At 42.2% G+C, this 288,358-nt stretch overlaps 3 protein-coding genes across 5 annotated transcripts; 1 reads left to right on the top strand and 2 right to left on the bottom strand.

Moving 5' to 3' along the window:
• Nucleotides 1–99,001: 99,001 nt before the first annotated feature.
• On the bottom strand, nucleotides 99,002–154,407 carry shcbp1 (SHC SH2-domain binding protein 1). 2 transcript variants are annotated; one of them, XM_078544356.1, is made up of 14 exons: nucleotides 154,293–154,407; nucleotides 153,571–153,615; nucleotides 153,137–153,292; nucleotides 149,275–149,390; nucleotides 144,823–145,031; nucleotides 141,374–141,466; nucleotides 138,617–138,856; nucleotides 135,809–135,983; nucleotides 134,739–134,859; nucleotides 132,059–132,190; nucleotides 113,296–113,414; nucleotides 108,842–108,928; nucleotides 103,551–103,701; nucleotides 99,002–101,200 (listed from the first exon to the last, which is right to left on the bottom strand). In XM_078544356.1, exons 1-14 carry the CDS (start codon nucleotides 154,405–154,407, stop codon nucleotides 100,845–100,847), a joined length of 2,115 nt encoding a protein of 704 aa, XP_078400482.1. In that variant the 3' UTR covers nucleotides 99,002–100,844. The 2 variants fall into 2 exon arrangements, with proteins under 2 accessions (XP_078400482.1, XP_078400481.1); XM_078544355.1 differs by lacking the exon at nucleotides 154,293–154,407 and having other exon boundaries at nucleotides 153,436–153,611.
• A 20,509-nt stretch (nucleotides 154,408–174,916) lies between these two features.
• Nucleotides 174,917–246,734, bottom strand: vps35 (VPS35 retromer complex component). The gene is made up of 17 exons (XM_078544354.1): nucleotides 246,604–246,734; nucleotides 238,754–238,852; nucleotides 231,595–231,691; nucleotides 227,789–227,912; nucleotides 226,944–227,126; nucleotides 223,055–223,268; nucleotides 221,531–221,614; nucleotides 206,088–206,197; nucleotides 205,871–205,967; nucleotides 202,706–202,854; nucleotides 202,322–202,529; nucleotides 192,032–192,187; nucleotides 187,804–187,926; nucleotides 178,364–178,543; nucleotides 177,801–178,040; nucleotides 176,867–177,010; nucleotides 174,917–175,229 (listed from the first exon to the last, which is right to left on the bottom strand). The coding sequence occupies exons 1-17, from the start codon at nucleotides 246,604–246,606 to the stop codon at nucleotides 175,050–175,052; spliced, it is 2,391 nt and encodes a 796-aa protein (XP_078400480.1). The 5' UTR covers nucleotides 246,607–246,734; the 3' UTR covers nucleotides 174,917–175,049.
• Nucleotides 246,735–246,950: 216 nt separating this feature from the next.
• On the top strand, nucleotides 246,951–279,902 carry orc6 (origin recognition complex, subunit 6). 2 transcript variants are annotated; one of them, XM_078542971.1, is made up of 8 exons: nucleotides 246,951–247,023; nucleotides 247,340–247,461; nucleotides 254,715–254,844; nucleotides 256,711–256,874; nucleotides 275,431–275,520; nucleotides 278,549–278,661; nucleotides 278,768–278,839; nucleotides 279,427–279,902. In XM_078542971.1, the coding sequence occupies exons 2-8, from the start codon at nucleotides 247,397–247,399 to the stop codon at nucleotides 279,552–279,554; spliced, it is 762 nt and encodes a 253-aa protein (XP_078399097.1). In that variant the 5' UTR covers nucleotides 246,951–247,023; nucleotides 247,340–247,396; the 3' UTR covers nucleotides 279,555–279,902. The 2 variants fall into 2 exon arrangements, with proteins under 2 accessions (XP_078399097.1, XP_078399096.1); XM_078542970.1 differs by having other exon boundaries at nucleotides 279,424–279,902.
• Nucleotides 279,903–288,358: the final 8,456 nt, after the last annotated feature.

Raw genomic sequence — 288,358 nt, 5'->3', positions numbered from 1 at the left:
TGCCTCCTCTCCACCTGTAAGTTGTGAAATCTGTGGAAGGCCACCCCTGGGTTCTTCTCTGTCTCTGGTGTTCTGTGTTTTCTTTCCCTGCAAGGAAGGAAAGAGTGGACCTAGGAATGAGTGTAATGTCATGTGCTCATCCAATGAATGGAATGCATTTGGCAGAGGTGACGGTGAGGGAGAAGAATGAGGTAATGTGCATATCAGCATATGGGTGAATGTGCAACTGTTAAACTGTTTAGATTTGGTTAGAGGGACTTGTCCCTTCCCTGTCCCTGTAACCTCCTCCAGATCTACAATTCTCTGAGACATCTGCCCTTCCATTTTCTCCTTTTTCCATTTTTTCTCCAGAACTCCAAACTCCTCCATCCTACATTACCTCTATATCCCTTAGTTCCATTAGCACTCAAAAGTCTATCGACCTCTGCCTGGAATTATCTGCAACTATAACCCACAGCCTTCTGTGGAAGAAAATTTACAACCCTTTCAATGAAGAAATTTCTCCTCATCACAGTCCTAAATGGCTGACCCCTTATCCTGAGACCATGACCTCTTGTTCTACATTGCCCAGCCAGGAGAAACATTTTCTCAGCATCTAACCTGTCAAGCCACTTATGAATTTTAGCTTTTAATTAGACTACCTCTCATTCTTCTAAATTTAGCAATTTCTTCAAAGAATACAAGTCCCCTTGCAATGTCTGACAAATTATTCCCAAATCACGCAGACTATAAATGGCCACAATGTAATGATTGTAAGTTAAACGATTTCTTACTGTTATGGGGATCATGTGACTATATAGACCAATCAGCCCTAAGAGCAGGGAATCTTAGGAGCAGAGCTTTTTTAGCCTTGGTCTTGGGACAAGCATGTAACCTCCTCTGAAGTCTGTTAATAAAGTTCACTGTTTCTTACAAGAAACCCGTGCTGCACCCTCCAACTTTATTACAACTGGCGACGAGGATAAAAAGTGCTGATGCAGCACCTCGTCTCACAACTTTGAGTATTCCAATATTTTAAGGGAAGAAAAGAAGTATACTCACCAGCAATGCCTCTCTTTGGCAGAATTGATCCCTATGATTCATCCATCGAGGACTGGAGTCAATACATTGAGCGATTAGGTTTCTACTTCGTAGCCAACAAAATAACAGCAGAGGAAAAACAGAAGGCAATTCTCCTAAGTATCTACAGGAGCAAAGCCTATAACCTAATCCATAGCTTGATGGCTCTGACTGCGCCAAATTCCATATCCTTCACCAAGCTAGTCGACCTCATGAAAGGACATTTTCAGCCTAAATCCCCTGTGATCCTGCAGAGATTTAAGTTTAACTCTCAAGTAAGGGCCCCTGGTCAGTCGATTGCAATGTACATCGCAAAGTTAAAATAATGGAGCACTGTGACTTCGGTGTTACTTTAAACGACATGTTGCAAGATCGTTTAGTTTACGGCATAAACGACGACACCATTCAACGCTGGTTGCTTGCAGAAGTTGAGATAGACCTGATGCGCACCATGGAGATAGCGCTAGCAATGGAGAGTGCTGAGAGGGATTCACAGGCTCTGCAGAGTGTGCAACATGGTGTCGCTTTGCAGCTAGAGTGGGAACCTGCCACCTGGCATGGTGCAAAGATTAGGGAGGCTGCCGCAAAGCGGGACATGGTCCCTACCGCTAGAAAAGTAAAAAGAAATGCTTGAGGCAGCTTGCCAGTAACCCAGAAGTTATAGTGTTACCGTTGTGGGGGAAATCATGCACACGAAGTCTGGAGATTTTAAGAGGCAGAATGCCACTGCTGCCACAAAAAGGGGCATGTTGTTAAACAATGCTGAACTAGATCAAGGCAGCCATACAGACAGCAGGTCAAGTTAAATGAAGTGCACAATATAGATGAGCCTGAAGTTACTGAGACTGACGTTTGTTCCCTACACAAACTGAAGGCCAGGAAAACCGATCACTTTTACACTCCAAGTAAATGGAAAGCCTCTGCTTATGGAGCTGGACACTGGAGCATAGACCACAGTAGTGGGAGAACACATCTTTAAATACCTCAGACAGGGTACCCAGCCATTGAGTTTGGGGAAAACTGCTGCTCAGTTAAAAACATATACAGGAGAAGCAATACAGGTGAAAGGCACCACCTCTGCACCTGTATCATACAGGGAACACACAGCTCAGCTGCCATTAATTGTTGGAACTGGAGAAGGACCTTCACAGGAAGCAGGGACTCCCTCAGGTCAGAGTTGGTTCCCCAGGAAAATCATGAAAAGAGGATAAATGAATGTAGTGCCACTCTGAACCAACTGAATAAACAGTTGGAAGAGAAAAACCAACAGTGTTCAATGTTCTATGAGGAAGCCAAAAGATACAAAAGAGAGACAGAAGAACTGAAGAATCAGTTGATTGAGGCAAAAGAGGCATTAGAAGAAGCCATGGGCGTTTCCAAGATGCAAATGGGTAACTCAACCCCCGAACCAAACCAAGTTAAGATTTCACCAGAGAGAAATTTGGTCAAATGTGAAATCAAAATGTCAGATGAGACAAAACGCTCTGGCAAACACAAGAAGAGAAAACAGAAGTCAAATGTGAAAGACCGATAGGATATGTATCCAGAACCCTTTCTGTAGCCGAGAAAGGATACTTGCAAATTGGAAAAGAGGGTTTATCTATCACATTCGGAGTGAAGAAGTTCCACCAATATTTACACCAGTCTACGCGAGACAGAAAAAGAATTGAACGAATTGGGATCCAATTTTAGCAAGGGTCCAGGAACAAGTATTACAAGGATGGTCAAATACACAAGTTCCTGAAGAATTGAGACCATTCTTTGTATGTAGATCCAAATTGAGTTGTCAAGATGATATCGTGTTATGGGGAGCAAGAGTCATTATCCCTGTGCAAGGGAGAGAACCATTATTAGAAGAACCTCATAGTGCGCATTCTGGTATTTCAAAAATGAAGATGCTCGCACCAAGTTATATCTGGTGGCCAGGTGATATAAGTGATATAATAAAAATGGTGAAACACTGTCTACAGTGCCAGCAACAGCAGAAGTTGCCCGTTTCAGCCCCACTGCATCCATGGTAGTGGCCTGGTCGACTCTGGGTTAGATTACACATAGACTATGTAGGTCCATTTCTAGGTAGCATGTTTCATGTGATTATCCACGCACATTCAAAGTGGATGAACGTGTTTGAAGTGAGATCACCTACTTCATCTGCAACCATTGAAAAACAGTGCCAGAGTTTCAGTATTCATGATTTACCTGAAGTTATTGTGTCAGACAATGATACAATCACTGAATTCCAAAGATTTATGAACCTAAATGGGAGTAAACACGTCAGAACAGCACGTGACATCCCCCTTCAAATGGCTTGGCAGAAAGAGCGGTACAACCCTTTAAATCAAGGATGAAGAAACTATTAGAGGGAACATTAGAAACACGAATTTCAAGGTTCATGTTCAGCTATCACTCAACTCCTCATGTGACCACTGGTTTAACAGCTTCAGAATTGTTAGTGAAACGCTGACTTCATAAGAGATTGAGTCTAGTATTCCCTAATTTAGAGGGAAAGTTGGAGAAAAACCAGGGGAGTCAGAAAGTAAATCATGGACATTCACAGTAAAGGTCAAGAGTTTACTGTTGGAGAGAGAGTTTTGGTATGAAATTTTGCAACTGGACCAAGATGGGTCCCTGGTACAATCATCTCTGAAACAGGATCTTTATCTTATCAGGTAGAAGTGGAAAACAGGATTGTTAGGAAACACGTGGATCATCTCAGAAGTCACGAGAAACCTCCCCAACAACCAGTTAATCCACCTGAAATCAAAGTCGAAACTTTGACACCTGAGGTGCCAGATTGACGAAGAATAGATATACTTAATGTCTCTGCTGAAGTAAATAATTCCGAACTGCCATTGACTAGGGATGTCCCTGAAGCTGCAGTTCCTGTGCAAGTCGATCCAATAGAAGAACCTCCAGTTGTAGAGTTGCGGCGCTCTACATGAATCCGAAAATCTCCTCAAAGACTGAATTTATAATGGAATGAACTGTACATAATTCTATATAATATGGGTTAAGATGTTTTGTAAATAAGAGGATAAAACGAAAGTAAAGGGGGAGGAATGTAATGATTGTAAGTTAAACCATTTCTTACTGTTATGGGGATCATGTGACTGTATAGACCAATCAGCCCTAAGTGCAGGGAATCTTAGGGGTGGAGTTTTTTAACCTTGGTCTTGGAACAAGCATGTAGCCTCCTCTGAAGACTGTTAATAAAGTTCACTGTTTCTTGCAAGAAACCCACCCTGCACTCTCCAAGTTTATAGCACACAAATACAAGCTCTTTGTGGAAAGTGGACTGTTTTTGTAACTGCTGATAGTGCCACATTGAAAAATAATCTGCCAAGTGTGCGCACGTGCAACTATGACATGCGATATATTTATAATCCACATGTCGGTGCACAACCTGCTAAAAATTGTTTTTATTTTGAGTGCAAATATTGTCTCTCCCTCTTCACCATCACACCACTGCCACCACCTCCCCTCCCCCCACCCACCATAATGCAGCAACAGATCAGATAAGATAGGCAAACGCTGCAGTAAGGAGGCCTGCTCTTTATGACATGGAGTAGTAGCTGATCATGAAATTTTTGAAATTGCAGAGTAGTTGCAGAATTAGTAGAATTGATACATTTAGTCCATAAACCTCCAAATTAAACTCTATTTCAGATTGAGCAATGAGGCAAGCTCCAGACACTATGCAGTTTGGAAGCTTACCAGTGAGTATATCAGATTTAGAAAAATTTACATACACATTAACATCATTTTTGTATATTAATGACGTATTACTGATTTATAATTTATATTTCACTTTTTTGAAAATTAGACTGATGTGAACCAGTCTCCTATCTCAGTAGCCTATTTATTCAGCTCTGCAAAGCATTAGCACATGTTTTAGCTATTTACTCAATTCCAAGTGATCCCATCTTACAAATTCTCCCAGACATTTAATGTTTTGTGTTTCTTGCCATATCTGCTGACCCCTGTACTTGTTAAGTTTTTGAACCAGTTTGCTTTTTCGTTCAATTTTTTCCAGTTTCTGTTATGAATCTTGTTATACGTAATTAATTAATCAATTTCTTGAAAACCTTGAAAGTTCTACCTCAATTATATCTCAAATTTGTCTTCAACTATCCACTGAGTATGTAACTGCAAACTATCTTTTGAATTCTGATTGCCATCCATAGTTTTCTTCCGTGTTCTAATGTTTGTTTTAATTATTCTTAACTGAATGCTATTTGATTCCTTCGGTCATTTAAATCATTTAATTTAATCTTTGTTCTTTTGAATATTTTATTCAGCCACCAAATAAAGACATTTTAAGGAAAACATTGGTCTCCGTTAGTACCATACGACCATCTTATCCCCAATTATCAACGAATAGACTTCAATGGAAAATTGGGAGCTGCATAAAACAGGTTATGATTCGCTATAACCTCATTTCATATTGCTGTTGTAGACCATTTTCACCCCCTAGGTCTTGTCATATTGACCATTTTGAAGGGATAGGTGTCTGTGTTATTATCTTTCTGCTCTACTGAAAAATGCCATTTTTTAACCATTTCTCGTGCAGTATACAAAGGAATTCTAGTAATTTTGTGGCAGATCTGTTTACTCCATAACTCATGCTGACTGCTCCTTATAGGCATGTGTACAGTTTAGATGGCTATGAAAAATGCTATGTGGAAGAAAAGACTTGCATGTGTCATATATGCATGTTCTTAAGTACGCATTGTGCTTTCACATAAAGGGGTTTTCTCCTTCCATTTAATTTAAGTGAAATTCATCTTGCCTCCCCCACATAGAAGACCATGAACTTTTCCCCTTTCTTTCTATCTTTCTTTCAGCCATGTGCTTTACCTTGCTTGAGAGAGCAGGCACACCGTCTATTCACAAGGACTATTCCGAGATAGATAGGTTCTTGATTGGTAAGGAGATCAAAGGTTACGGGGAGAAGGCGGGAGAATGGGGTTGAGAAACTTATCAGCCATGATTGAATGGCGGAGCAGACTCGATGGGCCGAATGGCCTAATTTCTGCTCCTATGTCTTATGGTCTTATGGTCTTATGGACTCAGCCAACATTGCTCTGTAATCAAAAGTTATGAGATTTGCGATATAGCTATTCTTCCAATTTTCCTCCTTTCCCTGTGGAAGAGAACGTGCTCTCCATTCCCCTGCTAATCATTAGGGAAATTTAAAATACAGTCCAGTATCCTCCTGCTCCAAACAAATTGTTCTGCACTACGGTGTGAGATTCTGTCATTGAGGCCTGAAAAGAACTGGTTTGTGAGAGTGAATTTTATTCTTTGTTAGTCTGGCTGTCGCCGAGTGTTTTTGTGGGCAAATGACTGCTAAGATGAAAGTGAAGTACAAATAAAGTGAGATTGTTATTTGTGGAGAACAGAGAAAAACAACCCTCATTATTTGTCTCCCTTTTGAATATGCTATAGAATGCATTAATTTCTTTCAAGACATAGTGAATCAAATTGTGGTAAAAAAATGGAATTCGCTAGTTTCAAATTTTCCATTCTAGACTTTTTTTTGTCAAAAATGCTTTAGACACCTGTTAAGAATTAACCTCATTGCTGTATATGCCTAACACTACTTAACTCTACAGAACTGCTTGTATATCTGAAACAGAAACAGAAAATGCTGGAAAAACTCAGCAGGTCTGACAGGGTCTGTGGAGAGAGAAAAAGAGTTGACTTTTTGAATCCGTATGACTCTTCATTTTCTGTTTTCGTTTCAGATTTCCAGCATTCGCAGTATTTTGCTTTTATCTTTATACCTGACCTTCTGTACTTGCAAAAGCCTTATATCCCTTTTATTGTTACAAATAAAATATATGTTATATTTTTATATATATAATGCATATGCTGCATAACCTGATATATTAACTCATCCGGATATGTGAAACAGCTCTGTTACTGGGTGCCCCCATCAACAAATGCTACACACTTGTCCAATAAAGGGGAGAAGGTAAAAACTGGCAATTGCAGTCAATCAGTTTAACATTGCTGAAGGAGAAGCTTTTAGAAACAATAGTAAATTAACAGCCAGTGGAATAAGCATGGACGAATAAAGGAGAACCAGCACAAATTTATTTAGGGCAAATTGTACTGACTAACTTTATTGAGTTTTTTTATGAGGGCCATGCAGATGATGTTGTGCATATGGACTTTCAAAAGGCCTATTAAATTTGTTAGTAAAATAAAAGCCCATGGGATAAAAGGGGGAAGTAGCAGCATGGGTATAAAAATTGGCTAAGGAATAGAAAACAGAGAGTTGTGATAAATGGTTGCTTTTGGACTGGAGGAAGATATACAGTTGAGTTCCCCAAGGTCAGGTTACTAGGACCACTTCTGGTCTGGATATACATTAACAACCTGGACTTGGGCATAAGGATGGAATGTTGAAATTTGCAGATGGCATGAAGTAAGCAGCAAACAGTGAGGAAGATAGTAATAGAATTCAAAAACACAGACTGGCAGGTCCACGACAGATGGAATTCAACACAGATAAGTGTGAACTGATACATTTTGGTCGGAAAAATGAGAAGAGACAGCACACATGCTAAATGACATAATTTTAATGGGAGTGCAAGAATTGAGAAACCAAGGGGTGTTTGTGCACAAATCTTTAAAGGTGGCAAGACAGGTTAACAAAGCAGTTAACACAGTATAAGGGATCCTGGTCTTTAGAGAGGCATAGGGCAGAATCTTCTGCCTGCCACCGTCCGCCACTGTGGTGGGTTTGGTGGTGGCGGGAGCATTTGATCAGGCAAAAGGGAGGTGAGTGGGGACCCCGCCACTTTCCTGCCTCTACCCCAATTAAGTCCGGGGTGAGAAGGCCCATGGACAGCCTTCCGACTCCACCACCAATTGAGGTCCTTAAGTGGGCAATTAATGCACACTTACGGGCCTCATTCTGATTCTGCTGGTACTAATCCAGTGGCCATGGGGGCGGGGGAGTGGGGTGGTGCTTGCCATGCTGGGAGCACAACCAGCAAACCGTAGCATGTTTGCTTACACTCAGTGCTTAATCCAAGTGACCTGGCACCAGATAGGGAGAAGCCCGCTGAGAGCCACCCCCCTGTCCTTGCTGCCAACCCCCCTCATTCCTCCTCCTTCCTCCCCAGCAACCCCTGCCCATGACCCTTCTCCTGCCATCAATAACCTGTGCCTGGGTCCCTTTTCAAGCCAAGACCCCAGGTTGGTGTAGTACCAGCAGCAGCCACTGCCTCCCCAGTAGCACTGCTGAGTACAAAAGAACTGCGGCCTCTGATTGGCCGGCAACTCCCAGTAGGTGGGGCTTCTTCCCCAGGGTCCTTGATCTCATGGGAAGGCCCACTACTGGCTTGTTAAGTGGTACAAGATGCAGCAGGCCTTCCAGAAGGAGCTGACGTGGGGTTCTCACCAGCTCTCCAGCCAGCGGCTAATACACCTGTCGCCTCCACAAGGTTCCGCCAAAGAGTACAAAAATCAGGAAGTGGTGCATTAGTTCGGCCCCAGCTGGAATATTGTGTCCAATTCTGGGCACCACACTTTATGAAAGATGTGAAAACTTTGGAGAGGGTACGGAAGAGATTTACTAGAATGGTTGAGGATTGATGAGTTAAAGTTAAGTGGATAAACTGGAGAAGCTGGAGTTGCTGCTCTTAGAGCAGAGAAGGCTTGATAGAGTTGTTTAAAAATCATTAAGGCATTAGTTAGAGTAAATAAAGAAAAACCAATTCCAATGCTGACGCACAGATTTAAAATGATTGACAAAATAGCCAGAGGTGACTTAAGGAAAATCCTTCGTACACAGTAAGTGGTTAGGATTTGGAGAGAACTGCCTGAAGGGTTGATGAATACAGGTTTAATAGTAATCTTCAAAAGAGAATTGGTGAAATAGTTGAATGAGAAAAAAAATCAGGGATATGGGGAAAGAACAGGGGAATAGGACTAACTGGATTACTCTTCGAAAGAGCAAGAGCAGACTAGATAAGATGAAGGGCCTCCTCCTGTGCTGCACTATTCCATGATTCTATGATTTAATGGCTATTTCATGTAAGTTGCCCTTTGATAGAAAGTTCTACATCTTCTGTAATTTAAATGTATGTTTCAGGTGAGCAATTAGGATGGATGATCTTTAAAAAAAAGCCTCCTGCTGTATTATTAGTTTTGAATGGTAGCTTAGCGGACGAAAGGTGTGTTGGTGAGATTAGTATTCTGACAAGAAAAATGATGACCTTAGCAAAAAAGGGAAAGGATGTAAGAGGCAGATTGATGGCCATCCTGGTAAATGTTTCAAGGTGATGTTGGAGAGATTTGTGAAGTAGTAGAGGAAAGAGATGCCTTGGAGAGTGATGTGATTGTCAATAGTGAGAGTGTTGGCAAGATATGAAAAAACAATATTTGAGAAGTTAGCTTTCTCTTATTCAGCTGATTTAAAAAAAAATTACAATTTGCAATCGCTACAGTCACCCTTGTTCTTGTACAGGGTCACAATATCCTGGGGCACTTCTCCCTCCCTCCTGCAGGGACAAAGAAGTTTGTGCAGAAGTGTCGTTTCCCGTGCTTGATGAATTCAGGCAATATTTTATCAGGAGTTTTGCCCATGGCAACAAGTCAATAGCTTTGCTGAGCTCCTCCGCTGTGGGGTCGACATCCAGCCCTGCCATGACAGGCAGGCCCTCTATGGTGTCTCAAGCTTCCTCAGTGAGTGTTCTCCCTAAGAGTACAACTCAAGGTCATGCTCCACCCATCTCCCCAACTGTCCTCTCTGCTCTAGGGACAGCAACTCCAGACAGTGATGACCTCCCCGGCCTTAGTTTTCAATGGAACCATTTTCTTTGCTGATGGACCTGTCACCTTTTTGTTCCCTTCATACAAATCCCTAGCATTCCCTGCGTTGAAGGACACCTGGATATTCTGGCAGAATAGTAACCAGTATGTTGAGAGTGCGATATTGTAGATGGTGTCCCGAAGTACATTCCATTTTGCTTCACCAGAATGCAGGAGAGTGCCTGTGCAGTTGAGTTGCAGAACTGTGACTTTGATACGGGCGGCATTTCTGCATGAAAATGCTTCAAGAGTTGCATCTTAACCCTAGTGCGCACCAGGGAGTGATGTGTATCACAATCAGTGCTGCAGTAGCTGTTGAGAATGTTGTCACATCTGGTATGATCATATCCAGCTGGTGCCAGTACCCTTTTATTTATTGTGGACATCACTGGCAAGGTCAGCATTTGATGCCCCCATCCCTAATTATCCTTGAACCAAATGTCATGCTAGGCCATTACAGAGAGAAGTTAAGAGTCAATCACCTTACTGTGGATCTGGAGTCCCAGGTAGGCCAGACCAGGTAATGATGACAGATTTCCTTCCCTAAAGGACATTAGTCCTTTACAACTTTGATTTATTAATTAATTCCATCAGCTGCCATGTTAGGATTTGAACCCATGTCCCCGGAGCATTAGTCTGGGACACTAGATTACTAGTCCAATGGCATTACCATTACACTACTGCCTTCCCCTGATCTTAGGTGTCTCCAGGGCATGTGACATGGTTTGTTCTGAAAGAAGATGTCAGTTGCACAAAGCTCAGGGTAGCAGCAAAGCTCAAGTAGTCTCTGTACATTTTCATCTTTCCCAGGCCATGATGTCTGAGGTAGGAGGGCCATGCCTCATGGTCTGTGGCCACTCTTGCATTGAAATCCTCCGGTAGGTAAAGATTTTCTGGCTTATGGATTCTGCTGATGGCAGTGTCAAGCTCCTCACTGAACTGGTCTTTCACCTCTGTCGTGGAGCAGTGTTGGAGCATAGATGGTCAAGAGGTTAACTGGCCCTGCTTGAGTTGAGAAGCAGATAGGGAGAACATGTTCTGAACAATTTGTTCTATGACTGCGTAGCGAGTTCCTTGTAGAGAAACCTACACCTTCCTCGTGCATTTCCTGTAAATAGTAATGGCAGAATCACTACAGCAGTTGCCATCTGAAAAAAATGGAAGCAATGGTTATGAACTGAAATTGTTGAACTCTGTTGAGTCCAGAAGGCTGTCACGTGCCTAATTGAAAGCTCAACAAAGGCTTGAGAAACAGCACCTCATCTTTTGATTAGGCGCTTTACAACCTTCCACCCTATGAATTGTTCTTTAGCACTGCATTCAATGATTTAAGTTTCATACAGCATTGTATACCTCAGATAGCACACCATTTTCAACCACATTCTAGTAGAGTAATATCATTGTTCTTGACTAAAAGGTGGAGAAGAATTGTATCCTCACATTCTCTCCAGTGTTACCAAATTTAGTTCAACATAATAGATGGTGGAGGAAAGGGGAGGATGGCAGTGATGCCTATGGACAATATTTAATTGGGAGACTTTTATTTCATAAAGAGATCAAGCAGTTCAAACAAATCTGCACTCCAGATCTATAAACAAAAAACAAAAAACATGTTCTTTGTTATACAATCTAACTGACTTCCAGGAGAAATGTATTCCACTCCCTTCCAGCTTCCTCCCAACTTTCCTCATCTAAATCCACCATCGTGACCATTTATTCTGGTCTCCATCAAATGCGTCTAGCTTCCCCTTGAATGGATCTACACTATTTGCTTCAACCACTTCCTGTGATAGTGAGTTCCATATTCTCTTTGGAAAAGAAGTTTCTTCTGAATTCCCTATAGGATTTCTTGATGACTATCTTACATTGATGATCTCTAGTTATGCTCTTCCCCACACAGGGAAACATTCTCTATGCATTCACTCTTTCAAAACATTTCATAATTTTAAAGACTTTTATCAGGTCACCCCTCAGCCATTTTTACAAGAGATAAGAGACCCAGCCTGTTAATCTTTTCCTGATATGTATACCCACACATTTCAGGCATCATCCTTGTAAATCTTCGCTGCACCCACTCCAGTGCCTCTTTATTTTTTATAAGATGGTGACCAGAACTGCATACAGTACTCCAAGTACAGTCTAACCAAGGTTCGATGCAGGTTTAACATAACCTCCCTACTTTTCAATTCTGTCCCCCGAGAAATAAAGCCTAGTGCTTGTTTTTTTTTCTTATGGCTTTGCTAAATTGTGGCACAACTTTTAGTGATTGATGTATTTGTTCCCCAAGATCCCTTTGTTCCTCCACCCCACCTAGACTTGCACCTCCTAAATAACAAGTGACCTCCCTATTCTTCCTACCAAAATGTACATCGCATTTATCTAACTTGAATTTCATTTGCCAATTTTTTTCCCATTCTACAGGTTTATTAATATCCTCCTGTAATTTGTTGGATTCTGTCAAGTCCAAAGACAATGGTGCTTCTTAGTGTCTTTCTTAGTGTGAGGTCTTTATTGAACTGATGTAGAATGGCCTAAAGAGAGATTCCCTTATGGCAGAGGTCACATGACTACAGCAAGCTAGATAGGACATGTAGTACTGTTGTATTTCAAAACCCAAATATCCCTCTTTTCACAACAAACAAAAGATTCAAACATCGCCCTCTCCTAATCAACGGAAGACACACCTGCATGCATAATCGTGTATAACTGTGAGTTACCCAAGCTACCCACCATACACCCACTGTTCTCTTGCAATAACAACTATTTGTTCTACAAGTCAGTGTCTGCACCTGCATTGCATACATAGACTTTAAATTATGCAAGTCTCTTAATGGTACGCATGCGCATTGTCATTGACTGTTTGTCTGGGTGATATTCCTTGTCCAGAGAGTGTCATTCCCATGGCACTTGTTGCCATGGTAACAGTTGTTGTTCCATTTCCATTGTTGGGGACACTTGGACCTCTGGGATTGATGGTAGTTCTTTACTCAGTACAGCTGGTGAGATCCCATCTTCCTGATCAGCCACCTGGAGTGAAGGAACAACTTTTCTAGTTGTTCGTACATGCCTGCAGTTGTGCCAGAATACGTGATCGCTCACTTCCACCTCATACGGTCAAGGTGACAAATTCTCTATGCATGTCCCACATTGCCAAGTGGGCTGGCTCCAGTTGAGAGCATTGAAGGTTTGCACCCTGACGGGCTCTCCAATGCTCAGCCAGTCTTGTCAAAATGAAGTTTGGATTTCTGCCATTTCACCTTGATTTTTTCACCCACGCCTGTTACTGCTTCTGGTTTCAGTAGTTTATTTGCTATTGGAAGAGTAGTTTATGTGCAGTGTGACATTAGTATTTGGACTGGACTACTTTCCATGCATTCAGTCAGTGTGTTTCTCCACTCAAGGATTGCCTTGTGCTAGATTTGCTTGATTTTGCCAATTTTCACTGCCGCCTTAGTCTTTCCATTCAGCTGGCAATAGCGCAGAGATAATATGTATGGTTGAATTTCCCAATCCTTTGTGTACCAGCTGAATTCTTCACTTGTGAACTGAAGGCCATTGTCACTCATCACAATGTCTGGAATGCCATAATGACTGAAGTGTGCTTTCAGGCATTCTACTGTTTCTCCTGTCATTGTTGAAGTCAGCTGGTCTAACTCCAGAATAGCAGTCTACAGTGACAAGATAATCAGTTCCTGCTATAGTGAAGAGGTCTACTCTCAGATTCATCCACGCTCTGTCTGGGATGTCAGGCATCATTAACAGCTCTCTTGGTTGTTTAGCTTGATACTCGTTACAAGCACTGCACTGGCTGATATGGTCTTTAATTTATTGCTCATGTTTGGCCAGTAGAGCACTTTTCTTGCCTTTCTTAGACTTGATTCAATTCTTTGGTGGTTTGCATGGATGCACTTCAACATCTCTCCTCTCATCTCCTTAGAGATAATGACTATTTCCTTTGTGCAAAATGCCATATTGGCCTGTCAATTCATCTCAGAATGCCCAATATGCTCTTGTGACCACAGGTGTGTCCTTGATGCTCTTAGACCATCCTTTCATCACTACTTCTTGTAGCTTTTGGAAAGTTGCATCATGTTGGGTAGTTTGCTTGATTTGAGCAAGGCGCTGCCTTGTGTCTGTCAGATGTCTGTCAGAGTCAATGTTTCTGCTGGATTTATGACTTCACATTGAATCTGGAAGATTTCACATTCTGTTGTAGCATCCTCAACTTTCTTCATGGGGAGTGCTGCTCTTGACACCATGCCTGCAATGTACATCTGTGTCCCTTGCTTGTATGTCACATCCAGATGATATCTCTGTAACTGAAGTAATATTCTTTGTAGACTCTTTGGAGCAGATAGTAGCAGTTTGAGAAAAATGCTTTGAAGGGCTGGGTGGTCAGACTCCACTATTGCCTTGTCTCTCCCAAGGAGGTACTGATGAAAATGCTCACAGGCAAAAACAATAGCCAGGCACCCTTTCTCAATCTGAGTGTAGCATCATTCTATTTGCATTAGTACGTTGGATGCAAATGCATAAGGTTGTCCTTATTGCATTAGGGTTGCTTCAAGACCTGTCTCACCAGCATCACAGTGCAAGATGACTTTCTCATTGACATCTTAGTACAACAGCACTGGGGTTCTCATCACTAGTTGTTTGATTTTAGTGAGCGCAGTTTCTTGTTCTGTGCCCCGATACCACTGCGCCTTCTTGGCCATGAGCTTGAATAATGGTTCACACTCTGATGACAAATTGGGCAAAAATTTTGCTGAATAGTTCACAAATCCAGCAAATCATTGCACTGTTTTCATATCTGTTGGGCACTGCATCGCTGCTACAGCTCTCACCTTGTCAGGATCTGGGCAAAGACATTTTGCTGTTAGTACATGACCTATGTATTTGACTTCAGGCATCTTCAATTGCAATTTTTTCTTATTCAGCTTAAGATTCATCTGGTGAGCTCCCTCTATCAATCATATTAAATTCTGATTATGGTCAGCTATGGCTTCTTCCATTGTGTCTCCATATCCATACACGAACAGATTATCCACAATGGCTTCCACTCCAAGAGATCACTGACTATCTCACGCTGTCCGCATTGATACTCTTCTGAAGCCATAGAAATCCCAAACAGCATGTGCAACCATCTGTATCTACTGAACAGCATCCAGAATATAGTTAGAAAACTGTCCATCTGACATTTGTTCACTTGATGCTCTCCTTCATTGTAACAACCACAAACCAATTCTCACCTCCAGGCTTGACGGAGCCACCTGTTGTATCATGCATAGTGCTTCAAAGAGACTCTTCGACTGATATCTCTCCAGTGGCCATCTGTATAGGCTTATTTTGCTTCTTTCTAGCCAAACACTTGTGTGCAAAATGGTTTGGCTTCTTGTAGTTAAAACACTGTTTTCCCTAAGTTGGGCAATCCTTCTTTTCCTTTGTATGATTCCTTCAGCAGTATTTGAATCCTGCCCTTTGTCCATGATTGTGCTGATCTTTCGGCCTGGAATGTCTCTCAGAAAAATGTATCTACTGGTCTGTTCTGCCATACATATGCTCTAGCTGATATCTTACAAGCTCCGCATTTCTACACATCTATCACTTTCCTGAGTGTAAGTTTCTCCTCTTTCAGTAGACTCGGTCTCACAGAGGGGTCTTGTAGGCTTAAGACTATTTGATCTTTAATCAGATCATATTTTAGCTGCCTGAGTCATACCTAGCACAAAGGAAGATCGTTGTAATTGTTGGAGGTCAGTCATCTCAGCTCCAAGACATCACTGCAGGAGTTCCTTGGGGTAGTGTTCTAAGCCCAACCATCTTCAGCTGCTTCATCAATGACTTTCCTTTCATCATAAGGTTAGAGGTGGGGATGTTCGCTGATGATTGCACAATGTTCAGCACCATTCGCAACTCCTCAGATACTGAAGCAGTCCATGTCCAAATGCAGCATGACCTGGACAATATTGAGGCTTGGGCTGACAAGTGGCAAGTAACATTTGCACCACACAAGTGTCAGGCAATGACCGTCTCCAACAAGAGAGAATCCAACCATCGCCCCTTGATGTTCAATGGCATTACCATCACTGAATCCCCCACTATCAATATCCTGGGGGTTAGCATTGACCAGAAGCTGAACAGGACTATCCATATAAATACTGTGGCTACAAGAGCAGGTCAGAGGCTGGGAATTGTGCAATGAGTAACTCACCTCCTGACTCCCCAAAGCCTATCCACCATCTACAAGGCACAAGTCAGGAGTGTAATGGAATACTCCCCACCTGCCTGGATGAGTGCAGCTCCCACAACACTCAAGAAGCTTGACACCATCCAGGACAAAGCAGCCTGCACCACATCTACAAACATTCACTCCCTCCACCACTGACACACAGCAGCAGCAGTGTGTACCATCTACAAGATGCACTGCAGCACTCATCAAAGCTCCTTCGATAGCACCTTCCAAATCCACGACCACTGCCACCTAGAAGGACAAGGGCAGCAGATAGATGGGAACACCACCACCTGGACATTCCCCTCCAAGTAACCCACCATCCTGACTTGGAAATATATCGCCATTCCTTCACTGTCGCTGGGTCAAAATACTGGAACTCCTTCCCTAACAGCACTGTGGGTGTACCTACACCACATGGACTGCAGCGGTTCAAGAAGGCAGCTCACCACCACCTTCTCAAGGGCAACTAGGGATGGGCAATCAATGCTGGCCCAGCCAGCAAAGCCCACATCCCATGAATGAATAAAGAAAAAAAATACCATTTCCCCCCCTTCTGCCACTCTTTACTTTCTATCTTGAAGTCAGCTCGCAATCTATTCTGGAACTTGTCCCCTGACTCCATATTATCTGACCTTATTCATTAGTGTATTATGGGGCACCTTACCGAAGGACTTCTGAAAATCCAGATAAATTATATCTACTTACTATTGTCTGCTCTCTCTGTTACGTCTTCAAAGAATTATGTTGTGAATCTACTTGTTACCTTGTTGGCTGATACAAATAGTTTTGTTCCAGGAATTGCCTGAGCTTTTGCACTGAAGGTGTTTCTAATGCTTATATAGAGGCAGCTGCAGCAAGGGACTCCTGGAAACGTAAGCCATTTGCCTGTTCCTGGGCTTCGAGGCACATGCCCCTGCTAAAAGCCCAATCCTTAGATCAGCCGCTACACTGTACAGGGTGCTGCGCTACCAATAGGTCCAGGAGGTTTCTGGGATATGTCTTCAAGCACATAGAAGTGGCTATTATCATGGTTTGACTCGATGGTTTGACTCATGAGTGTTCAGCAAAAAAACATGGTTTACAGTCTAGTTTGATACCGTCTCATGTGTGACGTTAGACCACGTCTCGATTTGCATAACCAATTGCAAATACTGCATATGAAGTCAGTATTGGAGGGGCAGAAGGAGACATTGGCCTTGCATCATGCGCGTTTGTTCTGAAGGCACTTGACTCTGTTCTCTTCAAATGTCGAAATCGTTTGATGACAGAGACTTCTCTATTTCGCTCTGTTCAAGGTTGTTTTTTTTTTAAATGTATTGGGATCCAGCTTGTAAGCTCTGAGGCTGGTTTTCAGGTTGTCTTTATATCTAAGATTGGGATGTCCTGTGGTGCAGGTCCCATACTCAGCTGACTGTAGAGTACTACCTTTGGTAATTGGGAATCCTCTACGCGAACCACGTGACTGACTCAGAGAGACTGAGCTCTGGTGAGCATGCTCTCAATGCCAAGTTTTCAGCACTTTGCAAGAAACTCAGTGTTGGGGATTTTGTCCTGCCACCTGACGTTGCAAATAGATCTCAGACAGCGAAGGTGGAATGCTTCTAGTTGCATTATGTGATGCCAGTAGGTTCTTCAATTCTTGCACCCATAAAGAAGTGATGTGAGAACCACTGCCTGGTAGACTTTGATCTTTGTTCAGAGACAAACTTCATGTCTTTCCAGAATCTGTGAGTGAGCCTGACAAACACTGAGCTTTCTTTTTGCAAGTGATGGTTGATTTTGTCATCCTGCATAGTGTTATTGGAGAGGATACTCCCAAATAGCAAAACTTCTGTACTGATCAGGTGGGTGTGTTGTTGATAGCGACTGTGGGGTCTTGGAGTACGTGCCGAGGGTTTGACACAAAATCACACTAGCTGAGAGCATTAAGGAGAGGAGGGTATTGCAACTGTGTTTGTCACCATTGTGTCTGAAGTTGCAATGTCACTGGTACACAACACCACACTGCAGAGCAGGGAATGTTTGCAGGCAATCATGTACAAACTGTTTGCATCTACATCCACAGTGACTGTTACATCTACTTGTGCTCCTGAAATGTCATCAGTTTCATGAGTGATATCAAAATCCCAAAGCAAATCAGTAAAGCCCACTCCATGCTATGCCTCAGTAGCCCCCAATCCTTCAAGTCTCAACACTTCGACCTTTCCTCTTCTGAATCAATAAAACATTCTGGAGTGTATACATCTGAGCTGGAGTGTGCTTCAAGTTGCAATGGCACAAAGCACTTTGATGAAATCTGTTGCCAAAATTCCTGTTCTGGGGCTTAAGGTGCAAGGAGAAAAATCTATGATAATGAATGTGCTAAGTTAGGCATTTATTGTGCAGACAGTACATGGCACATTTCATTTTGGAGAACAGTCACTGTCTTACACAGGCAGAAGCTCACTTTCACCAAGTATTCCATTATAATTATGTAATCCTAGAGTGTGTCCCTCTCCTACTGCTAGCTCATTACTCATACTATGTACAGTTTCTGAGGCAATCACCTCTATGGCAACGTCTTCAGAGCAGATGAGAGGTTTTGTCCACCCAACCTCTCCACCTATTTATATTCTGTGCCTCCTGGTGAAGCTGGTGTTCTTCTGGGAAAGAAGATGAATTGAATGATTGAACATTTAATGCAGCTTATTTAAGTCAAGAGTTCAATTTTATATATAGCTTATCTGAATGTAAAGTATCAATTTTCCTTTGTCTTGCAAACAGGAAACACATATATTCCCAGGTCTCCATCATCTTTATGTTACATGCACTTACATAGATTCCTTATGGAGTTTTGAACCCTAACACCTGAATCATGCAGCAGCATTGTAAATCTGTCTGAAGTGAGATTTCACTATGTTTCTGTCCAGTAGAGACTTAAACTATTCCCATAGTTACTGAACCTCACTATTTCCACCCATCCCTCTCAAGTTAGCCCTAAAATTAAGTTCATTTTTTTAAAGGCCACCTGATTTTAAGATTTTGCACCCTTGGTTCTTGTTGTGTATTGCACTAAGATGAACATGCAGAACTATTGAAAGCAGCTATTAGTGAACTAATTTAATTTACACCTCCTGGTCAAGGAGAGCGGCAGAGAGGGCAATATAACAAAATGCTCAGATCTTGCAATATGCTACACTCCCTCCCCACTAAAAAAATACAACTTATACATTAAAATGTAAAATGGTACATGTACATAATGAATACAACATGACTAAACTAACATCAACAATACATGAAAATTTAACAGGTTGGGTAGCATACTTGTTTTTACTGTGATCATAACCATCACATATATGACCGATACCAGCAGAGTAAATTGCATGTAAAAATGTTTTTCCACAACACCAGTATGTGTTTGACAAAAATATCATCATTTGGCAAAAAATAATGTCCTACATACATTCAATTAACCTATCTGGCTTTTTTTCTTCCTACCTGGGTATCTCCTTCTATTTCCATTAGTTTGACTCTGCTATCTCAACATTTCTGACTGTGCCAAATCTAAGCTTTGACTACCAACTCCAGTTAATGGTTGGGACTGTGACATTGATTGATTTGTCTTAATCAAAGACCCTGACTCAGTTTGCTCTACCGGTGAATTCTGTAATGCCAGCAAACTTTTAGTTTCTTTTTGACATTCACTTTCTTTCTGATTTTCACTTTGGGCTGTAGGAGGAATTTGGATTATAGGAGGTTTCTCATGCTGTCCCTTTGTCAGATTTCCTCTTTCAAGCAAATGATCTACATGACACTGATAGAGTCTCTCTCCAGTCTTCACTAGATATGTGAATGCATCTAGTCTCTTTACAACAACTCCAATCATATACCTCTTCTTATCACCTTGGTGCTTTTTCACCATGACCTTCTGACCAGCGCTGAACTCTTAAGTTTCATGCGCCATATATCATGAGTCATCTTCACTTTGTCTTTCTCTTCTTTTACTTAACTATTGGCATCAGGTTTAAGCAAAATAAACCTTGTCCTAGGAATGTGTTTAAACACTAACACATAATGTGAGCAACTTGGTGTAGACTGTGTGGTTATTCTGAGAGAGAACAGGAAATTGTCTAGACTGTGTTGAAGAGAAACATGGAAATTACTACCTAGCTTGATACCTAGCAATTACTTCTGCAAAGGCCTTCTTACAATTTGGATACTTCTTTCTGCAGCACCAATCGATGCTGAGTGATATGGTGATATTAGAGTCTGTTTGAATCCATTCTTATTCAGAAATATCTCAAATCCTTGTGAAGTAAATTGTGGAATATTATCTGACACCAGCACCTCAGGCAACCCATAAATTACAAACCATCTTCTCAAAACCTCAATAGTTTTGGCACTTGTGGTATTGGGCATAGACTCAACATTTATCCACTTGCTGGGGCTATCAACCAAAACAGGGTACTCTTTCCCGTCCACTTCAAAGAAGTTGACATGCACTCATTCCCATGGTTTCCTTGTGTTTGACCCTGGAATGAATGGAACATTGGTTAGATCATTTCTCATACTGAGACACACCACAACTTTTCGCCAACTCTTCAATATCTCTAACTTTAGATACCAAAAGTAGCTTCTTGCTACGGCTTTCATACGGACTATGCTGTTGATGAAGTTCTTCTAACAATCTTCCTCTAAATCTTGGCAGAATAATGACTCTTAAATCCTATAGGAGACAGCCTTGATTTACATTCAGTTCATTTCTATGTGTGAAATACGACTTCAATTTCTCATGATCAGGCTCTTTGGGCCAGCCATTCATCTCATAATTGAGCACTTTACTGAGCAACACATCCTTGTGAGTTTCTTCACTAATTTCTCTGCCATATACTGGCATGTCATTTATGTATATAAAATAATTCACAGGTAATGCAGTGGCTAGAAATGAATCAGTCTTCATGGGAAATCTCAAAAGGACATCTAAATTTGCACAATCTGCTCACTTACGATATTTAATATCATATTGCTGGCTAACTTTATCATCTGATCCTCTTCGCTCAAAGACCACTTTGTATTCTCTTAGGACTTCCTCAGTGACAGACATACTCTTATAGATCTCTACTGTAAATAACTCAGCCCAGTTTAACTGTATTTTCTTAAGCCAATTCCTTCCCATCAGTGATACTTTGTTCCTGCTACTAATATCAATGGCAAGCAATAGAATATGTAAGGACCCTCTCTGGTCTAAAGGCTCTTGTCTTTATTCTTGATATCAATAGCACGCAACTTAGATACTGTTTCACTAAATGTGATACACCTTTATTAAATCACTAAGAAATAGTACATACTCACAATGACACTGGTTGCTCAGGAATCCCATGAGCTAGGGTCCACCACAGATGGTCAGTTCTTCGGCAGATCTCCCGGCGTGACTTTGGAATGGCTCTAGGCCGTTCTATCGACTACAGTAACAATGGGAAGAATTTTAGGCAGGTGGAGCTGTAAAATGCAGCGAGCCGCACAAAAATCCATTGACTTCAGTGGGACAAGAAAATCCTATCAGCAGGAGGGTCCATAAAATTCCGCCAAGTGTCCTTGAGGGCTATGGGCAGAATTTTGCCCTTGATGGGCGGGCGGACCCGACCGGCTCGGTGGCGGGCAGACAGCCGATCGCCACCGTCGAAACGGGCCCTGCCACCATTTTAAGTGGGCAGGCCAATTAAGGACCGCCCAGCGTGTCGCCTGACGGGAAGCGCTATGCGCTTCCTGTGTGGGCGGGGGGTGGATTCCCCAACTGCCAGAGTGCGCTCTTTCACGCATACGCACAAAAGAGCGCACATCTCCCTGAGGCAAAGTGCTGCCTCAGGGAGATCGCTGAAAGGCTGTGAAACTCTAATAATAGAAAAATTAAAAAATCATTAACATGTCCCCTTCATGTGAAAATGTCACATGAGATGGGACATGTTAGTGAAGAACACAAACACTTTATTAAAAGTTTTTAAACCCGATATCAAACCTCATCCCGCCACGGGATGAGGTTTGTAAAAAAATTACTTACCCACCTGCCCGTTGGGCCCGTTTGCTGACCCGAAGTTCGCATGGGCCCCTCAAAATCTTGGTCGATTGGAGAGTTAATGGCCTTAACAAGGCCTTTAATTAATGGCGGGTGTGCATCCCGCTGCACAGCGCTCACCGACCGAAATATCGTGATGCTGCGCGCTGAGGTCGGGACACTCGTGCGATGTCAGCGCACAACATTTTAAGCGCTGGCATGCGGACTCTGCCACCCATGCGCCAGCCAGTAGATTCTGCCCTATGTCTTTATACACTTTCCTGACGCTGGCCCTTGGCATAAAAGGCAGCACCTTAAATCGGATCTTCCTATTGGGCTATTAATCCCACCCTAGCCATCCAGGACCACCCCCACACAGTTATATCCTGCCCTCAGCAGGATGGGGGGGTGTCTCCAGGTGCATGCCAACAATGGGTGTGATTACTGTATCTTGAGGCAAGAAGAAGGCTGCTCGCACATTCCCGAGTGGCCATTGTCTAGCTCAGTTTCTGTAGGCAAATTGTCCGCTGCAAACTCCCAGCTCAGCAACATGCCCTGACATGTCTATGTGTGTCTGTATGTCTGTTTTAGTTAAAACTGTCCCAGCAATAATGTCTTTGGTCAAAATCCTTCCTTCGTAGCTCCATCTCCTTACTGCCATGAGACAAACTCTGTCCACAGGACTCCAACACATCCAGCTTACACTCATTAATATGAAAGAAATAAAAGCACGGTTACATGATTAAAAGTGACTAATATCGTACAAAGGGAAATAATGCATTGGCTTACAGATGTATCATCATATTCCACCCTAACACTAACTTGACCCAACACTAGAATACTGTACAAAAACAGAATTACCTGGAAAAACTCAGCAGGTCTGGCAGCATCGGTGGAGAAGAAATCAGTCAATGTTTCGAGTCTTCATGACCCTTCGGCAGAACTGAGTATAGTTAGGAGAAAGGTGAAATATAAGCTGGTCTAAGATTGGGGGGGCGGGGGGAGAGAGAAGTTGAGGGTGTGGTGATTGTGGAGATAAGCAAGCAGTGATAGGAGCAGATAATCAAAAGATGTCACAGACAAAAGGATCAAAGAGGTGTTGAAGGTGGTGATATTGTCTAAGAAAAGTGCTAATTAAGAATGGAAGACAGGTACAGCTCTAGTGGGGGTGGGGTGGAAAGACTAACAAAGTTTTAGTTTTAGATTTTAAAATAATGGAAATAGGTGGGAAAAGAAGAATCTATATAAATTATTGAAAAAAAAAGGGGAGAGGGGGGAGAAAAGGGGTGGGGATGGGGGGAGGGGGAGTTTAAGATCTAAAGTTGTTGAATTCAATATTCAGCCCGGAAGGCTGTAAAGTGCCTAGTCGGAAGATGAGGTGCTGTTCCTCCAGTTTGCGTTGGGCACCCTGGTCCACTCCTCCATCACCCCCTACTCCTCAACCCCCACCTATGGCACCTCCCCATGCCCACGCAGAAGATGCAACACCTGCCCCTTCACTTCCTCTCTCCTCACCGTCCAAGGGCCCAAACACTCCTTTCAAGTGAAGCAGCATTTCACTTGCATTTCCCCTAACTTAGTCTACTGCATTCGTTGCTCCCAATGCGGTCTCCTCTACATTCGAGAGACCAAACGCAAACTGGGCGACCGCTTTGCAGAACACCTGCGGTCTGTCCGCAAGAAAGACCCAAACCTCCCTGTCGCTTGCCATTTTAACACTCCACCCTGTTCTCTTGCCCACATGTCTGTCCTTGACTTGCTGCATTGTTCCAGTGAAGCCCAACGCAAACTGGAGGAACAGCACCTCATCTTCCGACTAGGCACTTTACAGCCTTCCGGGCTGAATATTGAATTCAACAACTTTAGATCTTAAACTCCCCCTCCCCACATCCCCACCCCGTTTCTCCCCCCTCCCTTTTTTTTTCAATAATTTATATAGATTCTTCTTTTCCCACCTATTTCCATTATTTTAAAATCTAAAACTAAAACTTTGTTAGTCTTTCCACCCCACCCCCACTAGAGCTGTACCTTGAGTATCCTGTCTTCCATTCTTAATTAGCACTTTTCTTAGACAATATCACCACCTTCAACACCTCTTTGATCCTTTTGTCTGTGACATCTTTTGATTATCTGCTCCTATCACTGCTTGCTTATCTCCACAATCACCACACCCTCAACTTCTCTCTCCCCCCGCCCCCCCACCTTAGACCAGCTTATAGTTCACCTTTCTCCTAACTATACTCAGTTCTGCCGAAGGGTCATGAAGACTCGAAATGTTGACTGATTTCTTCTCCACCGATGCTGCCAGACCTGCTGAGTTTTTCCAGGTAATTCTGTTTTTGTTTTGACTAGAATACTGTTATTGGAAAAACTAGGCAGTTTCACACCAGTTTTGTGTAAGGGAATGTGACTTAGGGACTTATTGCATTGTCCTTCCAAGATAACAGACACAGCTGTAGCTGTATCAATGATGAAAATAAGTTATGAATCTCTGGCTTTCATTTCTACTGTGGGCATTGAAATTATATCTTCAGCCCTTTTATTCTCAACTTCCACATGCTGCTTTTCTTGCTCTCTGACTGAGTGCAACTCTTGATCTTCATGTTCAATAGTATCAACTTCTATTTCCACATTTATCATGTGAGCTTTCGAGGATTTCCGGACTCCTGAACTAGCTTCACTAGGTCATCCACCACAACCTTGACCTGGTGTATGGCTGTGACCTGGAGCGTTACCATGACCTGCAGCATTAATATTTTCTCTATTGCTGCATACCATCTGGATATGCCCAACTTTCTCAAAGGGATAGGACTTTGACTGGAAAAGAGGACATAAATGGTTGGTGGCTACCTTGGCAAGGGTAACATCTAAATTTCTGACTCAGACTGTGAACTTGGCTGCCATGGCCTGGATCTGGACCTGAAATCTGTTGCCACACACACCACCAACGCCGGCTCAAGAAAATAGCTCCCTTGTAATTTGCAACTATCTCTTTCTGTCATTTCCAAGGATGTGGCCTCTCCAAAGGCCTCCTTCCACATCAGCCTATTGCCTTTGCTCAAAAGCTTGGCCTGGATTTTATTGTTCTTTAGGCCTCCTACAAACAGGTCTTTAAGGTTGATTTCTAAGCTTGCACCATACCTACAGTGACAAAAGGTTTCTTTAATTTGAGAATGTATTCTACAACAGTCTCACTTGGCAACTGCTTCCTTTCATAGAATGCAACTCTTGGTGCAACCTCATTCTTGGTCATACCATGAGTTCAGAATCTCATTAATTTCTGAATAGTCCACAGCACTGGGGTCCCATGGGCAGCATTGATTAGATACATCAAAAGCATCTGGCCCATCGTGATGAGGAAAACATTTACTTTATCCTCATCTCCTATTTTATTCCCCTTCAACCAAATGTGTAATCTTCCTTTTTCATTATACAATTTGAATTCCCCTTTTGTCCCCCAATAGTCCTTCGGTGCCAGTTTTTTCAATTACATACTGTGCTGACTCACCTGAATACAGTGTGCACAAGGAGAAATCATTCAGATTTCTCAAACCTCCTCAAAGTCAACTTCAGGAGTTCCAAAAATGTGTCACAAATTCTTCAGTACTTAATGTATCAGGTGAGATGTAAAAAATAATTCTATCCTGTCCTCGTCACCATCTTCCTGTTGTATATTGCACTAAGGTTAACACATGTGAACCCACAGCAGGTAATCTTGAACTAACTTTAATTACAACTCCCTAATAGAGAGGGCAGCAGAGAGAGCAAACAAAGTGCTCAAATCTTGCAATATGCTACAATTCTGAATTACCCCACTAGAGGCAATAACTCATCTATATCTATTTTATTGAAACCTTTTACAATTTTAAACACCTCAATTAGTTCACCCAGCAATGTTCTAATCTTAAGGAAATACACGTTTATACAACCAGTCCTCATATTACAACCCTTTAAGCCCCTGGGGGGGAAGTTGGGATTGGGGAGTTCAGGGTGTGTTTTTTTTTACAGAAGCTGAACAGGATGGCATCAGGCTTGTAAATAATAAGTTTGAAAAAATTGTATCTCTTCCATGACGAAATTATACAAGTAGTAAGCAAACACTGCATTGGTGGCTGGTGTGCCAGAAACGATTGTAAGAGGTAGAATAGAATCAGCATGCATATTGAAGTTTCCCTCATGCCCACATATAACATTGCCAAGAGAATAGGAAGCAGGCTAAGAATAAAAAAGAGTCAAAAATGGAGGCAGCTGTGTAGAATCAAGTAGAGAAAGAGATTAAGCTATGTTGCAACTAGCAGGAAGAGTATCTGTTGGTGGCACAAAGGTAAATCACAGAGCAGAGATGATGGAGGAAGGCAGGGTAGTTGACAGTCAAATACTGCAAGAGGCAATTAGAGACAGAAGGCTGTTAATTACGGTTAGTTTTATTTTAATCTTCTTTACTTTGGATATAATTTGACATTTTGTGCCTCACAATAGTTTTGTAAGCAAGACTCACTTCTTTCACCTTTGAGAGTGATATCTTTTCTAAGTTTGACAAAATGTCCAGCATAATAAGTTACAAACTCTTCTTTAAATTTGCAGTAGTTTGTGATTCTAATTGTGCTTTGACTGCTTTCTCTCCATGTCTTTAAGGAACATCAGAATCACACAAGGTTGTTATTTTAGGCTTTAATTGCCAACCAAATTTATGGAACAATAACTGAACAAGTAAATAAATAACAGTAAATTCTCAAATAAGAAAACAAATAAAAGATCTACAAGCTCTATAATGATTTGTACTTTACAATATATAGCAGATCTTTTATATTCTCCCAAAAGTATCTGGTTAACAGGTTCTCAGGGCACTCCTCAGAGCTCCTTTCACAGAATTCAGATCAAACTCAAAGACTGCTGAGTGGATTTGAACGTTTTGCTGTGTTAAGTTAAGAATTTTTTCATAGAAATTGGCTACATAAAGCAGTATCACTGGTGGCAATGCAGTTTGAGTCCTACTGTTATCATTGAGTGAAAATGCTGCTATCGATAAATTTACTGAAAAGGTTGTCATGACTGCAGAGCAACAAATCCCATTTTATACTCACACTGACATCTTTTTGTTGAAATGATTTACAGGTGGAAATTTGTTAGTGCCCCTATCATTTTGAAACAAGGTCTATTCATTTTTCATGTTAGAATTGAGTTAGTGGTAGAAGAAAGGTGCTCAGGGGACTCATAACCTCACATCCATCAAAAAATTCTCGAGAGATTATGTACTTTTACTGCCAAACAGCAAATAAAGTGGTGCACCCAAAAACAGAGATAATTCTGATGTTTTTTGCAAATTGCTTAGAACTTGAATAAGTGGCAATGTATAAAGCAAAGTAGAAATTTATTTCATCCATTTTCTGTACAATATAATGGTACAACGTTAGTTATAAAAGAAGGGCATCCTAAAATCCTGGAACACAAGCCAGGCTTCCCATTAGGGTTTTGTTAAGTTCAGAGTTGTTTTTGTGTTTCAGAGTCATTTGAATTGCAATTCTCAGTGCTTGGGAGCTACATGCATGCATTGGCTTTATGGATGTAATTCTATAAATCACTGCACAGTACCAATAAGGACACTTATGAAAGCATTGTGCTTTAATACTCTTTCACCGATAGATGCTCCAATTAACATCCTGGTTGCATTGTTCACATCGTAGTCATACATTTCGCTAGAAATGGCAAAAATTACTAAAATGGTTAGAGTTAAAAATTAAAATAAAGAGTACATATTTTTGCTTTTTCTGCGGTGATACGAGGATCTCCTTTCTCATTTGCAAAATTTTTGTTCAATGTAGGAAATTGCACTTGGAATAGTCAAATTTGCATGAAGTTTACCACTTCAACCACTAAGGTGTTCTCTAGACCCATAAAAATCTGCACCTAAAGATATGCTAAGGAACAAACCTTGGAAAATTCAGCACAAGTAGCAGACATTAGTGCAATTGGTAACCCGCTCAATACTTGAGGTTGAAGTTGTGCTTGTGTTCCAAAGTGAAGCTATGGTTCAAGTTTCGGCTCAAAGTCATTTGTAACCATGGGATGAATTTTCCCCCCGTCGGGGGGGGAAGTGCAGGAGCGGGCACGTGCAGATGCGCCTCCAATCAGTGCCCCCAATTGGGGGCACACTGCCATTTTACTTGAACGGGCCAATTAAGGCCCGCCCAACGTGACAACCGCTGGGCAGCACTATGCGCTCCCTGTGCGGGAAGGGGGGGATTCCCTCAGCCGAGAGTGCACTCTTTCGTGCATGCACGCGCAAGAGCGCACTCATCTCCCTGAGACTAAGTGCTGCCTCAGGGAGATCGGCGCCAAATTTAAAAATAGTATATGTACAAAAACAATATTTCCCTGATGTGTACCCTCATGTGACAGTATCACATGAGTTGGGACATGTCCATCACTTTAAATCAAACATTTATTAAATTTTTAGAAACCCTCATGAAACCTCATCCCGCCCGTGGATGGGGTTTCATGCTTTTTCTGAAGCCCGCCAGGGCTCCCGGCCTGCCCACCAACCTTAAGGTTGGACGGGCAGGTCCATTAATGATTTTAATGAATTTGTCAATGGCTTCAATCGGCCGTTGACAGGTCGGCGGGTGCACGGCTGATTCAGCTGCGCCCCCGCTGACCTGAAAATTGAAATGAGGTGGGCTGACATCGGGAGTTCCGCCTGATCTCATCCTGCATCATTTTACACCCCGCCCCCGCTCGCCGACCTAAAGATCCTGGCCTATATTGCCGTTCCTTTACTGTCGCTGGGTCAAAAATCTGGAACTCCCTCCCTAACAGTACTGTGGGCAGACTGACACCACATGGGCTGCAACAGTTCAAGAAGGCAGCTTAGCTCCACCTTCTCAGTGGCAATTAGGGATGGGCAACAAATGCTGGACTTGCCAATGACGCCCACATTGCATGAAAGAATAAAACGGAAGCATCACAAATGTAAAGTCTTCCACAAGCCCATGAAATCATGCCAAGCAATATAGCATAATTGTTTATTTTGTTGTCCTTGCATTAAAAAATATTAATTGACATATTTAAAAGTGGCAACTTGTTGCAGCTTTATTAAAACAGCTGAAATGGGTTTACCTTTTAAAATGTGCCTAGTAGTACCTTTGTGCCTAAGGACACAAACACCTCAATTTGAAGAGCCTCTCAAACAGTTGCAAATGGACACAATCAGCGGAAGTTCACCATGCTTGTTACTTTGGTCTGGGGGTGTGACCAATTTTGTGGGCAGGGTCAGCTTCCAATGAGCTGTTTCTTAAACCAGAGTTAAAGATCGTAGAAACTTGAGTTACACTTGACAAAACACAGGCTTGCAATTCCTCGATTTTACACGGTGGTTTGGCCAATTTCAGGTGAATTGCACTGATAAAGCTCATCCAAAGCAGCAGAAAATCTAACTTACAGCTGAAACTGGCTAAAACCTGCCAATTGCATTTAAACTACTTGGTCCAACTATTGGAAAGCCTGGGCTTAAGCTTTTAGGACCTGGTAAATCTGAGTATCTTGTAAGGTTCATTTTTCCATGTTTTTGCTGCTACAGAAAATTACATGAACTTCTATAAACTTTAGTCTTCCTCTCTCAAAGGGAAAACATTTCTCAGATAATATTTCATACTAAATGTTGGCTTTTTTTTTAAGAAAGTAATTTAAATGCTAATTGTAATGCATCTTGGCCTTAATTATTGATTTATGTTCATTAACAATTCATGAAAAGAACAGTTTTAAATCAAAGAATGTCTAGCATTTCAAGTAAACTCTTTTAAGATTAAAGCACCTCACTATACAGTGATAATAGATTATTGACCAGAATCGAGATCCAGCTGTGAGCAATGAGCTAGTGTCCAGTAAAATTCTCTGTAGTAAGCATGAGTCACTAAGAGAGTGTGAAATCAATTAGTCAGGAGATGTATGTATTAAATGGTTTCCAGATCAATCCCTTTTTTTTGATTTCCGTCACCTTCCGACTCTCTGTTTCCATGGCTTACAGTAGTCAAGGCTAGATTTGTACTATTACGCCGCGCATATAAAAACTTTAGTCCACAGTTTTAAAGAACAGCAATTTTTTCATTTGTTGCATTGAAAATATCAGGGCCTGAGTTTTTCAGTCAGCGGGTGGGCTCCGCACTGCCATTTAACGCAGGCGGGCCAATTAAGGCCCCCCCCAGCGTAAGGCACGAACCATAGTGCTCAGCGCTACCTGTGCAGGTGGGGGTAGAAGGTAGAGTCAGGGCCAGGGCTCTTTCGCACATGCACGCAAAAGAGCGCTTCAATCTCCCTTGTGCCTCAGCGAGATTGAATTGCTATTGAAATAATTAAATAAATGGAAAAAATATTTAATTAAACATGTCCCCTCTCATGTGACTGTGTTGCATGAGATGGGACATGTTTTTATATTTCACAAAGCTTTCTTATTTGATTCATAAAAGCTTTAGGAAACCTCATCCCGCTCGTGGATGAGACTTCCTAAAAAACGTAAAGGCCTTTTCGCCTGCCCGCCAACCTTAAGGTTGGATGGGCAGTGTTAACAAGGACAGTAATTAATTTGTTAATGGACTTAATAGGCCTATCAGTTTTCGGCAGGCGCGCAGCCGACTCCAGCGTGCACCCGCCGAACGAAACAGCGCGATGATGTTGGGACGCACACCCAACATCATCACATGTCATTTTATGCGCTGGTGTGTCAGGCCCGCCCCCAAACGCCGACTGAAAATTTCAGGCCAAGGATTTAGAAATCATGGCCAGAATTCTTCCCGCGTCGGGCGGGCTCAATGGGAGCAGGCAGGAGCGGTCACAGTGCCAACCGCCGCCCGTGATCGGCTCCGTGCCCCCATTTTATGCGACATTCTCTGGGTCAATGCCTTGACCAATCAGAGTCAACCTGTCCAGTTTGAATTTAAACAAAGATTGGCAGTTAACTGTCATTCATCAGTTAACTGGTGCATTCTCCATGGCAATGTCCCTACCAATCAGAGTCCACTTGCCAACCAATCAGCACTCTCCTTTCATGAAGTATAAATTGTTAATAAAAATGGAAAATGAGCTCTGAAGAAGAGTTATACAGACTCGAAATGTTAACCCTGTTTCTCTCTCCACAGATGCTGCCAGACCTGCTGAGTTTTCCAGTGTTTACTGTTTTTGTTTCAGATTTCCAGCGTCTGCAGTATTTTGCTTTAATTTTAAGTATAAATTGTTGTTCCCTTTACATTTGTATTCTTGCGAATGTCCTGATGAGTGCAAAATGAAAAGCTTTGACCTGTCTTTTTTAAGTGACTAATAATGTATCATTAAAGTAAAACTGAAGTAACAGGAGACTAAGGAATTTGACATATTTTCTGAGATAATTTAAAAATGTTAACAATCAGAGTATGTGTCACAGACTTTAAGGGGAGAATTTTCTCCCTGTCGAGGGAATTGGGCAAGAGCGGGCGCGTGTGCCGCCATTTTATGTGGGCGGGCCAATTAAGGCCCGCCCAGCGCGACGCGCACCCAGAAGCGCTAAGCACTCCCTGTGCGGGCAGGGGGAGTAGGTTGAGTCGGGGCCTGCTCTCTTGCGCGCACGCGCACGAAAGAACACGGAGATCTCCCTGAGGCACAGAGCTGCCACAGGGAGATTAGGTTGAGTTTCAAAAATTTTAATAATCAGAAAAAAAAATTCAGGACATGTCCCATCATGTGAATGAGTGACATGAGCTATGAATTTTGATGAAAATCTTTATTTCACTTATAAATCATTCATGAAACCTCACCCTGCCCGTGGGTGAGGTTTCATGAAAAATACGAAGGCCGCCTGGGTTCTTCGCCTGCCCGCCAACCTTAAGGTTGGACAGGCAGCTATGTTAAGTGGTTTAATACGTTTTTAAATGGCCTTGGTAGGCCTTTGACAGTTCGGCGGGCACGCAGCCGACTCTGGTATGCACCCGCCGAACTGAAAATCGGAATAAAACACTGTGACGTCGGGACGCACGCCCGACGTCACAGCGCATCATTTTATGCGTGGGTAAATGGGCCCCGCCCCCGCTTGCCAGGCTGAAGATTCTGGCCTAAGGATAGAGGCAAAGCTGCTACAGGACATTACTGATACACCCTGGACCACAATTAAAAACAGGGCATTGCCTTGAGAGCAGTAATTGAGATTTTTTATTTGTTCATGTGATGTGGACATCACTGGGTAGGCCAGCACTTATTGCCCATCCCTAATTGCCCTTGAGAAGGTGGTGGTGAGCCACCTTCTTGTACTGCTACAGTCCATACGGTGTAGGTACACCCACAGTGCTGTTAGGAAGGGAGTTTCGGAATTTTGACCCAGTGACTGTGGGCGGAATTTTCCATCTCCATTGGCGTTGGACGTCATGGCAGGGGTGAGGGAACAATATGGCAGGAAGAGCAAAAATGGTTTCACGATGTAGTGAAAGCAGTTTGCGATCATACGCTTTGCCCATCAGTGGCGGGCTGTCTTTCCCGCTGCTGCACGTCAGGAATGTAATTTTAATACATCAATATCTAATTATAAGCCCTGCTCGCCACAATCACCCCCCCACATTGGATCATCTGGGCACGCTGACGTGTTTCACAACTGTACATAAGTGAAGCTGCACTTCACTCGGGACTTTGAGGTTTGTTTGCCTACCTTGTTTCGGGCAGCACTCGTGGTCATCAGCGCCAGGCTTCGCAGGCTGCACAACACCACTTTCAGGGAGCTCACAAGCATGTCTCTATCTACCAGACCAGCCATAAGGCAGAGATATCTTTTCAATGGCTGCAGGGCTAGGTCTTGCTTGGGCAAGCGGGAGAAGTGGCCTCAGGCAAGGGAAGAGGCTGCAGGGTGAGGGCTGTACTGGGGAAGGGGGGGTATCCCAGGGTGTGTGGAGGCACATGTTGATTTGTGCAAGTGGCCTCAAGATGGCGAGGGCTGAGGAGGCAGTCTCCAGAGGAGATGAGGCCAGATGGAGATATGAGGGTGCGTGTGAGAGAGTAAGTGGTGATGTCCCTTGAGCTGGCAGTGAGTGAGATGCCAGTGAATGTGAGTGTTAGAGTTTAGAGTGATAAGATGGTTGCCTTACCCTGGCAGCACAGATGAGATCATTCATCTGTTTTCTGTCCTGGATGGCCAACCTCTTGTGTGCAGCATTGGCACTGACCACCTCTGCCACCACCCCTCAATCCAGAGTGGTGAGACTGATCGGCCTCCTGCGGCCAGAGCAGGAGTAGAGGACCTTAGGGTGGACCTCCACAACGTCCAGAAGATGTCCTAGGGATGTGTCACTGAATCGGGGGGCTGCACTCTTCTTGGCTTTTGGGGCCAAGTCTTCACCAGTGCCTTCCTGGTCTACAAGCATTGAGAAGTGTGCACACGGCTACAGTTTAAATATGGTGCAATGCATGAGGAAGCAGTGAGGTAACGGCGTGGTGTGCAAATCGGAGGCTGCCCACCAGCAAGACACCATGTTTCCTCTGGCTACATAATTAATGAGGCGGGAATGAGGCACTGTGGTGCGAAAACCCTCCATGGTAGCTGGCGTAAAATGACATTTTTCCCACCCACTACCACATTTTATGCAAATCTGGGGCATTTCTGCCCAGTGAAAGAATTGCGGTATAGTTCCACATCAGGATGGTGTGTGACTTGGAGGGAAACTTGCAGGTGATAGTGTCCCCATGCGTCTGCTGCCCTTGCCCTTCTAGATGGTACAGGTTGTGGGTTTGGAAGATGCTGTCTAAAGAGTCATGGTGAATTGCTGCAGTGAATCTTGTAGATGGTACACACTGCCGCCACTGTGCATTGATGGTGGATGTTTATTGTGTTGGATGGGGTGCCAATCAACTTTGTCCTGGATAGTGTAGAGGTTCTTGAGTGTTGGAGCTGCACTCATCCAGACAAGTGGAGCCTTGTGCCTTGTAGATGGTGGACAGGCTTTTGGGAGTCAGGAGGTGAGTTAGTCTCCACAGAATTCCCAACCTCTAACCTGCTTTTGTAGGCACAGTATTTATAAGGCTGGTCCAGATCATTTTCTGGTCAATGGTAACCCTCAGGATGTTGATAGTTAATTTTCAGCCTCCCTCCCTATCACAATGGAGTTGAGGCTGTGATCTTATTAAATGGTGGAACAGGGCCAAGGGGCCAGATGGTCCACTCCTGCTCTTATTTCCTATGTTCTTACATAAAATCAACTTTGTACCACTTTCGTGACTGGGCTGACTTGTTGACTGCAAAGACAATTACTGAATATAATTTAAATATACCATTCTCTTTCATCAGTGTTCATCAGTTAAATTTTACAATTGTATAACATTCAATGATGCTGCATCAAATGTTGAATAATACATCAATTTCTTATTAACAAAGTAGTAGCATGCCTAAGTGGCTCTGACCAGAAGGCTGTGGGTTCAAACACGTCGCTATGCCTTGAGTGCGTAATTTGAACTGGTATCACAGTGCAACACTGGTAGAATTGTCTGACAGACTTTCAGATGAGACCAAAATTCATTGCTTCATCTACTTGTTACAATGGTTCAGATGTAAGTTGAGGATCCTCTTTCACTAAATGAAAAAGAGTAAGCAGTTCTCCTGATGTCTGGCAATGGTGTTCTTTGGTGTCTAAAAATAGTTCAATCTTCGTGTATAATCGGATTGTGCTGACATCCATTAAAATAGAAAATAACACCAAAGGATGATGCTTCTTTAAGAAACATGGTCCTTTGCTCTGTCATTTTGGTCAGGTGATTTTTTTCATCCTTTCTATTATTTGTCAGAACCCATTATGAATTAAGTATGATTCAGAGTAGGCAGCTGATTCCTTGATTGACAAGGTGAGTAATATAATGCGTTTGACCTAATAGCATCAGATTAGAAACAGAATGAAACAGTGGATTGGGGACTTGGAAAAAACAGATTGAACTTTTAGCAGGTAATTTGGCATTCTTTCTGATTCCATCAAACTCCATATACATTTAGGATTCTAGCGGTGCAAGAACAAAACATTTAAACTCATTTGGAACAAAACAATGCAAAGTATTTGGCGAAAGCATGTATTTAGTGTTAAGATCACTCCTAATGAGTGATTAGACCAAGAAAACAATGAGGTATCCTGCCAATGAAGAGAGCGGTGTGACACATGGACAAGGCCTTGGTTCTGACTTTAAAGGGAGGATTTTCCCCTCATCGGGTGGGCGAGCCCGGGAGCAGCCGCACAACAGTCCCGTCCACAACTGGACCCCAACTGTGATTTCACGCTGGCTGGCCAGTTAACAGCTAGCCAGCGTGAATCGCACGCTGAAACCCTCAGTGCTGTTTTTGGGGGAGGGTGGTGATGAGTGCGGAGGTCAGCGCATGTGCACAGGTACACTCAGAGAAAGCTCCCTGAAGGCACAGAGCTGCCTCAGGGAACTGAAGACTTTTCACACGAAAAATAAAGCTTTTTAAAAAAAGAAAAACATGTCCCCTGATCTGACTCTGACACATGAGCGGAGACATGTTGAAAATGAGTTCGAAAAATTTTTATTTTATTGTTAATTAACATAGGAAACCTCACCCCGTCCATGGGTGATGTGACCTCAAAAACCCAAAGGCTGATTGGCCTATTCGCCCACCTCCAACGGCTGGCAGGGAAAAATTCTATTTAAGTACTTGATTAATGGCCTTAACAGCCCTCTTAAATGTGGGCGGGCGCACTGCCGACTCCTGCGCATGCCCGCCAGCCGAAATCGCACGCAAGTGTGCGATGACGTCAGGACGCTTGCCTGATATCATCATACGCTATTTCACACTCATGCATGTTGGGCACGCGCCTGAACGCCAAGCTGAAAATCCAGCCCTAAGAGTTTTGCTCAGACCACCTGCTACCAGCCGTGGGTGCAATGGTTTCTATCCAACTTGGTCTGCATCATGTCAGGGAAAATGCACAGGTGTTGTGAAAATCTGCATTGAGGTTGACTCTTAACTGCCTTCTGACATGACCTAGCAAACCATTCAGTTGTCAAGAATACAGCTCACCACACCTTCTCGAGGGCAATTAGGAATGGGATAGAAATGCTGTCCTTGCCAGCAACATTCACATCTCATGAATGATTAAAAAACACAATTCTTTTCCATATTCTTTCGTGGGACATGAACATCGCTAGCAAGGCCAGCCATTTCTTGCTTATCTCTGACTGCGTTTGGGAGCAGAAGTAGGCCCTCGAGTCTGCTCAGTATTCAAAAAGATCATGCCCGATCTTTGACTTCAACTCAATTTTCCCGCCATATCTCCAGAGCCCTTGATTGCAACAGTGTCCAAAAATCTATCGATCTCAGTCTTGAATATATTCAACAACTGAGCATCCACAGCTCCCTCTCGGGTAGAGAATTCCAAAAATATGGAGAACAGGATTAAGGTCCTAAGCTTGTGTTGAGGGTTCGATCCTCATTACAAGCAGCTCTTACTAATCTAAACACCACAAGATGTTTCTCACAGGTTTCCTGTTCACAGAAGAGATTGAAATGTACTTCAATTTTAGACACTGATTAAGGATGTCAGATAAATCAAGGTTGTCAGGAAATCACAGATTAGGGAGTTCATGTATTATCTTAAAACCATAAAATTAATCTCTCCCAATTCTTTATTATTTTCCTTTATAGTGAAATATGTGACTAAATCTTTTACATGCCAAACATTCCGAATAGTCTATTTCACTGAGGAAATAAGTGCCAGGAGGCTTGCGGTGGGCATTGTACTAATAGAATATAACGGAGGGCTAATATGGTCTGTTGTTTTTGTTATTTCAAGTTCAGAGTAATAACTGTGCTATATATGCAATACTTAGGGATTTGCCAAAAGCCAAAATCAAATTTCTATTGTAAACAGAATTAAAGAAGCTCACTGGGAGTGACTATCCATATAAAGATATTGCAAGTCTGAACATTTTTTCCAAATGCTATTCTTTTCAAGCGCTCTGTGTTGCTTCTGGACTTTGAGCACAAAACTTGAAGACAGCACAAAAAGGTAAAACTGTGAAATTGAGCTGTAAAAGCTCAAGTTTTGAGATATTGATTTATACTGCGTAAGCTGGTGATTTCTCTGTCCAAGTGTAAGGGTTGCTGCCATTAAATCTAGAAATTTCACTAGACTATAAATGAGTGATGTGCAATGATTGTAGATGCCAATGGTACAATAAAATCCTATTTGCTTTGAGAGTCAATTTTCTATGATGTGAAGAAAAGAGCTTTGTGCTAATGAAAATTAAAAACATTTTGCTGAAAAAAGGAACATCCCAAAACTTATATCCAATGATAGTTCTTAACACTTCAAGGTCACGCATGACAGCAGTGCTGAAGCCCCCTTACATAAAATGAACATTGCACCTCAGCCCTAGAGAAACTATGCCCCTCCCAGCAGGCTGAAGGACTAGATGCCAACTCAAGGCTGTTTTAATGTGAACTTGTACCTCACTAGGGATTATACTGCTGCAGCCTGAGGGGTAGCTTGTTCTGGCTACACTTGTAACAAACTAGAGTCACCATGCCCTTTAACAACACCTAAAGTAACCCATGACTTTCCAAAGTACTCGCAACACTGCAGCTTCACTTTTTTATCAGTACACCTTTGTTCTGATTATTATGCAGGGGTAATTATAGAACTATCAAAAAATAAGATTTGTATCAGCCATTTGTCAATTCCTAATAACAATGTTTGCCATATTTTGCAGAGATACATTCCAATGTGCATCTGCCAGCTCCCAGCCCTTCCTGATGCATCACAGCAATACACAGCTTTTAATGGTGATATTGCATGCTCTAATTTGTGATGCAAAAGCATCTTGCTCTACTTAATTATTTTTCATGTACTATAACATGAAAAATAAGTTTTAAAAATATTAGCTGCTATAGAAGTCCCTATCTTGTGAATTCTCTCAGAAGTTTACATTGTCAGAGGCTCATGGGGTAAATAAAATCAAGGTTAAACTGTGTGTATTTGAATGTCTCTCAAAGGCCTAGAAACACTTTGTAGGTATCATTCAACAACAGAGGTTCCTTGGGCTAGGCAGACAAATATCACATCCTAGATTCTCCAGCCCTGTAAGCAGCACTTCTGATTGGGAGTCGAGATCTGTAAGTCAACTGTTTAGATCAGGTTTTAATTTATGGATAAATCTAGAATTTTTTTCAAATAACCCATGAGGTATTTTTATAATGAATAAATACTTGACAATAGGGGTATGACTTTATCTGGAAATATTTCTTTAGTTTAAAAATATTTTCAGCTTAGACCACATATCAAAGAAGTTAATGAACAACATCACCGACAAGACTGCACAGTTTGCCAAAGCCCAAAATGGCACACCAGGATCCCAATGTGTGATTAACCAGCACCTACTTGCTTACGAGGTCAGAAGCATGCAACCTTATTGCCTGCTCATTTATATGATTGCAGCTTGCAGCCAGAGCTAAGTGCCTGGATGCCTGAGCAGGGGGCCCAAAATTGTGGGAGATTAGTACCAATTAAAAACTAGCCTACACTTAAGCCTGAAGAGGAGGTACATTTTGACTGCCACAGATGCTAGAAGTGGGTAGGGAAGAATGCCTCACCTACAAGACGATTGACTGTGCGCAGCAGGGAAGACAGCAGGCTCCAAGTGTCACCAACACAGCACAGTGTAGGAGACGGACAAAAGGAGAGAGGTATCACTGGAAATCAGGAGGCCTTCCAAATGGACACTGCGAGGGCCTGGATACGGTGCTGCAAGAAGTTCAATGACCTCACATGAGTGGTCAAGGTCAATGAAAGCATCTCCAAAATGCAATCTTCCACCAACAGCACCACTAGCCTCATACTCCCATTACTCATCTACCAACTATTTCCATCAATCACAAATCATACCTCACAGTCATAGTTTCACCTCACCCTCACACACTTAGCACTACTGCAAGCCTTACACCCTCATCTCACAACTTGCACACACTGCCAACTATTTAATTATGACACCACATTGCCCAAACACATTGCACATTCACTGACTCATTTGACCTCTCTTGCCGAACATGGTGGTGTATAACTCCAGGGAATAAGACCTTAACAGTGGGAGTCGGGCATGGCCACATGTCCTAACCCCAATGGAAGAGACAGTGTTTGCCATCATTAGTGTGGCCACCATTGTGGCCAATGGCAAGGTTGAATCAAATATGATGGTATGCACATACCTTATCCTCCTTCTCACATCCCACTACCCCTTCATTCTACAATCTCTGATATACAATCAGTAGATAGTCTAAGAATGCACCTCTTGGTTTCCCCTCTCTCCTCAACAAAACCCTACCCTTGTACCTTCCTCCTTTCAGATACCCAAGAACTGGAACCTGATCAGGCAAGAGTGGAAAATAAAGAAATGGAAGGGAGTGATGAAGATGTAATCCATCACTCACTCTCACAGCCACAAGCTAAGGTACTGACACTGTGCATACTTTAGAGGGTAGCATAAAGGTGGGATCTACAGGTGGTGAGGCACACATTGGGAGAGTGTAAGTAGCACAATGGGGCACAAACCTGCTGTCCTCTGTCAAGATGACAGCATTCATGCTCCCGCCACTGCCAATCTGTCTGTGCCCCTGCTGTTGCCTATCAGCCAGCCAGCCCAGACTGTGCTGCCCATGCCAAGGTGATGCAGCTGAAAGCCAGACCTTCTAGGAGCAGAGCTGAGCAAGAACGTCCTGCAAGGCTACCTGCAGTTCTCTCCACTGCAAATCAATAGCCTGTACTAGCTATACTGCAGCCACTGGGGTAACAGTTTGTATGAACACTAGGCGAGGCAAAAGCGCATAGGAGACAGGCACCAAGGGAATGCACCAGGGTGATCAGTTGATTTTTGTACAGAATATTGGATGATTTGATTTATAAAGTTGTTTTGAAATATTTGTTTTGTGGTAGCTTCTACTTCAGCATTTTGGTCAGGAGGACGATTGAGTGGAAGTATCAGAGGGAAGGTCAGGTGAGGGACTGCTGGTGTGTAGGAAATTGAGGTTGTTTTCACAGGTACCACAGCCGGATAAGCCAATCATGGACAGCCCTGTGTAAGTTGCCTCCTCCCTTCATCCTCCTCCTTTCCTCTTCCTTCTCTCTTTCTCCTCCTTTGGTCCTTTCCCCAGTCCTCCAGCTCCTTCTCTTGCTTGTCCTCCTATTTCTCCTCTTCCAACTCCTCAGCTGCTTATCATTTCCCTGCTGACAGGGGCTGCGTTCTCACAATGACAAGATTGTGCAGGTTGCAGCAAACCATGAAAAATGGTGACATGAACAGTGGAGAGCACTGCAGGATTCCTCCAGAGTAGTCCAATGTAAGTGCCCCAATAGCCTCCTCGATGAGATTTCTTGTGGCAGCATGGCTCTCATTGTATGCATGCTGCCCACATGTGCATTAGTTGTGCACAAGAGTCTTGAGCCAGGTGGTCAGCTGATAGCTTTTGTTATCCAATAACTACACATTGGTTTCAAATGCTTACTGGTGCAGCAGGTTGGTGCTGAATTAAAGCACCTTGAAAACTGCCAGGATACCATTAGGCATTCACCTACATGATCTGCTGAAATGAACCCCTACCAGCTGGATCTTGAGGGACAGGAACCCTTTGAGGTTCGGATACATCACTGAATTTACATACAGTGTTTGCAAAGTGGCATGCATGCAGTGAATGGCATCCAGTACCTGCTTTCTTGATGAAACCATGGGCTCACTCTGCCTTCTTCTCTGTGGAAAGAGAGATTGAAATCTATTCCCCTCTTTTAGAATACAGTCTCAGTCACTTCCCTCTATAACAATGGATGGCAAATTGTGACATATCGGAAATATTGACTGCAGCAGTCTGAAAGGAGCCCAATAAAAGAAGTTCAAGGTCACAGTCACTAATATATCAAATGGCAATGTTGTCCCCTCCCTACTCTAAGGCTGCAGATCTGCCTGTAACAGGTTACAAATTTCAGTAAGCACCATCTTACTGAAATCAAGATGTCGCACACACTGTCACTGAGGATGAAATAGGAAAACTGCTCCTTGAAGACCGGGGTAGATACGACCTCCTTCTGAGAGCCCTTATCCCCACCTCCTCCTCCTTAGAGCAGTTTGTCCTCCTCTATGTTCCTGCTGCTCATTCACTCTGCCATGCTGCAGGCCAAGGGGCATATAGAAAGTACAACACTCATGGGGGAGGCGATGAAGTAGTGATATTGTTGCTGGACTAGTAATCGACAGACCCAAGGTAATGCTCTAAGGACCGGGGTTCGAATCCCGCCACACCAGATGGTGGAATTTGAATTCAATATAAATCTGGAATTAAAAGTCTGACGATGACCATGGAATGATTGTTGTAAAAACCCATCTGGCTCACTGCCGCTTTTACCTACATGTGACTCCAACCCTCAGTTGTGACAAACCACTACAAAACCATGAAAAAGGATGGACCACCTGACCACTGGAAATGACAACGGCATTGTCAGCACTGCAACTTCCTCCTTACTAACATCTGGGGATCAGTGCCAAAATTGGGAGAGCTGTCTCACAGACTAGTCAAGCAACAGCTTGACATAGTCATCCTCACAGAATCACACCATACAGATAATGTCCCAGACACCACCACCACCATCACCATCCCTGGGTATGTCCTGTCCCACCAGCAGGACAGGCCCAGTAGAGGTGGTGACACAGTGGTATAGAGTCAGGAGGGAGTTGCCCTGGGAGTCCTCAACATCAACTCCGGACCCCATGAAGTCTCATGGCATCAGGTCACACATGGGCAAGAAAACTTTCTGCTGATTACCATGTACTGCCGATGAATCAGTACTTCTCCATGTTGAACACCTCTTGGAGGAAGCACTGAGGGTGGCAAATGCACAGAATGTACTCTGGGTGGGGAACTTCAATGCTTTATTGAAGCACCACTACTGACCGAACTGGCCGAGTCCTAAATGACTAGCTGCTAGACTGGGTCTGCGGCAGGTGGTGAGGGAACCAACAAGAGGGAAAAACATACTTGACCTCATCCTCACCAGCCTGCCTTCCACAGAATCGTCTGTCCATGACAGTATCAGTAGGAGTGACCACTGCGCAGTCATTGTGGAGACAAAGTCCAGCCTTCACATTGAGCATACCTTCTATTGTGTTGTGTCGCACTACCACCATGCTAAATGGGATAGATTTCGAATAGATCCATGAGGCACTGTGGGCCATCAGCAGCAGCAGAATTGTACTTAAACGCAATCTGTAACCTCACGGTCCAGCATATCTCGCACTCTACCATTACCAGGGATCAACCCTGGTTCAATGAAGAGTGCAGGAGAGCATGCCAGGAGCAGTACCAGACATACCTAAAAAAAAGTGAGGTGTCAACCTGGTGAAGCTATAATTTGTGTGCCAAACAGCATAAGCAGCAAGTGATAGACAGATCTAAGCGATCCCACAACCAACAGGTCAGATATAAGCTCTGCAGTCCTGCCACATCTAGTCATGAATAGTGATGAACAATTAAACAACTCGCTGGAGGAGGAGGCTCCACAAATATCCCCATCATCAATGATGAACGAGCCCAGCACATCAGTGCAAAAGATAAGGCTGAAGCGTTTGCTACAATCTTCAGCTAGAAGTGCCAATTGGATGATCCATCTTGACCTCCTCTGGAGGTCCCCAGCATCACAGATGCCAGTCTTCAGCCACTTCGATTTGCTCCACATGATATCAAGAAACAGCTGAAGGTATTGGATACTGCAAAGGCTATGGGCCCTGGCAATATTCCGGCAATATTACTGAAGATTTGTGCTCCAGAACTTGCCACACCCCTAGCCAAGCTGTTCCAGTACAGCTACAATACTGGCATCTACCAGGCAATGTGGAAAATTGACCAGGTATGTCCTGCACACAAAACAGGACAAATCCAACCAGGCCAATTATCACCCTACTCTCCATCATCAGTAAAGTGATGGAAGGGGTCATTAACAGTGCTATCAAACGACACTTGTTTAGCAATAACCTGCTCACTGATGCCCAGTTTGGGTTCCGCCAGGACCACTCAGTCCCTGACCTCATTAGAGCTTTGGTTAAAACATGGACAAAAGACCTGAACTCCCAAGGTGAGGTGAGAGTGACTGCCCTTAACATCAAGCTAGCATTTGGCAGAGCATGGCATCAAGGAGCCCTAGCAAAACTGGAATCAATGGAAATCAGGAGGAAAACTTTCCATTGTTTGGAGTCATACCTAGCATAAAGGAAGATTGTTGTGGTTGTTGAAGGTCAGTCATCTCAGCTCCAGGACATCACAGCAGGAGTTCCTCAGGGTAGTGTCCAACCACCTTCAGCTTCTTTATCAATGACCTTCCTTCTATCATAAGGTCAGAAGTTGGGATGTTCGCTGACGATTGCACAATGTCCAGCACTATTCGTGACTCCTCAGATGTTGAAGCAGTCCATGTCCAAATGCAGCAAGAACTGCTGACAAGAGGCAAGTAACATTCGCGCCACACAAGTGTCAGGCAATGACCATGTCCAAGAAGAGAGAATCCAACCATTGCCCCTTGATGTTCAATGGCATTACCATCACTGAATCCCTCACTATCAACATCTTGGGGGTTACCATTGACCATAAACTGAATTGGACTAGCCATATAAATACTGTGGCTACAAGAGCAGGTTAGAGGCTAGAAATCGTGCGGCAAGTAACCCACCTCCTGACTCCCCAAAGCCTGTCTGCCATCTACAAGGCACAAGCCAGGAGTGTGATGGAATGCTCCCCACTTGCCTGGATGAGTGCAGCTCCCACAATACTCAAGAAGCTTGACACTGTCCAGGACAAAGCAGCCTGCTTGATTGGCACCGCAACCACAAATATTCACTCCCTTCACCACCGATGCACAGTGGCAGCAGTGTGTACCATCTACAAGATACACTGCAGGGATTCACCCAGATTCCTTTGAAAGCACCTTCCACACCCACAGCCACTACCATCTAGAAGGACAAAGGCAGCAGATGGATGGGAACACCACCACCTGGAAGTCCCCCTCCAAGTCACTCACCATTCTGACTTGGAAATATTTCGCCGTTGCTGGGTCAAAATCCTGGAACTCCCTTCCTAACAGCACTGTGGGTGTACCTACACCATATGGACTGCAGCGATTCAAGAAGGCAGCTCACTACCACATTATCGAGGGCAATTAGGAATGGGCAATAAATGCTGGACCAGCCAGCGAAGCCCACATCCCATGAATGAATTTAAAAAATGACTGGGAGCAAGTGGTATGATCAGGGTCCTTGAGGTCTGAACCAAGGCCGTCACCATGTGTCTCATCACTCCCTTCGCCAACTTTAAGTAGCAGTAGTACAACTGAAGTCTCCCATCCCTGGTATCTTTTTCGTCCTTTGAACCGTTTCCAAGGCCTTGCCATTCTTTCAGAAATGTCGTGCCCATATTTTTCCATGATACTCCAGCTGAGGCACCATCATTGACAAATTTAGCAGAATTCCTTCCCTTTTTACTCTATGTCTCTATTTATAAGGCTATTAAATGTATTGGCTTTTTAAAGTTTTATCAGCTTGGCCTGCTACTTTCAAAAATTTGTGCATGTGAACCCTTGGCTCTCGTAATTCTTGCACTCCCTTTAAGAATGTACCAGTAGTTTATATTGCCTCTCGTCATTTTCTCTCACCTGTTAATAGATGGAAATACTATGCAGGAGTCTCTAAACCACTGATCAGGTCACAAGGTAAAAAATAGACCAAGTGAGGGAGTTCTGACCAGGAATGCTCTCAGCCATTCTTTAAATTCCAGTATTTAAAATCCAGTATGTATCTAAAAAGAAATGAGTAAATATATGTCACATAGCAAGAGATGTGACCACCCAAATCCAGATCGGTGAGTCAGTGGGTAACTTCTGGAGTGACTGGATGTCTTTTTAAGATATAAGGGGTTGAAGAGGTTATTGTTCAAATGTCTAACCTCAGAAGACTCGGGCAGAAGATTCGATTGAATGGGAGTTCGTAAATCACCAGAAACAGGAGGCTAGATTTCACATGCCCCCGATGGGCATTTTTTCAGCGAGGTATTCGGGGGGTGGGGGAGCACATAAAATAGGTCGGGTGCTGAGCCCACCACCTTCCACCCACCCCCAAGCTGACCCTCATAACACGGTAGGTGGGCAAGCTTCATGCTTAAAGAAATAATTAAGGGTCAATTGATCTTGTTAACAAGCGAATTGACCCTGATAATATGCTGCCCATGCCATAATACAGTTGGCATGGACAGTCGGGCAGAAGTAGTCAAGCTGCTTTTGTAAATACGTTTTTAAAAAGGCAGGAAGGAAGGGGGGTACTAACTTCAGGGGTCCCCATTGCACATCAGGGGGACAGCACCCCCCCATGACTGTCCCCCCCCCCTTTCTTCCTACCCGACTGCTCTCCAAAACCCACCACCCACCCCTTTCCCACCCCGCGACCCATCTCCCTAAGCTGGCCAAACCCTCCCAGCCCAGTACCCCGGACTTACCTCACTCCAGGATCCATTGGGCTTTTTGTTGTGACTGATTGAAGTCCCAGCAGTGCCCACTAATGAGCTCTTGGCTCTTTCGGGACGCCTGGAGCTGCCAGCCAATCCAATTGGCTGGAAACTCCTCAGGGCAGGACTTCATCCCCAGTGAGGGACGGAAATCCCACTCTCCACCAATTTAGTCTACCTGCAGCACATTACAAGGGCGCGGTGACTGACATAGAAGCATTGAAAATAGGAGCAGGAGTAGGCCATTCGGCCCTTTGAGCCTGCTGCACCATCCATTATGACCATGGCTGATCATCCAACTCAATAGTCTGCTCCTGCTTTCTCCCCACATCCTTTGATCCCTTTCACCCCAAGAGCCATATCTAACTCATTCTTGAAAACATACAATGTTTCGGCCTCAACAAATTTCTGTGGTAGCGAATTCCACAGGCTTACCATTCTCTGGGTGAAGAAATTTCTCCTCATCTCAGTCCTAAATGGTCCACCCCATATCCTCAGACTGTGACCCCTGGTTCTGGACTCTCCCACCATCGGGAACATCCTTCCTGCATCCACCTTGTCTAATCCTGTTAGAATTTTATAGGTTTCTATGCAACCCCCCCCTCATTCTTCTGAACTCCAGCAAATATAATCCTAATCGACTCAATCTCTCCTCATGTCAGTCCTGCCATCCCAGGAATCAGTCTGGTAAACCTTTGCTGCACTCCCTCTATAGCAAGAACATCCTTCCTCAGATAAGGAGACCAAAACTGCACACAATATTCCAGATGTGGTCTCACCAAGGTCCTGTATAATTGCAGCAAGACATCCCTGCTCCTGAACTCGAATCCTCTCGCTATGAAGGCCAACATACCATATGCCTTCTTCACCACCTGCTGCCCCTGCATGCTTACCTTCAGCGACTAGTGTACGAGGACACCCAGGTCTCTTTGCACATTCTTCTCTCTCAATTTATAGCCATTTAGATAATAATCTGCCTTCCTGTTTTTGCTACTAAAGTGGATAACCTCACTATACTACATCTGCCATGCATTTGCCCACTCACTCAGCTTGACCAAATCACACTGAAGCATCTCTGCATCCTCCTCACAGCTCACCCTCTCACCCAGCTCTGTGTCATCTGCAAATTTGGGGATATTACATTTGGTTCCCTCATCTAAATCATTAATGTATATTGTGAATAGCTGGGGTCCCAGCACCAATCCCTGCGGTACCCCAATAGTCACTGCCTGCCATTCAGAAAAAGACCCGTTTATTTCTACTCTTTGTTTCGTGTCTGCCAACCAGTTTTCTATCCATCTCAATACACTACCCCCAATCCCATGCGCTTTAATTTTACACGCCAATCTCTTATGCGGGACTTTGTCGAAAGCCTTCCAAAAGTCCAAATAAACCACATCCGTTGGCTCCCCTTCGTCAACTCTACTAGTTACATCCTCAAAAAATTCCAGTAGATTTGCTTCCACCGACTTTCCTTCTGGGGGTGGGGGGTGGGGTGGGGGTGGGGGGTGGGGGGTTTCTGGTGAGCTGTCCACCCACCCCACAAAATGCAGCTCTGGCTTCCAGTATTAGGAATCTTTTTGCTCCTTTTGTGCCTGTATGTTTTCCTTCCCTGCACCCACTGAGGGCTGAAGAGGGAGCAAATCAAGGTCTTCCACCTTTTTTGTCCAAGCTGAGAGACCCATTTCCTTTGACCAGTGCTATTCTTTTGATTAAGACTTTTGTCTGGATCTGGGACTCCAGCTCACCCTGAAACACCAACATGTTTGGAGGAACATTTGCCTTGGAGTGGCTTCTGGGGATACCTGGCTTAAATTTATCTTTTAAAAAAAGCAAGCTTTTGGACCCTTTGGGCTCAAAAGACAAATATGGCAATATTCTAGGAGATCCATCTTACTTTACTCCCACACCCACCCTCAAAGTAACCAATAGGTGTGTAATCGTAGTCTGTAGCCCTCAAGGAGGGAAACTGAGGCTATTGCAGTTCTATTTGGAAAGGGCTCCTCAGCTGGGACAGAGTACATTCATAATACACTTTATTCATCTACACATTGGTAGACTTCTATTTAATATCCAAGACCCTGTTATCTCTTTTTGTTGCACTGGGACTTGATTTGATTAATGCTTCAAACTCTGCTGTTGAATGGCTAAATTTTTCTCTGGTGTTTTCACTAGAGGATGCAAAAGAAAACTAGGAAGTTTAACAAGTTACCACTAAAAATTCCACATATGTTTAAAAATTTAAAGTGCAACTTCACTCATCAATTTGAAATTCACAAAATCACAATAAGTTGAAGTGATTCACTTTAGTAGGAAGAACATGGAGTGACAATACAAAATAAAAGTCATTGAAGGTGGCAGGACAGGTTGAGAGAGCAGTTAATAAAGCGTACAGTATCCTCGGCTTTATTAATAAGGGCATTGAGTACAAGAGCAAGGAGATTATGTTGAACTTGTATAAGACACTAGTTCAGCCTCAGCTGGAGTATTGCATCCAGTTCTGGGTGTTGCACCTTAGGAAAAATGTGAAGACATTGGAGAGAGTGCAGAAAAGATTCACAAGAATGATTCCAGGGATGAGTAACTTCAGTTATGTAGATAGATTGGAGAAGTTGGGACTGTTTTCTTTGGAGAAGAGAAATCTGAAAGGAAATTTGATTAAGGTGTTCAAAATCATGAGGGTAGATAGGGAAAAACTGCCCCCACTCGTGAAAGGATTGGGAATGAGAGGGCATGGATTTGAAATAATTGGTATAAGAAGCAAAAGCGACATGAACTTCTTCATGCAGTGACTGGTTAAGGTCTGGAATGCACTGCCTGAGATGTGGTGGAGGCAGGTTCAACCGAGGCCTTCAAAAGGAATTAGACTGTTATAGGAAAAGGGGGAATGTGCAGGGTTATGGGGAGAAGACAGGGGTATGGCAGTAGGTTAATTGCTCATTCAGCAAACTGGTGCAGACATGATGGGCTGAATGGCCATCTGCTGTGCTGTAAAAATTCTGTGATTCTGTGAAGTGAACAACATAATAAGTTGTTAAACAGCACATTATTCAAATCATAAAGATGAAATTCTAAGGATGGAATCATAGTTATGAATTTGGTTCTTGTGTTCAGCAGTGTCAGTTCTTCCTGTGTATGGGCTAATTGTCCTACTTTTATGGGAGTTGACTCATGCTGACTTGATTCTACTTGTATTATGGTGAGACCCAGAATGTAACACAAAATTCCCTTTGACCTCAACTGGTAAAATTTATGTACAAGTAATGAACATTCAATACAGGTTACCTTTAGTCAGCCATCTTCCTGAATTTAAAGAAAATAACCTCTCCATATCCAGTTTGTGTGTTTGTAATCTTCACCTGAACTCACATTGCCCATTTTCTTTTGAATTCAGCACTCTCCTGCCCTCACTGAATCTCTACCTCCATGTCAACTCTCCCACCAAATTCATTGTCATCCTCTTGACCTTGCCATCCTATGTGGTTTCTCCCTACATCCATGCTCTTGATAACTGACCACTGTCTCACCACATCCCTGTATCCCTCACCACTCAAACCACCTACTTCCTTGCAACTCCCTCCCTATCTCCTCCAACCCCACAATCTCCCTCAGAACTCTTTCTCAGCTGTCTCTGACCTCTTCCATATACCCTCATTACCCGCACCATTGGTGGCCATGTGACATTCCCTACCTAAACCTCTCCACTGTTCCTCCTTTAATACCTTCCTTAAAACCTATCACTTTGAAGAAATCTTGGGTCACCATCCTAATGGGTGGGATTTTTCAGCCCCGCCCACTGCCAAAAGTCTGGGCTGCTGAATCCCCTGCGGCGGGTCCCACTCACGACGGGTCTGGGAAATCCTGGCTTATGTCTCCTTTTTTGGCTCAATATCCATTTATTTTTCCTTATGCCTTTGTTGAATGCCTTGGGAGGTTTTTCTGAACTTTATAATTGCAAGTTATTGCTTTACTTCCTCAAGATTTTGTGACAAATGATCAACAAATACTCAGATGTGACACGAATGTAAAGAAAGAAATAAAAACATGCAAAATAGCTTTGTGAGTTGCAATGAGTAAAAACAAAGAGATTTAAATTGCCTCATTACCAGTAACAGAAAATATGGAAAAGCTGAAGTGTCTATTATGATTGTGATGATAAGAGACTAATTAGCAGTAAGCTTAAGGAATGCAACTAGGCAGATAGCTACAGCCCCGGAAAACCTAATATGCAGTTCAAGGTGCTCTACAAATTCATGTGTCAATTAGTTAGGTCAACAAAAATGAACCTGAAAACTTTTCCAAGGACAATAAACTGCAGAAAGTCTTGACTGAATACAAACAGTTAATAACAAAAATCTACTCATAGGAAAAAGATCTTAACAGTCATCCAAATTCTGCATACCAAAATCACCAATGCACCCACCAATCCCACCAACAACCTCACCAATTCCAACTTAGGTCACCTGATTTGGTGGAAATTCTTAGATGACCTACTCAGAAAAGGCAAATGCAAGGTAGGAAAAATGAAAAAAAGTCACTTAAACCTTATAAAATAGGAAACTGAATGAGACAGAAGAGCAAAAAAATCTAATAATCCAGTCATACAGGTGAACATATCATTAAAATCAGCATAACCGGTCGGCAAAACTATTAAATGAAATAACAAAGCATTGGAACTTATTTCTAGAGGTATAGAATTCAAAAGCACTGAAGTTACGTTAAACTTATGTAGGACCCTGTTCACCATTCTGGTGGATGTGGAGAGGACTTTTCCGTTTCTGATAGAACCCAAGATAAGGAACCATAAATACAAGAGTTACAATAAATCCAACAGGGAAATAAGGAGAAATTTCACTACTCAGAGAGTAGTTATAATGTGGAGCTCTCAACAGAAAATTGCTTGGATCAAGGAAACTAGATGAATACATAAGAGAAAAGAGAATAGAAATATAATCTGAAAGGCTGAGATGAGATGAGGCAGATGAAATGGAAGGAAACTCGTGTGCAGTTTAAACACCAATACAGATGAGTTGGACTGAATGGCCTGTTTCTGTGTTGTATATTTTATTTCATTCTATGTAACAACAAAGTACAATCACATTGACTGAGGTAGTCATATATCTAAAGACATGATAACTCATGCTGGCCCCAATTCTATCTCTCTCGCTTCTTATTATTTACAAGGTTTTAGCCAAAATTATTGCTTCATATAAACGTAGTTCCACCTGCCTGATCCATCCTAAATCAGGTGGGTTACACCAGGGAGAGGCAATGTATGCAGGTTTCTAAGTCCATATAGAAATAATATTCCAATAACTCTGGCATTATTAAACCAATTCTCTATCTAGTGTTCCTGGTAGAAAGCTCTGGCTGGTAAAAGTAGGGAAAATCCCAAGATATTCTATAAGTATATCAATGGGAAGAGGATAACCAGGGAAAGAGTAGGGCCCATGAGGGACCAAGGGGGAAACCTATGGATGGAGCCAGAGGACATCGCTAGAAGGTTGAATGAATACTTCACATCCATCTTCGCCCAAGAGAATGAGGATGAAGGTATCGAACTCGGGGAGAGAGACTGCGAGGTTCTTAAGCAAATTGATATAGGGAATGACAAGGTATTGGAGGTTTTGGCAGGCTTAAAAGTGGACAAATCTCCAGGTCCGGATGATTTGTGTCCCAGACTGCTGAAGGAGGCAAGGGAGGAGATCACAAGGGCTCTGACCCAAATTTTTAACTCCTCTCTGGCCACAGAGGAGGTGTCAGAGGACTGGAGAACAGCTAATGTGGTTCCGCTATTTAAGAAGGGTTGTAGAGATAAGCCAGGGAACTACAGGCCAGTGAGTCTCACGTCAGTGGTAGGGAAACTATTGGAGAAAATTCTGAAGGAGAGAATCTATCTCCATTTGGAGAGGCAAGGTTTGATCAGGGATAGTCAGCATGGCTTTGTCAGAGGGAGGTCAAGCCTAACAAATTTGATTGAATTTTTTGAGGAGGTGACCAGGTGTGTAGATGAGGGTAGTGCAGTTGATGTAGTTTATATGGATTTCAGCAAAGCCTTTGACAAGATCCCACATGGGAGACTTATAAAGAAGGCAAATGCACATGGGATATAGGGTAATTTGATAAGGTGGATTCAAAATTGGCTTAGTTGTAGGAGACAGAGGGTGATGACAGAAGGATGTTTTAGTGACTGGAAGCCAGTGTCCAGTGGCATACCACAGTGATCTGTGCTGGTCCCCTATTATTTGTCATTTATATAAACAACATAGATAACTATGTGGGGGGTAGGATTAGTAAATTTACGGATGACACAAAGATTGGCTGGGTGGTTAACAATGAGATTGAGTGTCTTGGGCTACAGGAAGATATAGACGGGATGGTCAAATGGGCAGATAAGTGGCAGATGGAATTTAACCCTGAAAAGTGGCAGGTAATACACTTTGGAAGGAGTAATTTGACAAGGAAGTATTCAATGAACAGCATGACACTAGGAAGTTCTGAGGAGCAAAGGGACCTTGGCGTGTGTGTCCATAGATCTCTGAAGGCGGAGGGGTGTGTTAGTGGGGTAGTGAAAAAGGCAAATGGGACACTTGCCTTTATCAATCGAGGCATAGATTACAAAAGTAGGGAGGTCATGTTGGAGTTGTATAGAACCTTGGTGATGCCACAGCTGGAGGACTGTGTGCAGTTCTGGTCACCACATTATAGGAAGGATGTGATTGCACTGGAGGGGGTGCAGAGGAGATTCACCAGGATGTTGCCTGGGATCAAACATTTAAGTTATGAAGAGAGGTTGGATAGACTTGGGTTATTTTCGTTGGAGCAGAGAAGACTGAGGGGCGACCTGATTGAGGTGTACAAGATTATGAGGACATGGACAGGGTGGATAGGGAGCAGCTGCTCCCCTTAGTTGAAGGGTCAGTCACAAGGGTACACAAGTTCAAGGTGAAGAGCAGGAGGTTTAGGGGGGATGTGAGGGAAAACTTTTTTACCCAGAGGGTGGTGACGGTCTGGAATGCGCTGCCTGGGAGGGTGGTGGAGGCGGGTTGCCTCACATCCTTTAAAAAGTACCGGGATGAGCACTTGGCACGTCATAACATGCAAGGCTATGGGCCAAGTGCTGGTAAACTGGATTAGGTAGGTAGGTCAGGTGTCACGTGTCGGTGCAGACTCGATGGGCCGAAGGGCCTCTTCTGCACTGTGATTCTGTGATTCTGGTAAGGAGCAGTGCTTGATGGGTTGGAGATAGGGCTCAAACAATATACAGTCAATGAAGATTCTGAACCAGGTTTGCACTTACAACAAGCTCTCTGATGGTTTAGGCATATAAGTTATTTGCTTAATTGGATTGTTACATTATAAAATGTCAATCCCTAAGGAAGCAATTAAAAATAGCACCAAAACATATAAATATTGCCAAGAAGACCTAGAATTTGATAAAGCAAAATATGTCATAAAAATAGAAATTAACAATTTAGCCTATGCTGAAAAGAGAAGGAATATAGCAAAAGAGAAACTTAAATGAAAATGTAATTCTTCCTCATCACCACCTTCTGAAGCAATGCCTCCGAACATCTGCTCAGCATCTACCCTGTGAAGCCTCCTCCAAATCCCAAATGTTTCAAGAAGACTACCTTGAATTCTTCTAATGAGGGTTAGGGATTGCTCACTTCTGAGTCTAATAGATACAGGTGGAAGCTGGTGGGTAGAGAGGGCAGATTACACATTAATATATTGTTTTAGTGATTTCTAGAAGAATTGCCAGGAAATATCTGTGCTCTAGGAAGGCAGAAAGGAAGATTTCCCTCTGGAGCAGGGAAATCAGGCATCTGGTGTGAAACCACTTCCACTGGGATTCCACCCAGTTTACAGCAGCCCTTTAAACTCTGCTGGGGGCACTGTCGGCAGATCACTCATTCCTCCAGCCCCTAACAAAATCCAATACATCAAGCCCCAGAATATTGCTGCAGGAGTTCCTCGGGGTTGTCTCCTAGGCCCAGCCACCTTCAGCTGCTTCATCAATGACCTTCACTCCATCATAAGGTCAGCAGTGGATGTCCGTTGATGATTGCACAATGGTCAGTACCATTCACGACTTCTCAGGTAATAAAGTCGGTCATGCCTGCATGCAACAAGACCTGGATAACGTTCAGTATCATTAGTGCCACATAAGTACCATGCAATGACCATTTTAAACAGTAGAAAATCTAAACATCTTCCGTTGTCATTCAATAACATTATCATCACTGAATTCCCCTATCATCAACACCCTGATGGTTACCATTGAACAGAAACTTAACTGTATCAACAGATAAGAGTAGGTCAGTGGCTGGGAATTCTGCAGTGAATACAAGCATATATATTCATACAAGCCACAAGTCAGGACCCCATGAAGTCTCATGACATCAGGTCAAACACAGGCAAGGAAACATCTTGCTGATTACCACATACTACCCTTCCTCAGCTGATGAATCAGTGCTGATCCATGTTGAACACTACTTGAAGGAAACACTGAGGGTGGCAAAGGGCACAGAAGATATTCTGGGTGGGGGACTTCAATGTTCATACCAAGAGTGTTTCAGTAGCACCACTACTGACCGAGCTGGCCAAGTCCTAAAGGACATAGCTGCTAGACTGTGTCTGCGGCAGGTGGTGAGGGAACCAACAAGAGGGAAAAACATACTTGACCTCACCCTCATCAACCTGCCTGCCGCAGATGCATCTGTCCATGACAGTATCTTTAGGAGTGACCACCGCACAGTCATTGTGGAGATAAAGTCCCGCCTTCACATTGAGGATACCCTTCATTGTGTTGTGTCGCACTACCACCGTGCTAAATGGGATAGATTTCAAACTGATCTAGAAACTCAAGACTGGGCACCCATGAGGCGCTGTTGGTCACCAGCAGCAGCAGAACTGTACTCAACCACAATCTGTAACCTCATGGCCCGGCATATCCCCCACTCTACCATAACCATCAAGCCAGGCGATCGATCCTGGTTCAAAGAACAATGCAGGACGGCATGCCAGGAGCAGCATCAGGCATACCTAAAACTGAGTTGTCAACCTGGTGAAGTTATAACACATGACTACTTGCATGCCAAACAGCATAAGCAGCAAGTGATAGGCAGAGCTAAGCAATCCCACAACGAACGGATCAAATCTAAGCTCTGCAGTCCTGCCACATCCAGTCGTAAATGGTGGTGGACAATTGAACAACTCACTGGAGGAGGAGGCTCCACAAATATCCCCATCCTCAATGATGGAGAAGCCCAGCACATCAGCTGAAGCATTTGCTACAATCTTCAGCCAAAAGTGCCAAGTGGATGATCCACCTTGGCCTCCTCCGGAGGTCCCCAGCATCACAGTTGCCAGTCTTCAACTAATTTGATTCATTCCACGCAATATTGAAAAACGGCTAAAGGCACTGGATACTGAAAAGGCTATGAGCCCTGACAATATTCCGACAATAGTGCTGAAGACTTTTGCTCCAGAACTTGCTGTGCCCCTAGCCAAGCTGTTCCAGCACAACTACGACACTGTCATCAACCCAGCAATGTGGAAAATTGCTCAGGTATGTCCTGTACACAAAAAGCAGGACAAATCCAACCCGGCCAATTACTGCCCCATCAGCCTACTCTCGATCATCAGTAAAGAAACGGAAGGGGTCATCAACAGGACAAAGGGCACGACATTCATCACCTTCAACATTCACTCCCTCCAACACCGATGAACAGTGGCAGCAGTCAGTTCCTTCAACAGGATGCACTGCAGCAACTTGTCAAGGCTCCTTCAACAGCACCTTCCAAACCTGCAATCTCTATCAGCTAGAAGAAAAATGCAACAAGTGCGTGGGCACACCACCACCTGCAAGTTCTCTTCCAAGCCACACAGCATAAATACATAAATAAATATATCATCATTTCTTCTCTGTTGCTAGGTCAGAATCCTGGAACATTGTCTCTAAGAATACGGGTGGTGTACCTATACTACATGGATTGCAGCAGCTCAGAAGGTGGCTTAATATCACCTTTGCAAGGACACTAATGGATCTCACCATACCCACCCATATATCCCATGAACAAATTAGAAAAAAGTAAATGCATTGGGGGAAGTTCAATTGCTTCCCAGGAAATTTGTCTTGTATTTTTATTCTCTACTTGCTCCCACCCTGACCTTTCTGTCCTTGGCCTGTTATAGTGTTCCAACAAAGCTCAACGCAAGGTTGAAGAACAGCACCACATATTTTAACTGGGCACTTTACAGCTTTCTGGACTCAACATTAAGTTCAACATTTATAGATCATAACCTCTGCCTGCATTTTGTTTCATGCATTTTTTTTGTTGGTTCAGTATTTCTCTTGCTTCTTTCTTAATTCCTATACTTTGCATTTGAACATCTGCCATCCTGCCACTCACACCTCATGTAGAAAGATCATTTGTTTCTTTTCTTATCCTATTACCATTCCTTTTGGCCCTGCACCTTGAAACTGTTTGTTGTTTAATCCCTCCTGCCCTCCACCCTATCACAGGCCTTCCCTTTTGTTCTTCTTTTCACCCTCTCCCCTTTCACTTGCTCAAAATCTAAATTTTCCCAGTTCTGATGCAAGATCACAGACCTAAATCATTAACTCTATTTCTCATTCCAGAGGTGCTGCTTCACCTGCTGAGTATTTCCAACATTTTCAGTTTTTATTTCAGATTTTCTGCATCTGCAGTATTTTGTTTTCACATGCAGATGATAACTGGTTTGAGTCCTGTTGACATCTCCAAGCCTTTAGTAAGGAACTAGAGACCCATTTGTTCCAATGAAAGAAAAAAATTTATAAACATTTTTACCTGCTGAGTCTTTGCCATCCTGCACTCCATGATCAGAGTGTGACATAGCATTGCTGAGGCATTCCTACTGACAGCTCAGGGAAGACATCACTGAATACCTGTTATAGATTCATTGTGTGCATCCCAGCCATAGAAATAACTTTGCCCATTGGGCAATTTGGAATGGGATTTGGATCTTCAGGCACGGTTAGACAGGATACCCACTCCACTGCATTTGTGTCAGCAGAGCAGACCCTTGGGAATTTTAGAGCCAAATTATTTACACAGAGGATGGGTAGAAAGTAGAAAGCTCTTCCACAAATTGTTGCTGAATCAGAGACCATAAATTATGAAATGTAATTATCTGAAAATGTTAAATTAAGTTGCAAAGTAAAGCGGTATTGTTTGTAATAGCAGTTTTGATCTATTCACTAAAAATTGAACTACCCTCATCTGCTCGCAAACTACTAATATTTTACTCAAAGCAATTTAATAATTTGGCAGCTAACTAGCAAAAAATGTACAGTAACAAATACAGAAAAGTGTCCGTGTTTACTAAATTTTTTGGAACATTTGTCAATATGATTTAAGTACAGCTGTCTTGGTGGAATACCAAATGATATTCTATTACTTTAGAATATTCCAAAAATAGTGTAATTTTAAAATATCTTTGGATTTTCAAGTTGGATGCACAATGGGAATTTTTTTACAGACGGCAATAAAATAATAGCTTCTAAAACAACAAGTCATGGTTATATTTTAAGAATATTCAATATATTCAGTGAATTGTCTGTGTTGTGATATCATGACATGTACCTTTAAGGTAGAGAAATAAGTTATCAAGATGAGGTAGAGGGTTTGCAAAGTGATGTGGACAGGTTAAATGAGTGCGCAAAAAATTGCCAGATGGAGTGTATAATGGGAGAATGTGAACTTGCCCACTTTGGTAGGAAGAATAGAAAAGTAGTATACTATTTAAATGGAGGGACATTGCAGGAATCAATGGTACAGAGGGGTCTGGGTGTCCTGGTACGTGAATCACATAAAGTTACTATGCAGGTACAGCAAGTGATTAGGAAGGCAAATGGTTGGTGTTTATTACAAGGGGAATGGAATATAAAAGTAGGGAAGTTTCACTGCAGCTGTACAGGGCACTGGTGAAACCATATCTGGAGTACTGTGTATAGTTTTGGTCTCCTTATTTGAAATAAAGATATAATTGCATTAGAAGCATTTCAGAGAAGGTTCACTCGACTCATTCCTGGGATGAAGTGCTTACCCTATGAAGAAACTTTGAACAGGTGAGGTCTACACCCATTGGAGTATAGAATAATGAGAGGTGATCTTATTGAAACATATAAGATCCTGAGAAGACTTGATAGGGTGGATACAGGGAGGGTGTTTCCACTTGTGGGGGAGATTAGAACTAGCGGAGACAGTTTAAGAATATGAGATCTCCCTTTGAGACAGAGATAAGGAGAATTTTTTTCTCAGAGAATCATTAATCAGTGGAATTCTTTTCCCGAGAAAGCACTGGAGGCTGGGTCATTGAATTTATTCAAGGTCAAGTTAGACAGATTTTTGAGAGGCAAGGAAGTCAAGGGTTATGGGGGGCAGACAGGCAAGTGGAATTGAGACCACCACCAGATCAGCCATGATCTTATTGAATGGCAGAGCAAACCTGAAGTGCCAAAAGGCTAACTCTTGCTCCTAAGTCCTATCTTCCAATACAGCAAATCTTAAATGACTGTCAATCATTACACACCTTGACAGAATGTGATGTATTAGCCCCATGACTCATAGTTAATCTGCAAGCAGCAGTAGCAGAGATTAGATGTACGATACTTAGGGCAGAATTGCCTCAGATTTGCACACTGTGTGGTAGCAGCGGGGAAAAAAAGTCATTTTACCTGCCAGCCGCAATGACAGGTTCTTGCACCTTATCGTCCGATTCCTGACACACTCCGTTTCATTAATAATGCATTCACGGGAAACACTCTGGATTGCTGGTGGGCAGCCTCAGATTTGCCTGCCCCCCCCCAACCATGACCCTCAGTGCTTCCTCATTCTGGGCACCATATTTAAAGTGCACCAGGGCGCAGTCTACTTCATGTCTACAGACCAGGACTGTGCCAGGTGACAGATGGCCCTGAAAGCAAAGGCAAAAAAAAGCAAAGCCCCCAAATTTAGTGACGCCTCCCTGGGGCACCTGCTGGACACAGTGTAAGGCCACAATGACCTCTACCCACGCCCCCCCCACCTCCCCCTGCTCTGGCTTCAGGAGGCCCACCAAAGACACCAATCTGGCCTATGAAGCAGTGGCAGCAGCGGTCAGCACCACCGGAGCACAGAGCAGGCCAGCCATCCAGCACAGGAAGAGGATGAATGTTCTCATCCATTCCACCAGGGTAATTCAACCACCTCATCACTCTCAAGTCAAACACTCAGAAATCCATCACATATCCACAGGGATCTCACACCTCAAGGGACAACACCACTAACTCTCACACACACCCTCACATCTCCATCAGGCTCATATCCTCTGAAGCTCGCATCGTCATCCTATCCATGGTTCCGCTCACCACACAAACATTCCATGCAATTCCATGCGTCCTTCTCACACTCTCTCCATCTGTTTTCATGCAGGAAAAGCTGGCTCACAACAGCAGGGAGAGGTCCCAGACTGGGGGTGGCATGGCCCACATTAGGCCCGGGCACTTGTCAGCCTGCAGCCTGCAGCTCCAACAATTTACTCAGTACCTCTTCTCTGGTGATTCTAATTTTCCGGAGTTCCTCCCTCTCGTCCATTTCCTGATTTAGAGTGGCTTCTGGGATGTTACTTGCATCCTCTATAGTGAAGACTGATGCAAAATACCTGTTCAATTCATCTGCTATTTCCTTGGGCAGAATTTTGCTGTCAGTGTGCAGGGGTGGGCCCGACATGCCCACGCGTAAAATGAATCGCGATGTTGTCAGGCATGTGTCCCAATGTCAATGTGCGCCATCTCAATATTTCAGACGGCAGGTGCACTATGACTTCTGAGACACGCCTGCCATTAATTAATGGGCCACTTAAGGCCCTTGAGGCAGTAATACACAGCGATTTTTCTCAGCCCGTGCAATTTTCAGTGTGTCGCACGGACGCAACGGGCAGGCGGGTAGGCCACATTTTTAAAAACCTCATCCACAGGTGGGATAAGAGGGGTTAGTGTGCTCACAAATGCAAGTTGTTAGTAATTTACTTTATAAACTTACTGCTACTTGCTTGTGTGAACAAGAAAACTTCAAATCTCTCTCAGAGCTGCTTTGACAGGAATAACAGGCTTCAGGTCAGGACTCTGGAGGAAACATAATTCTTGGAGCCTTGCAGGTGTCAGGCAGCCTGCCCTTACCCTGGGAATGGGGATTGTGCTCTCCACTGGAGGCACCTCCTCAGAGGAGGAAGAGAGGGCCAGAAGGGGGAGGAGGCCAGGAGTCCATATTCAGCCTCCAGGGGAGCCACCTTTGAGAGGACAGGTGCAGGCACAAGGGGTGCAGGGCCAACAGGAAGAGCAAGGCGGAAGGGGCTGCAGAAGACGCCACTATCCTGCTGCCAGGGTTTACAGGTGGCGAAGCAGATACCTCAATATGTTTGAGGTTCAATGCCAAAGGAGGCTCTGTCTCTCAAGGGAGACAATGTCCTCCATCTGTCAGATGATAGGCCCTGAGATCAGCGCCAACTGTGCAGGTGGACATCCCATGCCAGTGGCATTGAAGGTCACGGCTGCCCTCAACTTCTATGCCTCTGGCTCTTTCCAGGGTTCAGTGGGTGATCTTTGTGGAGTCTCCCAATCAGCTGTCCACAATTGTGTCAAGCTAATGACAGACACTCTGTTCAGGCGTGCATTGACTTTCATTCACTACACTCAGACGAGGCCAACCAGGCAGAGTGAGCCAAATGCTTTGCAGCAATTGCTGTGTTCCCCCGCCTCGAGGGAGCAATCGACTGCACACATGTGGCCATCAAGGTGCCGGCGGGTGAGCCGGGGGCCTTCATCAACAGGAAGAGATTCCACTCCTTGAGCGTGCAGATAGTGTGTGCCCATAGGATCTAGATTCTGCAAGTCTGCAAGGTACCCAGGTAGCTCCCATGACGCCTACATCCTCAGACACTCCCAGGTACCAAGGCTCTACAGTGCTCCAGCCCAGCTGGATGGATGGCTGCTGGGTGACAAGGGCTATCCCCTCAGAAGGTGGCTCACGACACCTCTCCACCATCCAAGGACAGAGGCCTATCAGCGGTACAATAGGGGCCATGCCTCCACAAGGGCTGTGGTAGAGAGAACCATCGGTCTTCTCAAGATGCACTTCCGATTCCTGGACCGTTCAGGGGCACACTCCAATGCCCCCCAGATCGTGTGTCACTGATAGTGACTGCATGCTGCACTTTCCAAAATCTGGCACTGGAAAGGGGGACGCAGTGGAGGAAAAAGATGTAGAGGCAGATGTTCTGGCTTCAGATGATGAGTCCAGTAGTGAATCCGAAGATGAGCACGCTCAGGAGAATGCTGAGGGGATAGACACTGACCTGGGCAACCTCCAGGGAGGCAGGGACACCCGGGAGGCTTTAATCCAATGAACCTTCAGCTAGCACACCACAGATGGACCTTCAACACACGCCAGGTCTGCAGGCCATACTCGATACCTGACAGCAACATCTGCCTGGTTAGGAACATTAACTATGTGCTTTGTCAATAAAGCTCAATGACAAACAAGTCACTCATAACATCATGGGTTCCCCTACACCTGCAGAACTAATGAAGCACCCAGAGGCTTCTTGAGAATGAAAACATTTAATGATTACCAACTTGCATACAGAAATGAAAGTGCATTAAAAGATGTTGAGCAGCACGCCAAATGAAAAACAACTGAAACAGGGGTCAAAAGAAAACCACCAGTGATAAGCCCGTGGTGTGCCTAAGGTGATTTATGTTTACATTTGCAGGTGTTACTTCTAGGTGCTACCCCCTCATTGGCACTGGCATTGGAGACAGCCTGCTCACTCCGCTGTCCTGTTGGCCTCGGTGACCTCAGCGGACGTCCTCTGGCCCGTGGAGCCTGTGCTGGCCCCGACTGGGAGGGAGCGGCCAGTGGTACAGCTGGCATCTCCCCAGTTGCCACAGCCTCATCAGATGCTACGGTCACTGGCAGAGGACCGGAGGAGCTGCTGCCCTTATCCGGAGCGCCCTGAGAGGAGCCCGCAGAGGCGACAGGCCGCTCATGTGCCAACATGAGGTCGCTTCGGACCTCCCTGCTCACCATTGATGGATGGGCACCTAGCTGGGATACTGGGTGGCCAATTCATCTCCCACACTGACACTGACCACCTGAGGTCAATGCCGCTGAGAGGGTTTGCAGTCTGAGAGCATCCCCAGGAAGCCCTGATTGTTCTCCTGGAAAAACCTCTCCATGAGAGTAACCACTCTCTCCGTGGAGGAGGCATTGCGCTCGGCCATGAGGATCATTGCATTGCTTGTGCTCTGCATGGTCTCCTCCATCATGGAGACGATGGCATGCATTCCCTCATGTATCTCCGCCAGACCCTCCCGCGCACCCTGCTGCACTTCCAGCATCTGCTGCCTCAGGGACTACTCCAGAGGCAGATCATCAGCCACCGACTGAGCATGTTCCTGGTTCCCAGCAGCCCTCTGACTGCCGGTGCCCTGGGCACTCTCTGCCTCTGCCTGCACCTCAAGCGAGTGTGAAGTGCCCTCATCGCCGTGCACCGAGACACGAGCCGATGATCTTATCCCCACTGAGGTGCTGGTATCTGCATTGGTGCCTACCTGGCTGAGAGGGTGTGACGCTGGTGAGTTTATATCTTCTCGGCCCTCTGGGGTCAGCGGCAGTCCCTCTGACTCCTAAGTGTGGGCGTGCTCTGGAGAGGCTGAAAGGAAGAACAAGGACATTTCATTAGTTGAGGTCGTTACACTGTTAGTGTGCATGCCTGGCACCCGGATCAGGATGCACTCCTCCTTCCATTATGAATGGGCAACCCATGTTGGAGGCTGAAATCAACATACAGTCAACAGTGGAATGTTTGCACTGACAGACATTGTGACCTCAGTACACGGCACTCTTACCTCCCAGTGGCACCCCAATCTCACTGCGGCCGCTTGACCTGGGCGCATGGCGCCTCTCCAGCTCGAGAGCCTCCTGCTCCTATCTGGTCAGTATGAGTAAATGGGCCTTCCCTCCGCCAGTCCACATCCATTCTGCATTATTGTGTGTGGTCTTCGCCTGAAAAGGAGAGAGGAGCATCGATTAGTCCACCCTGTACCTGCATTGCCATTGCATCCCTGCCACTCCGACCTGCGTGAAACAATGCAGGGCTCATCCGATTCATGACACTGGAGCTGCTATACACTCACTCCAAGCAGCCAGGACTGACCCCCTTGCCCAGATGCTGCCTCTATCACATTTGCCACTCACACTCTAAGACCTTCCAAACCCACGAGCACTACCACCTAGAAGGACAAGGGCAGCAGATGGATGGCTACCCCACCACCTGGAAGTTCCCCTCCAAGTCACTCAGCATCCTGACTTTGAAACCTTTCGGTGCTCCACCACCGCGCCTAGGTCCAGATCCTGGAGCTCGCCCCCACAACAGCAATGCGGATGTACCTGCACCACATGCAGCGGATACAAAAGGCAGCTCACCACCACCCTCTCAGGGGCAATTAGGCATGGGCAATAAATGCTGGCCCACCCAGCGGAGACCTCATGCCATGAATGAATGAATGCAAAAACAAAATTCCAAGTTGGGTGGGAGGGCCAGGGGGGGGCCAACCTAACTGCTGTGCTAAGTGACCCATGCCAACACGGTACTCACCCTTCCCAATCACAGGAGGTCATTGAACCACTTGTTGCACTGCACCCAGTTGCGTCTCATCACACCGTGGTTGGGGGGGCCTCCTCCTCCCGTCCCTTGGCACGATGATGTCACGCCGTGCTGCCACCTCCTCGAGGAGGGCAGCAAGGCACTCATCCGAAAATCTCGGGGCACACTGCCCCGCCAACCTGCCCTCCTGCCTGGCCTGCTCTCCGAGAGCGCTGTCAGACACCCTCCTGTGTGACATCGGTGGCAGCCTTTGAAAGGCTGCCTACGCCATTTTTAAATAGGCTGCCAGGTCACCATTGGACCCAGCGGTCATTGGACCTCCACCACTGCCTGCTCCTTCCTGCTTTTCTCGCGAGCCGCAATTCACACAGGGCGGGCCTTAATTGGCAGCGTGGAGCCAATCACAAGCGGCAATCGGCTCTGCGCCCGCCCACGCCCGCTCCCGAACAGCTGGCCTGCCATAGGAAAAATTCACCCCCTTGTTTTCCATTATCAATTCTCCAGACTCACTTTCTATAGGACCAACACTCAATTTGTTAAATCGTTTCTTTTTTAAATATTTATAGAAACTCTTACTTTATGTTTTTATATTTCTGGCTAGCTTTCTCTCATACTCTAATTTTTCCCTCCTTATTAATCTTTTAGTCATACTTTGCTGTTCCTTGTATTCTGTCTAATCTTCTGGCCTTCCACCTATCTTTGCACAATTAAATGCTATTTTTTAAAGTTTGATACTATCTTTAACTTTTCTACTTAACCACAGACATTGTGTCCATCCTTTGGAATTTTTCTTACACCTTAGAATGTATCTATTTTGTGTATTCTGAAATATCCCCTTAAATGTTTGCCACTGCATCTCCATTGACCTATCCCTTAATTTAATTTGCCAATTCACTTTAGCCAACTCTGCTTTCATGCCCTCATAATTGCCCTTATTTAAGTTTAAAAACATAGTCTTGGATCCACTCCTCTCTCCCTCAAACTGAATGTAAAATTCAATTATAGTATGGTCGCTGCTGCTTAGAGGCTTCATTATGAGATCATTAATTACTCCCATCTCATTGCACAATACCAGATCTCATATCGCCTGCCCTCTGGTTGGCTCCAGAATGTTTTGTTCTAAGAAATTGTCCCGGAAATGTCCTATGAACTCCTCAACTAGGCTACCTTTGCCCATCTGATTTTTCCAGCCTATATGTGGATTAAAATCTCCCATGATTTTCACCAAGCCTTTCTGACAAGCTCCCATTATTTCTTCCTTTATGCTCCATCCTACCATGTGGTTACTGTACACGACTCTCACAAGTGACTTCTTGCCTTTACCATGTCTCAGCTCTACCCATCCTGGTTTCCTGAACTTAGGTCATCCCTCTCTGTTGTGCTAATACCATCATTAACTAACAGAATCACCCCAGCAGGATTGGTGTTCCGCCATGGCGGACACCACCAGATGATCCCACTGTGCTTTCACGCTGGTGTGAAATAGATTTTTGGCTTTCTCGCCATATTGGCCCCCCTCACCTATCATGACGTCCGACACCAACAGAGCTGGAAAATTCTGCCTTATTTTCCCAGTTAACTTTATCTGTATATAGTCTTCTCTTCAAATAAAGAGCCTACATTATTGTTTCACCAATACTTGTGTATGATTGGTCTGTTTATGTCGAAAAGAAGAAGAATGTAATAGTCTTGTATCTGTGACAATTGACCCAAGTTTTGCTATATTCATTTCTGTGTAAAACAAAATTAGCACAAGGTTACCTTAGTACTGACCACATTATATTCTGAAAATGCCTGGATTCAGCAACTGTGGTTTTGAAGTATGTTTCATGTCAGGTAGTGATAAAATGGTTACTGTCAAAAATATGAAGATGGAAAATAAAGATGGGCAACCAAATGGAATTAAACTTTTTCTACCATATCAACCTAATATTAACTTTTTGAATGCAGCGAATATTCCACAAAGAAATGAGCAGGCTGCCATCCAATTTTTTTAATACTTTCATGAGATTGGAACATCACTGGCAAGGCCATTATTTGTTGCTCATCCCTAATTGCCATTGAGATAAATGAACTGGGAGAGATATGGTTGCGTTAAGACAGCTGTATCCGACCAAGGCCCGAGGTCTTCAACAGCCCCTTAACCCCAATAATTAGGTCCTTGAAGCCCAGGCGAATCAGTCCTATTTTATATTTCTTATTTTGTGGACCTGAAGGGCTGGAAAATACTATGGCTGGAATTTTCCGCTCCAGTTGGTGGCGGGTCTTTTTGGTGGCATGAGCGGACAATATGGCAAGAAGGCCAAAAATCAGTTTTAAGCCGTTGTGAAACCATTTTGCTCTCGCCCGCTCTGCATGTCAATGGCAGGCTGTGGTTCCCACCGTCCAGCGACAGGAACTTAATATCAAAGCATTTGCATCTCATCATCGTGCCTGCACACCTGAATCATCACCCTCCCCACCCTGTCAAATTTAGCTCCCACGTTGGAGTGATTTTGGAATGGCGTGAGTTACGACTGCATTTAAAAGGCATGCACCTGGCAAACTGAATTGCAAGAGGAGCTCAGAGGTGAGTGCACACAAACTTGTGCAGCGCTCGTGAGTATCGCCTGTAGAACATCAAGGAAGAGGCGCCACGCACCCAGGAGGGGACACAGGTAAGTCATTTTTCCCTGGCTGGCTTTCAGTGCAGTGTGTAGTGCAGTGCAGTTCAGTCTCCAGTGTGGGTGAGGCCAGGGTAGGGAGGCCAAGGCAGTACAGACTGATGGAAGTAGACAAGCACATCCTGCGTAGGGGGGAGGAGGGTGGTGAGAGGAGGGTTGTTGGGGGGGCGAGGGAAGCAGCCACAGACTTGCAAAAGCTTGTCAAAAATGAGCATTCTTCCATATCTGAGACTGTTCAGCAGCAGCTCCATTGACATGCTTGGAGTCGGGCCTCTGAAGCATTTCTGCCCATTTAAGCAACGCAAAAGCACGAAAGTGCTACCAAATGCTCCAGAACTTTTCACCCCTCAGGCGTAGACTGTAAATTAATGTGAGTTTTAGGGGGCTGTAGAACAATTGGATGCCTGGGCAAGTTGTAGAATCCCCTTGCGAAAGGTGGCCATGGTGCAGTCATGGGTGGAGGAGCCCCTGGCAATGTCTTTCTTAGGGTTTGGACCAGTATCCCTCATGGTTCAAGCAGCCTTGCAGCACGGGTTAGGAGTTCCTGCAGCTGAGCTGAGAGCACACCATGCAGTACAGTGGCTGAAGCTGTCACCTATTGGTCAAGTGGAGTGGGGCGGAGGTGGGTGGAGTTTCAGACAGCCATGAAGCACACTACGCACTAGACATCCAAGTGGTGGCCAGCACTTTCTGCATGCATGAAGGGGCCTTGAGACTCAGCCGGAGCCAGAAACTTAACCAAGAGAGGTCCTTAGGACAAATATACTAATCCATGTGTCTTTCTCTCTTTGATTCATTCATTTGAGGAGAACATCAGGATCATAGAACCCTGTGATCGAGAGGTATGCCTCATGGCTTATAGAAAGCAGAGAAGAAGGAGATGAGTGCAACAGAGGCACCTGGCTTGCCAATAGGAGGAGCACCACCTTCAAGATGAAGGTGCAGGAGGGCCTCTTGCGCACACAGCTGAAGATTCACAGCAAGCCATTGCTCGTAGGTGCCTAGCTAGACCCAGTGTCTGTAGACAGCACCTGTCATACCTGCAGATGACTGAGGACCAATGTTACCGAAGGCTGTGCATGTCTAGGGAACTGGTCGGTCACATATGCCACCTTCTGCGGGAACTGGCGCCACGGGACATGGAGGGCATCCAGTGCTGGTGGCCATACAAGTGACCGCGGCACTCAGTTTTAACACCAGTGGCTCCTTCCAGGGGCGGAATCATCCTAGATTTGCACTGTGTAGTAGCGGCCGGGTAAAACAATGTTTTACCCTCAGGCCACAATGGGGGTTCTCACCCAGTTTTGTCCCAAACCCACCACATTATTTATGCACTTCTGGGAAACATGCCGTTTCCATGGCGAGTGGGCTGTCATTCACCCACCCGCCATCACCCCCCCGCTGCATCACACCGGGCGCCATATTGAAAGTCCAGCCGCAAACACACATCTCAGGGCTTCCAGACCGCCACTGCTGCACGGAAGACATGGCCCTGAAACTGAAGAAGACTGCAGCCCTCAGCTTCAGCGACGTGTCCCTTGAATGCCTTTTGGATGCCATGGAGGCCCGCTGGGATGTCCTCTACCCCCATTCTGGCCGCAGGATGGGCAGCGACAGCACTAACCCAGGTTGGGAGGCGGTGGCAGTGGTGGTCAGTGCCAACGCCCTTCAAAAGAGGACAGCCACCCAGAGCAGCAAGGGGATGAATGATCTCCTCCATTCTGCTAGGGTAAGTCTCTTCACTCTCAACTCTCACACTCACAAACCCATCACACATCCACAGGGCCCTCACTCACTGCCAGTGCAAGGGACATCACCATTCACTCTTTCACACACACCTTCATTATCCTCATCCCATCCATGGGACCACTCACCACTAACACAGGCCAGGCATACTTATCATCTGGCCTGGCAGCCATCCTGCTTACACTCCCTCCATCTCTATTCATGCAGGACAAGCTGGCACACAAGAGCAGTGGCGAATAACCGAAATCAAGGTCCTCATGGACTTTGAAAACAGAGTCATCCAGTTGGCCGGCGAAGATATGAACCGGTCCTGTGCTAACAGCGAGGTCGACAGTGCCCAACCAAGTGAGGATCTAGCAGTGCAACATCCAACAGACAACAATGCTGTGAGTGATGTATCCTGTTTCACAGGCCACTGCCATGCACTAATTATCTCCCCTTGTTTTCGCAGGCATATCTGCCAAACAGCCGATGGAGTCTACAACCTAGGGCCTCCAAACAAGCACCAAAGAATCCTCTGAAGAGGAATCTGGAGGCACCCTCCCTGAAGATCCATCACAGCGCTCACCCACACCCTCCACCAGCGCAGAGACACACACCTCAGTGGGACCTAGCGTTAGAATAACCACGGGGATCTCAATCTGGTGAGCACATCGCAACGTCCGATCCGCAGCAGGCAGCGGCAGGGGCTTCCCAGGTGTCCGGCATTCGGCGGACTGCTGAAGGCCAGAACGTTGCTGGGTCCGAGTCAGATGATGAGCCTCTGGACTCAGTCATGTCACAGTTGCTGGAGCTGCAATGACAAGCTAGGGAACAACAGGAAGGGATGTCCGCTGCACTCCTCAGCTTGCAAGGCACGATGGAGGTGTCCATCTGCCTTCACTCTAAGGTGATAGACACAGCATGCCAACACACCGAGGTCAACACTGGTAGGATGGTGGCCGCCATGGAGGCCTTGGTCCAGGACTTCGCTCCTGCAATGCTACATGGGCTCAACTCCATCGCTAATGCCATAGTTGGCCTCCAACAGTGTGTACGCAAGAGAAGTGCTGGGTAGCTGGATCTCATTCCAGCTACCCCTGCTCCTCAAGGAGTCAGCCTGGGGCCCCTGGCACCCATCAGGAGGAGGATCAGCAGAAGCACTTGCCGGGCCCATCCATCCAGGTGATTCCAAGAGTGTCCAACCCATCTGACTCCCCTCTTCCTGTGACCTCAGCAGCTCCAGCTCCACAGGCAGAGGAGGATGCCACTGCCACACAGCAGGACCCTGAAAGTAGGCCAGGCCCTCCAAGCCTTGACCCTCCAGAGGATGTCCACCAAGCTCATCACAGACAGGGCAATTCAGTCAGCAGGCTGTCTCCACCTCTACTGTGGATGTCCGAAGAGCAACAAGATGTAGCGTCAGGGTTAGAAAAGTTAAGGAGAATTAGCTGCACAGCCTGGGCACTGGTGTTAATCACTTGTACACAGTGTTCACTACTGTCAATAAACTCCCAGGAATGTCTCTCTGCCTATGGCTCCTAGTTCTGATGAGCAGTGTTCATATCCATCAGTTGTGAAACCTTTCTGCACAACATAAAGGCAGCTGTCTCAGTCCAGGGCCTCTTCCCTGTGCTCTGTGCAACCTTCAGAACAAAGTGATGGTCCAGCCTCACTCCCTGGAAATGTTACTGATGCCTGCACCTCAATGGTGCTTGTCATTGCTGCCAGAATGTAGTGTGTAGGTGTCTCAGATTTCCGTCATTCTCTCTGTGTGCCTCTCAGCACCTTTAAGAATGGGCTGGCCCCCATTTCACCAGCATCTGTGGCCACTGATGCTGTGCTCCTGAAGGGCTTAGGTGCTGAAACCAGACAAAGGATCAGATGCTTTTAAAGTTTCATGGCTGCATCCCTATGATATGACCCTGATCACAGAACACAAGCGATCTGCCCTCTGCCAGACAGGAGTCAGACATTCTCAGACTATGTGAAGATCTATGCAGTGTCCTCACTGTATGTCGACATCATTCCCCTGCTAACGAGCGACTATTAGGGCCTCCACTGCATCTCCATGGCAGGAACATTCACCCTGCCATAAGCCAGACTGGAGTCAAACGTTCACGGAAGAGATGTGAAGATCTATGGTGTCTCCTCACTGCATGTTGTCATCATCCTCCACAAATCTAGCAGCTATGCGGGCTGCCCAAGCACTCCTGCCTCATCTAGCCAGTACGAGGGCCTCATCCACATCATTGTTACCTCTGAGGACCTCGTCACCCTCATCCCCATAGGTGTCCTCCTCATTGGAGGAGACGTGCAGCTCCTCCATCTCCTCCTTAGCCAGCACGTCTCCCCATTGGAGCACCAGGTTGTAAAGGACGCAGCAGATGACCACGATGTAAGACATCCTCTGCGGACTGGATTGCAGGGCTCCACCAGACCGGTCCAGGCACTGGAACCTCATCTTCAGCATCCCAGTGGTCTGCTCCACCAAGTTGCGAGTTGCAACATGAACCTCATTATACCTTCGCTCTGCTGCAGTCTGAGGCCACTGCACAGATGTCATCAGCCACGGCCTTTGCAGGTAGCCCTTGTCCCCAAGGAGCCATCCTGCAGTTTTTGTGGACCCTCGAAGACCCCAGGGTTCTGTGACCGACTGAGGATTTAGGCATCGTGCGAACTCCCTGGGAACCCTGCACCTGTGGGAAACTTGAGTTCTGGACGAATCCAATCACTCCTGCATCCAGGCTCTCCTGGACCCGGGCAAAATATGCAAAATTGTGTGCCCTCGCAAAGGTGGCATCCCATGACCTCATGGATGCATTTGTGAGTGGAGGCTTGTGAGATCCCACAGAGATCATCTGTGGAACCCTGGCATAGAAATTGAGTGCCCCGGTCACTTTCATGGCCACTGGCAGTGGATGCCCCCCATGTCCCCTCAGCGCCAAATCCTACAGTAACTGGCAGATGTGACCGACCAGTTCCCTCGACATGCGCAGTCTTCGGCGACACTGGTTCTCAGTCATCTGCAAGAGTGACAGGCGGTGTCTATAGACCCTGGGTGTCTCTTGGGATCGGCCTGCAACAGTTCTCTGTGGCTCTTGGGCAGCGTGTGCAGGAGCCTCAGCCGCCCCTTCTGCCTATGGTTGCTTCTCCTGCTTCTGCACAGCCAGGAGCCTCAGTTGCCTTTCCTCCATCATCTTCGCTCTCTGTAGACCATCAGCTAGTTCACCAGGCTCCATGATCCTGATGTACTCCTCCTGCAGGATGAAAGAGAGAGACACGTGGTTAGCATGGGTGCACTAAGAACCTGTCCTGAATAAGTGTGACGGCCCCTTAATGCTTCCTGGAGAGTGCTGGCCATCACTTGGATGGCCAGAAATTAGTGCACTGAATGGCTGCCCTGTTAGCTTGAACCATGGGGGAGACTGGTCCAAGCTGAGATTGCAAGGGACTGTGAGCACCTCCAGCAGTGACTGCTCCATGGCCAGCTTTAGCGAGGATATTGTACAACGAGTGCAGTCATCCAACTGTTCTGTCATCCACTAAAATGCTCATGAATTTACAGTCTGTTTCGGGGCTGGAGGGGAGGGGGATGGGGCAGGGCGGGGGAAAGCTCTGGCGCACTTGGTGGCACTTCGATGCCTCTGCATTGCTTGAATGGGCAGGTAATCTAGGAGCCCGACCCCATAACAATGTGGCTGTGTCTGAACTGTCTCAGCTACAGAGAAATGGTTACTTTATATAAGTTTCCCTAATGGGTGGCCACTTCTCTCGCCTACCCTACCCCCCACCCCAAATGCTTGTGCGCTATATTCAATGGCAGGGCTGCCCTTGCCACCGCCCCCACCCCCCCCCCCCACCCCCCCCCCCACCCCCCCCCCCCCGCCCCCCCTCCCACACACAATCGCCTCAATGGCAGGGCTGCCCTGAACCCCAACCACCCAACACCCCTGAAGCTTGAAGTCCAACAGGCGACCCTGGTGAGTGCTGCACAACGTTCCTGTGCATTCACCTCCAAGATCCCCTCAAAGTGCAGGCCACCAAGTGCACACCTTTTATGTGTTATTGTGAAATATGTCGGCGTGCATTCCCGCCGACGTGGACGGACAATCCAGTGCGGGGAACGATTCCGGCGGGCTGGCCTGATAATGATACGCTGATGTATTACAATGAGGTTCCTGATGTCCAATGGCGGGAAACACGGCCCGCCATCAGTGGGCTGACAAAACGATTGCAAACTGGTTTCCCGCCGTCATAAAGCCGATGGCGCCATATTGTCCACTCAAGCCACCGAATACGCCGGACGCCTGTGGGCATGGAAAATTCCGCCCCAAGGCTCCACAGGTGACCTATGCTGGAGCTCACAAGCCTCCACCCACAAGTGCATTCAGGAGGTCATGGACGCCATCTTCGCGAAGGCAGAGAACTTTGTGCATTTTGACTGGGATCAAGCAAGCCAAGAAGCAAGTGCGCTGGGATTTGTGGAGGTCTCTAGTTTTTCAGAGGTGCAGGGTACCATCGACTACACTCAAATGGTACTTAGATCTCCGTGGCAACAGTCAAGTACGTCGACCACAAGGGCTTCCACTCGCTGAATATTCAGCTGGTCTGAAACCACCACAAATGCATTCTACAGGTTTGCGCACAATGCCAGGGAGTGTCCATGGTTCCCATATCCTCAGCAGATCTCAGATCCCTGACATCTCCCAGGGTCCACAGAGGCTACAGGGTTTGCTCCTCAGGTACAAGGGCTACCCTTGAGGATGTGGCAAAGGAAGACCTGGCTGAGGAGATGATGGAAGAGCTGCACCTCTCTGCCGATGAGGAGGACATCGAAGGGGATGAAGGCGATGAGGTCCTCAAAAGTGAGGATGGTGGCGATGAAGCCATTGCACTGGCCAGATGAGGCAGGCGTACTCATGAGGCCCTAATAGCTGCAAGATTCATGCAGGATGTTGACAAGCTGCAGTGAGGACAGTCCTGACATCCTCACCTTGCATCTGTGAGCGTTTGACTCCTGTGTGGCCAATGGCAGTGACATACTATCAGTGCTCATGCTCATTTCATGGAGACACAGTGGAGGCCCTAATAGTCGCAAGATTCCAGGAGGTGACCATTGCAGCCAGCGAGTAAAACAACTTTTTTCCGGCCCACTACCACACTTTGTGCAAATCTGGCACAATTCTGCCCTATGGGTTGAAATTTCGTTTTGGGGGCTGGAAACAGAAGCCGGATTGTTTCTGGGTCCTGAACTTGACCCTGGGGGGAGAAACAGTCAATGACCTAAAGCACCCCTTAATTGACATGGAGACAGATTCCCTGTCCAATTAAGGGTGCCAGGCAGACTCTCAAAGCTGGAGGATAAATCAGAGGCCTTACAGCCTGAGAGGAACAACAGGCTGCAGTACAGGGTAAGTCACTGAGAGGGTGCTTCAAAATGAAAATGTCCTTTCAGCAACTTTTCTTCAAAAATTAAATCAAAGGCAGAAAAAGCAGCCAGGTCCACCACTGTGGGTGGGAGTGGGGGAGGGAGCAGGATTCCATTTGGCTGCACATTCACCTAGGTAAGCAAGGAAGGTCTACAGGCCTGACTGGAACACAGGCACCCCAGGCTGTCTCTGGATTCCCGTTTCCAGGCAGTTGAACTACACCTGTCATGTCAGGAAACTGCAGGTTGACTGAAAAATCCAAGTTGGCCTCCTGTCCTTAAAAAGGCCCTTAATGAGCCTATTTGGTTGCCTGCCTCATTGGGCTCCGTTCACCTCTGCTCCTGACTTCAGCATGGTCTGAAAATCTTCTGCTAAGTGGCAGGCATAGCAGCTAACATTAATCTTTCATTGACAGTTAAATTCATGACCATTTCTTCCAAAAGAATCCATCATTCATTAGTTAATTAAACTACTAAAACATCACTTTACAAGCTGAGAAATATATGCAACAAACTTGCATCAGCAACCCTTAAATGAACAATTAATTTTTATTCTTTTGCAGAGTATAAAATCAATCTATTTTTCATCACAATTTTTTCTTAGTTACTATAACTTTTAATGTTCAAAATACATTTTTTTTAAATTGAATTTTAGAAAAATACATATTTCAATATAACATGATTAGTTTTATCCATGAATTGTCCTTTAAAGCCTTTTTTATAGTTTCTACTTGAAAGCAGCAGTCTCTTTCCAAAATCTGGGTGTGGGCTTGAATTTTTGCCCAGAAGCTGTGGCATTGTGAACTGAAATTGGATTCTGCATGTGTAGGTTATAATTTCCCAGTCACCTGTACTAATAAAATATTTTTTCTTTGGGTGCTAATAGTTCCTGCTCAGTTTGCTTTTCAGGATATCTGACCGAAAGCAAAATGAAAACAAATTTCAAAAGCTTTATTCAAGGAAGTTTATTTTGCTTTTTTATTAATTGTACATTTATGCTTGGAGTATGAGACAAGATAACAGCGTACAGATTACATGCCTGTTGTAGTTTTTATTTTGTCTGATAAACATCAGAAATTGCACCTTTTTGCATGCTAATATTGATTCAATTTTCAAAAGAAGACCTTTCTCTGATGACGTTCCGGGGCCCAAGTCCTTCCGATCGAGGCTTAAAAAATAATACATTATTCAAGAAGGGAGGAAGGGATAAATCAGGGAACTACAGGCCAGTCAGTCTAACCTTAGTGGTGGGGAAACTATTGGAAGCAATTCTGAGGGACAGAATTAATCTACATTTGGAGAGGCAGGGATTAGTCAAGGACAGTCAGCATGGTTTTGTTAAGGGGAAGTCATGTCTGACCAATTTGAATTTTTCAAAGAGTTGACCAGGTGTGTAGATGAGGGCAATGCATTTGACGTAGTCTACTTGGACTTCAGCAAGGCTTTTGATAAGGTCCCACATGGGAGACTGATAACGAAGGTAAGAGCCCATGGGATCCAAGGCAATTTGACAAATTGGATCCAGAATTGGCTGAGTGGCAGGAAGCAGAGGGTGATGGTCGAGGGGTGTTTTTGTGACTGGATGCCTGTGCCCAGTGGGGTTCCACAGGGATCGGTGTTGGGTCCCTTTCTGTTTGTGGTATATATAAATGATTTAGGCTCGAATGTAGAAGGGTTGATCAGTAAGTTCGTGGATGATACGAGAATTGGTGGGGTGGTAAATAGTGAGGAGGATAGCCTTAGATTACAGGAGGATACAGACAGGCTAGTCAGATGGGCTGATCAGTGGCAAATGGAATTTAATCTGGATAAGTGTGAGGTGATGCACTTGGGCAGGACAAACAAGGCACGGGAATACATGATGAATGGTAGGACCCTGGGAAGTACTGAGGATCAGAGGGACCTTGGTGTGCATGTCCACCGGTCCCTTAAGGTAGCGGGACAGATAGATAAGATGGTTAAGAAGGCAAATGGGATACTTGCCTTTATTAGCGGAGGCATAGAATATAAGAGCAGGGAGGTTATGCTGGAACTGTATAAAATGCTGGTTAGGCCACAGCTAGAGTATTGCATGCAGTTCTGGAATCTGCATTATAGGAAGGATGTGATTGCTCTAGAGAGAGTGCAGAGGAGACTTACCAGGGTGTTGCCTGGGCTGGAGAGTTTTATTTATGAGGAGAGATTGGATAGGCTGGGGTTATTTTCTCTGGAGCAGAGGAGACTGAGGGGGGACTTGATTGAGGTGATTAAAATTATGAGGGGCATAGATAGGGTAGAGAGGAATGAACTTTTCCCCTTGGTGGAGGGATCAATAACTAGGGGTATAGATTTAAGGTAAGGGGCAGGAGGTTTAGAGGGGATGTGAGGAAGAATTATTTCACCCAGAGGGTGGTGGGAATCTGGAACTCACTGCCTGAAAGGTTGGTAGAGGCAGAAACCCTCATAACATTTAAGAAGTATTTGTATGTGCCCTTGCGATGCCATGACACACAAGGCTATGGGCCTAGTGCTGGAAAATGAGATTAGAATAGTTAGGTACTTGTTTGACCGGCGCAGACTCGATGGGCCAAAGGGCCTTTTTCTGTGCTGTAGACCTCTATGACTCTATGACTATGACTCCAAAACACCACTTGAATTTTGAAGCAAAGTTTTTATCTCAACTATGTTTTATTAAATTAGGAACGATAAGTGTCCTAACGGTTTACATCTGTAAGGTAGGGGTTTCAATTTGCAACACATGCGTGTGACAGAATGAGACAAATGGGCAGAGTATCTTTCCTTATGATTGAATTTTGAAATCAAACAGCCTCTTTGAGGGAAAGGGATAGGAAAAGAGGATTTGGAAGGACAAATGTGGAGAAGGGAAATGAGTTGAGAGTGAGGGAGCTTCTGGCTTCTCACCATCTTACTCTTGGTGGAAACAAGTGGGAATGGGGAAGCCATGGATGGAGGGTTAAGAATAAGGTGTGTCATGTCAGAACGAGAGGGAAGGGTTTTACCCTTCCAGTGCAAATACGTTATCACAGCTGTAATTTTATGAGGAGCCGGTTTCCTTCTCTCTTGATCCCCTCCCCAACTGAGTGCAATATTATTAAATAAGATGATAGGTTTGTAATATATTCCATTATCACTTCAATAGCTGGAACTCATGTTGGGATGTCTGATATTACAACTCTTTCTGCTTGCAATATCAAACTTGTTGGGTTGGTGGCACAGAAACACAAAAAAATGATATAAAATAGCATGAGAATACCCACTGCAGAAACTTGTTCCACAAATAGGACAAAGCCACCATGAGGTTCGACTGGAAATTCTGCAGCTAGTGGGCTTAGAGAATTTGAAGAGCAATGACAATTGCACAAATAATTTATTAGCAGCTACATGAATTAGTTTGAACAAATTATTCGTGAAAATTGGAAAATAATTAATTGTAGCTATGAATTAGAATCATAGAATTGTATACAATGGTCAGAGCACAGAAAGAGGCCATTAGACCTATTGTGTTCATGCCAGCTCTCTGCAAGAGAAAGATAGCTAGTCCTACTTCCCTGGCTTTTTCCTGTGGCCCTGGAAATATTTTCCCTTCAGTAAATTATCCAATTTCTTTTTGAAAGCCACAGCTGAATCTACGTCCACCACACTCACGGACTGTGTATTCTAGATCCTAGCCATAGGCTGCATAAAAATGTTTTTCCTCATATCTTCTTTTGTACTTTTGCCATTCACCTTAAATTGATCTACCTTGGGTTCTTGACCCTTCTGCCATTGGGAACGGTTTTTCCATTTCTACTTTTGTTGAGATCAATGAAAGCAGTGGTCCTAATACCGATCCCTAGTGAACCCTTTCCAGCCAATTGGATATATACCTTCCTCCAGTCCAATAAACAACTGTTCAGCACTACTCTCTGTTTCCTGTCTAGTGGCCATCTTAAGTTCCATGCTGCCGCTATCCTTTTTATTTCATGGCATTCAACTTTGCTGACAAGTTGATAAATGTAACTTTTTTTTAATGAGAAGGATGTACTTTCATAATATCAAAAATGGTGACATTGCTTAATTAAAGCATAGCTTTAAAATGCTATGTAAACATGAGTCCTGGCCGTTTATAGAACCCTGACGTTTTTCAAATACCAAAGGGTGGAGTGCGCACTGGACATAGATTGGCTTAATTCACATTACTCAAAGAAGGCAACAAAACAGCAGTGCCACCACTTTTTGTGGGAGCAAGAGGAGTAAGAATGCTTTCCACTCACTGCCAGCTGCTCAATGATCTTATAACACCTCACCCCGCCCCTTAGAGGAATACTCTTGGAGCCATGAAAGAGCCATCAGAGTTCCCTCCCCCAACCCACTAGCATCCACCCCTAATGCAGATGTCTTGCTGAACTTATGCAGATGAGTCCCAAACTTGGGGCAGAAATTTGCGCTGAGCGGGTGGGCATGCGCCCGACCTACTCAAGCATAAAATGATGCGTGATAACGTCTTGCGAGGGTCCCAGTATCATCATGCGCTCTCGCCGACAATTAAGAGGCCCATTGAAGGCCTTAAGTAATTAATTAAGTAGCACTTTTTGCTGCGCGCTCAACCATTTGGTTGGGAGGCCGCGAATAGGCCAGGCGGCCTTCGCATTTTTAACGAAACCTCATGCATGGGCAGGATGTGGTTCCCAATGGTTACTAAAAAAATGAATTAAAAATTTTTAACATCCTTTTTTACATGTCCCTCTTCATGTGACTGAGTCACGTGTGGGGACATGTTTATGTAGTATGTAAACTGTTTATTTTTCATTTTACAATCCTTCAGATCCCTTCAGGGATCTGTCAGTACGTGCTCCCCCACGCATGTGCCGACTTCAGTGCTCGCACTCCTTCTGCCCCCACCCCAGCAGCGCTGAGGCTCTTAGCGCACCTTTCACGCTGGTTGGCTGTTAATTGGCCAGCCAGCGTGAAATCGCGGTTGGCCCAATGGCGGGCAGAGGTCGGTCTCATGGCCATTCCCGGGCCCGCCCACCACGCCCGCCCAACGAGGGGAAAATCCTGCCCCTGGAAATGATTCGGGCACCCTGCTCATGTCAGTGGTGGGTGGCACAACCTCTGGGCTGGTGTGCATCCAACCCAATAATCAGCCTCATGGACATTTAGAAATTGCACAGTGTGGCACCAAGACAGAAGATTATGTAAATCTCTTTGGACAAATATTTCAAAATTGCTAAGAAACAGGTTTATTTCTCTGGTTTGGTGCAATATGTGGATTTACATGGCTTGTTTTTGATTTTAGCATCTAGCTCTTTCATTCAAATTTTCTTTCAACAAAGGCGCTGATAATATCAGAAAATGAAACACACAGACAGGAATTTGCAACTTATATTAGTGTCTGTCAGTATCTGTCATAAAATAAGAGACTCTGACACTATTCAGTTTTAAGTATGGTGAATTGTATACATGTAGTAAGAAAGTAAAAGCACGTTTTGACTTTCGGTGAATCCATATGAGCCAAACATTTTTTTTTGTTTGAGAATATTCTACAATTGTATTATCAGAAACTTATTTTCCCCACCTGAAATAACTTCTGATTGACACTAAATGAGTTTGGTGTGGTGTTTTTTTAATGTGTATATTATATACCCATGTGTTTGAACATGTTTAGTCTTCCATTCGCACTCGTACTTTTTTGCAATAATTTGGAACTACTTGAAATCTATTACAAATGTTAGCTTTTTTGGGGAAAAAGGCTTTTTATGATACCTTATGTGAATTAGTAAACAGGAATCAGTTCAGCTTGCTTGCTGCACAATGCAATTTTCAACAAACACACTGAAATAAAAGTCATCTTTTCATCCTTATGAAGAATTTTCTAAACATCAGGTGGTTGGAAAAGATTTCTGTAAGTATAAACTGTACCAATGACTAAACTAAATTTGTTATAGCAAAAAAAAAATGGCAGCTGCCATTCACCCTCATCTCAAACCCTCTTGCTTCAACTCCGACTATGAACAGTGCAGCTTTTGGATTATCTCCCAGTTCTATGGCTCTTAAGAACATAAGAACATAAGAACTAGGAGCAGGAGTAGGCAATTCAGCCCCTCGAGCCTGCCCCGCCATTCATTACAATCATGGCTGATCTCATTTCGGCCTCAACTCCAATTTCCCACCCTTTCCCCATAACCTTTCAACCCATTACTAATTTAAAATCTGCCTATCTCCTCCTTAAATTTATTCAGCGTCCCGGCATCCACTGCACTCTGTGGTAGTGAATTCCACAGATTCACGACTCTTTGAGAAAAGTAATTCCTCCTCATCTCTGATTTAAATCTGTCACCCCTTAGCCTTAAACTATGGCCTCTCGTTCTAGAATGTCCCACAAGGGGAAACATCCGCTCCACGTCTACTTTGTCTATCCCCTTTAGCATCTTATATACCTCAATTAGATCTCCTCTCATCCTTCTAAACTCTAGCAAGTATAGGCCTAAACTGCTCAATTTCTCCTCATAAGATAAGCCCCGCATCTCCGGAATCAACCTAGTGAACCTCCTCTGAACCGCCTCCAGTGCAACTACATCCTTCCTCAAGTAAGGTGACCAAAACTGTGCACAGTACTCCAGGTACCTCTTCTATATTTCTGTGTAAAACTGGCTATGTTTTAGCCAGCAGGCACTGTGCTAGGGCAACATTTGGCATGTTTATAGTCTTCTAAAAACTTTAACAATGCATATTTTGCTTGGCCAGCTTTTATCATATAAGAAAGTCAACTGGAAATCTGCAGGAAAATCTAATCAGTATTTTAAATCAGATAGATTGTGCAAAAATAAAAGCAGAAAATCCTAGAAACACTCAGCAAGTCTGGCAGCATATGTAGGGAGGGAAACAGAGTTAATTAATGTTTCAGTTCAATGACCTTTCTTCAGAACTCATTGACTAGGAACTAACTCTGGGCTGAATTTTATGACCGAGGCTGAAGAGCCAATGGGGCTGAAAGCTGAAGCGAGCCCGCTTTGGCCACTGGTGAGTCTTGGACTATATTTTACTGGTCACTAGATGGACTCCCCACAGTGCAGCGGCACCCTGCTGCTGGCAAAATGCCCGCAGAGGCAGGAAGAGGTCTTTATATGAACATTTAAATGACTCAATTGGGCTCCGTGTGGACAGCACATCTGCCAGCTTTTCCACCGCTGCACCATTTTGCCAGCCATCCTATCTCCCAGACCGTCGCCAAGGGGCTGGTAAAATTCAGGCCTCTGTTACTCTCACCACAAATGCTAGTGCCTGACTTCTTGAGTATATCCAGCATTTTCTGCTTTTATTCCAGATCTCCAGCATCATCAGTATTTTGATTTTGTGTCTGTAGCGTAATTTACACAGCCGTGCAATTAAGAAGCATGAATTATCAATTTTTTAAAAACGCAAGTGTCTCATAGCAAATGGTGACTAGTCCAACAACTGCCGGAGAATACAAATGATTTTATAGACAGCTCTTTGGAATGGAAAATAAGAAAGACATCTTCAAACTAGTTTCCGAAGCATTCTTTTTTAAGTTTGAATGACTTTGGAAAACAAACGTATTCAGTTGGAACACGTCCTGACATTTCAAAAAAAATTGCATGTCAATGTTCCAGGGTTTCCTATCACAAAAGGTCATTTATATTAGTTGGCTGAGTTCTGATTGTTCACAACTGGATGCTAATATTGTGTTATGAGGAGGGCAAGGGAGGAAAAGGCAATCTAGGGGGAAAACTGACTGACCTTATTAAGTACATTTATTTTATGCAGAACCGCTGAAAAGAGGAATAAGGAAGTCAACAGCATAGCAAATTCTGCCTTCTTGCCAAAAGTGTCCCAAAAAGTGCCAATACCATCAAAAACCGAAATAACCAACAGAAATCAGGTGGGAGTTAGTGGGAAACTGGTAATGATGGCAATTTGACCATAGAACTGGGAGTGGAGAAAAGATAAAGAAAGAACAGGAAAACTGACAGAAAGCAAACAGCAGAAGAAGAAAAAATAACAGCAGAGTGAAAAACAACTATTAATAGCATCTACACACATCTCTTTGTAAATCTGGTAGACTATTTTTGCAATAGCATTTTTGGGTGCTTTTACTTTTGTATCAACTTGGTCTCTTTCGCTGTATCAAAGAATCCCAAATGAGGTGCAATCTGCAGCCCAATTAGGGGAGGTCACATGGTGCACTTTGGCTGCAATGAAGATGAAGGCTTCTTAAAGTGGAGGTGCTCAAACTTTAGCCTACGTGGGTCACGTGGTGCATAGAGCTTCAAGGCCACATATGGTTTGAATTCATGTTCCCATTAATTTGCATATATCTTGGCAGAGGCAGTGGCATAGTGGTATTGTCACTGGACGAAGTGACAATACCAGCATGCCACTGCTTCCCCATTAAGTTTGATGTCAGTCTTCTTGAGTGTTGTTGGAGCTGCACTCATCCAGGCAAGTAGAGAGTATTCCATCACACCCCTAACTTCTGCCTTGTAGATGGTGGACAGGCTTTGGGGAGTCAAGAGGTGAGTTACTTGCCACAGGATTCCTAGCCTCTGGCCTGCACAGTACTTTATGGCTAGTCCAGTTCAGTTTCTCGTCAATGGTGACCCCCAGGATGTTGATAGCGGGGGATTCAGCGATGGTAGTGCCATGAAATGTGAAAGGGTGATGGATAGATTTGCTCTTGTTGGAGATAGTCATTCTCTGGAACTTTTGGCACCAATGTTGCTTGCCACAGTCAGCCCAAGTCTGGATATTGTCCAAGTTTTGCTACATTTGGACATAGACTACTTCAGTATCTGTGGAGTTGTGAATAGTGCTGAACATCAGAATCAGAATGAACATTCCTACCTCTGACCTTATGATGGAGAGAAGGTCATTGATGAAGCAGTTGAAGATGGTTGAGCCTAGGGCTACCCTGAGGAACTCCTGCAGTGATGGCCTGGAACTGAGATGATTGACCTCTAACAATAGACACACAGTAGCAGCAGTGTGTATCATCTACAAGATGCACTGCAGGAGCTCACAAAGGGTCCTAAGACAGGACATTCCAAACCTGCAACCTCTACCATTGAGAAAGACAAGGGCAGCAGGTAGATGGGAAAACCACCACCTAGACGTTCCCCTCCAAGCCACTCGCCATCCTGACTTGGAAATATATCGCTGTTCCTTCACTGTTGCTGGGTCAAAATCCTGGAACTCCCTAACGGCACTGTGGGTGTACCTACACCACATGGACTGCAGTGGTTCAAGAAGGCAGCTCACCACCACCATTTCAAGGGTAATTAGGAATGGGCAATAAATACTGGCCTAGCCAGCGATGCCCACATCCCATGAAGGAATAAAAAACCAAATTACCACCACCCAGTCCCCTGGCTCCATCCAGCCCTTGGGCCATTTTCCCAGAGGTGTGATGGTGGGGGCTGCAGCTGACCCTTGGAAGGAGCCAGAGGCGAAGACATTCAAGGCCACAGGGACTTTGGCAGTTACTGGCAGGGCATGGTGAGCAGTTACCCTCTCCGGCAACACTAGTTCTCAGTTATTTCAAGGTAGTTTCATCTTCAGCGGCAGATCATATATTCTGAGGGTATGATCTCAGATTGCCTTCCTGCTCTTCATCCATCTCTACTGCCCTCCTGATGAGGCACAGCCATTTTTGCTTGTCTCCACTGGACTCAAAATCTGAGAGTTGGTATCCGATTGCCAGCTGCAGCCTTCCTTGTGTTCAGGTGGCCTCCCAATTGTGTTTGGAAGCTTTGCCCGTTCCACTAATATTACAGGAGGGTGACAGTCCCTGCACTGCCCAAATGCTTACTGACCACTCTCCCCGTAATCTCTGCTGATCCTAATACCTGTGTGCCAATGGCTCAGTCCCCTGTACGTATTCTTCCTTTCATGGGCCCTAACTTGTCCATGACTGGCTTCCCATTGTGCGTCCACCTCCATACACCTAGTCTGCCCTAGACAATGGGTACAGCACATGCGCTGGCACCCAAATCTGATCATGACCCTCAATGAGCTGTCAATGAGCTCTTTAACTAGCTTAAATACCATTATTGCTGGATGGGGCACATTCTTGGGTTATTCTGGCCCCTACCCCAGTGAAAGTTTCCAGCACCAGGAATGGTGATGGGAAAGTGGCATGCCAGCCAGCACTGGCATTTTCATCTCCAGCCCATCTGCGTTCCCACCTGCAACAGGGTCTCCAGAGTCTGCCCATTGTCTGTTTGCTGCTTCTCTTCCAGAGCAATTAAAAGTAATCCCAATGCTACAGTCCATCCCTATAATTATTTATCTTCCTCTTCTATGTTAAAGGTGCTATATAAATGCAAGTAGCTGTTGTCAATGCTCAAAATACTTTTCCAATTTTCCCTTAAAAGATGCAGTGGTCTCAGCATCCACTCTGGTGAAGCATTGACCTCTGGGTACACCACCTTGTCTTTTTCCCCAACATTTAATTCCTGTACTGTTTCATTTCCTGTCTGCCAACCAGCTCTGTATTGAAGCTGTTACATTTCATACATTGCATGCAATATGCCTGATTTTTTCTAATGAGACTTTTTTTAAAAATTTGTTCTTGGGATGTGGGCAACAGTGGAAAAGGCAGCATTAATTTCCCACCCTTAATTGTCCTGAGAAGGTAGTGATGAGCACCTCCTTGAAATGGCGTAGTCCATGTAGTGTAGGTACACTCACAATGCCGTTAGGGAGGGTGTTCCAGGATTTTGACCCAGCGACAGTAAAAGAATGACAATATATTTCCAAGTCAGGATGGTGCATGACTTGAAGGGCAAATTGCAGGTAGTGGTGTTCCCATGTATCTGCTGCCATTATCCTTCTAGGTAGTGGAGGTTTCGGGTTTGGAAGGTGCTGTTGAAGGAGTCTTGGTGAATTGCTGCCATGCATCTGATAGATAATACACACTGCTGCCACTGTGTGCCAGTAATAGAGGAAGTGAATGTTTACGCTGGCGTATGGGGTATCAATTAATCGGGCTGCCTTGTCCTGGATGGTGTTGAGTTTCTTGAGTTGTTGGAGGTGCACTTGTCTAGGCAAGTGGAAAGTATTCCATCACACACCTGGCTTACACATTGTAGATGGTGCACAGGTTTTGGGGAATCAGGAGGTGAATTACTCTTTGCAGGATTCCCAGTCTCTGATCTGCTTTTGTAACCACAATACTTATATATCTTTTTATCCATTCACGGGACGTGGACATCGCTGTCTAGGTCAGCATTTTTATTGCTCATCCCTAATTGCCCCTGAGAAGAAGGTGGTGAGCTGCCATCTTGAAGTGCTGCAGTCCATGTGGTGTAGGTCCACCATTTATATGGCTAGTCCAGTTAAGTTTCTGATCAATGGTAACCCCTAAAATTTTTATGGTGGGGGGTGTAGCAGTGGTAATATTGTTGAATGTCAAGGGGAGATGGTTAGATTCTCTCTTGCTGGAGGTGGCCATTGCCTGGCACTTGTGTGGCGCAAATATTACTTGCCACTTATCGGTGGATGTCCGAATGTTTTCCAGGTCTTGTTGCATGCCAGCTTGAACTTCTTCATTATCTGAGGAGTTATGATTGGAACTGAACATTGTGTAATCATCAGCAAACATCCCCACTTCTAACCTTACAATGGAGAGACTTAAAATTAACAATCAATTGCCGTTTGTGGAAGAGAGTTCTGAAGTTTTATTACTCTGTATGTAGAAGAGTTTCTAAACTTCACTTTTGAAAGATCTGGCTTCAACTTTTAGACTCAACCAGCAGAAATAGGATAAAGAGAGAAAAAGTATCTATTCACCTTAATATCTTGAAAATTTTGATCAAATCTTCTCTCAACCTTCTAAATTCAAGAGAATACTATCATAATTTGCAAAATTTCTCCTTGTAAATTAACACAAAGTCAAACATATCTTTCTACATTGCGATCTAATCCAAGGCCAATGTATCCTTTCTAGGAAGTGGTGACTAGAACGCCTCACAGTCCTGCAGGCGTGGTGTAACAAGGGTTATGTACAGTTGTAGCATGACTTCTATTTCCTTGTCTTCTACTTCCCTAGATATAAAGGCCAGCATTCTTTCAGCCTTTTTGATTATTTTCTATACCTGTCCATGATCTTTGTACCTGGACCTCCAAGTCTCTTTGGACCTGTTTCTAGCTGTTTATCATTTGGTAAATACTCTGCTCTATCCTTTCTAGGTCCAAAGTTGATGACCTCACATTGCCTACATTGAAATCCATGTACCACAGTTTAATTACTCTTTATTTTCTGTCTTCCCCCTTTTATCTTTTGGTGATACAGGTCCACCTAAGTCCCCTTACTGATTCATCAACCAGCAGGAACAATATTTAATGTTTCATAACCAAATCTCTATCGGTTCCCCTGCTCATAGAATCATTGAATGGTTACAGCACAGAAGGAGGCCATTTGGCCTGCGTGTCCTTGCTGGCTTCTGGCAGAGCAACTCATCTATCCCACTCCCCCAACTTTTCCCCAGAGCCCTGCTAATTTTTTCTTTTCAGAAACTTATACAATTCTCTTTTGAGGGCTTCTTTTCAATCCGCCTTAACTACACTCTCAGGCAGTGCATTCCAGATCCTAACCATTTTTGCTCTGTAAAAAAAAGTTTTCCCTCATGTCTCCTCTGGTTCTTGATCCTTCAACAATGAGAACAGCTTGTCCCTCTCTAATTTGTCCAGACTACTCATGACTTTGAACACCTCTATCAAACCTCCTCTTAATATTCTTTTCAAGGAAAAAAAACCCAGTTTCTCCAATCTATCTATGTAACCAAGATTTCTCATCCCTGCAACCATTCTTACATACCTTTTCTGCATCCACTAGTGCCTTCACATCCTTCCTAAAGTTCCAATGAAAGAAGTGCCTATTTTCCAATCTTTTTATAACCTTCCAATCTCATTTATTACTCCAGTGAACTTTCTCTGTACCCTTTCCTTGGCTTTAATATCCTTTCTAGAATGAGGTGTTAGAAACTGCACAAAACGTGTGGAATTTAATTGCCTCCTCCCCCCAGGAGGGGACAGGGAGGTGGCTGAGGGCGACTGTGGGAAGGCACAGGCAGAGAGTCTGTCAACTTCCCAACTAACCCGATTAAGTCAGGTTCACTGAAGGAGCAATTTGCCATTCCAGGTGCCACTCCCTGACCTTCTCCCTGTAGCTCTGCACATTCTTCCTTTTTGGACATTAATCCAATTCTCTCTTAAATGCCTCAATTGAAACTGCATCCACCACAATCTCAGGCAGTGCATTCCAGATCCCAACTATTCACTGTGTGAAAAAGTTCTTCCTCATATCTCCATTGCTTCTTTTGCCAATTATCTTAAATCTGTACCCTCTGGTTCTCGATCCTTCCCCTAATGGGAACAGGCTTTCCTTATCTACTCTGTCCAGACCTCTCATGATTTTGTATACCTCGATCAAATCTCAACAACATCCCAGCTGTAGTGCTTATGATTTGTGTTCCAGAACTAGCCAGGTCCATAGCCAAGCTGTTCCAATGGTATCTACTCAACAATGTGCAACATTGCCCAGGTATGCCCTGTCTACAAAAAGCAGGACAAATCCAATCAGGCCAATTACTGCCCCACCAGTCTACTCTTGATCATCAGCATAGTGATGGACAATGTTGTTGACAGTGCTATCAAATAGCACTTACTCACCAATAAGCTACTCACTGATGTTCAGCTTGGGTTCCACCAACACAACTCAGCTCCAAACCTCATTACAATCTTGGTCCAAACGTGGACAAAGAGCTGAATTCAAGTGGTGAAGTGAAAGTTTGACATCAAGACAGTATTTGCCTGAGTATGGCATCATGGAGTCCTAGCAAAATTGAAGTCAGTGGGAATCAGGTGGAAAACTCTCCACTGGCTGGAGTCATACTGAGCAAGAAGGAAAATCTTTGTGGTTATTTGAGGCCAATCATTTTAGCCCCAGGACACCCCTGCAAAAGTTCCTCAGGGTAATGCCCTAGGCCCAACCATCCTCAACTGCTTTGTCAATACTTTCTCTCTCTTTATGCTATTTCTACTGGTTGAATCTAAAAGTTGAAGCCAGATCTTTCAGAAATGAAGTTTAGAAGCTCTTCTACACACTGAGTAATAAAACTTCAGGACTTTCTTCCACAAACAGCAATTGATTGTTAATTTTAAGTCTCAGATTGACAGCTTTTTGTTAATCAAAGATATCAAGAATTAAGAAACAAAGGTGAGCATATGGAGTTAGGTTGCAGATCAGACACACTGTCATTGAATGGCAGAACAGTGTTAAATGGCTGAAAGGCCAAGATCTGTTCCTATGGTCCTAATATTAGCTTTTGAGTCAGACACCATAATTTAATTTAAAATGGAATTAGGTAAGTATTTAGAAAAAGATAAATATAAAAGAATAAAAGAAAACAGCAGGGATGGGTAATTAGGTTAGGTAGCAGCAACTGAACAACTAATACTAGTAATAGGCATGAAATGGGAATGCCAGCCTTCACTGTTGTAATTTCTACAATTATATAAGGTGGCCTTTCTATGAAAATAAAACAATTATTCTAACTGTTCTATTTGTCATACCTAGGTTATACACTTCCATCTCAAATGGCAATCATAGGGACAGAAATTTTAAATTTGAGTTGTACGCAACATTTTAAGTTCTTACATGATAATTCAAATGTTTTTATCTACCTCAACTGGAAGCAATTGTATGCTAATTTATTCAAATTCTGGGATGTATATTCGGGGTCCTGATGCTAATAAAACATTCTTTATATAATTTGCATACAGAAAACAATAGAATTTGAGACCAGAGTTTTTAGTTTCAAGCTCTTGGATTTTTCTTGAATACAGCAAAAAAACCAGCAAACATGCAAAATGGAAACTTCTTCAAACCTCAACTACAAAAATGTTTAAGATGCTATAGCAGCAGTGGCCAAACTTACTGAGCCAAACAGCCGCATAGGATAATCTTCAGATATTCGAAAGCTGCAAGATGCGAACAAACTTTACACAGGTTAATTACTGCTAGTAGAGGTTTTGTGGATCTCCATCCTAACCGTAAGTCTTTGAAAATCCGACTGATATGTTGTCAAGGCTGTACGAAGGAGCTCCATCAGGTCTTTATATAGATTTTTCTTTTCCCACCTATTTCCATTATTTTTAAATTTATACCTTTTATGCCCTGTTAGTCTTATTTCACCCCACCCCCACTAGAGCTGTACCTTGTGTGTCCTGCCATCCATTCTTAATTAGCACATTCTCTTAGATAATATCACCACCTTCAACACCTCTTTATTCTTTTGTCTGTGACATCTTTTGATTATCTGCTCCTATCACTGCTTGCTTGTCCCTACAACCACCGCCCCCCCCCCACCCCCCCTTCTCTCCCCCCCACCCCCCCACTTTAAACCAGCTTATATACCAGCTAATTTTACTCAGTTCTGTTGAAGGGTCATGAGGACTCGAAACGTCAACTTTATTCTTCTCCGCCGATGCTGCCAGACCTGCTGAGTTTTTCTAGGTAATTCTGTTTTTGTTTTGATTTGTAAGGACTGCTCATGTTTTGACTTTACAAACTTCATTACGGAATACAGTGATTCACAGCAGTATGTTGTGTCGAATATTGAAATGAGTCACACACTAGTTTTCTTGAGTTAAGGATATTTTGTTTCTTGCTTCTAGAACTTGATTATGGATTGCAATTTATGCTTTATCTTTAGACACTGGTCCTCTTGGAAGTCCAATAGTTCCATTTCTAAAGCAGATGTTTCCTTAAGCATTGTTGACCACATCAACCATGAATGGGTTTACGAGAAAGGCAAAGCAGGATTTCAACTTCTGCAAATCATCAAGCCTGGCTCGAAAATTATCAAGCAGTCCTTGTAATTTATCTCAATTTCCTTTGCGTTTATGATTTTTTATTTCAATATCAGGGAATGTGTTTACTGGCCTTTTGAGGTGGGAAAAGTGGTTAAGTTTCTTGACAATATGTCTCTTTGCAAAAGCCTTACTTTATTCTGAAAGTTGAAAGCTGTTTAAGGTCAGAAATAATCTTATCCTTCCCCTGGAGTGCCAAATTGAGAGTCTGTAGATGTTTTATAATATCAGTAAGAAACATCAGATCTTGCATCCATTCTCATCTGCCAGCTGTTGATAGGATCTTTTCTTTTGTTCAAGAAAAGCAATGAAAGGCTCCGACAGTCCGACAGACCTATTCAAGTCATTGCTGGCTGACAACCACCTCACAATGCAGTGGAAAGAGACGTCGTCAAACTTGTCTTCAAGATCCAGTTCTTCAATAACATTTTTGAACTGTCGGTGAGCCTTCCCATTTGATCAGATGAAATTGACAATTTCAAGGACCGTTTTCATAAAATTTTCATTCTTGAAGTATCTGGCTACTAGATGTTCACAATGAATGATGCAAAGAATAGGGAGAAACTTCGGAAATTTGGGCTCACTTTTCAAGATTGCAATTATGCCTACATTTTCCCCCATCATCGCAGGTGCTCCATCAGTTACAACACTGATAAGTTTATCCAGTGGCACATGAGCATTTGTCCATGCTCCATCAAGGCATTTTTTATGTCAAGACCACAAGTTGTTTCTTTTAGCGCCACTAAGTCCAATTCTTCTTTCACAATTACATACATCCGAGGAAACATAACAAACAAATATCTCCAATTATGGATTGTCTTGTATGTTTGTGACTTCATCAAGAGCTAAGCTGAATGCTGGAGAATTCTTCCAATTGTTCATCTTACTTTCAATCTCAGCACTGATCTGGGAGATACATCTCTCCATAATGTGGTGTGAAATTGGAATTTGTGTTATTAGTTGCTGCAGTTTTGTGTTATTTGGATCTAAAATTGCAACAACTTCAGCAATGTTCTTCTTAACAAATTCTCCATCACAGTATGGATGTTTAACATGAGCAATATTCCATGACATAACAAAACTAGCTTTGGTCGTTGTGTCAGCTTCCTTACTGAACATTGAAAGTAGCATCTGCTGGCTACTTAGGGATGAATTTAACAGTGAACTTGTTTTCCCATAATTCTGATTTAGGAGGATACTTAGATAAAAAGTTATTGCGATTTGTTTCGTAGTGGCATTTCAAGTTACTGGCTTTGTAGTGAGTGAGTAATGCATTGCAGATAAGGCACATAGGTTTCCCACATTTAATGGCGAATGCAAAATCTTCTTCCCATTCTGGCTTAAAGTTTCTGATTTTGTTTTCATACTTTTGCTTCTTACAATTTGACGGTGTCATTTTCATTCACGAAGTTTACACAGGATTAAGACTTAAAATCTTCAATTTTCTCCTCTCTAACCTTCCAGGCTTCCTTGGCACAGCTTTTTCCTCTCTAATCTTCCAGGTTTCCATCACACACTATGCAGATTGTGGCAAAAATAAATCTGCTTCACTGACACACATCAGAGTTAGCACATGCTCACTGCTTAACTGACTTTGGCAGCCTCGCTCTTCCAATGTGGAAAATCAGTCAAGAGGTTAAAAAAAGGATTGATTTTACTTGAAAAAAAGCTGTAACCAAAACAATAAATTTGAATCAAAGTACCTGTATCCCAATAGAGTAGATTCTTATAATCCTGTTCTGTATTAAACTGTTTTCTCCCTTTCCAACAGAAGCGACAAGTTGGAGGGTCAGCAGCAAGAGAGGGGGGTTAAGGAGCCAGAGAAAATGGCACTAAGGGTCCTGCTGCCCTACATAGGACAAGTAGGAAACTATAAAAGAAATCTCGCGACAGTGCTGGAACAAATTGTTCGTCTTAACATTCTTCCCTCTTTTATGTCTTGGGTAAATGAGTTCATTGGCCAACCAAACTCTAACTGCACGTCTTCCTATGTTCTCATCAATTACTGCTTGCAATCAATAATGGGGAGAGACTGATGTAAGAATAAACAGTGATGGTTTATTGAGAAATAGGGCAGTGCACCAGATCATACGTGTTCACTCAGAAACCTCCAAAACTAGAGTTACAGTTCCCAGTTGCCCACGCTGTACAGTGATTAGTCAGTGCTGGCACATGATCAGTACACTTGCATTCTCTTAAAGGGACAGGGTACCTCACTTTACCACACCCTCCCTCCTTCCAGTGAAGCTGCTTGCTTGCCAGTTCTCTCCTTTGTGAACCTGAGGCTGCATCTGGCAATTTACTTCCCTCTAATGCACGATTTAACCAGTTTCACAGCACAAGGAATGAGCCTCACTCTGTGTGTCAGAGAGCTGCATGCCGCTCGCAAGTTATGGTTTTGCCAACCCTGTGCTATAGCCACAACCAACTGCCATTTGGGGTTATTAAAATGAGCTTCTTGCGTGGATCCCGGTGCCAATCCATTATGAAAAGAAAAGTCAGCCTGCAGAATAAAAAGTTTGTAAAGCATGAATGTTCTTGCATTGGTAATCAAAGCTGAAAAAATACATTTTTTTTAAATGACTGCAAATTGGAATTTTGTTTTATAAGAAAACACTGATTTATTTCGACAGCAAATTATTGCCCAAATGGCATCTGCTGCTAGTTAAATTTTCATGTTCATAGTTTGTAAATTCTTTCTGTGGCAAGTTGCTGAAAAGCTGATAACATTGCAGCAAGGCAAACTGGGCATCTGCGACCTGATTGAAAATGGCAAGCAACTATGGGAAAAATTTTCCCCCCATTGGGGGGGAAGTGCGGGAGCGGGCATGGGCAGGCGTGCCTCCGATTGGCGCCCGATTGGGGACACATCGCCAGTTTACTTGGGCGGGCCAATTAAGGCCTGCCCAGTGTGACGTCCCCCAGTGCTAAAGAGTGCACTGATCTTCCTGAGGCTAAGTGCTACCTGAAGGAGATCGGCTCCAAATTAAAAATTGTTAAACAAATGATAGAAAGATTTCCCTGACATGTCCCCTCATGTGACACTGTCTGTAACTTTTGTTGAAACGTTTATTAGATATTTAAATACCTTCATGAAACCTCATCCCACCCGTGGATGAGGTTTCATGCTTTTTCTGAAGCCCGCCAGGGCTCCCGGCCTGCCCGCCAACCCTAAGGTTGGACGGGCAGATCCATTAATAATGTTAATTACTTTTTCAATGTCCTCAATAGGCTGTTGACAGGTCGGCAGGCGCACAGCTGATTCGGCTGCACCCCCACCGACCTGAAAATGGAAATAAGACGGGGTGGCATCGGGAGTTCCACCCGGTGTCATCCCGCGTCGGCGAGAGGGCCCCGCCCCATTCCCTGACTTGAAGATCCCGTGTATCTTCCAGTCCAATCATATTGGGCAGTTTGGTAATGCTGTGCATAGGAATCTCACTGAGCTGTCCACAAAGAGCTGGGACAGAAGTTCATGCCTGCAATTTTTCACATATTATTGATTTCAATTGTTTTGTCAAAAGGAAAGACAGAGAGGAGGTGAGGTGAAAATGAAATTGATGAACCAGTGTAATTGTTGAGAGATGGTGGAAAGAATATCCCTGATTTGAGCTTCCTTGTCTCATAGTGAATATAGGCTGTATTCTGAAGAATCTGAAGATTCCCATATGTCCACAAAATAAAACTAGGCCTGCAATTTGGATTAAGATATTAGAATAACCGAGCCTTTTGTTTCTCAAATAACATTGTATATTGTTCTTTTTGTGATGGTGCATATGAGGTTAAAAGCCAGGTTTACAAACAGGAAAAGGACTAGCTTGTTCTTGATACACAAATCTGCAAACCAAATATTTGACTCATCAGGGAAAGGCTAGACCATTCAATTCAAAGAAAATTATAAGAATTATTTTGTGATTACAATGTTGTCCATTATGTGGGGTTTCTTTTTTTGATTGACAGCCATTTTCAATTTAAGACACTCCTGTTTAAATTTGTCTTGTCCTGGATTATCATTATGGAAAATATTGGGATAATTTTAACCTAAAAAAGAGGTGGGCTTGGGTTCCCATGGTGGGGGGTGGGGTGAGGGTGTTGGTTGTTGGCTGTTAAAGATTTAAAATTCAGATTCCTGATTCAAACTTACCTCTAATCACTCACATCTGGCTTTAACGGAGGTCATAATGTAAGTGGATAGACCATCAAGTCTGTGTCATAGTTTTTCTCCTTATGGCCTAATCCCACCTTCTTGCTCACATTATCAGAGCCTTTAATATTGCCCTTTTTCAAGCAATGATTGAGTTCAATTTTATAAGAATTTCTGAACTATGATGGATGTATCCAGAACAAGGGGGATAATTTTAAAAGTAGAGCAAAGCCAGGTAGGAGTGAATTGAGAGAACATTCTTTCACACTTTCAGTTGTACAAATATGGAACTCTTTTTCCTATTAAAGGCTGTGGATTTTGGGTCAACTGGAATTTTCGTAACTGAAATTGATAGATTTTTGTTAGAGAAAGCAGGTCCTTCTGCTCCTGCACCCCCTTTAGGATTATATCCTTTAATTTATATTGCATTTCCTCATTCTTCCCACCAAAATGTATCACTTCACAATTCTATGCATTAGTGTTCATCTGCTACCTGTCCACCAATTCCACCAAGCTATGTCCTTTTAAATCTATCAGTATCCTTCTCACAAGTTCACAGTACTTCCATGTTTTGTGTCATCTGTAAATTTTGAAATTGTTCCCTCAGATTCACACACTAATCAAGAAAAGCAGTAGTCCTAATATCAACCTCTGGGAAACCCACTTTTTTTTTTTATTCATTCATGGGATGTGGGTGTCGCTTGCTAGGCCAGCATTTATTGCCCATCCCCAATTGCCCTTGCGAAGGTGTTGGTGAGCTGCCTTATTGAACAGCTGCAGTCCATATGGTGTAGGTACATCCACAGTGCTATGAGAGAGTAGAGTTCCATGATTTTGACCTGGCGACAGTGAGGGAACGGCAATATGTTTCCAAGTCAGGATGGTGAGTGGCTTGGAGGGGAAATTCCAGGTGGTGGTGGTTTCCCATGTCTCTGCTGCCCTTGTCCTTCTGGATGGTAGCGGTCATGGGTTTGGAAGGTGCTGTCTTAGGAGATTTGGTGAGTTCCTGCAGTGCATCTTATAAATGGCACAGACTACTGCCACTGTGCGTTGGTGGTGGAGGGAGTGAATGTTTGTGGATATGGTGCCAATCAAACGGGCTGCTTTGTCCTGGGTGGTGTCGAGCTGTTGATTGTTACTGGAGCTGCAATCATCATACTATGCATCATGTAGTATGTTTAACTTGTGTAAATCAATAAATGTCTCTTGTAGTTTGATATAAAAACCTCTCGAGAACTGGTGGTCTTATTTCTCAATTTAGAGCTGCAACTCAAAACATACCACTTGAAAATATAGGCTATGACAGTTGTTTAAATTTTCCCTCTGGGATTTTTTAAATAACTCTGCTTTATCAACTGCATCAGTGCAATTCTCCACTGCAAGTGGAGAGTATTCCATCACACTCCTGACTTGTGCCTTGTAGATGGTGGACAGGCTTTGGGGAGTCAGGAGGGGAGTTACTTGCTGCACGATTCCTAGCCTCTGACCTGCTCTTATGGCCACAGTATTTATATGGCTAGTCCAATTCAGTTTCTGGTCAATGGTAACCCCCCCAGGATATTGACAGTGGGGGATTCAGTGATAGTAATGTCATTGAATGCCAAGGGATGATGGTTAGATTCTCTCTATATCTTCGTCCATTCTGAGAAACAGCCATTCACCACTCATCTGTTTCTTATCAGTCAGCCAACCAACTTCACAGCTATGCTGCTACTATCATTTTGATTCCATGGACTTCAACTTTGCTGACCAGCCTATTACATGGCACTTTATCAACATCTTTTGGAAGTCTCTGCACACCACATTAACCGCATTACCATCACAACCCTCTGAGTTTTTTGATACACTAACAAAATCAGATCAGTTAAACACATTTTGCCCCGAACAAATGCGTGCAGGCTTTCCTTAATCAATCCACATTTGTTCAAATGGCTGTTAACTTTGCCCTGGATTATTGTTTCTAAAAGCTTCCCACCACTGAGGTTAAACTGATTGACTTTTAGTTGTTTTGTTTATCTTTACTCTTCTTTTTTGAACAAGGGTGTAACATTGCAATTCTCCAGTATTATGGCACCTGTTGCTAAGGAGGATTGGAAGATTATGGCCAGTGCCTCTGCAATTCCCACCATTACTTCCCTCAGTATCCTTTGTTATGACCAAGTGAGCAGGGGTCAAATGGCTCCTCTCTTTGCCCTCTCTTGTCTGATCTGAAAAGGATATACTTGCCAATTCAGTGAATACATAGCTGTTTACGTGCTGTGGTCATAAAAGAACCAATAGGACAGCTTTTCTTAAGTTTATCAAAGAAAGAGGTTAACTTAATCATACTTAAACCAATCTAAGTAAAACAATAAAATACGCACTGACTTTCACACACACACTTGAAGTCCATGCACACACAAATACACATTAAGAGTCAGGTTGTCCAAATCAGAGTCCATATAAAAAGTAAAAGTGTATACAGTCTGCAATCTAGTGACTCGACTAGCTTCAGACTGAATTTGGTGGTCTTGATGCTTCTGATTTAAAGATATAGATGACTGAGTTGATTGCTCTTCAGGAGACGGTAGTACTAGGTTGGATTTGTTTAAGAAGTCTCTGTCTGCAGCAAGGCTTCCCTGGATGATCACAGTCAGCAAACAGGACTTGAAGTTTACAAGGGGTGTTGGAGAAAGAAAGGGGACAGGAGGGACCCCACTTATCCTCAGTTCTGTTGAGAAAACATGCTTAAAACATACAAAGGGCTGGCTTGTCACATGACTTTCCTTCTCCAGCTGCCAGGGGAATTCAAATTGTCTGTGTATTCCAAAGGTGACTTGGTTAGCTCATGACTGGAAGTTAAGTTAGCCAGGGAGGGTCCCATTGTCCAAACAATTAGTCTTAATGGCTCATCTCCAACAACTGAATACCTCAGATGATTGCCACAGATGCCTTGCTAATGAGACAGGAATGTGAGTCCTTCACACTCCCCTGAAGCATTGCCTTTGATGGGTTTTGCAGACAGACTGACTCCACTCTATTGAATTGAAACGTGGAACATATAGTAATGCAAAATGGCTTTAACCATCTTTGACTGAGAGTTCAAATCACTTTCATGTGTTTTTCAAAAGTCTGTTTTTAAAAGTTCAATTCAGATTTCCAGCCGGTGGATTAAAAATCATTATTTGGCATAAAGCAACTCTTCATGACATCTTGGTAGATTTTGACCAAGTCTTGGTGGCGTATAAAATTTTAACTTTAGATCGCCAATCTAATATCTCTTTCTTTATCACTTTTTAGCCATCCAGTGTCTCAACTACCTCCTTTCATTACTTTGGCAGCATTTTGTTCCTTGGTAAAGACTGATGTCAAGTGGTCATTTAGTATCTCAATCATGTTAATTGTATCAATTGAGGTTAAGTATATACAGGTGAAGGACATTGATTGGGTGATTACTTGAGCACACATAAAGAGACACTTAACATTGAAGGTTCCTTGAAATGCTAAGTTATCCATGGATCACCATCTATAATTATTTGTCTACATTCTCAGATAAGTTCCATATAAAAAAAGTAAAGAGACACTTACTGACACGAGTTGAGGGGATATATACCTGTAATGTTCCACTGTGAATAAACTTATTCCAAGTAAAGACTGGCTTTGGTTTTTCCTTCACCAAATCGCTTTAAGGTATATAACAAGCTATGCTCTGTTTCTCCAAACACAAATCACCTTTTTGGTCCTTAATCAACACTACTTTTCCTTTTACTATTTATATGGCTAAAGGAGACTTTTGGATTCCCTTTATGCTGACAGTCTCTTCACTGCTCTAATGCACTTTTTCACTTCTCTGAACTTTTTATATTCAGCCTGGTTCTCATTTGAATTATCAACTGACCTCGGTCATACATACCTTTTCTGCTTCAGTTTACCGTCTATCTCTTTCGTTATCCAGTGAGCTCTGACTCTGTCCTGCCTTTGCTCCTCTTGGAAATGTACCTCAGCTGTACCCATGCTATCTCCTCTTTAAAAGTAGCCCACTATTCAATTACAATTTTGCCTGCCAATATTTGAACCCAATTTACATGGGCCAGGTCTGTTCTCACCCCGTTGATATCAGCCCTCCCCAATTATTTTACTCTGGATTTCTCTTTTCAATATCTGACCTAAACATTATGATACAACGATCACTGTCCCCTAAACACTCCCCTACTGATTTTTAATCCACTTGTCCGAGCTCATTGCCTAGAACCAGGATATTGGTCCCAACTCTATTTAGGTGTGACCCATCTAGCCTGTAATGGTCCTATCTGCTCTAGAACTAGTCCCAATGTCCCAGGAGTCTAATGCCTTCCCTCATGCACCATCTCTCCAGTTACACATTCACCTGTTCTGTCTTCCTATTTCTATACTCACTAGTGGATGGCACCAGGAGCAATTTGGTGGCTACTACCTCTGGGATCCTGCTTGCTAGTTTTTTTTCCTAGCTCCCTAAAATCTGCCTGCAGGACTGTAGACCTGTCTCTGCATATGTCATTGGTATTGAAATGGACCACAGCCGCTGGTGGTGAGGGGTGGGGTGGAGGGAGGGTGAATGGCAGATTGCTCCACAGCCACTCAGTGACATGTTTGACCCTGGCACCATGGAGGGAAGATACTATCCTGGATTCATGTCTGTGATCACAGAAACACCTGTCTGTTCACCTAACTATAAAATCCCCCATCACTATTGCTTTCCCAATCTTCCTCTTGCCCCCACTGTACAGGTGGTCAGCTGTGGTGCCGTGAACCATGACTTTCACTAGTATTCAAAACTAAATACTGGATGGGAGTAAGATGTACTCCAGGACTCCTGCACTACATGCCTGGTCTGCCTTGATTGCTGGCAGTCATCCATTCTTCTCTGCCTCCACACCCTTAAACTGTGGGGCAAGCACACCCAGAAACATGCTATCTTCGAAACTCTGTCATGCAGATATGCCACAGCGATGGTAGCTGCCACTCAAGCTCCAAATCCCAGAGTCGAACCTGATCCAGCTGATGACACTTCCTGGACATGTGGTTATCCAGGTTACAAGAAGCATCTGGAAACTTCCAAATTGTAACTCAGTATTTATCATCATGTAATGTAAATTGTTCTGTTCCCAAGAACAATTCACTACACATCGTTTACATGGAAACACTGTGGGAAAAATTTATTTCTTCCATAGCTCTCAACTCCTTACATGCCACAGGTTTTGTAACATGTAGTTTCCTGGTGTTACACTTATTCAACACAATACACTGGGAATCTTTAACATTTCTAATCACACTTCGTATTTGTATTAAATAGTAACTGGTCACCCACCCTGAAATTAGAGCCTAAAGTATCAATGATCTCTGTTCAACTCACATTCAATGGAAAAGCAACATTTATCACAAAATGATAAAAATCACTGCTTGTAATCTAAAAGGAAGCCATTTAGATATTTAATTAAAAATGTTTGCAGTGTAATTAGATGTTGTTTAGAATAAGAGCTTCAGTAATGAAATCAATAAACATTAGACATTAGTTACAACTCGCAGTGGCCAAGAACTGAAGAAAGCAAAAATGTGGGGGTAAATAAAGTTAAAGTTCTTTGACAATTTTTACAGGCAGGAGGGGGTTTAATGTAAAGCAGGCCTGATTTCTCCTCTCACCACCTATCCATAAACAGAAAGGTGTTCTTGATTTTTGATTTCTCCCTTTATAAGTGGTGGCGTAGTTTCCCCAACCCTTCAGTTTTTGGTGTGATCCAATCCTCTAATAATAACCCTATAGCAAACTCGAGATAGGGTAAAATCAGAGGGTTAGTTTATTTTACATACACACAAAAATGTGGGAAGGGGGTTTGCAACATAGCACCCAGTACATTCACACAATAAAAGGATAAGGGAAAGAAAAAGAGTACAGGGCAAAGACCACAGACAATATAATCATTGTTTCACTGAGTCCAGAATCAAAAGTCCAATGGTGTATTCCTTCAAGGAGGTTAGCTGGCAGAAACTGATGTGGGATGATCCACTTTTCCACTAGCACTGACTTCCATGATGGGAGAAGCACATAGAGATGAATCAGGCAGTGGTACTGAAGTTCAGATGTTCTAGCAGAAAACAGTGTGGATGAAGGACAGGCAATTTAACCTGGACAGACCTCTGTTTCTGCTGCTGCTTTGTTGATGGAAGATGGCAGACTGCCTGGATTCAGCTCCAGAAGGCAATAGGACAGGTTCTTGCAGCTTGGATGGGGAGGGTGGTCATGTGACATAACTCCCACTTCTTCCCTTGGCTTGGACAAAGGATGTACATTCCTGGTCTGAATTCTTGCAATGGTTAATGTTACATCCATTTATAAGCTTCAGTGGTTTCAGGGCCCCTTTGCCTTGCAGGTGTACCGTCGCCGTTGGCCAAAGCTCTGCCTTAGAAGTGTAAAGGTCTTTGTGCATTGCCCTGGAATTTGATTTCTGCAGTCACAAGGGGCATTAGCAGCTCTTTATGATAACAAGACCCTTACTGTTTTCTGAAGGCTAGAAATTCCTTTTTTATGAGCCATAGTTAGTCAGGCTTCAGCATAAAGCCTTTGTCCATGACACAATGCAAATTAAAAAGTCCCATTTGCAAATATAGCATAAATATGTTCTCATGTTTATTCCTAAAATACACTTTAAACAATAGTAAAATAGGTAATAATTCAATATTATTAATACAAAGTTACATGATTTCACCTGGTGAAATTATCAGGCATCTTTCTTTATTCAATAAACAAATAGTGAAGTTCACAAGTTGGTGTAAAGCAAGGATATTAAAGAGGAAAATATTCAAAGTGGACACCCTTTGTGCCTGTGAGTAAACTCACAGGAAAAGACAACCAGCAAATAGTGAGTTGTATTGGTGAGATGGTGAACTACTCATTTTCTACAGAAAATAGCTGTCCTGAACTAGAATGAAATCAGAGGTGAGGAAATAATCTAGGTAGATGAACATAATGGTGAAAATAAATGGACAGAAATTAATGAAAATGCAGAAAGAGATTGTGTCTATGAAATATATCATTAAGCACTGGTTTGAATATGTCAGGGCATTTGGGCTGTGGTGGGAAGAGGGGGTTAAAGGGGGAAGAAGGGGGTCAGAGGGGAAAGAGGGCTACTAAGGGACTTTTGAGAGTTGCACAATACCTACACATTTGGGAATCAATTGTTCCAGTAATGGCATGTGAAAAACTATGAACACCAAGCACAACCCAATACTGCAAACTTTACATTAAGAGGTTATATTTTATAAGTTAATTGAAGGACAAAGCAAATCTCTTATGGAAATGTATTCATAAATCACATTCAGCACTACGCAATTAATTGTCAATAGATCAGCTAAAATTTCATGGTATTTGAACAAATAGGTTCTGAGCTAGAATGATGACAAGCTTGATTAAACACACTTACTACTGAGAGCACCTTTAGAATGTGGGATTATCAAAAAAGAATTCTACCAATTCTCCAATCATATGCTGGGCGTTGTGATTTTGCTATTTTACATATACAACTTAACTTTAAGCTGATGAAAAATATGTTATGCAGCTGCTTCATAAATTATGTACAAATATATTTCATACTTCAGGATTTATGTACCTGACTTGGAGTTAAGAGTACACAATTCCAAAGCTTCCTTTTCCATTCTTCTTAAAATGATTACTCACAATGGATAGAAACATTTCTTGTGACATTATGTCATCAGTCACAACAGTGTCTACTGTCTCATTTATTCTACTTCTGGACTGTTCCCTTTTTGTTGCAGAAGTAGAAATTAGTTCATTTGTTACAGCTTCGTCACATTCAGCAGCATTCAAAGGATCCAATACTACAGCTTGTTCACATTTGTTAGAACTACACTCAGTTAATAAACGTGGTATAGTTGGTGTTTCACAATAGCCAGGATTTATCTCCAAATTGTTTTCATTGAAATCGCTCTGTGGATTCTGATTTTGGTCTGCACCACCTAAAGGATAGAAAGCCAGGAAGATAAATTATTCAGATCTTCGTTTATTGTACAATTTCCTGATTCCAGATAAAGAGTGCCAAAGTATGTTATCAGTTTAATCTTTTTTTGTGTTGCCTTTCATAATAGTCAGTAGGGGTGCCTGTCTAGTACTTCAACTTGTTTTTCAAGATAACACAACAGGCATTTTCCAGAAATATTTAATTTCTGCAAAATTCAGCTTCATATTGGGAAAAGTGGGAAAAAAAGCTCACTAAATCACAACCAAAGCAAGTTTGGAACTCAAATATTTTGCAAATATTGTAGTATTGTAGGGGAATAATTTGTGATTGGACAGTAATTCGGTAAACCCTGTATTTAGACAGATTAGTTAAAAAAAAATATATATATATATTTGTTTTTAGCTGGGCAACAATGGCAAGGCGATCCATAGTTGCCTTGAAAAGGTAACGGAGTGTCAACTTGAACTTTTGCAGTTGTTGTGGTGTTACCAGAATATTGTTAGGTATGCCCCCTTTTCTGAAATTGCATATGACAAATGTCACCTTGATAATACAAGGGAGAATCAGATTGAATACATAAAGTAGAGAGGTGAAAAAAGTAAGTGGGGACAGAGACAACACAAGAATGGATTGGCTGCCAACACAAAAGGGAATCCAAAGGTCTTCTAGGCATATTAACAGTAAAATAGAATGAGTAGGGATCAAAATGGAGATCTATTGGTGGAGGTAGAAGCCACTAAATGAGTTCTTTGTATCAGTGTTCACCAAGGAGCATGGTTTTACCAAAGCTATGGTACACAGAACAATGGTTGAGATCAAAATTGACAAAGAGAATGTCCTAGAAAGGCTGACAGTATTTAAGGTGGATAAATCACCCAGTCTGGATGCATCCTAGATTACTGAGGGAAGGAAGTGTAGTATTAGGGTTTGTAAGGGTTAGTGTGTGGGACTGTGTAAATAGCACCTCCCTTAATAATAGAGAACACATGACTAGGAGAGGAGGGGGGGAATGTTCATGGCTTCAGTAGTGTGACGCATAGTCTTGGACAACTGTACATAGTTCAGTTATATAAAATAAACCAGTTGTTGCTTGAACATACCAACATCTCAGTAATAATTCCAAAGTTAGACTAACCAACATACAATATTAAGGCAGCAGTGGTGGATCCCAAAATGCTGAAAATCCAAATTTAAAGATGATTAAATGTCAGTGTGCTAAAAATTACTTTGACAACCAATTTAAGATTGTCAGTCAGGCTCACAGTGTGGTGCACTTGCATGTACTGGAAGACAGTATCAGGTAAGTGAAATAGGCGGACACATGATAGATGAAATTCAATGCAGAAAAGTTATATATTTTGGTAAGAGACTTACTACATTCTAATGCTACCATTTTAAAGGGTGTGCAAAGAGACATCTGAGGGTGTTAGTGCACTACTTAAGGTTGCAGGATAGGTTAACAAAGTAGATGGGATGTGGTCTGTATAAACAGAGGCACACAGTGCAAAAGCCAGGATGTTATTTTTTTTATTCACTCAAGGGATGTGGGCTTTGCTGGCTAGGCCAGCATTTATTGCCCATCCCTAATTGTCCTTAAGGTAGTGGTGGTGAGCTGCCATATTAAACCGCTGCAGTCCATGTGAAGTAGGTACACCCTCATAACCTATATAAAAACATAAGTTTGGCCCCAGCTGGAGTAATATGCTTGGACACTGGAACTAACAGCCCCTTCTCTAACATTCACACATTTCCTGTTTTAATAAATGAATTTAACAAATATACTATATATAAACATTGCACTGAGGCAGGTGCGGGATCTCGGCAATGGTGGTACCATTGAAAGTGATGTGGAGATGGCTGAGCTTGCTCATTCAAGCTTGTCACTACCTGGAATTTATGTGGCATGGATGTTACCTAACCTTTATCTGCCCTGGTCTGGACATTATCCTAGTACTGCTGCATGAAGCATAAGTTTGTTTCATAATCAGAATGTGAATGAAATTAAACAGTGGAACCAATAGCCCCTTTCCTGACCATATGTTGGAGGAAGTTCTCTAACATTTCCACATTTCCTGCTTTTTGAAAAGCATTTCACAAAACTATATGTAAGTATTGCACTGCTAGCCTATTCAAAATATTCAAAGATAATTCATTGTAAATTTTTGATTTAATATTACTTAGCATTAAAAGTTCAGAAACAGGTCATTTGGCCAGAGGTCTAGGTCAGTGATTGTTAGCCTCCACCCAACATTTAACTCCATCAGCATGCACATCATTCTATTCCATTCTTCCTGATTCAGATTACATAAGTAACAAAGTTAATCAATTTACAAGAATTCTTCACTTACTTGTGGGTTGTGTTACATTTGCAAAAGAAGTTTTCTTTTTCGGAAAGGGTATTGAAAACTTGGCCATTGTGATACCATAGTCTTCGTGGTTATGAATCAGATTGTTCATCATTGTTATTTTTGGCACATCATACAGTTCCTCCATGAAATTCTGCAACAAATGTCAAGTACAAATGACATGGTATTCCTGTCATTTATGGCACATTTACAGGCTACAACTGGTTGAAGGAAACTTTCGTACACATCCTAAAATACCATTATCAAGCACAGTATGGATAAGTAGGCATCTCTCCCTCCTCCACCAGATTGGGGATGAGGAATTCTATAAGGCCCACCCAGCAGGCACTGGGATTGCAACGTGATTGCCCCACACCACAATGAAAGTAATGCCGACAACATGCAAGCCTTCACACTGCATGCCTGTTCATCTCCAGGATTGTGGCATCTACCCAGCACTAAACATGTTGAGTGGCTGCATGCTCAGCAGGAATGCCTACTTCATACGAGGCTTGTCCCAATTAAAGCTAGGCTACACTTCTTAAAGCCAACCTCCACCTCGTGCTGAGAAAGATACCCTGACCAGGAAGAAACATAGCAACAGGACAGAGTGGGCTCTCAAGAACTCAGCCACATAACTGGAGGCCTTAATGCCAATGGTGGAAAGGAGATGGTCATCTTTCCAGAGGGGATCAGGAGACCCTCCAGGCATACACTGCGAAGGCAGTGGGACCAGAGAGCTACAGAGATCAATACCAAAGGTCTGGTCAGTGCTAGATAAAAGTTCAATGACCTCACACAGCAGTCGAGGTCAATGAATGCATCTTGAAATGGCATCTCTTACCAACCTCTCCCACTCCTCAATGTGCCAATCTCCATCACTCCCCCATCAGCAACCTTGAACAATCAGGAGTCATGCCTAACAGTCACATACTCCACCTTACCCTTACACACTTACCACTGCTGCAAGCCTCATACCCACATCTCTCAGCTATTCAGCTATAACAGGCATATCACACAAATACATTACAACATATTAATACACTTCCTCTTCTCATGCAAGAAGTGGTGACACATAACAGGAGGCAACAGCAACAAACCAATAGTGCGAAATGCATGGCTGCATGTCCTCAACCCTTGGAGGATATGGCGCTCAACATTATTGGCACAACAGTCACTGAGGTCATGAAAATCAATGACTGAAACCATCCAGGATGACTATGTCCCTGCCTTATGCACCGTCTCAAATCACACTTCACCCTCATCATGCAATCTGGTATGATGTACAAGCTGCAGATAGTGTAACCGTGCATCACTTGAATTTACCCCTAACGACCTCCTTCCTTCACCCAAGCCTCCCCTTGTGCAATTATGCTTTCAGATACCCACAAGCTGTCACCTGGCCAGCTAGTGGTGCCTGAAAATGAAGGTCCATAGGAAAAGCAGATCTCTGAGGAAGAAGCATTGTTACTTGATCTGACAGGATATCAGCGCACAGCCATCACCGCAGACATTGGTTGAGTGTGCCTTAGAGGTAGTATAGAGATGGGATCTGAATGTGATGCATTCCGAGCACGTGGGTTTCAGCCAGGCCAGGGGTTAAAAAGATAGTTTGTGTGCCAGCAGGCCCGAGGACAATGTTGTTGGCAATTTCTCTGTAGAGGGCTCAGTTGAGGATTCCAATGCAGCAGCATACACAAAAAGGCTGATGGGCATGCACATTAAAATGCTTGGTATGTGGGAAAGCCTCCCACAGAGCCTGTTGTCACTGTCAAGGAGCATGAAGGAGTCCAGCTACAACTTGGTACAGGACTGCATGCAGATCTTTGTGTCCATCTTTTCCAGTATGGAAATGGAAGCCAATTCCATAACAATTGCGGATCCAGTCGTGATGTGGCATCTGATCGCTGGTGTGTTTCCCATGTAGGATAGGTTGAAGTCACCCAATATCTGAATGCTTGCAGTGAAAGCTCAGACTGCCAACGCTCCAGTACAACTGGAGTACTGCGTGCAGTTCTGGTCACTACATTATAGGAAGGATGTGATTGCACTGGAGAGGGTACGGAGGAGATTTACCAGGATGCTGCCTCGGCTGGAGGGTCTGAGCTATGAGGAAAGATTGGAGATGTTGGGGTTGTTTCCTTGGAGCAGCGAAGGTTGAGAGGGGACCTGATAGAGGTGTATAAGATTATGAGGGGGATAGATAGGATGGATAGGAAAGCATTTTTTCCATTAGTAGAGGAGTCAATAACCAAGGGGCATAGATTTAAGGTAAGAGGTAAAAGGCTAAGAGGAGAGTTGAGGAGAAATGTTTTTACCCGGAGTGTTGTGGGAGTCTAGAACTCACTGCTTGAAAGGGTGGTTGAGTCAGAAACTCGTAAAATTTAAGAAGTATTTAGATATTCACTTGCATTCCCACAACCTCCAGGGCTATGGGGCAAGCACTGGAAAATGGGATTAGTGTAGTCAGATCTTTGTTGACTAGCACAGACAGGGTGGGCTGAATGGCCTTCTTCTGTGCTGTAAACATCTATGAGCCCAGGAGAGCTCTGCTTGTTGCCATACATGCCCAGCTTGGTGCCATGCAGGCTCAGGCCACTGCCACCGTGGTTGTGCGTGCCAGTTCTCAAAAGGAGCTTGCAGGTTCTCAAAGGAGACCATTAATCTGTGAACAACGGGGTTACTAGGATTGCTGAGGTGTCATCCCAAGGGAGTGGCAGTGGCATCCTGCTGCTTAGGATGAACTCCCTCAGGATGACATATGTGCTCCCACCACTGCCTATCAACCTTTCAGCCAGCCAGCCCAGATTGCTGCCACCCAGCTGAAGTGGTACAGTCTGAAACTGGTCTTTCAAACCCAGAGCACATTCAGACATCCTGCAAGGCCAACTACAGTCTCTCACATTGAAGGTCAGCAGACTCCCACCACTGGGATAATAATGCATAGAAGCACTAAGCCAGGCAAAGGCATCCACAAGGCAGTGACTAAGGTTGATTAGTTGAGTATTGTATGGAGTACTGGATGCACTGTTAGATAAAGTTGATATGGAATGATTTGATTATAGTGTATTTTATTTCAGGATTTTGGTCAAGAGGACACTGTGACAGTCCATAACAGAGGAATGGTAAAATGGGAAATGTACAGCAACAGTGATCTGGGGACTTTTCCAGGGGAGCTGGAATCTGATGAGATATTCACAGACAGCTCATCCAGAGTGACCCTCCTTCCCTAATCAGCAAAGCTCTGGTGGCGAGGGCTGCACCTTCATGATAACCAGGTTGTTGAGGATGCAGCAGACCATCACAAATTGGGAGTCACCCTCCAGGTGGTGCAGTCAGTAAAACCATTGCATCAGGATTACACTACACAATGTTCCTAACTGCAGTATGGCTATCATTGTAGAAGCATCACCACATGTGATCAAACGGCAAAGAGGAGGGGAACTGCTGACTTGAACAGAATGAAAATATTGTGACAATGCTATGATAGCAGGCGTTCACTAGCATGATGGTTTGGGCATGGTCACACACCAGCTGGTAGTGGAATCCTTGTTGTAGTGGTCCCCAGATCTTGGCGCCTGCAGATCCATGTACATGCAGTCGATGTCTCCTTGCACCATGGGAATGCTCGCTATCCTGGCAAAACCATATGCCCATTCAACTTACTTCTCTCTGCTTACATGGCCTCAATAACCTCCCAGATGCATTGATGGACGGCAAACAAAAACATTGGGGTGATGCTGCCAGCTCCAACCTGGAAGGATTTACTAGTCTAGAAATCAAGGTCCACTGTGACCCTGACAGCCACTGGCAGTAGCATTCTCACCTGCAGTTCTGTGACCACCTCATTGCTAAAAGGTAGCTACCACAGACACTACTCCTGGATGGGGTTCAGGTTGAAGGTAGGATCTGAAGACCTTAGATGATGGGCCACCTGCTAAGAGTCCTCCTCTTCCTACTGCGAACAACTTCCCCTCTCTGCTGCCTCTCTTCCATCTCCCTATGATACTGCAGGCCATGGGGAACTGTAACTATAGCCTCAATGACTGTGAGCAAGTAGTGTCTCAGAGGCCTTTCAAAACTACACCACTCCTTTCAAAAGGGCGAGCACCACTCCCTTCTGTCAACTCCTACAAAACCACAGGAGTTTCACTAAAACTGCAACAGCAAAAAGATAGTCAAATATATCTCACCTTAAAGTTGGATGGTGATGCCTTTAAATAGCACTGGTGGGGGTTTGTGGGGGGATGGGGGGAAATCATCTTGCAGCGGAATGCATGTTCGCCTGCATGTGTTTGCGAGAGATCCAAAGTGGCAGGTTGGGTGCCAAATCAGCATTAAGCCAAATTACCGATTGGCATTATAATGTGCCCACTCTGCATGCTCAGACACACACACGCAGGAAACCTGTGCCATGGACCTTCAAAACACAGCAATCAGCGTGAGCTGTGCCAGAATCCACTGGGAGCTGACCCCCTTACTCAGTCTGGTAGCACTGAAACCAGTGGCTCAGCAAAGTCAAATTTTATGGCTTAAATAAGTTTCTGCCTTAGAGCCATGGTAAAGTTACTAATTTTCATAAATAGAAGAAATTTCTTTAGCAGCTGGTTCAAATATTTGAATGTATTATTTCAAATAATATGGGGGTATATTTTTAACTTGCCACTAGGATGTAAAGCTGGATGCAGATCAGCCACTTGTTATAGAAACCACTTGACTGAAATATATATGAAAATTAGGTTACAAAGCTGCAAAAAAAAAATTATGTCCAAGTGGTAAGTTGAAAATTTACCCCAAATATTTAACTTTTATTTAGCAAAAATGTAAACATTTCATCAGTAATAGAAATTATTTGAATATCTAACTACATGCCTTAAGAGCTTGAACTGAGGTATGCCATGAAGATTTGAAAAGAAAAATCGATAACCTCTAAATATACCAACCAACCTATCCTATGTTAACTATAGCATAATTTAGTCTTGCTGCATGATCTCTTACCATAATTACTCTGCATCATTTCAATAGTGCCCCCCCTTATATTTTTATTCTCCATGTTCATACACCAAGCCTTTATATCCCCTCAAGACTGGAACTGCTTCTCCACATCCTTGTGCCATCTCCAATCATCTACTCCAGACCTACCTTTTTGATCAAACTTTTGGTTACTTTTGCTGGCTTGGCTTGTATTTTCTCATCTATTTGTAATATGTGAAGTGCAGTAGAATTTATTTTTATACGTAAGGCACTATATCAATGCAGGTTGCTACAGTTGTCCTAAATATTTTTGGGCTTACCTTAATGCGTATTCCTTCCTTGCAGTGATGTATATCATTGCCAAATAGCTCACAGGTGCTGCTAGGATAAATTTCAAGTCCTGCGCCCTGTTGAATACAACATTTTAATCCTTTTCTTGTTAAATCTTCTATGTAGATCAAAGGTTTTTCCCTTTAATCCTCTCCCAAGAAACACACTTCCAAAACAATAACAAATTTCCCACATTAGCTGCAACAGATTTTTAATTCTCACACTTTCTTTCCAAATTTCTATGACCAAGTTAGCACTGAGTCATTACATTTACTTTCAGTTATATACCTAAATACATTAGCCTCAACGAATATTGCGTTTTTTTTTCTATTTTCATTTACATCATCCAGTTACTTTGGTCGATTTTGGAGGGAAAAATATTTCCATAACCTTTTGTATCCTTTTGCTTTTCATGATCCAGTTCTTACTTTAACCACCAAAATTAAATTGTATACCAGATAGTTTACGGTCTGTAATGTTAAAATCAGAGGATGGTGGCAGGAGCACAGGGGAGAATTTCTCTAATTTTTGAAATTTCTCTCATGCCTGCCCAGTTCAAAAAAATACTGAAGAAAACAAGAGACAATTAGGTACCATTAAAAAGAACAATTGTTCACAAAGACCTTTGATGATAATTTCAAATAAACCCATCCTCTTCTAAATTATCACCTTTTTAAAAAAAAAAATTGGACAAAATGTGAGCACCTTTTATTGGCAAAAATAATGATGCCAGGAGCCAAAGTAATTTTGAGTCAACTATGTGGAAGGGTTACATACTGAATTCTTAAAAGATCTGCAAGATAAAAGTGATCTTATTTAATTGAAAGATATAATTCACTGTTCAATGGATCAAGATGAAGGCTTTGCAGCTAGATAAAGCAATATATTTTCTCTGAGATCATAATTCCCTTAATTATAGTACCTCTGAAAATAGGTACTAAATAGGTGTACCTGCAATTTAAGGATAAAATTAAACCCTTCTTCGGGAATTTGTTGTATGATATCGCTCACTAATGCTAGGTTAAGCATTCAGTTTCATCATGTCAAACAAATTCTTGTGATTTCTTGAAAATCAATTTTTGAGTGAATTATTGCCGCCCATTAATGTGAAAACTACATAGGCATTAGTCAATTATGAAAGTCTGTTGGAAAATATACTTCAGAAATTTTGTACAGCTTGCAAATATCAAGCTGAAGTCCAACATTAGAACAAACAATTTAAGGTTTTTCACAGGAAATGCACCAAACTTCAGAAATTAGAATTTTTAAATGTTTGTCCTGGAAAAAAAATGCCAAAACATGTGCGATATCATACAACAAATTTCCAAAGGAGGGTTTAATTTTATCCTTAAATTGAAGGTACATCTATTTAGTACCTATTTTCAGAGGTACTATAATTGAGAGAATTATGATCTCAGAGAAAATATATTGTTTTATCTAGCTACAAAGCCTTCATATTGATCCAGTGAACATTTGCATGTAACAAATCTCAACAGTGAGAGGTAAGTTGCTAGCTAGTTTTGGTTATGTTGGATTGCCAGAGGAATTTCCTCAGTTATCCGGAACTAATTTTTTTTTGCCTCTCCCAGGAGGAAGCACAGTTAAGAGTGTGTTGCGCATGTAATTGTACTAAGTGTGGATGTGGCAGGCTCGATAGGTTTAGCTTTAGAAACACAGTAGCACAATGCTGTAAAAAATAAAAGGCATTTAATGAGTTTAGCTCAAAAGTATAATTTTGCATTGCCTCAAAAGACTCAATTAAAATTGTTAATATTATTTTAATTACATACGAATATTCTGCTGCTTCACTAATTGAAAATGACATTTTAAATCACATTTCTTTAAAGTAATCAACTTTAAAGCAAAGATCACTGTATTCAGCATAAGATATACACTGCAGTTATAAAACTGTTTTCTTCAAAGTTCAATTTTTGCTAAAGGAAATAAAACCATGTGTTTAAAAAGAGGTACTAGTCTTAATGTTTCCTGATGTGCTCTAATCTTTAAATTATGCAGTTAAATCAATTATACAATGTTAGTTTTAACTATCTTCAGGAAAACTATTTCAATTTCTGTTCGCATTCAAAACAAGCCATGTCTTGAATAAACATTTTGCTATTCATTCTACAGTTTAATCAAGCCAAGTACAATCTTCGTGGAAGATTGGTAGAATCTAGGGGCAGCTGGAGAAGAAATACGTGAAAATGTATGGACGCATTCGAGCTAAATCTGCAAAGAGTTATTGCTCAGCAATTCAGACAGAAAAAGCCCAAGAGCAGATTACGTTCTGCTAAATTTTTAATGGAGCATGATTGGGTGGAAACCATTGGTTAAGTTTGATCCAAATAAAATGTGTTTGGTAAAATTGCAATCATAAATACTGTGCAGATATTTATGTTCGCCTAAACTTTAGTCTTACTATGTGGTATTGTAGCACATTAGGCATAGAAATGAAGTCAAGCATATTTAGTCCCACATAAAGTATTAAAAAAAAATTGAAATATAAAGAAAAGAAACACAATGGGCAGAATTTAACCCTCGATGAGCAAGCGGGCCCCACTGGCTCGGCGGCGGGCGGGCAGCCACCCCCGCCGCCGAAACGGGGCCTGTCGCCATTTTGAGTGGGCGGGCCAATTAAGGCCCACCCAGTGGCCTGCCCGACAGGAAGCGCTATGCGCTTCCTGTGCAGGGGAGGGGAAGGGAATCCCCAACTGTCAAAGTGCGCTCTTTTGCGCATGCTCCCTGGGGCAAAGTGCTGTCTCAGGAAGTTTACTGACAGGTAAGAAAAGTCAAAAAATAGAGCAGTATTAAAATTATTAACATGTCCCCCTCATGTGACAATGTCACACGAGATGGGAAACGTTAACAAGAAACGCAAAGTTTTTTAAAATTTTTAAAAAACGGACATAAAACTTCATCCCGCCAGTGGATGAAATTTCATGAATAATCTGGAGCCCGCTGGGGCTCCTGGGCTGCCCGCCAGCCTTAAGCTTGAACGGGCAGGGTCTTTAACAAGGTTAATTAGCCTGTCAGTGGCCTTAATTGGCCAGTGACAGGTCAGCGGGCGGACAGCTGATTTCGCTGCCCGCCCACCTTCCTGAAGGTTTAAATCGACCGGGATGACGTCATTTTCCCCTCGGCGAGCGGGCCCTGCCCCCAAATCGCTGAGGGGAAAATCCTTCAAATTCATTACATCATACAAGGTGAAATTCTGGCAAATAATAGCGTTGATAATCAATGTTCAAATGTATTTTTAATAGATAACATCCTTAAGAAAATAACTTGAACGGCAACAAAAACAAAATTTCAATCATTGCTCTCTCTACCTCAAAGCCTATAATAACCCTAGATTCACCTTCTATATCAATTAATAATTATTCATACTTGCAATTCCTCCAGCTTAAAACTACAATTAAAAAGGCGATTAAATTTCATAGCTGAGTTTTCAAGAAATAAACTCCAGTTGCTTCTTGGTTTGCTTGTTATAAAAAAATATACTTTTTGACTCCAAATTTTTGATAAGAATGGACACAAAGGGTCACAGTCTCAGGATATGGGGTAGACCATTTAGGACTGAGATAAAGAGAAACTTCTTCATTCAGAGGGTGGTGAACCTATGGAATTCTCTACCATGGAAGGCTGTGGAGGCCAAGTCACTGAGTATATTTAAGAAGGAAACAGATAGATTTCTGGACTCTAAATGGTCAAGGGGTATGGGGAGAGCGCGGGAGTGCAGCATTGAGATAGACAATCAGCCATGGTCATATTGAATGACAGAGCAGGCTTGAAGGGCCGAATGACCTACTCCTGCTCCTATTTTCTATGTTTCCATGTTACAAGAGAAGTAATTACCATATTTAGGTTTCCCCACATATTTCTAATACCAAAAGAGCAGGCAACATTATTCCTCAGTATTTACCAACTCTGCTGAAACCAGCCACTGGCAACTTCACAATTATATTCACTGATGGCATAACCAAGAGGAAAAGAAGAAAATCAACGATGATCCATCTAAAAGATCCTACCAGCCACATCAAGTCCATCACACCCCTAATGTATCATGTCCAGTTTGCTGCCATAAAAGGGTGTGCAATCAGCATAATCAGATGTGCTAAAAGTGAAAAGCAGTCAATTCTTGAAAAGCACGGTAAAGTGTATTTCCTGACCAATTATGTAAATTAAAGACAAGATATTTGTATAGGATTTAAACCTCCTGTTTGTTATGGAAACAAATATACAACTGCTGCATTTAGATCAAATTCAGGGCAGAGTTGTATGCTTTCATCATGCTGAAACATGATATTCTAGCCTGTATAAGAAAGGCAAAAAAAAAAATCAAGGGATTATCAATTAATTTAAATTAAATTGAATTTAAAATATGCTCAAGTATTTTTATAGATCAGTATTGTATTTGTCATTCTGAGGATTTGTCATTAGACTATACCTTTGCTCCATATAGGTCACAATTTTTCATATGCAGCTTTGCTGAAGTTCTCAATACGACTCCTGTAGTGTCACACTGGAGTACACAATTCTCCAAAATAGCCTGGCCCTTACGAACACCTAAATAATTAAAACACAGAAGAACCTTAGGTTTTTTTCCACTTTATTCAGTAGTCTAAATTAAATAACAGATTTTGCATAATTCACTGATTATAAAGAGTAGTCAGTGTTTTAAATGTAGTTTGCTTATGAAACAAACAAATCAGATTAATTAAGAAATTACATCAAATGTCAGCACAAAAATTGTTGAGATCTTTAGCACATAACAAAGATTTCACTAAAAAACTGATGGTCTTCCAGTATTCAATTATCAAAGCTTTTAACATTGTAGCAATGATCTTCAACCTAGCTGTGCAAATGTTTATTGGTTTCACCTTTCAACTTCACAGTTGCCGGACACCCATGTAAATCTTAGTCTTTGATTTATATGTTGGTTCGAAAAAGTCACCGTGTAGAATCGGGGCCGTAACTTCCGTGGAGCGGAAATCACAGTCAGGTTGCCATTCCGCTCCAAGTTACTTACCCTGAAAGGCAGACCTTCTGACTCGGGCCGGGTAAGAAAGGTGCAATGCAATGGATTTCCAAGGTTTTGTGTCGGGGGCAGCTGAGTCAGGAGAAAGGAAGGCACGCCCCGTTTTTTTTACGGTACTAACTGCCATAAAGCAGGTGGATTTAAAGGTTCATCCACTTTGAGAAGCCAGGGAGAGTGTGGGTAGGATTGGGGGAGTTGGATGGTCAGTGGGCCGGGGTGTGGGGGCGAGGGGCAAGGTCGTTGTTGGTCAGTGGGTTGGGGACGGTCAGGTGATAGGGGAAAGATCAGTGGAGGCAGTGGGGAGGACGGTCAGGAGTCCCCTTCGAGGATCAGAGGTTGGGGGGAGTCCCATGGGGTCGCAGGGTTATCGGGGGCTCCCATGGAGGGTCAGTACTGTAATTACCCAAAATTCAGAAGTGGTTTTAATTCTTCTAACTTTTTCTGAATAACTATTGCTGTAAGACAGTCAGAACCATCCAAAATTTGCGATTTAAATCAGAGTCTCGGATGGTTTCCACTGCAGGGCAATTGCCCAGTGGAAGTCAGAACTTCCCGGGCAATTGCTGTGCATTCCTTACATGGGAATATCTGGGGGTAGGGGCCCCAGCGTATCCTTGGGGTACCCCACGCATACGACACCCCGGAGCTCAGAAGTTGTGGGCCAATGAACCTTACAGCACAGAAAGAGGATATTTGGCCCATCATGCCTATGCTAGTTTTTTCTTTTAAAGTTGTCCATTTCAATCCCACATCCCAGCATTTTTGCCATAACCTTGCAAATTATTCTTGTTCAGCTAATGTGTTGTTGCTTGTAAATTGGGCAGCTCAGATGGAAATAGTAAATACTCAAACCCCAAAAATCTGTACAATTAATATTTATAATTAAAAATGTTTTACATCCTGAAAAACACCACTGAGCAAAAGCTTGAAGTCAATATTTCAGAATACAGCAATGAATTATCACAAATTTGTGTGCATCATATATACAGGTTGTTGATATTTCAAATTAATCACTTAGAAGGAACCGGAAGAATTTAGGGACCAAAAAACTTATGATACGTTATTGCTTGCGCTGTCTACTAATTCACTACTCAGTTTATTTTCTACAAGCCAATAATTGGTGCAGCAATTTATTGGAATAATTATACAAATACTGAGAGCAATTAATATCAGACGTAACTCAATATACATCTATAAAAAGCAACTGAAAAATACAACTTGTTCATGTACTGGTAGTTGATACAGCTTTGGTTCTCAAGTGCTACAATCGCTCTGAGAATGAGGTCTCCAAGGATAATTTATCAGTAGACAAGTACAAAGTTGAAGTTTCACTATCATCCTCAGTCATGCAGTATACTAATCTATGCCTAAATTTGAGAGTAGAATTAAGAACTTTGCAACATTAATTGTTGTCAGGGTATTGCTCTACATTTGGGTAAATAAAAATTAGAAAGGAAACTGTTAACGCTGTGAATAGACAGCAATTTAATGGTGAGCACTCGCTGATCTGTTTATATACAAACCATTGAGATTTAAGTTTGAATTATTTGTAGTGGAGCCATAATGTAATATTCCTTCAATACCTGTAATAGAAACTGGAATTTTCTTTACTCACACCCATTAATCATATAAATTCAAACTGTGGTAATTTCTCTGAAAATGGCGGGAATATCCAAAAAGGGAGGCATTTAACAGTTTAAAAACAGTAAAGAAATATATAAAAGAATGCCAGCATGCCAGATTAAAGAAAACAGACATTTTAATTACATGTCAGCAATAAGAACCTATAAAGCCAATGAAAAAAAGCTTCTACTTTGATTGTATTTGCTGTACAGGTCTGAATTCTTAGAAATGTCTAACAATCAAGTCAACTTTCAGGTATGGGTGGGAACTTGGTCAGGAAGTGTTGTTTAAAATTAACCCTGAACTGTCAATGGATTTGACTGCCTTAGCTGGGGTCTTAATTCTCAAAATGTCTTAGCCAAAACATACATTCAGCAGTGCAGCATGCCATCAGGGAAACCCTGAAATCTATGCAACAGTAAATTAAGTTGATTCGAATGAATTTTGACAAGTTGATTTCAATTGCTAACCATCAAAAGACATTACACAATATACTGTAAGTATCTAATCATCAACCCTTCTGCCAAAGAAAGTAGATTTCAAAATTAAAACAAAATGGCATTCAGAACAATGGCGGAATTTTCTATTAATGAGACTAAGTGCAGTGGCGGGCAGTTTCAGCAGCACCCACCCCCCTGGCCGGAATGGCAGGGACTCACGCCCGATTCTGCGCTTGGAGGGTCATTAATTATACAAAAGTGCGTATTGGTCCGAATCACCTGGCAGGTTGAGGTGATTCGTCCGCCCACTGTCAGGTTCGACGGTCCGGGTGCCACATTTAAACGCCAATCCAACACAACCTCTCTCTCTCCAGCCCACCAGAGATATCTTGCAGCCAGAAGGTGGCGGCCGAGAGCCTCAAGAAGGCGGCAGCACCCTGCTTCACCCACCAGGCCATCCAGGCCTTGATCAGAGGGGTGCAGGCGCACAGGCAAGTGCTCTATCCCAAAGATGGCTGCAGGAAGCACAGCAGCCTCACCTCTCCGGCTTGGGAGGCCATTGCGAAGCAGGTCAGCATGGCTGGCAATTGCACCCAAAATGCCATCCAGTGCAGGAACAGGATGAACGATCTCATCCATTCTGCCTGGATAAGTCATCCTTCAACTCCCTCCAATGTCAAGCTTTCATCATGCCATCATGCACTCAAATGGCTACTCTCTTCAGGGAGCTCATGCAGCCATTAGGGGGGGACATGTATCAAGTCACCAAGATTTTCACATCACCACCATCCCATCTGTCATATTGCTCACACTCCATACTCTGGCCCTTCTGGTGAAGGCTCACCACACACAGAGGACATGCATCTCACCCAACCTCTGCTCCATCCCATCTCATCACATGCCTTTCTTTCTTCTTCATGCAGGCCAAGCCGGCGCACAACAGGTACAAGAGAGCGCAGATCAACGGAAGGACGGCTGACATCATTGCCCTCATTGAGTTTGAGGAGGCTGCAGTCGAGCTGGCTGGGGAGGACAGGAATCCTGTGGGGAAGGAGAGATTGGCCTCTCCCACCAACCTAAAACGGATCACAGCTCCATCACTTCATCAAATCCTGACTTTCACAGTGGGTCACATGCAGTCTTATCTAGCTGATGCTCATTAGCTGAAACTCTATTTTCTAGGCACCAGCAGATTGAAGCCTCCAAGCCAGTCCAGCACCACCAATGAGAGTCCCCAGACGTCATCCAAGGATAGAAGCAAAGAACTGCGGGTGCTGGAAATCCAAAACAAAAACAGAAACAAATACCTGGAAAAACTCAGCAGGTCTGGCAGCATCAGCGTTGACGTTTTGAGTCCTCATGACCCTTCAACAGAACTAAGTAAAAATAGGAAAGGGGTGAAATATAAGCTGGTTTAAGGGGGGTTGTTTGGGGGCGGGGGGGGGTTGTTGGGACAAGAAGCCAGTAATAGGTGGAGATAATCAAAAGATGTCACAGACAAAAGGACAAAGAGGTGTTGAAGGTGGTGATATTATCTAAAGGAATGTGCTAATTAAGAGTAGAAAGCAGGACAAACAAGGTACAGATAGCTCTAGTGGGGGTGGGGTGAAGGAATACTAAAAAGGCTAAAAGGTAGAGATAAAACAATGGCTGGAAATACATTTAAAAATAATGGAAATAGGTGGGAAAAGAAAAATCTATATAAATTATTGGAAAAAACAAAAAGGAGGGGGAAGAAACGGAAAGGGGGTGGGGATGGAGGAGAGAGTTCATGATCTAAAATTGTTGAACTCAATATTCAGTCCGGAAGGCTGTAAAGTGCCTAATCGGAAGATGAGGTGCTGTTCCTCCAGTTTGCGTTGAGCTTGACTGGAACAATGCAGCAAGCCAAGGACAGACATGTGGCCATGAGAGCAGGGTGGAGTGTTGAAATGGCAAGTGACAGGGAGGTCTGGGTAATGCTTGCAGACAGACCGAAGGTGTTCTGCAAAGTGGTCACCCGGTCTGCATTTGGTCCCTCCAATGTAGAGGAAACTGCATTGGGAGCAACGAATGCAGTAGACTAAGTTGAGGGAAGTGCAAGTGAAATACTGCTTCACTTGAAAGGAGTGTTTGGGCCCTTGGACAGTGAGGAGGGAGGAAGTGAAGGGGCAGGTGTTGCATCTTCTGTGGTTGCATGGGAGGTGCCGTGGGAGGGGGTTGAGGAGTAGGGGGTGATGGAGGAGTGGACCAGGGTGTCATGGAGGGAACGATCCCTACGGAATGCCGCCGGGGTGGGGGGGTGGTGAAGGGAAGATGTGTTTGGTGGTGTCATCATGCTGGAGTTGGCGGAAATGGTGGAGGATGATCCTTTGAATGCGGAGGCTGGTGGGGTGATAAGTGAGGACAAGGGGGACCCTATCATGCTTCTGGGAGGGAGGAGAAGGTGTGAGGGCGGATGCGCGGGAGATGGGCCGGACACGGTTGAGGGCCCTGTCAACCACCGTGGGTGGAAAACCTCGGTTAAGGAAGAAGGAGGACATGTCAGAGGAACTGTTTTTGAAAGTGGCATCATCAGAACAGATGCGACGGAGGCGAAGGAACTGAGAGAATGCCTTAAGATTCAATCGGGGAGGTCAGGAAGGGGACCCTGATGTTTGGGTAGCCCAGGGTGGCCATAAATTTTGCCCAGGCTTGCGTCCTAGACAGAACACTGGCTACAGAGTATTAAAAAAAACCACAGGAGGCATCAGTTACAAGTGATAAGCCCAACACAACTGGCGTAGAGACTGGTGCTACAGGCCACCTCTGACGGTGGGAGAAGCCATCTTGTCCTACTGGTCAGTCACCATCCACCTAAAGTCGGGCTGCCCCTGACTAGCAAAGTGCTGACCTGCCACCGCCCATCTGCTTCAATGGGTGCTTGGAGTTTAGAGTCTCTACTCAACTAGCGGATGGAATCCATTGCAAATTAAACCAACAAAAAGAAAGAAGATGCTAACTCTTCGAATGCGAAGGTAAAGCATCAGGACCATGTGCAAAGGATTGATAGATGACTTGCAGTTGGTTGACAATTCGCACAAGACAGCTGAGATTGACATGGAATTCAATAGGCTGAACATTAGCATAGCTTCCCGACAAGAGACAAAGACTTGCCAAGAGTGGATCACAAAGAAAAACAATACATGTCCATCTGACAGGTGAAGAGTTCAGAGGAAACGTGAAACCAAGGGATAGGCTTCGCTGTGAAGAGCTTGCTACTCTCGATGATAGAACCTCCCACCAATAGCTCACAATGTGTTCTCTCTATCGGCCTCTCAAATCAAACAGGGCCAGTTAACCTCATGAGTATCTATGTTCCGACGATGCACTCCACCATAGAGGCAAAAGACTAAGAGGAGCTTGACACTGCCATCAGCAGAATCCCCATGTCAGAACATCTTTACTTACTTACAATACAAGAGTGGACGCGGACCATGAGGCATGGCCCTCCTTCCTTGAGCATCATGGCCTGAGAAAGATAAATGAGAAAGGACAGACACAACTTGAGCTGTGCTGCCAACACAAGCTTTGTGTAACTAATATCTTCTTTCAGGACAAACCATGCCACAAGGTATCCTGGAAACATACAAGATCAGGGCATTGATATCAGCTCAGTCAGATCAACACCAGACATGACTCTCTGAACATTCTCAACACACGAGGCATTTCCCTGTTGAGTATCGTGAGAAACATATTTGCCCATGTTGTCCTTGTCGTACTGCAGATCCTGGCTGACCCTGACTCCCAACGTGGTTTCAGAACTGGAAGGTCTGCAATCGACATGATCCTCTCTATCCGGCAGTTGTAAGAAAAATTCTGTGAACAATGGATCCACGATATATTGCCTTCAATGATTTCACCAAGGCATTCGACCATGTGAACAGAGGCAGTCTATTTAAGTCGCTGTAGAAAATTGGCTGCCCTCCAAAGCTGCTCCATGTGATTTCATCCATCATGTTGTCATGGAAAAGGTCAGCTATGACAGGGCAACATCGGAACCCTTTGAGATCCGCAGTGGGGTCAGAGTTGTGTTCTGGCACTGACTCTCTTTGGCATGTTCTCTTTGCTGCTGTTAAAGTTTAAACATCTTTTAAACACCCTTCACATGATCCGGAGGTTGTCTGCTTACATACCAGAGCTGAGGGAAAGCTGTTCAGCCTCACTCGCTTGACATCCAAGACAAACCTGGCCAAGTTCTCAAAGAGTTTCTCTACACTGATGCCGCACCAGCTTTCCATTCCAAGGAACACCTTTAGCAGAAAATGCACAGACTCGCTCGAGAGATTTTGGTAAAGGGTTTGGTTTGACCATCAGCATCAGGAAGACAAATGTCATGGTCTAGCATGTTACCATACCACCATCTATCAGCATTGACAATGAGACTCTGGAGGTTGTTGATAGCTTCACATATCCAAGCTGTATAATTTCACCAATCTGTCATTGATGCCGGAATCCAAACACACATCTCAAAAGCTGCAGCTGTTACATCCCAGCTGAGAAGCGCATGTGGAAAGACAGCAAACTAACCGAGAACATCAAGCTGAGTTTATCAAGTCAGCATCCTTGGCACACTCCTCTTACAGTGGCGAGACCTGGACAACATATGTTAGACAGGGAGAAAAGGCTGAACAGTTCTCCATCTTTGTTGTCTCAGATGTATCCTTGGCAGGACCAATTCAGGGGACCTGGAGCATGCTAAATCTATAAGCATACACTCTGCTAAGTCAATAATGGCTACAGTGGATCAGCCACTTCATCAGATAGATGACGGCCATATATCCAAAGACCTTCTGTACATTGAACTGGCCACTGTGTCACAATCTACTGGGCATTCATACTTCTGCTGAAAAGACGTCTGCCAGCGAGATGTGAAGATGGCAAAAACTGGCAATGCCAACTGGGAGACAGTAGCTGACAGCTGTGACCTCTGGAAGCAGACTGTTTGGAAGGGCATTGGAGGAGGCAAGCAGAAACAAAACTCTTGGCTGGCCTCAGGGAGGGCCCAGAGAAAACATAGGCCAGCAAACTGTGCACCTTCTCAGTGCACTGCCTTCTTATGCAGCAAATGTGTCAGAGACTGCCATACCAGAGTGAGGCTCCTGTGCCACACCAGGTAATGCTTAACACAGAGTTGGAAGCCTGCTGTGTCTAATTTTATACTCAAGTCAGTACTCTAACTTTTCACATAATTAACACTTTTTTTTCTTATAATTGACATGTTTTGTGCTGTATCAATTTATGTGACAGCACTGTCACTGGTGTCAGAAGGTTTTGGGTTCAAGCCTCAGTCTAGAATTTGAACATACAATCTCAGCTACACTTCAGTGCAGTACTGAGGGAGAACTTTTGAACAAGATGTCTGCCCTCTCAGGTAGCTATAAAAGATTCCATGTTATTACTCTAAGAGAAGGTGAATTCTCCCAGTGCTCTGGCCAACATTTATCCCTCCGCCATCACCAAAACAGGTTATCTGGCCATTTATTTCCTTGCTATTTGTTGTGTTCAAATTGGCTGCCATGCTCCGCTATATAATTTATTAAATAGTTCTAGAAATGGCAGTTGCTGGGGTGAAGTGCTTCACCTGTGGGATGTGGGAAATCTGTGACGCTTCAAGTGTCCCGGACAACTACATCTGCAGGAAGTGCACCCAATTGCAGCTCCTCACAGACCGCATGGATCGGTTGGAGCAGTTGGATGCACTTAGGAGCATTCAGGTGGCGGAAAGCGTCATTGATAGGAGTTTTACAGACGTGGTCACACCCAAGGTACAGACAGATAGATGGGTGACCGCTAGAAGGGGCAGGCAGTCAGTGCAGAAATCCCCTGTGCCTGTCCCCATCTTTAACAGGTATACCATTTTGGATACTGTTGGGGGGGATGGCCTATCAGGGGAAAACAACAGCGGTAGCCAGAGCAGTGGCACCACGGCTGTCTCAGTTGTTCAGCAGGGGCGGGGTCAAAGCACAGAAGAGCAATTGTCATAGGGGACTCTATAGTCAGGGGCTCAGATAGGCGCTTCTGTGGTCGTGAAAGTGACACCAGGATGGTATGTTGCCTCCCTGGTGCCAGGGTCCAGGATGTCTCTGATGGGGTACGGGACATTCTGAAGGGGGAGGGAGAACAGCCAGAGGTTGTGGTACATATTGGTACTAACGACATAGGCAGGAAGAGTGACGAGGTCCTGCAGCGGGAGTTCAGGGAGTTAGGCAGAAAGTTAAAAAACAGGATCTCTAGGGTTGTAATCTCAGGATTGTAATCTCAGGGTTACCACGTGCCAGTGAGGCTAGAAATAGGAAGATAGTGCAGCTGAACACGTGGTTGAACAGATAGTGTAGGAGGGAGGGTTTCCGATATCTGGATCATTGGGATCTCTTCCAGGACAGATGGGACCTGTACAAGAAGGACGGGATGCATCTCAACTGGAGGGGCACCAATATCCTGGCTGCGAGGTTTGCTATTGTCACTCGGGAGGGTTTAAACTAGTATGGCAGGGGGGTGGGAACCAGAGCAATAGGTCAGCAGATGAAATAAAGGACTGGGAACCAGTGAATATGGCCAGTAGGACAAAGAGGAAGGGCAGGCAGGGAGAAATTACTGAACACAGTGGGACTGGGGGTCTGAAATGCATTTGTTTCAATGCAAGAAGTATAACAGGCAAGGCAGATGAGCTTAGAGCTTGGATTAGTACTTGGGACTATGATGTTATTGCTATTACAGAGACTTGGTTGAAGGATGGACAGGATTGGCAGATAAACGTTCCAGGATTTTGATGTTTCAGGCAGGATAGAGAGGGATGTAGAAGAGGTGGGGGAGTTGCACTGCTGGTTAAGGGGAATATCACAGCTGTATGATAGGAGGACACCTCGTTGGGTTCATGCAGCAAGGCAATATGGGTAGAGCTCCGGAATAGGAAGGGTGCAGTCACAATGTTGGGGGTTTACTATAGGCCTCCCAATTGCCGGCGGGAGATTGAGGAACAGTTATGTAGGCAGATTTTGGAAAGATGTTAAGAGCAATAGGGTTGTTGTGGTGGGTGATTTTAACTTTCCCTAGGGGTGCTAGGGGTTTAGATGGTGCAGAATTTGTAAGGTGCATCCAGGAGGGCTTCCTGAGACAATATGTAGATAGTCCAACTAGGGAAGGGGCAATACTGGACCTGGTATTAGGGAATGAACCCAGCCAGGTGGTCAAAGTTTCAGTAGGAGAGCATTTTGGGAAAAGTGACCATAATTCAGTAAGTTTCAAGGTACTGGTGGATAAGGAAAACAGGAGTCCTCGGGTTAAGGTGCTTAATTGGGGGAAGGCTAATTATAACAATATTAGGCAAGAACTAAGGAATCTAGACTGGAGGCAAATGTTTGAGGGCAAATCAACAACTGACATGTGGGGGGCTTTCAAACGTCAGTTGATAAGAATTCAGGACCAGCATGTTCCTGCTAGGATGAAGGATAAGCATGGCAAGTTTCAGGAACCTTGGATAACGAAGGTTATTGTGAGATTAGTCAAAAAGAAAAGGGAAGCATTCGTAAGGGCTAGAAGGCTGGGAACAGACGAAGCCCGTGGAGAATACAAAGAAAGAAGGAAGAAACTTAAGCAAGGAGTCAGGAGGGCTAAAAGGGGTCATGAAAAGTTACTGGCAACCAGGATTAAAGAAAATCCCAAGGCATGTGTAAAGGGCAAGAGGGTAGCCAGGGAAAGGGTGGGCCCTCTCAGGGACAGAGGTGGGAATCTGTGTGTGGAGCCAGAAGAAATGGGAGAGATACTGAATGAATACTTCTCATCAGTATTCACCAAAGAGAAGGACTTAGCGGTCAATTTGTCTAGGGAAGAGTGTGTAGATAGCCTGGATCATGTTGAGATCAAAAAAGAGGTGTTAGGTGTCTTGAAGAATATTAAGGTGGATAAGTCCCCAGGGCCAGATGGGATCTACCCCAGAGTACTGAGGGAGGCAAGGGAGGAGATTGCTGCAGCCTTGACAGAAATCTTTGTATCCTCACTGGCTACGGGTGAGGTCCCAGAGGACCAGAGAATCGCCAATGTTGTTCCATCGTTTAAGAAGGGTAGCAGGAATAATCCAAGAAATTATAGGCCGGTGAGCCTTACGTCAGTGGTATGGAAATTATTGGAGAAGACTATTCGTGACAGGATTTACTATCATTTAGAAGCAAATGGACGTATTAGTGAGAGGCAGCATGGTTTTGTGAAGGGGAGGTCGTGTCTCACTAACTTGATCGAGTTTTTCGAGGAAGTGACAAAGATGATCGACGATGGAAGGGCAGTGGATGTTATATACATGGATTTCAGTAAGGGCTTTGACAAGGTCCCTCATAGCAGACTGGTACAGAAGGTAAAGTCGCACGGGATCAGAGGTGAGCTGGCAGGATGGATACAGAATTGGCTTGGTCATAGAAGACAGAGGGTGGCAGTGGAAGGGTGCGTTTCTGAATGGAGAGCTGTGACTAGTGGAGTTCCGCAGGGATCAGTGCTGGGACCTTTGCTGTTTGTGGTATACATAAATGATTTGGAGGAAAATGTAACTGGACTAATTAGTAAGTTTGCAGATGACACCAAGGTTGGAGGAGTTGCAGATAGTGAAGAGGATTGTCAAAGGATACAACGGGATATAGATCGGTTGGAGACTTGGGCAGAGAAATGGCAGATGGAGTTTAATCCGGACAAATGCGAGGTAATGCATTTTGGAAGGTCTAATACAGGCAGGAATTACACAGTAAATGGCAGAACCCTTAAGTGCATCGACGGGCAGAGGGATCTGGGTGTACAGGTCCACAGGTCACTGAAAGTGGCAACACAGGTGGATGAGGTAGTCAAGAAGGCATATGGCATGCTTGCCTTCATTGGCAGGGGTATTGAGTATAAAAGCTGGGAAGTCATGCTGCAGCTGTACAGAACCTTGGTTAGGCCACACTTGGAATATTGCGTGCAATTCTGGTCACCACATTACCAGAAGGATATGGAGGCGTTGGAGAGGGTGCAGAGGAGGTTTACCAGGATGCTGCCTGGTCTGGAGGTTATTAGCTATGAGGAGAGGTTGGAGAAACTCGGATTGTTCTCACTAGAGTGACAGAGATTGAGGGGCGACTTGATAGAAGTTTACAAAATTATGAGTGTCATGGACAGAGTAGATAGTCAGAAGCTTTTTCCCAGGGTGGAAGAGTCAATTACATGGGGACATAGATTTAAGGTGAGAAGAGAAAACTATAAAGGTGATGTCCGGGGCAAGTTTTTCACGCAGAGGGTAGTGAGTGTCTGGAATTCGCTGCCAGAGGAGGTGGTGGAAGCAGGTACGATAGTGGTGTTTAAGAGGCAGCTTGACAAATACATGAATAGGATGGGAATAGAGGGATACGGACCCCGGAACTGCAAAATGTTTTAGTTGACGGGCAATATGATCGGCGCAGGCTTGGAGGGCCGAAGGGCCTGTTCCTGTGCTGTACTTTTCTTTGTTCTTTGTATATCACAGCAGTGACTAAATTTAAATTACTAATTTAAATTTAAATTAAGTGAAACATTGAGTTCATGCAAGCTGCTATACAAATCAAGTTATTTCTCAATTATAGATTTAATTACCTGGGTTCACAATTTATATCTAGGTTTCATAATTTAGTATGGTATTTCAACAATGCCAGTAGATGCCTTTTAAGAAATAGGAACATAGGACTCAGGAGCAGGAAACGGCGAGTCAGCCCTTTGAGCCTGCTCCACCATTCAACCAGATCAAGGCTGATCTCAACTCTACTTTCCTGTCTGCACCCCATAACTCTAGACTCCCTTGTCTAACAAAAATCTATTTAACTCAGCCTTGAATAAATTTAAAGACCCAGCCTCCACTACCTTCTGCGGAAGAGAATTCCACACTCTAATGACCCTTAGAAAAAATTTCTCCTCATCTCTGTCTTAAAAGGGAACCTCTTAATCTTGAAACATTTCAATGAGCTCTAGTTTCCTCCACAAGGGGAAACATCCTCTTGGTATTCACCCTATCCAGTCCCCTCAAGATCTTAAATGTTTCATTAAGATCATCTCTCATTCTTCTAAACACCAATGGATATAGGCCTAACCTGTTCAATCTTTTTTCATAAGATAAGCCCTTCATCCCAGGAACGAGTCAAGTGAACCTTCTCTGAACTGCTTCTAAAGAAATTATATCTTTTTTAAAATGAGAACAAAACTGTACGCAGAACCCCGGATGTGGTCTGACCATTTAAATAGTATACTGCTTTTCTATTCTTCCTGCCAAAATGGACAAGTTCACATTTACTCATGTTATATTCCATCTGCCAAATTTTTGCCCACTCGCTTAACCTGTCTATATCCCTTTGTAGACTCTCTACCTCTTCTCGACAACTTACTTTCCTACCCATCTTGGTGTTGTCAACAAATTTAATACATTCGGTCCCTTCAAGTGCCCCATACCCTCACACAAGCTGGAGTTGCCTAATGGTTGTTTATAACAATGTAATACAAAAGCTAAAATCAATCTACCATATTATTCATACATGCAAAACTAAGACCATTTCATGTCCATCACAGACTAGGCAGTCAGGCCAAAGACAGGTTGTGTACAGAAATGCTGAGGAAACCAAAGTCCTAACCCACGATGATCAACTGTTCAAAGTTCAAGAAACAGAAAAACAAAATGTGAGTAACAGCCGTAAGTTTCCCATATAGCACGCTTGCAACTACTCTCACTGTAACTACAAGCAAACCATGGAAGTTTAAAACTTAGCCAAATCTAGCTTTTGACGTGCTGTTACTTGCCACTTATTTAAATCTGGATTGAATTTTCTCATGCCCATCTCTATTCTTCATGGTTCCTTGTCTAATAAACCCTCTCTGATTCCATCTTTCTTACTCCTGTTTCTCTTTCCCCCAATCTGCCCCAGTTATAATCTCTCATTGTCTTTTCCCGCCTCATTTCCTCCCCAAGATATACTTTGTTACTCTGACTTATTTCAGTATGCAGCTGTCCTGGCTAAGTCCTATCTGCCAACACCTCCAAGAATCTGCATTCTAGTCCTGAGATCAAGGTACACTGTTGCTAAACAAAAACAGAAAATGCTAGAAATTTTCATCAGGTGCAGTAGCATCCGTGGAGAGAGAAACAAGAGTCAACATCCCAAGTTGATTATCCTCTGTCAAAACTGTTCTCAAGTAGTTCTGATAGAAGGTCACTGAACTGGGGCACTGACTGCATCTCTCTCTGCAGGTGTTACTGGACCTGTTGAGTGTTTCCAGCAATTTGTTTTTGTTCTGGAGCTTCATCATTGCAGCACTTTACTTTTGTACATTTTTGCTCTCCCTGGAACAGCAGCGGGCAGGCTGATTTGTTAATTGCTTTTAGCTACCAGACTTGCCCTTTACCTTCTTAGGCTTTATTTTTCTTGATCGAATATCACTCCTTCAAGTCTTTATATTAAGTTTAAACCCATTAAACAAATTTATTTAAACTGCAAACAAACAAGTTTGTAACAGTTTATTTCTTCTTTTCTAAGACTGTTCAAAACTAAACTACTTCTTGGTGCTTACAAACTAACTTGCTCATTTTCTCCAAGATTTTTTCAGCCCAATACATCTCATCCCAGAAGTATTACTGTGAATCTCTGGATTATGCATAGCAAGTCGCTCAAATAAAAGAAGCAGTTGTATACAAACCCCATCACATAAAATCATTCTTTCCAACTGTAACAGAAAATTTGGAACATTGCCTTTGTATTGGCTTAGTATAAGAGTTTTACTTAATTAGCCATTAAATTCTTTGGGTAGAATTCCCTCTTCCCTTAACATGCTGCTCAAAACTTAGCTCTTTGAATACGGATTTATCGCTTGAACCAATACGTGCCTTGGTGCAAAGCATTGAAGCAACTTGGGATGTTTTATTCCATTAACTGCTGCATAAATATAAGTTATTGTTGTAGGAACCTTCATTCCTCTTCACCATCCTTTCTTGAATTCATTGCATCCAGGTGACACTCAGTTTGGGTTCCACCAGGGCCACTCGGCTCCAGACTTCGTTACGGCCTTAGCCCAAACATGGACAATAGAACTGAATTCAAGTTGTGAGGTGAGAGTAGCTGCCCTCAATGTCAAGGCAGCATTTGGCAGATTGCTGCTTCCAGAAACCCTAACAAATTTGAAATCCATGGGAATCACGGGGGAAAATCTCCATGGATTGGAAAATATCTAGCACAAAGGAAGATGGTTATTGAAGGACATTGCAGCAGGAGACCCTAAGGTAATGTTCTAGACCCAAACATCTTCAGCTGCTTCATCAATGACCTTCCCTCCAACATAAAAAGTGGGGATGCTCATTGATGATTACACAGTGTTCAGTACCATTTGCAACTCATCAATACTCGCATGCAACAAGTTCCAGACAACACTCGGGCTTGGGCTGATAAGTGACAAGTAATGTTGATCCCACACAAGTGCCACGGAATGACCATCTCCAAAAAGGGAGAAATCTAACTACCTTCCTTTGACATTCAACTACATTGCCATTGCTGAATTCCCCAACATCAACATTCTGGGTGTTGACATTGACCAGAAATTTAATTGGGCCAGTCATATAAATATGGTGGCTACGAGGGCATATCAAGGGTTGGGAATTCTGTGACACTAATCCCCTTACTCCACAAAGCCTGTCCACCATCCACAAGGCACAATTCAGGAATGTGATTAAATACTCTCCAATTGCCTTATGAGTGCAGCTCCAACAACATTAAAGATGCTTGACACCATCCAGCAGCCCACTTGACTGACCCCTGCATCCATCACCTTAAAAGTTCACTCCTTCCACCACTGTTGCCATTGTGTGCCCATCACTAATTGCCCTTGAGAAGGGGAGGTGAGCTGCTGCCTTGAATCGCTGCAGTCCATGTGTTATAGGTACACCCACAATGCTGTTAGGAAGGGAATTCCATGTTTTTGACCCAGCGGCAGCAAAGGAGCAGCGATATAGATGCAAGTGAGGACGGTGTGTGGTTTGGATTGGAACTTGCAGGTGGTGGCGGTCCTGCTGCCATTGTCCTTCTAGACGATAGAGATCATGGACTTGGAAGCTGCTGTCGGAGGAGGCTTGGCGAGTTGCTGCAGTGTACCTCGTTTTTATTTTATTAAAATGTTTTGTGCTGCATCAATTTATGTGATGCACTGTCACTGGAGTCAGCAGTTGTGGGTTCAAGCCCCAGTCCAGGATTTGAGCTTTCAATCTTGGTTAACACTTCAGTGCAGTACCGAGGGACAGCTGCACTGTTGAAGATCCCATCTTTCGGTTGAGATGTCTGCCCTCTCAGGTCAATGCTCAGGCCTTGCCAGTGACACTCATATCCCATGTATGAATTTTTTAAAACTGTATTAATGACTTTGATGAACAGATTAATGCATCTAAGTTTGCTGACAATATAAAGTTAGATGGGCTTGTAAGCTGTGAGGTGGACACTAAGAGGTTTAGAGATATAAACAAGTTAAGTGAGCGGACACAAAGGGCAACAAGATGACTATAGTGTACAGATTTAAGAGGTTATTCGCTTTGGCAATAATGGAAAGGTAGAATATTTTTAGAAGGCACAGAACTTTTAAATCTGTATGCTCAAAGTGGTTCAGGTGTACTCATGCAAGGAACACAGTTAGCATGCTGGCACAGCAATTAGAAAGGCAATGGCTTGTTGGATTTTATTGCTGGGGTACAATAGTAAGGAGTCTTGCTACAATTATATAGGTCTTTGATGAGTGTTAGATTCCAGGAAGCCTGTTGGTGAAGGATTATAGTGGAGCCAATCTTTACTCAGTCTTATCTTTACTTAGAGTGAAACATCACATGCATAGATCTACTAAGTCATCCACACAGTTTCAGTAGTGTATTTTCATATGGGCTCAAGTAAAACCCCAAATAATGTTCTTCAACTGCATATAACTAATATAACAATTGATATGCAATTAACAATGAAACAAAACCTGGAATATTGTGTGCAATTTTGGTTTCCATATCTAAGGAAAGATGTACTTGCCTTGGAGACGATACAGTGAGATTCACTAGATTGGTTCCTGGGATGAGTGAGTTGTCCTATGAGAGACTGTGTAAATTGAGTCTATGCTCTCTGGAGTTAAGAAGAATGAGAGGTGATCGTATTGAAACATGCAAAACTCTGAGGTACACTGCAGCAACTCGCCAAGCCTCCTCCTTCTCTTACTCGGCAGAGTAGACACTGATTGACACTGGCTAGGAAATCTAGAACATGGGGACATAGTCTCAAAATAAGCCGACGATCATTTTGGACTGAGATGAGAAGTCTCTTCACTCAGTTGTGAATCTTTGGAATTGTCTACCCCCGAAGATTATGGATATCCCATCATTGAAAATATTCAAGGCTGAAATAAAGAGATTTTGATCAAGGGATATGGGGATCAAGCGGGAAAGTAGAGTTGAGGTAGGTCATGAGTCATGATTGTATTAAATGGCAGAGCAGGTTTCGAGGGGCCATATTGTCCACTTCTGCTCCCATTTCTTATGTTATTAATTGAGTTGAAAAGATAACAATCAAATAGTCATTTGCTAGCACAGAACTTGTGTATTGCTGAAAAAAAAAGACATGTTGGAGCTTTTTGCCTTGCACTCATTCAGGACACTCCTCAAGAATACCAATATAAGTGGAAAACAACAATTTATACTGTATGTGAAGAGAGTGCTGATTGGTAGAGGCGCTGACATGCACTCCTGACATTAGGAAAGATTGGCTGTAACTTCTGAGCTCCCCAGCATCGTTTGTTGGGGGGATGTGCTGGGGAATCCCCTTCAGAAGTTCTCAGGTAAGGTATGCACAGCAATTGCCCACAAGTGCAAGCTTCCCCTGGGCAATTGCCCTGCACTGGGAATTATCCAAAAATGCCGTTAAATCTCAAACCTCGGATTGTTTCAACTGGGTTACACCAATAGTTACCCAGAAAGTTAGGACTTCTAGCTTCTGGGTAACTATCGTACAGACCCAGGCCGCCCCCCCCCCCCCCCCCCCCCCCAGGGGACTCTCCCCACCCCCCCAAAGGGGTTCCTCCAAACTCCTGACCCACACCCCCAGGGATCTTCCCTCCATCCCCCGACTACCCCACCCATGGGACTACCCCACTTCCCCCCTCCCCCCCTCCACAGGGGTTCCCCCCCAAATTCCTCCCAACTTCACCCCCTACAGGATTCCCCCCACCTGATGGGCCTGATTCTCACCCCCCACTCTCCCCCATGACTGGCCCAGCCTGACCCGAGGCCTGACAAACCCCACAAGCCCAACCCGACCCTGAGGCCATCCCAGAGACCCGACATCCTCCCCTTCTAACCCTCCCACCCCCTGGGCCCGACCCAACTTGATATCCAACCCCCAACAACCCCCAGACCAGAGCGAAGGCCTGATACCCCCCCCCAAAACCTCCAACCACCCCCCCAAATCCTATCCACTTACTTTAGACACTTATCTTCTCCCTGGCCTGTCAAGGGCCTTTAAATTTCAATGGACCTTTAAGCTAACCTGCTTTACGGCAGCTAGTGCTGCAAAAATTGCACTTCGACCTAGGCCCCGGGAACGCGCTGCACTGCCTGGATCTTGCCCGCCCTGAATCAGGTGAGATAGAATCCAAAAAAAATTAAGGTAAGAAATTGGACACGGAGTGGCAATCCGACCTGATTGCCACTCCAAGGAAGTTCAGATCCAATATGTGGACAGGGAAGATCAACAATGGTGACTCCTAATAACACTATCTGTCCACCCCAAAACTATATAAATGAGTGCTAATGTATATTGAAAGCACATTTAGATGAGTTTGTGCTCAAAAGAAAGACATGTCCTCTGACATGTGTGTGTCCAAGTATTAAAGACATGAGTAACTGAAGCATCTATACTAAAGCTCAAATACAAGTACTAGTAATAAGGGGAGCATAACTGAGCAGAATTGAGGTATGGAAGGGGTTTTTAATAATAATTCATTTGAATTTAAAAATATAATTAGAAATGTATTTTAAAGCATTTCATTCTTCCAGATTCCTCTACCCTTTCCCATACAGTTGACAATTATACAGTACTTACATAGAATACCCTCTGTAGCATCATGCTGAATAAATTTCAGGTTGGATATTTTTACACAACTGGCTGTGCAAACAACAAATGCATCTCCTTTACCTTCCTTTTCCAGCACAACATCATCAAGAGGCCCATAACCTAGGCACAAAGAAAGAACATTTTTCATGATTTTGTGGAAAACAAGCCACAACAGATTTGTAGAATATTAACAGTTCCTAAAATGCTAAAAAAAAACACCAGAAAATGTATGTAGCAACACGTTGTTGGAAGCACAAAATCTCTCCAGGTCACACTATTTCTCAAAGACTCTTTTCTCTGATCCAAACTATCTTCTTAAGACCCTCTCCTGTCTCCAAAATCCTCATCTCCTATACCAAATGCTGGAATCCATGGACTTCTTTGTCACTAAGACTGAGACCAGCTGCCTCTGCCACTTCACTCCAGTTTACTAGTTAACTGTTTAAGGATCTATCCTTGGTCCGTTCATATTTCTCATTTACATACTGCCCCTCAGCGACATAATCTGAAAACACAATCAGTTTCCACATGCACACTGACGACAGTCAACTCAACCCCACCATTATCTTTCTGAACCCCTTTTTCTCTAAATCGAACAGAAATTTTCCTCCAATTAAATAATGGGAAGACAGGAACCATTGTCTTTGGTACCCATCACAAACTTTGTCCCCAATCACCACTTTGAATTTATGGTGCCTAGCTCTGGTCTTCTCTGGCAATGGAAGCATCTCTACATCTACCCTATCAATCCTCTTATAACTTAAGAGACTTCTATCAGCTCACCCATCAGTTTTTATTTTTCTAGAGAAAAGAGCCCCAAGTCTGTTCAGCCTTTCCTGATAAGTACAACCTTCAGCTCTGGTATCATCCTTGGTAAACTTATTTGTAGCTTCTCCAGTGCCTCTATATATTTTTTTAATAATATGGAGACCAGAGCTGATCACAGTACTCCAAGGTGTACTTGGAGTACACCTTGTGTACTCCAATCAATGTTCTATCCAAGTTTAATATAACATCTCCATATTTATGTTTAAGACTAAAATTCTTTAAAAATATATGAATGTCCTCTATTAAATATCAATGATCAATCCCTAATAAGTTTGATAAGAGTGTGGCTGCATGTGAAGCAGAAAGAATATTAAGTATCAGAGTAGGGCCTCCTGCAGATCTGTCATGAAGCTATTAATGTATATTAATATTATTGGAAACTATTTTTCTTTTAAAATAGAGGTTTAGTCTGTGGGTATGTCTTAATTGGATTAAAGCCAGCCAGTCTGGGCGCTTTGATGTATACTAGTTTTGATATGTAAGAGAGATAGTGTGCATTTGCATTTTTTGAATACAGCATTCAGGAAGTGGGGTGAAAACTGACACCTATCTAGCAGACACCAAGCAATATGTTTATATTACTAATAAAATTGGTACTATGAAAGGGGTTTTATTGTTAGAAGAGGGTGGTGATACAATGAGAATTTACATTCAATGAGAGGTGGTAGGTATAACTTCAGCAGTTTTCGGCTGTACAGGGCAGAGGCAATGTGAGATCAAAAGGCAGCTGTAAGCCTCCAGCTGTCTCCACAGGAACCAAAGTGAAAAGAACCTCATTTTGAATTCATAAGGTGAAAATGCTTTGCCTGGTGTTTGGTTAAGTCTAGGGGTTGCTGTTGCCTTAATGGAGATTAGTTTGGGAATTTATTAAAAGTTATGATAGTAGAAATTTGAAACCATGTGTATATATATTTTAACCTGTGTAAATTAATAAAATGTTTAATTTAGTTTAATGTAAAACCTCGAGAATTGGTGGCCTGATTCCTGAATTTAGAGTAGTACCTCAAACATAACACTTAAAATTATAGGTTATGACAGTTGTTTAAAGTTTCCCTCTGGGATTTTTAAATAACTCAGCTTTACCAACTACATCGGCCATAACAAGATCCCTAAACTTCTTAATATACCAATATCAGCACTGTCTTTAACTCCCTGTCTTCAGTTGTCCCTCCTGCAACATTCCTATTTGTTAGTTCAAGCGCTGTCACAACTGAAATTAGACAGAAACCCATCTTTTCTCTTCCCAAAGTTTTGTTCTTTGCTCCAAAAGGATTTATGCTTCACCTTTTCCTTATGGTTTGATAATGTTAAATAAAACAATCACGGTTGAACAAGTTGTGCAATCACATGCATGTTGGATACCACTTGGATCCAAGCATTTTGATCGCCCTGTCCATTGCTGTTTCTTCCAGCTTCTGTCACTACCTCAATCTCTAACCCCCACCCCCTCAATATTACTCATATTTGACTGTGGTTGTTGATTGAAACCAGCTAAAAAATGTCTTAGTAATTCATTTGGATCGCTTTGAGAAGGCTGCCAAAAGATTTGATAATGCACTATTATAAATGCAAATCTTCAGACCGCCAGTCTACTGTGACCTGAATTTGTATTGGACAAGCAAGAAAGTAATAATTTATGAAGTTGATTATAAACAGGTACCATTAGATTAAAACTAAAATATATTAAAAAGATCTCTGCCAAATATTACGAAAATCGGAGTACAACTTTTACAAGAGTTGGCAAATGGTGCTTGTGTTGACATATCACCCTTCCCCAGTTTACAGAAAAGAAAACCTGTGTAAAGATGCAACATGTACACATTATTCTTCCAGCCCTTACCTTCTACTTGAATGGAATCAGCAATGCTGAAGTAGCCATTCACAAAGTAATGACCAGGACAGATAACAACAACATCTCCTTCAAAGCAGGCATTTATTGCTAAAAGTGGATCACTGTGAAACTAAGACAAAAGGTAGTTACAATAAAATATTTACTTAGTCTTTCAAGAAATACATTTCATTCACTTGTAAAGCAATTTCCTGTACAGGTAATTTTTAGACTCAGCAGTAAGGGAGAACCATGATTGTGTAGTTCTTCATTCTGTTTAATATTAGTTATATTAGCTTTGTAATTTACACGTCCCCTAAATTTCACAACTCTGTTTAATGAACAGAAAAGCCAACATGGAGAGCTTGCTTAATATTGCATACAAAGAGCCATTTGTGATTTTTCTTGAAAAAGAATTGCCAGACTTTCTCAAGTTTAAAAACTATGCAGATTGACACAACGGTTTCCTAAATCTTAAACTAACAGGATTATGATGCAACATCAACAAATTTTACATCACAAAGGCTTAAATGAAAACCTGAGAATAGCCAGGACAAATCTCAATCAGATTAGATCCTTTGCTAGCACTACCAAATTTGGATCAGAAGGTTACAGGTTTAAGTCACATACATGGCACTCCAGTGCAGTACTGCATTGTCAGAGGCATTATTCTTTTGAGCATGTTAAACCAAGATCCAATCAACTTGTTCCAGTGGTTCAGTTGCACATGAAAGATCCCAAGGTTTTACTGAAAGAAGGGGAGGAGAATCCCCTTGCCCTGGCCAAAGTTACTTCCTCACCACCACCAAAATGACTAACAGGCTATGTGTCTCATTTCTGTATGTAATGCTGCTGGCATTGAATAATTGCAACAAGTTACTGCACTTCAAAAATAATTCATTGCTAATAAAATATTACAAATAGCTGATTTTTATTGTAATGCCAAAATGTTTATTAAAAAGGTTACAAATTTGTCCACTCTGCAATCTCTCAGGATTATATTTTTGATTGTGTTAATAACTGAAAGTAATGGTTTTATTCAACTAATATTTCATTAATTGATGGTCAGTGAAAATCATTACCTCCAGCACATGTTCCTGAGTCACATGCTCCGGGTTTAGTTTCTCCCTCAGCAGAGATTGCAGCAGAGTAACAGTCATGGCGTTTGAAACTACATGAATAACATTTTCACCTGAGGGACGAGTTCCTTTAGCCTGCTTTGTTGGCAATCCATGGCCATCCTGACATAGCACATACCTAAAAATAAATGTTTTTAAAGTTATTGGTGTTGTTAGTTAGGAACAGAGTTTCAGCTTTATATAGCTTTATCCAAACTTCTCCCAATTGTTACCACTCATTTCAGTCCCAGAACATTGCTACAAGAGTTCCTCAGGACAGTATCCTAGGCCCAACAATCTTCAGCTGCTTCAAAGACCAATCCCCTCTATCATAAGGTCAGAAATGAAAATATTCGCCGATAATTACAGTGTTCAGTCTATTCACAGCTCCTCAGATAATGAAGCAGCTTGTGCCCCCATGCAACATGACCTGGACAAAATTCTGCCTTGGGCTGATAAGTGGCAAGTAATATTTGTGCCACACAAGCGCCAGCCAATGACCATCTTTAACAAGGAGTCTAACCATCTCCCCTTGATTACCATCACTGAACCCCCATCATCAAGATCTGGGGGTCACCATTTAATTTAAATTTTCATAAAATAAATGATTGCATTTAGAAGCTAAATATCAATATAAACTTTAAACGAAACTAATAAAAATACATGAATTTTTAAAATCATGATGGAAAAATTTGACATTCCAATATAAAATTAACTTTTCAGCGGTTGTGAGGGTGTTGAGCAGTTAGTTCATTTATGTGAAATAAATTTATTTAGGTTTTTAACGAAAATTTAAATTAAGTGATGAGCCTCAGATGTTGATGGTGGGGACCAGAAACTTAACCAGACCAGCCACAAATACTAAAACAAAAACAGAAACAAAAATACCTGGAAAAACTAGTTCTGTTGAAGGGTCATGAGGACTCAAAATGTCAACTGTACTCTCCTCCGCTGATGCTGCCAGACCTGCTGAGTTTTTCCAGGTATTTCTGTTTCTGTTTTGGATTTCCAGCATCCAGTTTTTTCCTTTTATCAGGCGCAAATACTATACCTGCAAGAGGTTCAGAGGCTGGGTATTCTGAGATGTGACTCACCTCCCCTCTCCCCAGAGTCTTTCCACCATCTGCAAAGTACAAATGTGATGGAATACTCTCCTCTTGTCTGGATGAGTGCAGCTCCAACAACACTAGGGAAGCTTGACACTATCCAAGACAAAATTACCCCGCTTAAACTACCTCAAAACATTCACTCCCTTCACCCCTAGCACAATATGGCTGCATATACCACCTACAAGATGCACTGCAACAATTCAACAAGGCTTCCTTGACAGCTCCCTAACCTGCAATCTCTGTTATCTAGAAGAGCAACTGCAGCAGCCATCTGGGATCAACATCACCTCAAAGTCACATGCCATCCTGATTTGGTAGTATAGCACCATTCCTTTATTGTCACTGGATCAAAATTCTGAAATAATAGTGAAACTGTCATTGTCGCCACCGTTATTTCACCAAAACTGACAGTAACTTCAGGAGTCCACACCAAACACACAGAAATCCAGAACTTTTTAAATTTGTTCATGGCATGTGGATGCCACTGTCTCTAATTGCCCTTGAAATGGTGGCGGTGATCCGCCTTCTTGAACTGCTGCTGTCCATGTGGTGTAGGCACACTCAGTGTTGTTAGGGAGGGAGTTGCAAGAGTTTGAATCAGTGACAGTGAAGTAACAGCGATATTTTTCCAAGTCAGAATGTGAGAGACTTTGAGGGAAATTTGCAGATGGTGGTGGTTCAATGCACCTGCTGTCCTTTTTCTAGATGGCAGAGGTTACAGATTTGAAAAGTGCCATGGAGGAAGCCTTCGGGAACTGTTGCAGTGCATCTTGTAGATGATACACCCTGCTGCCAGTGTGCCAAATGTTGGAGTTAATTTTTAAGGTGGTGGGCAGGGTGTCAATAAAGTGGGCTGCTTTGTGGCTTCTTGAATGTTATTGTAGCAGCATTCAATCAAGAAAGTGAAGAGTATTCCATCACTGTCAGTGATTCTACACTTCTCCCAAAGGTGCGCTTTGGAGATCCCCCACAGACTGCAATCCCTAAGCAATCAGTACGAAAACTTCCACTTTCACACCGTCAGTCTCATTATAAAAACCCTTGAAAAACTTAAACCTTGTTGAATGAGGTGTAACTGGGTTTTTAAGCTGTGTGTACTAACTTCAAAATTACTGCTCAATACCCTCACTGCCCCTGAAAAGCTAATTTTACATTGGTGGAATGTCAAATTTCTTCATTGTGATTAAAATTTCCATGTAATTTTATTAGTTTCTCTTAAAGTTTATGTTGATATTTTAGCTTCTAAATCAATTATCTATTTTATGTGCCAACTTAAATTATGGAAAGGTTGAAGTGCTTTTAGCTTCCAGATTTGCTGTCTGAGAATACATCGATGTGATTGGCTCCTTATGCTGCTTACTGCAAGCCTGGAACTTCCCTTGATGTGGCATCAAATTTAAACCTTCATCAGGAAAGAAGAGCACGGCATCAGAGATCACTAGAGCTTTATGGGCAGCTTTCATAGAGCTCAGTGGTGAGCCCTGCTGCTTCACTGCTGACTGCAAAATCTAGCCCATTATTATTTTTTAAATCACAGTTGAAGATTTTTGTAAGAGAGTAAATACATTATTTAGAAAAAATGTAAACTTCCGTTAATTTTAATATCTAACAGGAAAGATTCAAGGTAAACAATATCAATGGAGTGAAACAAAGTACCAATTACCTGTAAAATGGAGTCTCCATTATTTGAAGTTTATATTTCAGCTTCTCCAATTGTTCACAAAGTTGAAATCCTTCGACCATGGAAACGTTATTCAATTCAGATTCTGATGCTGGATCATTAATAGAAATGTTCTCTCTCAGTTTTACAAATTCCTTATATGTTTCCTCACACTTGGACAATAGCCGATTATATTCAGTAACAAGGTCAGCAGGAACACGATCTTCAAGGATATCATAGTACCTGAATTTAAAAACAAAAAGTGGATATTTTCTCCAGCAGAGGTGCACCTTTAATTTTGTGACCAGCCCAGGTCACACTCCCCCTTATTTAATCTATAAGCTTCTGTTGAATTCATATTTACAATCCATTTATTAGAATTATAGTTGAATTGGGCATAATGAAAACATTTCAGGACACAGATGCATTCAGTCCCAATTCTGGTGAAAGTAGTTTCCAAGAGATTCCAAGTAAAAATGGCAAAAGTTTGGTTTCAGCTCTTCTGTATTTTGGTGAGGGGTTCTTATTTGGTTGATCAAAAACAAAACTCAGATGCCAACTTCTACAGTAGTTTTAAAGTAAAGACAATGCTGCGTGAACCATTAAGGAGCCGAACCACAGAAATCAAAATAAAAATTCAATCCTCAGTCCCTTCAGAGTTAGTCAACTTTTATTAGGGCAGCTAGGGGAGCACTATGTTTAGCCTCAGAACTGCATTGGGAAGGGGAAAGTGGTCATAGCTCCTGCACCTGACTGCTAACCAACAACTACTCTTCAATGCTGGCTGAATACAGGATCAAACTTGTGCATGATGCCCTGAGTGTGAAATAGCCTGCCAAAATATCAAAGCTTAAAGATGAATAAAGACATTTGGGCAAAGCACTAAAAGTACACTGCCAACCCAACAAGGAGCAAGGCTTTCAACAGAGGAAGAAAATTAGTGGGAATGAGAAAATCCTATGCATTCCAGTAACATTACTGCAATTCAATCATTGATAAATCCTCCAGTTCACTTAATACTAAAACCAATTTTAATCACATGGCTTTAGAGATAATAGTTTTGTCAAGCACAGATAAAATTTCAGTTTGCTTAGAGCACCATCTGGTGTCAGGAATCAACAAGTACTTCAGTGAGAAGTCTCAATATTAGCAGTGAAACTGAATAAGGGGGCGAAATAAAGGATTATGGTTGGCCTTGGGTGGCTTGAGATTTAACTAAAAGTTATGGAGGATCTCATATTACAGTGATAATGTAGCCATGAGTGAATCATGAAGATTATATAATCAAAATTCACCGGACCATCCAGTTCCACTGACAGTTGCATTTTTAAGTAAAATTGGTTAAAATTAAAAATTAAGCAGACAATGACTACAGCCAAGGGCTATCAGTAATAAGTAAAAAATACAAAAGCAAAATATTGCGAATACCGGAAATCAGAAATAAAAACAAAACGCTGGAAATACTCAGGTCAGCAGCAAAGAGAAACCAAGTTAACATTTCAAGTAGATTTGATTATTAAGCATTTTATGATTTTATTTTAAATTGGATTTTAGCTGTTACTACTTAAAATAATTAATTTGCCAAGTTAGGGCCTGAACTTCCTTGGAGTGGCAATCAGTGTCGGATTGCCACTCCATGCCCAATTACTTACATCAAATTTTTTTGATCCTATCTCATTGACCTTCGGATCAAGGCCGGGGGAATCCAGGCAGTGCAGCGGTCCTCGAGGCCCACCATTGAAATGCAGGACAGTCGAAGCGAAGGAGCTCGCACCCACTTTTTGACGGCACTAGCCGCCATAAACCAAATAAGTTTAAACGTCAACTGAAATTTAAAGGTCTTTGACTGGCCAGCGAGAAGGTAAGAGGATAGAATTGGGGGGGGGGGGGGGGGTGATCAGCTGTCATTGGAATCGGCTGCCAGGTGGGGGTGTCAGGAGGGTATCCAGCCCCAGGTCAGGCCTGTAGGGTGGGGGGTGGAGAGGTCCGGTGCAGATGAAGGGAATCCTGTGTGGGGGTGGGTAATAGGAGACTCCTGGGAGGCCCAGGGGAGAGGGGGAGTCCCATGGGCGGGATAGTCGGGGGGAGATCCCTGGTGGTCAGGTGGGGTAGTCCCATGGGGTTTAGTCTGGGTCTGTACAATTGTTACACAGCAGTTAGAAGTGGTTTTAATTCTTCTAACTTTCTCTGGGGAACTATTGGTGTAACCCAATTGGAACCATATAAAGTTTGCAATTTAAATCACACTTTAGGATGGTTCCCAGTGCAGAGCAATTGCCCAGGGGAAGTTTGCACTCCTCGGCAATTGCCATGTAAACTTTACCTGTGAACTTCTGAAGCGGATTCCTTAGTGCGTCTTTGGGGTACCCTCCCCCCAATCCGACGCTCATTACAGCCCTTTGTGTCAATTGCATCTTTAATACTATTTCACTGCATGGTTTTAACTGTACACTACAGGTAGGGTTTATAAGGTTGGAAAGGCTAGTTTTTCACAGCTTGATTAATTAATTTTTGACCTGTTGAAAGTGCAACAGGGAAGTTATCATGCATTACAGAGATTACATATTTAAACACAGCAAGTTTGTGATTTCTATTAAACCAGTGGCAAAACTTAGAGAAAGGTCTCTGCCTTTCTAGAAAACACTGTTCCAAATTCATTACCTCTGAAAATTACATTAACTCTAGAAATGCTGAATGAATTCTCAATATTCTGACAACTGCAACGTTTGGCCAAGGCAAACCTTGGCAAAATATACTAACAGCTTTAATCTCGGTTCACAACATTTGACAAAATAATCAAAATCATCTTCGTCATCTTCATCCCAGTTTCTCCAGATGTGTAGGAAGAAAAATCTACAAAACATAAAATGTCAGGCAGTTTATACTAATTGTAACCAATTGCAATAAATGTTAAAATACATAAATGAACTCATTTCAGAGAGGTACTGAAAACATCTAATTAACCATAGACAGCACCTGATAAAATCATTCATTAGAGACTCAGATTATTAGGCAAATAAAGTTAGGAAAAGCTCCAGGAGAAAATTTTCTGAACAAGTTTTCTTCAGTCTTGAGACTCCTGCTTTGAATAAGCTCTAATATCAAAGATACTGCGCCCCCTTCGGGTCTACTGATGATTTTTAGCATTGCCAAAAACTAAATAAAATCCATTGTGAAACAAAAGCTATAAATTTATAATCCAAATAAATGCAGCCTTTAAAATATTGGTGAAAATTTGTCACATGGCTGGAAAATATCATAGGAAGCATCATTTACCTAGACTAGTTGCATTTTTATAAAATAAATGGCAGAATCAATAATCTCCCACATCGTTAAGTTAGCACTTATGTAATGTGGGACTGAACAGATCCTTGAAATTCTGTATTTGTTTAAAAGGCCATTGACAATATATGGGGTAAATTACCTGTTCTATGCCTTGGCCAAAATAGTAGCTTAAAACAGTAGCCTGGATTTTGCAGTGATAACGCAACAAAACTGTCAAGGTTTTCCGTCACTACTCCACTGAAACTTACAGTAACTTATGGAATTGGCACGTGCTGAATAATGAGGAAATCCAGAAGTTGCTGTCTGCAATTCTACACTACTCCAGAGAGGGCACTGTCGAGGTACTTCCCACCACGCTCTCCCACTTCCCCCAGCAGAACACAACCAATGGAAATCAATTGAATTGAGAACTTCTACTATTATGCTGTAAAGAAAATCACTTTGAAAAACCTTGAATGAGGTGTAACTGGATTTTTAATAGCATGCTAACTTCATAATTACGACTGAGCACCTCATCGGCCTTGGAAGACTAATTTTATGTTTGTGGATTGCAAAATTTCTCCATAATAAATTCCACTTTTAAAAAAAAATTTAAAGTTTCTTTACTTGAACATCTGGCTGAATACAAACATTTATTGCACTGAAATTTTAAATTAAAAAAGTGAAGGGTATTAAGTGCTTTTAACTTCCCGATTTAACGTGTGTAAATACTTCAATTTGATTTGCTGCTTACTAAATGTCACTGCTGCTGCATGCCAAAACAAGCCTTTGATTTAGAACACCACTGGGAAAGGATAAAACCACACCACAGGGATCATTAGATGTGGGCAAATTCCGGCCAATATATATTTAATCAGTGACACTGATTCTGAACAACGAACTACACTTGGATTCCTTCCCACCTGAAACCAGAAAACAAGATTGCCTTCCTCCTTAGCGCTGTTAGTTTTAGCACCAATGACAGGTGCAACAAATTGTTTCCAAATGTAGTTAGAAATTCACTAAAAATGGATAAGCACTTGTATATTTTTTATACAACATATTAGTCTCTAAACATTCCCAGCACAGAGATTCATGTAATACGATTTGAGAATAAATGCATGTGCCCAGTTCACAGCCTACACGTTCCTCCCATCTATTAGTTCTAACAAACAGAAAATCATGAGGGTTCAAAGTCAGGCATGTGCTCACATTCTTATTATGCACTCCTTTCTTATGAATCTTTGCTGGAAGGGTTGTATTCCCTGCGATTTAGAATTGAGGCATGATTTGATCAAAGTTTAAGATATTTAGGGGAGTGATGGGATAGATAGAGAGAAACTATTTCCACAGGTTGGAGAATAGGGGCTGAACAATAATAAGGGAGAGGGGGTCCGCCCCCCCAGAAGCAAATGAAGTGTGGAGCCAACATGCTCCACGCCAACACGCCCCACAGCCATAAAGCACTGCGGGTGGGCCAAACAAGGGCCAAGTGGGGCTTCCGCCCATCGCTGGGGAGAAAGTCCCACCCTGTGGAGCTGGCAGCCAATTGGATTAGCCAGCAGCTCCATCAGTCTCAGAGTAGCCAAGAGCGCGTCAGTTGTCGCTGCCAGGATCTTGGGCAGGGGTGGTTTAGACAGGTCAGGGAGTGGAGTGGGTGATGGGGGTTAAGTTTAAGGCTTCAGGTTGGTAGGGAGGGGGTTCGATCCCAGGAGGGCCGCCTTGCGGATGGCAAAGGGCAGCCCCTGAAGATAGATCCCCTCTTCCTTCCCACTCTTCGAAGAACTTTTTTTTAAAAAACGGACTGCCCACTCCTGCCTGACTGCCCACGCCAAACATTTTATGGCATGGGCAGCATAGTATCAGGGTCAAGTGGCTTGATGAAAAGCCTAAGCAACCCTTCATTACCTATTTGAATATGGTGGGTGGGCTTCCGACTGAGCTCGGGTGTGGGCTAGATGGTGGTGGGTTGGGCACCTGCCCTATTTTACTGGTGCCTTCCCGTCCTCCCCCGCAACACACCTGACAGGGACACGTAAAATACGGCCCTAGGACTTGTGGACATTTCCTAAACCTTAGAGCCAGGCCTGTTAGGAGTGAAGTTAGGAAATATTTCTACACAGTTGATGTTGGGTCAGTTGTCAATTTTAACTCAAATTGATAGATTTCTGTTAACCAAAGGTATTAAGGGACATGGGCCAAAGGCAGGTATATGGAGTTGGGTCACAGATTAACCATGATCTCAATGAAAGACAAAATAGGCTTATGGGACTAAATGACCCAGTTCTGTTCCTATGTTCTGGAAAAAAAAACGTTCATCCATCTAAAATTTTTGCTTCAGCTTTCTGCTTCTGAAGTTCATTTTATTTCATGGCATCTGATTCTTTTTCTTCACATTGAAGATAAACCCACATACAAAATGGATAAAATATGTTCCATTTCTTTGTGTTGCCAGAATTCTCACTTACAGCCCAGGAAACATGCAAAAGGAGATCATTTGCATCAAACTATACCTGTATAACATCTGCCAGCACATTACCCATGTGTGTCATCTGCTGCTCCCTCTCCAGGCATCTCACTATCATCTGCCATCTTCTCTATCACTTGCTGCCCAAACCTCACACTGAAATGCCTCATGTGTTCAGTTTCTCAGTTCCAACCTCGTCTCTCCTGGCACTTCAATCTGCTGCTTGGTTTGTGACTTCTTTTGCCCACAAGTAAAGAACCTTGCTTCATAACTGAACAGATACTCATCATACAAGTTAAAAACTTGCCTATTTTACTGGTCAACAAACTAGAGTTTATTCATAGCTCTCACTCCTAATAGTTTGGCAATAACAACACAAAACAAAAGAGAGATACTGATCAAGTATGTTCAACGATCTGAACCCTTACATAGTTTTTTTTTAAAAAGCCAAAGTCAAGTTTTTCACTAAATCTATTACCGGAGATGTTCGACAGCGAGGGCTGTTTGGTCAAACTCTCCTGACTCATCACACACCACATATAGTTCTTGCAATGGCACCAGGTGCTTTTTTGCCTCAAGGAAACTTTCCATTGCTTCTGCGTCAAGAGGATAGGTTTCAGACTCATAAAGGAATGGCTCTGTTAACTTTACCACTGCCCTGTGGTTCGAAGTCTCCACATCAATCACCTGAAATTGTAAGAAGGTGCCTTTTTAAAAAACGGAACAAGCTCTGTATTATTTTCCAATTTTTCAAATCAGTAAGATTTAAAATGCAGACCCTCATGAACTACTGTTTTTGAAACATGCTTGCTGTAAAACACAAGTGTCTTTTGAGGAACTTTGATCATAACGAAAGCTACCAGAACAAAATGACAGATAGTACTGGTCTGGGGGTGGCGGAGGGGAGGTTACACGAGTACAGTAGGGGGCTATTCTTTTGAGGTTAGGCACACTGAGGTAAAATAGTGAATCTAATCCAGGAGAACATAGTAATACAATAATTAGTTTTATAGGTTTAAAATAGATTGGCTAAATAAACATTAAAGATGCAACCAGCTTTGCATGAGATAGATATGAGATGACTAGTTGGACATATTTAGCTTTTGTCAACTTAATTAATGTGAATGTCAGTCCAAATGTATTTTTACACATAACATAGCTGATTCTTTGTTCATATGGACCCCATCCACTCCCCCCTTACAAGAGTATCTTTATGTGAAATTATCTTGGTTATGTTTAAACTTGCAATTTACTGAATTCACTGTTATCAGGCAAAGACCCAGTGTAGCTGGAGGATATGATCACCAGCAAGAGGAGACAGAAGCATATGCTTTCCACTGGCACAGTCCTGCTGCAGAATTTTGCCTGCTGTGATTAAAGTGAATGGACTGAAAATTGTGCACTACATGCACATGATTTTCCAATGTGTTCCTAGTTGATGAGGCTCTGTGAGTAAGCGCTCAAGTGGTAAATTTACTCTATAATTTCAGATAATTTCATGTTCAGTCAAGTAATACTGGGGAGTCTGCTTAACTCAACCTTATTGCTTGGGAATTTGATATGGTCCTCAGTGCACAATTCACCAAGCTGAGGGACAATATTAACATTTATCATCTACATTGACGAGTGACTGCAATTTCAATGGGATGAAAATTAGGCAGTTTCCACAGCAGACGCACACAATTTCTTCTACCAGGTTATTGTCCTGACAAAGTTTAAAATTACCCCCTGTATTTCGAAGAACTTTGGTTGAAGGTTGCAAAAACTGTAGATGACTTTCTTTTTAAGAGGGCATCATCAGTTTTTTTGTTTTAAATAAAACCAGAAAATGCTGGGACTATTCAGTAGCTCTTGCAGCATCTGTGGGGAGAGAAACTGAATTAACATTTTGGGTCTGGGTGACCTTTGATCAGCACTTCTGCAAGTGCAAAAAGGGGGTGATAATGGGACAAGTACAGGGAACAAAAGATGAGTTTAGAGGCAATGTAAATGGGTAAAGCAGAATCAATAACTGTCACCTGAAAAGAAATAGGGGCAGAAGCTATTATCTGAAATTGTTGAATAGTCCTCCAGACTTAACGTTGCAAAGTACCTAATGGAAATGAGATGCTGTTCCTCTAGCTTACGGTGAGGTTCAATGAAATGGTGTGAGAGTGGGAGTGGGACAGAGAATTAAATGACAAGTAACTGGAAATTGTGTCACGCTTGTGGACTGAACTGAGGTATTCTGCAAAGTGCTCACCCTGTATTTGGCCTCCACAATATTAAGGAGGCTGCACGATGAATACAGTATAATAAATTGAAGGAAGTACAAGGAAATTGCTGTTTCACCTGGAAATAGTGTTTGTGGCCCAGGTGGGAAAGGAGTGGGTAAAAGGTAGGTATTCCATCACCTGCGCTTGTATGGAAAGGTGTTGTAGGAAGGGGAGGGGTTGTTGGTGGTGATTGAAGAGTGGACCAGAATGTCAAGGAGAGAACAGTGTCAATAGAATCTTGAATGGGGTGGGGAGGGCGCTACAAGTTCAGAAAGAGATAGGTGAGAGTGAGTAAGAGGAGCAGAAAAATTGAGATGGCTAATATAACGCCAGCAGTTCTCAGTGAAAAGATTGAGAAAGATTAAGTGGCCAGAGCAAAGATCCTAGGTAGGATAAGAATTCCAAGGATGGGAGAAAGGCTCTGCTCTTTGGCAGCAGAGAAAGACTGCTGGCCAGAGTGTGCACAGAGGCAAAAGAAGAGCCCACTGTCATGCTGAGCCTGAAATTCATTGAGATGTGGGCATAAAGAAACAAAGCTGAGGCCTTTGCTGAGAATTGATCATTTGGGATCAGACAGCAGGAGGTAAAAAGGGATAGTGTAAATATGGCAAGGGGTGAGAGTGGAAGGCAGCCATGGGGACAGAAGAAAATGAATGGGGTGAAGGACACAGCAGGGCATTGGTATACAAGAATTGTTGAAGTTTGTGATCCTTGATGCCGGAGAAGAAGAAAAAAATGTTTTAGTAAAACACAAGATGAGATGTAGGGTGAAATAGAACAGCAGGCCAGGATAGCTTTGAGATAGAATGAGTCAGTGCTGAAGAGAAGTCGACAGCGTGCATATGTTGGTACATGGGGTTGAGTGTGAATCTCAGGTGATGGCCAGATTCAAGAAGCACTGAATATCTTCGAAATATTTGTAATCATGATGGATCAGAAACACGAATGGTGGAATTTAAGATGGAATCCACATGGAATAGGTTAGAGCCAGGGGCAGTTGTTAAGGAAAGAGATCTGGCTGTGAAAATGAGTTTCGATAGATAACTGATAAAACTTGAGAAGGGAAGCAGAAAGCAATGAAGATGATCAGGGTAAAAGAGACTAACTGAAATCCATGAAACTTTCTTAAAATGAAGAGGTTTGGCTATGGCAATTGAATTCAAGGGGAGTTTAAAGAAGCTCTTCAAAAGCTGGAAGAAAAAAGACCTGTGTCCTCTTGCAAGTTCAGAGCCTCTTTCCAGGCCATGACCAGGAGGCCGGACTTTCAATTCAGTGTCAGGAACTTGACATACAGATAATTCCAGGGTCTTGACCCGCCATGCGTCAGCAACACTATTTTCAAATGTAAAATACATAACTGGCCTAAGGATGAGTTTGGCACCCAAGAAGCACCAGGAGTGAACTGAAGATGGGGCATAGAAACCGAGGGCCCTTTGAAAAGGCGAGCAGCAGCCATTGCTGGGCTTGCCGTTCATTGAGGACACATCACAAGAGGCCCAGTGCTGACAAGGGCAGGCATCCAAGGGTGAAGCCAAGGTTTTCTGATGTCTCGAGAGGCAATGACGGAGGTCATTATGGACCAAAGCACAAACGTCCAAGACCATCTGATGGAAAACTTCAGTCTCAGACGGCATGAGCACTCAGTTATTTGCAGGTGGCTGACTCTTGGACGGTACACCCTAAGTCTTGGGTAACGTCTTCTTCCCCTTGCAACCACTCTGTGCTCCTCTGGCCTCATCCCAACCAGGAGGATGCCTCTGCTGAAGCTCCTCTTCTGTACTCTATCCAAAATTAGAGTAATTTGTTCCCATTTCCACTCTCTCAACTAGCATTCATTCCACCAGTGCTTCCTCTGCCAATCTCTGCTGCCCAAGTGGTACCAAAGGCTTGATACCCTCTGAGAACTCCTACCATTGTTGACAAATACATTGTCTCAGTACTAGCAATGGCAACTTGTGGCACCAGCTGGGATTTATTCTCCCTCTTTCCCAGTATATCTATTAGCCCTCATGAGTCCCCACTGTTGATGGCCACCAAACCCTGATCTGTCCCAGATACTACGTGTTCCCCGTGCCTGCAAAATGAAAACTCAAAACTGCTCCTGCGGCCTGTTAATGAGCTCAATGAGCACTTCATTGGAGGCCTGCGGATTTTAGAAAACACCCAGCCCTTTAAAAATTGTATTGTGATCCAGAGGTGGCGAGATCCAGTGTCACCCTCTGGGAACACAATTTTCAAGTCATTCCTGCACACATCCCAACCCCCACCGGCATTAGAACATCCAGCCCATGGAGTCTCAGGAGAGAAAATGGTGCTGCAGTGTAACATAACGCAGACCTGAGTCAATCAAAATTGGACAAGTTTCTTCAGTGCCGGAAGGATGATTGAATGATAAATAACATACATAAGTATTAAGGGCTGAAAATTAAAATTGATAATTGCTCAACATTGATTTGAATTAGGGTAATTTGAGAAAGGAGTAAATAATATTCACACTTCTCTCGCAGCACACTTAAAATATCTCACCTCATTGGTATAACCAAGGGATTGAAGCCCATAAGATCTTGGAGAACACACATACTATAATGTGTTGTGTTTGTACAGCACTGCAAGCAGAAGTACCAAAATGCAGTAGTTAGCATTACCTTTTGCATTTATTTAAAATAGACATTTACCTCAACAAGCACCTCAAACATATCATTGGACCAGAGTGCTTGCCATCCGTATGGTTCTAGGACCTTCTCCAAATATTCTGCAATGAAATCTTTCACTTCCGATGGTTTAGCATCACCTGTTTGTTAAAATCGTGAACAGTGAATCCTCAATGGCTTTAAAATATTCTAATCAAGAATTTTAGATGATATTCTGCATCATGAGCTTAATACTTAATATTGAATAAGATGATAAATGTCATTGTGAATTCTTTCCATGGGTATTGTATAATTTACTCTATAACAGATATTGTCCAACTTAAATTTCTGAAGGGAATAATCAAGCAAAAAAATAAACCTTTGCAAAATTCCTTCTTGTTCTCCAAGATAACATTGCCAAACTCCAAAATATCAATTCTAGATTAGAATCTATCCTCTGCAGCCTGCACAGATGCATTCTATTAGAACAGGTGCCTTTGAGTTCCACAAAATATTTGATCAGTTATAAGAAAGAAGTTGCAGATTTTGCTCGAAGAGCTGGAAAAATATTTGGTTAAATGTCAAAACATTAAGGGCTGAATTTTGCAGATAGGCCACAGGGCCAAGCGTCAGGGCTGGAAGCAGGTACCCCTTCTGTTTGGGCGGGTATTGACCATCTGCACACAATCTTCTGGCAGCTCATCATGAGGCTGACCAGAGGCCAGATGTGAGTGGCAGAGGCAGCGTCAAGTTTTGCTGCGGCAGCTGCTGGTGCCACATTTAAAGGGCTGCCAGCACCACTTTCCATGGGGACTGTCTGTCTACCTGAAAAGAATGGGATTGTCAGGAATCCAGCAGCCAGAATGGCAGAAGGAAGTCCCTGGGTGGCTCCATGGTTCGGCAATGCCTCCTTGCAGGCTCTCCTCCAGCCTGCAAGGGGTAAGTGGGCGGTCCTCCTCTTCGGGGATGGGGAAGAGGCCTGTCCACCTGACCAAGCAAGCCGGGACAGAGTTCGCAGAGCTGGACAGCTGCTGTAAGTCATCCCCCAAACCTGGATCCGCTGCCACAAGCATGTCAATGGCCTTACTGGGTCTGCCAAGGTGAGTATTCCATACCTCTTTTCCCTTTGGGGCTTAGATGTGGCAATACAAGAAGGGTGTGTTTGGTAGAGAGAGGTGACCACCCAGTCAGTGGCAAAGCGGTCAGGCAGCAGCACATTCTGTCAATATCATGGCTGCATCAGGCAGCCACCAGTCATCCCAAGCCACAGGCAGCAACATGCCTCTAAATCAGCTGCAAGCACAAGGGGTTCACCACATAGGGCTATACATAAGAGATTTAAGAGCAGCACCTGGCTGCAATTGGGGTTCACAGGTGAATAAAGTAGTTAAACGTTAGACCCCACCTCTGTTGTACTGCTTAATAAAGGTTTAATGTATTTTGCACTATATCTTTCAATTCTTGCTGCACTTTGGGACTTCAGTGACACTGTAGCTCCCCCAAGGGGCTGGATGTGACTGACCATGCCATGTGTGTTCAGCACTTCTTCACCCTTGCTGAAGTGCAATGTGCACCTGGGCACTGTAATGGAAAATGAAGGTGCAGCGCTGAAGAAAGGTAAAGCTTTATTGGTATGGGCTCAACGGGTTGTAAGGCTCAAATGAACTGTGTTAGTGCTTCCCAAAGCTTCACGTATCTCATTTCCACCTTGCGTGTAGTCCCTGGAGCCCCTCATCTTGCATCGCCTGGTCAGGAGCCTTCACCATATCCTCATTGGAGGCACTGCAATCCACAAGGTTCCAGTTGTGCAATGTCTCCCCTCGCTGCAGCACCAGGTTGTGCAGTGCACAGCAGACCACTACAATATGTGAGACCCTCAATGGACATTCTGAAGGGCTTCATCAGTCAGTCAAGGCACCTGAAACACATCTTCAGAAACCCGATGGCCTGCTTGATGGTCACTTGGGGGCTGCCCCATGGCAGGTGTTGTACCTTTCCTCTGCATGTGTGTCTCCACACAGGGGTAAGCAGCCATATCCCAGTATCCATCCTTGAAAACATTTGGGCCTTAAAAGTTGTGGCACCTGGAACTGCTGAAGTATATAGGTACCCTGGCTGCTTCCTGGGAAACATACACACACCTGTAGGATCCTTCTGCGGTGATCATATTCCAGTTGTACAGAGGGTGGAAGCCTTTCCTGTTGAAGGAGGCCACAGGCTAGTCTGAGAGCGGCTTAAGGGCCATTTTATTTTTTTTTAATTAATTCACGGGACGTGGCCTTCGCTGCCTGGGCCAGCATTTATCGCCCATTCCTAAATGCCCTTGAGAAGGTGGTGGTGAGCTGCCTTCTTGAACCACTGCAGTCCATGTGGTGTGGGTATACCCACAGTGCTGTTAGGGAGGGAGTTCCAGGATTTTGACCCAGAGACAGTGAAGGAACAGCAGTGTATTTCCAAGTCAGGATGGTGTGTAGCTTGGAGGGGAACTTCGAGGTGGTGGTGTTCCCATGTGTTTGCTACCCTTGTACTTCTAGATGGTAGTGGTCGTGGGTTTGGAAGGTGCTGTCTAAGAAGCCTTGGTGAATTCTTGCAGTGCATCTTGTAGATGGTACACGCTGCTGCTACTGTGCATCGGTGGCGGTGGAGGGAGTGAATGTTTGTGGATGTGGTGCCAGTCAAATGGGCTGCTTGATCGCACTCTGCACTTGCCATGTGTGTGTTGATTGCACTCTGCACCTGGAGGTATCTAGTAATGGCCCAAAGCCCAATGGGTCTCTCAGCTTGGCTGTCTGGATTAGTGCAGAAGTGCATATACTCGCTGGTCCTCCATTAAGAAGACACTGGTGATCACCTTGATGCATCAATGCACCTGCAAGATCTCTCACTAGCTCCAGTGGATCCCTGGAATGGTCCGGTGGTGTAGAGGTTCAACATGATGGTTGCGAACTCCCATCTCCTGCAGCAAAGCACACAGTGCCTGCCTCTTTGGAGAGGTGCAGTCTTCATGCGCACTGCCAATCCAACATCTGCAGGTAGTTGAGTCTCGGACGGTAGACCCTTTCTGGAGGGGAGCCTCTTTTGTGCACAGCACGTTGTTCACATGCCCCTCTGCACCCTTCTCCTGCGTCTCCATTCAAAGACAGGCCCTGCTATTGGTCCTGAGGTTGATGTCCTGCTGTCTGTGCCTGAACCTCCCTCCCTCACTACTGCTCAACAGGGGCCCCAAAGCCCGAGATGGGGCCAATGGTAGGTGGCCTCTCAGTGTGCAAGGCCTTTTATACAAACGGCCCCCTTCCCCCCGCCCGTTCCTTCTGCTCAAGTGCCACTGCCCTGATGGCATGCCGTCCCTCTCCTGGCTTTGTATGCTGCTGTCATCGCTGCTCTATCCTCCCTGGCATACCATTCTGGTTCTCTCAATGGCTGCCAGATGAATCCAGCACTGAACTCCTGCTTGCTTGCTGCTTCCTTTTACCAGGCAAGTCTCTGAAGCCCTGTAGTTTCTGTGCGGCATTAGTAAAATTCACTGTAAAATTGTTCTCAACTGGACAATTAATTCCCTATCATTACAGGATGTGCAGTCCTCCTGCCATTTCAATCACCATCAAGAAAAGGCAGAAACAATGTAAAAGACAACCCCCGCCCGGAACCCATTCCCAAAGGGCCCTGAAAATTCTGGCTTAAGTGTTTCTCCATATTAATTATTCTGTAGGAAAAATATTCTTCCATCTCTAGTCTCACTTGTATGCCCCTCCTCTTTTAGCTGCTATTGTCAAAGTTAAATACTTCTTGTATTTGTATTATCTATACTTTTCATTTTAAAGATCTGGATTTATATTACAGTAGTATTTTCTGTCTATACTACTTATAAAAAATTTTTAGTTAAGGAACTCTAATAGAAATAACAAACCCAAGATGTAGTCCTGGTAGGCCCTGTATCGCTCATAATAGGTGAGTTGGGTTGTCTCGATAACTTCTGGAAACTTGGCCGTTCCTCGATGCGAAGGACTTTTCTCCTTGGGACTGTCACAATTGTCTCTATTTTCCACTTGATCTTGAAAGAGATCTGGATTTAATATAGAAAATAAATAGCATTTGTTCCCAAGCATAGCTCCTTAGACAACTGGAAATAAATGTACTGGTTGTAACTAATGTACAATAAATGTCCATTAGTTTTAGATACAGTATGGATGTACTAATGATATTTACCCACAGAACCTGCAAAGAATCAGACGGGGAATAATAATTGCTCCTGAAGGATAACTGATATTGAACCCTACAAGATCAACTGACAAGATATCACAGCCCATAATCCATGAGATGCCACACTGTTTGGATACTTACAAGTAGATACATGGCCATTAGGGTTGTCAACTTCACCACTGTCCACTGCAGGAAATTGTTAAGAGATTCAGTTAGTGAGAGCTTTGTCCAGAACAGAAGACTGCATTTGAAAAAAAAAATACATCAAAGCACCTAATGCTTCATTGTTTATACATATATATAGTACCCGTATAGCTATTATTGCAGAAGATAGTCTCCTAGTGCTTGTAGTAATGTTCCAACCACCTGGCTGTTGAGAGTTCAACTCCTACCAGGCAGGTTGTGAAATTGAATTCAATAAATCCAGCTGACACCATAAATTGACAAGGGAATCTACTGGAGCCTTTCTAAACATCCAACTGGTTCATTGATGTCTTCAGGTAAGGGAACCTGAATCCGACCCAGCCAGCCCACCATTGCCGTCCCAATGATTCTTACTAATTATGGGGAATAAAATACGGACATGTCAACGTCACCAAAAAGAACAAATCTAAAACAATACAGCACCATTTGATGACTGTGGTACTCATCCCAGAATTGCCACCTTAAACAGAGATAACACTGGAGACCTTCATGAGCTTTCCTGTAAATTTAAGGCTTATGCATTTTGGGACTTTTTGAAAACCTCTTCAGATGTTAGATTATATCCCGAGAGAAGCGGGCCGGGTATTTGGCCGGTTGTCAGTCGCTGCCTGGAGCTGGACTCCCCTCCTCTCTCCTTCCCCATCCCCTCACTCACTCACCTCCTGCACTCACTGTCAGCTCGGCTGGCAGCTCCGGCTCCGGCTCCGGCTCCGGCTCCATCGCGTCCGCCAGTCCTTCAGCGGCCAGCACAGGCACTGCTGCTACCTCAGCCATCCTGTGTGTCCGGGCAGGCTTCCTGATCCGGATGCTGAGCCTCTCCCGCTGTCTCCGTCCCCGGCGGTTACACCAGGCTCCGGATTCAAATTCTGCCGCTTGTTCCCCCTGATTGGTTGAACGAGCGGCTGAACAAGGTGACAGGGAGCGGCAACACAGCGCCCCCCTCGGCCAGGCGGAGTCGCAGCGCCTTCCTCGGCCAGGCGGAGTCACAGCACCCTCCCTTGGCCAGGCGGAGTCTCAGCGCCACCCCACCCACCCACCCCACCCTCGGCCAGGCGGAGTCGCAGCGCCCCCCCACCCTCGGCCAGGCGGAGTCGCAGCGCCCCCCTCGGCTAGGCGGAGTCACAGCGCCCCCCCCCCCCCCCTCCCCCTCCCCCTCCTCGGCCAGGCGGTGTCACAGCGCACCCCCCCCTCGGCCAAGCGGAGTCACAGCGCCCTCCTCGGCCAGGAGGAGTCTCATCGCCCCCACACCCCCTCCTCTGCCAGGAGGAGTTCAGAGCACTCCCCCGGTCAGTGCAAAGGTCGCACAGCCCGAGCATATAATTTGAAGGGTCATTTCATTAAGAGAGAGTAAGAAATAACTTGATTTTCATTAATAATAATTGAAAAGCAAAATACTGCGGATGCTGGAAATCTGCAATACAAACAGGACATGATGGAAAAACTTAGGTCCTGCAGCATCTGTGGAGAGAGAAACAGATTTAATGTTTGGAGTTGTTCAGAGCTGAAGAGAGGTAGAAACCTGATGGATTTTATACTGTTTAAGAGAGGGTGGAGCAATTTCGTTAATTATTTTTGATTGTTGAGGGGAGGGGGGGTGGGGAGGTTCATGATTAAATCTTGTTGTTACTGAAAATGAACCATTGCTCGTCCATTTTCATCTTCATCCCACTACCCTCTCCAGGTCAACCAGCGATGGGCAATAAATGTACTTCCCAGTGACACTCAACTCTGTGAAGGGAGTGAGAAAAGTTAAGTCTAGGCTTAAAAATCCTTGGTAGAAGTGTCTGTGTTGTTATCATCACTGCCAGCTCTTCCTGTAAATACATCCTTGGCGGTATAGAATATAGAAGACATAAACAGAATTACCTGGAAAAATTCAGCAGGTCTGGCAGCATCGGCGGAGAAGAAAAGAGTTGACGTTTCGAGTCCTCGTGACCCTATTAGTTTTTCCAGGTAATTCTTTTTTTGTTTTGGATTTCCAGCATCCGCAGTAGTTTTTTGTTTTTATCTTTATGTAGAATATAGAAGAGCTCATTTACCTGTGCACACAGTAACATTTGTCCTTGAAGAATATTTGGGCATTGAATCATGGAATGGTTACAGCACATAAGGGAGCCATTTGGCCTGTCATAATTGTGCCTGTTCTCTGCAAGAACTCAGCTAGTCTCACTCCCTGCCCTTTCCCATGGTCCTGCATTTTTTTCTCTTTAGATGCTTATCAAATTTCCTTTGAAATCCACAACTGAATCTGCCTCCACAACAATGTTAGGCAGTGCATTCCAGATCCTAACCACTTGCTGCACAAAAATGTTTTTCCTCATGTCACCTTTGGGTCTTTTGCCATTTACCTTAAATGGTTATCTTCTGGTTCTTGATCCTTCCAACAATGGGAAAGTTTCTCTCTAGCTACTCTGTCTAGATCTCTCATATTTTTGATTACCCCTATCAAATTACCTCTCAACCTTTCTTCTCTAAGGAGGACAGCTTGAACTTATTTATCAATGTTACTGTAGTCCCTCATCATTGGAACCATTCTCGTAAATCTTTTCTGCTCCCCCACTAAAGCCTTCACATCCTTCTTAAAATGTGGTGCCCAGAATTGACACACTACTTCATTTGAGGCCAAACCAGTGCTCCTGCTCCACTCACAGGCTTGCTTTTTCTGACTGCTCCACTCACAGGCTTGCTTTTTCTGACTGCTCCACTCACAGGCTTGCTTTTTCTGACAGCTCCACTCAGCCTTGCTGTCTCTACTTCTTTTATAGCCTTACTCTCCCTGATTTGATGGAGCTGTTCAAAATCATGAGGGGTCTAGACAGAGTATCTAGAGAGAAACTGTTCTCATTGGCAGAAGAATCGAGAACCAGAGGTTGCCAATTTAAGGTGATTGGCAGAAGAATGGGTACAAAGTTGGCTGATTGACTGGAATCAGAGAGTAGTGGTGACAGTTTGTTTTTCAGACTGGAGGAAGATACATAGTGGGGTTGCTCAGGGATCGGTACTAGGATCACTTAATGATTTATATTAATGGCCTAGATTTGGGTGTGCAGGGCATAATTTCAAAACTTGCAGATGACACAAAACTTAGAAACATTGTGAACAGTGAGGAGGACAGAGACTTCAAAAGGACATAAGCAGGCTGGTGGATTGGGTGAACATGTAGCAGATGAAATTTAATGCAAAGAATTGTGAAATGATATATTTTGGGAGAAAAACTAGGTGAGGCAATATAAATTAAAGGATGCAATTCTAAGGAGGATGCAGGAGCAGAGGGACCAGAGGGTATATGTGCACAAATTGTTGAAGGTGGCAATTAAGGCAGGTTGAGAAAGTGGTTAGTTAAGGCATGTGGAATCCTGGGTTTTATAAATTGAAGCATTAAGCACAAAAGCAAGGATATTATGGTGAACCTTCATAAGACACTGGTCCAGCTTCAACAGGAATATTGTGAACAATTTTTGGCACCACAACTTAGGAAGAATGTGAAGGCAATGAAAAGGGTGCAGAAAAAAAATTACAAGATTGGCTCCATGGATGACAGATCTTAACATGGATAGATTAGAGAAGCTGGGGCTTTTTTCCTTAGAGAAGCAGAGGTTGAGAGTTACGCAGTAAGTTAGGCTCTGGAATACACTGCCTGAGACTGTAGTGGAGGCAAATTCAATCATGGCTATCTGAAGCGAAAAAATCTGCAGGGATGCAGAACAGGCAAGAGAGTGGGACTAGAAGAGCAATACTTCTTCAAGGTAGGCATTTCTTGAAGAGAAGTGGCAGTCAATTAAACACAGAGATAAAAACAAAAAACTGCGGATGCTGGAAATCCAAAACAAAAACAGAAATACCTGGAAAAACTCAGCAGGTCTGGCAGCATCAGCGGAGAAGAACAAAGTTGACGTTTCGAGTCCTCATGACCCTTCAACAGAACATGACCCTTCTGTTGAAGGGTCATGAGGACTCGAAACGTCAACTTTGTTCTTCTCCGCCGATGCTGCCAGACCTGCTGAGTTTTTCCAGGTATTTCTGTTTTTTGTTTTGGATTTCCAGCATCCGCAGTTTTTTGTTTTTATAAGAGAGTGGGACTGGCTGAGCTGTTCTTGCAGGAAGCCGGATGGAGACAATGGGCCGAATGGCCTCCTACTGGGCTTTGATCATTCTATGATTAACACTGTATCTTATGTTTGGCTACTTCATTGTCCTAAATAAGAATATATGCAAGGTAATAAAGTCATAAAATACAATTGATAACCTAATTTAAATCCACTCACCTGGATGAATGCAGCCACCATAGCACTCAGAAAACTTGACATCATCAAAGACAAAGCATTTGACTGGACATCATCCCTGCCATTGCACTCAATATCCTCTATGACTGGGGAGAACAGTTTAATTGGGTGGGGAAGAACATAGTACATGGAATAGAATGTGGAGAAGTGTAAAGTTAACCACTTTGGTGGGATCTCATTAAATCATATAACATTCCTAGGGTAGATGTTGGGAGGATATTTCCCTGGCTTGGGAGTCCAGAACCCGGGGTCAGAGTTACAGAATGAGGGAGTGGTCATTTAAGACACAGATGAAGAGAATCTTTTGCACTCAAAGAGCTGTGAATCTTTGGAACTTCCAACCCCAGAGAGCCATGGATGTTCAGTCATTGAGTACATTCAAGCAGAGGTCGATGGATTTTCAGGTACTGAGGGAATTAAGGAATATGAGGATAGTCTCAGAAGGTGGAATAGAGATAGGAAATCAGCCACAATCTTCTTGAATAGTGGAGCAGGCATGAAGAGTCAAATGGCCTTCTCCTACTTTTTATGTTCTTATAACAGAAGTGGCAATGTCATCGGAACACCATCGCTTCCAAGTTTACCTCTAATTCACATGCCATCTTGATTTGGTATATCACCATTTCTCATTGTTGCTGGGTCAATATCTTGGAATTCCCTACTTAACAGCATTGAGGGAACACAGCAAGAGTTCAATGAGAAGATCAACCACCACCTTCTCAGAACAACTATGTTGAGAAATAAATGCAGCTCTGCTACAGTGTCACCTATATCCCAAGAACAATAATTTAAAGATTTAAAAAATCTTCAATCTATATTTTCTGTAACTGTTGTGGAGCTTCTTTCTATATTTTAAACTTTCCTTATAGCTAAAATTTTGCCAGACAAAGCAACATATTTGTAAATCTCCCCAATACTCCTCTAGTGCGATCACGTCTTTCCTGTAATTTGGTAATCAAAACTGTATACAGTTTTGTAACTGTGACCAAACTAGTATTTTATACAGTTCCAGCATAACCTCCCTGCTCTTATATTCTATACCTCATCTAATAAAGGAAAGTATCCCATATGCCTTTTTATCCTTTCCCGCCATCTTCAGGGATCGGTGAACATACACTCTAATGTCTGTACACCTCTCAGTACCCCACCGTCTATTGTTTATTTTCTTGTCTTGTTTTCCCTATCCAAATGCGTTACCTCACAATTCTGGGATTGAATTCCATTTACCATTTTTTTGCCCACCTGACCAGTCTAATGACATTTTCATGCAGTCTACTGCTTTCATTCTCACTATCAACCACAGAAATAATTTTTATATTACCTGCAAGCTTCTTAATCATGCCCCCTACAGTTAGGCTAAGTCACTGAATCACAAAATCACAGAGTGCAGAAGAGGCCATTCGGCCCATCGAGTCTGCACCAACACGTGAGAAACACCTGACCTACCTACCTAATCCCATTTACCAGCACTTGGCCCATAGCCAACGTGCCAAGTGCTCATCCAGGTACTTTTTAAAGGATGTGAGGCAACCCGCCTCCACCATCCTCCCAGACCATCACCACCCTCTGGGTAAAAAGGTTTTTCCTCACATCCCCGCTAAACCTCCTGTCCCTCACCTTGAACTTATGTCCCCTTGTGACTGACCCTTCAACTAAGGGGAACAACTGCTCCCTGTTCACCCTGTCCATGCCCCTCATAATCTTGTACACCTCAATCAGGTCGCCCCTCAGTCTTCTCTGCTCCAATGAAAACAACCTAAGTCTATCCAACCTCTCTTCCTAACTTAAATGTTTCATCCCAGGCAACATCCTGGTGAATCTCCTCTGCACCCCATCCAGTGCAATCACATCTTTCCTATAATGTGGCGACCAGAACTGCACACAGTACTCCAGCTGTGGCCTCACCAAGGTTCTATACAACTCCAACATGACCTCCCTACTTTTGTAATCTTGATTGATAAAGGCAAGTGTCCCATATGCCTTTTTCACTATCCCACTAACATGCCCCTCCATCTTCAGAGATCTATGAACACACACGCCAAGGTCCCTTTGTTCCTCAGAACTTCCTAGTGTCATGCCGTTCATTGAATACTTCCTTGTCAAATTACTTCTTCCAAAATGTATCACCTCACACTTTTCAGGGTTAAATTCCATCTGCCACTTATCTGCCCATTTGACCATCCCATCCATATCTTCCTGTAGCCCAAGACACTCAACCTCACTGTTAACCACCCGGCCAATCTTTGTGTCATCTGCAAACTTACTAATCCTACCCCCCAAATAGTCATCTATGTCATTTATATAAATGACGAATAATAGGGGACCCAGCACAGATCCCTGTGGTACACCATTGGACACTGGCTTCCAGTCACTAAAGCATCCTTCTGTCATCACCCTGTCTCTTACAACTAAGCCAATTTTGAATCCACCTTATCAAATTACCCTGTATCCCATGTGCATTTGCCATCTTTATAAGTCTCCCAGTGGGACCTTGTCAAGTTATTGATATATACCACAAAAATCAGGGGACCTAATTATTGAGCCATGCAGAACCCCACTGAAAACAGCCTTTCAGTCATAAAAGCACCCGTCGGCCATTGCCCTTGCTTCCTGCCACTAAGTCAATTTTTGATCCAATTTGCCACCTTCCCTTGGATCCCATGGGATTTTACTTTTCTGACCAGTCTGCCATGTAGGACCTTATCAAAAGCCTTGCTAAAATCTATGCAGATCACAATGAACACAGTATCTTTCAATCCTCCTCAAAAGAGTCAATCAAGTTAGTCAGACATGCCCTTCCCTTAACAAATACGTGCCAACAGTTCTTGATTAATCCTTTGTGTCGGATTCCTCAATATTCTCTAATTTGACATCGGCCAAATCAGTCTACCAGGAAACTGACTGAACTTAACTTAGTAGATATTTGGTTAAATATACATGGTCATTCTGATATAAAGGTTAGATTTTCATTTTAGCTGGTGGTGCAGAAAATAATGACGATGCAGTGAAAAATCTGTTCAGTTATTGGCATTACAATAATGTGTTATTTTCCATTTTAAGTAGAGCAATACATTTGTTGGTTAATTGGTAGGTAATTGAATACACATTGGAAACAATTAATGGGCCTTTGCACTTCATTATGCTGCCTTGGCAATAATGATGTGAGGATTAACTGAGTTTTAAAGCAATATAGACATTAGAATAACTGGTCCAAATAGCTGAATGATGCGTAAACAGATTATTGGGATGATATTGCTTTTTATTAAACATAGGTGGACACTTGAACCACCATAGCATACAAGGCTATGGGCCAAGTGCTGGAAAATGGGATTAGAGTAGATTGGGGCTTGATGACTGGCGCAGACATGATGGGCTGAAGGGCCTCTTTCCGTGCTGTAAAACACCATGACTCTATGTCACAAGGGAAGAGATGGTTAATAACCCAACTTGATGGAAAAAAAATTCTTAATTCTTACCATACGGGTGAGAAGCTAAAACAGTGACACACATTTAAATGATAAATCTCTTAAATCCACATTACAAAAATATAAAAGCTACCAATCTGTGTGGATTTGTGTACTAGATAACTATTTGGGTCAAGCAGGTTGGGTCATTCATCCGTTCACTGATCCAATCTGACTCAACCATGTACAATTCAGGCAGACAAAATTGCAGTCTCCACCCTTAGATTAGGGATCCTGTTTCAGGTAGTAATGAGAGACCATTTGTTGTGCACCATGTGTCATCTGTCATCCTTTATTTCACAATTTATTCTCAGATTTTACTTCATTTTTTAAAAAGTAAGAATAACCTTGGATTCCTGGAAACAAGAATATGCATATCCTGGAAAACTGAATCAAAAACAGAAAATGCTGGAAACATTCAGCAGGTCAATGAACATTTGTGGAAATAACAAATGAATTGTTCTTTATTTCTGGCACCGAAGGCTCAAACGTATAATGCATCTAATACCAGAGATCAATGAATAATGTTTCCTGCTATTGCAGTCACTCTCAACACATTCTGACTGAATGGATGATTTAAATCAGAGCAGGCAATCGATTAACAATTGCCACTACGTGCTTCTCCAACCTATTTAATTGAACATTTGTTAGCAGTCTGCCAGGATTCTTTTTTTGTAACTTGGGGCTGAATTTCACATGGTGGGGATGTATTGCTTGTCCCACTCCCCCACTTCCGTTGCAAGAGTTGGCCAGCAACCAATGCACCTAAAAGAAGACTTCCCAGCAGCCATAATGCATTGCCGGCGGGCTAAACAGGCTGAGAGTGGGACCTCTGCCACTCAGTGAGCTCTAGCGGTCTCATCAGTGCCAAAACTGAGTAGTGGGCACTGCTGGGACTAAAAGGAAGTACACCAAGAAGACAGCCATCACATCTGGACATCAGGAGTCTTGGACAGGAAGGGATTGTGCAGCCTGGTGGGTCGTTGGGGGGGCGGGTTGGAGGTGAGGAGGGTGGGGGTAACATCTTGGAGATTGTCCCTGATGCACAACTCTGTTCCCACCCAAATTCTGTACTCACTTCCTTTACAATTTTTTTTTAAAAAACAGCCTGCCCACTCCCGCTAGCCTGCCTATGCCAACTGTTTTATGGCGTGGGTAGTGCACTATCTGGCTCAATTGTTTGTTTGCAAGCTCAATTTACCCTTAATCATTGTAGAAATGGCGGGTGACTGCTGATCTTGCGGTCTTCCACCTGCCATAATATAGGGGACAGCTCAGGGGTGAGCAGGGCTTGCCACCCTTTGTATTTTATGTGCCCCTCCATGCCGAAGACACGCCTGACATGGGGCCATAAAATCCAGCCCTTGGTGTAGTGCCTCAAAATATTAATTCAACAGATCTCATGTAGGTAGAATTAAATTTTAATTGCTACTTAGCTCAGTGATTTATGTAGGTTTCCCCAGCAAATAAAATTAAGGCCCAGAGCCTCCATGAAGTGGAAATCATCATCGGGTGCTGCACATTTCTTACCCGATCTTCTGTCCCAGGCTTGGTGAGAAATGTACAGTCCAACAGCTCCAGACTCCTTCCAGTGCAGGGCAGCAGCATCAGGGGGAATGAAGCTACGGCCACTTTTTACAGCACTAGGTAGGATGTAGGGTGGGTGTTTGAGGAGGGGTAGGGGTGTCGAGTGTTCATGCTGGTGTCAGGTGGTCAAGGGAGTGGGGGCCAGATGGTCAGAAGGGATGTGGGGGTTAGTCAGGGGTTCGGGAAGGTAGGATGATAGTAGTTGGGGAGGGAACAGGGGGGGTAGTTGGAGAATCGATAGGATAGTCATGGGGTGGGGTTAGTTGGGGAAATGGGGACATCGGGGGGTTGTCAGGTAGTTGGGAGGGTGAGACGGTAGTTGGGAGATTGTCAGGAGGGGCAGTCATACTATAGTTACCCAGAAGTTAGAAGTGGTTTTAATCTTTCTAATTTTCCTTGAATAGCTATTCTGCTAAGAGAGTTGGAACCGTCCGAAGTCCCTGACTTAAATCGTATGGTTCCAGGTGCAGGATAATTGTCTGTCGGAAATTGAAACTTCCCAGGCAATTCCCATGTAATCCTTGTGCATGTACGTCTGGGGGCTTCCCTGGTGCATCTTCTGGGGTACCTCTGGGGTATGAATCCACCCTCCCCCCCTGGGGGAAGGGAAGTTCTGGGCCTAAGTTTCTGCTCTCTTGAACTGAAATATTCCAAGATTGTATTGAAATTCCAATTTTAGACTTGATCTGCTTTTCGGTAAACTATGTAGCAACTGGTAACAAAGAGTAGACCTAAAAAATGTCATGGGGGCATTTATGAGCGATGTCCCTACAACGCCTATGGTCTGTGTAATTTGAGATCTTCACTATGCCACAAACTCCATGGCAGACTGCAGGCCAGAAAACCGCTGCTTTGTGACATCACTCATGGGAGATGCCAGTATATTTCTTGGTTCTGGACTCCCTCTGCTCTATTTGCCTCCACTGTCCTCAAAAATCAGGCAGGATAGTGAAGGAAAACAGACAAAATTGTGTGGTGCAGGCTACTTCCATATTCCTGTCCCTTCTTCACATTCTACAATGTAAATGCCAACAAGGATGCAGGTCTTGGCAAACTGCAACCTTTCTCTGCTCACCGCTGCTGTTTCTGCTAAGGGACTATCAAAAAAAATTGGGAAGTAGGCTCTGGGAAATCCAAGACTAATCGTATCTAAAGAAAATCAAAATGCTCTTTTTAGTATGATTGACATTGTTACATATTAATATAAAAATTATCCAGTGTCCATCACCACACACCTTAGCAATTAGCTATACTTCCTGGGTAGAATTTTGAGTTAGGTTCTTGACCTCAAAGTCAAATGCAAGTCAAAACCCACAATCTGTGGGGAAACTCTTTCGAGTTATCAACAGTCACAGATTGCAACTCTTTCAAGTACAATCGCAGTTCTTGGTTTCCGGGAGTGGGACATGAACCCACAACCCTCTGATTCAAAGGCGAGGGTGCTATGGACTGAGCCACAGCTGAAAGAGTCACCAGCCATGATTTTCCCTGAATTGGCCAATTAATGACGGGGGATGGGCTCTTTAAACTGGAGGGCTCAGAAGAAGCAATAGCCTGTAGTTCAGCTAAGACAGTTGCCCTCTCTCCAACTTTGAAATAAAATAGTGTCTTCAGCTGCCGGACTACCATTGTGCAAGGGGAAACCCCATTGCGGTCACAGCTGTGGCTAGGCAGGTGCAGAGGAGCTCAAAGCTTTCCTGGAGCACTGGTCTGACACCAGGTGGTCACCTCCAGGCAGCTGGCCTACTTCCCACCACCTTGGAGGGCCTGGATGCTGATTAGAAAATTACAGTCAACCTCTAATAATAGGCCACAATTGGTCTTTAAACACCCTTAATTGGCTACCCACCACTTGTGGGCAGGTAGTCATATTCTCCCCGTCACTTCTGAGAAAATGCCCTGGGGCAGGATGATGCCAGCAAATTGGCGCACTGCCTGCAGGGTAGCACTAATTTTCATGCTTACCCACCTATACACTTGTCCCCATGGGGCCTAAAAATCCTACCCCTGTTTGTGGTCACTGTCAGTGACCCTATACTAAAAAATTCTTACATGCAGACTTCAGCTGAGGACAGGATCGGACTTGGTGGTGATGGCTCTCAATGTCAAGTATCCTGGAAAGAATCAATAATTGCACCACACATTTGAAAACTGGCATTAGGGTATGTTAGTAGAAGCCAATGCCATCCATTGAAATAACCCAGTAAGAATCTTGTCTTCAGAAGAGAGAAACTGAGTAGGGAATCGGTTTCATACCCAAGGCTTCTACTACCATCCTTTCTGCATCCCAAAGTTATAAATGACAATATTAATTTTAGGTACTTTAGAAATCTAAAATTTAAAGTTCACTTTATTCTCGTAAATCAGGTGCCAGCCTCAGTCGAGCAGTAGAACTCTGAGTCAGAGGGTCAAAGGTTCAAATCCAACTCCAGAGACTTGAGCGCATAATATAAGTTGACACTTCTATGCAGTACTGAGGGACAGCAGCATTGTTGAAGGTGTTGTCTTTTGGATGGGACGTTAAACTGAGAGACCATTGTCCAAGTGGTCAAAATCCTGCAACTTCCTTCCTAACAGCACTGTGGGTGTTCCTACAACACATGGACCGCAGCAGTTCAAGAAGGCAGCTCACCAACACTCTTAGGGCAATTAGGGATGTCAACAAATGCTGATCTAGCCAGCAACGCCCACATCCCATGAGCGACTAAAAAAAAAGTCAGACCGACATGAGAAGATTGCATGGAAGTATTTGAATAACTGAAGAGTTCGTGACTAACATTATCCCTCAACCAACATCACAAAAACAGTGATCTGATCCTGTTTCTCATTACTGTTTGTGCAACTCTGTTTCTCTACATACCATCGTGGCTACATTTCAAAAATACTTAGGTGTCTATAAAGCAGTTTGGAACATTGAGATTTTGAAAAGTGCGATACAAATGCAAGTCCTTTCTTTCCGTTTCCAATTAGAGTCCACTGCAGGAAGATTATATTCAGTAACTGATGAGGACTCAGTATCCAAATGCAACATTTGACCCAAGACATAGATTCAGGTCTTCAAAAATGCTATTTTAACTAAAATGCCTCCACAATAAAAACATGGACCAATAAAAGGCCATTAAATAATACAGTTCCCTCTATAAGCTATGTAAAATCTACCCTACAGAAAATCTAACCCCACTTCTCCAATTGCTGAGGAAAAGTTCTGTACAATACTCTGTCTTCCTCAAAATTAATCAAGTAAAACTGCAGAACATTTACCCACCTCTAATTCTCTATGATTCAAACCTCATGAATAAAATGAAGCCAATTAATTGAGCTGATATTGATGCTGTTCCACTTTCAGAATCTTAAACTAATGTTGAACTAATGTATATTCATCAGTCTATTCACAGTCTAATTACAAAAAGCTACTTGAGAGGCTGTGCTGATGTCAACTCCCACATGGTTTCCACTGACATGTTATTTGGTGATTTGATTGCCTGATGTATAAAATTGAGTGAATGTTTATAATTAAATATATATTCATGGAAATGATAAAGTTCAAGCCTTCAATTCTATCAAGACTTTATCTCAACTTTTCTTTTCCAAAATTTAAAAATTGTTCAACAAAAAAGTGACACTTGTCAGCACAAGCTGAGAAAAAGCAAGGCAATGTTATTTAATATGTCCCAGTGTTCAAATAAATTAATTAAAATAATAAAGACAATGATACTGTGGAGGGTAACACTATCATATTGCTTCCGATCAAACTTGATGCTATGGAGATAATCCAACTAAGACTGAAAGACTATCAAATTGTCTCTTTTTACATTACAATAACACCATGTACAAGGCACATCACAGTTCCATTGCAAAATGATAAGCCATGTATAAACAATCTGAAGAGCCTATGATTTGCAATAAAATGTAATAGAAGTTTTCAAGGATACGCACAACCTTCCTTAGTGACCAGAATTCAACACAATTATATATTTGTAGCCTAACAGAGCTTTATAAAGGTTCAACATAACTTCACTTCTTTTGTACCCAATATCTCTCTCTATATGTTATATAGCACATGAATCCCCAGGTTCCTCTATTTCTGAACCTTATTTGATGGAAAGCACTATGGGATGATAACCTGGGTGGGAAATTAATAGGAGGCATTTCTTGTTTTGTATTTAATAAGTCACCTTCTGCAAATTTGGCACTTTGATCCACAGTGCCATTTAATGATAGCTTCCGGAGTTTACAATGTAAGAATGTCATTAGAAGTTGCCTCAATAGTTTGAATGTTCTTCCATGGTGGATGAAGGGAGCAGAAAAGAACATAATAGTTACGCAGAGTAGCTTTGTGTCGCGTTCTCAGCTATGAGCTGGTCCTCGACTTCTCTGGATGCATGATGGGAGCATGACTTTCAATATACAGACTATAACTCCACATGACTCAATCTGGGGCACAGTGTAGGGAACGGGACACCACCACCCCCACCACAAAGTAGTCCAAATATCTGCTTGAACAGTCCTATTGTGCACTCTAAGGATCTCAGTTGCATCCCAACTTTGATAAAAAACTTTTCTATTTGGGTATGGTGGGGCTCCATAAGACAATCAGCCTCAGATAATCCTCACAGGATCAAATAACAAATAGGGAATGCTACATTGACAGAGCATAAAATCATTTGTGCTGGCTCCCCAGGTATCTTGCAAAAACAGAGCTGTATGATGTTTCTGTAATTAGGTATTAATTGTAGACTGATAGTGTTGCATCCTGTCCCATTTAAAAATATTGCTGGCTCGTACTCCAGTGCCAATAGAAATGTGTGTGCAATCAATCATGTCTTACACATGTAGAAAGTCAGCAATTACTGCAAATTCACAAGCTGTCCTGTTGACTGCAAAATTCAGTGGGGAAGGTGATGCATTGCTCACTTATGGTAAAATGAGTGCAAGCTTCATGTGATTGTGAACCTCAGCCAAGATGTGACTAAGCTCCCCAGCCAACCTGAAAGAAGAGCTGCACAAAAATTTAGCGCTACACTGATGTTGAGAACCAACGGCATGTCATGCCCTCCTGGACCAACAGATTTCATTATTCATTCATGGGATGTGAGCATCGCTGACAAGGCCAGAATTAATTGCCCAGCCCTAATTGACCTCCAGAAGGTGTTGCTGAGCCACCTTTTCAACCCACTACAATCCATGTCGTGTAAATATAACTAAGGGGAGGAGTTCCAGGAATTTGACCCTGGGATACAGAAGGAACAGCAAGCTTGAAGTCAGGATGGTGTGTGACATAGTGGGAACTTGCTCATGGTGATGTTTAGATGCACCTAACATTGCTCTTCTAGGTGGTAGAGGTGTGGGCTTAGAAGGAATCTTGGTGAGATGCTACAGTACATCTTGTAGATGGTACATACTTATGCCACAATGCACTAATGGTAGGGGAAGTGAATGCTCAAGGTGCCAATCATGCAGACTGCTTTGCGCTGGATGATGTGGAGCATCTTGAGTGTTGTTGGAACTACTCTCATCCAGGCAAGTGGGGAGCATTCCATTATGCTGCTGGATAGGCTTAGGGTGTCAAATGGCAAGTTGCTCATTGCAGAATTCCCAGCCTCTGACCTGCTCTCATAGCCACAGTATTTTTGTGACTAGCCCAGTTAAATTTCTGGCCAATGGTAACTCACAGGTTGTTGGCAATGGGATATTCAGCAATGGTAATGCCACTGAGTGTCATTGGGAGATGGTTAGATTCTCTCTTGATGGCGATGGTCATTACTTAGCACTTGATGCACAAATGTTACTTGCCATTTATCAGTCAAAGCTCGAATGCTGTCCAGGTCTTATTGTATGCTGGTATGGACTGCTTCATAATCTGATGAGTCACAAATACGATGAACACTGCGCAATCGTCAGTGCACATCCCCATTCCTGACCTTATGACGAAGGGATGGTCATTGATCAAGTAGCTGATGTTTAAGGCTAGGACACTGTCCTGATGAACTGCAGCAGCAACAGCCTGAGGCTCAGGTTAAAAGGCCTCCAAGAACCACCATCATCTCCCTTTATGCCTGGTGTGACTAACCAGTGGAGAGGCTTCCCAGTTTCCCATAGGCTTCATTTTCACTCAGCTCCTTGAAGCCTTATTCAGTCAAATGGCACCTTGATGCCACAAGTGTGACCACACTCACCTCTCACTGCTGGAATTCAGTTCTTTTACCATGTTTGGACCAAGGCTGTAATGAGGTCTAGAGCCAACTGGTCCTGGCAGAACTAAAACTGAGTGAAGTCTGTGACAGCTGCTTGGAATAGTACAGACTCACTCTTTTCCTCAGTAAATTATTGTATTTAATTATATTCATATTACAGCAGCTGTGATGAGTTGTGTATAGATAGGTTTCACAATGGCATTAACATTGTCATAAAAGTTTACTTTATCTTTATAATGACTGACATTTTATTCACTATAACATTGAAACATCATACTGTACCACACAAACAGTATGAATTAAAAATCAAGCTCCTGTGACATTGCTCGTCATAAAACAAGACTTAATTTATCTAAACATCTTCTATATAAACATATTTATAAAGTATCTTTAAAACAAAACATCCCAAGGTGCATTGTAGAACAAAATATGACACCAAGGAGACGTCTGGACTGATCACCAAAATCTTGGACAAAACATCGATTTTAAAGGAGAGTCCTAAAAGGAGGAAAACGGGGTAGTGGATGAGAGGTTTAGAGAGGGAGTTTCATATTTTAGGACTTATTCAGCTGAAGGCACAGTACCATTGGTGCAGTGATTAAAATGGGGAATGCACAAGAGACCAAAATTAGAGGAGCGCCATTATCATGGATGATTGTAGGGCTGGAGATGAGATAGAGAGGGACAAAGCCATGGGAGGGGTTTGAAAATGAGGATGAGAATTTTGAAAAGAGAGGTATTATTGAACTGGGAGTCAGTGCAGTTCAGTGAGCAGAGCGCTGATGAGTAAAAGGTGTTTGGCACAAGTTAGGTCACTTCAGCAGAGTTTACATGACCAAAGAGGGCAGAATGTGCAAGGCCAGCCAGGACTATTGGAATAGTCTAATCTAGAGGGAACAATGATGCGGATGAGGGTTTCAGCAACAGAAGCGCAGAGGCAGAGACAGACAACACTACAGAGGTGGAAATAGGCAATCTTAGTGGCACCATGAATGTGAATGAAAGCTCATTTTGGGATGAAATATGACAGATTGCAAACAGTCTGGCTCAGCCTCAGAGTTGCCAGGGAGAGGGATGGAATCATTGGTGAAGGAGCAAAGTTTGTGTCAGTGATGGAAGACGATAGTTTCAGTCTTCCAAATATTTAATTGGAGGAAATTTCTGTTCATCCGGTACTGGATATCAGATAAGCAATCTGATCATTTAGAAACGGTGGAGGCTTTTAGAGATGGTGGTGAGGTACAGCTGAGTGTCATCAGCATACATGTGGAAACTGACATTGTTTTCAGATGTCATTAAGGGATAGCTTGTAAATGAGAAACTGGAGGGGTCAAAGGATAAATCTTGGTAGATACCAGGGGTAACTGTGCAGGAATGGTAAAAGAAGCCATCAATGTCTATTCTCTGGCTACAATTAGATAGATAAGAATGAGTGGTCATGAATGAGTGTTAGGAATTTACACGGAGGGTGAGGATAGGAGGGCAGTGAACTAAGGGTGAAGAAAACATGACAATTGGAGGAAATTGTTAAAATCACCTGGGGTGAGAAACCTCTCGATATAGAGGGAGGAAAGCTGTTAAGCTTTCTGTTAAGAAAGCTCATTGAGAAAACTGACACGGTAGTGAGTGGATGGCAGAGAACCAGCATTTTAAATGCAAGGCGAGGGGGCTTAACAAGGTGAGATGTTAAAAAGTATAAGAAAGTACCAGAGGAGCAAGGGGACAGACCAAGTTGAGATTTGGTTATAACAGCCACACCACAGCTGTGACAGTCTGGGCAAGGCAAGTGGTGAAAAGGTATAGCTACACAGGAAGGCTTCAATTAGGTAGAAGGCTACATCACCTCACCAATTGAGGTAGGAGTAATAGAAGCAACAAGTTAATTGTATCTTGCTGATTCTTAAGTTCATTGATTGCAAAAGACTGGGTCAAAACTATTCTTATGACCTGTTTCTAGATATTGGGAGAGAGGGGCCCAAGTTTGCACTATGGCACTTGAAAATGTTTTATCTTGGAATGGCTCCAACTTCATGAGCCAAAATCCAGTGGTTGTCCAGGGTTGGTTGTTAAATTAGATATGCTTCTCAAGTAGGCACTTGTATACAAAACATTTCAAGATATGATCTGCCATTGAAGGTAGACACTAGGAAATAAAGGCGGCACACTGGGAACATGGACGATTATACCAGACAAGACATGAACACGAGTTCCTTCCATCAGACTCTCCATGTGTGTTCCTGTACCTATCTTTCTACTGTCCGTTTTCCATTCGTATTTCATTTTTAGTCTCACCATTTCAGCTTTGAATTTCCATTACAGATTTTCTTGCTGGTCTGATAACAGTACATTAATCAGCCATATAGCATACATGATCTGTCCACCATATTGCAATTACATTAATTCACACTACTACAATGTCAGGTACTGTCCTGCTAAATGATATCTAATAATCCTAGGCAGCACATTCCAAAAATTAAAAAAAATGCAGGAGTGCATGCTGAGAATCAGGATCTCAACGCCATAAAGTGTTGACTAGACCCTAGCCTCTAATGCGTCCTTTTTGCATCCTAATTTCACACTGGTTTCCTCAACTATAGCCCTCGTCCTATGCCATCAAGAGTGGCTTTGTTAGAAATATCCCTATTAGCAAGATATCATTCTAATAGTTATCAAGCTATACTTTATGCTTTTTAAAACAATGAACACTGCCAGCACTTGGTCAAGCATTTTAATAGGCTTTTTGTTGAATACATTGACCATAATACTCCAGTTAATTTACAAAGGAATTATAAAGCTTACAAGTATGTTACAGTGATTTCAAAAAGTATATTTCATTTCTCAAATGGGGAAATGAGTACATGCTCAGTTGCAAGGATACATGTATACAAATACATCATAAACCTCTGAATACAGCAAACACCACCCTTTTATCAACTTAGCAGCTCAAGATTTTACATGAAGTACGTGATGTGCCTACTTTTAGAATAAAGTCTTTACAGCTACTATAGAATTCAACGTTACTACTACACCTACAGGATAATAAGGAGGAGTAAGCATTCAAGGGAAGAAGCAATACCAATATCTAAAATAGTCAATGCAATAGCTTTCATCATAGATTAAGGAAAATGACTGAAACTTAGAAAGAAAAACACAAATTAGGGCATTAACTCACTGAAAGCAGTGTAATTTATGATGGGTAATTCTCATCGTCCTGCTAATCAAGACTTCCCTACCCGTAATATATGAAAAGTCTCTCAACCTAACTCACCTGCTTAACTGCTGTAGAGTACAAGGCAGATACTAAAAGTGTGCCATTTGTAGACATAGACAGACAATATGAAAGTTTTAAAACAAAGTTGTTCTGCAGGTCAGCAAATTCATAGGTTTAATATAGTTTGTGAACCTAGCTTCCAAACTTTACAAATGATCCCCGTTGAGCAATTTGAGGTGACTTTGAAAAATATACCTTCAGACGAAAAAGATACAGAATGTTGATAAACTAGTTAATTTTCACTTGTCCTAGAAATAATGATTTAACACATTCAATGGGGTAAATTATTTGTAATTTTGCAGTCTCAAACTACAAGATTGCATCTTTTAGTGGTATGCAACCTGTTATACTGTCAAAATAACTAATACGAAGCAGAACCCTTTCTCTCTCTCCCCTTTGGGTGGCAAACTAAAACGAGGGCAGCTTGGTTACAAACTGTCAGATGAGATATACACAAAACAGATTTACATGAATTAACACCACATTTTACAAAAAAAATTGCCTGTAATAAAAAGTCACCACAAAAAGAATCTCACTTGTGCTGGTATAATTCATAACTTGGAAGACAACCCTGATAACTTGGTCAATCAGTAAGAAAGCTGAACTTCTGTTACATACATAACACTTTTGCAATCAATCCTCGAGATTGGAAAAGGACAAGATTCACATAGCTTTTGCCTAATGTATAGTCTGAGTGTTGTATTTTCTTCTTAGAGGATGTTCATTCAACTGCATGCAATATTCAGTTAAAAGTTAGATAGTCAAATCACCATCCATGTTATGTTATACATTATAACTTCTATATTTTGCACATTAATAGCTTCAATTACATTTGAATTAAAGAAAAGTAGGATGCACTTTCAGGTTTGCCTTCCCTATTTCATCTCCAAATCTTCCAAAGCCATTTACTCCTTAGAAGTTAGGGTTCAACAAGTCCAGTTATCTTCCAGTAACCCAACCAAGTGTGTATTGGTTATAAGTAAGCCTATATTGGGAATGTTTAGCCACAGAAACATTTGTCAAATCTGATCGCTGCAATCAATATATGCACTTCCAACAGAGATTATGGATAGCTACTTAAAAGCATGACACCCTGCCCTATTTTTATTCCCCCTATCTAGGGTGCCAAGGTTAATAGTAGAACTTGACCACTGTTCCAGTGAGGAAATTAACTCAACAAACCATGTATATTCCTAGTCTGTATGGTTAAGCTGCTCACTGGAAATACTGGCTGAGTTTTGGGATTCTGCCTCTGTTTATTGTTAAACACACAATATTGTGAAGGCTGAGATGAAAAGTGATATACAATGAACCATACTTTAATTTAGGGATGGAAGGTTCACTTCGTGAACTTCAGCTTCCTTCAATTTCAATATTTTAAAATCTACCCTAATTTCCTGGACAAAGAGAAACTGAAAAATTCACTGAATCCTCTTTAGATATCATAACATATCATGTCCAATAAAAAGTGGGGGCAAAATACTTAAATTGCTTTCCATTACCTCAGTGAGACAAACTTGAACTGGTTTTACAAAATGGAGCATGCAAAAAACCAGTTTTAGCTCATTTAATGACAATTTGAGAATTTTGTCCTGAGTTTCAAGACACTAATCTCAACTGACTATTTTGTTCTATATTACAATATATTATGTAAAGCAGGAGAAATGTTATAACAAATGTGTTAAAAGATCACAACCAAGGAGTGTCAACATTTCTTTCATTCTAGTTTAGTGTGGTGCTGTTATAAATCTCTGGATTTCAAAGAGACTAGTTATGTTAACATGTTATGAAGGACCGAGGAGTGTAATTAATAGTCTGTATAGAAAACTTGTTTATACCACATTAATTAAATAAAATTTTGATACTGTTTATCCTTGCATGTTAACTGTGCCCATGTAATTTCTTGCTTTACAGTTCGTAGAATTGAAATTTTTGAATTGTAAAATCAGATACAATTGTTATAGTGTACTTTTTAAAGAGGTAACTGGACTCGTTAACCTACACCCATACAATCCAATCTGCATGTTCACTTCCTTCAAACAATTACTGTTCTATCTAGCAGGATATTTCATAACTTCTATCTTGAGCAGAAAACATATCCATATGTGCAAATATTCAGCTTAAATAAACCACTGTCTTTTAAATGGCTCATAAAAAAGCTTGGCGAGCCGCTATAGAAGTTTACTGAAATAGCTGATAAGCATTTGTTTAGGTCTTCAGCTAGAGATTTTACAATTAAACTGCAGTACAGACAATTTATGTTGATTTGTTTTTTTTTAAAAAACTAGTCACCTTGATTCATTTTTGCTCAAGTTGAAATGCATGTGAATAAGGTCAATACAAGTCATGCTGTGGAAGATAAAACAAAATCTCCCTTTATGACAGCTTGAAAGATTTTTAGTTTCACTGGCTAAATTCAAAGGAATGTCTTCCCTGAAAGAAGTATTGGTCATTAGATAGAATATAATATATATATATATATGATACAATTCAATGGCAATCCTATTGTCCTGGCATGTCTAAAAGGCACATTCTGTAACCATCTACTACAGAGAAGGAGGTGTGATAGTGATTTTAAATTGTTTTCTGGAATCTTTATAATTTGTGTGGTGCTAAGTTACAAGACAAGACCTTCATAAATAGGTCCATCAGCTTCTGGCGATTCTCTCCGCAGACGCAGATGCTCCAGTGTGTTGTGAAAGTGTTTGTTAATTTGCTCAGTTTCTTCGCTGGATTCTAAGTTTGGGAGATCTTCTCTTATTTTTTGAATAAGCTGATTTAAGACTTGAACAGTCACCTGCAAATAAAAAAGTTTATGGGAAAATTTGCAGTATCCACATTAACAACTTCAAAATATCACTTTTTTTCTGTAGCACTGTACCAATTTTAAAAGGCTAAACAGAACATTCTATTGAGAACCACCAGCCATATTTAAAAAGGGACATCATGCATACTATTGGATGGTTTCACCATGGGGCAACAGGTAAATTAGAAAGAGGAAAGAGCCAGGGCTTGATCCTTGGGATTCCATAAATAACAGTGCATGCATGGCAGTAAAAGCCATTGCTGGAGGTGCTCTGGTTATGATCATATAGGTCAAAACAAGGGAAGTCCTAGTGAGATGAACAATGGAGGATAACAGTGGATGATGATGATATGATCAACTATGTCAAAGGTTGCAGAGAGGTCAAGGAGAATGATGAGGGATAGTGTACCAGAGAGAATGTCATATTTGACTTTGGAGCTATTTGGATGCCTAGGTGAGGCAAAAACTAGATCGGTCAAGTTCAAACCCCACTTCCCACAGTGACGCCGCAAAGTCTTTCAAAATCACCGGTGACCCTAGTCTTTAATCACCTCTTGTAATCTCTTCCTTCATGTTGCCCATTTTCAACACACTTACTTTTGAAGTTTTTTTTTTAAATGCTAAAAATGCCACATATATACAAATTGGTGTACATGCTCAAATCTTTAAAAGGTTTGGAGATAGGGAGAATTAGTACAAGCATTAGAGGATTAACAATGGCGATTGAATATACTTTTCTCCCATTGCCTCTTTTCAATGCAGTGGCTCATATTAAAATATATGTCTCGGGTCCTGCTGGCTTTGGTACACCTTGATCAGGCATCCATTATTCATGCATGAACTAACAAAATTACCATTTTCTATGGGGGATGGAATAATGACAGCTGAACATAATCATGTTGATTTATCAGTTGATCTCAGTGGATAGCGATCAGTAAGAGAAAACCAGGCTATTTTCCCCCGAAAAGTCTGAAGTGGCCAAAACCAATTGTAACCACCCCCACCCCCCAAGTACTGCCCTGGCTGAAACAGGATACACAACAGGTTTGTCAGCATCTGTAAAGAGAAAAGTTATATGGAGTTGAAAAGTGGAATTCTTTAGGATTGCCCAAAAAAACAAGGAAGAACTCTTTGTTCCTAACAACTCTTTAGAAAGATTTACACCCACCCCTCTTGTTTTCTATGACCTTTTGCCTTTTTTTGCTCTTCTGGAGCAATACAGAAATGCAGTGCCTAAAGCAATTAAACCTATTCACTGCCTCTAAGTATATAGTTGACCAGTGAGCTTTACTGCTCGCTCTGCCATCTCTATTTCAGGGGCTTGCCTCTCTTCACTTCAGCTATAACGATTTCTACTTAAACATTAGTATGTAATTTCTTTCCAGATGCTGATGAATCTGTGAGGTTGCCAACTACTTAATTTATTCCAAAATATGCAATCTTCTTTCTCAAGACAGATGATACCAGCTGAGTACAAACCAGTGACAAACAGCACTCACCTAGTCTGTCTGACTCATTACAAGATTTTACCCATTTAAAAAACTATACATGTCAGCACAAATTAACCTCTATTAAACAGACAAGTGCCAATGTAAACTATAATGCAACAATCACTAGTTTAAGCTTACCGCCTCATTTTCTTTCTCATAAAAATATATGTATCGATTAAGGATTTCAGTGAAGAGCTGCACTTGTAGTGATGGATCCATGCACTGATTGGCTATCTTCAAAGCCTTCTTAAGGCATTCCATCACTCTCTTGCCATCATGAATCTTTGAGAGGAAAATAGAAATTAAACAATTCAATGTGTTCAAATAAAACAAAACCAAAAAAAAAAAGCAAAGGAATTCAATACATTTTTGGTCCACAGAACCAGTAGTTTGTGCATCCTTGAGTTATCCAACAAACAGAGCTACTTTAGAGGAAATATTCCAATACAAGAAGCATATTTCCTCTTATATCTCCAAGATATAGGTTTTATAAAGTCTCACTTGTTAAACCTATAGACATGCTACAATTTAATCACTGAAAATCAATGGCAATCAAATAGTCAGCTGATAAAAAGGGTAAAAAGAGGCACACTCTAGTCTAGCACTAGCTAGACACAAGTTGAATGACAACTAGGGCCCAAAATGCAAGGGTCCCTCAAAAGTACAGTATAGCGTTCCAGTTTATATTCCAACATGTATATGGTGTTTGGGAAAGATTGTGGTGGTGAAGAATAGTACTTCTGCCAACTATTCTCCTTGAATACGAATGCAACCTGAAATTTCATTTTGTTACATGGAGACTCCTCAAACACAAAAAATTGAATATTCTGAAGTAAACAGTCAAACTGAATATTCTTCAACTGTTCAGATATTACATTTTGTAGAAATTAAATGGGGGGGGATTCGGTGCGACTATGTAAAAGTCGAGAAGCTGAAATAAGTCTCTCCAACATTTACAGTTCTACAGCAAGTTCTTAAATATGAACACAATTATCAAGTCACATTTTAAAGGAGTTTATTGATAACAAATCATTTAATGCTATACAAGGTTTATCGATGCTTATATTCTTACCTCCTCTCCATTCTTATCTGTGTTCCGCCCGGACCAAAATAAATGAGCACAGATGCTAACAGCACGGCACTGATCTGGCTTTTTAAGTAACTTTGAAGCAGCCAGTGCACATTGTGTCCTCAAAGGCTCATGGTTCTCTTCACTGAAACATTTCATACGCTCAAAAGTTCCTATTATCAATGTGATTGCTGCCAGCTGTGCCTTGGAATCACTGATTTCATCTTCATACAAAGAGAATGCCTAGAAAACAGTTTTGTTTTTAAAGTGTCATCAATACAAGGCTTTGTACAGCATATGGAGAATGCAGGTTTTAGTATAAAATTACACAGCTACAGTTGTTGCAAATAATTTGTGCTGTCATCAGTTGCATGCCATATGCAGAGCCTCATTTTACTGGGAGTCCTTAAGAGGCCTGCAGGAGGAAAAGACCTGCCAAGTATTAACAACTCATCTTACTTTAAAACTGTAGGCTAAAAATTTCAACCTTACCACTCAGACTTCACCCCCTCCCCACCATACTTGTAAAATTCCTGTCACAAACATGAACAGGTGTTTATTCTTACCTGTGACATAAACTCATAAGCCACGGTTTCATGATTCTCAAATCCAATATCCCCAGCTGCAAGTGCTCCCTGCAGAAATAGGCGAAGAGGTAACTCTGCAAGCTCTGCTTTAATCAGGGCACTGATAGTCTGGTGGGCAAAAGAAAATATCTTCTGGCACTTCTTTTCCCATTTTTCATCCTGGAAAATGAGATAAATAAACAAAAGCTCTGGTTATGAGGAATTTAGCAGCTAGCTAGTCTTTTTAAAGTTGTTACTTTGTGCCTTTACTCAGGTCACAACACAAACATTATGAAATGAACTGCTTTGTGGCAATAATTCTGACATTATTGGCTTATTAACCTGCTCTTTTTGCTCAAGTGCCTTGGTTCAAATGAATTGAAGTCACAAATTTTCAGTTTTCAATCTCTTTGAGCATTACTGGAGAAAGACAGATTATGAACGGATATCCCTACAATGAACAGGTCTACATTAAAGAGATAAAGGGGAAATGGCAATTGGCAACAATATTGAACCAAGATAATGCATGCCATGGTCCACACATAATCCTTTCACCCAGTTTTCTCAAATGGTAAAGATTTAGTGTTATTGATCTTATATGCCATGAATTTTAACATTTGTAGTTACTAATTAGCCTGATTGATTTTCCTCTGACCTACATCCCTCAAAGTATTATTCACCACGGAAGTCAAACTACCTTTGTGCAACAAACTTCATAGATATACAAGACACAAGGGCAGGGAGAGGGGTTAGGATAGAAGACTGAAATTTTGGAGATAGCGTTTGGAAATGAATTGTCAGAAGAAAGGAAACAAGGCAGAAGAATTTAGGGAATTCCAGAGAGTAGGAGCCACATAGCTGACATCATTGCCAGAAAATGTCAGGAACATACACAAAAAGTCAGAATCAAAAGAATGAGCATTTTGGGTGGAGGATAGGGTACATCATACTGACAGGGTATGCGGAGTTCTTGCTGAGAGAGGGCAGAGTTCTTTGAGGAATTGAAAGACAAGGATTTTAAATGTAACATATTGAGGGATGCTAAGCCAATGCAGAACAAATATTGAAATACATGATAAACAGGCCAGAATACATGCAGCTGAGTTTTCAATAATTTAAGAGTTTATAGTGAAAAATTGGAGGCTAGCAAGGAAAATGTTGAAGTAATTGAACCTGGAAGTGTAAAGAGCCGATGAGGGTTTCTGGGATAAATGAACATGAAAGGGACATAAATGAGTCACTTAATAGTGGTTAAATTATATAATCTTTGTGATGGAGAAGATATGTGGTTTGAAGCCAAGCTACAGGTTGAAAAGGACATCAAAGCTGCCAACAGTCTAATTAAGAAGGAGACAGCTACCAGAAAGGCAATGAAAAATTTACTACATAAAGCACACTGGGACCGAGTGTTACAAGTCTAGATATACCAATCTAAATGGTGGCTGCGCCACTGTAATTGTTTCAGGTCAAGTGCCAAATTGAGGCTCAATACATATTCATATCACATTAACTCAGAATAACTAGTGCCAAAGCAAAGTGTGAACTATGAATTGGTCAAGCTATTTACCAGTGAAAGTCTGATCACTGTTTCTGAACTTAAGACTAGTAGATTCAGAACATGCAATCTTGAGTGCCACCCAAGTACACCAAGCAAGTGCAAGTAAAGTAATATTAAAGGCTCTCACTCACAACCAACACTGTGTAAAATTAATTTCCATGTTAACTTTTAAATTGAATGAATGGCTTATAATAGAAACAAACTTACATTTGTCTACTCATACATGGAGAAAAATTATGTGGGACAAATTCTTGCATTTCAGTTTGTTGATATCAGGTTGATTCTTAACTTTTAGCTGAACAGGGAAAACTTATGCTACACATTCAATCTACTGTTAAGGACAACTGTTGATGAGTTGTGCAAAGGTAAAACAATGCATTCTTACAATAAAAAAAGGTTCCATTAATAATCAATGAGCCACTGGCAACACTACTGAATGGATTCCGTTTAAAAAAAAGCTAACTGCAGGCCACAAAGCAAAACAGATTTAAATTCCAGTTCAAAAGCAAATATCAAAATCCAGTTCACTATTTTAATTCAATTTATACAATGGAAATTCTCAGCGGCCAGCATACCTGCAAAGTGAAGAAACATTCAAGTGAAAAATAAACTATAGAACTTTACAGAGTATACACAGCATAGAAAGCAGCCATTTGGCCTATTACGTCTGCCAGATCATTCCTAGCGCATCCAGAACTAATCTCTTGGGCCGTTTCCTCTCCATGACATGTATCTTCCTCCATTTAAAAGAACAGACAAACTTGCATTTATATAGTGAATGGCACAACCTCAGGATGTTCCAAAACACTCTACTGCAGCACTATTTGAAGTGCAGTTACTGACGCAAATTCAGGAATTGTGCAGTGTCCATGACAGTATCGGTAGGAGAGACCACCGCATAGTTGTTGTGGAGACGGAAGTCCCACCTTCACATTGAGGATACACTCCATCGTGTTACGTGGCACTACCACTGTACTAAATGGGATAGATTTCAAACAGATCGAACAACTCAAGACTGGGCATCCATGAGGTGCTGTGGGCCATCAGCAGCAGCAGAATTGTACTCGACCACAATCTGTAAACTCATGACCTGGTGTATTTCCTAGTCTACTATTACCAGCAAGCCAAGGTAGCAACCCTGGTTCAATAAAGAGTGCAGGAGGGCATGCCAGGAGCAGCACCAGGCATACCTATAAATGACATGTCAACCTGGTGAAGCTACAACACAGGACTTACTTTCACACCAAACAGCATAAGCAGCAAGTGATAGACATAGCTAAGCGATTCCACAACCAACAGATCAGATCTAAGCTCTGCAGTCCTGCCACATCCAATCAAGAATGGTGGTGGACAATTAAACAACTCACTGGAGTTGGCTGCTCCACAAATGTCCGCATCCTCAATGATGCAGAGCTCAGCACATCAACGCAAAAGGTAAGGTTGAAGCATTTGCTACAATCTTCAGCCAGAAATGCCGAGTGGATGATCCATTCCGGCATCGTCCAGAGGTACCCAGTATCACAGATGCCAGTCTTCAACCAATTCAATTCACTCCACGTGATATCAAGAAACTGCTGAAGACATTGGATACTGCAAAGGCTATGGGCCCTGACAATATTCCGGCAATAGTGCTAAAGACTTGTGCTCGAGAACTTGCTGCGCCCCTAGCCAAGCTGTTCCAGTACAGCTACAAAGGCATCTACCTGGCAATGTGGAAAATTGCCCAGGTATTTCCTGTACACAAAAAAAACAGAACAAAACCAACCCATCCAATTAGCACCCCATCAGTCTACTCTTGATCATCAGTAAAGTAATGGAAGGGGTCATCAACAGTGCTATCAAGTGGCACTTGCTTAGCAATAACCTGCTCATTGACACCCAGTTTGGGTTCCGCCAGGGCCATTCAGCTCCTGACCTCATTACAGCCTTGGTTCAAACATGGACAAAAGAGCTGAACTCCCAAGGTGAGGAGAGAGTGACTACCCTTGACATCAAGGCCGCATTTGACCTAGTGTGGCATCTAGAAGCCCTAAGCAAAACTGGAGTCAATGGGAATCAGGGGGAAAACTCTCCGCTGGTTGGAGTCATACCTACTACAAAGAAAGATGGTTGCGGTTGTTAGAGGTCAACCATCTGAGCTCCAGGACATCACTGCAGGAATTCCTCAGGGTAGTGTCCTCGGCCCAACCATCTTCACCTACTTCATCAGTGACCTTCCTTCCATCATGAGGTCAAAAGTGCGGAAGTTCGCTGATGATTGCATAATGTTCAGCACCATTCCCAACCCCTCAAGTACTGAAGCAGTCAATGTCCAAATGTAGCAAGACCTGGCTTGGGCTGACAAGTGTCAAGTAACATTCGCATCAAACAAGTAGCAGGCAATGACCACCTCCAACAAGAGAGAATCTAACCATCACCCTTGATGTTCAATGGCATTACCATCACTGAATCCCCCACTATCAACATCCTGGGGGTTACCATTGACCAGAAACTGAACTGGACTAGCCATATGAATACTGTAGCTGCAAGAGCAGGTCAGAGGCTAGGAATCATGTGATGAGTAACTCACCTCCTGAATCCCCAAAGCTTGTCCACCATCTACAAGGCACAAGTCAGGAGTGTGATGGAATACTCCCCACTTGCCTGGATGAGTGCAGCTCCCACAACACTCAAGAAGCTTGACACCATCCAGGACAAAGCAGCCCACGTGATTGGCACCACATCCACAAATATTAACTCCCTCCACCACTGACACACAGTGGCAGCAGTGCATACAAGATGCACTGCAGGGATTCACCAAGGCTTCTTCAACAGCACCTTCCAAACCCACAACCACTAGAATGACAAGGGCAGCACCACCTACAAGGTCCCCCCCAAGACACTCACCACCCTAATTTGGAAATATATCATCATTCCTTCACTGTCGCTGGGTCAAAATCCTAGCACTCCCTCCCTAACATCATTGTGGGTGTACCTCAACCACAGGGACTACAGCGGTTGAAGGCAGCAGCTCACCATCACCTTCTTGAGCACAACTAGGGATAGACAATAAATGCTGGCCTAGCCAGAAAAGCCCACATCCCATGAATGAATTTTTTTTTAAAATGACGTGGCAGATGACGTATGCCAGGTGGATCAAATGCACAAGAGAAACTTAATCACGCAGTCACAACTGTTCTGTAATTTGTATTTTATTTCAAGATGTGGTGCCCCAAATTTAGAAGTAATGGGACTACCATAACTTGAGGTTTTAGAAAACTAAATTAAACATTTATTAACAAAAGAAAAAGATTTCAATCACATTCATAAGCCTACAAATTACTACTATAACTCCTAAAATCCCTAATTAATCTAGCTACCAGTTATACCTCCATTAAAGCAACAGTGAAAACAAATAGATTTAAACAGATCCGAGCAAAGCAACACAATACCCTGGATAGTCTAATTCAAAGCGAGTTTTCTGAGCTTCAGCTCCTGTGAACAGGGACTTGATGCACAGATGCTGGAGGCTTTTCACACTTGTGTTAGATCTCAGAATGCCTTCTCTCCTTTATACCTGTTTCTCCCTTTTTAATGGGAATTCCATTGTTCCATTATGTCTTGGGAACTTTACCTTTCTCAATACTATGAAAAGATTTATATTATAACTTTATCAGTAACCTTTGGGAAAAATAAACACACTGTTTGGCTTAGCTTCTTCTAGCTAAGTGTAACATCCTGCCATCGCATTGAAATTCAAACTACCCTAATTTATCTAAAAAGACAAATTTTCCTCTCACCTCACATTCTAAAATGTCAGCCATATTTAGTATTTAGCATTTCAAACCTAGCTTCTTTTTGGTAACTCAAAGCCTCCAGACCAGCTGTCTCCGATTCAATTAAATCACCCCCCCGCCCCCCCGCACACACAAACTATCCAAACCCCACTACTAACCTACCTTTACAATAAATCACAATAATAGTATGAGAATTATTATATTTTCATGACAACAGCAAGGTTGCTTAAACAGCAATCAGATAAACAACTAGATAATCTGTTTCAGTGATGTTAGTTGTGGGTTAAACATTAGTCAGGACACCAGGAGGTCTGTCTCACATTTCCTTGAACATTGCCACAGGATCTGAGAGGGTAAACGAATCCGAAAGACAAATGCTCTGAGTATAGCACTTCAGGATTGCCCTCAGCTACAGCTTAGATTATGATTTCAAACCTCGAGATTGGGGCTTGAAACCAAGGCCTTCTGACTCAGACTGTATTAAGTCTATTACCCTATTTAACATATTTTCCAAAAAAGAAATGCTTTCTTCCCCAACCGCTACCTAAGGCAGAACATTCCATACTCCAACAGCCCTATGTAAAGAAATGTCTCATAGAAACACAGAAAATTTACAGCACAGGAGGCCATTCTGCCCAACATGCCTGTGCTGGCCGAAAAAGAGCTATACAGCCTAAACCCAATTCAAGCTTTTGTTCTGTAGCCCTGTAGGTCACAGGACTTCCAAGTGCATAGCCAAGTATTTTTTTAAATGCAATTAGGCATTATGTCTCTACCATCCTTTTGGGTACTGAGATCATCACCACCTTCTGAGTGAAAATATTTCTCAACTCCTTCTCTAATCCTTTTATCAATTACTTTAAAATCTATGCCCCCTGATTATTGACTTCTCTACTTAGGGAAATAAGCCTTTCTTTTCTATCTAAGTCCCTCATTATTTTATATACCTCAATTAAATCTCCTGTCCGCCTCTCCTGTTCAAATCTTTCATCATTGCTAAAATTCCCCCACTCTGGCAACATCCTCATGAATCTCCTCCATACCCTCTCTGCTGGTATCACATCCTTCCTGCAATGCAGTAAGCAGAACTATATGCAGTACTTTAGCCGCAGTCTAATTAGTGTTTTATGCAGTTCTAGCGTAACCTCCCTGCTCTTATACTCTATGCTTCAGCCAATAAAGGCAAGTATCCTGTATGCCTTATTTAACCACTTTATCTAGCTGCCCTGTTATCTTCAGGGATCTATGAACATGCACTCCAAGATCGCTCTGTTCCTCTACACTTCTCAGTCTTCTACCATTTATTATGTATTCTCTCGTCTCATTCACCCACTGCAAAGGCATTATCTCACACTTAACAGAAACACAGAATTGCTTTGTGCCGACTCTCCAAGCAAGCAATGCACCTACTGCCATTGACCCCCACGACTTTCACCCCATAATCGTGCACATTCTTCTTTAAGATAATAATCCAATTCCCTCTTGAATGCCTTAATTGAACCTGTCTCCGCCACACTCGGGCAGCATATTCCAGATCTTATTCCCTGTGTGCGAAAAAGCTTTTTCTCATGTCTCCATTGCTTCTTTTGCCAATGACCTTAAATCTATGTCCTCTTGTTCTCAACCATTCCACTAGTGGCAAGCTTTTCCCTATCTAATTTGTCCAGACCTCTCATGTTTTGAATTCCTCTATATCAAATCTGCTCTCAACCTTCCCTTCTCCAAGGAAAATAATCCCAACTTCTCCAATCTACATAACTGAGGTTCCTCATCCCTGGAACCATTCTTGTGATTCTTTTCTGCACTCTCTCTTAATGCCTTCACATTTTTCCTAAAGTGTAGCACCCAGAACTGGACACAACACTCCAGTTGAGGCCAAACCAGTGTTTTATAGAAATGTAATATAACCTCCTTGCTCTTGTACTCTATGAATCTATTAATAAAGCCTTGGACACTGTATACTTTATTAACTGCTCTCTCAACCTGTCCTGCCACTTTCAATGACTTAAGCACATATACACCCTCTGTTCCTGCACCCCCTTTAGGATAGTACCCTTTATTTTATATTGTCCCTCTTCACTCTTCATATCAAAGTAAATCACTTCACGCTTCTCTGCATTGAATTTCACATGCCGCTAATCTGCCCTTCCAACAACTTATCCATGTCCTTCTGAAGTTCTACACTATTCTTTTCACAGCTCACAATGCTTCCAAATTTTGTATCATCCAAAAATTTTGAAATTGTGCCATATATACCAAGATCTAGGTCATCTATATATATATATATATATATATATATATATATCAGGAAAACAAGATTGCTAGTCCAGTCACCAGTCTCAAGAGGCCCAGACTAATGTTCTGGGGACATAGGTTCAAAACCCGTCATGGCAGCTGGTGGAAATTAAATTCAATTAATAAAATATATCTGGAATATAAAGAATATATCAGTAATGACGGCCATGACACCTAGCAGATTGTTGTAAAAATCCATCTGGTTTACTAATGTCCTTTAGGGAAGGAAATCTGTCATCTTTGCCCAGTCTGGCCTACATGTGACTCCATGTTCACAGCAATGTGGTTTGACCTCTGAAATGGCCTAGCAAGTCACTCAGTTCAATGGCAATTAGGATTGGGCAACAAATGATGGCCTTGCCAGCAACACCCACATCCCATGAAAGATTAAAAAATGGGCCCCAATACCCACCCGAGGAACTCCACGACAAACCTTCCTCCAGTCTAAAAGATATCCATTAGCCATCATTTCCGTTTTCTAATACTCAATTTTGCAACCATGTTGTGACTGTCCCTTTCATTGCAGGATGTATAACATTGCTGCAAGCCTTTTGGAAGTCCATGTACACCACATCAACAACCTACCTCTGAGCAACCTCCTCTGTTACCTCTTCCAAATAAAAACTCCCAAGTTTGTTAAACACAATTTGTCCTTAACAAATCCATGCTGGCTTTCCTTAATTAACTTGCTTTTGCCCAAGTGACTATTAATTTTGTCCTGAATTATTGTTTATAGAAGTCTCCCTACCAAAGTTAAACTGACTGGCCTGTAATTGCTGGAACTATCTTTCCACTTTTTTTCGAACAAGAGGGTAATATTTGCAATTCTCCAGTCCTCTGGCACCATCAGTTCTTCAGATTGAATTCCATTTACCACTTTTCTGCCCACCTGACTAGTCTATCTATATTTTCCTGCAGTCTACAACTTTCTTCCTCACTAACAGCCAAATTTTGTACCACCTGCAAACTCCAATCTCTTTTCTCGGTGATAATTTTAAATTGACGATCTCTCGTCACAAACTCCCAATCAGAAATATAGCTTTCCTGATTTACCATCAAAACCTTTCACAATTTTAACATATATTAAACTTCCTGTCTTCTCTACCCCAATGAAAATGGTTTCTACTGGTCTCTCCTCGTTAACTATAGTTCCCGATTCCTACCACCACACTGCTTGCTTTGTATGGTGTTACTGTAATTTCTTTTATCATGGGGGGCCCTGGATTTTATATAAATTCATCACTACTTCCTAACTTTTGTACTCTATACTCACCTTTACAAAATCCTATTGATTTTTGCATGACTATATCCAACTGCATTCACTTTCAGGGAATTATGCACTTGGACTTGGTTCATCTACACTTTTCAATGTCTTAAGTGTATACACCAATTCCTTGCTTTTTTTTCCCCCTCCAAAGTATACCTCAATTCACAATTAAATTGCACCTGCCATCTGTCTTCCCAATTGGAAGTTTTTTGCAGCCCTCCTCATGGTTTTCCACATTTCCTAGTTTTATGTTTCCTGAAAATTTTGAGATTGTGTTCCCTGTAACCAAGAACAAATCACCCAAATATACATTGATGAACTAGACTATTGGTTTAAAAATAAACTGCGCGAGAAGGTCTACCTTGTATCATAAGCACCTAGACCAGCAGCTTTTAAGGAAAAATGACCAAGGTAGCACACATCCTGGTCTAGCTACCCAAGAAGATATTATTGTCAATTTGAGGTCTGATAATTTAACAATGGAAAAAATTTATTTGCTCATTAAAATAGAAGTTTTTACATCTATTAAAAGCTTCCAGCTTACCACTTTCGAATTCTCTTTGTAGCAGAAGGCCAGCTGGTAGGCAGAAAAGACCAATGGTGGTAAAGTGAAACGAATCCTTTGATTTCCACCAGCACCAAAGTGTTTTCTGGCAGTGTTTAAAATCTGTTTAAAGAAAAGTGACATTAAACAGAAAATCAGCAAGAAACACTATTTCCTTTGGAACAAAGATGTAAAATACTGCACTTGTACAGCACCATTTGATCTGAAACTATACATCATGTTTGCACACAATTTTGGGAACAGCAGCAAATTTCCTGAGATTTCTGAGATAGTGGCTTCAACTGTGACAAATAAAAGCCATTTTTCAATTTTAAAATTTTGTTTAAACATGTCCCAACATTTGTTTTATTGCTCGTCTGCAATTCTCCTATAGGTTTACATTAAATGCAACCACTCGTACAAGTACTATTTGCATAAAACTGTATCGACATTTTTTTAAAAAGTCCTATTAAATTTCTATAGCAGCCCATTTGGTAACACTTTTTTCTCTGCTTGCATTTACTTCGAATATTCTATACTTACTTTGTCTTTGTTCTTCCTTTGATCAGGAAATTAGACGACACAGGATCTGGATTTGCTGCAAGCTTGCACCATCTATAATGCAGCTATGCCCTCATTATGGTGCAGAAATTCCAGGAAACTACGACAAGTGAGTTACCATTATGTACATTATGCCATATTTTGTAGGGACTTGTGCTCCTCTACAGAAACCTTTTCCTACAAAAGCTAAAGAACCAATTACCAAAGCTCCGCTCCACATTCAAATCAGTGGTGAGATTGTGTTCTCTGAATCAATGCTGCCATGACTGCCACAGCTACTTGGAGGATTGTAGAATGGTGCTGGTGGGCTCAGTATGTTTGTTGCAATCATAAGTCATTGTTTAAATTAAGAAATAATTGTTTTGCCCTCATTAGATGCTTTATTTATCTTTCTAACTCTGACAGTATCTAGGGTCACTGGCACAAAGTGTAGGGCAACAGAATTTCTACATCTGGTAGGAATGATTTGCCAGTTCCTAGTTATAAATTACCATCCAAAAGTGGCTTTATTTTTTGCAATTCAGATTTTTAACCTTATACACTATGAATGTGGTTATTAGTGATCATAATGCATACAGTTACACTTATTAACATCCAAGTTGTTAATCAGAAATAGCACTAGGATTACAGTCTGCTTGGTCAACTAAGGACAAGAAGCAAAACCAAAATACCGCAGATGCTGGAAATTTGAGTTAAAACAAAATCCTAAATAGATCAGACAGCATCTGGGAGACAGAAGCAGAATTAACACATTAGTTAATGACCTTTCATCAGAATTCATGCTCTGATTAAATGCTCTGATGAAAGGCTGCTGATCTGGAACATTAACTCTGCTCCTCTCTTCTCAGATGCTGCCTGGCTTGCTTACTATTTCCAGCATTTTCCATTTTCATTGAACACTAAAAGCCTCTGATTTCTTTGTCAAACTCATGGGAAGAGGATGGTCAGTGTTCCATCTAATGATGACATAATAAAGTAATCCTCAAGTCAAATCAGCTCCCTGTAATTTGAATTTGTTTCTGCCTGTTGAACCTCCAAACATCTATTTTAAAAGATTCCAGGCCAGGGCAGCATCACATCACAATGTGTTCATCTTGACCACTGCCTGCTCTGCTCCTGATCATTGCACCCTATTTCAATTCTTTTTTCCAACAAATTGAGGTACAAATGTGCCACTGGTAGACTGGGGAGCAAAATGGTTTCATTCATGGCATTCATTGCCAATATTTGTATCGAGTCTTATCTTGTGTCTACTACCATTGCATCTTATTAAATTGTTGTAAATAGTTATTGCTGTAACATTACTCGTTACTTTTCACACTAGACATGTGGACTCACTTAAGCATTATAATAATTGAATGCATATAAATTTTCTAATATTTAAAATGAGATTTTTACCTTCATGCAATGAAATGAAACTTTAAGTCTATTCAACAGACACCTTAGGGTTATTTGTTAAATTATATAAACACAAAGCTAAAATGAAATGTAGCAATTGGCATGAAGAAGATACCCTCAAGAAAACCTCAGGGAATGTAGAGTTTTAATGTGTACATTTTCAGATATGCTTATCTTAATTTGGACAATTTTCACATCTTTCAACGAACTAGAATCATATCTCTGGCTGCATGATTTTTAGTCTTGTATTGAACATATATGTTGCGTAACTCCTAATGATTAACAAGGGACTTTCTACTTCCGTTACTTGAGCAGTGCAAACTTTGCTACTGTGGAATGATTGAAACATGCAAAAAAAAAAAATTAGTCACTACCAAATTAAGCAACTAATCAAATTCATAAAATTATGATTATAATATTTATTTTTAAAAAGAATTTGCATAGTCTGGGACAAATCTGTTGATTTAGCCAACTTAAATGTTGAAGTCAACTATTTGCAATGTGCTTTCAAAAATGCCCTTGTTATACAAATAACTTTATAGGGTGCAATCTGGTTATCTTGAGAATGCTTACATAAATTGTTCAAACTGCATTCTGCTGAATTTCTGCAGGAAATGTCTCAATATTTTATATTTAGAATAATCCACCTGCAGTATGGTTATAACTGAAAAACAATTAAGTCAGTCAAATAGCAAAGTGAGCTTTCATGTCAAACTTTAGATTCATCATAACTTGCCCTCTGTTCAGTCCAGAGTACTGCATTTACTTTACATCAAAACTCAATGAACAATTTCTCAAAACATACAGGGATAGACTTGCCACTTAATTTTCCTTCCATTTAAATTAATGGGGGGGTGCATTTTCTTGGCAACAGGCATGCAATTTCCCCTGTCCCCCTTCAAAGGCTAAGGGATTCTTAATGCTCAGACAGTAAAGACAAAAATTTACCCCATCGATTTTATTCAGTGCAGCAAGTTAATTTACACCTTCTGTCAGAGGACAAAACAATCAGGTTTTCTGACATAGCTACCCACAGCATCACACTAACCCGCCTAAATATTTCTGAATGTCTGCAAGCATAACACACACGAAACCACACTTCTGTAGCACAATTGTCCAAGACTAGGCTGCAATCATGATCTTCCTCCATGTGATGGACTGGAAAAATAGCTCAGGCTGCTCTTGCATACTAATAGTTGGTTTCAGACAGTACTGGGTGCTCAAAAAATTCTCATTTGTTAGGCTGTAGATTGGCTTTGGTTCAGGGAGTCCAAGAAATGGGAAGAAATTGCTCGATTGAAATTGTCAATTTTAGGTATGCAAGTTTTCACAACAACTTTTTGACATTCCCAGTGAGGTGAGATTTTGCTTCCCTATTTTAGATGGCCAATGAGTGACGTGCAATATTTTTAAACAAACACTCGGAAGTTAAGCTTCATCACTATCTTTGTAAATATAGATATTAACTCAGTTCACGATTTCAAATTCCACATTACAAGACTCCTACACAACTACCCCATAATATAGATTTGTGATTAAACAATTAGCAAGTTATTTACCAGCCAAACAACCCAGCTATCCTAGGGCAGTGAATCTCAAGTGGCCTAAAAGACACAAAAATTACTTCAAACCAAACTATAAATATGGGACAAGGAGACATTGGTTCAAGTTAATAAAATGCTTATTCAGGACTAATGTCAGGAAGTTTTTTCAGATTGATCAATGCATGAAATGTACTTACTAGGTGAAAACCCTAGAATTATTTAAATAAACAATTAGGAGGACTGATTGGGGAGAGGTGGGAGAAAAGGAAAACTATGCAGACATTCTAGGGATGTACTAAGTTTGGTCAAATTGCTTGGGCCATCCATGTTAAATTTGAAACGCAATTTGCAGTGTTGATTGGCATTTAAACTTCATTACTTTTAACAAATAATCTTCAGCAGTTCAACTGAATTAGTCTGCTGTGGCTTGAGAGAAGAGGTATCATATATTTGCATCATATATGCGTGGCTCAAAGCTTCTCAACCAAATACCAGCATTAAAATTGGTGAGCCAGAACCTAGACTGCCCAGACAACAGTAAAAGAAAATCTTGTGGCAAGAAAACCAGAAGTGCAATTGTATTTTGAGGAGTATGGGAAGGAACATATTTAACATAAAAGCCTCTCGAAATTAACAGCCAAAATTACAAGGCATAATATTAATCATTCCATTTGTTTGTTAAAGGAAAGTAAGGTACAAAACCTAAATTTGGCAAGTTAACATACCAGATACTGTTGGTCAGGATCTTCAGATTGAAATAAATGAATAAATCTACCAACAAGACTTTGCTCTTCAGCAAAATCTTCTGGGTCAGGATCTTCTGCTGGCTGATCTGGCTGATCCTGAATCAATGTCGACACCAGGTTCAGTATAGCATCCACCTGTAGAAAGAGGAAGACATCTATGAAACAGCTCATGTGATTCTGCAAATTTTACACACAAAACTTCACTTAATATGCAATACAATCACTATTGTAACAGGACTAAGACCTCACACTCTATATTTTTATAAAATAGATATCTATCCTGATAACTAATTTCTAAAATTTTAAAAACTGGACAGTGACCTTTTAAAATGGCTGAGGCTATGTCTGTTTGTGACCCTGAACAAAAGGGGCTATTTGGCAGTATTGAAGAAATTAGCACCGTGCTCTGAAGGGACCCTAACGACCCCTGTGAGCTGCAGAGGCTAAATTCAAAGCGAACTATACAACGACCACCTGCATTTCAGAACCCAGGCTGGCCACCCGGAGTCCACTAGTCTTCTAGGGCAAAGAGCCCTGCAACCTTCCTCAATTCTTAATGGCTGGGACATTTAACAATATCAGGGGCCCAGACGAGGAATGCACAGCCTTTGTCAAGGAGCGGAAAGGTGGGAGTCGTGAGATGAACCTCAAGCTGGGAGAACCAGTTATACTATCTTACTGCGCTCCAAAGCTGAGTATGCTATTTTTCCATCTACCTACGAAGCAGCAGCACAAAAAAGGGGCTGTGCCGAGATTTTAATGCCTGGCCCCCATCAACACTGTTTCTACTAGACCTTCTGTACCATCGCCTACAAGATGGGCATGGAGAGATGAGTCAATCTCATCGTGGAAGTCAACTCTACTGGAAAAGTGAAGTATCCTGCATCAGTTCAGATTGCCGATCTTTATGAAGGAATACACCATTGGTTTTTGATTCTAGACTCAAGTGAAACAATAATTCTTCTGTGGTCTTTACCCTGTAAATCCTTCTTTCTCTATCCCTCTTTTGCTGCATGAGTGAAAAGGAAGTCATGTTGCTACCCTCCTCCCATGTTTGAGTGGGTGTAAATAAATTAACCCGCTGAGTTCATTCTATCATGAGTTTGCGGTGGGGTTATCAATAAAAATTGGATCACACTGAAACCGAGGTTGGAAAATACACCACTGCTTGTAACCCCCTTCATGTCATAATAACCTCAAAAAAAAATGCTAGAAATACTGAGATCAGACAACATCTGAGGAGAGAAACATAGTTAACTCCAATGACCTGAAATGTTAACTTTGTTTCTCTCTCCACAGATGCTACCTGACCCGTTGAGTACTTCTAGCATCTTCTGTTTTTATTTCACATTTTCAGCATTCATTATGTTTTCCTCTTAGTCAATTTTGGATGTCAGATAATCTGATGTTCTGAAGAGCTGAGGCACATTATTCTGCTTTCTTTCAAACAAAAAAGGAAGCAAATGTCTGCATCTGGGTGGGAATCAATTAACAAATCATACTCATTTATTAGCAGAGATTTTGAAGTATGAAGGCAAAGCATTGAAGATCAGTGTCACCATAAAACTCCCACCAAGCTCATTAATTCATTGTTTTCTGGATTTATCAAGCAACGTCAGCGAACAGGGTTTTTTTTGGGATATTATTTGATATTAAATTTGCCAACTCCAATTCCCTGATAGCATGTCAAATACTTTTGAGCTTAGTAAGCAAATCTTCCCTCATCTGCTATCTAATAATTCAAAGTATAAAAATCTGTGCAGCCTAAATATGAAAGAAGTGGTTTAATGTTTTTCCCTAATCAGCAAAACAGAACGTGAGCAATTATTCAATTAGAACTTATTTTTCCTTTAAACATAAAAATTCCCAAAACATTTCGAAAAGCTGAAGACTCCCATGAGATAAATAATTTTCACTTAAGAGCACTGAAATAGTCACTCTGCCATGCTTCGAGAAAAAGGAAAAAACGTAACATAAGAAATAGGAGCTGGTGAACACCAAAGAGCCCAACTGCTCCACCATTTAAATAAGACAGATGAAAAAGAAAATGTTGTGGCAAGAAAACCAAAGATGGAATTTTATTTTGAGGACTAAAGAAAGGAAAATATTTAACACAAAAGCTTCTCAAAATCAGCAGCCAAAATTACTAGGTATAATATAAATCATTCTTTTCTTTAACAAATGAATGGAAAGATACAAGACCTAAATTTGGCAAGTTAACATACCAGATACTATTGGTCAGGATCTTCAGATTGAAACAGATGAATAAATCTACCAACAAGACTTTACTCTTCAGCAAAATCTTCCGCGTTAGGATCTTCTGCTGGCTGGTCTGAATTAATGTCGATTCAAGCCTGTCAAGCTGCTTCATAACCTTGAATGTTTCAATGAGGATAACCTCTCATTCTAAACTCCAGAGAATATAGGCCCAATTTCCTCAGCCTATCATAAAACAACCCTCTCATCTCAGGGACAAATCTAGTGAACCTTCGCTGTACACCTGCATTACATATTGCATTGAAAAATTTATCCTTCCTTAAATAAGGAGGCCAAAATTGAGGTGTGATCTCTCAAAGCCTTGTATAATTGTAGCAAGACTTTTTGATTCTTGTACGCCAATCCTCTTGCAATGAAGGCCAACATGCCACTTTTTTTTCTAAGTGCCTACAGTACTTGTATGCTATCTTGTGTTCCCTGTACAAGTACACCCAATTCTCTATGGTCATCAGCATTTTCACTCATTTTAAAAAATATTCTGCGTTTCTATTCTTACAACCAAAGCGAACATCCTCCCAAATACCCATATTACACACCACCTTGCTGCCCACTCACAACCTGTCTATATCTCTACGCAGCCTCTTGTATCAGCTCACATCGCCACCCAGCTTTGTAATGTCAGCGAGCCTAGGTACATTACTTTCTGTCTCTTCGCCCAAGTCATTAATACAGATTGTAAATAGCCGAGGCCTCAGCATTGATCCTTACGGTACTACAATAGTCACAGCCTACCAACTTGAAAATGCTCCATTTATCCGAACTCCGTTCCTTCCGTTAACTAATCTTCTATCCATGCTAATATATCATCCCTAACTCCATAAATCCTTATGTTGTGAATTAACCTTTTCTGTGACACCTCATTGAACACCTTTTGGAAATCCAAATATACCACATCTACCCTTCCTCAAAAAGCTCTAATTTGCCAAACAGGATTTCCCTCTTGTAAAACCATGTTGACTTGTTCTAATCATACCATGCTTTTCTAAGTGTATTGTTATGACTTTTTAAATAATAGATTCTAGCACATTCCTGACAACTGCCTGGCTGGCCTATCATTACCCGCTTTCTCTCTCTCTCCTTTCTTGAATAGCAGTGTTAAATTTACTAACTTACAATCTGCTGGGACCATTCCAGAATCTACGGAATTTTGGAAAATCTTAGCCAGCACATCCACCAATACTGCAGCAATTTTAGCTCTCTTTTAGCCTATATCCTAGGGCTCTATCAGGAATAAAAACAGAAAATGCTGGAAAAACTCAGCAGGCATGGCAGCATCTGTGCAGAGAGAAACAGAGTTAAAGTCAAGTCCCTATGGCACTTCTTCAGACCTGAAGTGAGGTAGAATGTGATGGGTTCTGTACTGTTGACAAGTGGGGGTGCAGCAGGTTGAGCAAATTAGAAGGTCAGGGATAGGTGGAAGCTCAGGAGAGATTTGACAGAGGTGTCATGGACAAGAGACAAAGGGAATGGTAATCATAGTGTTAAAAGACCGAGGCAGATGCCAATAATGGCATAAAGGTCAGATAGCAAATGTGTTAATAGCAGAAAAACATCCTCTGAAAACAAAACATAAGAACAAGTTACATACTGGCCCTACGGGGGTGGGGGGGGTTCAGAAAATAAAATATCAAAATGGAGGATGGAGTTCATGGTCTGAAGTTGTTGAACTCAATGTTAAGTCCAGAAGGCTGTAAAGTGCCTAATCGGAAGAGGTGGTGCTGTTCCTCCAGTTTGTGTTGGGCTTCACTGGAACATTGTAGTAGGTCTAGGACAGACATGCGGGCATGAGAAAGATGGTGAATTGAAATGTCAAGCAACAGGAAGGTCAGGGTCATACCTGAAGACCGAGCGAAAGTGTTCTGCTAAGTGGTCACCCATTCTATGTTTAGCCTGCCCAATGTAGAGGAGACTGCATTGGGAGCAGCAAATGCAGTAGATTAAATTGAAAGAAGTGCAGGTGAACCGCTGCTTCGCCTGGAAGGAGTGTTTGGGGTCTTGGACAATGAGGAGGGAGCAGGTAAAGGGGCAGATGTTACACCTCCTGTTATTGCACGGGAAGGTGCCATGGGTAGGAATTGAGGTGTTGCGGGTGATAGAGGAGTGGACCAGGGTATCACAGGGGGAACGGTCCCTACAGAATGCTGACAAGGGAGTTGAGTGGAAGATGGTGGCATCATACTGGAGTGGCAAAAATGGCAGAGGACAATCCTTTGAATGCAGAGGCTGGTGGGGTGAAAAATGAGGACATGGGGAACCCTATTATGATTTTTGTGGGTGGGGAGAGAAAAAAGAGAGGGAAAGGATTGAGGGCAGAAGTGCAGGAGATGGATCAGATACTGTTGAGGGCCTGGTCAACCACAGTGGGAGGGAATCCTCAGAAGGCATGTCAGAAGCACCATTTTGGAAGATAGCATCATCTGAAAACATGCAACTGAGGCGGAGAAACTGGAAGAGTGGGATGGAGTCCTTAATAGATGCAGAGTGTGAGGAGGTGTAGTCGAGATAGCTATGGGAGTTGTTGGGCTTGTAATGAATATTGGTATTCAGTCCATCACCAGAAATGGAGACAGAGAAGTCAAGGAAGAGAAGGGAAGTGCTGAAGATGGACCATGTGAAGGTGAGAGAGGGGTGGAAATTGGAAGCAAAATTGATAAATTTTTCCAGGTCCAGGCAAGAGCCCGAAGCAGCACCAACAGAAAAAAATTGTGGTGGGGGGGTGGGGCCTGAGTAGCACTGGAACAAGGAATGTTCCACATATCCTACAAAAAAGACAAGCATAACTAAGGCCCATGTGGGTACCCATAGCCACACCTTGAATTTGGAGGAAATGAGACAAGTTAAAGCAGAAATTGTTGAATGAGAGAACAAGTTCAGCCAGGCAGAGGAGGGTGGTGGTGGAGATTGCTTGGGCCTCCGTTCAAGGAACAAGCGGGGAGCCCTCAGACCGTCCTGGTGGGGGATGGAGGTACAGAGGGACTGCACATCCAGTGAAGAGATGGCAGTGAGGACCAGGAAACTGGAAATTGTTAAAATGACACAGGGCCCCAACAGAGGGCAAGGAGAAAGAGAATAAAGTCAAGATAGGAAGAAAAGAGTTCACTGGGGAAGCATCAGGCTGAAACGGAGTCTATCAAGACTGTCCTGTTCATGGATTTTGGGAAGAAGGTTGAAGTGGGCTGTGTGGGATTGGGGGACTATTAGGTTAGAAGCTGTGAGAAGGTCTCCAGAGGAGATGAGGTCAGTGACAATCCTGGAAACAATGGCTTGATATTCAGTGGTGGGGCCATGGCCCAGGAGGAGGTAGGAAGAAGTGTCTGAGAGTTGGCGCTCTGCCTCTGGGAGTTAGAAATGCGGGAGATGGGTCAGACACTGTTGAGGGCCCTGTCAACCACAGTGGGAGGGAAGCCCTGACCAATCTCCATCCACCACCACCCTCCTCTGCCTGGCTGAGCTTTTTGTCTCATTCGACAATTTCTCCTTTAACTTGTCTCACTTCCTCTAAATAAAAGGTGTGACTATGGGTAACTGCATGAGCCTCAGTTATGCTTATCTTTTTTGTAGGATGTGGAACATTCCTTGTCAGCAGGTTTGATAAAGTCTAGGTTGGACTTGAAAGAATGGAGTGTAGCAAGTTCAGAAAGAGACAGGCTGGAGTGGGGTGAGAGGAGCAGAGAAATTAAAGTGGCTGACATCACACTGAAAGTTCTCACTAAAAAGGCCAGAGGGAGGGGTCCACGTAGAGGGAGAATATTGGAGGTGGACTTGCTTTTATCATGTAGGCTATCAGATCCTGGAGATTTGATGCATTTTAGTGCCTTGACTTTCTTCAGTACTTTCTCCTCTGCTGATAATTACATTAATTTCCACTCTTATCCGCCACCTAGGTCACACTCTATTTCTGATACATAACTTGGGTCTTCTACTGTGAAGGCAGACACAAAATATTTTTCAAAGTCTCTGCCATTTCCTCATTCCCCATGATAATTTTTCCTCTCTCTGCTTCTAAGGGACCAAAATTTACTCTAGCTACTCTCTTCCCTTTTATATATTTGCAAAGTTTGTATAATCTGTTGTTATATCCCCGACTAGCTTACACACATTTCTATTTTTTCCCCTTATGAACTTTTTGGTGGCCCTTTGCTAGTTTCTAAAACACTCCCCATTCTCAAGTTTACTATTCTTGCAACATTATAAGCGTCTTCTTTTAATTTAATGCTATCTTGAACCTGCTTAATAAGCCACAGATGGATCTTTGTTGAGTTTTTGTTCTTCAATGGAATGCTTTTATATAGTGCATTTCACAATCTTAGGACATCCAAAGCACGCTGCAAGCAACAAAGGACTTTTTGAAGTTTATTCATTGTTGTAATGTAAGAATTGCAGCAGCCAATTTGCACACAAGCTCCCACAAACAATGGCTGGATTTTTAATGTGGAATAAATATTGGTCAGCACACTGGGAAGAACTCCCCTGCTGCTCTTCAAAATATCATGGAGTCATTCGTGCCCATTTGAGAGGACATATGAGTCCTCAGTTTAGTATTTTATCTAAAAGATGGCACCTCCAAAACTGTAATAGAGTGTCAGCCTAGATTTTTGAGCTCAAGTCTCCTGAGAGGTTCTTGAGCTTAGAGGTTTTGACTCAAGGAGGTGAGAGCTTTACAGATTAAACCACAACTGTTAACATGAAAAGTTAACATGAAGCTATTCATTAAGGCCACATTTTTACTGGTGGAAAAAAGTAGTCATGCAGGGACCAAATCATAACAGCAACTGATGGTGATATATGCAGTCAAATTTTATCTAGTACCTTACAAAATGTCATTAAATCTTGTTGGATGAACAGCAGAAATTTCACATCTGCCATTAAACAAATGAAGGATTATTTTCAGGTTATGATATGTAATTGCCTAGGCGAATTTGTATACAGTTTTATTGAGCACAACTGGCTAATATAACTTCCTAAATAGCAAATATCTCATGAATACAGTAACTCAGCAGAGGGAGTCTCATAATCAATATTACTTTCAACATATAGAATTAAGGAAAAATATGTTGAAAATGCTGCGAGTTTCAGCAGGGAAAATTCACTTGCATTTGTCCATCTTAAATAATTTCAAATTAACTTTACAAGCATGCAAGTGTGCCTACTTCAGGTGCTATAGAAGCAATGAGGGAAGCAATTAGACTAATCAATAGACACAGGGTAATCCTAGGAAATTTAAGTTCATCAACCTTTCACTGACACATCTCTACAGAATTTCCCTCCCAAATTATTTCCTCTCAAGAGGTTAGAAATTCTTGCTTTGAGTCAATTTGGAAGGAGGGATAACTCCCTAGCAGGGTTTTGAAGTTAATGCTCTTTGGATGACCAATTTTCAAAAATACTGATGTTAAATTTAACTTAAAATTTTAATTTCTCTGCTTTTAATGACTTAAAATTAGTATGACAGCTGGCAAATACAACAAACTTTTTTTTCACATTACTGATTTTCCAATAGAAATTCAACTTGGATTGTAAATAAAAGTTAATCAGCTTTAGAAAAGCTGTACTTTAAATCCTTAGAACCATAGAAAAGTTACAGCACAGGAGGCCATTCGGCCCATCTTGTCCATGCCAGCCCGAGAACACCCAGGTGCCCTTTCTAGTCCCACCTTCCTGCACCCGGCCCATAGCCCTGCAGCTTACAGCACTTTAGGTGCAGATCCAGGTACCTTTTAAAAGAGTTTAAAGTTTCTGCCTCTACCACCAACTTGGGCAGCAAATTCCAGACACCCACCACCCTCTGCGCAAAAAAGCTCCTCCCCATGTCCCCCCACAAACCTTCCGCCACCCATCCCGAATCTAGGTCCCCTGGTTCCAGAATTCTCCACCAAGGGAAACAATTTTATCCTGTCCACTCTATCCACTCCCCTTACAATCCCGCACACCTCAATCAAGTCACCTCTCAGCCTTCTCCGTTCCAAGGAAAACAACCCCAACCCATCCAACCTTTCTTCGTAGCTACAATCTTTGTTGGCTGGTGCAGACACAATGGGCCGAATGGCCTCCTTCTGTGCTGTAAACTTATATGAATCTATGGCTCATGGCCCTCCCTTCCCACTCTGCCTGATCCCCGTCATTCACTCATGGCCCTCCCTTCCCCATTCCGCCTGATCCCCCTCACTCATGCCCCCCACCCCCGCCCCCACCCACCGCCCCCCACCCCATTCTGCTTGATCCCCCTCACTCATGCACTCCCTCCCCACTCAGGATCCCCCACTCATGCCCCCCCCCCCCTCTGCCCTCATTCATACTTTCCTCCTTCTCCACCTTTCCTAGACTAGGCTCCTCATCACTGCCGCTGCCCGTGTCTGGCGCCACTTGGATCCACACTGCCAGGGCTGCCAAATGATTCAGAGTCCACCTAGGGCAAGGTGGAAGTGCATGGAGAAGCCAGGTCAACGGATTACCACAGCGCTCAAATACTAGCTGTTCAACATGACTTGCCAATAACCACGCCCTGCAAATTCATCTATGCTGGTGACATCTGTTGTGCTACCCAAGCTCCATTCTTCTGCACTGTATCAAATCTTTAGCGAAAACAGAAAATATTACAAAGTTGATGGACTACTGCAGCACATGGCATCTCACGTCAAATCCATCTAAAGCCATATCCAGTGTATTCTACCTCCACCCATGCTTGTGTCAAAAAGGAATTGCATAGCTACTTGGATGGCCAAAGACAAAAGCACGATTCCAACCCAACATACTTGGGAGTGACTCTGGAGAGGAGTTTGAATGTTTGAAGAAAACAGCAGCAAAGGTCAAAGCCAGAAACAACCTACTAACCAAACTTGCTGGATCTATATGCTGTTGCTACAATACTCTGGACATCAACACTTGCCCTATCATACACTGCAACAGAGTACTGTACACTTGTTCAAAGGTCAACACACTACACATCTTGTTGACACTAAACTGAATGCAACATTGCGCATCATAACTGGAACTCTCCGCTCAACATCCCTCCCCTGGCTTCCTGTCCTCGCAAACATCACATTCCATCAATGGGTGTTTGGGTAGTGCTGGGGACCCGAGTAGACTTAGTCAGAGGAAGCACAAAGCAGAGACTGCTACTGAGGGCAGGATATGGCTGAGACCACAGCCAGCTAGAATCGCCTGCCAAGAGTCTGAAGTTGAGCGGCGTGCTACGGTTAGGTCGGGGCCATGTGGCTCCATCGGTAACAAGGCCTTGGATTAGACAAGATCATCCATTCATCCTCTATCAACAGAAGTGACTCCTGCAGCAGAAGCAGGAAATTGGCCCAGTGCAGGAAGGGGCTCTGCACACTGCACATGGGAGCAGCTGCTACTGCGGTCTGTTGCAATATCACTTTAAAGACATATACTAATGATGTACACCTGCCATCGCAGTGCCAGGATATAAAGCAGCATGTGACAGGCTGTTGCTGTTAGTATTGGTGGTGGTTGCTGTTGTGTGCGCTGAATCCCTAGTACATCTCTGTTGAGCTCTCTCTAACATGTATATACATCCTACTCTTCAAATAAATAGAACTTACTTTTTTTTACCAATCCTGTATGACAAGCCTGTAGCGGGGACATAAAGAAGCTAGAAATGCAATATGGTGGCAGAGCTGGGAGCTTGACAACCAGAGGAGGAGCCACAGACTCAATCTGGTACAATATAGGCTGCCTGAAGCAAAGACAGAGGCTGTATATGCACTGAAATTCACCTTGTTCGAGTTTCTCTCTTCAAAATATATCTCGCATTGTATAACACTAATATTTCCATTAATCAATTTAAATTAATAAATTTTTAAATGAACATGCACTATCCTAAAATCTCTTTCAAAAATAACAGGCAAGTTGCATTTTAAATCAGCAGCTTTTTGCATTACCTGCTTTTGCCATCATTTTAACCTATCATAGTATTAAAATAAATTAAGTGTTTTTTCTTAAAGATACCGTAGTACATGCATTGAATCTTACCTGCTCTTGTCCAATTATCTCAGTGTTGTACTCAAGTGCATTGCTTAGTATGTAACAGCTCATATTTTTGCGTGACTCATAGTCAAAGTATTCAAACAAAGGATGGAAGTGTTTCAACTTCAATACAGTCAGGATGTTGTTGTAGGTATCAATGGGAATCTTTAGAAGCCGTGTTAATTCTTTAGAAACTGCACTGCTAGTAGCAATACTAAATGTGGGAAGGAAAGAAAACAGGAAATTTGATAACGAGCTCTTTCACAGTTATTGAAAGCAAGCTTTTTTTTGTTTAACTGAAGAAAAGTACAGTTTAAGGTACAAAAATGTGACACAGAAACCTTAAATTCCTAACATGATACAAATATAGTTAAAAATGAAAGTACATACTGTTCGAGATTGAGCTTGTTAAAGATCTCCACAGTTGTTTCAAGAACTTTATCAACATAGTCTACCCGTTCAGGGTAACACTTCATGGCCAAGTTGATAAGAGATACTTGTAAAGATACCACATCTTCAGATGGCATATCTTGTCTTGACTGAAAATATAACCAAAATAAAATAGAGAACAGTGTCTTTTTTTATATAGTGTACAGATTTTTTAGTAAATTTAATACTGGCATTATCCACGCGAATTGTAGAGCATGTTAGACATGGGAAAGTTTAATATGGTAATCTAATGGGCTACTTCAATCATGTAAAATATGTTAATCTTCTGTTCAAATTGTCACATTCCCCTTTTCTAATTTTAATACAACTGCACAAGGAAATTGGTGTAGAGAGGTATAGGATTACACATTTGGAAGCAGTGCTATATCATTTTTCTTAAGACCATTCCCAACCATGTGGTACAGCATTCCAATAAGGTATGTCTGAATTTGACAGATGCAAAATTATTACAAGACTACAACCACTGGCAAAATAAAAAGACTCCATAAAGATTTGTGTGGAAAGGCAATGCTCTTCTGAGGTTACTCAGGCACAAAATAAAATTTTACTTGACATCTGTCCATTTTATACTGCAAGGATTGGTAACAGTCAGCACTGATGCTGAATGCCAATCAAGAAAACATTCTATTCCCCAGTACAATTGAACAATAGAAGCTCACAGCACAGAAAATCAGGCCCATAGAGTCCATACCAGCTTTTTGTCAGAGCAATTCAAAACAAATCCCACTACACCCGTTTCCTTACAACCTTGCAACAAGTGCTTCAAATAGTCATCCGATTTTCTTAAAAGATCCAATGGTTTCTGCCTCAAGCAGTCCCCATAGTAAAGCATTCCATGCTCCAATAATAACAATTTGCATTTATATAGCATCTTAGTTATAAACTATTCCAAGACAAAAACCCACCCAAAAAAAGTTATTAGGATAGGTGTCTAAAAGCTAAGTCAGAAGTAGGTTTTAAGGAGGATCTTAAATGAGGAGACAGAGGGAGAGAATTCCCAAGTTTAGGGTCTAGAGGGTCTAGATGACTGAAAGCATGGCTGTCATCTGTGACCGAAGGAAGTGGGGGTTGCTGAAAAGGTCAGAATCAGAGAACTGGAGGAAATTACAGAGATAGGGTGCAGTGATGCAAAAGAGATTTGAAGAGTGAAAATTTTTAAATCAAGGCAACAACCCATGTAACGAAATTTGCTCTCAATTTGTGATAATGTTCAATTGAATATTCCTCGTCACTGACTTCCAACCAAAAGTAATAGTCTTTAATTATTCACTCTATCAAATCTTACATTAAATCTCTCCACTTCCCTGCTACAGTTAGTCCCAGTATCCAGAGTGTTTCTTTATAACAATAGTTTAATTTTGATGAATCTGCACTTTCTGTAATGGAATACCCTAAACAGTACATAACATTATCTATAGTCTAAACAATGCTTCACATAAATTCATCATTACTACTTTGCTCTTATACTGTCTTATTTACAAAACCCCAAGTTCCACTGACTTTAGTATTGCTTTATCCATCTGCACTTAGTTCAAATGCATAATTAATTGAAAGTAAGTCTGTTCATCTACATTGTTCAATGTCTAAGTAAATATTTCTATTGATTTTCCCTCCAAAATACATTACCTCACACTTCATATAAAACTGTATCATTTGTCTACCAACCATTTCACCACCTTGTCTTGAAGTTTTTATTTTTTTTTTTACAGGCCTCATTGCTAAACTTGTTTGTTTGCTTCATGAACACATCTTGAGACCATGTTTCCTGTAACCAAGACCAAATCATCCATACACAGAATAAAGGTAGACACAGAACTCATCCAAAGGTACACTATTTTCAGCCCCCCTTCAATCTACGGTGCTACATTTCCTCTGAAGAGGTTGATTAAATAAAGTAAAGTAATCAGTTGCAGGTTTTATGAAAATTCCTTTTGAAAATCCAAATAAATTACTGCTGCTGCTTTCCATTACCATCTCAGGAGGCCATTGAATAGTCAAATTAGACATCCCATTATAAGCCTGTTCCATCATAGCATAGACTCAAAACATCTAATAGTCCAGAACTTGCTATCAAAATAATAGCACAGCTATTAGTGTCACTGTTATGAGTAAATGGGTACAGCAACTGCAGACAAGAGCTAGACGCAGTTTAAGTATGAATACCAAAAGTTGCTGCCTGAATTGTGATGTGTTGCTATTAGATTCATTAAAAAAAAGCATTGCAACCTTAGCCTATTTTTTGGGGAATTTCTTGTATTTATTTGTTACTCATTAAACTTGTTGCCTTGACATTACAAGTTTGAATCCCTTTTTAAGTAATAAGTATTAGTAACTGCCAATCATTACCTTTACACTGAAAACTATTACAAATGTGGAGTCTCATTCCTTCAGGAAGTTTTAAAAATATCAAATTCTAACATTTGCCATCTTTGTTTTTTCCCTTTGTCTCTTCTCCCACCAATCCAATCTTTCTTTTCCTCTTTCTCATTCTGTACCTGATTCGAGGCTGAATGCACCCATTTTATTCACTCACGTTCTCAGTCTTTCCTGTTTTTATTTCCTAATCCTTACATTTCATTGGTTCAGGAGAGACTCTGTTGGCTGCCCCTCTCACTCAGATCCCAAATGCCCTGTTTCCTCACTGCACTATTATGAGCTTGCACTTTACAACCAAAACATGTTTGAGGTGAAGGATGCAGGGGAAGTCTAACAGCATATATTGTTAGATGACTGCAAGTGCAAATTCTGGCCAATATCTCTGTGTCCCATAAGTATATATTGTTCAGTTGTGGCTGAAGACATAACTTGCTAAAGTCTAGTTATTATCTCGCCCTCCAGTAAAGACAGACTGGAGTTATAAATACTTTACCAGCTTAAGTGATCTTCACATTTCACTGGAATGTCAATTTTTTGACTAGGGAAATGCCCCTACACCAGGTTTAAATGCCAAGCAGACTTTCTGCAGTTCCGTTAGTGAAATAGCAAACAACCAAGTTTAGGAAGCGGTAAAATTGCGAAAGCATCTAACACACATTAATTACCAGTATTCATAAATAAAAAGCCATGGACCAAGAAAGAGGCCTTTGACAATAAAAGCAGTTTTACCTGTATAACTGTAGCTACTTGTTGGGAAAAGATGTCAAACAGTTTTATATCAGCAGGGATTCCAGGGCCATCTTCACGATGTGCAAACAAAGCTAACCTAAAAATTGCAGAATGACCATTGAGAGCAATTCAAATAACTGAAATGTAAAAACCCAATGTTTATTCAATGAAACTGCAAAGTAACCTACTGAGATCCAATTCATTGAAGTAGTCTTACCGATCAATCAGTGCAATGATAATGTTTTTAACATTAACACTTTGGTGGAGCTCTGCGCAAGAACGAAGGAATGGATTCAGTGTCTGCAGATGAAACTCATCAGGGAATACCTGTAAAATAGATAACCTAATTATCTGAAAGCTTTTCCAAAAATGGTTACACATTTAACAAAAAAAAAGCAGGGAAATGGCATTTTAATTGAGAGAGGTGCAGTGCATTGGTAGTATCACAGAACAGAAGAGGCCCTTCGGCCCATCGATTCTGCACCAACACAGACACAGTACAGCTGAGAAATAATTGTGGTTGTTACTCAAAAGGACTTGGAGGTTTTTCTATCTCCATGTCACTCAAAGTAGACCCTTTAGTTTATGAAAAACAATTCACAGCCCAAAGCCTGATCAGTGTCTTAGAGTCCAGACAAACCCCACTCTGTGGCAAGCCATTTGTCAGCTAAAAATCAGCATATATGTTTGACACCATCAAGGGTATTGCACTCATCATAAGCTGCTACTTTAAAGTCTCGTTAAAATATAGATTTTTAAGGAGGAGTTCACAGAATTTAGGAAGTCTGTAAAGAGTTATCTATAATATCACTACATTTCCGTTAGTCTGTGTCCAGTATTAGCCAAGGATCTCCCATAGAAAAAGGTTTGAAAACCACATCATTAATGAAGTATCTCTCAACAGGATTGGGAGACAAAATGGAAATATGCAGCCAATCTTGCTCTAAAACAGAGTGTCAACAATAGAAACAAAGTTGCGATCAATTCCTGCCTTTTCCAATGAAAAATGGAACATGGTTTAATTCAATTTTTTTTCAATTTCAAGAGCTAGGGCTGCACTGATCATAACGTTTCTTAGAGCAGGGAAAGCTACAGGGCTTCAGTGAAAAGATTAGAATAAAAAAAACAATGGGTCACCAAGTCTGCTCTGCCATTGTTAGTAATGCAGCTCTCATCTTTAATTTCAACTCTTAAGCAATGTGAAAAATATTCATAACTTGGGGAGTAAGGATGATATCACTTTTTAAGCCTCTCAAATGATTTTACAACCATGGCCTTCTGCAGTGGAATAGTGCAGACCCTCAAAACTTAAAGCTTTCTTTACAAAATTTTTTAGCCTTCTTAATTTTCATTTTACAGTTCCTGGCTCTAGTTTCTTGTAGTACAGTGATGGTTCTTCCCTACTCACCCTTTCATTTTAAACAACCCAAATCAGATCACTTATTAGTCTCATCACCAATGAATACAGGTCACTCCTTCAAAAGGCTGAGTTTGGTGACACAGCAACTGCAGAGGGCATATTACCCACACATGCAGTTGCAGTGCTTGTGATTTCAAAGCCAGGTGCCATCACCAAACTCAGTCAAAATAAAGGGTGAGGGGGAGGTGGGTCGCAGCAGAGAATGTTTCCTGGGCTCACCCTGGCCAGAAAGCAGTTTAAGTGGCAAAACTGTTGGGAACTCTCAGGGAGCATCTGCAAAGGAAGGAGAAATAGGTTTTGGGCAGGGAGTGAACGTAAATGAAGGAGAAATGGAGATTACAGCTCATGAGAGGAGGCAAGTGAGAGGTGGCAGAGAAAGCCAGGTGGTGGCCAAAAGGGCTGCTCTCTGAGCTGCAGGCAGTGAAAGTGATGACATCACCACATGCAGGCACAAACCAATACTGGCACCAGTAAAAGGGCACACTACAATGATGTTAGCAATAAGAGATAACGTGCATGCGTTAGCGGGCACAGTGCGAGCTGAGCCGAGTGTATGCACACAACAGTTACCGATCAGCATCAGGAGTTACAGTAATTCATAAATCATCCAAGTGAACAGGCACTGGTTGTGCTGAACATGCAACACATATTTCCTAAACTGAGGCTTCCCAAGTTAAATATACTAAATGAGGTGTGAATTGTCCTCCGTATGGCTCAGTTACACATCCTTGCTTTTTATAGAACCATAAATAAAGTTATGGTGCAAAAAGAGGCCATTCAGCCCATCATGTCTGCACCGACCAAAAAGAGAAAAAAAGAAATTAGCCACTCATTTTGATCCCACTTTCCAGCAACTGGCCCGTAGCCTTGCAGGTTACAGCACTTCAGATGCAGATCTAATACCTTTTAAATGAATTGAGCATTTCAGCCTCAACCATCAACTTAGGCAGTGAATTCCAGACACCCACTACCTTCTCGGTGCAAAAGTTTTTCCCCATGTCCCCTCTAATCCTATTACCAATCACCTTAAATCTATGCCCCCTGGCAATTGACCCCTCAGCTAGGGGAAAACAAGTCTTCCCCATCCACCCTATCTAGGCCACCCAATTTTGTGCATTTCAATTAGGTTACCCCTCAGCCTCCTCTGTTTCAAGGAAAACAACCCTAGCCTATCCAATCTCTCTTCAAAGCTGCAATTTTCAAGCCCTGGCAACATTCTTGTAAATCTCCTCTGCACTCTCTCCAGAGCAATTATGTCCTTCCTGTAATGTGACGACCAGAACTGTACACAAAATTCCAGCTGTGGCCTAACCAGCATTTCATACAGTTCCATCATTGCATCCCTGCTTTTGTATTCAGTACCTCACCCAATAGTGGAAAGCATTTCATGTGCTTTCTTGACCACCTTGTCCACCTGTCCTGCCATCTTCAAGGACCTGTGGACATGCACTCCAAGGTCTCTCACTTCCTCAACCCCTCTTAATAGCTTCCCAATTACAGAGTATTCCCTGGCTTTGTTTGCCCTCCCCAAATGCATTATCTCACATTTTTCCGGTTTGAATTCCATTTGCCACTTCTCTGCCCACTTAACCAAACCATTGATATCATTCTGGAGTCGACAGCCATCCTCTTCACTATCAACTACAAGGGCAATTTGTGTCATCTGCAAATTTCCCAATTATGCCTCCCATATTTAAGTCTAAATCATTAATATATACAACAAACAAGGGCTCCAACACTGAGCCCTGTGGAACACCATTGGAAACCGTTTCCCATTCACAAAAACATCCATCAACCATTACCCTTTGTTTTCTGTCACTGAGGCAATTTTGGATCCAACCTGCTGCTTCCCCTGTGAGATCTTACTTTCCTGACCAGTCTGCCATGTGGAACCTTGTCAAATGCCTTTCTAAAATTCATGGTGACAACATCCACTGCACTACCCTCATCAATCCTCATTACTTCCTCAAAAACTTCTATTAAGTTAGTAAGACAGTCTTCCCCCAACAAAACCATGCTGACTATCCCTGATCAATCTGTGCCTAAGTGACAGTTTTCTTGTCTCAGAATTGATGCCAATAATTTGCCCATCATCGAAGTCAGACTGACCAGCTTATAATTTTCTGGCCTATCCCTTGCACCCTTTTTAAATAAATGATACAATGCTCACAGACCTCCAATCTTCTGGGACCTCACCTGTGTCTATTGAGGATTGGAAAATGATCCTCAGAGCATCCGCTATTTGCTAAGATAAAAGCCAAATACTGCGGATGCTGGAAATCTGAAACAAAAACAAATATAGCTAGAAAAACTCAGCAGATCTGACAGCATCTGCAGACAGGTATACAGTTAACGTTTCGCGTCTGCATGACTCTTCATCAGAACTAAGGAAATATAGAATTTATATAGAGAAAATATAGAACTATATTTCCTTAGTACTGATGAAGAGTCATACGGACTCGAAACGTTAACTGTATTCCCCTCCACAGATGTTGTCAGACCTGCTGAGTTTTTCCAGCTATTTTTGTTTTTGATCCGCTATTTGCTCCCTGGCTTCCTTCAACAGCCTGGGATATATTCCATCTGGCGCTGGTGATTTATTCACTTTCAAGAATGCCAATCCCTCCAGTACCTCCCCTCTCACTATACTTATTGCATCTAATATTTCATACTCCTCTAACTAAAATGTCTATGTCAAACCTCTCCTTAGTGAAGGCAGAGACAAATACTCATCGAGAACCCTGCCCTCATCCTCAGCATCAACCGACAAGTTACCATGTACATCTCTGATAGACCCTACTTTTTCCTTAGATACTCTCTTGCTCTTAAAATGTACTAGTAAAACATCTTAGGGTTTTCTTTCATTTTACCTGCCAATATTTTTTCATATCCTCCCTTTGCTTTCCTAATTTCCATTTTTACTTCACACCTGTACTTTCTATACATCTCTAGTCTTTCTACAGTATTAAGTCTTTTGTTCCTGTCATAAGCTTTCTTTTTCTGCTTTATCTTGGCCTGTATGCTTCTGGATAACCAGGGGGCTCTAGATTTGGCAGTACCACCCTTTTTCTTTGTGGGAACATGTCTACACCGTGCCTATAGAATTTCACCTTTGAATGGCCCCACTGATTTGACAGTTTTTCCTTCTAATAGCTGCATCCAGTCCATTCTTGCCAGCTCACAACTCAACCTTGTAAAATTTGTCTTCCCCCAATTTAGAATTTTTATTCCTGCTCTATCTTTGTCCTTTCCACAATTATGCTAAATCTAACAATATTATGGTCACTATCTCCAAAATGGTCCCCCACTGCTACTTCATCCACATGCCCAGCTTCATTTCCTAAGACTAAATCCAGAACTGCATCCCCTCTCATTGGGCTTGTTACGTGCAGGCTAAAAAAGTTCTCTTGAAAGCAGTTCAAGAATTTTGCGCCCTTTGTGCCCTTCACACTGTTCGTATCCCAATTAATATTAGGGTGGTTGAAGTCCCCAATGATTACTGCCCTGTTGTGTTTGAACTCAGAAATCTGTCTACATATTTGCTCTTCTAACTCCCTTCCACTATTTGGGGGTCTAGAGTACACTCCTAGCAGTGTGGCTGCTCCTTTTTTATTTCTGAGCTCAAACCATATGGCCTCATTTGGTGCTTCATTTAGTATATCATCCTTCCTCATAGCTGTAATGGATTCTTCAACCAATAATGCTACACCCACTCCCCATCCTGCCCGAAAACTCTATATCCAGGGGTGTTGACCTGCCATTTTTGCCCTTCCTTAAGCCAAGTTTCCATTATTGCGATGATATCATGCTGCCATGTGTCTGTACCCTCAGCTCAAATCGGCTTTATTTACTATGCTCCTTGCATTTACATATATACCTTTTAACACTGCCAAATTCCTGTGCTGTACACTTTTTAATCTGTGCTGCTTCCGTCTTTCAGAGTCACTCGTTAATTCTTCATCTCCCATCCCCAGTTTTGAATTTGCCCTCAGGTTCCCATCCCCCTATACGCCATTCCTTTCGTGATGAACGTCAGGATCCCATTAAACTTTTGAGTTAATTATTATTATATGAAACCTCAAATTCCTTCACTCTTCTAGCACCCTTCCCTTTCTTTTTCTATTTGATTATTCTTCTATCTTCAATTTGCATTGTAATAACACAGAAGCTGATTATTTGTTCCAAAAGGCCATTTCGGTGTTTATGCTCCACACAAACCTCCTCCCCACCCTTATATACCTCCATCAACAACTCCTTCTATTCCTTTCATCTGCACACCTACTTTCCCCTGAAATGCATCTATACTAGTCACAACAACTAGTCCTTCTGGTGGAGAGTTCTACATCCTAATCACTGGGTCAAAACTTTTCTCCCTAATTATCTATTAGATTTACTACTATTGTATATTTATAACCCCCAATTCTACTCTGCAATAAAAAAAGAGAAACATCTTCTCTATGTCTATCTTATCTAATCCATTCATAATCTTAAAGGTCTTATCAGGTCACCCTTCAGCCTTCTCTTTTCTAGACCCCAAAGTATTTAATCTTTCGTAATAGGTATAACCTTTCAGTTCAGGTATCATTCTAGCAAATATTTTTGTACTGTCACGATTTTATAACATGGAGTCAAACTGTTCTCAGTACTCCAAGTGCGATCTAACCAAGGTTTTATATACGTTTAGCATGACCACTGCTTTTCAATTTTATCCCTCCAGAAATGAAGCCCACCGCATAGTTTGTTGTTTTTTTAAATACCTTTAAATTTGTTGCATTACTTTGCGATTTGTGTATTTGTACCCCGAGATCCCTCTGCTCCTCCATCCAATATAGACATTTACTTTCCAAGGGATATCCATCATCTACAAGGCACAAGTTGGGAGTGTGATGGAATACTCTCCACTTGCCTGGATGAGTGCAGCTCCCACAACACAAGAAGCTTGACACCGTCCAGGACAAAGCAGCCCGCTTGATTGGCACAACATCCACTCCCTCCACCACTGATGCACAGGTAGCAGCAGTGTGTACTATCTACAAGATGCACTGCAGGAATTCACCAAGGCTCCTTCAACAGCACCTTCCAAACCCATGACCACTACCATCTAGAAGAACAAAGGCAGCAGATAGATCGGAACACCATCACCTGCAAGTTTCCCTCCAAGTCACTCACCATCCTGACTTGGAAATATATCGTTGTTCCTTCACTGTGACTGGGTCAAAATCCTGGAATTCCCTTCCTAACAGCGCTGTGGGTGTACCTACACCGCATGTACTACATCAGTTCAAGGCGGCAGCTCACCACCACCCTTCTCAAGGGCATCTAGGGTTGGATAATAAATGCTGGCCCAGGCAGCAAAGCCTACATCCCGTGAATGAATAAAAAAAAATGGCCTCTTCCTGCCACCCACTAAAATATGCCACTTCACACTCATCTATATTGAAGTTGATTTGCCAATTACACTCCATTAGTTTATTAATGTCTTCCTGCAGCTTGTCACATTCCCCCTCTGCATAAACTACAACCCCAATTCCATGTCACACTTTTTATATATTCTTCCACAGGATGTGGGCTTCGCTGGTTAGGCCGGCATTTATTGCCCATCTCAAAGTGCCCTCGAGAAGGTGGTGGTGACCTGCCTCCTTGAACCGCAGCAGTCCATGTGGTGTAGGAACACCTACAGTGCTGTTAGGGAGGGAATTCCAGGATTTTGGCCCAGTAACAGTGAAGGAATGGCAATATAATTCCAAGTCAGGGTGTGGGGGGCTTGGAAGGGAAATTGCAGGTGGTGGTGTTCCATGCATCTGCTGCCCTTGTCCTTCTTTGAGGTAGAGGTCACGGATTTGGAAGATGCTATCGAAGGAGGCTTGTTGAGCTGCTGTAGTGCAATGTGTAGATGGTACACACTTTTGCCACTTTGCATCGGTGGTGGAACAAGCAGATGTTGAAGGCAGTGAATGGGATGTCAATCAAGCAGGCGGCTTTGTCCTGGATGATGTCTTGCTTCGAGTGTTGTTGGAGCTGCACTCATCCAGGCAAGTGGAGAGTATTCCATCACACTCCTGATCTGTGCCTTATAGATGGTGGACAGGCTTTGGGAGTCAGAAGGCAGTTACTCTCTACAGAATTCTCAGCCTCTGAACTGCTCTTGCAACCACAGTATTTATATGGCTGGTCCAGTTCAGTTTCTGGTCAATGATAACCCCCAGGTTGTTGATAGCGGGGTATTCAGCGATGGTAATGCCATTTGAATGACAAGGGGAGATGGTTGGATCCTCTTGTTGGAGATGGCCATTGCCTGGCACTGGTGTGGTGCAAATGTTACTTGCCGCTTGCCAGCCCAAGCCTGAATATTGTGCAGGTCTTACTGCGTATGGGCATGGACTGCTTCAGTACCTGTGGAGTCACAAATAGTGAACGTTGTGGAATCATCAGCAAGCATCCCCACTTCTGACCTTATGGAGGGAAGGTCACTGATGAAGCAGCTGAAGACAACTGTGCCTAGGATAGACACTGCTCTGAGGAACTCTTGCAATGATGTCCTGGGACTGAGATGATGGATCTCCAACAGCTACAACTATCTTCCTTTGCACTAGGTATGGCTCCAACCAGTGGAGCATTCTCCCCCCCCACCCGCCCCTCCCGATTCCCAGTGACTCCTAATTTGCTGGGGCTCCTCAATGCCACACTCGGTCAAACGCCATCTTGATGTCAAGGGCAATCATTCTCACCTCACCAGTTCAGCTCTTTTATCCATGTTTGGATTGAGGTCAGGAGCCAAGTAGCCCTGATGGAACCCAAACTGAGTATCAATGGGCAGGTTATTGCTGACTAAGTGCCCCTTGATAGCACTATCAACAACTCCTTCCATCACTTTGCCGATGATCGAAAGTAGACTGATGAGGCAGTAATTGGCCAGGTTGGATTTGTCCTGCTTCTTGTGGACAGGACAAACCTGGTGAATTTTCCACATTGCCTGGTAGATGCCAGTGTTGTCACCAAGCTGTTCCAGTGCAGCTAAGGGCGCAGCTAGTTCTGGAGCACAAATCTTCAGTACACTTGCTGGAATGTTGTCAGGGCCCATAGCCTTTGCAGTATCCGGTGCCTTCAGCTGTTTCTAGATATTGCGTGCAGTGAATCAAATTAGCTGAAGACTGGCATCTGTGATGCTGGGGGTCCTCAGGAGGCTGAAATGGGTCATCCTGTTTAAAATTGTCCAGGTATGTCCTGTACACAAAAAGCAGGTCAAATCCAACCCTGCCAATTACCGCCCCATCAGTCTACTCTCCATCATCAGTAAAATAATGGAAGGGGTCATCAACAATGCTTTCAAGTGGCACTTGCTTAGCAATAACCTGTTCACTGACGCCCAGAATGGGTTCCTCCAGGGCCACTCAGCTCCTGACCTCATTACAGCCTTGGTTCAAACATGGGCAAAAGAGCTGAACTCCCAAGGGGAAGAGAGTGTGACTGCCCTTGACATCAAGACCTCATTTGACAGAGTGTGGCATCAGGCAGCTCTATCAAAACTGGAGTCAATGGGAATCAGGGGGAAAACTCTCCACTGGTTGGAATCAAACCTAGCACAAACAAAGATGGTTGTGGTTGTTGGAGATCAGTCATCTCTGCTCCAGGACATCACTGTAGGAGTTCCTCAGGGTAGTGTCCTCGGCCCGACCATCTTCAGTTGCTGCAACAATGACCTTCCTTCCATCATAAGGTCAGAAGTGGGGATGTTCGCTGATGATTGCACCATATTCAGCACCATTTGCGACTCCTCAGATACTGAAGCAGTCCATGTCCAATTGCAGCAAGACCTGGACAATATCCAGGCTTGGGCTGACAAGTGGCAAGTAACATTCGCGCCACACAAGTGTCAGGCAATGATCTCCAACAAGAGAGCCCAACCATTGCCCCTTGATGTTCAATGGTATTACCATTACTAAATCCCCCACTATCAACATCCTGGGGTTACCATTGACCAGAAACTGAACTGGAATAGCCATATAAATACTGTGACTACAAGAGCAGGTCAGAGGCTAGGATTCTTGTGGCCAGCAACCCACCTCCTGACTCCTCAAAGCCTGTCCACCATCTACAAGGCACAAGTCAGGAGTGTGATGGAATACTCTCCACTTGCCTGGATGAATGCAGCTCCTACAACACTCAAGAAGCTCGACACCGTCCAGGACAAAGCAGTCCACTTAATTGGCACAACATCCACAAACATTCACTCCCTCCACCACCGAAACACAGTAGCAGCAGTGTGTACCATCTACAAGGTGTACTGCAGGGATTCACCACGGCTCCTGAGACAGCATCTTCCAAACCCATGACCACTATCATCTAGAAAGACAAGGGCAGCAGATAGATGGGAACGCCACCACCTGGAAGTTCCCCTCCAAGTCACTCACCATCCTGACTTGGAAATATATTGCCGTTCCTTCACTGTCGCTGGGTCAAAATCCTGGAACTCCCTTCCTAACAGCACTGTGGGTGTACCTACACCACAGGGACTGCAGCAGTTCAAGGCAGCAACTCACCACCACCTTCTCAAGGGCAACTAGGGATGGGCAATAAATGCTGGCCCAGCCAGCAAAGCCCATACCCTGGAGTGATTTTTTTTTAAATCCACTTGGCACTTCTGGCTGAAAATGGTTGCAAATGCTTCAGCCTTGCCTTTTGCATTGATGTGCTGGGGATGGGGATATTTGTGAAGTGTCCTCCTCCAGTGAGTGGTTTAATTGTGCACCACCATTTATGACTGGATGTAGCAGGACTGAAGGCTTCAAACTGATCCAATGTTTGTCTATAGCTTAGCTCCGTCTATCGCATGCATGCCAAACAGCAAAAAGCAACAAGTAATAGTGTGTTGTAGCTTCACTAGGTTGATATTTTATTTTTGGGTATGCCTGGTGCTGGTCCTGGCATGCCCTCCTGCACTCTTCATTGAACCAATGTTGATCCCCTGGTTTGATGATAATGGTAGAGCGGAGGATAAGGCAAGCCATGAGGCTACAGATTGTGGCTGTATACAATTCTGCTGCTGATGGCCCACAGCGCTTCATGGACGCCCAGTTTTGAGTTGCGAATTGCCAGATCTGTTCGAAATCTATCCCATGGTGGTAGTGCCACACAACATGATAGAGGGCATGCTCAATGTAAAGACAGGGTTTCATCTCCACCGACGACTGTGCAGTGGTCACTCCTACCAATAAGGTCATGGGCAGTTGGATCCGAGACATGCAGATTGGTCAGGACAAGCTCAAGTAGGTTTTTCCTTCTTGTTGGTTCCCTCACCACCTGCCAAAGGCCCAGGCTAGCAGCAATCTCCTTTTGTACTCAGCCAGCTCGGTCAGTGGTGGTTTTATTGATGGACATTGAAGGTCCCCAACCAGAGTACATTCTGTGCCCTTGCACCCTCAGTGCTTCCGCCAAGTGGTGTTCAACATGGAGGAGATGGAGAAGTACTGGTTCCTCCCTGAGGTGGGTTCTGTGGTGGTAGGCCATAGGTGGTAATCAGCGGGGATTTCCTTGACCATGTTTGAACTACTGATGCCATGCGGCTTCATGGGGTCGAGAGTCGATGTTGAGAACTCTCAGAGCAACTCTCTCCTGACTGTATACCACTGTGCCGCCACCTCTGGTGGGTCTGTCCTACTCTCAGAATTATGCCTTACAGGCACTGTCTGGCTGTTGCTTGACGAGTGCAATTTTGGCACAAGCCCCCAGATGTTAGTAAGGAGAACTGCGCAGAATTGACAGGGCTGGGTTTGCCGTTGTCATTTCCTGTGCATAGGTTGGTGCTCAGTTGATCCATCCAGTTTCATTCCATTTTGCAGACTTTGTAGCAGTTTTGATACAGCTGAGTGGCTTGCTAGGCCATTTCAGAGGGCACTAAGAGTCAACCACACTGTTTGGTCTGGAGTCACATGTAGGCCAGACCAGAACATTAGTCAAACAGATGGATTTTTACGACAATGATTTCACGGTCACTATTACCGACATTAGCTTCTTAATTTCAGATTTATTAGCTGCATTTAAAATTCCATCAGCTACCGTGGGGTGATTCAAACCACTGTTGTCCCCAGAGCATTACCCTGGGCCTCTGGATTGCTTGTCCGGTGACCTTACCACTGCGCCACTGCCTGCCTGCCTAAAAAGCTAAAAAAAAAGTTTTTAAAATTGTACTTTTGCTGCTTGAGTGCAAATCACTTGTAATTGGTAAATGATCATAATTCCAGCACCAAGTACTCTGCAGACACTAGTTTTTGGAAGACCAGTTCCCAACTTTTTCCAATAGAAGTAACTACCTCTAACCCTTACTCTCTATTTGTAGCAACCTGCTATCCATTCTGCTGCCTGTCCCCTGAATCCACTCACTTTGATCTTAAGTCATGAGCCTACTTTGCAGTACCTTATTAAAAGTCTTTTAGAAGTCTAAATATATTAGAACTTACATTTATGTAGCACCTTTAATGTAATGAAATATCCCAAAGTGCTGCACAGGAGCATTGTAAAGCAAAATATGACACCAAGCCACACATGGCAATATTAGGTCAGGTGACTGAAAGTTTGGTCAAAGAGGTGGATTTTAGAAGTGCCTTAAAGGAAGGATGCAAAGTAAAGAGACGGAGAGGTGTATGGGGAGAAATCGAGAGATTGGGGCCAAGGTAACTGTGGGCACAGATACCAAACAGAATGCAGTATTGGGAATGTACAAGAGGGTAGAATTAGACAAGGGCAGATGTCTCAGAGGGTTGGGTGATTGGAGATTACAGAGATAGAGAGGAGTAAAGCCATGGAGGGATTGGAAAACAAGGATGATAATTTTAAAAATCAAGACATTGTTTGACTGGGCACCAACGTAGGGCAGTGAGCAGAGGGTGATAGGGGAATGGGACTTTGCTGGGAGTTAAGGCATGGGCAGCAGAGTTTTGGATGACAAGTTTAAAGAGGGTAGAATTTTGGAGATGAGCCAGGAGAGCATTGGAATAGTCGAGTCTAGAGGTAACAAAGGTATGGATGAGGGCTTCAGCAGGAGATGAGCCAAGACAGGGGTGAATTCAAGCAATGTTATGGAGGTGGAAATAAGTGGCCTTAGTGGTGGCACGAATATGAAATCGGAAGCTCATCTCAGGATCAAATGTGACACCAAAGTTGGAAATAGACTGACTTAATCTCAGACCATTGCCTGGGAGATAAATGGAGTCAGTAGCTAGGGAACAGAGTTTGGCGTGGGGACCAGTGATTTCAGTCTTCCCAATAATTAATTGGAGGAAGCTTCTGCCCATCCAGTATCAAATGTCAAATAAGCAGTTTGATAATTTAGCAACTGTGGAGTTAGAGACCGGCGGTAGTGGTGAAGTAGAGCTGATGTTGTCAGCATACATGTGAAAACTAACACTGTACCTTATTAAAAATAGGAGGCGGCTAAGGATAGATCATTGTGGGACAACAGAGGTAATGTGTTTTTGATCAGCAAGAGAAGCCATTGCAAGTGATCCTTAGGTTATGATTAAATAGAAAAAAATGGAACCATGTGAGAGGAGTCCTGCCCAGCTGCGTCTGCTACATTACCCTTATCTACTCTGTTACTTCTTCAAATAATTCAATAAGGCACGTCAAGTATGATCTTTCCTCTTGAAATCCCTGCTGACTGTTCGCAATTATATTTTTAGTTTCTCAATGCTTTTGGTTAAATCTTTGTGCAAGGATTCCTTTTATGCAAGGATATCTTTTCTACCGTTGATGTTAAGCTAATTGGTCCATAATTCTAGAGACTGTTTAAGTGCCTTCTTAAATATAAAAATCACATCAGCTGTCTTCCAGTATTCTGGCACTATTTCCTTTTCTAAAGAATTTTTATACATCTCTTCCCTCAACTTATTTTAATATGCGCAGATTAGTTTACAAGTTCTTTTTCCTCTTTATCTTAAATGCCTTTTTAAAAATTTCTTCTAATGTAATGTAATACCCACCATATTAGTCTCTGTGTTAAATACCAAGGCAAAGTCATCATTCCATATTTCTGCCATTTCACTGTCATTACCTGAGAGTTTGTCCTGTGCATCTCTTAGTGACCATATCCCCATCTTATTTTTGTTATTCATGTGTCTGTAGAATGCCTTACTATTTCTTTTTTACATTGGATAATTTAATTTCGCAGTTTCTCTACGCCTTCCTAATCACTAACTTCTTTCCTGATCTCTTTACATTGCCTTTTATTTCTGCCATGTTGTCTCCATACTTAGTGGATGTTTTTTGCTTTACTTTCAATTTTGCTCATCTGTATTCATCCATGGTATGTTATTACTGGCCAGTTTGTTCTTGCTATATTAGCAAGAAGAATATCTCCTGCACTCTCCTGATTACGGTTTTACATTTGCCCCTGCTCTTTTATTTCTCTGTCAGCAAATCTTTCCAGTTTATTTCCCCTAGTTCCATTCTCATCCTTTAAAATCACCTTTGGCCTTTGTCTTTTATCCTTTTCAATCTTTACCTTAAATCTTATTCACCACTGCCTCGATGTTACACTGCGCTTATTGCTCTTATCTGTTCTAGTTCATTTCTCATTATCAGTATTGCACTTTTTACATATTGGTTAAGCAATGCTGTACACATTGTATTATTTTTATTTCATGCATCTGTTCCGCTGTCTCTTGCAAGCTCATTTGGGAATAGTTAAAATCCCCATTGATTAATAGTCTATGTTCTTTATTCATTTCATATTTTTGCTTACATAGGTTGCGTGATTGTGATAGCGTTTTCTCATCCACCTGTTAGCGTGACTGATCCCTTATCATTTCTGGATTCTGTTTCTAACGTTTTGTTAGTTATGTCTTTTTTTCTATTGCCATTGTTATTTCTAACTAGTATAGATAACCCTCCCTCCTTCTCCTTCTTCCCTATCCTTCCGGATATAGTAAAAAACCGTAAAATTTAGTCGCTACTCCTATAACTTTATGTAGTCACTTTTCAGCTATTCCTCTTACACATGATTCCTCGCTATGAATTATTGCCTCCAGTTCTCCAGTTTTATTTTGTTTGCTGTATGTATTTCTGTAAAGGCAGTCCAATTAGTCGTTAATAGTTGTCTCTTTTCCTTTATTTTTAAACAGTGTTTTCATACTTCTGCTATTTAACTGCATATATTTCCTGGCTATTTATTACCCCTGGCCTTTACTCTCATCTCTTATCTTTTCATCTTTAGATGTTATTCTCACCAGAACCGTCCAATCCATGTTACTCATTTCCAAGTCTCCAAAATGTACTACTTCACACTGTTTCATTAAAGGACACCTGCCATCGTTCTACCCATTCACTTCAGTTGTGTCAATTTCTGCTCTTTGCAAGTCACTATGCCGCCCAGCTCATCATCTTCAAATATGGATATATTCCCAAGTATGGTTAATTTATTATTTCCTTAAGTACCGTGTCAAAAAATGCTTAAGCTTTACTTGTCCCTCCCACAGCTTAGTCAGCTACAACTAATTAACACTTCACAAATTGAAAAGAAGTGTTGGCTTTTGCTGGTCCCTTTTTGTTTCTCAGCAACCTTCAAACAAAAACATTTAACTCATTCCTGAATTCCCGCTCAGACCAGCTCCCTCTTTAGGCTAATCTTACTGCTACTTATCATTGTTTTAGTTACATCTCAAGAGCTTACTTCTTTATATACTTGTTCAGGTGCAGTACGAGAGAAACAGTGCCTTCATTCTATTAGCATATTGTCACTCCTTTTTAGACCTGACATTTCAAGTGACCAGGTTTATCCAGATGAACATGAACATGCACTTACTGAAGTGCAAGTTCAAATGCAGCATGGCTAAGCCGCTGAGGCAGCTGGTCAGGTTCATGCAGTACATTTGCGAGGTCAGCACCTGTGATTAATTTAACTTTTGAAGTAGCCATACACATGATAATATCCAGCACAATCAATTTATTCCCAACAATATATTGCTTCTCCCAATAAATATGGCACTCTCCCAAATCTCCGATTGAGAGGGGGGGCGGGGGGGGGGGGAAGAGAAGTGAAAGGATACCTTGTTCCCCACCCAATTCTTCAACAAAACTTCTTTGCTATAAATAATACTCGATTTCAAGCCAATAACTAAACACACAAGAATTGTACTTCATTAATTTTAAAATCAAATCATCTTAAAATTTGCTTTTATTAAAATAAAAGTCAACTCACTGTTTGCAAAACAAACATCTACAGATTAAAATAAACAGAATTTTACCTGAATTATACATTCCATGAGATACTCTTGAGCCAAGCCATCCCTGCAGTTTACAACCTGCTCCAATATTCCAGTTAACACAATCTAGGGGAAAAAAATAAAAATTAGGAGAATCAGTTGGGAGCACTCTCTGGGCAAAGGTTGTGAGCTTGAGCCTAACTAGACTTTTCAGGTCAATCCAGGCAGCCACACCAACGCGTAAAGGAAATGCTGCATCAGAGATAGGTGAAATGTTAAACTGAGAGCATGCCTGTTCTGGTAGAAGTTGTTCTAATGCTCTGAAAAATATTGCTCCCTCAATCATTAAACAGTCCTGCTTTTGGTGGTAATGTTTTTTTTGTGGGACGCACAATGCAAAATGGCTACCATATTTTCTTACATAAGTCACTGCGCTTCAACATAATACATCATGTGAAACTCATCAGGACACTTTAGAGATGTAAAAAGACAGTAATGTGCTATATAATTTTAAATCTTACTGAAATAATAACCACTGCTCTAGTGATCCTCTTCCTTTAACCACATTTCCTCAAAGTCCCAATTGTACATCAGCAAAAATTAAAGTTCAAATGGATTTCACTTGACAATTCTCAAACTGCTTCCCCAAATCAAACAACACATTGCAGATTGAAAGACATCGAAACAATAGCAAAACACCAACGCTTAAAAAGCGGCACCATTAGTCTGAGACTATGAAATGGAGTTTTGTATCTTCATGGAGGCAGAAACCAGCTCAGAAAATGCAGAACGTAGTTTTGTTTTTGCAAGAAAACCATTTTCCATGCCTTCCCGGCCCCATACCATTTTCGCATGCCTTTTCATGGGTTAGGAAGGCCTTGGGTGCAAAATGCACATGCACCTCTTCCATGATCAGAGTCCCCCTTGTGAAGGCCACAGGGAAATTGTATTTCCTCCCACAGACTATGTTGGTGTGGGTTTTGAAAGCCAAAAAACACACCTCCTTGGAGATCGAGGCCACTGGAGAAAGTCTGCAGAGGAGTCGGGAACATTGTGACAGGCAAACGTAAAATGTTTTGACATCTTCAAATGTCACTATTAGATGCTATATTGTAATGTAGATGTATTTTAATGCAGTGATCCATCATAGGGCTCTGTATTGCAAAGATAAGTTTGGCAATACCAGTAATGTAACAGTCAGGTGTTGACTTACATTACAGCACTTTTTTCCATTTGAGAAAGTGACCATGCATTGAAATGTGTTGGTAAACCCTCCTGTCATGTTTGATTCTGTGATTTAAATGTACAGACGGCACTGGCTTTGCTTGGAATGCTCAGATTACAAACCCGGATCCAAATACCTATTAAACTGGTCATTCTGGATAACAAAGTTGATCATTTTGAATATTAAATTCTTCATAAGGCTGGATTAAATAAAAAAATCAACAAAAGCCCTTGCTATACCGAGCTTTTCGCTAATTCTCAAACTATATCACTAGAATTTCTTTGGGTAGATTTTACAATCAAATTAAGAGCATTTAAAATGTGAACTAGCAAAATTCTTACCTGTTTGTACCTTTCCACATTAACCCCTTCCAACTGACTAAGTCGAACTAGGTTTGTACCAACAAGGATGCGCAGTTCCTGACGTTCACGTTCCCGTTTTTCACGGTCTCTGCTGTGACCCTGGTGCTGCATTCGTACCCAGAGTTTATTCATTTCTGCAAAGTTCAGTAGCACAAAGTCCATGGAATCATTGATGTCTCCAGTTACAACTTCTCTGAAATTTAAAAACAAAGGGAATTGAAGGATGTGAAACATCAGACACCGAAATAAATTTTTGATCATAAATCTGGCTTAGTTAAGAGTACAATTCTGCAATTTTCATCAAGAATAGATTTTGTTAAAATAAACTCCAATTAATCTCAAGAAAATATCCTTATACATTTTGAATACTATTCAGTTTACTAAAGTGCTTTGTTCATGGATCGTTCCATTTGTCAATTAGTCTGAAAATCAGTATCAGTGTTGCACGAGTATACAGCATTACATCAAGCATAGAGGACAGAAAAAGGCCATTCAGCCCAACTGGTCTAAACTGGGCTTAACTCTCCACACAAGCCTCCAACCATCCTACTTTATCTAACCAGCAGCACATAATTTCATTTTTCTCTCCCTCATTTGTTTATCTAACTCCCCCTTAAATGAGTCTATCTGCCTTCTCTGCTCTTTGAGAGAATGTGTTACTGCTATTTGGTAAAGAAGTTTCTCATGATTCTCTATTGGATTTACTCGTAACTATCTTATATTCACTAATCTGTGACCTAACACCATATCACCATTGCTCCCTGTGGAACACCGCTTCCCACCTCTTCCCAGTCTGAAGAGCTACACTTGACCCCTCTGGTTTGTAGCTGGCTGGCTATTGATTCTGCTACCTCACCACTGAATCCATATGCTTTGACATTAGTCACAAGTCTATGCAATACTCGAGGGTTTTGAAAATCCAAAATATATTGCATCTACGACATTACCCTTCTCTACTTCTGTTACTTCTTCAAAGAATTCAATAAGGTTGGTTAAGCATGACTCTCCATTTTGAAATCAGTGCTGACTATCTTATTTTCGGATTCTAGATATTTCTATTACATCTTTGAACAAGGAATCCATTACCTTTGCTATCAAGGGCCTTAAGCTAACTGATCTATAGTTCTCTAGATTTGTCCCAGCTACCTTTTTAAATATAGTGTCTCTGGCACATTCCCATATAATAAATAGTGCCTCTGCTTTCTCTTCCCCAATTTCTTAATATGCATGGATTCAATCCAGCCAACAGGCTTTAACCCTCTCTCGTTTGATTAATTTACAAGTTGTCTTCTCTTTCCATCTTAGATGTCTTTATATCTTTCTTGATCGTTTCTTCTAATGTCATCCCAGTTTATTAACGTCGCTGGAAAATGCTGAGGCAAAATGACAAATATTTTTGCCAGTTTGTCATAATCTGTGAATTTATCATGTGCATCTTTCAATGGTTCTACTTTTTTTTTGTTATTTCTGTGTCAGCAGAATACTTCATTATTCCTTTTCATATTCCCCAATAAATTAATTTTATAATGTCATTCTTCTAAACTCGAGAGTATAGGCCCAATTTATTCAGCTTCTCTTTGGGGGACAACCCACCCACCCCAGAAACCGATTTAATAAATCTTTGCTGCAGAACCTCCAATGCAAATATATCCTTCCCTAAATATGGAGACCAAAACTGCACACAAGTTTTCCAGGTGTAAACTCACTAAAGCCTTGTACAATCATAGCAAGAATTCTTTATTCTTGTACTTCAATCCCCTTGCAATAAAGGCCAACAAGCCATTTACCTTCCTAATAGCTTGCTGTACCTGCAAGCTAACTGTGTTCTTTTTACGAGTGCAAGGTTCCTCTGAACAACAAAATTTTTAAGTTTCACACCTTTTAAAAAATATTCTGTTTTTCTATTTTTACTACCAGTGGATACTTCCCACATTATGCTACCTTGGTGCCCACTCACTCAACCTGCCTATATCTCATTGCAGCCTGTGCCCCCTCACACTTAACATTCCCAAACTTTGTAAATGCAAACTTAGGGGCAGGATTTTCCCGTCGGCGAGCAGGGGGGCGGAACTCCCGATGTCACAGTGCCCTATTTAAATTTTCAGGTAGGCGGGGGCTCAGCAAAATCAGCTGTGCGCCCGCTGACCTGACAATGGCCAACTGAGGCCATTGACAGAGTCATTAAACTAATTAATGGACCTGCCCTTCCAACCTTAAGGTTGGCGGGCAGGCCAGGAGCCTTGACAGGAATTAGAAAAAGCATGAAACCTCATTCACGGGTGGGATGAGGTTTTATGTAGGTTTTTAAAAATTTAATTAAAGTTTTTTAAGAAAAATTATGGACATGCCCCAACTCATGTGACAGTGTCACATGAGGGGACATGTCAGGGAATTTTTTTTCTATTTTAAAAAATATTTTTGATAGTAGAGGCAATCTCCCTGAGGCAGCACTTAGCCTCAGGAAGATGAGTGCGCTCTTTAGTGCGTATGCGCGAAAGAGCGCACTTTCAGGTTTAGGGATTCCCCCCACCAGCACAGGGAGCGCATAGCGCTTCCGTGCAGACGTCACGCTGGGCAGGCCTTAATTGGCCCGCCCACGTAAGATGGGGGCACCGATCGGAGGCGCAACCGCGCTTCAACTTCGCTCCCGACAAGGAGGGGAAAATCCTGCCCTGGATATATTTCTCTCAGTCTCTTCGTCCAAATCATTGAGAGAGATTGTAAATAGCTGAGGCTCCAACACTGATCCTTATGGCACTCTACTAATTACAGCCTACCAAGTTAAAATTGTCAATTTATCACTCCTCTACTTCCTGTCTTTTAATCAATCCTCCATCCATGCTAATATGTTACCCCAATTCCAGGAGCCCTTATCTGAACTTCTACCAGTTGGTTATACCAGCAGGGGCAACGATTGGCCTCAGTAATCCTGGTTTATGAGAATTGGGGATTATAAGTCAGTTAGCACTGTCCAACATTCTATGCTGGACACATGTAGGTAATGGGTCACGATGTTATATCACAAACTGTCATGCCTCCTGAGCGTTGACCAGTGTGTAGGCTTTCACTGTTTATGCTCATAACTGATTAATACCAAGGGACACAAGGGAATGAAGAGCAACCAGTGCCCAACGTGCCATAGGTGAACACAAAGTAAACATCTTCTTAAGAGAAAAAGCATAGTAGATATAGTGTATTAATATCTATAGATATAACCAAATGTATGCAATTGTATCAATTGTCTTTCAAATGTAACCCATGTCAAGGCAAGCCAAATTAAAATAAAGTACAATAAGCCCATTTTAAGTCGTTCGGCTTTAACGTCGTGGATATAATAGGGCCAGTATATGCACTTAGTATTGAGAGTTTCGTCTTAGCGTTCTTTTCCACCAGGCCAATGTAGCATGCATGATCTGAAAGGTGCCGTTTTAGAGCAGTCTCTCCAGCTCGCCACCTCGCCCCCTGGACCTCTCTCAGCTCCTCTCACTTCCTCACTGGCTTCACCCCTCTGAGCAGAAACCAGTCAGTGAGCAGGAGCCAGAAAGAGTTGGCATATTTCGTTTATATTTACTTTAGAAAGTTATTCCATTTATAAGTATAGGAGGTTAGGAATATACAGAATTTCAACTTACCGGGTGCAATTTTTTTTTTCCCGGTGAGAAAGGTCTTAGAATCTAACTACAGCTTTTACATTGGCTGTAATAGGAAAATCTGATTTGCTTAACTTTTTTTTAAAAAAATTAAAGTTGCACTTTTCAGGAACACATCCACAACGTTAAATGAGAAATTACTGTATCAACATTATTTTACAGCTTTGCAGATTACAATGAATAATGTTGTTTTAATATTAAGAAAAATTAAGACTTACTCAGACTCCTCCCCTTCATCTGGCAAAATGTTTCTTGTACATTGAAGCAGATAGTTCCTGAGGAAGAGCCCTCGTAATGGATGCTGCACCCCACGACACATTTCCACCAAATCCTTAAGAATATCCTTCCTGGACTGGGAAAATGACTTAATGTAGACAACTCCAACAGTGATGAGCAAGTAGCTGAACATTAAAAACAAACACACTCAGTTTGGTTACAAATCAATGTTCTACTTTGCAACAATTTGAGGCCAAGATCTTTCAAAGTTTTACAAACAAGTCATATTTGCAGTTTTTAAAATAAATTAAAAGAGAATACTTAAATTGCAATAGTACATGTTTAAATATTAAAAACAGCTGATGTAAACTGAACATTTGTGATCAAAGATTTTCAGCATCTGTATTTGATTAATTTTAATCAATTTATAACCATTGGAAGCAACTTAATACAGTCTAACAGCTTGACCTCCTAAAACTCATTAGTAAACCATTTAAAATGCATTACACTTGGCAAGAGCAATGGTGACGGAAGGCAACTTAGTCCATCAGACCCGCTTGCTCAAGTAAATAACATTGCTTTTTCATTGAGTTAAAAGTAGAACATTATTACTCATATAAGTCCCAAGAATCAATCTTGCAGAAACCTTATTTCAATCTTGTATATAACAGGAATTTCAACGAAATACAGAATTTAATATAAATGGATGGACAAGTGACATATTAAACCAGGATAAAACCATCTCCCAACACACAATGCACTTTTAAGATTGTAAACTGGCACAGATATTGCTGCGTTTGAAGTGTACAATCCACTTGCCAATATTTGTAGAATTTAGGACACTTACAGTCTTGGAATAATATTGCCAGCATACTGAACAAGCTCATACAGGTCAGCCACCTTTCTCCCTTTGGCAAACTCATCAGTCAGATAAACTTCCAAATAATGTAATTCATCCGAAATGGCCATGTCTGTCCTTGAGTTAAGGGACATTATATAGATAAAACTCTCCGAGGTGTAAAGAACATGGAAACATTGAGTACCTTATAGTCCTAAAACATCAATGATTCTATTAAAAAGAAAACAAAACTACTGATCAAACTGATGCAATTCTGAAAACAAATGTATAGATTTTATCATCTTTTAATTTGAAAAATTGGGCTTTTGGGTGTGGTTTGGGGGTAAAGATCTAGTTTGGACTCAGTCCTCTTGCTGAATAATCTCCAAAGGTCATCAGTTACACCAGAATTAAATTTATAGATATTTAATTATCTTACTGTACAATAGTTATTTTTAAAGGGATTTGACCAAGTAATTTGAAGGTCAGGTACAAATATCATGCCATCTCTCTTCCTGACAGGCAAAGCTATCACTTATTTCCTCATCATTTTCTTCTCTTGACCGGCCCTTGTTGTTATTTTCTGAACTAATGAAATAGCTGCTCGAACCATGGTGTTCCATATCAATCTCTGAAAAATTAATCAGCAGTGATCTTGGAGTAGTGCTTCAAACATTTTTCCATTTTCTCAGGACCAGAGAGGCCAAGATCAACAACACTTAGGGTATATCATAGGAATGAACAAATTTCCAACACACCATGCTACAGCACAAGGTTCACTAACTCTAAAGTCATCATATAATCTCCAACAGTTGAAACATTCACATCAATGAGAGAAGGCAGCAAGCAAAACATAATCCCATATGCATGAAACTAAACAAAAAATACTGCAAATTGATGTTCGATTACATACTCTTTCTGCCGCTCTTCAAACACCAGTCACATCTATCTTGTTTGGAATCGTTGCTTTAAATATACAACTGTGGAAAGGGAGATCTGCTAGTGATAACCCAACACAAACCCTTTAATTTCTGTTATTTGACTGGAGAAGTAACACTAGCAACTGGATCAGGGATAAAATGTCACGTGCTAGAGACGAAGTCACAAAGGGAACAAGGGATATGGTTGTGGAGGGGCCGGGGAGGGGACTGATGAGTTTTTCCCCCACTACTGCTTTACACTGTTCTTATAAGCTACTCCTACAACTAAGAACTCCAAATTACTTTTTCCATGCCAACATACATGATACGAATTGAGCACAAAATTAACATTCCTATAGTAGTTCATTAGAAAATGTAATTTGACGTATTTGTTCACCATATAATCTGTATCACTGATAAAAACAGCATAAATCATATCCTCCAAAACCACAGAAAATACAATAATGTTTCAAGATTCCTGGTATACTTAACTGTACTGTTATAAATTTGATTTAAGTATTAATTTTGCAACAGTTATATTAAAATCTCACCTAGTTAGGTTCCCCTTCTACCTTTCAGAAAAGTTGGCAAGATCCTCAAAATTATATACCTTAAAAATGAAACCAAACAATCAACAAACACAAATGACTTCCTCATATCACTCTCCACTTATATCCCCTTCCAATCTCCAATGCGACTCGCCTCAGTCACTGCAGAAAAGCTATCCTCTAACTCATTTACAAATTTCAAAACCCAAAATGTTCAGTCTTTGGCCCTCAATCTGCTGCAACATTTCTACAGCTACTGATACACTTATCCACGGACTCGCCTCCACCTTGGATGCCCTTGACCCCACCCTCTCCCTCACTCTAGCCATTTCCCAGTACAGTCCTCTTCTCTGCTCCCTTAAGCGCAAGGGACACAATCATGAAAGAAAATGGTGGACAACTGGTTCAACCATTCATTGTCAGTTATGGCAAGACCACAAAGAACTATAGGGTCCTGATAAAACTAATCATTGTTCCAGGGTCATCCTGAAATGCAAAGATCACCCCCCAGAATATGTTCTCTACTGCAAACCATCTTGTTAAACTCATCATGTCCTCTCCATCCTCACTTCCAACATTGGATGGTTTGGGTCTTGATGGCAAAGAAGTCAATCAGCTGCCTTTGCCATTTCCCTCCCTCCCACTACCCCAATGGACCAAGCTTCCTCTAAAGCTCCCCTCTGCCTTGGCCTTGAAATCACATTTCTCCAGTTTCCCTCTCTTTCATCTCCCCTCATGCCCTCTCCAAGCTCATCTCGTCCATGAGACCCAGCTCCTGCTCTCTTGACTATTCCGACTAAACTGTTGACCACCCAACTTCTCCTCCTGGTCCCCATGTTAGTCAATATTAATGGTTCTCTCTCTTCAAGTGCCATTCTCTCTCCCCTTTAATCTGCGGTCATCAATCTTCTCAAGAAAATAAAATCCTTGACCTGACCCTTTGTAAACAACCACCTCATATCTAACATCCCTTTCCCCTCAAAGCTCCTTGAACATGTTGTTACCTCCAAAATCCATGTCCAACTTTCCAAAAACTCCATGTTTGAATCTTTCAATCAGGTTTCCACCTCATCACAGCACCAAAATGACATCCTGTGTGACTGCAAAAAAATATAAACTACCTTCCTCATTATTCTCAACCTCTCCACAGGCTTTGACACAGTTGACCACACCAGCCTCCTCCAATGCTTCTCCACTGGCACCCAGCTTGACGGGACTGCAATCACCTGGCTCCATTTTATCTACTAATTATAGCCAAAGTATCACTTGCAATGGCTTCTCTTCCCACTCCCACACCATTTGTGTCTCCCAAGAATCTAACCTTGTCCCCTTTCTATTCCACATCCATATGCTCCCCCTCAGCAATATCATCTGAAAGCAATGTTAGTTTTCACTTGTATGCTGACAACACGCAGTTCTACCTCACCACCACCTCTCTCAACTCCTCTGTCATTAAATTATCAGACAGTTCATCTGACATCCAGTACTAGAGGAGCAGAAATTTCCTCCAAAATATTGGAACGTCTGAAAATATTATCTTTGGTCCCCGCTCCAAATTCTGTGCCTCTTCCTGGCAACGGTTTTTGAGACTAAACAAGGTTGCTTGAAACCTTGGTGTCTTATCTGACCCGGAGATCAGCTTCCGATCACAAATCTGAGCCATCATTAAGATGGTCTATTTCCATCTCCATATCATCACAACTTCGCCCTTACTTCAACTCATCTGCTGCTGAAACCTTCATGTTTGTTCCTTTTAGATATGACTATTCTAATGCACTCCTGGCTGGCCTCCCACATTCTAACCTTTGCAAAGTTGATGTCACCCAAAACTGCAGCCTCTGTCCTTACTCGCACCAAGTCTCATTCACCTATCAGCCTTGTAACCTATACTGTCTACCAGTCATGTACACATTGATTTTAAAATCACCCCACTTTCCACATCCCTACATGTTCTGGCCCTCCTTACTTCTGTAATCTCCTCCTTCGACACAGCCCTCAGAGATCTGTGCTCATCTAATTCTGACTTCTTGAACATCCCCAATTTTAACTGTTCCACTATTGCTGGCTGTTCCTTTAATTGCCTATGACCTAAGCTGTAAAATTGCCTCCCTAAACTGCTCCAACTTTTTATCCCTCTATCTTCCTTTAAGATGTTCCTGAAAACCTACCTCTTTGACCAAGCTTTTGGCCATCTGACTTCATATCACTTTTTGTAGCTCAGTATTTAATTTTGCTTCATAATGTTCCTGTGAAATGTCCTGGGATGTTTTAGTACCTTAAAGGCACTAAGATGTTACTGCTGCAAATCATTGCTCAGCTAGAATTCTACACAGTACTAAAAGGATACAGAGTTCATAGTAACTCTTTGGTGATAGCATGGAAGTTCGTAGCTCACCAAGCATATTCGAAGCATGTTTTAAAGCATCCATCAATTTATTCTTGTCCTTAATTACAAAACATAAGATGTTATCGGAAATTGAGCAAATAATGAAAAATGAGTTTTTAAACCACAAATATTTTCTATAATTAAAATAAACAAGCTGACAATGTCTGGCCTTTGCTATAACCATTACCTGTCCTTAGAATGAAAAAGATTTTTTTTAAATTGTGTATAATTGAAAACCATGTGCCAATATATAGAACTTCAGTGAAAATTTCTTTGACTACGAAGTTTGAAATTGCAATACACTTGACATTCTCAGTAAATTCAAATACAATGTCAATCACTGTAACTGATGACACACCTCAGTTAAAACCACAATGCATCTTGTAATCCCAGACACACCTACGATTAATATCGTGCACAGAGAAAATTATTTTTGGAGTTCCCATAACCCAGTCACTTTTTTGTAAACCCGTTTCATATCATTGGTATGTTCTCTTTGTATATGTCCTAACAGACCTTAGAATTAACTTTCCCCATATTGCCAGTCAATTAGTTCAGTCAGAAGAATCTCGACTTTTATTGCAATATAAGATTTTAAGTGCATTTTAAGTAAAATGATTTATCCCACAATTGAGAATTTACCACTGCAATTATAGTTTTATCTGGGTGGTTCTAGTACATGTCTAAAGGGTGAAAGATTAGATGTTGCTCATCCAGTGTCTTTGTTTTTCCTCTGAATTCAATGTTGGACTTGTTAAAAATTCCCAAATGCTCAACCAAGTAATGGGCCTCCTGCTGTACTAAACTTTATAGATTGGAGGAAGGTGGTTCTAAAACCTTATATGCATAATAAATGGCATAAAGTATGCCAAGATAAGATGGGAAATAGCAATAAAGAAATGATTTCCCATCCCAAATCTTGCTGAAAATGTATGACAGGGTCACAATTGGCCATGATGCCCAAATGGTAGCCTGCCAACACTAAGAGCAGATATTACTGATGGGCACTTGAGATAATCAGAGGATCAATGGCACTGAAGGAATTATACTTTGGTACATGTTAGTGGCTTAATGAAGGAAAGAGAGCAAAAAAAAGTAACGTGTTTTATAAGCAAGGTGGAGAATATGACATTTACAAACATTACATTGCAAATGCTGGAGTCATGCTGCATCCCATGACAAAGTAGATTTTATTCAATTAGTGTAGTATTACTCTAGAAAAAAAATTATAAAGACATCCAATCTTTAAAACATCCTGCAAAGACTTGAAGTCCGACTCCCACAAGGCTATTAAGAAATTAATTAGTCTAAGAATCAGAACTAAGTAGCCTGATATACCAGTAAATGTACAGATGTATTCAGACTAGGGGGCTTAATATCCATTTGATCTAATGAAACAAACAAGAAAAAAATTGAATAAATGAAAAACAGGGAAAGAGAAACATTTAAAGCAATTCAGATAATTAAAAAAATCATGTAATCACTCTATTTATGCAATATAGCTCGTCGAGGGTTGTCAGTCCTTTACCAGCGATCTAGAATTATTAATCTTGACCAGTTCAGAGAAACAAACAAAATGGTGAAGAGTCCCTAATGTAACATTTATATTTTCACATAATGAGATTGGGTTATACAGTCCATAAATCCAACAGACTGGGGGAACTCTAAAAAAAAACACCAACAGGATACAAAGTAAGAAAGATGCACTGTTCTGCCTAAGGGCAGGTCCTCTACCCACTTCTCCATACCCAACGGTCTTATGCTTTCAGTTGCTCGTAGGAGTTTCCCATTTTCAATTTCAATGAACAATATGATTAGGGGAATGAATACAAAGTGATTTTCTCATGTGCTTAAAGGAAACACAAATTTTTTTCCCCAAAGATCCTCTTCCACCTGTAAGTAGCCATTGTCCCTTGTGCTTCTAGCTCATCCGCCATCACCATGAAAATCTGCAGGCTCAGCCGTTGGTCATGGCTCGTAACCCTGAGCACAGGACCCCTAACTGAAGCGAGTTGCAAAAGGGCAAGGGGAACAACCCAAGCTCTCAAGGGACCCTGCTACACTTGAGATGCAGAAAAGAAAGAGAAAAAATGCTTGCAATGGATACCTAAGCTAACTGCAAAAGTTCTTTTATGGATATAGTATGAGAATGAAAATGAAATGGGGGAATGTGTACCCATTAAAGTGGCTTAAAGTAAGACTACAATGGACAATGAAAGAATGACAAACTTGTTAAATTAGTACTTTGTCTCCATTTTCACAGTGAAGGTAAAGTAGAAAAAAGATCAGTGGTACACAGGAAGCTAAAAATAATGACAAGAAAATTAGGGGATCTAATAGAATTAAATAAAGATGATAATGGAGAAGATAGTGTGACTTGAAAAAGACAATTATCCAGGTCTTGACTGATTCCATTTCAGAGTATTTAAAGTAAAAGGTGAGAAAATTGTAATGCAGTAGTTATTTTCAAAAAGTCGCCATATTGTCAGGGTGATTGCACCTTTGGAGTGGAAAATTATAAATGTCACTACATTATCTAAGATGAAATAGAGAAACCAGATAACTGCAGACGTCAGTTTAATGCAACTTGTGGGGAAGTTGTGTAATCTATAAGATAGTGACTAAGCACCTGGTCAAAGATGAGCTGATGAGAACATCAGCACGAATTTATGAAAGGGAAATCATGTCTGACTAATCTAGAAGATTTTTTTTTTGAGGTTAGACAGGGTATGGATTTTGTTTACATGGATTTGATACGATTCCACACAGGAGGTTTACAAAAAGGAGAATGCACAGAATTGAAGGTAACCTTATGACACAAGTTCATAATTGTTTGGGAGCAGGAGACAGTAGGAATAAAAGGTTCGCTCTGGCTGATGGAATTGGACAAGTGATGTTCCTCAGGGATCTGTACTGGAGCCTCAGCTTTTCACCTCATTCATTAACATCGGGGTTTGGGTATTATATTAGCTCGGATTGAGGATTGGCTAACCAACAGAAAGCAGAGAGTCGGGATAAATGGGTCTTTTTCTGGATGGCAAGCTGTAACTAGTGGGATGTCACAGGGTTCGTCCTTGGGCCCCAAATATTTACAATCTATATTAATGACTTGGATTCAGGGATAGAAGGTACTATAGCTAAATTTGCAGATGACACTAAAATAGGTGGGAAAGTAAGTTGCAATGAAGAAATAAGAAATTTACAAATGGATATGAACAGGTTAGGTGAATGGGCCAAAATTTGGCAGGTGGATTTTAACATTGATAAGTGTGAGGTTATCCATTTTGGTCGGAAGAATAAAAAGGCGACTTATTATTTAAATGGAGACACACTTCAGAATGTTTCAGTGCAGAGGGATCTGGGTGTCCTCGTGCACGAATCGCTGAAAGCTAGTATGCAGGTACAGCAGGTAATAAGTAAGGCAAATGGAATTTTGGCATTTATTGCTAAAGGAAGAGAATATAAAATATGAGGAAGTGTTGTTGCAACTGTACAAGGCATTGGTGAGACCTGGAATACCATGCACAGTTTTGGTCCCCTTACTTGAGGAAGGATGTAGTTGCACTGGAGGCGGTTCAAAGGAGGTTCACTAGATTGATTCCAGAGAAGGGGGGCTTGTCTTATGAGCAGAAATTGAGCAGTTTAGGCCTATATTCACTAGAGTTTAGAAGGATGAGAGGAGATCTAATGGAGGTATATAAGATGCTAAAGGGAATAGACAAAGTAGATGTGGAGCAGATGTTTCCCCTTCTGGGGCATTCTAGAACGAGAGGCCATAGTTTTAGGCTAAGGGGTGATAGATTTAAATCAGAGATGAGGAGGAATTACTTTTTTCAAAGGGTCATGAATCTGTGGAATTCACTACCTCAGAATGCAGTGGATGCCAGGACGCTGAATAAATTTGAGGAGATAGACAGATTTTTAATTAGTGGGTTGAAAGGTTATGGGGAGAGGGCGGGAAATTGGAGTTGAGGCCGAAATGAGATCAGCCATGATCATAATGAATGGCGGGGCAGGCTCGAGGGGCTGAATTGCCTACTCCTATTCCTAGTTCTTATGTTCTTATATACAAATTTCTATTCCTTCATCCAAGTTTGCAGATAGCACCAAGTTAGGTGGCAGATTAAGTTGTGTAGATTGGAGCAAGGAAACATAGGACAAATTAAATAGGTGAACAATACCACGGCAGGCAAACTTCAATGTGGGACATTACAAGATCAACCACACAGGACCTGAGAAGGACAAATTGGAATATTTTCTTAACAATTAGAGACGAGGAGCTGTTAACTGTTCAACTTTAACTTTTCATCTTTACAAATCACAAAACTAGAATATAGTTACAAAAAGTCATACAAAAAGTAATAATAAAAAGGCCAATGGATGTTGACCTTTATTTCAAGGGGTCTAGAATTCAAAAGCGAGGAAGCCTGGGTTAAACCTGAACTGAAGTGTTGCACTCAGTTTTGAGCATCAAATGTCCAGAAATATGAATTGGCCTTGGAAGGGGTGCAGTGTAGTTAACCAGAATGACACAAGGGCTTAAAGAAATAAATTAAGAGGACAGGCTACATAAAATTGGCTCATCCTTGAGTGTAGAAGTTTGAGGGGCTATCTAATTGAGCTATTTAAAATAATCAACAGATTTGATTACATAGATGCAGAGAGAAACTATTTTCTCTGTTGAGGGAATCCTGAACCAGAGAACATAATCTTTAAATTACAGCTAGGTCAATTAATTAGGAGTGAGATCAGGAAACATTTTACAATACAAAAGATAATGAAAGTCTGCAACTATCTCTTCCAAAAGGCTGTGGATACAGGGTCAATTGAAATTTTGAAGACTGAAATTGATCTAACCAAACTGTGGAACAGGCTCAAGGATCTCATTCCTGAAACCCGATTTTAAAATCTAACCAGATCATTGCAAAACAAGCAAACCATTGAGATACAAACAAGAATTGTTAACGTTTCATTCACGTAAAATGTACTGCTTATAGAATTTAATTATATACAAGTCACAGAGCCAACAAAAATTCACTGATATATCAGGTGCCTTCAAAAGGCAAGGGTTCAGCACCACTGGGATGTAATTATTTGCTTTTCTGAACAATATTATGAAGAGTAAAGGTCTGGTCAATGCAAGAGCTATTCTCTTGTTCTTCTCCAAGTCTGCCAGCAACAGCCACACTAATTCTATTAAGAACCATCATACCAAAGAATTTGTCCAGGAAAGAGTAATGTACCAATTAGAAATTACAGGTTAGTGATTTATAGGACAAATGGAACTGAGGATTCAGTTAAACTGAAACTGGGATTTCTCTTCTCCAGAAATATGTGCTTGTTTATTGAAAAAGAAAAATTCTTTCCACCACTATCCATTACAATATATTCAATTTTTTCAACTAATCAATTTTTCCTATCACAGCTACCAGAAACAGCAAGATCCCACACTTGAAGATCAGCCATAAGAAAAGCAACCATAACTTCAAAGTTATTTCCAAGTGTTTAAAACAAGAACATGTCGTATAGAGGATAGTAAGAGGAATTGTTTCAAGTGTTGATGTGTTTGGCTCCTACCCATGCCAAAAATTGCACTGCAGCACTCAGTTCAATTATTTTCTTTGAACCTTTTTACTTGTACAAACGGATATCGATCTAGTGCTTCCTGAACGATGTTATCCATCACCGGGATCTGTTTTGCTGAATTCCAAGTAAAGGATCTTCTTTTGTGGAGAAAGTAAGTTTTGGCTAAAACTGGTGAACCCTTATAAACAATGGTTTGGCCTCAACTGGAGTCCAATTCTGGGTACCACACTTTAGGAAGGGTGTAAAGGCATTAGAAAGAGTGCAGAAAAGATTTATCAGAATGGTTCCATGGATGAGGGACTTCAGTTATTTGAATAGACTGGAAAAGCCTGGGTTGTTCTCCTTAGAGAAGAAAGGTCGAGAGATTTGATAGAGGTGCTCAAAAATCACGGAAGGTCAGGATAGAGCATGGGGAGAAACAGTTCCCATTAGCAGAAGGGTCGAGAACCAGAAAACACCGATTTGAGGTGACAGGCAAAAGAACCAAAAGACGACATGAGGTAAATCATGTTTATATAGCAAGGGGTTAGGATTTGGAATGCACTGCCTGATGAGTGTGGAGGCAGATTCAATATTGACTTTCAAAAAGGAAATGGATAAGTATTTGAAGCGAAAAAAAAATTCAGGCTTATGGGAAAAGGCAAAGGAGTTGGACTACCTGAGCTGAGCTCTTGTAGACAGCTGGCATAGACATGACAGGCCAAAGGGCCTCCTTTTGTGTTGTAGCCATTCTATGATTTATTTGCTCTTTTACGGTGATGCTTATGCATTAATCACTGGCTTACGCAAATTAATCAGCTCAATTTGTCATTAGTTTTGTTTGTTAGATAAAAATGTACCCAAGTTTCTGAAGATACCATATTAGATTGACCCATAAAATGAAGAGGTTTTTTGATAAACATGGCCAATGATTCAACGTAACATTTGTATATTTAAACAAAAAAAAGATTGAGTAATAAAGTCATTCCACTTCTGAAACCAATTCATTCCAGACAATGGAACGTTAAAATTTTTCAATCTTTGTTAATAATGTCTCATGTAGATGAAGCATTTTGAAAGGAGCAGAGAGATCTACGGAGAATGCTTTTTTCTTTTAAAAATGAGCTTTGTTGTTTGTGAAATCAATGAAGCCGAGATTTTCTCGGCTTTCCATGATGTCGAGTCCACAGACATGAACAGAGCTTCATAACCTCATGTATAAGCTTCTGAGTTGCGGGGGACCATCTGATTGCATCAAATTTGATGGCTATTTGATTGCGCCTGACACCATCCTCAAATATCTGCAGTGGAGTCACTAGATAACCAAACCTAGAAGAATGGCCAGTTTCCCCGATTTAGCCAACAGACATTAACACCAATTATAACACCGTACTGTCAGCTCAACTGAGATCAGCTAAGTCAGCAGAAATTACTGCTTTGTTTGGCATACTTTTTCTTGGGATAAGCTTTGAGCAATTGGGCAAGCCCACGTATTTTTCTTCTCTATCTTGCAACAATATTCATCACTGCACAAGTTACACAACAGCTTTCTTACCAAGCATCGTTTCATCTGGAAAGACTGGACCTTCACAGTCTGAACAGCTTCATCAAGAAGCTTTTCTTGCTCATCCTGAGGTGACTGTTGAGTTGTAGGCTGGAAAAAAGAACATAATTACTCAAAATTAATTATATTTGCTTGGAGGATTGGTTGTGTGAAATAATACGCTTCTTGTCGTAATTGCTACTTTAAAAATATGTTCAAGAATCCCGTCTACGAATAGATAAAATAGTAAACACCTGTACAGGCTGAAGCTATTCTAACAGATGAATAGAAAACATTTAACAAGTCTATTCAAAATTGATATTTTATAAGTCAACAACTTTACAAAATGTTTACAGCAAATCTAGAATGTTTTTAGCAGCTTAATGACACTTTCACACGGACTAGTTTCCCTAATAACCAGCATCTTGTTTTTGAACATAGTAGGCTAATGAGGAACACTTGTATTGTAAAAGAACCACAAGTAGCAGTTCTGCATGCCCAGGTCATCAAATGCACATTGAAGGACATCTGAAAGAATCCAGATTTAAATTACATTATGCAGCAAAAGTCACGTTTAAAACTTTTGGTTTTGGACTAGGGGAGGTCCAGTGGCAAAACTGCTTCACTGGTTTGCATCGGACAGGAATGAATGCTTCAACCACTCAACCTGCCAACGACAGGTTATTCGTCATTTATACAAACGACATAGATGACTATGTGAGGGGTAAGATTAATAAGTTTGCGGATGACACAAAGATTGGCCTGGTGGTTAACAGTGAGGTTGAGTGTCTTGGGCTACAGGAAGATATAGACAGGATGTCAAATGGGCAGATAAGTGGCAGATGGAATTTAACCCTGAAAAGTGTGAGGTGATACACTTTGGAAGGAGTAATTTGACAAGGAAGTATTCAATGAATGACATGACACTAAAAGTTCTGAGGAACAAAGGGACTTTGGCGTGTGTGTCCATAGATCTCTGAAGACGGAGGGGCATGTTAGTGGGGTGGTGAAAAAGGCATATGGGACACTGCTTTTATCAATCGAGGCATAGATTACAAAAGTAGAGAGGTCATGTTGGAGTTGTATAGAACCCTGGTGAGGCCACAGCTGGAGCACTGTATGCAGTTCTGGTCGTCAGGGGGAGTAGAGGAGATTCACCAGGATGTTGCCTGGGATGAAACATTTAAGTTACAAAGAGAGGTTGGAAAGAATTGGGTTGTTTTCGTTGGAGTAGAGAAGACTGAGGGGCGACCTGATCAAGATTATGAGGGGCATGGACAGGGTGGATAGGGAGCAACTGTTCCCCTTAGTTGAAAGGTCAGTCAAGGTGAGGGGCAGGAAGTTTAGGCGGGGGGTGGGGGGTGAGAAAAGGCCTTTTTACCCAGAGGGTGGTGACTGTCTAAAATGCGCTGCCTGGGAAGGTGGTGGAGGCAGGTTGCCTCACATCCTTTAAAAAGTACCTGGATGAGCACTTGGCACGTCATAACATTCAAGGCTATGGGCCAAGTGCTGGTAAATGGGACTAGGTAGGTAGGTCAGGTGTTTCTCATGTGTCAGTGCAGACTCGATAGGCCGAAGGGCTTCTTCTGCATTGTGTGATTCTGTGACAGAAAAACTTATGCTCTCTGTCAATTACAGCAGCAACATATTTTTCAGGGTGCATCATATTAGCCATGTGTCAAGTAGGGGTCTAATTATAAATGGCTGATTAGAACCTTATACTTCAAACAGGTCTTAAACCGTCTCACCTAAAAATTATAGGCAGGAATATGGTATAATGGTAACAAAGTCAATCAATCACTCATTGCACTTCTTTAAAAACTACCTGGAAAATGACACTGGCACAGAGCTTGTAGCAGTAATAATGGTGATGCTATTAATGCTCACCATTATTGAGGAATAAACTGGGCAGAAACTTCCAGCATCCAAACACACACAGTTAAGGGTGGAAATCAGGAACTTTGTACCAAGTTGCCCTGCTCTTCCACAAGCTTTGCTACCCTGGTAGCTCATCAAAAGATATGACATTCATACATGAGTAGCATGAATTTGAGGTATTTACCCAGTCAATGATTAAACTCACCAGAAAAATGTCCGTTCAAGCATAAGTGAATTTTTAACATGAGTCTTAATTAAAGCCAACCATCTACGGCACTGAAAATTTACTTTTACAAACACAGAGTATCATTTCTTCAGATTTTAATTATTATTTAAGATTTTTTTAAAGATTAAAAGTTGCTCTTCATTTCCATCTCATCACTTTCCTTTAAAACCTTCTTTTTGACTCTCATTGTGCCGTCTTAATCTCACCTCCCATTCGCTTTTTGTACATCATTTTAAATCAAATTAAATATTTTAACTCAAACTTTCTGGTTTAGGTTCTGCATGCCTCAGTAAGGATTCTTCAATCTATCTGGATGAAGAAAAACAAGGTTGCTTATCCTGTTCACACAAGTCCCAGATCCCCTGTAAAGGGCATCATGCTGTATCAGACCCAATGGCCATACGTTGTTGTACAAACGCTGATGTGAAGTCTGTGAGCAGCTATAAGCACAGTGCATGGCAAGCAACCTGAAAAAGGTGATTAAAAAAATTTATAGAATTTGTTTCTAAGGGAATTAGACAGGTACTCGAGGTTGAGGAGCTTAAAGCATTACAGGCAAATGGCAGGGCTGTAAGAATAAGCACAACTGTATTTTCAAAGAACCAGCACAGGCACAACTGACCAAATGGACATGCTCTGTACTGCATATTTCTGCATTTCTATTTGGCACATTAGGACTGAGAGCAGTGGACTGTGAATAACATGCCACATCCACAATGTCACATTAAAAAAGATCAGAGGAAAGAATGAAATACTTAAGTTTACACATGAATTGTTATTGGGGCTCATTCTCCTCAGCCAAAAATTAAACCCTGTTGCCGATCATCCCAGCAAGCAAAAAACAGTTTATTTTACCCACGACTGACTATCTCCTTAAACTCTTCTTCCCAACTCTCACTAAGTGCAAGGAGCTCATAACCAAGGTTGAGGCCGTCCATTCAGTTGTCTCTGCTATTTCTTTTCCCTTTAATTTGCCATAGCCAATCTCATTTGCCCCAGCCCTAAACTGGCAGCTCTAATTTCCCTCCAATTTTCTTTCATGCCCTCTAAGCTCATCTCATCTATTTCTTTCCTGCTCCATTAACCCCAATTCCCACTAAACTGACCACCCAACCTTCTTGGTCTCCATGCTAGGTTATGCTGTGAATGTTTCCCCTTCATATAGGTAATATCACCTTCCCTTTTAAAACTACCATCATGATCCACACTTTCAAAAAAAATTAACCCTTCGTCCTTCTAAACTCCATCTCCAAACTCTTTCCCTCTCTAAAGTCCTTGAACGTGCTGTCACCTCCCAAATTTGTGTTCTTTGCTGTCAATCTCTCCAATCAGGATTTTATCCCTGTTACAGCACTGAAATGGTCCAAACCAAAGTCACAAATGACATCCTCTATGACTGCGACCATGATATATTGTCCCTCCCTGCCCTCTCCATAGCCTTTGACATGGTCAATCACACCAGCTGCCTCCAATGTCAGTAGGTCTGCCCTCACTTTTTCTTAGATAAAAGCAAAAAACTGCGGATGCTGGAAATCCAAAACAAAAACAAAAATACCTGGAAAAACTCAGCAAGTCTGGCAGCATCTGCGGAGAGGAACACAGTTAACGTTTCAAGTCCGAATGACCCTTCAACAGAACTAAGTAAAAATAGAAGAGAGGTGAAATATAAGCTGGTTTAAGGGGGGGGGGGGGGGGGGGGGGTGGGACAAGTAGAGCCAGTGATAGGTAGAGATAACCAAAAGATGTCACAGACAAAAGGACAAAGAGGTGTTGAAGGTGTGATATTATCTAAGGAATGTGCTAATTAAGGGTAGAAAGCAGGACAAGCAAGGTACAGATAGCCCTAGTGGGGGTGGGGTGGGGTGAAGGAATCGAAAAAAGCTAAAAGGTAGAGATAAAACAATGGATGGAAATACATTTAAAAATAATGGAAATAGGTGGGAAAGGAAAAATCTATATAAATTATTGGGAAAAAAAGGGGGGGATCGGAAAGGGGGTGGGGATGGAGGAGGGAGTTCATGATCTAAAATTGTTGAACTCAATATTCAGTTCACTTTTTCTTACCTACCTAATTAAGCCCAGACCATGTGCAGAAATAACTTCTTTGTCTGCCCCAATGCCATTATCACCAGAGCTCCTCCCCCGCCAAAGAAATTATCACTGTGTCCCCTTCCTCCATCTATCTCAGCCCCTCTGCAAAATCTTCTGCAGAAATTGGATCAACTTCCAGGTGTATGCTAATGACCTCTCCACCACCACCCTGGACCCCTCCATTATATCTATGCTGTCATCTATGCTGTCAGATTGCTTTTCAAACATTCAGTTTTGGATAAGCTACAACTTCCTCCAACTGCCCTACAACCCTAACTCTCAGCACTTTCTTGTGCAATCCTACTCCTTAGGTGGCTGTGCCTTCAGCCACCAAAGGTCTAACACTCTGATGTCACCATAAACACCATCACTTCCCTCCATTATGGCCCTCCTTAAAATCCACCCGTGACCAAGCTTTTCTTCACTGCTCCTATTACCGATTAATTTGGTCCAGTGCCTATTTTTGTCTGATTACATTTCTGTGATTTTCTATATTAAAAGCCCTATATGAAGGGCAGGTCAATTTTCTTGAAAAACGTGAGCTTCGAGTCAAAGAGTTGTAATAAACCAACTGTGAGCGCTTATAAAATTTTACAGGGCAAGTTAATAAAATGCGTTAAATATTGCTCATCTTTATCCTCAATCTACATGACAATAAAGACTAGTTACCTTTCTCGTAGCTGGCTGAGTAATTTAATCACATCAGTTTGTCAAAGATTTACATGCATATGCACAGCTAATATCACCCATATCCTTTCAAAAGAAATTCTAATTGTAAGAAATTAGTTTTGCACAAATAGTGGCATTTGTCTTTAATCAGAGTTCTCTATACAAAAAAAGCCTTTAAGATATTGGAGGTTCTATGAAGCAGGGCCATCTCCAGGTAGTTTCTGCAATTCTTTATAAATACATACATTTGCAGAGGAAATAATATTTAAACCACTGGGAAGCCATACATGTACTAAGTCACGACACATATAGCAGAGTTCACTTTAAAAGTGCCCCATAAAGCAGTGCTCACCAGACATAACAATAAATTTGTCAACAGCTCAGTTACAATAGAAGTATTACCAGTTCGATGTCCTATCTTCTTTAACCACCAGTGTCAAAAGCATTGAGTGGTATAAAAACACATTTTTAACATTTCAACAATCTATAACTTTCCAACAAAAAACTATAAATCTAAAAGCATAGCACTTTCTATAGATATGTGGTATTGAGCATGTTGTGAAAACAACTGCAACTTTACCCTCACACAATCTACACTTGCATTGCAATAGGTTTAATGAAGAGTTCAGGGTTTATGATTGAAGGAATATTAGAATAAAAAATGAATGAACCTAACGAAGCCTGCATGTTTGAGCAGATTTCATACCAGTTTTACTCATTGGCGCCTTTAGTTCAACAAGTTAAAAGTACAGACTGCTATACCTCATGTTTAAATTTCGAGTGAGGGGGAAAAGAATTGATTGATGACATTGCTGATATGAAACAGACATCATCATGCATAATAAAAGCAGGAACAAGCAACACAAAACACAACATATGACTTTTTATGGTCTAACTGAACGTCTTCTTGAAGCTAAAAAAATCTAATACTGGATGAATTCATAGAAGTCATCCAAGAGCCTGCAGACATTCTGGTTCCAGATTTGTGTTTGTAGAGTGTTCCTTCTTTATACTTTGAAATGTGACAGAAATTCAAGCGTGAATAGTAAACGCACACTAGATACGTCACATACACTTGGCACTGCTAACAGTAAGTAGGATAATGCACAGGAGTTTTATGAAGTGCAATGAACAATATTTTATTCTGTTTTAAAAAGAAGTTGCTATAAGACCACAAATTTTAAACAAAGACTTATTCTTGTTTCATGGGGGAACAGTACGGATCAAAAAATACTTCCAGGTTTCATGCACTGGATCAAACACATTCAGGTTCAATCTTGCTTTTAAAAAGCTTCGGATCTGTAATGAGGTGCTTTACAGATTGTTTACAGTAATTACACTGTTACAGAACAGTGCCAGGAGTGCAAGAGGCTGAACAATTCCAATGGAAGAATTTAGAAAGTTACTAAGACTTCATTCAGAAAATGAAGAAGTGTGCTGTGACCAGTTCCTCTAAAATAACGGTTTCCTTTACCCACTGTACACTTGCTTAAGCAAACCTTTATGAAATAATGATTATACTGAGAATTCAAAAATAGAACACAGGTGCTCTGGTTGCAATCATCTCTCTCAGCCAAAGAAAATGCAAACAACTGATTGTTTTTCTCTAAATCATATCAAAAACCTTCCAAATCAACATTATGCCCTCAGAATATATGCTTTAAGTTTGCACTGTAAGACCTTTGAAGGAAACAATGTTTGTTTTCAAGTTTAGTATCAACAAATACAGATGACAGTATCTGAAGTGTGAGATAAAATGCTTGCTATAATTTATAGAAATAGAATGCGAGAGAATAAATTATAAAACTCAAGGAATATATGCAAGACAAACTGCAGCTTTCATCTGTAGGTTAGGTCTGATGTAATCTTCTATTGGCTACATCTGTTGTTGAAAAATGAGGGGTGCATGTTCCATTGAATTGCATAAGACAAGTCATGGTCAAATATCCTCCATAACCATTATACAGGTATGGGAAGAGGGCAGTAAAGTGGAGTTGAGGCAGAAGACCAGCTATGATCATAATGAATGGCAGAGCAGGCTCAGAGCCATACAGTCTACTGCATCTCTCTCAGGTTAAGTTCAAGAGTCTAAACAGACATTCTGGTGTAAACATGTACATTTTAAACACATATACAGAAAAACAGAATAAGAAATGGAAGGTGTTGAGGATCTCAAACAGCCTCATTACAAGATCAGCCCATTAAGATAAACTCAATGTGCACTATCAGTAACTGGCTTGGATCACTTACTAGAAGTGGCAGAGATAAAGCTCCAACAGTACGCATGTGAATTAAGATTCATCGGCAAACTAGACGTCTCAGGATTTACCATTTTACTCAGTTGTGCCAATGACTCACGTCAATGGGCTGTATAGATGCAAATCAAAATACAAAATGAAACTATTGATAATTTCGGATCCATTGCATTCTGGCATAAGATTGTACCGAATAATATGATGTTGTGACTTGGGGCGGGGAAGAAGACATTTTGATGAGTGAAGCCGACGATTTGCAGGTCACCCTCTGATCAGAACTCGTTCTAATTTTTTGACCGAGTTTATTAGGTCTTAAGGGAGGAGAAACTAAGGAAGTATATGCGTTGTGTGGAATTAAATCGCGAATTCTTTGTTAGGGGTTCAGGAAAGAAAACGGTTTAACATTAAAACAAGAAACAAGACGCTCACAACCTCGAGGCCTCCATTATCTCTCCTGTTGGAGCTTCTGAAAAGCGGTCGTTTGCACCCAAATCTCTCCTTCCTCGTCTGTAACCCATCGATGTAACGATGCCCAGTCCTGTGCCATCTACCAGCTCCTGTCAGGAGTATCTGAGCTGTCCCTAAAGCAGGCCAAGGCCAAGCCTAACAACGCCCATTCACAACACTGTGTGTGTGTGTGTGTAAACCCAGAGTCTGGCCACCGCCACTCCCAACAGCCAGACCCCGGTATTAGTTAAAGGCCGAGTATACCCGACCCCAAAACCCGATGTGCCAACACTCACCATGATTATCAGAGCTCAATCCAGCTAACACGGCCCCGGATCACCTGACACTCAATCAATCCCTCCTGGAACAACCGGAATAATTAGCCGAGCGGTCCGACCACAGGCTCCACCGCCTCGAGTGATTGAAGCCGGAACGGACCAAACACAAGCCGCCGCTGCCCATACGTCACCGGATTCAGAGGCGGGACAATTATCCCGGCTCTGAGTGGACAACCCGAGCAAGTCATTCCGGTGGCAGCAATTTTTAACCAATGAAGAGGGCCCAGGCACGTCGTTAAATGATTGCTATTTAAACTATCCAATCAACGGCCGGGTTAGCGCAGTCTGAGCTCCAATGATCACTGCTGGGTGCGAAATGCGCGGGGTCTGGAGCGTGAGTCGTAATGAGCGCGCGGAGTTTAGAGCGTTAGTCAGGGAGTGGGGTTCTGGAGCGTGAGCCGCAGTGAGCGCGAGCGGGGGTTCTGGAGCGTGAGCCGCAGTGAGCGCGAGCGGGTTCCGGAGTGTAAGTCGCAGTGAGCGCGAGCGGGGGTTCAGGAGCGTGAGCTGCAGTGAGCTCGAACGGGTTCCGGAGTGTGAGTCGCAGTGAGTGCGAGCGGGGGTTCTGGAGCTTGAGCCGCAGTGAGCGCGAGCGGGTTCCGGAGTGTGAGTCGCAGTGAGCGCCAGCGGGGGTTCTGGAGCGTGAGCTGCAGTGAGCGCGAGCGGGTTCCGGAGTGTGAGTCGCAGTGAGCGCCAGCGGGGGTTCTGGAGCGTGAGCTGCAGTGAGGGACCAAGCACACGGTGGTGTTTTAAAATGGATCAAGAGGTAATTGCAAGGCTGTCTGTTAAACTAAGGATCGAATCGAGGAAAGTGATCCGGTGAGTGTGGGAACCTGACCTGTGATAATACCTGTGTATCGCCACTTTGAAGCAGCTGGAGCCTCAGTGTTGTTCTCTTTCCTTCTGCCCTAGACTTAACCCCGGGATATGAGCACTATCCGCCCTCCTGCTACCCACGGCCTCAAGTGTCCGTTCCAGTTCCTATCTTTGCTCTTTACTGAAGCTGACCAGCCAGTATATTACCAGACATTTATATTTCTGTTGAAGGAAAATTGTTTGTTTTTATTGTCTTTCAAGCATTTATGCCATCTGATGTTCTTGCATGACCTTCACTGTCTTATCTCTCTTGGTCTTGGATTCTTAAACTAATTTGGAAAGTTTTGCTACTTTTATTGGGGTTAACAGCACTTCCATGTTTGCTGTCTTCTCTGTCCAGCCAGAGTATCCATGAAGTATCAATCTCACCTGAGATCTCTTTAAATAGTATATAAAATCTAATTTGGGTTTTGAGAATAGAGTCCTAGAGCTGGCTTTTATATTGAGTAATGTCCTTATTAACAACTGTCAGATTCTTCAATGTGTGTGCACATATGTGGTAGTGCATGGATTGTATCTTATTGGGACTGTGTTTAGCTTTCCCATGATTATTCACAATGGTCTGTTCAGAAGGTTATAGCTTGTATCAAAACAAGATTAGCAAGGCCCTCAGTGGGTGTGCATGAATTTGTCAGGCTGAAGCCAGCACTTCAAAGATGATGATAAGGTTGAATGTTGACATAACGGTTTAAGAAAGGTTTGTGTTTAAAAGGTTAACTGAATTCCACTATAGGACCTTTCAGTGTGGCTAAGGGTTAATGTAAATAGACAGTCTATATCATCATTAGTGATGTAAGATCACATGACAACAGTATGCAGAGAGAGTTCTATGTGAAGCCTCGTGCTAAGCCTTATCCTTACATAATTAGAAGAATGTTTAATAAAAGTTTAAGTTTGCCAATAGCCATGCCTCCAGCAGTCTCAATCGATCCTAACCAAGGACAACCTCAGCTAAGAACCACAACGATAATAGTAGATGGTGCCAGTGGTAATAAACAGAAAGTACCAAGCAAGTGGCCCACTGACGAACAAAGCAGCAAGCAAAACTACTGCGAGGAAAGGAAAGTGAGGGGACAAATGCTAACAGAACCTGAAGAAGGACTACAATGGAGGAAATGTTCAAAGCACTCTGCTAAGGGTAACTTGTGGAAGGCCTGGATCAATCCAAGAAGTGGCAGAGCTGGTGTCATAGATTTAGCAGATACAAAACCACTTTGGGGCTAGCAGAGAAGCCTAGCAAGAACTTGTCGGTATCTTTCTCTAAGCATTAGGCTTTAGTGCAGACAACATATTGGTTAGACAGGGCATAAAAAGATGTTATAAAAGCTTTTAATACATTTTTCAGCCTTAAAAGGAATCATCTTCTTATCGTGTCCACGGACAGTCTATACATGGCCCAGCCAGAACTGGACACATTTTTGCGCCTTGTTGTTGAATTCGGCAAGATCTGCAACAGTGCAGGGTTCCTCTAGCGATAGACATTGCAGGAGATGTTGCATAGTCTGTGGCTCAGTTCCACATTCATAAGTTGTCAGGCAGGTTGTATATCCCCATTTGCTTAGTAACACCTTTGAACGACCTACACCAGTCCTAAGTCTGTTAAGGCACTTCCAGGTTGCCCAGTTGCAATTAGCTCCTGGGGGGAAGGCTTTAATCCGGTAGAATTTCCATCGCTGGGGGTTGTTCGAGACTGCCGAGCTGGTCTTTTCACAAGGCGATGCGGGCTTCAGATGGGGTTGATTGTAACGGAACAACACTGTTCATGAAGCTCTTCCTTGACTTTAGGCGGCTGGGTGTAGGTGTATGACCATGTAGAAGGTGCCTCTCTTCTGATGTTTGACGGAGTCGCTCTTTCTTGCTGGCTACCATTCTTCTTATATCGGGGAAGCGATACCCGCCAGGATATATGGGCTGTTGGTGTTTGTTGGTTTTAAACAACCTGTGATAAGTCGGCAGCTTGCATTCAGAACGGCATCCATCTTCTTAGCTTGAGTAGATCTTTCCCATGCAGGGCTGGCGTATTCGGCAGTGGAATAACAAAGAGCAAGTGCACTGGTTCGCAATGTTTTTGAGCTTGCTCCCCATTTTGTGTTAGTGAGCTTATTCAGGATGTTGTTTCGTGCACTCACTTTTGCCTTTGTCTTTTCGATGTGGTTCTTGAAGGTGAGGCATCTGTCAAGGGTGACTCCTAAGTAGATAGGGTGCTCGCAATGCGTCAGTGTTGCTCCACACCAGGTTACTTTAAGCTGGCGTTTGGCTTCACAGTTTCTGAGGTGGAATGCACAAACTTGCATCTTTGATGGGTTTGTGCGAAGGTGGTTTTCTTCATAGCAGGATGTTAGTCCCTCCAAGGCCTCAAAGCGTTTTCTCCACGGTGTTAAAATCAGTGCTTTGGGCAGTGACACAAGTCATCAGCATATGTATATTCAGAATCACCGGTTCTTTGTTGAACTAGGTGGGAAGCGCAGCAGGTGGCATATTCAGAAGAATGGTCTTCCTCAGGGAAGCATGCTTGCACCGCTGCTATACAACATCTACACAAATGACCAACCTATAGACGGTGTCACACGCCGTTTTATATATGCTTAAAAGGAATACAATCATAGGATAAAGTTCAATAGATGCACTCAAAGACAAAGAGTGCATAGATTCCTTCATTAACAATTTATATCAACTAGTGGAGAACTGCAAATATGGACCCCTGAAAGACACATTAATTCAGGATCGCATTATTATAGGAGTATAGCCCAGGGAGGATTTAATGCAATCGAAGGTGCTGCAGTTAACAAAGAATGCAAAAGAGAAAGCAAAATTGTGTATTTATTTGAGGTGGCAGGGAGATTTTGTGGAGAAAAATGACTGACAGCTTGCAGGGCACAGAAGTAGCAGCACACTTAATCAGTGGTGGGGGAGGGTATGGGAATAGGGAAAGAGTGAAGACGGCATAGTAGCTGCCATTACTTGGTGTTCTTGCTGTGGTGGGGAAAGGCTGCACCGGCACAATGTCTGCCAAAAGCATGGAATGCCATCCCTGAAAGAGGAGAGGACATTTTAAAGTTGTATATCCTAACTCATTCATTTAAGGAGAAACCAATTAAAGCATGTGGCTTAGTGGAGATTAATTTAAGAATTTAAGTTATGATAGCAGTAATTTGTAGCCATGTGTATGTGTTTAATTTGTTGTAAATTAATAAATGTCTCATTTAGTTTGATATAAAAAAAACTTTCGAACTGGTGGTCTTATTCCTGAATTTGAAAATATAGGTTATGACAGTTGTTTAAAGTTTCCCTCTGGGATTTTAAATAACTCCAACCTTTACAAACTGCTGCGTCATAACAGACCACATTTGGAGTACTGGGTAAAGTACTGGTCAACTTATTTAAGGAAGGATGTAAATATATTGGAAGCAGTTCAGAAAAGGCAAGAATGTTTACCAGACCAATACCTGGAATGGGTGGGTTGGCTTGAGGAAAGGTTGGACAGGCTAGGCTTGTATCCACTAGAGTTTAGAGTAAGAGGTGACTTGATTGAAACTTAAGATCCTGAGGGGACTTGATAAGGTGGATGTGGAGAGGATGTTTCCGCTTGTGGGAGAATCTAGAACTAGGGGTCATCGTTTAAAAATAAGGGGTTGCCCATTTAAAACAGATGACATGAAATTTTTTCTGAGGGTTGTGAGTCTTTGGACCTCTGCTTCCACCACCTTTGCAGGAAGGGAGTCTTTGAATATTTTTAAGGCAGAGGTGGATAGATTCTTGGTAAGCAAGAGGATGATAGGTTATTGGGGGTAGGCGGGATGCAGATTTGAGGTTACTGTCGGACCAGCCATTATCTTATTAAATGATGAAGCAGGCTCAAGGAGCTGAATGAATAAACAAAGTGGTGGAAAGGGAGATCCACCCAGTGGCGTCTGTGGATGAGAGTCTGACAAAGCTAGCAAAAAGCACAATTTTTACTAAACTAAAAGCAAACTACCTTTTGGGTGAGGAGTCCAAACTATTGACAACATTATCGCATTGCTTGGGAGATATTGCTTCAATCAACTTCCTGTTGGTATTACATTGGCACCAGAGATTTTTCAGAGGGCAGTGACAGACATTTTAGGGGTCATCTGCCACATGGATGACACCCTGATTCATTATTCATCAGCACATGATGTCGGAGTAAGAGCAGTGTTGTGATGCTTGCAAGAAGCAGGACTAGCTCTTAATAATAAATGTGAGTTCTCGCAACCGGCCATTGAATTTCTGGGACACATGGTTCACACAACAGGGCTGATCCTTAAAAACAAAACCTAGGCAATCCAAGATTTTCACCACCTTGCAACATCATGGGAGCTTCAACGTTTCATGGGGATGGTCAATCAAATAGGAAGGCTCTTGCCTAACCTGGCAGATGTAAATGAACCACTGACAATTGCTTAGGCAAGACCAAGCATGGTGTTGGGAAGAAAATCAATTTTTTTTTGAAAGGATAAGAGATGCTAATTTCACCAAACATATTGGCTCACTCTGACCCAAAACTGCCTACAATAACTGCAGCAGATGCATTATTGCCTGGATGAGGAGCAGTACTTTTTTTTTCGAGCTCTGAGCAATGGTAAACTCAGACCAGAGTGCTACCCATCTCAATCATTGACTGAAATGGAACAAAAATAATCTGTAATTGAAAAAGAAGCATTAGCAGCTATATGGGCTTGAGAAGCTTGCTGACTGATTTTTAAACCAATTTTAAGCCTAAAATTTACCATTGAGATAGACCACAAACCATTGGTTACTTTAAGTGCTAAAGAATTAGCAAAGATGCCACGAAAGAGTCCAGAGATTTGATGCTACAACTGAATATGTCAAAGGAAAACAACAATCTATAGCGGATGCATTGTCCAGCATTCCTGTTACCAAGCCTGAACAAGAGGAACTAAATTTTGTCAAAGATGTGGAGTCCTATACTTTGACCACAATTTCTATCAATAGCAACACAGAATTTAAATGAAATTCAAAAGACACAAAAAGCGATGAAAAAATGTGCTCAAATTCAGGAATACTGTGTTAAAGGATGGCCAGAATACATTCTAAATAATCTCATCCTGAAGCAATACGTCAAGCAGTGAAGACATCTGTCTTGCTGACATGCTGAGTTATGATAAGAGATTGGTCATACCTGAACTCCTCAAACTCAATCCTTCAGAGAATACACGGAGAACATCTGGGCATTACTAAATGTCATGCTAAAGTGTGAAATTCTGTTTGATGGCTAGGCATCTCCAAATCATTGGAGGAAATGATTTCCAACTGCATCCATTGCCAGGAGCAAAGAAAACCATAGATGGCATTCTCATTTCTGTCCAGATGTGGGAAAATCTTGGAATGGATCTTTTGAGCTCATAGGGAAGACAACCTCAATCCATCTGGAGTAATAATTAACAACTATGAGGAATAAGTGCCTACATGGTATCACTTCAGAGGCTGTCATTACATTACTAAAAAAAATTTTGCCATAAACTGCATTCCAGACCTAGTCATTTCAGGCAATGGCCCACGATTTACCAACAAATGTTTTAAGCAGTCCACAGAAGCCTCTGGGTTTGTCCACTGACTAGCTCACCCTGATACCCATGAGCTAATGGGGAGGCTGAATGAGGAATAAGGACAGAAGGCTTTGTTGAAGAATGACTATTATCCTAACACTGTTGAGCTACCATCTACACCGCTCCAGAATGGTCTGTCTCCATCCAAACTTCTAATGGGAAGGTGACTGCAAACTCAACTTCCTGTCCTTCTGCACACACTTGTGCCATGCCTCAAGCAACAGACATAGTAAGGGAGAAGGAGAATGAGTATCATGCAAATCAAACCAGAAACTATAATCAACACCAAAAGCTTGCTAGAACTCCAGGCAGGAGTGTCCATGGATTTGTGACCAGAATTGTGAATGCCAGTTTTGGGTGTTAAAAAACACTGCAAACTTATCTTTTGGAGACTGAAAATAGATTAGTGAGAAGAAATGGAAGCACAATTGCATCTACAAGAAACCTGATGGACTGATTAACCAGAAGATCAGGAAGGTAACTGGAACAGTGAACTGTTAGTCTCTGATTCACATACTAGTCTACTGATTTCAAGAGAAGATGGAGAACTTGAATCCTACACACAGAGCTGAGAACAAGGTTGGGGAGATTGTGGTGGTTTCACCAAAGGTTAACTCCTGAGCCAGGGATGAAGGCAGAGACTTTGGAGGGAGATGTAGGATAATATAAATGTGTTTAATAGAGTTGGAGACTTGGGAGATGTAGTGTGAAAAGCTAATGTAAATAGTCTACATCGTCAGTGATGTAATATCACGAGTGTTGGGAGAGAGTTCTGTGTGAAGCCTTGTGCTAAGCCTGTACATAGTTAGAATGTTTAATAACAGTTGGTTTGCCAATAGCCTTGCCTCCAGTCTCTATCAATCCTAACCAAGGACAACATCAGCTAAGACCCATAACAATCTTAACAGATTCAGTGCTGTATTGGTTGAATTTAATGAGCATGCCTTTTATAGCAGAGGAACTTGAAGTGAATATCCTGTTAATTGTCAGAGTTCCAGTTAGGTTCCATACACAATAATAATGCTATATATGTCTTGTTACAAGAAGCCAGGTGTCAACCGAACACTTAATGAGCACTTTAGGTTATTTTTCCCAAAAGAAAATAAATACCCTTGCAGAAATCGGGTTAAAAATGCACAGTTTTCTGCAATCTGTTTTGTTAAAAACAATGTTTAAATATGGTGTTCACATATCTGTTACATGAAATTTTAAAGACTAAACAAATTATGCCTGAAATTTGAATATTCAGAAGCACATGCAAGGTGGGCTGAATGGCCTCCCTCTGTAATGTATCATTCTGATTCTATGAAAGGCTGGATCTTTTGGTGTTTATGTAATTTCAGGAGACTGAGCACAAAGTGTTTGTGCTCAATGTCTATTGTAGCAATCATCTTGAGATTGGCATTGCTTTAGTTTATAAGCCTGAAGTGCTTTAGTTTCTTGTAACAGCTTCTTTGAAATTTCTTAAATCTATTTTGTAATGAATGATAAAGCACACATTCTCTTTTTAAAGAGATGCATATATCAAAATTTGATATGAAAGGTTTTGCTGCACTTATATTCCCTGAGACCAGATGAATAATTTAGGTGCCTTGTCTTGCGTTTCAGGAAAGCGGAAGAATACTTGCGCCTGTCAGAGGTGAAGTGCACAGGATTTTCTTCTCACGTGACAGCAACCAGCTGTGCAGTGATGTGCCTTGACCTTGCAGCAACTTCTCTTAAACATCCACTTGACAAGGTAAGCCTAAATGGGTAAAACAGTTGGGGCATTGCAGAGCTCCTAATACAACCTGCATTATGGAATTGGGTCAACATTGTCAATTCGCAATTCCATAACTGGTGAGGTGTAGCAACTTGCAACTACTACAGCTGTGGTCTTACCCCATATCCCTACATGTCTGACACCCTGTCCTGCATGAGCAGGAACAAAATAATGGAGAGACCTAAACCATTGTTTTCAGTCCCAGTGACTCCATTCCTCTGGCTGGCAACTGCCTGAGGCTGACCCATACTATCTACAAGCTTCGTGTCATTTGACCCTGATGTAATCTTCTGATCACCTCATATCCACAGCACCACTAAGACTGCTATTTCCACCTCTGTACCATTGCCCCAACTCTGCACTTGCCTCAGCTCACCACCTGCTGAAACCCTTATACCTGCCTATGTTACTTATGGACTTGACTGTTCCAGTGCACTCCCGGCTGGCTTCTCAATTTTCACTCTTTATAAACCCTGAGGTCACCCAAAACTCTACCTGTATCCTAACTCATTCCCATCACAATGCTCACTGACCTACATTAACTCCTAGTTAAGCAATGTCTTGATTTTAAAATTCTCACTTTGTTTTCAAGTTTCCCCCATGGTTTTTCTAATCCCCTCTAGTCCTATAACCCTCTGACATCTATGCTTTTCCAACTCTGGTCTCTTGTGCATGCCTGACACCTTGGTAATAATTCTTCAGCAATTAAAGGAAAGAATTGTTTTGTAAATGTTTTTTAGTCTCCAATGGAGTATGTTCTTGTGAAATTACTAAAAGCTAGGAGGGTAGGTAATTAGCCATAGTCCACAAGGGACTGTAAGCATCTCTAAGACAGTTGGTTTATAAAGGTTGAGGGGCACCACTCTATCAAGCATGGGGCAGGCAAGGAGGCTGGTTGCAAGTCTACCTCAGCTGGAACAGGAATTGAACCCATGCTGTTGACGTTATCCTGAATCACGTGCCAGCCAACTGAGCTAACCAGCCCAATATAACGACCTGCATTTATATAGCGCTGTCATGACCTTGGGGCATCCCAAACACTCTACAACTAATGAGGATACTTTTGATGTGTAGTGACTGCTGTAATGTAGGAAACCCAGCAACCAATTTGTGCACAACATACTCAACACAAACCATCAGTGAAATAAATGACCAAATCATCTATTTTGTTAGTTGAGGGGTAAATATTGGCTGAGGTATCAGGAGAACTCCTGTGCTCTTCTTTGAATAGTGCTGTGGGATCAAATGAGACTTTAAAACGTGGATGTTAAGAAGGATCCATGACTAATCCATTTAGTTAATAGCCTCCAAGTCTGCTTTTGTCAAATTTGGTGGGTAGACCACATGCAGAGCAGTATGATGTTTTTCACCTCTGAATCATGAAGTTCCAGGTTCAAGTCCCGTGCAGGGCTTGAGCACAAAAATCAAGGCTGACATTCCAGTACAGCCCTGAGGGAGCATTGCACTGTCAGAGGTGCTGTTTTTGGGATGAGGTATTAAACCGAAGCCCTATCTGCCTGCTTGGGTGAATGTAAAAGATTCCATGGCACTGTTTAATGAAGAGCAGGGAGTTATCCCTGGTGTCCTGGCCAATATTTATCCCTCAATCAGCATTGCAAAAAAGAGATATCATTATCACATTGCTGTTTGTGGGAGTTTGCTGAGAGCAAATTAGCTGCTGAGTTTCCTACATTGCAACAGTGTCTATACTTCAAAGCACTTCATTGACTGTAAAACAGCCTTGATGTTTGGTGTCATGAAAAGCACTGAAACACTACATTAAAATTTTCCCTCTGTGGCTGTGAAGATGTTTGGTCATTCAAATGTTTACATCTTTTTAAGGACCTTGTTCTAAGACTATCTGGATTGAACAAGAAGGTTTACCAGATCCATTTGAAAGCCATGGAGAGTATCCTTGGCCTACATTCTCAGCTGGGAATTCGAGACCTGGCAGTTCAGTATGGCTGCACAGACGCAGTAGCTGCATCAGTCAAGATTCTGCAGAGGTAAAAATTCTCCTTTTTAAAATCATTTTACACAATTTTCTAAAACCAGCTGAGTGGCCTTTGGTTACGTTGATTGTTTAAAGCTTGTAAAATTGTATTACACTTGATACTGGCATTTCCTTCTTATAGATATTTCAGTCAAAGTAATATCTATTTAAAATAGATCTGGTCACTTTAAGGTTGACCATTTCTTGCTGAGAGCCTCTCTGCTCACTTTCTCTGGAGAAAATGCACATCACTATCTGTGGTGTAAAAGTAGTTGATCGTTACTGTTTTGGGTAGATAACATACTGGAGATTGTTTTACTCATTTCACATTGATAACAATCACTTAATGTTGTTTACCTAGGCACAGGAGCCAAAATTAAATTTATATTTAATTGTTACATCGAGGCCCAAATACCCATAAAAAGAGAGTCTGGCTTTGTCCAGGGAATAGATGAGAGGTTTTTGTGTACAGTGCACTGTTCTTCAAAATTCACTGATGGATAGTTCTGTAGTTGAGAGGTTCTGATCCTGAGGATAAATGTGATGGCCTTCTTCCAGTTTTTTAATCTGTCTGAGCAATGGAAATGGAGGCTGGAGATTCCATGGTGGTCAGATGAAACTTCGCAACTAAGTTTTTTTTTTACGCGATGTATGCTCATTGAAATTTAAGGTTACTTGGAAAATTGAAGTCACATCTTTTTACTCGAGACGTAAGCTTAAATATATTACAATTAAGTGAAATCTGTCGTTTTGATTTTCTGCTATCTTCTCTGCTTTTACTAAATCTGATCATTTATATCCAAATAATTTATTAAATAATAAAGCAGAATATTTTGTGAATGGTAAGAAATGTTAATATTCGGAGGGCCTTGTGTCCCCTTATACACAAATCATTGAAAGTTAACATGCAGGTACAGCAAACATAAAACAAATGGTGTGTTAGCCTTTATTACAAAGGGATTGGAGTGTGAGTGAAGTGCTCCCATTGCAATTGTATAGGGCCTTGGTGAGATGATGCCTGAAGTACTGTGTACAGTTTTGGTCTCCTTATTAAAAGATATACTTTCCTTGGAGGGTACTTGCCATACTGATTCCTGAAATGTGGATGGAATTGTCTTAAGAGGAGAGACTGAGTAATCTTGGTCTAGAATTTAGGAGAAGAGGCAATCTCATTTAAACATGTCAAATTCTTAAGGGGCCTGAGAGGATGGGTGCTTGGGAGTATGTTTTCCCTGGCTGTGGAGTCTAGAACTAGGGATCTCAAAATAAGGGATTGGCCATTTAGAACTTGAGATGAGGAGAAATATTTTCATTCAGTGGTTTGTGGACCTTTGGAATTCTCAACCTCAAAGGGCTGTGGTAACATACGAGCATACGAATTAGGAGCAGGGGTGGGCCACTTGGCCCCTTGAGCCTGCTCTGCCATTCAATAAGATGATGGCTGATCTGAATGTAACCTCAGCCGCACATTCCTGCCTACCCCTGATAACCTTTCACCCCCTTGTTGATCAAGAACCTTTCTAGCTCTTGTCAAAGAATAAATACAGCAAATGCAGGTTACTTCAGGAAAGAGTACAATTTATTAAGTTCTGAACCATACAATGGCCATTGGGAGCAGATCACGACGGAACTGCTCGAAGTTAGTGTTGAACAAGCAGTATTTATACAGTACAATTACATGACTCCAACATACTTACACAGTGACAGAATTACCTGGAAAAACTCAGCAGGTCTGGCAGCATCGGCGGAGAAGAAAAGAGTTGACGTTTCGAGTCCTCGTGACCCTTCAACAGAACTGAGCAAAATTAGGAGAGGGGTGAAATATAAGCTGGTTTAAGGGTGGGGGGGGGAGGAGAGAAGTTGGGGGGGGCAGTGGTTGTAGGGACAAGCAAGCAGTTATAGGAGCAGATAATCAAAAGATGTCAAAGACAAAGGAGCAAAGAGGTGTTAGAGGTGGTGATATTATCTAAGAGAATGTGCTAATTAAGAATGGATGGCAGGACACGCAAGGTACAGCTCTAGTGGGGGTGGGGTGGAAAGACTGACAGGGCATTACAGGTATAGATTTAAAAATAATGGAAATAGGTGGGAAAAGAAAAATCTACATAAATTATTGGAAAAAACAAAAGGGAGGGGGAAGAAACGGAAAGGGGGTGGGGATGGAGGAGGGAGTTCAAGATCTAAAGTTGTTGAATTCAATATTCAGTCCGGAAGGCTGTAAAGTGCCTAGTCTATACCCGTAATGCCCTGTCAGTCTTTCCACCCCACCCCCACTAGAGCTGTACCTTGAGTGTCCTGCCATCCATTCTTAATTAGCACATTCTCTTAGATAATATCACCACCTTTAACACCTCTTTGTTCCTTTGTCTTTGACATCTTTTGATTATCTGCTCCTATCACTGCTTGCTTGTCCCTACAACCACTGCCCCCCTCAACTTCTCTCCTCCCCCCCACCACTCCCCCAACCTTAAACCAGCTTATATTTCACCCCTCTCCTAATTTTGCTCAGTTCTGTTGAAGGGTCATGAGGACTCGAAACGTCAACTCTTTTCTTGTCCGCCGATGCTGCCAGACCTGCTGAGTTTTTCCAGGTAATTCTGTTTTTGTTTTGGATTTCCAGCATCCGCAGTAGTTTTTTGTTTTTATACTTACACAATGATCTTATTAACTTGCCCTTCTTTATTCCCTTATAATTATATCTATGTTAGCTAATTGATTTTGCTTACCCATACAGTTTCTTGATCATCCCTTTATCTCTTCTAACAATGTACTATTCAGTCCATGAGACATCTGTTTGTGTTTATTGTGTCATGTATCCTTTTTATCTACTCTTAGCCTAACCTTTGATCTCAGGTTATTTCACATGTCCAGTCTTCTTGTTCTTAGTTTTCTGTTCTTTCTTCCCTTTATAATTTAACCCTTTGGATGATTTTTCTTTCTCACTCTGCCTTAAAAATATTCAAAGACTCTGCTTCCACTGCCTTTTGAGGATGAGAGTTCCAAAGACTTTCAACCCTCAGAAAAAAATTCTCCTCATCTGTCTTAAATGAGCGACCCCTTATTTTTAAACAGTGACCCCGAGTTCTAGATTTTCCCACAAAAGGAAACAACCTCTCCACATCGACCCTGTCAAGACCCCTCAGGATCTTAATTTAAACTTAAATCACCTCTTATTCTTCTAAATTCCAGTGGACACAAGCCTAACCAGTCCAGCCTTTCCTCATAAGACAACCTGCCCATTCCTGGTATTCCAGTAAACTTTCTCTGAACTGCTTGTGCATTTACATCTATCTTTAAATAAAGAGACAAGTATTGGTAACTATATTCAGGACCAAAATCTATAGATCTTTTGATACTAAGGAGACTTATGAATGTAGGGATAGTGTGGAAAGATGGAGTTGAGGTAGAAGATCAGCCATGATCATTCTGAACAGTGGAACAGGCTTGAAGGGCTGAATAGCTTACTCCTGCTCCGATTTTTTACGTTCTTACAAGCTCACTTATAGTTTGCAGCCTAAGTTTGACTGTCTGATCCTGATCATTCTCCTATCCAAATCCAAGGCAAACGCTTGTGCTTGTGTCAGTTGAGCAAGCTAATTGGAGTCCTGCAGACCTCTCTTCACAGCTATTGTACAAAGTCACAATCTAGTTCATTGGAAGTGAGGGCATGATTGCAGTAATGACCTTTGATTTGAAGCACAACAAAATCACTAACTCCTGCCAACGCTACCAACAGCACTTTTGCACATGCGCACTTGTCAGCACAAGTGCAGAAATCCACCCTAAGTATGTGCGAGTGAATGCACTGGTAAACTTCGGCCTTTGGCTTGCTTAAATACTCACAAAGGCAAATCAGACAACTTTCAAGTCACAAATAGTTTGTTCCATTCTGCATTTCTCTTTAACAAGTTTACACTTTCCCTTTAACCATGCTAGAGAAACTCCCAGCAGCAGCTTTGACTTAATTTTTTTTAAGTCAGTTCATTTTGACTTAATTTTTTTAAGTCAGTTCATTTTGACGTAATTTTTTTAAGTCAGTTCATTTTCACTGAATTATTGGTTTCTTATTGGAACAACATTTTTTTACATGATTCCAAGTTAAGTGACAATTCAAATACTGGAGTAATGTAAACCACTGATATGCTTTCTGATCTTTAGATGTTTAAGTTATTTTATCATCTGTTGTTTTTGTTGGCATTGTTGTGCCAACCATATCAGTAATGCTAGTATTTCCAGTTCCAGGGCCAGTGATGACCACGCAGGTGCCCTGCTGTACATAGTCCCCTATAAAGATGGTGGCCACGCATACAGCTGCATATGCACAGCATTGGCAGCAAAATACCTCATGAGCTAATACATCCAGTGGAAAAAAAAATTATTTGAATCAATAATGTATATGAATAATAAGGGTACCTTGCATTCACACAGTGCCATACCATGCTTCATAGTGTTAAAGATACAGTGATTTACATTGGAGTGTGGTAACTTTTATTTAAAATTGTCAGCTAATTGCAAAGCTCCTACTTGAAATGACATTTGGGTGTGTGCTGTTGCTTTAATGTCCTGTGAAGTAATAGGCCCAACCATCTTTAGCTGCTTTACCAATGACCTTCCTTCCATCGTAATGTCAGAAGTGGGGATATTTGCTGACAATTGCACAAAGTTCACCATTTGAGATGACTGATACTGAAGCAGTCTGTGTCCATATGCAGCAAGGCCTGGACAATACTCAGGCTTGGGCTGACAAGTGGCAAGTAACAGTCAGGCCACAAGTGCCATGCAACGACCATCTCTAACAAGAGAACCTAACCGTCACCTCTTGACATGCAATGGCATTATCATCTCTGAATCCCCTACTATCAACATCCTGGAGGATACCATTGACCAGAAACTGAACTGGACTAGCTACATAAATACTGGCTACAAAAGCAGATCAGATGCTAGGAATCCTGCAGCGAGTATCTTGCCTCCTGACTCCTCAAAGCCTGTCCTTCATCTACAAGGCATACATCAGGAGTGTGATGGAATACCCCCCACTGACATGGATGAGTGCAGCTCCAACAATATTCAAGAAGCTTGATACCATCCAGGACAAAGCAGCCCACTTGTTTGTCACCCCTTCCACAAACATTCACTCCCCCCCAACAGTGACGAACAGTGGCATCATTGTGCACCATCCACAAGCTGCACTGCAGAAACTCACCAAGGCTCCTTGGGCAACAGCTTCCAAATCCACAACCAAGGACAAGGGCAGCAGATACATGGGAACACCACCACCTGGAAGTTCCCTTCCAAGCCACCCACCGTCCTTACTTGAAAATATATCACCGTTCCTTCACTGTCACTGGGTCAAAATCGAGGAACTCCCTCCCCAACAGCACTGTCGCTGTGCCTACACCACATGGTCTGCAGTGGTTCAAGAAGGCAGCTCACCACCTTTAAGGGCAATTACGGATGGGCAATAAAGGCTAGCCTAGCCAGTGATGCCCACATCCCATGGGTGGGTGGGGGGGAAGGCAGTTTCTCATCTCAGTCCTAAATGGCTGACCACTTATGAGATGGTTTTAAATTCACCAGCCAGTGGACACTTGCACTCGGCATCTATGATGCCCCTTAAGAATTTTGTATTTTTAATGAGATTGCCATCAATTAGTCTAAATTCCAGGAAACATAGTCCCAGTCTACTCGATCTCTCCTCTTGGGACAATCGCCTCATCTCCAAATTCAGTTTAGTGAGCTTTTTTTTTTTTTTTTTGTTGCACTCCCTCCCAAGGCAAATATATCTTGCCTCGTGTAAGGGGACCAAAACTCTACACGGTACTTTTTTTAAAAAATTTATTCATTCACAGGATGTGAACTTCGCTGGGGCACAAGTCTTCACTATTGTCGGAATATTGTCAGGGCCCATAGCCTTTGCAGTATCCAGTACCTTCAGCCATATCTTGATTATCACATGGAGTGAATTGAATTGGCTGAAGACTGGCATCTGTGATGCTGAGGACCTCGAGAGGATGCCGAGATAAATCATCCACTCGGCACTTCTGGCTGAAGATTTAGCAAATGCTTCAGCCCTATCTTTTGCACTGTGCTGGGCTCCCTCATTGAGGATGGGTATATTTGTGGAGCCTCTTCCTCCAGAGAGTTGTCTAATCGTCCACCACCATTCACGACTGGATGTGGCAGGACTGCAGAGCTCAGATCTGATCCATTGGTTGTGGGATCGCTTAGACCTGTCTATCACTTGCTGCTTATGCTGTTTGGCATGCAAGTAGCCCTGTGTTCTAGCTTCACCAGGTTGACACCTCATTTTTAGGTATGCCTGATGTTGCTCATGGCATACCCTCCTGCACTCTTCATTGAACCAGGGTTGATCCCCTGGCTTGAAAGTGATGGTAATGATAAAGTGGGAGATATGCTGGGCCATGAAATTAGTGTGTTCAAAACAATCTTGCTGCTGATGGCCCACAGCACCTCATTGCTGCCAAGTCTTGAGTTGCTAGATCTGTTTGAAATCTATCCCATTTAGCACAGTGATAGCGCCACACAACACGATGGAGGGTAGTCTCAAAGTGAAGGTGGGACTTCATCTCCAAGGACTGTTGAGTGGTCACTTGTATTGATACTATCATGGACAGATGCATCTGTGGCAGGCCGGTTGGTGAGGATGAGGCCCCCCTCTTTGTGTTCTCATCACCTGCCGCAGACCCAATCTAGCAGCTGTGTCCTTTAGGGCTCGGTCAGTAGTGGTGCTACCAAGCCACTTTTGGTGATGGACATTTGAAGTTCCCCACCCAGTGTATATCCTGCGCCCTTGCCATCCTTGGTGCTTCCTACAAGCGGTGTTCAACATGGGGGAGCACTAATTCATCAGTTGAGAGAGGGCAGTACATGGTGATCAGCAGGAGGTTTTCTTGCCCATGTTTGACCTGATGCCATGAGACTTAATGGGGTCCAGAGTCAATGTTGAGGACTCCCAGGGCAACTCCCTCCTGACTGTATACCAGTGCTGCCACCTCTGCTGCGTCTGCCCCGCCATTGGGACAAGACATAACCAGGGATGGTGTCTGCGACATTATCTGTAAGATATGATTCTGTGAGGTTGACTGTCAGGCTGTTGCATGACTAGTCTGGGACAGCTCTCCCAATTTTGGCACAAGCCCCCAGATGTTAGTAAGGAGGACTTTGCAGGGTCACCGGGGCTGAGTTTGCTATTGTAACTTCTGGTGCCTAGGTCAACGCCAGGTGGTCCGTCTTTTTCTTCTAGGCTTTGTAATGGTTTGATACAACTGAGTGGCTTGCTAGGCTATTTCAGTGCATTTAAGAGTCAACCACATGTAGGATTTCCTTCCCTAAAAGGCATTATGGGTTTTTACAACAATCGACCAATGGTTTTACAGTCATAATTAGACTTTTAATTCCAGGTTTTTTAAATTATTGAATTCAAATTTCCCCCATCTGCTGTGGTGGGTTGCGAGCCCAGGTCCCCAGAGCATTACCCTGGGTCTCTGGATTGCTAGTCCAGCGACAATACCATTACGCCAGGCGTTGTCTCTCCAAAACCCCACAATTGTAGTAAGACTTCTTGACTCTTACACTCCAATCCCTTTGTAATAAAGGCTGAAGTTCCAATTTGCTTTCCTGATAGCTGCTTGTGCCTTTACGTCAACCTTCTGTGATTTGTGTACAAGGACACTCTAACCCCTCTGAGTAATTTTTCCTAATCCCTTGTCAGTTAAAAAATACTCTGCTTTTCTACTTCCTACCAAAATGGGCAACTTCAAATGTTTATATGCTAAGTTCTTGCCCATCTATTTAACCTGTCTAAACCTTTTGCAGCCTCCTTGCGTTCCCCCAGCTAGCATACTTTCTCACTTTGTATTGTCAGCAAACTTGTGCACATTACGCACAGTTCTCTCATCTAAGTTAGATATAGATTGTAAATAGCTGAGGCACAGGCACAGATCCTTGCAATGCTGCACTAGTTACAGTCTGCCAATCCAGAAATGCCTTGTTTATTCCTACTCTTGTTCTCTCATGGTTAACCATTCCTCAATCTGAGCTAATATATTACCCCTGATCCCATAAGCCCAAATTTGGTGTAATAACCTCTTGTGCAGAATCATAAATGCTTTTTTGAAAATCCAAATGCACACCACTAGTCACAAACTCAAATTCTAACAGATTTGTCAAAACATTAATTTCTTTTCATAAATCTGTGGTGACCCTGCCCAATTACATAACTTTCTAAGTGCCCTGTTTTGCCCCTAACAAAAGTATCTAGCATTTTGTTTATTACTGAAATTAGGCTAACTGGCCTGTGGTTCCGTTTTCTCTTTTCACCCCCCACCTTCCGAATAGTGGCATTATGTTACATTCCAATCCACGGGGACTATTCTAGAATCTAGGGAATTTTCTGGAAGATCAAAACCAATGCATGCACTATTTCTGTAGCCACTTCTTTTAAAGCTTTAGTAAAGAGGCCATCAGATCCAGGGGATTTGGTGATTTTTAATCCCATTAATTTCTCCAGTTTTAAACTAATACTAATCGGACTATTGCTGAATAAAGACTTTATGTCAAAGCTTTTCATCTTGAACTCATCAGGAAAATTTGCAAGAAAATACTGATGTAATGGGAAACAACATATTTATGCTGTATGAGAAGAGAGCACTGAGTCTTTTCTCATACAGTATAAATATGCTGTTTCCCCTTACATTGGTATTTTCTAGCAGAGGCAAGAAAATAGGAGAACAGTTTGAGACTGAGGGGCCAAAGGGCTGCTGTCAAATCCAGGACACCTTGAGCAGAGCCATCCCCTTGCCTTCAGCATCTGTTCCACAGCACTTAAAAGACCCACCTTCACTCCCCTGCTTACTAGGAGCTCCCCACCACCTGGCAATAGGTTCGTGCATCTCTGAGCCAGCATACTAACCGAGCGCTCAATGCCGCTCCAGGTTTAGTGTGAACAGCTTTGGCCCCCTTATCTAAGGAAAGATACACTGGCATTGGAGGCAGTCCAGAGAAGATTCACTCGGTTGATCCCCGGGTATGGAGGGATTTTCTTATGAGGAGAGGTTGAGTAGGTTGGGCCTGTACTCATTGGTGTCTAGAAGAATGAGGTGTGACCTTATTGAAACATAAGATTCTTAAGGGGCTTGACAGGGTAGATGCTGAGAGGTTGTTTCCCCTTGTGGGAAAGTCTCGGACCAGAGGCCATAACCTCAGAGTAAGGGGTTACCCATTTATGGCAGAGATGAAGAAGAATTTCTTCTGAGGGTAGTGAATGTAGAAATCGTTACCGCAGAGACTAGGTCATTAAGTATATTCAAGGCTGAGATAGACAGATTTTTAATCAGTAAGGGCATTGAGGGTTAGGGAGGGGGAAAGGCAGGAAAGCGGAATTGTGGATTATCAGATCATCATGATCTCATTGAATGGCAGAGCAGACTTGATGGACCAAATAGCCTACTACTGCTCCTACATCTTATGGTCTTGTGATACTTTGGAGGCTCCTGCATGTCCTTGGTGACCTGCACATGTGGATTTTTGACAGTCGCCATTTATTTTAATGGAGGAGGCCATGCATTCATAAGCCAGAGATGTGACACTCATGGCAAAGATGGACACCTCCATCGTGCATGCATTGGAGCAAACAGTCTCTGGAAACTCTGACGGATATGCACACATTTTCCTTTGCTACTGTATAAGCACTTACTTCACTGACTGCTGAGGCTCAGCATCTATGTGGAGCTGAGCACTGCTGATCATGTCCTTAATCCTCCAATGGAACAGGCCAAAGTTGTCATGTCTATGTCACCTCCTGCATGTGTGCACTGCTCCCACCAGCTGGTGCCACACTTTCTAACCAAGCTTCATGCCCCACTGATGTGAGTATCTGCGGTAGTGGAGAGTGCGCTGGATTAATATAATATTGCATCCTTATATGGTGTTGTCTCCTCCGAGGTCTTTACTGGCTTTGACCTTTACTGTACCACCTCCACCAATCTCCCTGTGGCAGATACAAGCGCTATTAACGACAACCCTATGCAACCCCTTTCTTCTGGCTGTAGGTGCACATGAGCTTGATGTGGGTGGTCATAATGGACTACAGAGGCCACATAGAAATGACAAATGAGAAGGATTTGCATCTGCTGCCATCGTATCTCACTCTCCCTGGGCTCCACACCCGCCTCACTGCAGCAGCCTGGTCTCCTGTCACCCTGCCAGTCTCCGTTTTCTCCAACTTAATCTATGTAACCAAAGCAAGAGAGGGCACCCCACTGCCCTTCATCTCCATTCACTCTTATATTATGAGCTTTCTTCTCTAACAGCAAGGTGTGACATAATTCTCCTGCCCCTGTGCTGTTTTAAGGCTGACTTACTTAAGGCCACCATTGCACTACTAGGAGGCCTTCTGCATGCATTCATCCATGCTTGGCACTGCACTGAATATTAAAGCACCATGTGCACATGGGTCCTTGATTCACTGTGCATGTGTGGGTGGGGGGGGAGTGGGGTTGGTCTACACAGCTGCATGTATCATGACTTCCATGTACATGCATGCCAGCCACTTTACCATCGTGCATGCCACTTGCCTTGCTAGTCCTCAGTAGGTCATTGAAATGTTTCCAACATTGCACCCAAAGTTTGTGCCATGATACCATGGCTGCTCACTTCTTCGCACACCCCCAGCTAGGCCTTTTTGTGAAGCTGGCTGGTAGTTTCCTCCCATCCTCTGGGAACAGTATTTCTCTCTTTTCCTGTACTACCTATGTGGAACACCCTTGCACTTGCTGCTTTCCACTGCACCCCTTCTGTAATCTTCTGTGTGCAGCTGATATGAAAGCTGCAGACTCTCATTTAAAAATGGCACACTCAAACTCCCTGCTGGCACTGACTCCCACCATCACCCTTTTTTATTGGTCACCCCCACCCACCCACAGCCGTCGTGTTAATTGGCTGCATGACGAAAGTTCATGACAGTTTTACCATCAGTGTGACCTGGAAATGACCCCATTATTGGGATCTCCAATCATTTGGCAAAATCCAGCCCAAAGTATTTGTTTAATGTCTCTGCAATTTCCTTATTCCCTATTACAATTTCTCCTGTCTTTCTCTAAGTAACTTGAGTTTACTTTCACTAATCTCTCTTCCTTTTTACATACCTATGGAAGTTTTTACAATCTGTTTTTGTCTCTTGCTGGTTTAATCTTGTATTCTATTTTCTCTTCCTTTATCAATTTCTTGGCTCGCTTTTGCTGAATCCTAAAATCCTTCCAATTCTTTGGCAACATCATGAACCATTTCCTTTTATCAACACTCTCTTTAGCTTCTCCAGTTAGCAGCAGTTGGACAACTTTGCCCGTGGGGGTTTTTAATGCTTAAGGAAATGTAAATTTGTTGAAAATTATGAATTAACTCTAAATGTTTGTCACTGCTTATCTGCCATTGCAGTCTTAATCTTATTTCCCAACCTACCTTGGTAATCACACTCTTCATGCAAATGTAACAAAAAAGTAGTAGAGGAGGAAATAGGACTGAATTTCAAGGACTAGATTTTCATGGCTTAGTGGGATGGGGGGCTCAAAGTATTACATCATCATAGTAACACAACATGGTGAACAGCAGTGGTAAGACAGGTGGCAGCAAGATTTAAGTACAGGTGAGACATGGTGAACAGCCTAAGATCATGCTACAGCCCGAGACAGCCCTCGACATTTTAGTCAGATCACAATATAAGTCACAGCATCAGAGTGTTGAAAACACAGCATGGTGACTGAAGAAAAGCTTTGGAGACAGTGCCAAGCTAGTGCTCAAATAAAGAGTTGGCAAGCAGATGGATTCCTTATGGTGAGATTGCAGCACATAGCCTGTCAGCTCCGTGAGTAGGTAAGTGTGTTGAGGGGACCAGCACCGGGCTAGCTCAGCCAGGAAAAGCGTGTGACCAGGGTGTCAGTTGGATTAATGGCGAGCAAGGGAGAGTTTCTTTAAAAAAAAAACATCCTAAAAATCAAGCCAGAGAAGGTTGTGATTATAACAGGTGGCTTCAGGAGTTGCTGAACAATAAAAGACACCGTTACTCCATAGTGCATTCCTGCCATAACTCATTTTCATGGGCGGAGCTTCAGAAAAGCCCACAGTAGTGGATACAGCGGCACTCATCCCAGGTACTACAGAAGAAGGAAAGTTAAAGGGGCATTGTCAGAATGACGATTTAAATTGGGATACAGGTGACCTACTGTCATGAAGTGATATTAATGTATATAATGTTATTGGAAATAACAAAGAACTAAATAGCCCCCAAAAGATATGGACTACATTGGAAGACCGGTTCAAAGTCAAGTTAAACTTCCATATTCATCAACTAGAGTTCATGTCATTTTGATAGTCCACAGACCACTTTGTCAGCACATGCAGAGAAAAGAGTATGTACTGCTTTTTAGCACAGATCTAGCAGACAGAATTGTTGAGTTGGTGATTGCATCCACCCCCATGCAAAAATTCCAGAAAAACCTGCTAGACCAGCCCAAAATGTGTAACATCGAAGAGCTACCCAAGGATGAACGCAAGTGTGAAATGGTCTTCACAGTTGGAAGCTTACAGGTCCTAAGTACAACCCCAATTGTTGACACACTCGCTAGAACACCCAAACCTAGCAAGACGTGTGGAGGGTGTGGACTTCTGCATGCACCAAGGAAATACCCAGCTTTTAATTAATTCTGCAAGGCATGTGGCAGAAAGGGCCATTGGCAGTAGCAGTGCACTGGAGCAAAGGCTGATGCAGCTACAAAGAGCATGCACTAATCCAAACAGACTGTACACAAATGGTACCTTCAAGCATGAAGAATGACTATCCAGTATCCTGTCAAACATGAGGTGATTGACAAACCAGAAAATGTGCATGACAGCGAGCAATGAACACCTGTTTCGCACTAAATCTCATGGAAAACATTGATGCTGTCACACCATTTAATGTGTTTGCCAAGATTCAAATTATTTGTCCTAAGAAAATTGGTAACCATTTGTTATTGGCCAGTATTGACACAGGGACTAGTGCCAAAATGCTACCTCTGCAAATTCTCAGATGTGTCCAAAGATGTGAGAGGCCATTGGGAAATCTACTGCTGTGAAACTTTCAGCGTATGATGGTTCACTAATTCTATGCACAGGATCCATAGTCCTGGAGTGCGCATACAATCGATTCTCCTGGGTGTCACAGGTGTTCTACATGTAAAATGAAGGCTGTGATTGCAGGTCTGCTAGCATGCATGACCCCATACTAGTGACAATCCAAGCAACTAGTCAGACATCACAAGGCAAATCAACCTCAAAAACTACTCCTATCACCTCACTTCACGATCTAACATTGAAATATCCAGAATGTTTCGACAAAATTGGTAGTTTCAAGGGAGCTGCAATATTACACTTGTAGGAAAATGCAAGTCTGTCAATTGATCACCACTTAAGTGCAGCATTCACATGCAAGACAAATTGAAGGTTGAACTAGACAAAATGGAGAGACTGAATCATTAGATGAGTGCAAGAGCGCACAGATTGGTGCAGCTCAATCATGTCACAAAGAAAGACTGATCATTGCAAGTATGCCTCAATCCATGACGTTTAAATGCAACTTTGAAATGCTGTCCTTACAAAATACTCATGTTAAAGTTAAATCCAAGATTTACAGGTGCAAAGTTCTTCTCTAAGCTTGATGCCAAGCATGGTTACCAGCCAATATATCACACTGAGAAGCCCCAGGAGCTTAGTACATTTCAGACCCTATTCGGACGATCCTGTTTTTAACAGCTTTCTTTCAGGCTATCTGTTAGCAACGATCTCTTTTTAAAGCTCACCATGGACTGCATTATGTGCACCACACCTGGATGCATCTAATATTGCAGATGGCATAGCTGTGGGAAGAGCGAAAACAAAAACATGACTATGATCTGTTTTTTGATGCAAGTGGCACACAATGAAGGATTGGTGTTCAACAGCCTGAAATGTGACATCAATGTGCAGCAGATCAATTTCTTTGGTTCTATCTATTCCAGTGCTAGCATATGCCCTGATCCAAGTGAAACAGAATATTAAGGCCACGTCAATGCCTCAAAGTAAAGGCGATCTTTGAAGTCTAGGTCTCTTTAATTTCTTGTCTCCATACATTCCCAATTTTGCTCAACAATTTTCATCGCTAAGGAAATGGTTGAAAGGAGGTGCCTTTCCCATGACACAAACACCCACCAATACCTCTTCAAAGCACAGTGATTATCTGAAGCATTAACATTGCAATTTCACAATCCTAGGGAGACAACTACCATGGAGATAGATGCCTCAGAGGTCTGGGAGCATGCAGACTACGAAAAGGCAAACCGATTGCATGTGCTTCAAAATCTGTCTGTAACACAATCCTACTACTCCAACATCAAGCAGAAAGCATTAGCTTTAGGAAACCCTATCTATTCATCAAAAGATTTGTGGCAGTGGACTGACCACAAGCCGCCTGAGATGATCTGGTGAAAACCATTTGACCAGTGCACCACTAAGATTGCAAAGTCCCTTGATAAAGATTCAAGACTACGACTGAGAGATTAGATACAACCCAGGTACCTTGATGATCACATCAGATATACTTAGCAGGTTGCCTAACTTAATGCAAACAGAAGATATATCCTTAGATGTACAAGGTGACTTCATTAACATCAAACTTGAAAATATTCTCCAAATTGACCTGGTACATTTTGCACAATGCAAATGCCAGCAGCTACAAGAAGAAACAGTGAAAAATTCTACACTGCAGAAACTTTGGAAAATCATCACCTGAAGGACAGCCTGATTCAATTCAGCATGTCCACGATCACGTGAAACCATTTTGGCCTTATCAGGACAAGCTAGGCATCTCCCAGGGAGTCATTTTTTAGAGGCAGGCAGGTCATTAAACCAGAATCTTTGTAGCCTGATTATTCTTCAACGACTTCATTAGTCACACATGAGCATAGATCAGACAAGTAGACTCTCAAGAGAGACGTTCTATTTGCTGGGTATGAACGATGACATTGAAGTTATCACAAAATGTGAGGGATGTCGAGAGCCTATGCCAAGTCAACACAAAGCACCGCTGATTCCGCATGAAGTTTCTACCTGTCCTTGGTCCAAAACCGTAACTGTCCAACCTTCATGTCCACAGCACTGACTTCATCGCCGTTGACTACTTTACCGAGTACCCTATTTTCTGACCAGATGCACAATGTTGAGCACAACTGTCATACACATTTTAAGTGCTATTTTCAGTTTATTTGCCTAGAGAGATCATACGAATAACAGTCTGCAACTTATTGGTAAGCATTTCAGGATATGAGAAGTGTAATATCAATCACACTTCTCATTACCCTAGGCCTAGCTAAATGATTTTCACAGCGAAATTCTCAAGGGTAGACCGAACAAGCAAGATCTACACATTGTAATGTTACATCTAAGAGCTACACCTTTTTAAGTGCAACTGTTCTATCACTGCCAGAGCCCCCGTCTACCTACTCGTATCCACTCTACACTCAAACTCGAGAGCAGCTTTTAAAACTATAAGAGGTGACCAATGTGCATGATGATAATACAGGTACAGATTAGCAAATTTAAAGTTGGGACAACAAGTTCACACCCAAGATCCCACAGAAGGTATGTGGCAACCAGCTGAGATGAGATGGATTTGTTCAGAGCCAAGGTCCTAATGAAGTCATTACACACAAGCACAATGGTGAGGCTGAGGATAAAATCAGATCCATTACAGCTCCTCAACCACCATACAGTCCCGCTGCACCTGGGACAAGACCCCAAATGCAACCAGGAAGAACAGCCAAGAATAGCAATCCCACAGACCACTCAGCAGTTAAAGAAGCCTCCAGACAAGGTACTATTACAAGATTTGGGCGTACCAGCAGATTACCTTTATGCTTTAGAGACTCAGATTTATCAGTTCTATGCGCTTGTGTACAGGCAACTAAACATGGACATTTAATGTAATTAATACTACTTCTTTGGAAGCGGGGTAAAGTATCTTTTTTAAAAAAGGGGGATGTTGTAATATGCCTTTTTAAGGAAAATCCGCATGACCTCACCAGAAGGGAAATGTCGTGATCCAGACTTAATTTCACTTTTTTTGCTTTGAGCAGAGCACGCACACAGCTCTGCCTTCAAGCTTTCTACCTAATGTATAACTGTTCTTGTATGCCTAGTCTTTAATAAATGAACGCACAACGTGTTTACCAAATCCCTTAAGAGCAATTGGTGCCTTGTACAGTAATTAAGCCCAAGGTATTGTATTGTTATAATAGCATGGCAATAGCTATACGACTGTTTTCTGGACACCCTTTTGTCATTAAATACAGCAATGACCTGTATAAACTTTTATATCATCCCACTCCGACTGTCTCTCTACATTTCAACATCCCTCTTTTTTTTTCCCCAAGTAATTATTTAATATCCTTTGTTTAAAGAATTCATTAAATTCTTTACAATCGTTTTGGCAAAGAATTCCACAAACTAGCCCCACACTAGAATTTTTTTCAGTCGCCCCCATTAAGTCTTTGGCTCAGTGGTCGCAGGCCTGTAGATTCAAGACCTAATGCAGGACTTGAACAAGTAATAAATGCTGACATTTCACTGCAGTACGGGGAACTTCTTATTGTCCTGAGCTATTGTTGTTCAGATCAGACATTCTAACAAAGCCTCATCCACCTGCTGAGGTGGCTGTAAAAGATTCTAGGGCATTAGTTGAAGATGAGGCAGTTTTTTTTTCCAGTGTCTTGGTCAACCGTTATCCTTTAACTAGTACCATTTATTCATTATGCTGGGGTTTATTTTGGACATTATAAGTAAATACAGTCACCGATTTGCTTAGAAAGTAACTATCACATTTCAAAAATAATTCAATGATTGTGAAATGCTTTGTGTCCTAAAGATGTGAACAGCTATATAGAAGTGCTTTGTTATTGTGATCGTAAATTTGTGCCCTCTCGTTTATTGTTTGATTCCACTGGCCGGTTAATCACCACTATACAATCATTTCATAACCTTGGAGTTCCATTTGGTGATGCCTTAGCCACCTCCATGCCAGTAGAGGAAAGAGTCTATGCTCCTTGACCCTGTTCATGACTATCATCTCATCCCTAGTAACTCTCTTCTGTTATATATTAATTTCTCTCTTCCTCAATTCCACTTTAAATCTGGCCATTTAAGGTATGTTTCCTTTCCTACTCTTGCTTCAAGCCTATCACAATAGGCAGGTGGTGTCATACTGCTCAAGGTAGAAAAATGTGACACTGCCTTTTTTTTTTGGTAGCTTTATCTATATTTTCCCCCAGTTTCACATCCACAAATGTCAATATTCCTTCAGTTCCTAAATCCACATTTATGTATTAAGTAAATAAGCAACCCAACTTGAGACACTTGTGTAACATCACTCACCACATCTTTCCAGTCTAAAACCTTTCTTTTTAGCCTTGCTTATTGTTTTCATCTCTGACCAAATGGACTAATTCTCCTTCATTCCATATGCCATGATTATTGCCAAATGGTACCTTATCAAATTATTTTGAAAATCTATATAAGCCACGACACTGCATTTTTTTTAACGTCTCCTGTTACTCTTTTAAAGAATTATATAAGGTTTATCAAGCACAACATGCTTTTTAGATATGAACTGGCCCTAATTAATTCATGCTGCTTCAAATGCTTGGTAATTTTTTTTTTTATTTGTTCGTTGCTGGCCAGGCCAGCATTTATTACCCATCCTTAATTTTCTCCTGTTCAGTGGGCATTTAAGAGTGAACTACTTTGCTATGGGTCTGGAGTCACATGTAGGCCACACCAGGTAAGGACAGCAGATTTCCTTTAAGAACAGAAAAGACTGAACCAGATGGGTTCTTATGGTAATCAACAATGGTTTTGTGGTCGTCATTTAGACTTTTAATTCCAGTTTTTTTTCTCTTGAATTCAAATGCCTTAATTTGCAGTGGGATTCAAACTCAGGTCCTCAGAGTATTATCCTGGGTCTCTGGATTACTAGTACAGCAACAATACCATTTACACCACAGCCTCCCATAATTTTACACCATAATGTAGATTTTAGTAGTTTGCTAACACGAAGACGAAAGTCTTTTAATTTGTTGATTTATTTGTCTCTTTTTCAACAAGAAGTAATGATTTATTTGCCACTTTCCAATTCTCTGACAGTGTTTTTTTTTCCATCCAGATTTTACAAAACCTATATCAGGGGCTTCCTTAGCTATTCTTCCTTAACTTAGCTCCTCAGGATGCTTGGATCTGTCAGGTCCCCGTGATTTGTCTGGTCCCAGTGATTTGTCGATCATAAGTTTGAGTAAATTCTTTCAGTTGCCTTGAGTAATAAACTGATCTACACACCAGCTCTAGTTGATCTGAAAACTGAGCCTCAAATTTCTGTTAAAGAATGATGCATGTTCAAAGTAATGTGCTTCTGCTGGTTTGACTGTGTTGATTTACTGCTGCTTATTTCTGTTGGACCCTGCAAATAATTAAAATTTATTGTACTCCTTCAGATATGAAGCCAGTCTGTCAGAAGCACAGCAAGGTGATCTTGATTTCTCAAAGCCTCTCTTCACCACTGCAGCTTTATTTACTGCATGCAAGTGAGTAGAATATGGGGTAATTTCACAATAAAGTTCACAATACATTTTTAAAAGTCTCCTCTCTGATATTGTTTAGTTTGCTGAAAAGAGGAATTTAGTTCAGGGACAAACTACAGCTTAAAACTCTCTCATTAACATTTTGCACGGCTTACATCAGATACTGCAAGGATGTGATCTGTTTTTTTGGACACTATCATATCATGTACATAGGAACATTAGGCTTGGGAGCAGGAGTGGGCTATACAGCCCTTCAAGCATGCTCTGCCATTCAATAAAATTATGGCTGATCTGGTTGTGGTCTCAACACCATTTTCCTGTCTGTCTCCCATAACCCTTGACTCCCTTGTCTAGCTCACTCAGCCTTGAATAAATTCAATGAAACACCCTCCACAGCTTTCTAGGAAAGAGAATTACACAGACTAATGACCCTCAGGGAAAAAAAATCTCAATCTTAAATGGGAGACTTTTTATTTTTAAACTGCATTCCCTAGCTCCAGTCTCCCCAAGAGGGAAACACCCTCCTGGTATCCACCCTATCAAATCTCCTTAGGACCTTATGAATTTCACTTTTGAATTATGGTCTATTCATAGCCATATAAATATTGTGGCTACAAGAGCAGGTCAGAGGCTAGGAATCCTGTGACAGTAACTCTCCTCCTGACTCCCCAAAGCCTGTCCTCCATCTAAAAGGCACAGTCATTGTGATGGAATACTCCCCACTTGCCTGGATGAGTGCAGCTCCCACAACACACAAAAGCTTGACACTGTCCAGGACTAAGCAGCCCGCTTGGTTGGCACCACAACCACAAACATTCACTCCCTCCACCACTGATGCACAGTAGCAACAGTGTGTACCATCTGCAAGATGCACTGCAGGAATTTACCAAGGCTCCTTAGACAGCACCTATACGGTGTTGAGCCTGTCCCTATCCCGAAATGGACTAAACGTTGTCAGCACTGTCAGCCATCCAGCATGGGCAATCCACTGACCACCACTCAGGACAAACCTCCCCCCACTCGAGAGATTGACACTTTGTGTAAAGGAACCAATCATCACATCACTGAATGATGTGCAACAATTAAATTCGTTTTCACAGACAATTGGCAACACTGATCATTGTTTGATTGTACTGAAGGTCAGTTTAATTCTTTTATTCATTCACGGGTGTGGGCTTCGCTGGCTGGGCCAGCATTTATTGCTCATCCCGAGTTACCCTTGAAGGTGGTGGTGGTGAGCTGCCTTCTTAAACTGCTGCAGTCCATGTGATGTAGGTACACCCACAATGCTGTTAGGAAGGGAGTTCCAGGATTTTGACCCAGCAACAGTGAAGGAACAGTGATATATTTCCAAGCCAGGATGGTGAGTGACTTGGAGAGCTTCAGGTGGTGGTGTTCCAATCTATATGCTGCCCTTGTCATTCTAGATGGTAGTGGTCATGGGTTTGGAAGGTGCTGTCTAAGGAGCCTTGGTGAATTCCTGCAGCGCACCTTGTACATGGCACACACTGCTGTACTGTGCATCAGTGGTGGAGGGAGTAAATGTTTGTGGATGTGGTGCCCAATAAGTGGGCTACTTTGACCCGGATGATGTCAAGCTTCTTGAGCATTGTAGACGTTGCACTCATCCAGGCTAGTGGGGAGTATTCCATCACACTCCTGACTTGTGTCTTGTAGATGGTGGATAGGCTTTGGAGAGCCAGGAGGTGAGTTATTCATCACAGGATTCCTAGCCTCTGACCTGCTCTTGTAGCCACAGTATTTATATGGCTAGTCCAGTTCAGCTTCTGGACCAGTTCAGGATGTTGATGGTGGGGGATTTAGTGATAGTAATGCCAGTGAATGTCATGGGGTGATGGTTAGATTCTCTCTTGTTGGAGATGGTCATTGCCTGGCATTTGTGTGGTGTGAATGTTATTTGCCACTTGTCAGCCCAGGCCTGGATATTGTCCAGGTCTTGCTGCATTTGGACATGGACTACTTCAGCATCTGAGGAGATGCAAATGGTACAGAACATTGTGCAAACATCCCCACTTCTGACTGTGAGTTGGAAGGAAGGTCATTGATAAAGCAGCTGAAGATGGTTGAGCCAAGGACACTACCCTGAAGAACTGCAGTGATGTTCTGGAGCTGAGATGACTGACCTCCAACAACCACAACTATCTTCCTTTTGTGCTAGGTTATAATCCAACCAGTGGAGAGTTTTCCCCCGATTCCCATTGACTCCAGTTTTGCTAGGGCTCCTTGATGCCGCACTGTCAAGTGTGGCCTTGATGTCAAGGGCAGTTACTCTCACCTCACTTCGGGAATTCCACTCTTTTTTGTCTGTGTTTGAACCAAGGTTGTAATGAGGTCAGGAGCTGAGTGGCCCTGGCGGAACCCAAACTGGGCATCAGTGAGCAGTTTATTGCTAAGCAAGTGCTGCTTGATAACACTGTTGTCCCATTCCATTACTTTACTGATAATTGAGTGTAGACTGATGGGGTGGTAATTGGATGGGTTGGATTTGTCCTGCTTTTTGTGTACAGGACATACCTGGGCAATTTACCTGCAGGAGTTCCTCAGGGTAGTGTCCCCGGCTCAACCATCTTTCATCAATGACCTTCCTTCCATCACAAGGTCAGAAATGGGGATGTTTGCTGATTGCGCAATGTTCAAGTACCATTTGTGGTGACTCAGATACTGAAGTGGTCCATGTCCAAATGCAGCAAGACCTGGACAGTATCCAGGCTTGGGCTGGCAAATAACATTCGCACCACACAAATGCCAGGCAATGACCATCTACCAAGGTAGATGCCAGTGTTGTAGTTGTAATGGAACAGCTTGGCTAGGGGTGTGGCAAGTTCTGGAGCACAAGTCTTCAGTACTATTGCTGGAATATTGTCAGGGCCCATATCCAGTGCCTTCAGCAGTTTCTTTATCATGTGGACTAAATTGAGCTGGCTGAACATCTGTGATACTGGGGATCTCCAGAGAAGGCCAGTTTTATCATTTATACCCAAATACACTGTTTTGTTCTGGTGTCCTTTAGATGCATGAAAATAAAGATTGATAAGTCCAAGCTCGTTGCCTCATCTGGTGTCAAGAAGACTATCTTTGACCGACTCTGCTCTCAAATGGAAATGTTTGGACAACTTATTTGCAGTAAGCTTTAAACCCTGCTTTTTCAATTTAATTTGAAGATATGTGATCAATGAAGACAAGACCATCAATGTGTCTCTAACTATTATTGCCTGAATTACTTTCAAAGAGGAATCTACTGAACAACCTAAACAGAACAAGAGGCAGAGGACATTGCTGGAATTATTAGAAAAGGAGGAAGGTATGAGTTTGTTTGGCTTTTTCTCAATAGTTGTGTAAAAGTTACTTAATTGTATTTAAAAATCCAATTCATAAATTTTATTGCTCTTTATAATGGAATTAAAGCCCCAAAGCAATTTCTATTCAATTTTATTTAATATTTCCTGTTATTTAAACTCCCCCACTCAAAAAAGCTTTTTCCTAAAAAAAACTCAAATATATTTATAAATAAACACTTCACCGTGAGAGTCAACCATCTGTTAATAAATGTTTGCCTTAAAGTATTTAAAGTTTGAATTCTGTTGTGTTGTACACGGCATATCTATCCATTAATAGGGTTTATTGATGCATTTTGTGCACCAATGAGCAACTGGGTTTGTTAATCCAATCTAGTTCAAATGGGGTCTTGAGTGATAAGAAAAATACTTGCGAAAGAAGCATTCACTTCAGTTCTGTCCAGTATTTATTTACATCAAGCAGATTTGTCAAGTTACTAAATTGTGATGGTCTTGAATTAGTATTGATCAGACAATTCAAAATACCAACCTAATTGAATTAGATCTTATTTTGTAAAACAAAAAGTAAAGCTGTTCTAATTATTAGGAGCAGATGAAGAGATTGCAACAGAACCCAAACGTGAAAAGCCTGAATCTAAAGCAACAAAGGAACAGGATTATGAAGACTGGAAAAGGCGAATTCTAGAAAATGCAGCCAAAGTCAAGCAGATGAATTCTTAATTCATCCCTTTAGTATGGTTTTCTTATTAAAAATAAAACTGCAACGCTCACTCGATTAATGAGATATACCTTATTGGTTCAGAAGAGAAAGATGTATTGAATTTCAAGGGCCACACCTGTTGAAGTATTGATTTATTATACATGAGAACTCTGCCTTCTGTTGACTTTGTTTGTAGGAGCCTAGCTTTCAAACTTTGACCTCCATGATATATGTATCTCAGTCTGTAAATGTGAAGCCTGACTTTGGTTACATAGACCAGTAGGATACATAACTTAAATGAACTTTACAACTAACATTGGTTTTACTACCCTCCCCAGCCTACCACAGGCATGAGAAATTTGTGGCTACTGAAGAAACTGAAAGAGTAGTATATGAAAAGCCCTGGAACCAATTTTTTTGAAGTTTTTAACAACTTAATCCATTTTGTGTACATCTTAGGAAATATGTGCATTTTAAATTGTTACTTTTATTCTGTATTCATTATTAGAAATAAAATTCATGTTTTTAATTAACATTTGCAAAAAAAAAAAAAATTTGCCTGAAGTTTGTCCTGTCAGTGCTTAGAAATCTCTTTCGCAGCACCACCAGAAGAGATGCTGAGTCTGATTTTTTTTTTTAAACTGTAGTTTGAACCTTGAGGGTAGATTTTCCATTTCTCATGCACACGTAATGTACTTTGTCCACTGGCCATACATTAGAAAATTATGGGCCTGCAATTGAGTGCTCAAGGCAGGATGAGAATCTCACCATGTGTGAGAACTCTGAAGTCTAGTAATGTAATACTTGTCATTTAACCCTACCAGTAGAGGGGGAAGTATTACTCTTTAAATTTCCATCAAGTGCTGGTTGTGAAAAGAATTGTATCATAAAATCTTTTAGCAGAGCATTTATGCATAATATAATCAAGCAGAGTCAGCATGGCTTCATGAAGGAGAAATCATGTGTGACAAATTTATTAGAATTCTTTGGGGAGGCAACAAGCAGATAGATAAAGGGGAATCAGCAGATGTAATATATTTGATTTCCAAAAGGCATTCGATAAGGTACCACACATAAGGTTACTTAATATAAGAGCCCATGGTGTTGGGGTAGTATATTAGCATGGATAAAGGATTGGCTAACTAATAGAAGACCGAGCTGGGATAAGGGAGCATTTTCAGGATGGCAATCTAACTAGTGGAGTGCCACAGGGATCCGTGCTGGGGCTACCATTATTTGCAATATAAATGACTTGGATGAGGGAAATGAAGGTACTATTGCCAAGTTTGCAGATGACATAAAAATTGGTGGGAAGGGCAAGTGGTGAGGGTGATGCAGAGTCTACAGAGGGATATAGACAGATTAAGTGAGTGGACAAAAACTTGGTAGATCAAATATAGTGTGGAAAAATTATGCACTTTGGCAGGAAGAGCAGAGAAGCTGAATATTATTTAAATGACGAAAGACTGCAGAAAGCTGCAGCACAGGAATTTGGGGGCCCTCGTACATGAATCACAAAAAGCTAGCACACAAGTTCAGGTAATAGGGAGGGTAAATTGACTGTTGACATTTATTTCAAAGGGAATGGAGTATAAAAATAGTCTTGCATAAAACCATGCAAGGCACTAGTTAGACCACACCTGGAATACTGTGAACAGTTTTGGTCCCCTTAGGAAAGATATACTGGCATTGGAGGTAGTCCAGAGAAGGCTCACTAGATTGAGGAGAGGTTGAGTAGGTTGGACCTGTACTCATTGGAGTTTAGCAGAATGAGAGGTGACCTTATTGGAACATATAAGATTCTTAGGTGGCTTGACAGGGTAAATGCTGAGGGATTGTTTTCCCCTTGTTGGAGCCTAGGACCAGAGAACATAATCTGAGTAAGTGGTCCCTCATTTAAGGCAGAGATGAGGAATTTCTTCTGAGGGTAATTAATCTGTGGAATTCTTTACCACAGAGGGCTGCAGAGGCTGTCAGCTACCTCGACTACAGCTCCTCACACCCCGCTTCCTGTAAAGACTCCATCCCATTCTCTCAGTTCCTTCGCCTCCGTCGCATCTGTTCTGATGACGCTACCTTCAAAAACAGCTCCTCTGACATGTCCTCCTTCTTCCTTAACCGAGGTTTTCCACCCATGGTCGTTGACAGGGCCCTCAACTGTGTCCGGCCCATATCCCGCGCATCCGCCCTCACGCCTTCTCCTTCCCAGAAACATGATAGGGTCCCCCTTGTCCTCACTTATCACCCCACCAGCCTCCACATTCAAAGGATCATCCTCCGCCATTTCCGCCAACTCCAGCATGATGCCACCACCAAACACATCTTCCCTTCACCCCCCGTGGCGGCATTCCGTAGGGATCGTTCCCTCCGGGACACCCTGGTCCACTCCTCCATCACCCCCTACTCCTCAACCACCACCTATGGCACCTCCCCATGCCCACGCAGAAGATGCAACACCTGCCCCTTCACTTCCTCTCTCCTCACCGTCCAAGGACCCAAACACTCCTTTCAAGTGAAGCAGCATTTCACTTGCATTTCCCCTAACTTAGTCTACTGCATTCGTTGCTCCCAATGCGGTCTCCTCTACATTGGAGAGACCAAACGCAAACTGGGCGACCGTTTTGCAGAACACCTGCGGTCTGTCCGCAAGAAAGACCCAAACCTCCCTGTCGCTTGCCATTTTAACACTCCACCCTGCTCTCTTGCCCACATGTCTGTCCTTGGCTTGCTGCATTGTTCCAGTGAAGCCCAATGCAAACTGGAGGAACAGCACCTCATCTTCCGACTAGGCACTTTACAGCCTTCCGGGCTGAATATTGAATTCAACAACTTTAGATCTTAAACTCCCCATCCCCCCATCCCCACCCCGTTTCTCCCCCCTCCCCCTTTTTTTTTCAATAATTTGTATAGATTCTTCTTTTCCCACCTATTTCCATTATTTTTAAATCTAAAACTAAAACTTTGTTAGTCTTTCCACCCCACTAGAGCTGTACCTTGAGTATCCTGCCTCCCATTCTTAATTAGCACTTTTCTTAGATAATATCACCACCTTCAACACCTCTTTGATCCTTTTGTCTGTGACATATTTTGATTATCTGCTCCTATCACTGCTTGCTTATCCCCACAATAACCCCACCCTCAACTTCTCTCTCCCCCCGCCCCCCCACCTTAGACCAGCTTATATTTCATCTCTCTCCTAACTATACTCATTTCTGCCGAAGGGTCGTGAGGACTTGAAACGTTAACTGATTTCTTCTCCACCGATGCTGCCAGACCTGCTGAGTTTTTCCAGGTAATTCTGTTTTTGTTTTGCTTATAAACGAATGTTGTCTCAAGCCAGATGGATCAGAAAGTCAAGTTTGATCCCCAGCCTATTGTCCTTACCAAATGTAACAGGGTAATGCCTAAATTCAACAACTTGCTTTTATCAAGTGCCTTTTTAATGTCTTAAAAGGAATTCCAAGGTTCAGAGATGGCTTTGCTTTGCTGTAAGAACCAGAATAAACTTTGGCTTAATTTTTCTTCCAGAAATTGTTTTTGTTAGCATTTCACAGCCCCCTCCTCAAATCACCATTCAGCTGGATCATGACTGGTTTATAATTCCATTTATCTGCCTTTGCTGCATATCCCTTGACACCCTTGTGAAACAAAAATCAATCAATGTCAAACTTGAAAGCGTAACTATTTCAGCATGCACAGGCACTTGGGGCAGGGAGTTCTAAGTTTCTACAATTTTCTTTTGTGTGAAAAGGAACTTCCTGGTGTCGCTCCTGAATGGCCCCGCTTTAATTTTGAGATTGTGCCCCTTTTTGTTCCAGAGGAAATAATTTATCTACTCTAGAATCCCTTAATCCTAATAGCTCAGTTAGATCACCAATCAATCTTGTATATCCAAGGGAATATAAACCAAGATTACGCAACCTGTCCTCATAATTTAACCCTTTAAGTCCTGGCATTATTCTGGTGCATCTGCAGTACTCTCCCTCCAAGGCTGATATAAATTTCCTGAGGTGCAGTGTCCTCTGGGCATTCTTTCTTTCAACTGCTGTAATATTGTATTTCAGAGCTATTGCTGCTACTCCTTTCACTGTTCTTTCCCAAGACTTCATGGCCTGAAATATTAATGCCCAGTTGGTGGCGAGGTCACTATAATGGCTACCTACCATATCATATCATTTGAGCTAAGTTTGTATTTTACTGAAGCAAAACCTGCTGTCAAATTAAAACAACTGTACTGTGTGAGAGAATATAGTTTATTTGTGAATGTTGTTACATTTCAAAGTGAGATAAAGCAGTAATATCTCCATGTGTTTACCAATAAAACAGGTTTTGCTATTTCTTAATTAAGTTTGCCTTCATGGAAGGTCATATACACACTTTTGTACTGTAGCATGGAGGCAGTGATGGCTGAAAACACACGTTCCATTTTCAGTTACAAAGCATAAATTTCAACGCCGTTCACATTTTAATTGTCAAAATTAGGACAGCCATTCATCAGAACCTTACAATTTTTTAAAGTGAATTCGTTAAACAAGCATGTAGATAAATCTTTCCGTTCCAATTTTTGAAAAAATATTCAAGCTAAAACATGGACTTGCTTTTCTACGTCAGAAGAAGCCATTATGTTACTCCTTTCTATACATAACCTTCGTTCTATCCTGAAACCTAATAGGGGGAGAAAGAGGGGGAAAAAAGCTCTGCTTCCTCCTGTTGAAGCTGTTAAATTTAGTGAACTTGTTTGGATAGCTGTAGTGATAATTATAGTAACCACTCATGGAAATTTAAATAAATGGCAAGCCCAGGTTTATGGGAGATTGCCACTGCAAATCATCATGTATTGCCATTGTATTTACTTGTGTGCATTTTCACAAAGCTTCCGCTATTACAATCTCAAATGTTCGGTTGTGTTGTTGCATGTGGGAGGGTGAAGTATTTTTGTCTTTCTGCTTTAAAGCTTTGAATCCAAGACTAATCTGAAAAGTTGGAAAAATACTATGTTATATACAGAAGTCACAGCAATAAACACTCTTCCTGAGCAGTGAGACGTAAAGCACTTGTGTACTGGCCTGAAGAAAGACAAAATGTCATCACTTTGCAGTCCAAAAATATTGAGCACCTACAATTCTAAAGTAAGCAATTCTTCTGCAATCAGTGCCTATCCAATGAATGTGAACTGTCTAATGCAACTGCCAATGAGCACAATTTTCTCTACCTTACAATCACAAAATTTGATGCTGGTGCATATGTGCCCCGATTTTCCTCAGGTCCCTTGGATGAATGAGGGCAGGACAAGTCTTCGACCTAGCAGTGATGTATTGACCCTGCTGAAATGGACAGGCATAGTTAAATATATTTGTGGGTGATGTAGGAGCATAACTCCATAGGATCAGCAGCCCCTGGCAGCAAAAAGATCAAATTCTGGAGCTCTTACTCTCTTGGATGTTGACCCAGAGGTGCTATTAGAGCACATGAGCATGAAAAGTAAAGACTTGCAAGAGAGGAAGCCAGTGTCAGGAGTCATGAAAACTATGTATGGAGAGAAACGGTGGCCGTGAGTGCCACCTTGTTCATGCTTCAGGTGGAAAACCAATACTGGAATAAGTTCAAAAACCTGATGAGGGTATGTAAGAGAACTGCAGCCACCCCATGATTCACCCTGGCACAATACTGGAAATGTGAGTTGAATATAAAGTGCAGCCAGCATTTGCTACAGTACTCAACCCAGTAACCACACTCAGGGTTTACCTGGTTTCTCTCTGAGTGGTCCACACCTATTCTTAGCTTCTTTGCTCTCCTTCCACAGATCATTCAGAGCACAGAGAGCAGGGTAACTAGTCTTTCATCTACTAGCATCACACCCTATTTCCTACTCACCAGCTGAAAGTTTCATCCCATGGAGGCAGTGGGATGAAGAATTAGCACTAGGAGAGTTGCAGCAAAAGGAGCCCAGAGGGTGAAAGAGGACACAGCCCTTCCTGAGTAATGATGGAAGAATGCTGGCCTTGGCTGAGGAGCTAGCAATCTTGGGTCCTGTTATGTGGAGAAAGATGATGAGCATCACGTGTTTTTTCCGGCACCGATGTCCTAAGATGTGCAGTAGTTAGTAAGAGTGACAGTGGGATCTATTGCCTTCATGCAACATTAGAGAAGCATTTCCCTCTCTGTGGATGCCAGTAAAGCATAGGGCAGCTTCATTATATGCTGAGGATGTTTTTTTTCCCCCTGCAGAAATGGCTTAGGACAAGTCAGTGCTTACTCTTCAGAATCAGAGACTGCAGCCTCCAGCCCTCAGGAACAGAGCTGAAAGAGTACTTAATTCTATATTTCAAACAGTTCGGGCCAGGTTCCAAAGGATGCTTCAGTTCCGAAGAAGTCAGATAGTACTCAAAATGTTAACTCTGTTTCTCTCTCCACAGATGCTGCCAGACCTGCTGGGTTTTTCCAGCATTTTTTGTTTTTATTCCAAAAGACGCTCTTTTGGGACTATCAGGATCCTATGAAATCCATTAAATCGGCCCTTTCATTGATTTGTGGCCATCAAGGACTCATGTTTAATACCAGTTAGGCTGTTCTCTCTGATACCAGTCTTCACATACACCCCCTGAGAGGCCTACTCAAACAGCACTGAGCTCACTTAGTTTTCCTGAGATCTGTTTGAAGTTAAGTGGCATGGTTGGTTTGTTAAACCCAAAGACAGCTGTTTTCACGTGAAGAGATTAGAGTGGCTGTGAATGCTGGGGAGCTGTTGTGATGTGTATTTAGGGCAGGGATGTTAATCTACTGAGAATCTTTCTCTATTTCTCTGGCAGCTGGGATGCTAGCCTCCTCTGAATCAAGCACCTCCAGATGTTGAGTTCTAGGCGCTTCTGCCTCTAAGTCAGCCAAGCTGACTTCAGAAATTCAGGTTCTACCTCTTTTGAATTGTTAAGTTGTGCTGAGCCCTGCAGGCAGCCATGGGACTCCCATACTGCATCGGTCTCAATGAAACCTTGTCTTCAGAATGGAAGCAAAAAACTGCGGATGCTGGAAATCCAAAACAAAAATAAAAATACCTGGAAAAACTCAGCAGGTCTGGCAGCATCTGCGGAGAGGAACACAGTTAACGTTTCGAGTCCATATGACTCTTCAACAGAACTAAGTAAAAATAGAAGAGAGGTGAAATATAAGCTGGTTTAAGGGAGGGTGGGACAAGTAGAGCTGGATAGAGGGCCAATGATAGGTAGAGATAAACAAAAGATGTCATAGACAAAAGGACAAAGAGGTGTTGACAAAGAGATGTTGACACCTCTTTGTCCTTTTGTCTATGACATCTTTTGGCTATCTCCACCTATCACTGGCCCTCTATCCAGCTTTACTTGTCCCACCCTCCCTTAAACCAGCTTATATTTCACCTCTCTTCTATTTTTACTTAGTTCTGTTGAAGAGTCATATGGACTCGAAACGTTAACTGTGTTCCTCTCCGCAGATGCTGCCAGACCTGCTGAGTTTTTCCTTGTCTTCAGAACCCCAGTTATGATTCTGGCGGCTGAAATTTAGATGCAGTAGCTGGCATATATCATCCAGGACTTCCTTAGTGATTCTTAAGTCTGTGGAAGTGCATCTGTTCAGCCACATCTTTTGTGAAAACTCAGACCTACAAATTTGATTGAAGGAGAGTACAGGTGGTCTGGTCTTGGCCTTTTCCTATGCTGCCATTCTCTCCTGAAGTGCATTTGGGAGTTCTATCAGTATGACATATAAAGAAATTTCCTAAAAGGAAATGCCTGGTGCTGATTTGTGTACTTTAGTTTCAGTAGAAGTCAAAAAGCTGTAGGTGACTAAAGTTCCCCTTACTCTGCCAGTTTGACAAACAAACAACAACACGTCTCCAAGTCGAGGTCTCCTTTAAATTAAGCACTTTCACCAGGATTAGCTAAACCTGGCAAACAACAATGCCTCTCTCATACCTTCATAAGTAACATAGAGTGCAATGGAGGTGGTAAGGATGCAAATTTTAATGTATGATGTTACTACCAAGTTGAATGCTAATGTGACAAAGGGCAGGCGCCAACCCCTATAGCCTACATTGCAACAGTGACTACTAACACAACCAACAGTCAGCAATGCTGAGAGTCCTTCAATATTGCAGTAGTCTAATTTATTATTATGCTACTTGCAGTGCTTTTATTTACGACAAGATACATCTTTTGTGACCAAAGTGACCACATGTGGAATTTTCCTGAGCAGTGCATATTTGGTTTCATGCTTGAATAGGTTAGTGACTGTTATTACCCACTGCTATTTTTCTCTACTATGGTCAAGTGTTTTTAAAATCTATAATACTAATATTGAACAAGGAGCAAAATGTTATTGACCACATGGCTTTTTAAAAAGACTATTATAGATGGCTGATTGCTGTAATTCCACAATGCTGGGTTCAGGCTGGTTGAGTGACATGCTCAAGCTGTGCTGGAACGTTGGGGAGGGGAAAAGTGTCTCATTTTTAAAAGACTACTGCTGGGTTGATGAAGCCTGCATTGTTTTGCCCTTATCATTTGGCCATAGTTGCAATGATACTATTGAAAACTCAGCAATGAAACAAATGAACAAGTGATCTTACAATATTGTGGTCAGATTATCATACTGATCACAAGCGCAAAATTACTGGCAATTTCATTTGAAGGTTTCTCAGACACCGGCAAAAATACATTTCCTGAAATGTTATATGTTATAAAATTAGCAACTAACCAAATTTTAACTAAAGAAAAAGAATCTTTTTAAAATCTTGTCATTAACAGGAGTCCCTTACACTCACTTTGACCTAATACAAAAGGACCGTGACAGC

The sequence above is a fragment of the Cetorhinus maximus genome, chromosome 6 (assembly GCF_964194155.1).
Source record: "Cetorhinus maximus chromosome 6, sCetMax3.hap1.1, whole genome shotgun sequence".
Classification (NCBI taxonomy): Eukaryota; Metazoa; Chordata; class Chondrichthyes; order Lamniformes; family Cetorhinidae; genus Cetorhinus; species Cetorhinus maximus.
Note: the sequence above shows the minus strand (reverse complement) of the source record. Positions and strands in the feature narration are given on the sequence as shown.

What these genes read in the sequence shown, in the direction of transcription:
- shcbp1 (XM_078544356.1), bottom strand. Translation starts at nt 154,407, where the DNA reads ATGGCTGAGGTAGCAGCAGTGCCTGTGCTGGCCGCTGAAGGACTGGCG. An exon ending in TAATGGCCATGTATCTACTT is followed by an intron (nt 153,293 to 153,570) that starts GTAAGTATCCAA and finishes TATTAAATCCAG; the next exon opens with ATCTCTTTCAAGATCAAGTG. An exon ending in CTCGCTGTCGAACATCTCCG is followed by an intron (nt 141,467 to 144,822) that starts GTAATAGATTTA and finishes TATGTTTTGTAG; the next exon opens with ATTTTTCTTCCTACACATCT.
- orc6 (XM_078542970.1), top strand. Translation starts at nt 247,397, where the DNA reads ATGGATCAAGAGGTAATTGCAAGGCTGTCTGTTAAACTAAGGATCGAA. An exon ending in TCAGTCAAGATTCTGCAGAG is followed by an intron (nt 256,875 to 275,430) that starts GTAAAAATTCTC and finishes GTACTCCTTCAG; the next exon opens with ATATGAAGCCAGTCTGTCAG. An exon ending in GCTTTATTTACTGCATGCAA is followed by an intron (nt 275,521 to 278,548) that starts GTGAGTAGAATA and finishes GGTGTCCTTTAG; the next exon opens with ATGCATGAAAATAAAGATTG.
- vps35 (XM_078544354.1), bottom strand. An exon ending in TCATGGAATGTATAATTCAG is followed by an intron (nt 206,198 to 221,530) that starts GTAAAATTCTGT and finishes TCTATTTTACAG; the next exon opens with GTATTCCCTGATGAGTTTCA. An exon ending in ATCCTGACCAACAGTATCTG is followed by an intron (nt 187,927 to 192,031) that starts GTATGTTAACTT and finishes TTCTTTAAACAG; the next exon opens with ATTTTAAACACTGCCAGAAA.